Source organism: Pinus tabuliformis, chromosome 1_2, assembly GCF_031772625.1.
Source record: "Pinus tabuliformis cultivar Carrire ecotype Pingquan chromosome 1_2, CPIR1, whole genome shotgun sequence".
NCBI classification, from domain to species: Eukaryota; Viridiplantae; Streptophyta; class Pinopsida; order Pinales; family Pinaceae; genus Pinus; species Pinus tabuliformis.
In genome coordinates, this window is record NC_142298.1 from 412,465,359 (window position 1) to 412,753,716 (window position 288,358).

The window sequence follows — 288,358 nt, forward strand, 5'->3', positions numbered from 1 at the left end:
GATTGTATTCGTGGAGAATGCAATAGCTTGAAACATCATTTGCAAGATGTAGGTGTTCATCGGCATACACTTGAACCAAATAGTTGTGGAAACGCTGACAGCCTTGGAGAGATTGATGGTGTTCCAAGGGGAGCCACTTCTTCATTCGATTCACCTCCTCATGAAGGCAATAAAGGTGAAAGAGAAAGGTATAAATCTAGTTTTAACCATATTCCTTTTGATTATGTTCAGCATGATAAATTTCCATATAAGTATGGGAAAATAATTGCATGTTCCTTTTGTGGTTTGGATAACCATAATGTTTCTAGATGTTGGAAGAGAATGGCCACATACAGGAAACTTTTGAAGGAAAGGAAGCAAGAAGCCAAAGGTCCATTGGACAAGGCAAATCATGCTGTCAAGAGGATGCACATGTGTTGCACTTACTACCATAAGCAAGGACATATTGCTGAAAAGTGTTGGAATTTGAATCCAACAATGCTTCCACGAAACTTGAAGAAGGTGGAAAGAGAAAATGGCAGAATGGAAAGAAAGATTCCATCATTGATGTGTTTCAGGATGATTCACATGTTGATGCTTATGTGCAGACAAAGGTAGCACCTTTGAAATGGATTGGTAAGAAATGGTTAGAGTTCTTATCCAATTAAGATTGCATGTCTATTGATGCATCTATTTGCATTTCTTTGTTAATGGAATGCAAGTTGCAGGATTTTACCAAGAAGGTGAATGGAAAAGTTGAGTAAGAGACTCACTTTGTTGCTACAACATTATGTTCATTTCAGCTTCGAAAGTACAGTGTGCTTAAGCAAAAGTTGAAGGATGAAATGCATGCATAAGCTTGATATGCATGAACATAGGATGTTGATGATTTCCTTGTATTTAAACACGTATGTGTGATTAACATGAAGGGTTGATTACTTTGTTTTAAACATGCATGTAATATTGACTTGAGAAAAGTTGATTTGGTCTCCAAGCTGTAGATAATGATGAAGTGTTTCATCTTTTGAAAAGAATCCTTGAGATTTTTTCTACATGCTTGACTTGAAGGGTCATTTGTTTTAAAGGCATGTTTTGTGGGCTTGTTATCTAGTCCATCATTTGTATGCAGATGTAAGACATGGAGGTGTTCACAAGATGTGAGATCTGTTTCTTTTGTTGAAGCAGGAGTTTTAGGCCATCCAGTTGTTGTCTGTATTTCTGTTGTTGTTAACAGTTGTTGTTGACAGCTTGTCAAACAGGTACAAATGAAAATTTTGTGAAGCAGATGTAACTTCACATTTGTTTGAGCCACCTTGGATCAATGATCAAGGTAGAGAAGTTCAAACTACCTTCTGTGACCATCTCAGCAGGAGTTCTGCATGAAGTCAAGGAGGAAAATAGTTCTTCCCAAGAGGACCAGCACATCCAGGAAGGAGAGTGGTCAAAGGCTTTGGTTCAGAGGCACTATGCAAGGAAAGTGTATGGAGGCTGAAAGAAGAGGGTGTTTTTACTCTCATTTACTGTTCAGATCAGTATGTCAGTCTTTTGGAGACCAAAAGTTTTTTTTAGTGGGAAGGCGTGATCCAAAATGGACCTTGGATAAACCTCTAAGTCTAAAAGACTTCATATAAGAGGTAAAAGGTGCTAAATGGCACAAACCCTTTGTAAATTTGAGTCGGATAAAGAAAAGGGCCAAAGGCAGAGCCTTATATAAATATCGCATCGCAAAGACATAAAGGGCAGGCTCTACATATTATATCACATCGTAAAGGTGCCAAAGGTAAGGAATTAACCATAGGCCTTAAGGCACTGCGATATGCGATTACCAATTTATCACACCACAATACATCCAAAGGGAAGGACTTAGCCAAAGGCATAAAGGTTTTGTGATGAGCGATCAGCGATTGCACGTGGACCGTTGGATCGGGTGCATAGATCAACGGTCAGGATATGATTGTTGATCGGCGATCAGGGAAGCTTAAGGACCATGGACCATTGGAGCAGCGATGTGTTGCTAGCTGATATCCGATGCGCCAATGAGCCGATGTGCCGATGCGCTGATGTGCCGATGGGCCGATGCGCCGATAACCGATGGGCCGATGCGTCGATAGCCGATGAGGCACCGATCGGAGTGATCAGAGATCAGGAGATCGGCGAATCCCCGATACAAAGGGCCAATGCACCTACGTGACGTGTGATTGCGATATGCCAATTAAAGGTGGACCCGATAGAGTTTATGGACGCGATTTCATATTATTTGAAATCTGGTTTATGCGGATTTTCTTTGTATTTTCATGTAATTGGGTTTTGGCCTTATGCAATTAGATTTGCGATGAGCGATGAAGAACACAAAACCGATAGGTTTATAGGGGTGATTCTATACTATTTGAAGTTCGATTAAATGCTCAATGATTTGTTTTTGCCATTTTTTCCTGTGCATTGCGTTATGTGTTCAAACGCGAGATTTCTGCAGGAGAAAGGCCAAAATGACCAAGTTTCTTGTGCCTCCGGTTCATTTTCCATTTGAAAATAGCCATCATCCCTTGTGCCACATTGTAGGTGGGCTTTTCTATAACACGGATGTGTTTTGAAGCGCGAAGAGGCAGCGCTGGAAAAAGGATCATTCCTCATGATCACAATTGACAGAGGAATGGCTGTGGAAGCCATAGAGTCAAAGAATGCCTCACAAAAGCCAGAGAGCACGATTGCTGAGGGAGTGCAGAGAGTTTTGGAGTTGCTTGGAGGTCGAGCGATCCACTGTTAGCTTAGAGAGTCGACAGCCAGAAAGCCTGAGAGCTTCAGAGCCAAAGGGTCGAGCAGAGGCAGAGCCACCAGAGGTTGGAGGCAGAGCCAGATGGACAGAGCCAGAACCAGATGAGCCAGAGAGATGAGAGCCAGAGCCTATTAGCTAGAGAGCCAGAGCCGCAAAGCCAGAGAGCTTAAGCATACTTCTAAGAGCCATGGAGTCGTAGTGAAGCTGCAAAACAACAAAGAGATCAAATGATCCAGCTGTTGCTAGTGTCCAGAGTGTGCTGAAGACAGAAGAAGGCATTCTAGAGACAGTGCAGAGAATTTTGAGGGAGTCAGAGAAGCCAGAAGCTCAGAGCACTAACTGAAGGAGTCAAGTCCAGAGAAGCCTAGATCTGTTTGCAGAGTGAGGACAATTAGGGGTAAGATGGCATTCTAAACCCATAGGTTCAATGTAAACCAATGGAGTTGAGTGTGGAGCTTGTAAAAGAATTTAAGCCATAATCCCAAAGAGACTAGTCGACTTGATTAGAGCTCAAGGAGATGTAGCCCAAGATATCAGGGTGAACTCCATATTACATTGCTGTTATGTGTGATTGCTTATTGTTGTTTTTATTTACTGTTGTCTGAGTTTTATTTCAGCATAAGCAAATGAACTCAAACACATAAATAGTTAAGGACAAACACAAGCATACACCTTCTTTCAAGCACTTTTAATTCCGCAATTGGTGAATCATAAGGTCTTGGAAATATTTAAGCTTTGGAAGTGGGAGAGGTTCTTGTAAGCTGACAAGAAGCCTTTAGTGCCCCATTTTCAAATCACGAAGACTCTCTTGGATAAAGCTATGACAACCAATTTTACAGGAGTCTCGGGGCCAACAAAACAGTTACAGGAAATTCACAAAGAATTCTAGCTTATCCAACACCAAATCCAACTGCAGAATGCTCGCCTTAAACGCATAGAGTGGCATATTCCTTTCCTACCATAGACTGAGTTGTCGAGCTCAAGTTCCAAAGACCCATTGCTAGTTGAGTCTTCTGATGATTAGTATGGTTTTTAGTATAGTCTAGAAACTATGTTATTTTTGTTATGTTTAGATGAAAAGTAGGGAGTTTATATATATATGGTATAGGCATATGGTTAATAAGAGTTGCAAAGGCACTCAAGTATATTTAGCCTTACTAAACACTCTTAGACAATTCATATTTTGGATGGCTTATAACGCAGTCAAATGGTCAACAGACCTAGTTTCCCACTGGGCAGGTTGAGGCTATCTGGTTATGGTTGTTGATATTGTAATACCTGCCTCTTTTTGAAAACGTAATAGAAAGGAACTGTCAAGCTTACAAAAAAAAAAAACATAGATGTTGATTGCACTAAAAGGCACTTTCTACAAGTCAATATGAAGCATATCTGTAATTCTTTCCATGTTCAATATTAAATTAATACATGATATATTTTGGTTCATTTTAAGTATCGAAATGAATTACATCATAGTAAGATTGTACTTATATCATGTTATGACTCTCTTGTAGATGACCTCAAAAGAAATAAAATTGAATAAAAAAAATTGTTGTTTACAAGACATCTTTTAAAATTGAAAAAACTTATTTCAATTTCATTTGTGTTTTTTAATTGAACCTTGAGATAGTCAAGTAAATTTAGGAAAGTTCATAAAATTATATACAAAATTATAGAAACATATATCATTAATTGTTTTTTGGTGTATTAAATTCCAATACATATGACTTAAATACCATGTTATGACTAAGCTCTTGTGGATGACCTCAAATGAAATAAAATTGAATAAAACTTATTTGTTGTTTACCGGGAATCTTTTAAATTGAATATAAAAGTTATTTGAATCCAATTTTTGTTTTTTAATTCAATTGTGATATATTTTAGTTCATTTTAAGTATCAAAGTGACTTGCATCATAGTAAGATTGTACTTATTTTCTTAGTCTATGAAACTAAAAATCAAAATTAATTAAACTAGCAAAATAATTAACAAATCCATAAACTGAAATTTAATGAACATCCATAAACAAGATTAATAAACATCCATAAACTGAAATAATGAATGTATCAATAAATTGTCCATATGAAAATATATACAAATTACAAATGTTACATGAACATCCATAAACTGTTGAATAATAAGCATCCATAAACTAAAATAATGTTCATGTACATCCATAAATTGTCCATGTATGAAAATATACAAAGTTTGTATCACATGTGAATATGCCCTATGAAATGGGCCTAAAAATATACAAACTATCCACTCTAAGTACCACCAAAACTCTTATGTGAGTTTTTTTGTGCAAAGTAATTGTCCATAATATGGTATTGCAATATAACACATTCAAATTCAAACTAATTAAATCATTATTTGTACAAAATAAACAATCTGGAAATAAATGATTTTGAACCACATTTAATTACATATATGAATCTACTAACCTCACTCGAGTCCAAATGCAAGTCAAGTAGGATGGGGGTCTGATGAATCTGGGTTTGGTGCTCCCCTGCCTATGGCTCAAAGATTGGGGCTTGCATCGATGGACCTGCATCGTCAATGCCTCTATACCTAGCATCCCACTCATGCGTCCACATAAATGTGATATCAAAAACACTCTACATATGGGCCTATGTACACAATGGAAAAGACAAATTATAGTTAGTCTACGAATTAATTAGCATGCATGTAACTTAAGAAAAGAAAATGTTGATATCTTAGGAATAAAAAAATTTCCCCAATTGTTGGTCCATGTGGTTGTACATAGTGAATTTCCTCCACATAAGTTTTATGAGGTGGAGGTGGAGGAGAATCCATGGAAACATGCACTAGTGGATGCTGCTCTGGTTGATCAACTACCCCCTCGGATGACCTCAGAAGCTCATCCATGTAGTTGGGTTGTGTCTACATGTTATCATGAACTTATTAATATAAATTAAATCTAATACAAGCTAAATTACTATAAATAATTATGTATAATTTGATGATAAGAGTCAAAAGTTTCGTATATATGTATCTAGTTTGTGTCGCGCAGGTCGTCCACTCTCCAAGTGTCACGGATGGAATCACGACACATACATGCATATGAAAAAAGTTGGTCAACAAGTAGACTCGCGAGATATGAATCATCATATCATGGAACTGGAGGGTCACAAGGAAATGGTGGTGGTTTGCTCATCTCTCTAGGAAATGCAACATGTGCACTAGCTAATGTCATTTGCATGTTATCTGCAATGGTATGTCTAGTATCAGTGTCGATCTACGATGACTCCTCTAGTTCTATCAGTAATACCACGCTTCAAGACAGTAGTGGAAATAATCTCGGAGGTGGTGGTACATGCCTAGGGTCACTATGAGCCACGTCACAATCATAGTTATGTCCCAAGCCAAGTCCATAAAACTTATATCTAGTATTGGTGTAATACGGCCTCATATGTGTTGGCATTATGGTTATTGTGTTGACCTTGATGGAAACCTACATTGATGTCAACCTAACTATGACCTCATCATATGTTTTCTACTAGTACATAGTGCAAAAAGAAAGTAGAATTGTATGGTTGTTTATAGGATTGATGTGTCAGTACAAAATTGATATGCAAGGTTGGTATGGACACTTTAGGTTTGGAAGATATTTGAATTGATGTTTTAGTAGCTTCAACAGGTAAATAGGTGCAGCAGAGTAAGAATATGTATGCCTCAAATTTCTGGATAGGGATTCCCTAATCCAAGCCTCAGCCACATGGAGGAAGGATTAGCAATGCGGCTAGAGGGAATTAGCAGCATGGAGGAAGTCCTATGAGTGCAGTTAGAACTATTTTAGCGAAAAATTATCTTCATTGTGGTTGCGACCATGAATGTAGGTGGAGAAAAATAGAAACCAATAACGAAACCACGAATTTTCCCATAATTCTTCATGTGCGCAGGTAGAATGACACAGTCTAATTTTACTCTAATCCTTGAGCCTGTGTATATGAAATACTTTGGTTTGTGATTTGAGGTATTGGGAGGATCAAATCCTATAGAATAAGAATTGATCTAGAGAATTTTGTGTGCCTTTGATAAGATATGTTGTGTTTTAGATTGAACAGTTGTTCACAAGGAGGCTCAGATCTGTTTGCCAATGATAGATTTGAAGGAGATTTGATTGAATAAAGTTGTTGAAGGAGAAAGTATGATAGATCTCTTTGTCTACTAATGTTTTACATTGCAAAAACCTATGTATTGGTCATAGCTAAGGGTAATTGCAAGGATCAGTGTGTGTACAATACATACATTGACTCTTAGATTGAATATCTTGCTTGCACTAATGGTGAATGCACATGAGAATGAATTGAATTGTTTTGATACATAAATAGTGACTTACATAACAGTGATTTGAATCTTGTTTGATGAAGTCATGTCAACACAAAGATTAGAGTGACATTAGTAGTGGCTTTTGTTGAATATTCTAATGAAGTATGCAATGGTGACTGAATGATTTTCTATAGCAGAGTTATAGTATGCTAACAATAAATGAGTGTGCAGAGAACTTATTGCAGAGATCAGTCTTTGATTGTTAGTTATATTGGGACTAGGTTTTACAAATCTAAACAAATTGTGTGTAGGTATCTATAAGTAGTGAATATTTTGGAATCAATTCATATGTGTTGTTATTTGTCTACTTCTGATTTTGCATAGATTTGTATTGGGCTTATGATAGTAAGATTATTTTATGACAGTGACTTATGCCTGTGGATTGTCTAATGGTCCTAAATGAATATTGAAATAAATGATATAATGACTTACCTTGTACTCATAGTGAATGTTCATTAGATTATATGGAAAAGGAACATATGCTTGAATGGTGACTATGACAAGGGGTTGTAAATGATTTATATAATATTGTTACTTTTCTTCCATTTGAAGTTGGAATTGAAATTGGTAAATCTTGTTGGGTGTTTGTTGTTGCCTGATATATGACAAAATTTTGGCTTTATGTACATTGCTCAAGGGTCTATAATAGGTTTCTTTTTATAGTTGATGTGATGGGTAATGTCTAAAGTTGAAGAGCAGAGATCTATATGATTGTCCTTGATGGCTTATTGCTTTGCTACAGTGACTTATCGGGACATGTTGCTAGAGACTTTGTAATCTAGTAGAAGATTTTGTTGAACTTGTTGATTGACAATAATGGTGCATTTAGATTGACCTTTGATGCTTTATGGAAGATCTTGGTACTTGATAGTGGTGATTTGACTTGGATTGGCATGACAATGATGTGGTTTGACAATATTTTTCTTGGAATTTGATTTGGTATTAACAATGTTATTGAGAGGGTTTGCCTAGTATGCTTCAATTGGTATCTAGTTTTTCTGTGAACCAATGGTATTCAATGAATCAATATTCAGTTTTTCAGTGATTTAGTGATTTATTCAATATTCAGATATTTAGTATTCATACATTCAGTGATTGATATTCAAGGATTCAGTATTTAGTATTTTTTGAGATTAATATTCAGTGATTAAATGTTTGGTATCTTGGTATATTGTTTGTGTGGGTGGTGGCTTTCATTTTTTATGGTTGATTGATAGGTGGATCTAGTATGAAATATTATGAAATGTGTTCCATGGTGGTGTTGAGGGTGGTAGCCTTCAGTGAGGGAGTAGGAGATCCCTTTTGATAGGAGTCAATAAACTTGATTAGGGGGTAGTAGCTCCCTTCCAGTAGGAGTTGGAGAACGAGTGGAGGTTGTAGCCTCCTGTAGGTAGGAGCCCGTGTGTTGGAAAGAGTCTACCCCAGTAAAAAATTGTAAGAATTTTTTCTTTGTAATAAAAGAAGAATACAAAACGACAACAGCGGTAATTTTATCCCACATTAAGTTTCCACCTAAAATCTCGGTGTCCACGTGTCTTTAATTTTTTATGGTTTATATGTTGTTATATTTAATGATTCTTATGATTTATTTAACAAGTTATAATCATGTGATATATTAATGAAACAATTGAAGAAGGCCTTTTTGGAAATGAATGCATAAATGAAGTAAAATTGAAATGGGAATGACTTTCAATATTAATATATTTTTGAGATCTACATTTTGCACTCATGGATCTTGTAATCCTTTCTACATATCTGGAAGAGTCTGCTCAAATCTATGCAAAAATGTGGAAGTTGGGAGATCTATCCAAAAAAATTATTGGATGCAAAGGTTGTGAAATAGATCCAGACAAGGGGTTTTTTTTTCCAAATCTTTATCAAAACCCCATATGGGAAATCAGTCCTAATAAGTGTTTGGTTTGAGGATTTAGTGTAAGATATGGAGCAGAAGGTTCAAGATAAGCTAGGAATTTCGACGAAGTTACAAAGTATGTTCTATGCAAGGAAAGATTTGTAATATGCCTTTTGATTGCACGAATATGGCATAGTTCGAGATTCATTCATTATCATAAATTTGATATTGCGGGGTGGAGCCCTAGGATTGAGCATTCCACCAGGAACAACTTCAGTGGTTAATGGTCCAAGTTCTTTTAAGGGTGTTATGGGAGGGAAATTTTCCACACAAACCTCAAATATGACTATCACATGGCCTTACCTAGTTGAGAAGGTAGAGAAAACGCCAGATCTATCAATAAAATTGATAGAAGTGAGTGGGATTTTCACTGTTCTCCAAGCTAGAGCTCTAATTTATCAATTTAATGGCTTTTGGCCCAATTTTGAAGATCTACATCGATGGATCTACCTCAACTAGACTAAAAATTGTGATATTTATCTATGTGCAAAGGGATTTTTTGTGGTTCAATTTGACAATCAGACAGTGAAGGACCATGGTTTTTGGGAAGGGTTCGTCTCTTCATCACTCCATCATTTCTATATTTTGATGCCACAACAATGGTGGTTACAAATATGATGGTATGGGTAAGGTTGCACAATCTCCTGTTTCCTTTTTGGCACCATCAAGTTTTAGAAGGCATTGGAAATTCATTGGGGAGATTTCTAAAGATGGATCGAGAAAGAATGGACAAATGTATCTTTACTTTTGCCTACATCTGCATGGAGATAGACCTAAGCAAAGGCCTACTAGATTTCATCCATTTTACTCATCAAGTTTTCAAGTGGAAACAGTGGCCAGAATTTGAAAATACTGCATTTAGGTGGCAGATCTGCCATTAGACAAGGCACTTGCAAAACTCATGCCCTCAAGCGGAAAAAATGACACAGAAAAGATCGCAAAATCCAGATGGATAGAAATTTTTAGGTATATCTTCTTCAGATGATGAAGATGAAGAAATGGATGAGAGTCTTCAACAACCAGAAGCACAAAATAAAAAAGGTTCCCAAGTGGAAGAGGAAGAAGAGAAGTAGAAGGATTCTACTAAACATGTTGTAAAATCCAATGATTTAGTGGTGATCCAAACTCTGGGAAATCAGCATGAAGAGAAAAAATATTTAAGGAGCATCAGAGATCAAAGTAGTAGAGCAACAAAAGGCGGTCATACCCTTTCAAAAATAAGTAGGGGGCATAAAGCGAACCCATACATCTGAGAGTTTAGATTCAGACAAATAAGTTCCCCGTGAGGTGGAATGAAACCAACTAGAAATAGTATATGTCGCTCTCAATAAAGGAGTTTGGCGAAAGGTGGAAAAAAAGGAAGGAAAAAAGGGGAAACAAACTGATTATTATCACACTTGGCCCCGACAATTTTATAGAATTTTTAATTTTTTTTGTTTTTTTCTCTTTTGGTGCATTGGCCGAAAGGATGATCTGATCGAATGCTTTCAGGCATCTGCAAAATGTATTTTTGTTCCTTAGTTTTTAGGTTGAATAAAATTACGATTTTTCTTTGGGAAAAAAAAAATTGAAATGGGAATGAAATACCAATTCACCCCCACCACTCTCATTATTTCCAACAATATGTAACATGAACTCCCCATATATATTCTTTGCAAAGTAAATGGGGACATGTTCATGATGGGGGAACTAGCCTCAAAATCCAATGAATCGATCATAAACAACAGGGGTCGCATCAACATTCTTAAAATATCTTAGTGGAATCAAACCTTAATGTTGAGCACGGCACTCTGAAGGGATGTCGAACGACTTCCCACTAACATCAATGTCCTTGGTGTTGTCTTTCACCACCTCCCAAGTATATGGGCCTCTAACCTCCTGCCTCCAAATCCTATGTATGGAATGTAGGAGGCAGCTATGTGGGCCCTCCCTCTAGTATGTCTCGATCATCCTATCAATGTTATCTAGCATCAAAGACAAACTACGCCTAGTATGCGAACTAGCAGAGATTTTATTTAGCTCTCCTGTGATCCATGTATGCTCGGCCCTAACATCCTCCAGTGTGATACTAGTTGTAGCATCGTCCCATGGAGGGATCGACGTTGCACTGTGATCCTCATCTTCGCCCTACTGAGGGTTTGCAAATCATAAGCATAATTTAACATATATATAACATAATAGAAGCATAATAACATATACATTAAATTCAAAGACATCAATTGAATACGATTAAAAAATTAAAGATAATTTCAAGACATAAACACAAAGTTTAAGGAGAATTCAAAAATGCACCTGTAGCAAGTGAAGATGGTTCACTATCTGTAACATGATTGTCAATAGAGACAGAAACATTACCTCTAACACTCCCATTGGTGTCAAATCTAGGATCTATGAGTGGAACATGCATTTTGGTTGGGCTACGTGATCTATCACGAGCCTGACCATGTATAGCATATCCCCTCACAATCTAATAGCCTGCAGTTGGGGGCTGTATAGGAGATGGCTCTGCATATTACATATAATACATATAAACAGATCCAAAAAAATGTTGACTAAACTCCTACATATAATACAAAACTATTACATATGATATGTTGTACCTCTGAGATAGTAGTAGGTCAGCTACCAATGCCAGAGCATCTAAAATAATTATTTTTGGGTTTTTGGTTTTAATTTTGGAAGACCAATGAATGAAGACAGATGTAGAATTGAAGTAATTAATCCTTTGGGTTATATTAATATCTCAACAAAGGGCGCTATAAAGCTTTACACAATGATATAGATCAAAATAGTGGTGAGAAGAAGACAAAAAATAATATGATTATCACAGTTTCCAAACTGTGATACAGAACAATCATAAGTAAGAAAACCTTCTAAACTACATTTGAAAGGTTCAAGGCAGTATACTTAAGCTTACACAAGATGCTGATGATTTATTGATTAAAGGGGATTAGCTAAACAGACAGTTCATTAATCCATTCTCTTAATAGATGATCACTTCAAGAGCTTATAGGAATAAATTGAGACACAATTATTCCTACCTAGATATCTCTATAAGTCATAAGCATATGAAGAAAAACATAATGATTGATAACTGGAAAAACTTACAGGATAACACAAACTGTGTAAAACCACATTTAGAATCCTCTGTTTTGTATTAAGGTTCTAGAAAAACTGAGTACATCATGTGTCTAGAAATGCTTCCTTCAAAGGAGGCTTCCAAGTTCAAAGTAGAATTAACAGTCAAGACTTAACAAGCAATGAACAATGAATCTTGAACTTCGAACCCATAATAACTCGAGAAGAGAGTTATTTATACAATAATGAAACTAAAAAATATCCTAAAACTGATTGAGATTTATTCTAGGAAAGGAAAGATCTTCATGCAAGAAAAGATGGGCAGCTATTGAATTGCTTCTTGCTGTCCCCTTTTATTCAGGTTGTGTTGGCTTTGTTGTTGATATTTTTCCCTTTAAGCTGCTTGATTATTTGTATCCTTTATGCTAGTTGACTCCTTCATTTGATTTTTCATCTGATACTCTTTAAACTCTGTGAATATCCTTTGACCTTGCTGAGTAACCTTTACTGTGTCCCTTTTTACCTTTATTATGTATTTCAGGTTTTTACTGTGTTTTTCAATCGTAAATCTTTTAGATATTATGTTACAGGGTAAAGTGATTTGATATGATCTTCATATTTGTCTTCAAACTGCATGTAGGATTTTTCTTTGTAAGCTTGGAACAGAAGCTTTTACCTGCAAAACACAGAAATTGTTAAGAAAAACAAGGGTGACAGAGAAGGTCGTGAATGGCCTTTTGAGCTTAAAAGGATATTGGAAGGAGTCCGCAGTGTATCGGGAGGTAAAACAACAGTTTTATTGGTTGCAGAGGCTTATGAAGGCTTCACTGTGAAAACAAGCAAAAACATAGCAAAATGGTGATTTTGGCATTTAAATGGAAAAACAATCTACTTTTTGAAATATGGCGCGAAGTGAACAGTGGCTATTTTGTCGTTATGCGGGAGGTGGTTTCGGTTTTCATCACACCGCTTATGAAGCGCAGGCGGTTTTGGGAGGGGTCAGCCAATACAATCTAAGCATGACACGTAGCAAGGGAGGTCAGTGGAATACCGCTTTTCAGGTGGGTAATGCCCATACAGAGAGCCAACCCGAAATTGTCGAGGGTCGTTGGATTTGAATGCATTAGATCAAATGGTGGTGGAGCGAAGGAGCAGTACGTAGGGGCCCAACGATTAATTATGGCGATGTGGGGCTTTATTATGGGTTAAAACTGACACTAATGGTTAAATGGAGGTTTAGGCAGACTCTTCGTTTAAACATAAAAACAGTTTAACAAAGAAAATCTTTGGAAAACAAGGTTTGGCGGACTTGAAATAATATGAATTTGGGTGGATAAATGACATCGGGTCCAGGTTCATCGCATATTGCAATCGCAGTTTAACAAAGGAAAGTCCCATCGCAAAGGGATGCGATAGGGGCCAGACGCGACGTAGGAATATATCATGTATGATATGTGATCGGATCCGGGTCCCAATCGCATATCAGAAATCGCAATGGCGGAGGGTTATGCTTTAGTCGGGACTTGCGATGGAGGCAGATGCGATATGGCAATGGGTTATAATAAATATTGTGTCGGGTACGGGTGCCTTGTGCATCGCTTATCGCAATCGAACAAGAGTGCATGCACGTTGCAAGGTTGCGATCCGCCAATATGCGATATGTTATGAAAATACATAGTTTTGTAATAAAACTAAAGGTTTCGGGTTATTTAATAAAGGGAATTAATAATATACAGGAAAAGGACCTTTTAGGGGTTTAATACTATAGTTAGCGTTAATATTAAAATATGAGCGGAAAGGGGAAATACACTAAGTATTATGATTTTCACAGGTTATTCGCTTTTCGCATATATACATCAATACTTAGGCTAAACAACTTTTGTGGGTTTTTTGGGTAAAAGGGGATTTAACATGGGTTTTCACTTTTCCTAGGCAAAAAGGGTTTTGACCTTAGGAAAAGGGGTTTTTATGGAAAATGAATGAATATGAATGTATGAAGGTGGGAAGGGGAAATTAGTAAATATAGGGATGAATGGGGATGAATGGGAAGTTAATTAATTGATCTTGTAGACCTTCATTTGCTTTGTGTAATTGCCTCATGGACATAGAAACATGATAAATGTACATTTTGTCCAATCAATAATCAAACTTCTGCAACCTTTCTTCTACTTACCCTTTACTTATCCTATCATTTTTTCTTCACTTAATGGGTGCATTTAAGCTAGCAAACCCTTTTCCTTTCTTTTTATTTTACAAAAGCAAACTATCTAATTCTAACCTTATAACCTCCAAGGGCTTAGATTAAACTGATGAGCACCTTATTATTCTCTAACTAACTACTAACCTGCCAAGATTAAATAGTTTGGCCAGATCTTTATTCTCTAACTATAACATCAAATTTAAAGTATGAAAAGTCAAGATTAAACTATTTGACTGTCATGGGTTATGGCATTTATTACAAGCTGCACAGAACCATTATTTTGCAGAAACAATAGTAGTGGCATTTAGACTTGCTCACTTTCAGAGTTTATTTGTTTTCTTTTCTTTCTAACCTAACATTTTCTTTTTGTCTTGATTTTTTAGGACATCTAACCTAACATTTTCTTTGATATGGACATCATCATCAAGATATATATTTTTTTAAAACATTTTATTCACTATTGTTATGTCCATATCCTAACTTAACATTTTTTCAAATATTCTATCTTATCAAAACCAAAAAATGCTACAACATTGGCTCCAACTGGGGACTACTTTCTCCTGTAGAATGCAGAGAACCTGCAGATCCATGTGCCTTGTCCTCGGGCTATGGATTCCTTGTTGTAAGAAAAATCACACTGACATCTTGAAAAGTAAAAGAAAACCGGAGTATTTACAATGAAAACTATTTCAACTTCTTAGTATTGAATGTAATGTTTGAGAAACCTTCCATTTACAGGATAAGTGGAATATAGCCCCCTCAATATTCTGCAGCACAAAAGTGTTGTTACCCTTCACTTCAGCAATTGCTAAAGGTCCAAACCATAGATTGTCAAATTTTCCATGCTTCCCTTTCTCTTCTCTCTTGGCATCCCATCTTAGAACTAGATCACCTTCCTTAAAGTCCCTCTCCCTGGCTCTTCTGTCAAACAAGACCTTCATCTTATTCTGATATTTGTTCAATTTGTGTTGAACTTCATCCCTGTTTTCATTAAGTTCAATAATCTAATTTATTCTTCTTGAAAAATCATCAGGTTCATCTGTTGAATCCTGTAGGAATTTTAAAACAGGGAAGGCCAAATTGTTTGGGAAGGTTGCATCTTTCCCATAGACTAATTGAAATGGAGATTTGTTAGTTGATCTCTTTGGAGTATTTCTGTTTACCCATACTGCATAAGTCAAATGTGAATCCCAGCTCTTCTTATGATCAACTAGAGTCTTTTTAATTACCTTTACCAGGCTTTTGTTGGATGACTCTGCAAGGCCATTACCTTGAGGGTAGTATGGAGTTGAATGATGTAACAGAATCTAATATTTCTGGAAAAAGTCAATCATTTTAACACTAGAAAAAGTTGTTGCATTATCAGTGACAATTTGAGTTGGGCAACCAAATCTAGATAAGATATTCTCCTCAATAAACTTAATTACTACTGAATCAGTAGCATTCTTGACTGGAATTGCTTCCACCCATTTAGTAAAGTAGTATGTTGCAGTGAGGATCCATCTATGTTGATTACTTGAAGTGGGGTGAATCTCTCCAACAAAATCTAATCCCCATTGAGAAAAAGGTGTTGAAACTATTGATGGAACGAGTGGAAGAGCAGCTAATTTTTGTTTACCAGCAAACATTTGACAAGGAACACAACCTCTAACCTTTGCCCCTACTTGTAAGAACAATGTGGGCCAATAAAATCCTCCCCTCATAATCTTGTATGCTATTGCTCTCCAAGCATAATGTCCCCCACAAAATCCTGTATGAAACTGATCAATGATTCCTTCAGTTTTTGATTTTGTTAAACATAATAACAAAATATTCAGTGGATCTTTCTAGTATAAATTTGCATTTATAATGCAGTACTTGACTGATTTTAACTTAAGGGTTTTACACTAGGTTTTGGAGAACGATGTTGGACACTAAAAATGGATCAAGAAATTTACAATATCTTGATACCAGTTTGACAACAAGAATTTTTCATCAATGTGTGTAGGACTGATCTGCTCTGAAGGTAGAGGTTCTTGTGGATTCTACCCTTTAGGATGAAGGGAAGGTTCTTGTGGATTCTCCCCTTCTGCAAGGAAAGAAGGTTCTTGTGTATTTTTCCCTTGTATTTCTAAAACAGAATTGATTCCAAGTACTTTGCAGTTGGATTCAACTAGAATCTTGGCTAATCCTTGACCTTTTACTAACTTAGTAGTCTTAATAGTTAGATCAGACTCCAAAATTTGAGTGATTCATCTACCTCTTTTCCCATCAGTGTCTGGTTGGGTTAGGACAATTTTCACAACACTATTAGGGACATAAGCAGTAATAGGTGAACGTAAGACATACATTATGAATGATTTCAGGGCTTAAATGAGGGCATAGGCTTGCTTCTCATTAATGTCACACTTAATCTCAACATCTCTCATAACCTTGCTGAAAAAGGCAATGGGTTGGTCATGGGAATATTCATTTTAATGTAATAGAATGGCAGCAAGGGTTGTTTCAGAGGCAAAAGAGAAAATACTAAATGGCTTAGTATAATCAAGGTTGGCTAAGGTGGGAGCTTCAGAGATAACCCTTTTTATTTGTTCAAATGCATGCCTAGAAGAGGGAGTCCATTTGATTTCATGGTCCTTTCGGAGCATGTCAGTTATATCTTTTACAATCTCTGCATAATTTGGAATAAACCTCCTTAGAAAATTAATCTTGCCTAGAAAAGCTTGAATCTCCTTCTTGTTTCTAGGCAAGGTCAATGATTCAATGGCAGATACTCATTTGGGGTCAATTACTACTCCCTCCTTTGAAATAATATGGCCCAACAGTTTTCCTTCTTTGACAGCAAACAAGGATTTCTTAGGGTTCAATGATATTCCAAATTTTCTACACCTGTCAAAAACCTTCATCAAGTGCTTTAAATGTTTCTGATCAGATTTAGAAAAAACAGTTATGTCATCAAGATAAATAACCACAAATTTATTTACCTGACCCATAAAAGCTATGTCCATAGCTCTCTGAAATGTTGCTCCAGCATTGGTTAAGCCAAATGGCATCCTAGCGTACATGAATGTACCCCAAGGTGTAGTAAAGGTTGTCTTCTCTCCATCTGTTGTATCAACATTCACCTGATTGTAACTTGAAAAACCATCAAGCATAGAAATTCTTTGTGCTCCTGAAACCATTTGAAGTAACTGATCCATTTTGGGCAAAGGATAATTATATTTTAATGATGCCTTGTTCAAATTTCTAAAATCCACATAGAGTCTTATTTCTCCATTTTTCTTTCTAACAGGAACTATATTTTCAACCCAATTAGAATATCTAAGAGGGAGGATGATCTGAGCATCTAGCATTTTCTTAATCTCCCTTTCTACAGTTGGTAGAAGGGCTAGATTTATCCTTCTAAGCTTCTGTTGATAAGGTTTTTCTTCTGGCTTCAAAGGAATCTTATGTTGTATTAATGAAGTATCATAGGTCTTTAGATCAACATAAGTCCAAGCAAAAACATCCTTATGACTTTGCAGTAACTTAAGATATTGAACTTTGATCTCAGGGTCTAGAGATGCACATGTTTTGATGTTTTTGATATCTTCATTAGTTCCAATGTTAATCGCTTCTATGTCATCTTCTGAAGAAATGGACTGAGGGTTTTGGAGGACATCATTTTGATCAAACAATCTTTCTAAAGGAATAAGTCCTTTTGGAATAAAATTATTTGATAATTAAATAATGTCATGATTAGCAATTTGGGTTTTAAAATCTGAAGTATCATTCCCATCTGCATTTTCATTTATTTCAGTTCTATCTTCATCAATTTGTAGAAATGAAAAATCATCTATTACCTGCAAAAATGATTTCAATTGTTCATCATATTCAAATATTTGCCAATGTTTCAGATTATCTAGGATAGATGGCCTATATTTGACTTGTATCTGATAGAGTACATCAGTATGATCAGGAATTTTAAAAGAACTAGCAGAGACAGCTAAGGCATCTGCATGAATATTCTGATCTCTGGGAATATGAGTCAAATTAAAAGCATCAAAGAAGTTTTCAACTGAATCCCATACTTCATTTCGGTAGGACCTAAGTCTAGGGTGCCTGGTCTGGCAAGCATTTCTTAATTGCTTAAAAATAAGTTCTGAATCAGTAAAAACACTTAAGTTTTGAACTTTTAAGCTTTTGGCTAATTGCAATCCTAAAAGGAAAGCTTCATATTCAACCACATTATTGGTAACTTCAAAATCTAATTTACATGATTGAGTTATATTTTCTTTTTCAAGTGAAATTAAAACTACTCCAGCTCCTGCCCCATCTTTTGTGCAAGAGCCATCAAAGAACAGTTTCCAAATATCAATTTGGTTTGGTTTAGGACTTTCAACTACCTCTTCAATTTGACTTGAGTTTTATGTTGGTTTGAAGTGAGTTGAAAAAACAAAAGTCTTGATCTATTGCATAAATTGGATGGTTCCTTGGCTTGTCAGTCTTACAAACAGTATGTATAAATATTACCTCTCTATATAATCTTAATTGCTCTCCTCCATAAACAGAAATAGTAACATATGACATATCCATCTGTAGAGTTCCCCCTAATTTGGCACAGCAAGACCTAGAAAGGAGCATTCCAAACTTGGGAGGGATATCTGTGACAAAAATATCAAGTACTACATTTTTCACTGGAATTTGGGCAATGGTAACCACTAGATCCTTGATCAATCCCAAACAGGACACCTTTTTAGAATCAAAGGTGTACAGGTCATGGTAGGATCTAGTTATGTCAAGTTTCAAATGGTCCATGATAGATTTTGGCATAAGGTTGTGTGATGCTCCTGAATCAAGCATACAATTATACAACATGGAATCATTTGTCTTAAGAGTTACATAGAAAGGAGGCACTATCTCATCTATCATGTCTGAACTAGGGCCAAAAACCACTGTTGGTTTTTCATCTTGCAGACTTATGACATCACCTTCAGCATCAACCGAGGTATTTTGTATCCATTTTGTGACTTGGCTTTTGTAACCAGGGTTTTTAGAAAGCTCTAACAATGGAATTTGGATCTTAACCCTCTCTAATTCTTTTTCAACATTAAATGTAGTCAAAATGTTTTTACCAGTTTGGGTAGTATCAATTGACTGATCTAAGGGCTAAATAAGAGTTGTTTGAGCTTCAACAGTTTTGGTACGTGGTTCAATTATTGGAGTTTCCTTTGGAGGTCTCCCAGGACCAAGCCTAGGCCTAAGATCATACCTCTTGTTTAATTCTGCAATTAAAAATTCAGAGAAAGCATGATATTTAGAGACCTATGAAGCTTCCTGATCTTCTTGAACCTGATTTTGTTGTGAGAGAGGAATGATGGCTATTTGATTGGAAGAAGAATCCATACTATTAATATCTTCAGTAATTGTCATAGTATTATCATCAGGTTGTTGGTCATCTATCAATAGAGGAGTAGGAACCTGTTGATCATTGCTAGGTCTCTGAAAAATTTGTAATGGTGGATTTCTTTTATACTAACCTTGATTTTGGTTTTGAGGTCTAGTAACTGTTTTTTGTATTGTTCTAGGTTGGGTCTCAATCTTTGAAATCCTATTTGATAGGTTTCTAAGAAGAGATGTTATTTCATCTATTTTTGAGTCTTCTGATTTAGTCTTAGAGGAACTAGAGGCTTCTTGAACAAATTTGAGTTTTCTTTGGGCCTTTTCTTCCTTAAGTTTTAAAGAAGTTGAGGTTGCCCTATTTGCTTCTACTTATATAGCGTTTGTTTTCATATCTTCAAGAGTTCTTGAAGTTCTCTCTCGTAGCATAACAACAAAGTCATCATCAAAAGCTTTAGAAAATCTAGACTTAGTTGTTGCTACAGGGGGCTTACAATCAGCAGGCATTTTGTGATAGAGTTTATTGAATCTTTTGATAAAATCTGATACTGGTTCACCGAAGTTCCTTTTAAGCTCTTCAAATTCTGTGAGGAAATAAAGAGGATCCTTTTTCACACCCCATTGATTTTTAAATATGGTTGTAAGCTCTTCCCAATTTCTAATGGAAGCTGCTGGTAACTGCCTAAACCAAATCCTCACATTTCCTTCAAGTGACTATACAAACAATCTCATATAAACATTTTCTTGTTCAATATTCATATTGTCTGCAAAGTCTAGGAAAGCTTGAAGATGGTCCTCAACTGAGGGACTAGTTTCTCCATTATACTTGGGAAGGTATTTTAAGTATCCAGCTGGGAATGCATCAAGGTTATTAGGTAAGACTAAGGCAGCATATCTAGCCTATACAATAGGTCGGAAATCCATGACAGCAGGTGGTGTATGAGGTGCTTGAGGTATATGAGGTTGTCCAGGTGGAGTATGAGGTGTTTGTGTGGATATAGAGGATGAAGAAGAAGTAGAGGAAGAATATGGTGATTTAGGGGTTGATGAAATAGTTGGAGGTGAAGGAGGAGGAGATCTCTTGAAAGACTTCAAAGGAGTCTTAAGAACTAGATTTGGGACCTGTAAAGGAATACCTTCTTTTGTTTCAAAGAGAGGATTGGTATATATAGAGAAGTTATGCTCAGATTGTTTAAAAGAAGAAGCTTCAGGTCGGTCAAAATGGAAGGAAACAGATAGGTGGTAGGGGATATGAAATCTGTGGGTTTATATTCTGGTAGATCAACACCCAAATCATATTTAGTTCTAGGTGATCCTGGTGGTAATGTGAGTATTGGATGAGATTCTAATGAATGAATAAGGTAGGCTGATTTAAAATCAACTCCTTTATCTAGAAGTTCAGCAATCCTAGGTGATCAATGGGAGTAATCAGGATCAGATGGGATATTACTATTGGGGTCAAATGATTCTAATTCTTCAAACTGTAGGACTGAAGAGGAAGAAGAAGATGGTTGGTGTCCCCTTTTAGAACTGGCTTTTCTCAAAAGCCTTTCAGGATCTGACAGAGGACTAACTATGTCAGCTTCTGAACGAGATCTGGTATGTTTAAAAGGTGCCAGCTTGGGAGTGTGGAGTCGCCTAGGTGAATGATTTTAACCTTTCTAAACATTTAATCACCTTAAAGGAAAAGAACAAATGAATACCGTTGTCCCAAGGGAAACTTAAATAAAATTTGAATCCCCGGAAGTGGCGCCAGTCTGATGTTGTACCTTTGAGATAGTAGTAGGTCAGCTACCAATGCCAGAGCATCTAAAATAATTGTTTTGGGGTTTTTGGTTTTAATTTTGGAAGACCAATGAATGAAGACATATGTAGAATTGAAGTAATTAATCCTTTGGGTTATATTAATATCTCAGCAAAGGGCTGCTATAAAGCTTTACACAGTGATATAGATCAAAATAGTGGTGAGAAGAAGACAGAAAATAATATGATTATCACAGTTTCCAAACTGTAAAACAGAACAATCATAAGTAGGAAAACCTTCTAAACTACGTTTGAAAGGTTCAAGGCAGTATACTTGAGCTTACACAAGATGCTGATGATTTATAAGGGGATTAGCTAAACAGACAGTTCATTAATCCATTCTCTTAATAGATGATCACTTCAAGAGCTTATAGGAATAGATTGAGACACAATTATTGCTACCTAGATATCTCTATAAGTCATAAGCATATGAAGAAAAACATAATGATTGATAACTGGAAAAACTTACAGGATAACACAAACTGTGTAAAACCAAATTCAGAATCCTCTTCTTTGTATTAAGGTTCCAAAAAAACTGAGTACATCATGTGTCTAGAAATGCTTCCTTCAAAGGTGGCTTCCAGGTTCAAAGTAGAATTAACAGTCAAGACTTAACAAGAAATGAAAAATGAATCTTGAACTTCAAACCCATAATAACTCGAGAAGAGAGTTATTTATACAATAATGAAACTAAAAAATATCCTAAAACTAATTGAGATTTATTCTAGGAAAGGAAAGATCTTCATGCAAGAAGATAGGGGCAGCTATTGAATTGCTTCTTGTTGTCCCCTTTTATTCAGGTTGTGCTGGCTTTATTGTCTGATATTTTTCCCTTTAAGCTGCTTGATTGTTTGTATCATTTACGGTATTTGAATCCTTCATTTGATTTTTCATTTGATACTCTTTAAACTCTATGAATATCCTTTGACCCTACTTAGTAACCTTTACTTTGTCCCTTTTTACCTTTACTGTGTATTTCAGGTTTTTACTGTGTTTTTCAATAGTAAATCTTTTAGATTTTATGTTGCAGGGTAAAGTGATTTGATATGATCTTCATATTTGTCTTCAAACTATATGCAACCTTTTTCTTTGTAAGCCTGGAACATAAGCTTTTACCTGCAAAACACAGAAACTGTTAAGAAAAACAAGGGTGACAGAGAAGGTCGTGAATGGCTTTTTGAGCTTAAAAGGATATTGAAAGGAGTCCGGAGCATATTGGGAGGTAAAACAATGGTTTTATTGGTCGCAGAGGCTTATGGAGGTTTCACTGTGAAAACAGGCAAAAACATAGCAAAATGGTGATTTTGGCGTTTAAACGGAAAAACGGTCTACTTTCTGAAATATGGCGCGAAGTGAATAGTGGCTATTTTATCGTTATGTGGGAGGTGGTTTTGGTTTTCATCGCACCGCTTATGAAGTGAGGGAGGTTTGGTAGGGGTCACCCGATACAATCTAAGCCTGACACATAACAAGGGAGGTCAGTGGAATACTATTTTTCGGGTGGGTAATGCCCGTACAAAGAGCCAACCCGAAATTGCCAAGGGCCATTGGATTTGAATGCATTAGATTGGATGGTGGTGGAGTGAAGGAGCAGTACGGAGGGCCCAACAATTAATTATGGCGGTGTGGGGCTTTATTATGGGTTAAAACTGAGATTAATGGTTAAATGGAGGTTTAGGTAGACTCTTCGTTTAAACATAAAAACAGTTTAACAAAGAAAATCTTTGCAAAACAAGGTTTGGCGGACTTGAAATAATATGAATTTGGGTGGATAAATGACATCGGGTCCGATTTCATCGCATATCGCAATCGCAGTTTAACAAAAGAAAGGCCCATCGCAAAGGAATGTGATAGGATCCGAACGTGACATAGGAGTAAATCATATATGATATGTGATCGAGTCCGGGTCCCAATCGCATATCGGAGATCGCAATGGCAAAGGGTTATGCTTTAGTCGGGACTTGTGATGGAGGTGGATGCGATATGGCAATGGATTATAATATATATTGCGTCGGGTTAGGGTCCCTTGTGCATCGCATGTCGTAATCGTAGAAGAGTGCATGCACATTACAAGGTTGTGATCTGCCAATATGCGATATGTTATGAAAATACATAGTTTTATAATAAAACTAAAGGTTTCGGGTTATTTAATAAAGGGAATTAATAATATACGGGAAAAGGACCTTTTAGGGGTTTAATATTATAGTTAGCATTAATATGAAAATATGAGCAGAAAGGGGAAATACACTAAGTATTATGCTTTTCACGGGTTATTTACTTTTCGCATATATACATCAATACTTAGGCTAAACAACTTTTGTGGGTTTTTTGGGTAAAAGGGGATTTAACATGGGTTTTTCACTTTTCCTAGGCAAAAAGGGTTTTAACCTTAGGAAAATGGGTTTTTATGGAAAATGAATGAATATGAATGTATGAAGGTGGTAAGGGGAAATTAGTAAATATATGGATGAATGGGGATGAATGGGAAGTTAATTAATTGATCTTGTAGACCTTCATTTGCTTTGTTTAATTGCTTCATGGACATAGAAACATGATAAATGTACATTTTGTCCAATCAATAATCAAACTTCTGCAACCTTTCTTCTACTTACCCTTTGCTTATCCTATCATTTTTTCTTCACTTAATGGGTGCATTTAAGCTAGCAAACCCTTTTCCTTTCTTTTTATTTTACAAAAGCAAACTATCTAATTCTAACCTTATAACCTCCAAGGGCTCAGATTAAACTGATGAGCACCTTATTATTCTCTACCTAACTACTGATCTACCAAGATTAAACAGTTTGGCCAGATCTTTATTCTCTAACTATAACATCAAATTTAAAGCATGAAGCAGTCAAGATTAAACTATTTGACTGTCATGGGTTATGGCATTTATGACAAGCTGCACACAACCATTATTTTGCAGAAACAATAGTAGTGACATTTAGACTTGCTCACTTTCAGAGTTTATTTGTTTTCTTTTCTTTCTAACCTAACATTTTCTTTTTGTCTTGATTTTTTAGGACATCTAACCTAACATTTTCTTTGATATAGACATCATCATCAAGATATTTTTTTTTTTTAAACATTTTATTCACTATTGTTATGTCCATATCCTAAGTTAACATTTTTTCAAATATTCTATCTTATCAAAACCAAAAAATGCTACAACATGATACATATAAACTAATCCAAGGAAAAAATGTTGACTTAGAAAGAATGTTGGCAAGAAAAGCATTTCTAAACTCAAGTAGAATAATCTAGCCTGAAGTCCTAAACTTTAGAGTCTCTTTTATGATAATTTATTAACCAAATTATTGAGTTCTATGTAAACACAATCGAAAGAAGTGATCAAATCTACCTTCACAATTTTTCCCATTTCTAAAAAATGAATTTTATTCATAGAGCATAAATATGTAAATATATATGTAAAAAATTGAAACAAACCTATTTGCAAAACTAATAAAATTTTATGCCAACCAAATACTCCATTAGACTATAAGTTCTTATAATGTTTGACTTTGACACATGACATGTACTAGGTGTAAGCACATGAAGACAATGTTTCTAGTACAACACACTACATAATGAAACAATATGGTACAAATTAGAAAAGAGTCAAAATGTTTTTATTCACTTTAAATGCACTTTTCATCATGGATTTAATGTATGTATCAATGATGCATTGTTGAAACTTGAACTTAGATATATAGTTATATAATTATATAGTTAAATGATATGTGTGTGTGTGTTAAATAGTTATATTATGTTAAATGTTATATAAAACTATAATTAGATGTCATAGTTATATTATGTTGTAGTTGTGCTGCATGTTACGCTATGTTATTTTATAGTTATAATGTCATGTTATACATTTATAGTTATTTATAGTCATGTTACATAGTTAAAAATATAGTTATATATTTAACTTTATGTTATATTGTATGTTATATATAGTTATGTTATATAGTTGTATAATTACGTATATAGTTATGCTATCTATATATCTATACACATTTATTCAGTTTTTTATATATATAGCTAGTTAATATAACATATATAACACACATATATAATTATGTTATGTTATATATAGAGAGAGATTGTTATGTTATGTTAAATAGTTATAAAACTATGTTATGTTATTTTTGAACTATAGTTATAGTTATGTTACATTATTATATATATATATATATATATATATATATATATATATATATATATATATATATATATATATAGTTTTTAGTTATATATAAAAATTGAAATTTAATTAAATAACAAAAAAATGGCTTTTGATTTAGATAATATTTTATTTAAGTAGTTAATTTTTTAAAACTAATTGTATTATATTTATTATTAAAAAATTATTTAAAATATAAATTAATTTAAATTTAAAATAAATAAAAAATGAAATATAATTTCTTATTTGATAAATAGAGGTTCACAATGAGCGGCCATATTCATTATGTTAATCATAAGCTCATAATTTGTTTATTTATTAGTTATAGTTTGGTTGTTTTATGTTGCAGAAGTTTTTTTGGCATTATTTTTGTCAAATTTGTTCAAAATTTAAAATGCATTTTAAATAACTTAAAAATCAAAATATTTTGAAAATTTATTTCACTAAATTCCTAAGAAAAACGTTCAAAACATAAAATATAAAATACATTTTAAATAACAAAAAATCAAAATATTTTGAAAATTTATTTCACTAAATTCCTAAGAAAAATGTTCAAAACATAAAATATAAAATACATTTTAAATAACAAAAAATCAAAATATTTTGAAAATTTATTTCACTAAATTCCTAAGAAAAACCTTCAAAACATAAAATAATTAGAAATAAAAGTTTTTACTAATAAAAATAAAAATAAAAATCATAATAAACATGCTACCATTGCAATTATTGAAAATGTATACAATGAAATGAAAAATAAATAAAACCTAAATTATCTAAATTTGTTGGTGGTTTTCAAGGGTTTTTTTGGTGGTTTTCAAGGGTTTTCTAGGTGGTTTTTGTGGGTTTCTAGGTTGTTTTTTTTGTTTTCAAGGGTTTTCTTGATCAATTTTTGTAATTGTCGATGCTATTTTTTTTTTCAAGAGTTTTATTGGTGGTTTTTGTGGTTTTTTTGTGGTTTTCATGATTTTTGTATTGCGGGTTTTCATTTCAATTTTTTTTTTCTTTGCAAGAATAAATAATTCAAATAGAGAAAAAATGATAGGAAACCTACCATGACCTCCAGACAGCGGTTGGTTTGATCTTCAAGGATATTGGTGGGGTCGTTGTGCAACTAGATGGAGCTCCTCCATGTAATGTCCCACTTAAATCTTATCCTGCAAATTTTATTAATGTTTACATTACCTGAAAATATTGAGAAATATTGGTGTATACTTTCATTTTGGAAACTATAAATTTATTCACTAATATAAAATTCATTATTTATATTTTTCTCAAATTGTCTTCTCAAATTGAATCTTAAGTAGGATATGGTCTCCTTCCATTATTTCAAATTATATATATATATATATATATATATATATATATATCACATCACCCAATGTACTCTCACATTTACTTGGGAGAAGATATGGTCCTCTCCAACTAATTATCAATATATATTCATCTTACATTCCCCAATGTACTCTTGCATTTACTTGGGATAAGACATGGTCCTCTCCAACTATATATATATATATATATATATATATATATATATACATATATATATATATATATATATATATACATATATATATATATATATATATATATATATCACATTCCCCAATGTACTCTCACATTTACTTGGGAGAAGACATGGTCCTCTCCAACTAATTATCAATATATATATTCATCTCACATTCCCAAATGTACTCTCCCATTAATTACCCAATTTTATATTCATATCACATTTCCAAATGTACTCTCAGATTTACTTGGGAGAAGAGAAGTCAACTGTAAGGATGAAGGGGAAATTAATGACATTAATGAGAGGTGGATGAGGTGGAGAAGAGAGGAAGGGCATAAAAAGGGAAGGAGGAAGGGAGAAAGGGAGGTTGGGTCTTGCTTGGGTCTTTGGGGGTTGGCTGTGATTTTTAGTTGGTTGAGAGTGATTTTGGAGACCTAAGGAACCTGTGGAGGTTTCTTGGGTTAGTTGAGAGGAGGGAAATATTGTTTACCTTGGTCTTGGACACACACACTACATCTGGTTGGACTTGGGCTCGGAGGGCTAGGGAACCTGTGGAGGTTTCCTGGGCTAGGGATTTATTTCCTAGTTGGCTGGGAGGTAAATCTAGTTGGGTTAGTCAAGAGGAGCGTTTCAGTAGGAGCAACAGCTCAAGGGAATCTCCACCAGCCACCGGTACAGGTATTCCTCTATGCATAGATTACTCAGGTAAATTATTAAAATGAAATGTTCACTATAAGTTATAGGGATTAGAATGTAAATGGTAAAATTTTCATTGTTTAAAAGTCTTGTAAGAAAGTAAATTATTGCCTCTTATTACATTTAAATTCCAAAGAAATTAGATCTGTTAGAAGAACCTAGGATAGGGCCTTATACTCCATCTCCAAAACCCTCAATTGATTTGTTTTCTGCCTCGCTGTCTGCAAAAAATGACTTGTGCAGACCACAGTCATGGATTTTAATGTCAAATAAAGGCTTGATCGATCCTATAGCTCGATCGATCTCTTGTGCTAACTCGAGTAACGCAGGAGCTCAATCAAGGGTTTGTTTAAATGCAAGATCAATCTATCTCTATGCCCTTAAGCATCTCGATCGAGTGCTTGAAAATTGCTCAATAGAGCTCTTAAATTGGCTCGATCGAGTTCCCTTTTTCCACCAAAATGCACCCTCACTTTTCCAAAAAGTGTAACCCAACTCCATGCATATACCCTATATTTGCAAGTGCTTATTTGGATGTCAACTTAATGATGTTGGGGATGGTGCATTAAGATAAAAATATCACATTGGTGCTTGACATTGGTCTAACCTACATTGATTATACAAATGTTGAACTCTTGTAATGATTGTGTCATATAATAGTCTCTAATTTAATATAAGGGAGATAATATTAAATTATATGGATCACTTCTCGTCGATTCATTAACAAAGCCTAACAAGAGGTTGTTTTTGTGTGTGATAAACATTGATTGATTTTCTATGCATCTACTTTCTCGGGTTTTAGAAATTTTTAATAATCATGCTAGTAGAATATTTAGATATATACGCTTACTATGAATGTAAATGAATACGGAGTTTATTCAATTTATTATTTTTAAATGTAACTTTATGAAGGTGGAATAAATAAGGGGTCTATTAATGTAGGTTTATAAACAAGTTAGCCATGAGGGTTAGCTCAATTGATCAAGTTCTTCTCTTTAAAGCACCTCGCTATTGAGAGGTGGCAGGGTCAATTCTCCTCGATGTTCTTGGGGTTAGGCTTTGTTAATGAATCGACGAGAAGTGACCCATTCGGGTGGATTTGCCTAGAACAATGTTTATGTGGAAATAGTGGTCACTGATCTCTGAATTCCATGAACCACATCCAAAAAAAAAATGTGTCAACAAGTTTGAACTTTGGCACCTTACATGGATGCAGCATCACTATTGTTGTCATAAATCATCTCTAAATAAAAGATGTACTCAACATCACAATATCTTGTTATGGAATGTAGGGTTTGTGTAACCTTATTGGGACTCAAAGTTTACATGTAAATTACATATTGAAACAAGAATAAGAAATGAAATTATTAACAAAGAATATTAGCTTTTGCTTGTGAAAAATAAGTTCAAGTTTGTATCTCATAATGATTTTTTTATTTTTTATTATTTTGGCTCTTAAGCATGTGACAATCATTTCTAGTAGAAAAGGAGTCTTTATATGGCACATTGAGCTCAATTCAAGCACAAATGAAAACATTTATTGAAGAGTGTTGCTTTGTTATCTAGGCATCATGGTGAGGTATGACCATTTGTAAGGTTTGAACTTATGTTTTTTGTTGTTTTTTATGGGTAATAGGTGCTTTAACCAAGATGATGTTCATAGTATGGAAATTGGATTGAGATATGGGTGGCATGACATTAGAAATTTTGGGAAGTGATGGTGTTGTGCATATGTGGCAATCAAATACAAGAGGAGTATGAAAGAAACTGGTAGTTATAGAAAATAGTTAAAAGACTAAACAAAGATACATTATTATGATGTCCTTGTACCATGAATATGGAATCATTTTAATCTAGAAACAATGACCTTTACCGATATGGGTCCATTGATTTTGGTCTTACTTGACTGCAAGATCAATTTTCTCTATAAAAAAAAGAAGTACAATAGTTAATTACAACAAATCCCTTCATTGTATTATTGTGCATTCATGTTGAGTTCTTTGAAACACACTCCCGTTCTATAAATAGACATGAATCTTGAACTGTTGTATTATTGATATATGTAAGCATGTATTTGGAGGTAAACATAAATATGGTGTGGATGATTCATTAAGATAAAAAAAAAAAAGGTCACATAGGTGCTTGACATTGGTCTAACCTATGTTGATTATACAAATATTGAACTCTTGTAATAATTGTGTCGAGAACTACTCTATAGTTTAGTATAAGGGAAATAATGTTATATTAAAAAATAATTTTATAACATACACATATAAGTAGGCTTTAAAATAAAAAAGATACAAATCAGATTTTATATAAATTTAAGAATAAAGATTTAATTAAAAAAATACAAGTTAGCATCAAAGGTAAAATTATATATATATATATATATATATATATATATATATATATATATATATATATATATATGAGAACTTTAAAGTAATTTAAAATTTATGTTTTTGAGTTAAAACTAAAAGTAAAAAAGATTGTTAATTTAATTATATGTCAATAATAATAATAATAACAACATAGATTTACTTTTAATTATGTGTATGTTCTAGACATAGGGAAGAAAATGTAATATTTATTTATGTTCATAAGTTATTTAATAAAAATAGGAAAATTATTGCTCTCTATTAGTGACAACAAAAAAATAAATAACTACATATGCACATATTAGCAATGAGCTCATATAATATTTCTTGTTAAATATTCATGATGAGCAACAAACCTTGTTCTAGTACAGAAGAAAAATGGTGATATAAGATTATGCATAGATTTCCATGCTTTGAATAAAACAAGTGTAAACATAATGTTGCATGTTCCAACTTGAAATTGATCTTACTTGGTTGGAATACTATATAACAATCAAAAGAGATTAACAAGTGGTTGTCATTATGTATGATAAATGCTTGTTGTTTTTCTATGCATCTACTTTCTAGGATTTTAGACAGTTTTAGTAATCATGCGAGTAGAATAGTTAGATTTATATGTCCTCCATGAATGTCAAATATGTTGGAAAATCAGGGCAAATGTGGATTCTCCTTCTTTGATAATTACTTGTGAAGTTAGCTTTCTTCTTATTTATTATTTTAGTTCTCTCTCATCAAATAAATTACCAACCAAGTAAATACAAGAGACAAAGACACCAAATGTAGGCTCCACGCTAGGGAAAAACCCCACTTCTTGGGGAAAACCCAAACAATCTCCTTCTTATATAATTTAGATCAAAATGAGACAACTCAAGACCTAATCACCAAACTTGCTAGCTACAAGTCAATTCTCTAAAAAAGTCCTTTCAAGTCAATAAAATGGATGCCACCTTCTTACTACAAAGAACATATCTCTTGAGATACCACTCCAATTTTGGATCACTGCAACTGTGATTACTATACCTTTGTAACTTTCATACCTTCTGCAATATCAACAAATCTACAAATTTTCAGACCTTTTTTTCTTACTTTAATTTTTGGGTCCCTGAGATACTCCTGCAACTTTGGACTTCTCTAATGACTAGCTTCCGGACCTCTACAATTTCATTTCACTGTGCACAGACTGTATTCAGACCTCTGAAATACCCTTATCCCTTTAGTTCTGGGTAGATTTATTATGATTTGGTTAGGATTAGAATTCTTTCGAGCATCGGGTGTTCATAGGTTGAAATTGATGTACTTCCATAGGCTGATTTGTTGTGCATTCAAAGGTCTTCCTTTGATTAACTTGTAGCTAGAGGTTGACTATGATTTTTTTTTTACTCATAACAAAATCCTAGAGGCATGCAATGGATTCCTTTACCTATTTGACTAATGAATCAAGCATGAAACCCATGCTTTAAAACAAATAAATAATGTATTCCTTCTTTACATCATATATACATAATGATATGAATACAAAGACATTTAATGAAGACTGAACCTAGTTACTTTTTCTACTCTCCCTCTTAATTAGGGAGGTATTCATAATGACTCAACAAGTCCATCTCAAATTGAAATATTCTCGTAAGAAGGGATCGAGATTAATAAGCATCACTCATCATAACCATCATTGTCACATTACCCAAGGCCTTGATAGGTACACTCTATCTCTCACAAGATTACATCTCAATGTTGGGAGTCCTTCCATAGGACACTATATCGCCTCATCATGGTACATACTCCACCTAGGATACCTGGAGTAATCTTACCATAGTAACATTCTTATCCAATTCCATGTGACATAGGATATCCATCCTAATCCATCACATGACATGAATCTTAGAATGTTTGTCCAATATGCTTATCAATCCAACATTATCCTTATGAATGCCTATGTACTTGTCTTAGGACATCAGTCTTAATCCATCAAGGTACTTGAAACAAGGAGAACCAAACAAGTTTCATTATCCCTGTCTGTGATTCATACACTAGACTTATGGTCATTAGTCCTGGTCTAGTACATGACACAGGGAGAAACAGTGTCCAACCATACTCCCTATCAATCAGGGAGTTCACCCCTATTCTCTTTATAATTAGAGATAGATCATACTCCCATTCAAGGAGACTCCTTTTACTCCCTCTCAAACCTAGAGGAGATTCTCACTTCCTTAGAGAAGTCACAACCAAAAGTCCTCTCACTTATCTTTCATAGCTTGTGTGGCTCCCTCTTTCCTCCACATCTCATTGTGCAAAGCACGCTTCCTTTCACAATATCATGAATCATGGAACCATCTTCTTCATGACATATTTCAAGTCATCCATATTCCACAACACTTTCATCTTGACTTTATCAATGAAGGTTTTCTATAGAAACTTCCCAAACTTCAAGTTGAAAGTGATATCTCTTCTATACCTTTAGGTTACCTTAACATTGCTACCTCACCATGACAGTCTTATTCAACTAAATATCAACATCCTCAACTTCATATGAGTCTATCCTTATCAGAGCGCCAAAGGATCCAACTTAATTACCAAGTTACCATTCCCTCCATACATCATTCTCTTCATAACATAAGATCATAATATCTTTCTCATTTTTCTTATTATGTACCTGCAACTTTCATCTACAAGTACTACCAAGAAAAAATAAACAAGTAAAAGTGCATGAATATAGATTAGTTACTCTAGGGTTTCCATGGGATCTTAGAGAGGAAGAACTCCTAGGGTTTTCATATTCAAACCCTATTTTCTTGATAAAACATCAACCCTAGGGTTTGAACCTCAGACCCAATTCTACCCTCTCTAGGATTTTACCATTGGCCCTAGACTACCTACAAACCCTAAAAAATTAAATATTGGGGTTTCTATGAGGGAACAAGCATATAAGCGTTTCTCTTTTAACTAGGGTTTCCAAATACCAACAAGGATTTTACAAAATCAATGACCTTCAACAAGATGAATATTACAAACCCTAGAGCTCAAGGGTTAGGGTTTCTATCAAAATAGGGTTAGGGTTTTGACAATGTTTTTCTACTTCAAGTATCATCTAGATTTTTGTAATCCCTGGATTCAAATATGAAGTATACAAACAGTATGATCAAGAAAAAATACTTTAACATAAACAAGATTTTATCCAACAAATGTATATACCTTATGACTACATACCTTAGTCAACCATGATTACTGGAAGTTGCTGCAAATATTTCATCTTTATCCAAGGTAGGGTTGCTTCCATGATTCTTCTAAGAGCAATGTCAAATAAATATGCTCTAATTATTCCTCTTTTTACTAGTTATGATGAGAGAAAAAACACTTGTTTATGCATGTCATTGTGCAAGACCATTTTCTAAACTTTTATTTATGAAGTATTAGTCTTCATTCTTAATAGAAGAGGTCCTTGAAATATTCCTTCTGGTTCTTTGAGGGTTCTTCAACTTCAGTTGTTAAAGCTTCATACCTTTCCTTCCTTTTATTATTCTTTGGTTTCTTAGGACAATTTGATTTATAATGTCCATACTCTTGACAATCAAAGCTCTAGAATTTGGACATGTGTCTATTTCTGTTCTTCTTTTTCTTATCAAAATTCTTCCTTGACTTAGCTACAAAGGCTTGAGAAGTTTCATTATCAGGATGAGAATTACTTCTAGACTTAATTCTAAATTCTTCTATTAAACGTTGAGACCATAGTTCTTTAAATGATGGAGGATCTTTCCTTGCACAAATGCTACCTACAAAACCATCCCACTCTTTAGGTAAACCATATATTGTTATTGTGATTAATTTTGAATTAGATATTTTCTCACCAGTTTCTAGGAGTTGATATTTGATCTTTGATAGCTTCATGAAAAATGAAGTGCCTTTGTTTGTCATTTTTTATTGATATAGTTGAGTCCTTAAGGCTATCATGTCACTTGTTGTGATTATGGAGTATAATTTCACCAAGGTATCATAGAATTATTTATATGTAGATAGTTCTAATACAAAATTAATGAGGGGGTATTTTATAGACTCAAAGCGAATTCTTTGAGCTTTGACATCCCATTTTTCATATTTTTCAACTTCTTCTTCATCCTCTGAATCGGAAATAGGAGCCTTTCCAAAAACGTACTTCATGACATCATTCTCTCTAAGGGATAATTCCATTCTCTTTTTCCATGCCTTGTAGTTCGATGCTCCTTCTAACTTATTGATTTCCTTTCATGTATAAGACATTGGATTGGACATAAAGCGTTGGAGTTTAAATGATTATTAAAAGGTTCCTTTAAACAAGTCTGCAAAAGTGACTGTTACACTGATTATCTTCTTTTTTTCTCTAAATTAAAGGTGTCTCTTCCTCACCTTAGCTCTGATACCATATTGGAAAATCAAGGCAAATGTAGATTCTCCTTCTTTGATAATTACTTGTGAATTTAGTTGTCTTCTTATTTATTATTTTAGTTCTCTTTCATAAAGCAATTACCAACCAAATAAATACAAGAGAAAAAACGCCAAATGTAGGCTCTGATCCAGGGGAAAACCCAAACAATCTCCTTTTTATAGAATTTAGATCAAAATGAGACAACTCAAGACCTAATCATCAAACCTGCTAGCTACAAGTCAATTCTCGAAAGGAATTCCTTTCAAGTCAACAAAAAGGATGCCACCTTCTTACTGCAAAGAATAGATCTCTTGAGATAACATTGCAATTATGGATCACTACAATTGTGATTATTATACCTCTGCAACTTTTGTACCTTCTACAATATCAATGAATCTGCAAATTTTTGGACCTTTGTTTCTTACTGTAATTTTCGGGTCCCTGAGATACTCCTGCAACTTTAGACTTTTGTGTTGACTAGCTTTCAGACCTCTGTAATTTTGGTTCGCTTTGCAAACATTGTATTTGGACCTTTGTAATACCTTTATCCCTTTAGTTCTAGGCCTACTTATTATGATTCAGTGAGGAGGATACTTCTTTTAAGGATCATATTTAGTATATTCATCCTTGTCTTTTGTATTATATTATCTTCATATTATCTCCTTGAACGAGCTTCAGATTACCTTGAAAATGATCTGACTTACTTCTTATATTGTAACAACCCCGGGTTAAAATTTCATGTAATAAAGTTAATAAAGGAAAAATAAGACCAAGGTCATGGGACATGTATTCCAAGTTGAATGTTGGGAAAAACATCCTAGTGGACATCACTTATTGTTTATTATGGCTAAGGGGAAATTGGCAAAGGCATTGATAAATGCTTTGAAAAGGAAAAAAGTCATTATTGGTATTTTATTTATGAAAATGAAGGAAAATAGGAGAAAAGGAAGGTGAAAGGTCACAAATTTGCATGAGAGGAAATTGAAGGAAAATGAAGAAATTAGAGGCATCAATAATAAAAATTCATCAGAGCATCAATTTGGAGCCTTTTTTCAGTTGAGTTTTGGAATTAGTTTTAGAGCGGAGAAGAGTATTAAGAGGAGAAAACAAGCAAGCAAAGGAAGGACAAGGAAAGCAAATGAAGGACAAGAAAACAAAGGAAAGCAAGGTTTAAGCAAGGAAGAGTTGGATCAAGCGGCCACAATAGGAATCCTTGCAAGTAATAGGTTGCATGTGTGATTCCTTAGTTGGTTTGTGCATGCATGGTACATTAATGAGTGTATTTGGTTCTCTTGATGTCATGGGCATGGTTTTTGCAAGGTGTGACAGTGGTTTTAGCCTTGCTTTCCATTTCTGGATAGCCATGGTGTGATGGGATTCATTCTTGGTTGACCTTTCGATTTCCAGAAGGTTTTGGATACTGGTGAGGTGGTATCATGAAAATCATAAGGGTTGGAGGTGGAGATGGTTTTCTCCAGAAATACCTCAAAAAGTGGGTGGAGACAAGAAAAATCCTCAAGGGACGATGAAGGAATTCTGTCGCATCCAAGCTTGGTTTGGTTTTTTATCTCGGGCCCGGTTTAGGTGAGATCACGATAGTGTGAGGGTGGAGGTGGTTTAACCTTTGGATTCCCTTGGTTGTATATGTATTGGTTTATCCCATGAGATCCCACATTCATGTGTGGAATATGGCACGGGGGTGATTGACTAGAAGGAATATTTGGTTCAGCCCAATCTATGGTCGGGTGGTACGTGGAAGTCCCTGAAATAGTTTGATTTTGCATATATTAATAAGAGCCATTTTCCTCTTGTGTTTTATGAGTAAATGTACATGTTATGATATGACTTTGATGGTTGTTCTATCATTGTTATTTATCTAGTTATATGTTAGTTATATTAAGCATCATTTTATGACACATTCCAGTTATGAATCTTATCGTGTTAGATTGGTAAATGAATGATTATTGAATGCATGACCTAATAGATGTTATTGCAGTTATGGTGAGAGGGCATTAGACCTTCTTGATGATTCTCGAATAAGTATCATATCTCCATGTTTATATATGCATTCATGACTTGTAGATTACATGTTCTCAAAGTGTTTGATGAAATGATTATCATGGTTAGGTCTGGTTAGGTCAAGTCCTTGTTTTTTTTTAGATGATTTTCCCTTGTGTCATTTATTTTTCTGGAAAGTTTCATCAAGTTATGGGCAATGATCTGGAGACTAGCCCTGAAAAGGTGGTGTTAGCACTTGAATTTGGCCTCAGGCTGAAAAGACAAAATCCAAGGCAACATCAAACCACTTAGCCTCGTAGCTAGCCCTACGGGGACAGGAGAGGGCTCTCTCCGGGTCTATCTCGGTAAAAGGTCTTCAAAGGGCGGAGATGACCAATAAAGAACACTGATTTTAGGCTAGTAAACTGATAGGGAAAATTTGATTTTAAATTTTTAGAGTTTTGTTGGAAAACTGAGCACAACAATTTTGGGTGCGGGGATGAGACACAGTTTTTGCAGAGGTATTTTTGGGGCAAGGTAGGAGATTGTCTTGATGCCTTTGAATTAAGTGAATGGATAGAAATGACCGATGAGGAGCTAAAGAGAGCAAGAAACCTTTGAGAGTTCTCCTTAGACAGATGAAAACATAGATATTAAGCAAACTTAAAGGCAGAGCATAGAAACCATGAATTCTACCTTAACACTTCATTTACTTAATGTGCAGAAAAGAAGGAGTAGGAAAATGATACACATAACAAACTTACAAGTACATGAGAGAAGCACACCATCAACACAAAACACCACAGGAATCCCAAATAGTGCTGTAAAACTCTGGTCTTTCCTTTGCCAAAATTGCAGAGATACAAAGAGTAAAACAGTCTAAGCTTATTCCTCAAGAGTCCAACCATGAAAATGACTAAGAAAGAACATAATATAGGCAAGCTAACACACTTCCTTGCCTCTAGGGGTCGATCTCATCATCCTAGGAGTTGTTCCAACCAATTCTAAACTGAGCACTACAATCTAGGCAATCAAAACAACTTGCCTCTATAAGCTAGGAAACCAATTCATTCATTAATTTTTTGACATTTTATGAATGAATCTTCTAGAATAGGTAAAAAGTGTCATGTCAATCAGGAAATTACATCAAATACATCAAGGAGGATGAAAAATTCAACCAAAAAGTCAAAACTAGTCACTGCTGCGTTTTCCTGTGCTGAAGATGCAAAACTGGCAAATTTTCCCAACGCGTAGCGCGCCATTTCCCAACGTGTAGCGCGCCTTTCAGGCCACTTTTGAGGCACTTCCCGGCATCCAAATGAGGCACAAGTGGTCTTGTTGGAAAGGTCTAGATGTCTACTCTCCAGCCCAAGTGGAATTTCTCAATTTTGTGGCCATTTGCCCCTCCAAAATTGCAATCTCCCAATACTACGTCCTGTGTGTCCAAAAAGTGGCAGAAGGTCATTTTTTGCTTGTTTTTTGACCTTTTGGGGGCTCAAATCTCCATGAAACTTCTTGGCAGTGGCTGAGAAAGTGTATTTTGTCATGAAAAATCGAAAAATGCTTAGTTTTCCTGAAATGGACCTCCCCAACTTAAGGGTAGCGCGCGGCGCGCTACGCGTTGAGGGCAAAAACCTGTTTTTGGCACAAAAAATTCAAAATTGACCAAAATTGCTCCAAATTTCCTGAATTTTGAGCTGGAGGTGTATCATTGAGCACCATGCTCCCTCAAGGTGGCTTCAGCCAAAATCTGAAGCGGATCGGGCCTTTTCCTCCGTTTTAGTGCCTTGGCCAAGCGTGCTTTGAGTACCTTCATTTTTGCTTTGCACACATGCATGCGGGCCCAATAATGGTTCTTCATGTGGCGGAGCATGTCTTTGTCCCTGTTTGCCTTTGCTATCAACCTCTCTAAATGAGTGTTCACCTGAATGAGCATAGAGTTTTGCTCCTTAGGTGTCAAATCACTGGGTCTCTTGCGAGCCAAGTTCCGGTCTTCTCGGATCCTCCGCAACTCATCAAGAGTGTGTTCATCCTCTAATTGCTTGTTGCGCTGCTCTAAGTATGTGATTGTCCAATTTGCCATTTCCAACTTTTGCTGCAACAAGTCATTTTCAGCCCTTAGTTGCTGGATGATCTCCTTTGGCTCTAAGCTAGGAGAACTGATATCAAGGTCAACAACATCTATGCCTGGATCACCTGATGGCCCCTCATCAATCTTGGGATGCTTGCCTCTCTCTTGTACCTGTGCTACTGTCGAAAGCGAGGCCCCTTCCACTTGATGTGGAGATAACACTCGTTGTGCTGATGAAGAAGGCGAGACCCCTTCCACCTGATGTGGAGATAATACTCGTCGTGCAGATGCAAATAAGGCCCTGTGGCCTCTCTGATATGTAACATAAGAAGGAGTGCTGACATGCTCTGGCTCAGGAATGTCAAACTGATGTGAAGGCCCTCCCTCATCATGGACAATCTCGGGAGGTGGCTGTGGCACCATGAAGAAGTCGCGAGAAATGAAATCCTCCCAAGCAATACCCTGTTGTGCCAACTGATGCATCACTATGATCTCGATCAATGCATAATGATATATACTTTTGAGCTGCTGTGCAGGATTCTTCCTTTGCACTACGGGCACCATCTTTTCTATATTTCGGCACATGAAAAATGGAATGTTCATCATTCGTACTCGGGTGAAATGCATCAACAAACGGATATGGTACGAATATAAACGTGAAAATCTGCCCTCACAAGTGAAATAACGCATAATGAGCCTCATCAAGGGTGCATACTCATCCCTTAGGAATCTGAAAGGAAAAATAGCAGTAAGATGCCTCATGCATCTGGGTTTGATGTATGGTTGATAATGAAATTTATCTAGCAGCTTGCACTTGGTCCACTCTTCCCCAACATTTGGTATCCCGGTGGCTTGAGCAACCATTTCAGGTGATAAGGTGAAATCCACTCCTGCAAGGTTCACATGGCCATTGTGCAAATGTAGGACAAACAAGCGGACCAACTCTCTATGGTGTTGAATTTGTGAGATCCTCTCACAATATCCAAAGCATGATTGATACTGAAAACATGACATTGCAAGTGGACAAGCTTGCAAATGAGCCAATGAAGTGGGCTCCTCTCTGACATGCTGACCACCCTTACCACCCTTATGATGCCTCCTTGGCACTTCTACCTCTGGTGTTGAATCACTGTCATAGCTCTGCTCATAATCTGATTCGGTTTCTGACATGGTTATGAAGGCAAGATGACTGAAATATATTGCTGACTTGGCACCCAATTAACTGCTTTTTGACTTTTTCAAATGCTGTCACCAAGGGGACATAAATACAAGGGAATTGTTAGGGATAGGGGAATATGTGGGAATTAGGGAGAATAAACACAAAGAAGGAATTTAGGGAAGACAAGCATGGGAAATTACAAAATTGTGGGATTTTAAAGTGAAGTAGGGTTTAGGAATTAAGTATGCTTTTAGGAATTTTAAAGAGGAGAATGATGAAATTTCAAGGGAAAATTTGAGGGAGAAAGGTGATGAAAATGAGGGAAAAATGGATTTATAAATGGGCAACCTTGGACAGCAAGAGAAATTTGAAACCCTAGTACCATTGAAACTTTAAATTTTTCACAACAAGGGAGGGTTTTTATTTATCATTTACATAGCATTTGAACATATTAATTCTCTTTTTCATCTTGCAAAACCAAATATAGGCATCGAGGAGAAGCCTACCTGCACTTTGCCTGAGAGAAAAATCGATTTGATGACTTGCTGGCAGTTTGTTGAGCTGAAACCCCAACGCGTAGCGCGCCCTTCCCAACGTGTAGCGCCCCTCTGACACGTAGCGCACTTGCAAAATAACACTGAAAAAATCTCCCTGACGCGTAGCGCGCCCCTGACGCGTAGCGCGCCTCTCCTGACGCGTAGCGCGCCTCTGAAACTGCTCAACTTGCTCAAGAACTCCTAAAATCGACTTTGCAAGGATTCACTTAGCTTGTAAGAGGCAAATGAATTGCAAATGAGGAGTGATGTGCTTTTATAGGTTTCCTTTTGATTTTTACTTGCCCAAAACCCACTTTGTAATGTTTTGAGTGTTGACACTTTTTGAATTAATTGGCTCTGACCTTTGATTTCTTTTCTTTGAAAAATTGGTTGAAATGATGATTTCTTCTGAAAATTTTTGCAGGGATAGCTTCTAGGATGCTTTGGCAAAGGAGACCAAGGCTGCACTTCGACATTTGAAGAATTTGAAATTTTGAGAATTTTTACAAAAATGAGATAATGACCTTTGTTTTCAAAAACAGAGTTTTTGAGAACAAGGTGAAAATTTAGCTGTACAATGATGAGAATTTTTGAAATAATGTTTAATGAAGGACATGCCTCTGGCCTGTTGGTCCTTTATGACCTCTCAAGACAAAAATGGACTCAACCCTAGACCTAAGACCTTAAAACCTAAAGCAAGATGAATGACCCTTTGAGGATTTTATTTACTTGAACAAACCTGAACCAGCAGTGCCAAACAAGAGGGGAATAACGACACAAACTCCCTCCACCAGGATTATGGCATGCCTAATGGAATGCAACATGATCACACTGATGGGACACCTAATCATGAAATGCAAAGAGCTTTGATCTCTGGTGGAGGGCTACTAGACCGACTCTAACATTGGCTCCAATGGGGATGGTAGCTCCTTGGAGGTGCCAAGAACCGCAAACCTCTGGGAGAGCAGACCAGTGCTTTCAACCATTGGGCGATGGAGTCATTATTTACTCATTTGACACAAACTCTGACAGCTTTAGTGACTGCAGATTTGACTGAAAATTGGACACAACTTTGACCCAAACTAACTCAATTGTGGACAGAAAATGGACTGATAAAAACACCTTGACAAACCTCAAACCAACCAATCTCCATCTTCAGAATTATAGCCTTCACCGCGGGCCCCAGACTGAGGATGAAAGATCAGCACACACATGCGATAAAACAGAAGTAAAACGGTATATACAATGATGGTGACAAGAACAGAAAATGCTCAGACATGGTACCTCTTCAGCAGCCGACCATTGATCGACCCTCCGGGATAATCATCTCCGTTCATTTCCTTGAGAAGAAAAGCATTTTGGCCACGATATGCTGCAATCTTATAGGGACCCTTCCATAAATTATCAAATTTGTCGTGCTTCCCTTTGTCTTCATTCCGAGCATCCCACTTCAAAACCACATCATCTATTTGGAAGTCATCTGATTTTGCTTTCCTATCATAAATCTTCTTTATGCGCTCTTGCAACTTGAGAGTATTGTGAAAAACCTCCTCCCGTGTCTGTTGTAAATGAATCATTTGATTAATCCGCCTTTGCATGGGATCTTCCTCACTATCAGCTTCTTGAAGCAATTTGACCACCGGAATAGCAAGCGAAGTAGGAAACACTGCATCTATCCCGTACACCAACTCAAAAGGAGACATGCCAATTGACTTTTTATGACTTACCCTATCAGCCCACAGTGCATTCACTAATTTTTTATGCCAGCTCTTCTTATTGATTTCCAGCAACCTTTTAATGATATTTACCAAGGACTTATTTGAAGATTCGGCCAACCCATTTCCTTGCGGATGGTAGGCGATAGAATGCCCCAAGCTGGTATTATACTTGTAGCAAAAGTCAACCATTCTCTTTGATTTAAATGCTGCTGCCTTATCTGTAATTAACTTACTTGGATAGCCAAAACGTGACAGTATATTATTTTCAAGGAAAGAAATAATTACCGCATCCGTGGGCTGCCGGGTGGGAATGGCTTCAATCCATTTTGTGAAGTAATCTATAGCTGTCAATATCCATCTATGCTGTCCTGACGATGCCGGATGAATCTCACCGATAAAATCCAAGCCCCACTGCTGAAATGGTGCGCTGACTTCAATTGGTTTGAGAGGCAATGGCTGTAATTTTTGTTTCCCTTGAAAAATTTGGCACTCATGAAAACTCTTAACAGCTTTATATACATCTGAAAACAATGAAGGCCAATAAAAACCTGCCCTTAGGATCTTATTTGCTGTAGTCTTCCAAAACAAATGACCCCCACAGTCACCTTTATGAAAATATTCCACCACTGTTTTGGCTTCCTCCTCAACCAAACAATTCAGCAATATTCCACCAGGGTCTTTCCAATATAGTGCAGATTTAAGGATGCAAAACTTGGCTGCTTTCAACTTCAATGTCCTACTTTTATTTCGAGGCATCCCGGGAGGTGAAGACAAATTTTGAAGTACATATACAATATCAACATACCAAGGAGAAGAAATAAAGATATCATATACCTGTTGTGCTGAATTCTCCTCATCTTCATCGGACATGGCAGCTATCAAATTGATGTCTAGTACATGTAGATTTGTTTCAGCCATCAATTTGGCAAGACCTTGCCCTTTGATCAACTTAGTGGGTTTAATTTCCACATCATACTCTAATAATGCAGCAATCCACTTTCCCCGCCTTCCTTCTGGTTCTGCCTGTACCAACACATCCTTTACTGCCGCGTTAGGAACATATGCTATAATGTGGGAATGCAATATATACACACGGAAATCCTTCAGGGCCTTCACAAGCGCAAGTGCTTGTTTTTCGATGATGTTATACTTCAACGCTCCGTCTCTTATAATACGGCTGAAAAAAGCAATGGGCTTCTCAACTCCATCTCTTTTTTGCATTAATACAGCTGCCAATGTGTGCTCAGAGGCAAATGAAAACAAAATAAAATCTTGTGTGTAATCCGGACTGATTAGAGTAGGGGCTGAAGATAGAACCAACTTTACCAAATTGAAAGATTTTACCGCCTCTTCGGTCCACTTTAGCTGGCTGTCCTTTTTCAGCATGTTTGTGATTTCTCTAAGGTGCTCTGCAAGATTCGGAATGAAGCGACGCAGAAAATTCAGCTTACCATTAAAGGACTGTATTTCTTTTTTGTTCCGGGGCTGCTCAAGTTGTTGAATAGCTTCAACACGTGCAGGATCTATACGGATACCATCTTTGGAAATGATGTGACCCAAGAGCTTGCCTTCACTCATGGCGAAAAGACTTTTCTTTGGATTCAGCGAAATACCATATTTTCTGCACTTTTGAAAAACAATTTTCAAGTGATATAAATGTTCTTCATCAGATTTTGAAAATACAGTCAAATCATCAAGGTAAACAACTAAAAAGACATCTTTCTCGTTGGCAAAGGCCATGTCCATCGCACTCTGAAAAGTGGCACCTACATTTTTCAAACCAAATGGCATTTTTGCATAATGAAATGTTCCCCATGGAGTAGTGAATGCCGTTTTGCAACGATCATCCTCATGCACCAAAATCTGATTGTACCCGGAATAGCCATCGAGTAGCGACATCCTTGATGCTCCAACTACTCGCTACAGTATATGATCCATTTTGGGCAGCGGATAATTGTCCTTTAAAGACACCTTATTCAAATTTCTGAAGTCAATGCATAAACGGATCTCACCGGTCTTCTTTCTTACGGGTACCAAATTGGATATCCAATCGGAAAATCTGATAGGTACTATGATTCCAGACTTGTACAACCTATTCACTTCTTTTTCTATCAATGGCAGCAATTTAGGATTGATTCTCCTCAACTTTTGGCGGAAAGGTTTTTGATTTGGCTTTATAGGAATAGTATGCTGAATGATATTAGTATCATATGTTTTCAAATCTGAATAATCCCATGCAAAGACATTAGAAAACGAAGACAACAATCTGACATACTCCTTCTTTACCTTTGGTGACAATGACTTAGATAGCTTTACCATCTTGGGATTCTCAGCTGCTCCAATGTTTACCTCTTCAACACCTTCTTCAGTTGGTCTCAATGTCGGCTTGCGGGCCACATCATCTTGATCAAACAGCTCTTCCAAAGGAATCAATCCTTTAGGAATAAAATTATCCTTAAGTTGCAGCACATCCATTTGATTTACCTCATCTGGTTCAGTATCTATGGAAATGTCTTTAAACTCACCTTCAATCTGCAGAAATCCTTTGATTTCTTCATCATCCTGGAAGACTTGCCAACATCGTTGATTATCCGGAACTGTGGGGCGGTATTTCACATAAATCTCAAATTTGTTGCTGGAATTCATTGGAATTTTTAAGTTACTTTCTGCCTTGGCCAATGCATCAGCAACACCATTTTGTATGCGGGGCACACATGTCAAAGTATGTTCAGAAAATAATTTCAAAATATCTAGGACAGCATTTCGATATGCTCTCATGCAAGGATGTTTGGCCTGAAACTCACCTTTAACTTGCTTTATCACCAACTCAGAGTCGCCATAGACTGCAATCTTCTTTGCTTTCAGCTTGCGAAGAATTTTAAGGCCAGCAATAAGAGCCTCATATTCTGCCTCATTATTTGAACAATCAAATGCTAGTTTATAAGAACACACTCTCACCTTGCTTGGGACTTTGTCTCGGGCAGAAAAGGGACTTCGAATCCACACACCAATACCAGCACCATCGCTGCCCACAGCGCCATCGAAATCCATGGTCCAAAGACCATCTTCATCTTCTTCCAACTGCTGAAACTATGTTGCCTCTGTGTTTTCTGTTTGCTGCCCCTTAGCTTCAGCTGTTCGCTTCCTGGCAGCTGACTTTTCTTCTCTTTCCTTTTGTAGAACTTCTCTAAAATTTTCAGTAATCTCTGGTATATCTTCTGCCTGAACTAACTGACTATCTATCTCATTAAAATTATCAGCAAACAAAACGAACGACTCCAATTCTGTATGTACATAATTTACAGGATGATTTATTGGCTTTTCTTTGCTAGTTATCATGTATTTCATCTTTTGCTCCCGATATAACTTTATCATTTGACCGAAGACTGGAATTGTAGCATAAGAAAAATCTAGCTGAAGTGTACCTTTCAACTTAGCTCCCCAAGATCTTGAAAGCAACATACCAAAACGTGGAGGAATATCCGCCACAACCACATCCATCAAAACATTCTTAGCTGGAATTTGATCTAGGCTTACCACCAATTCCTTGATCAATCCGATACACTTTACCCGGCTGGAATCAAATGAATACAAATCATGATATTTTCTTGTGATGTCCAATCCCAGCCTTTCCATGATTGCTTTCGGCATCAAATTGTGCGAAGCACCCGAGTCAAACATAGCATTATGTAAAACATACTCGTGCAACCTCAAACTGATATAGAAGGGAGGAACATCATTTTCAGGAGACTCACCATTTAAAGCAGGCCCAAAAATTAATTCCGGCTGATCATCTTCTACATTTACCGTGTCAAGCATTGGATCAATATTCAGAATTTTGGAAATTTGACCTCGGTAGGTGGTGTTTTTCATGATTTCAGTCAATGGAATAGACACTTTCAACTTTGAAATTTCATTCTCCAAACTAAATGCTGAAACCTTTTCGCTTTCTTTGGCCAGAACTTCTCTTCTTTCAACTTTATCCTTCATTATGCTTGGTGGCTGATTTACCTTATCCGCTGAAGATGATTGACCCGCTGGGGGATCAATTATATCTTTTCCTTTTGTCTGTGGGGAATCTGAATCACTTTTTGCTGAAGTATCTTTCCTCTTCTGAATGGGATTTATGGGAACAGCTCGATTTCTTAATTGTCTCTGCTGAGTGGACAAAGCATTGAGATATCCTCTTTGGTACTCCTCTGATTCTTCCACGAGGGCTGCATCATTTGATAAGATATAATCCTCATCCTGTTGGATGATGGAGTTTCTCACCAATTCTTCTTCTTCTGTAATATAAGTAGGCAGATCATCAGGAGTGAAAAAATGATTTTCCTCTCCTATAGTATCACCTTCATCCTCGGATTCTTGGCTAACAAAATTCTGCTGAAGTGGAGGTTTTATTTGCTGTTGAACTGTTGTTTCTTGTGCCCTTGTTTCACGCTGCTTAATTCTGTATTGTGGCTGCTGCGGACCTCGGAAATTAGGATTACGGATCTGCGGTTCCGGCTTGCTGAGATGAGTGTTTTCAAGCAACCTTTCTACCCTTTCTACCTTGCGAAGGAGCTGATCTGATGTAGAAGCTTCTTCTTTGATTGTCACTCGCTTTTCGGCTTTCATCCTTGCTCTTTTATCATTCAAATTCGCTTCAACACTAACAGCGATTTTCTGCATATCCTCCAAGGTAGGCGGATCTCTATCTCGCAATGAATAAGCCATCTCCGGATCAAAGCCATCCGGGAATTTGAGAAGTGCTGATTTTCTAGATGGTCTTAAATCATCTGGAATAGCATTGTAAACTGTGTTAAATCTGATAATGTAATCTTGGACAGACTCACCATGATTACGTTTGAGATTGTTGTACTCAGCATTGATCTGAAGTGGATCTTTTCTGATTTCCCATCGATCTAGAAACTGCTTCTGAAGTTCTTCCAATGTGGGTATGCTTCTAGCTGTCAAACCTCTGAACCATTTTCTTACTTCTCCTCCGAATGTTTGTACAAACAAACGCATAGTTACATCCTCTTCATCTATCTCATATAGATCAAAGAAAGTTGTCATCTTGTCTATATGCTGCTGAGCGGAAACACCCTGAGGAGTGCCATCAAACATGGGAATTTTACTCTGATAATCAGCTGGCATATCATGCAGATTTTGAGGAAGAGCAAGTGGGGCAAACCGGGCAGCCATTGCTTTAGGTAGATTGGGTCTAGGAGTAGCAGGTGGAGTAGGTGTAGCTGTAGTATGAGGGGTATAGGGAGGTGTAGGCAGAGGAGAAGTGATATGTGATGAAGAGGGAGAATTGACTGTGGATTCAGGATGTGTAACTATAGGGGATATAGAAATAAAAGGAGGATTGGTCTGTTCGTGCGGAACTGAAGCCGTGATAGTAGATCCAATATTGCTAGATATAGTTTCAAGGAAATCAGCAAGATTAGTGACTTGGATATCTGTCTGAAGGTGTCTTAGGATGAAATTTTCAACCAATTTATTGTGTCTCTCGATTTCAAGGGCAGCAGCAAAATCAGGGTTGGGAACTAGAGAATCAAGTGCACTTTCAGATTTGGTTTTGAACAAAGACAACTCAAAACTCTCGTCAAAATCAATGTCTTCAAGATACTCAAAAACAGCTGGACATGAATGAGATTTGAATATATGATTAGAATCTGAAGCCAGTTTGGATATCAAGGAACAAATAACCAATCAGCCTGTGAAAACTCTCAACTAATCATCCAAAAGTTCAGAGTTTGCAAATGAACTGGGGTAAAATGCAATCGAAGTGCTGTATTCACAAGCTCACGGAGATTGACTGAAGCAGCGTTTATCTACTTCCGCTTATGCAAAGCAAAAGCGTTTCGAAGGCTACCTGGCATAACTTCAGGCTCCGTCTAAGACTTATGAAATAAACACATCAATCCACAAACAAGTTTGTTCTCCCCAGTATGGTCGCCAATATGTTAGCGCTTGAATTTGGCCTCAGGCTGAAAAGACAAAATCCAAGGCAACATCAAACCACTTAGCCTCGTAGCTAGCCCTACGGGGACAGGAGAGGGCTCTCTCCGGGTCTATCTTGGAAAAAGGTCTTCAAAGGCCGGAGATGACCAATAAAGAACACTGATTTTAGGCTAGTAAACTGATAGGGAAAATTTGATTTTAAATTTTTAGAGTTTTGTTGGAAAACTGAGCACAGCAATTTTGGGTGCGGGGATGAGACACAGTTTTTGCAGAGGTATTTTTGGGGCAAGGTAGGAGATTGTCTTGATGCCTTTGAATTAAGTGAATGGATAGAAATGACCGGTGAGGAGCTAAAGAGAGCAAGAAACCTTCGAGAGTTCTCCTTAGACAGATGAAAACATAGATATTAAGCAGACTTAAAGGCAGAGCATAGAAACCATGAATTCTACCTTAACACTTCATTTACTTAATGTGCAGAAAAGAAGGAGTAGGAAAATGATACACATAACAAACTTACAAGTACATGAGAGAAGCACACCATCAACACAAAACACCACAGGAATCCCAAATAGTGCTGCAAAACCCTGGTCTTTCCTTTGCCAAAATTGCAGAGATACAAAGAGTAAAACAGTCTAAGCTTATTCCTCAAGAGTCCAACCATGAAAATGACTAAGAAAGTACATAATATAGGTAAGCTAACACACTTCCTTGCCTCTAGGGGTCGAGCTCATCATCCTAGGAGTTGTTCCAACCAATTCTAAACTTAGCACTACAATCTAGGCAATCAAAACAACTTGCCTCTATAAGCTAGGAAACCAATTCATTCATTAATTTTTTGCCATTTTATGAATGAATCTTCTAGAATAGGTAAAAAGTGTCATGTAAATCATGAAATTACATCAAATACATCAAGCAGGATGAAAAATTCAACCAAAAAGTCAAAACTAGTCACTGCTGCGTTTTCCTGTGCTGAAGATGCAAAACTGGCAAATTTTCCCAACGTGTAGCGCGCCTTTCAGGCCACTTTTGAGGCACTTCCCGGCATCCCAATGAGGCACAAGTGGGCTTGTTGGAAAGGTTTTGATGTCTAATCTCCAGCCCAAGTGGAATTTCTCAATTTGGTGGTCATTTGACCCTCCAAAATTGCAATCTCCCAAGACTGCTTCCTGTGTGTCCAAAAAGTGGCAGAAGGTCATTTTTTGCTTGTTTTTTGACCTTTTGGGGGCTCAAATCTCCATGAAACTTCTTGGCAGTGGCTGAGCAAGTGTATTTTGTCATGAAAAAACCAAAAATGCTGATTTTTCCTGAAATGGACCTCCCCAACTTAAGGGTAGCGCGCGGCGCGCTACGCGTTGAGGGCAAAAACCTGTTTTTGGCACAAAAAATTCAAAATTGACCAAAATTGCTCCAAATTTCTTGAATTTTGAGCTGGAGGTGTATCATTGAGCACCATGCTCCCTCAAGGTGGCTTCAGCCAAATCTAAAGTGGATTGGGCCTTTTCCTCCGTTTTAGTGCCTTGGCCAAGCGTGCTTTAAGTACCTTCATTTTTGCTTTGCACACATGCATGCGGGCCCAATAATGGTTCTTCATGTTGTGGAGCATGTCTTTGTCCCTGTTTGCCTTTGATATCAACCTCTCTAAATGAGTGTTCACCTGAATGAGCATAGAGTTTTTCTCCTTAGGTGTCAAATCACCGGGTCTCTTGCGAGCCAAGTTCCGGTCTTCTCGGATCCTCCGCAACTCATCAAGAGTGTGTTCATCCTCTAATTGCTTGTTGCGCTGCTCTAAGTATGTGATTGTCCAATTTTCCATTTCCAACTTTTGCTGCAACAAGTCATTTTCAGCCCTTAGTTGCTGGATGATCTCCTTTGGCTCTAAGCTAGGAGAACTGATATCAAGGTCAACAACATCTATGCCTGGATCACCTGATGGCCCCTCATCAATCTTGGGCTGCTTGCCTCTCTCTTGTACCTGTGCTGCTGTCGAAAGCGAGGCCCCTTCCACCTGATGTGGAGATAACACTCGTTGTGCTGATGAAGAAGGCGAGACCCCTTCCACCTGATGTGGAGATAATACTCGCCGTGCAGATGCAAATAAGGCCCTGTGGCCTCTCTGATATGTAACATAAGGAGGAGTGCTGACATGCTCTGGCTCAGGAATTTCAAACTGATGTGAAGGCCCTCCCTCATCATGGACAATCTCGGGAGGTGGCTGTGGCACCATGAAGAAGTCGCGAGAAATGAAATCCTCCCAAGCAATACCCTGTTGTGCCAACTGATGCATCACTATGATCTCGATCAGTGCATAATGATATATACTTTTGAGCTGTTGTGTGGGATTCTTCCTTTGCACTACGGGCACCATCTTTTCTATATTTCGTCACATGAAAAATGGAATGTTCATCATTCGTACTCGGGTGAAATGCATCAACAAACGGATATGGTACGAATATAAACGTGAAAATCTGCCCTCACAAGTGAAATAACGCATAATGAGCCTCATCAAGGGTGCATACTCATCCCTTAGGAATCTGAAAGGAAAAACAACAATAAGATGCCTCATGCATCCGAGTTTGATGTATGGTTGATAATGAAATTTATCTAGCAGCTTGCGCTTGGTCCACTCTTCCCCAACATTTGGTATCCCGGTGGCTTGAGCAACCATTTCAGGTGATAAGGTGAAATCCACTCCTGCAAGGTTCACATGGCCATTGTGCAAATGTAGGACAAACAAGCGGACCAACTCTCTATGGTGTTGAATTTGTGAGATCCTCTCACAATATCCAAAGCATGATTGATACTGAAAACATGGCATTGCAAGTGGACAAGCTTGCAAATGAGCCAATGAAGTGGGCTCCTCTCTGACATGCCAACCACCCTTACCACCCTTATGATGCCTCCTTGGCACTTCTACATCTGGTGTTGAATCACTGTCATAGCTCTGCTCATAATCTGATTCGGTTTCTGACATGGTTATGAAGGCAAGATGACTAAAATATATTGCTGACTTGGCACCCAATTAACTACTTTTTGACTTTTTCAAATGCTGTCACCAAGGGGACAAAAATACAAGGGAATTGTTAGGGATAGGGGAACATGTGGGAATTAGGGAGAATAAACACAAAGAAGGAATTTAGGGAAGACAAGCATGGGAAATTACAAAATTGTGGGATTTTAAAGTGAAGTAGGGTTTAGGAATTAAGTATGCTTTTAGGAATTTTAAAGAGGAGAATGATGAAATTTCAAGGGAAAATTTGAGGGAGAAAGGTGATGAAAATGAGGGAAAAAGGGATTTATAAATGGGCAACCTTGGACAGCAAGAGAAATTTGAAACCCTAGTACCATTGAAACTTTAAATTTTTCACAACAAGGGAGGGTTTTGATTTATCATTTACATAGCATTTGAACATATTAATTCTCTTTTTCATCTTGCAAAACCAAATCTAGGCATAGAGGAGAAGCCTACCTGCACTTTGCCTGAGAGAAAAATCGATTTGATGACTTGCTGGCAGTTTGTTGAGCTGAAACCCCAACGCGTAGCGCGCCCTGCCCAACGCGTAGCGCCCCTCTGATGCGTAGCGCACGTGCAAAATAACACTGAAAAAATCTCCCTGACGCGTAGCGCACCCCTAACGCGTAGCGCGCCTCTCCTGACGCGTAGCGCGCCTCTGAAACTGCTCAACTTGCTCAAGAACTCCTAAAATCGAATTTGCAAGGATTCACTTAGCTTGTAAGAGGCAAATGAATTGCAAATGATGAGTGATGTGCTTTTATAGGTTTCCTTTTGATTTTTACTTGCCCAAAACCCACTTTGTAATGTTTTGAGTGTTGATACTTTTTGAATTAATTGGCTCTGACCTTTGATTTCTTTTCTTTGAAAAATTGGTTGAAATGATGATTTCTTCTGAAAATTTTTGCAGGGATAGCTTCTAGGATGCTTTGGCAAAGGAGACCAAGGCTGCACTTCGACATTTGAAGAATTTGAAATTTTGAGAATTTTTACAAAAATGAGATAATGACCTTTGTTTTCAAAAACAGAGTTTTTGAGAACAAGGTGAAAATTTAGCTGTACAATGATGAGAATTTTTGAAATAATGTTTAATGAAGGACATCCCTCTGGCCTGCTGGTCCTTTATGACCTCTCAAGACAAAAATGGACTCAACCCTAGACCTAAGACCTTAAAACCTAAAGCAAGATGAATGAACCTTTGAGGATTTTATTTACTTGAACAAACCTGAACCAGCAGTGCCAAACAAGAGGGGAATAACGACACAAACTCCCTCCACCAGGATTATGGCATGCCTAACGGAATGCAACATGATCACACTAATGGGACACCTAATCATGAAATGCAAAGAGCTTTGATCTCTGGTGGAGGGCTACTAGACCGACTCTAACAGGTGGCACAGATTTCGCGGTTGCAGATGCAGAAGTGGGAAATTGGGACTGCAGTCACTACCTTGGAGGATTATGCATGCCACTAGAGGTCTACATATGCATGGATGAAGGCTTGTGCATGCGACTATTAGTCCAGGTCACTAAAAGGGCAAGTTATCTTAGGGTTTGGGCACCTGGAGTGGTTATTTAGGTCCCATGAGTCCTATAGCTCCTGAGGAAGGTCAGTCAAGTTTCAGTTTGTCGATTCCACTTCCTTAACTATACTTAGGAGGTTGAATCATGTCATAGCAGCCCTCAGCTCATGTTTACCCCAGCGGGCTGGTGAAAGTGGGTAGATATGGGAGGGGCGGTTATAGATTGGTATCAGATCATGGTTCAACACTTGGACTGGATGAGAGAAATGTGTTTGCCATGCATGAATGTTAGTTTTCTATGTGATTTTTATGCATGCATTATGATAGTCATTGCAGTTTGTATCATCATGTTGTTGTTGGTATGTCATGATGTTGATATGTTGGCCGAGATGAAGTAGGAGACGAAAATCATTAGAGAAAGTTTGCAGCATTAGACCTTGGGGTGAGATAAGATCGTCATACAGGTTGTATGTTGGGAATGCAGGGATGATGATTAGTGGTTGTTGTAAGCATTATGGTTATATACATGTGTTTGACATGCATGACAGATGCTAGTTGATCAGTGTGGTTATATGCACAAGCGTTAGATAGTCATGAATGGTAGTAACTTGTTGTTATATGCATGGCAGTCATACACATGATGATTATGATCATAGAATTTAAGATCTTGATTTTATTATGTATCGTGCTAATATAGATTGGCTTATGCAAATGGTATGGTTTCGATATTCAGGTATGAGTCGATATATTTGTTATATTGTGTCATACTAATATGGATTGATTTGTGCAGATGTGATAGCCTCCCCTCAGACACATTGAGGTATGATTTTGATTATGTTGTATATTTGGTTTATATAACATGGTATGTTTACAGGTTATTTGAATGTTTGATTAAGAGCATGAAATGAGCATGTTTCTATAATATTGCATGAATTAATGATCTTGTTTTAAGACAGTTGTACTAACATGATACGTTCTGAGACAGCTTATATGTGTTTGAGTGCAAGTGGGTGTTATTTTTAGTATTATGATTGTGAGTTTATTCCAGATTATGACATGTTTGTTAGTCTCGGTAAAGGATGATTTCAAATTAATAGATATGATGCCTTGATATTTGGAACATGTGACTAACATGTGTGAACAGTTTCAAGGAAACATTCTTGGTATTATCATGACAAGGTAACAGTTAATTCGTTTATATAACTAACAATTAGGTGTTGTGATAGCACATAATAAGACTCAATTGCATGAAGGTAAAAGGTAAAAGAAATGAATTGGGTGAGAATTCCTTTGACTATTTATGGAAACCACAACTCCAAACGAATAAGTGCTTTGCATGAATATAGGAAGTCTTCTTAACCGTGATTTTGTCTGACATTATGTGGATATGTATTATATTTATGAGCATGTATATGAAAAGTATATTATCTAGTTTCTATTTATAGTTGGATCCGTCAAGGGAATTGGAGTCCCTTGAGAGATGGCATGCATGTCTTCAGTTACAAGGAAACGTGTTTGGCACAACAAGGTAAGATAACTGGTATATTGTTATATTAATTTATACATTGATAGTTATGTGTTTATAGCAGTATTATGCAGGGATTTCATGGCAAAAGAGACTGTCATGAAATTTTGGAGAAGGCTTAGGTTGATATTTCCCTTGAAAGCATTGGGAACCATGGGATTGAGTCATGGTGTCTATTAATATTTTAGTGCTTTTGGTGCTTTGTGATTCGGTTGCGCATGATTTGTAGTTTTGTTTATGTCTGGTGCATGGTCGTGCCACTTTGTTTGTGGTGTTGTATTGTTATTAGTTTTCATGGTTTTGTCTTGTTTGCTTCTTATTCTTACCTTTTATGTTTTGAGGATCTTGGGAATTGGTTGGGGAAAGTGGATAGTTAATGGAGCTCAGGGAGATTTGTGTGGAACCCAACAATTAATGTGAGACCTGGATGAAGCTCAATGCATGAGTAAAAGGAAAATGAAGGCAAGAGTATGACAGTCAGTTGAGTTAGTTGCATTCAATGGGGTAAATGGATGGTGGCAGGACAGTCATGAGAAAGGTAACATGAAAGGTAAATTAAGTGGATTTGTAACACCCTCCTCCCACATCTACCCAAGTAACCGGCCAACCAAGGTAAACATGCGACGAGAGGCTACTATGATTAGATTCAACCTCCTATGTGACCTTAAGGAAATAGAATCGATGGAAACACAACATACAAACCTTCCACATTAGCTACAAGACCCCTAAGAACCATCCCAACACTTCAAGCATCTATCCCCTGGGTCCCACTGAATTTTTTGATCACTTGACCTCTGGACACTCTCATGATATAGGTCTGCCAGCGTCCAGGAGGCTCTGGACACTCTCATGTTATATGCATGCTAGCATCCAGGGACTATTTTGTCCGGTGTTGCGCTAGCGTCCCCGGGTTTTGAGCCACTTTTTCAGGCCCTGAGCGGAGGTCACTAGCTAAGATTGAATGACATCTCCAGAACAGAAAAATAACAAGGAGAGAATGATGCAAAAGCAAATAGTTGAACAATCCCTTAACTGGACCCCTACTAGCCATGACAAACATTTTGTTAAACATATCACAAACATGTAATATACAGGTGTAAATAACATATTTAAGCATAGGGATCTCATGCTTATCTGAGAATCGCTATGAACCATTGTTCCCTCATATCATTTGCTACATTATCATCTATTAGGTCATAGATACATTGTCCATTCATTTATAAGTAAAAACATGATGAGATCCATACATAGTCATTGTCATAAAACACATACATAACCAGTGTAATAGTAGTAGAAATACCAATGAAATCACAGTCATATGATCCACATATAAATCAGTATAATTCTCATAGAAATACAAGGAGAAATAACCTCATATTGATGATGCAAAATCCAAACTCGGGATGGGACTACCACGTTCCACCCAACCATAGAATGGTTGAGCCAAATCTCCCTTCATCCATTCACCCCTGTGCCATATTTCAAGCATGAGTGTGGGACTCAAACCAAAATAACCAACCAGGGCATACCGAGGCTAAACAACCTCACCCTCATTAACAGAAACCATGATTTTTCGTACTCCATCCTGGATAATTAGGAAAACACAATAAACATCTCATAATAGGCTTTACCATGATCTCCACCCAATCACTAGGCCAAACAAGCATGGATGCCATCAGATTTATCCAACTACACCGTGAGGATCTTTTCGATTTCCTAGTTTCTCAAGATTTACATCAACCCAAACCTAGATCACTAGGCCCTAAACCAAGACCCACTCTTCAGGCTTTACCGCATATCCCAAACTCAGGATTACTAGGCCCAAAAGAGAGTAAATGACCTTTAGCTTTACCATATATCCTTCCATTCACCGGCAAGGATTCCTAGGCCCACTGAGGTAACACAATCTTGGATTTACTACAACCCACAGTCTGGCTCAGAGGTCACTAAGCTAGTGGCTTTACCATGATCCACAATCATGTTCAGGGACCACTGGGCCATGTGTTGTATCATTCAAATATCCACCTCACTTAGCTTTGAATCCATCTGGTAATCTAGATCAACCAAAACATGAGAATCCCATCACACCATGGCTATCCAGAAATGGAAAGGCTAGGCTGAAAACATTGTTACACCTGGAAAAACCCATTCCATAATAGAAAGAGAACCACATGAAATACCATGCATGTCAAATTTGGCAAGGGAAATAGACATGCAAATTGATACCTATAAAGAATCCCGATGTAGTTGCTTGATCATGCTCTTCCTTGTTTGATCTCTGCTTCCTCTTGCCTTCTTTTCCTTTCTTGATCCAATGCTAAAATTCTCCAAGAAAACTCTAAGTGTCCAAGAGTGAGAGAGAGAGAGAGAATAATGAAAGATCTCCAAAACTAAATTGGAAAAAATTACCAACTGGTCCTCATAAGCCTTTTTATTAATGAGGCCTATATTTTCTTCATTTTCCATTATTTTCCTTCATTTTCCTCCTCACATGCAACCTGTGACCTTTCACCTCCCTTTTCTCCTAATTTCCATTATTTTCATAAATAAATGTGCCAAAAATGCCATTTTTCCTTTCCAAAGCCTTAGCCATTGCCTTTTCCAATTTCCTTAGCCATAATAAACCGATGAACACCCACACTAGGATGTCTTTCCCAACATTCAGCTTGGAATAAGTGTCCCATCAATCGTGGTTATTATTTTTCCTTTATTAACTTTTATTACATGGAATTTTCACCAGGGTTGTTACAGAACCCTCCCCTTGGGGTACACCATCCTCGGTGTTCAACCACACCTATACCTCAGAAAAACTATTGAAAAACAAACATACTTCCCATGGAGGTTTATAACATAGCTTGATGCAGTATTTACAATGATCACCCTACTGAAAAGCAAACCAACATGACAACATAATGACATGACACCCATACTACTTATTGGAGATTTATAACATATATCATGGTGGTATTTACATCCATATACATATGTACATATACCAAAACATCACTAAACATGTACCAAGACATATACCAAAAAACCATACCAAAACTGCTTTTCCTCAATCGACAAACAAAGAAGGATACATAGCCCACATCTGATCCATCATCTCCCATGTAGCTTCATCAACTCCAAAGTGCTTCCACTGCACTTTAACTTGTTCGATTGCTTAGTTCCAAAGCATGAGCACCTTTTTTTGCATTATACACTAAGGCTTCGACTGGAATTCTCCATCTGGTTCCACCTGCAATATAGACCAGTCAATCACATGATCAACATCTTTAGCATACTTCTTAAGAAATGACACATGGAAAACATCATGGAATTTCATTTTTGGAGGCAGTGCAAGTCAATAGGTTGTTGGCTGAATCCTCTCAATAATATTGAAGGGTCAACAAAACCATGGTTCCATCTTGGCACATGATCCATTCTGTAATGATCTATTCTTTGGTTTCATGCATAAATACACCTATTCCCCAACTTGGAACTCCTTAAATAACCTTTTTTGATCTGCATAGCTCTTCTGCCTATGTTATGTTGCCTTCAGATTCTTCTTGATCACCTGCATTTCTCGTTTCATGTATGCCAACATGTCTGGTCCAATCAACACTTTGTTAACTCGATCACTCCAGTTGATAGGAGTATTGCAACTTCACCCATACAATGCCTCAAATGGACTCATCTTCAAATATTCTTGATACCCATTATTGTAAGCAAAATCTACTAGTGGAAGATACTCTTCCCACTTCCATTTTTGATGCATCACATATATCCTCAACATGTCTTCCAATATCTTTTTGACCCTCTCTGTCTGTCCATTTGTTTGCGAATGATAAGTTGTACTAAAGGCCAAATTTGTGCCCAAACCTGCAAATAACTCCTCCCAAAACTTGTAAGTGAAATTTGCATCCTTGTCTGGCACAATATTCTTTGGAACACCATGCAACCTGACCACATCTCTGATGAATACATATTCTACATCACTAGCTGAGAATGTAGACTTCACTGGAATGAAACGTGAAACCTTTGTCAACTTGTCCACAACTACCATGATGGAATCATGTTGTCTCACTATCCTTGGCAAACCTGTGATAAAGTCCATGGAAATGGCCTCCCATTTCCATTCTGGAATCGCAATCGGTTGTAGAAGTCCACCTGGATCTTTATACTTTTCCTTCACATGCTGACAATCAAAACACCTAGCCACAAACTCTGCTACATCCCTCTTCAGATTCAGCCAATAATAAAATTTCTTCACTGCAGTCAATGTCTTCTGATAACCTAGGTGACCTTAATATGGTTTCGTATGAAACTCTCTCAATATTACCTTCTTGAGATCACTATTGTCTATCACATACATCTTGCCTCTGAATCTAACCAACCCATTTGTCATAAGACAAAAGTCGAGATCTTGTTCATCTGCACCTGTACCTATACCTATACATGTACATGTACCTATTCTATCACCTATACATGTACATGTACTACCACCTATACATGTACCTGTACTATCACATGTACATGTACCAGTACTATGTTGCAATCTATGCACAATATCCATATACTTGGCATCATGCTAACCTGCCTACAAGATCCTATCATGTAAGTCTATCCCATAGGAGCTCATAGTTGCTAAGTGATTTACTTGTATCCACCTATTGAGAGCATCTGCCACCATGTTCTCCTTTCCTTTGATGTACCTGATCTCGAAGTCAAACTCATTGATCGTGGCCAACCATCTAGCTTGCCTGGCATTCAGATTCGGTTGGTCAAACAAATACCTCAACCCAATGTGATCACTCATCAATACAAACCTCTTTCCAAGAAGATAGTGCCTCCACATCTTCAATGCATGTATGATCGTTGCTAACTCCAAATCATGTGTTGGGTAGTTCTCATGCTCATTTAGTTTTCGTGACTCATAGCATACCACCTGTCCATCCTGCATAAGGACTCCACCAAGTCCTCTCTTGCAAGCATCTGTGCACACTACAAACTCTTTGTCTGGATTCGAAACCTATATCACGGTGCATGTGTCAACAAATGCTTAAATTGCTCAAAACTAGCCCCACACTCCTATTTCCATTAAAAATTCTTACCTTTCCTCTACAATGATGTAATAGGATAAGTAATATGTGAGAAGTTCTTGATGAACCTCCTGTAATAGCCTTCCAATCCCATGAAATATCACACCTCATCCAAATTCCTAGGAGATATCCACTCCATGATGGCCCTTATCTTTTCTGGATCTACTACAATGCCCTCCTCGGAGACAACATGTCCCAAGTAATGTACCTCAATCTAAAAGAAACTACATTTGTTGAGCTTAGCATACAATTGATGCTCTCTCAATAACCTAAACATTACTGCTAAATGCTCGGCATGCTCTTCCTTATTTTTAGAATATACCAATATGTCATCAATGAACATAATAACAAACTTATCCAAATACGGATGCAACACACTATTCATCAAGCACATAAATGTAGTTGGAGCATTAGTCAAACCAAATGGAACTACAACAAACTCATAATGCCCATACTTGGTCTGTAAAGTTGTCTTGTAAATGTCCTCCTCTTTGATGTGTACCTGATGGTATCCTAACCTCAAGTCGATCTTAGAGAACATTGCTTCTCCCTTCAGTTGATCAAACAAATCATCAATCCTCGATAATGGGTGCATTTTCTTGATAGTCACTTTGTTCAACTGTCTGTAATCAATGCACAATCTAAGAGTTCCATCTTTCTTCTTCACGAATAATACTGGTGCACCCCAAGGTGATACACTTGGTCTAATTTATCCTTTGTCCAAAATTTCCTTTAAGTACAACTTCAACTCAACCAACTCTGGAATTCTCATCATGTAAGGTGCCTTTGATGTTGAAGCTCCCCTGGCACTAACTCAATAGAAAATTATACCTCCCTGTGAGGTGGCAACTCTGAAATGTCCTCAAGAAGTACATCCTGAAACTATTGTAGAACTGGGTACTTTCTCAAACCATCTACATCCTCAACTTCCTTACCTTTGTCACTAGAAATTTGCATTGTGAATAACATACACCCTTTCCTGCGACTACGCTTTGCTTGCATAGCTATCACCATCCTAACTGATGTGGCTTTCTTCTCTCCCTATAAGACTCTTGGTTCCCCAATGTCATACACACACTCAATTTCTTTGACATAACAATCTACCTTGGTTCTATGAAGATACAACCAATCCATGCCTAACAACATAATTTATAATCCCAACAGTAATAGATTACAATGTGTTGCGATAGGCATACCATTCAAATCAAGCTCTTTCCCAATGATGAACTCACTTCTTTGTACATGTAGCCAACTGCACTAACTAAGATTTTTCATGCAATTCCTTACTCAAACCACACTTATCCACCAAGTCAAGACTAACATAGCTATAATTAGATCCAAGATCAATCAAAATAGAAATAACTTGATCACAAAGCTTACCATCCATCTCAATGATAGATGCCTGATGGTCTACCTGTTTGTTATCCAATGCTGCATAAATACGAGGAACACTCTGACCAACATCCCCAACAGTTTGTGCCTCCTGCACATTATATATCTGAGGCCTACCACCTTGATTCTATGGACAATCTCTCTTAAGGTTCTCCTTACCGCATGTCCAACACTCCAACTGACCAGTACCATCACCTCTATGTTGTTGTTGTGACCCATGTCCCTATCTAGCTGCATTGAACCTCTTTTGTGGTGCCACATTTTCTTTCTCATTTGCATTCTGAGGCCTTGTTCTTTTCGGCTGCCATTTACCTTTACCTTTTTCTTTCCCTTTCCATCCTTGTTGAGATTCATTCTTATGCTTTGATTGTTCATAGAAATGATTCAATTTCCCAATAACTTCCTCAAGTGACCAAGGCTCATCATACTCAATCTGATCTCTAAATGTTAATGGAAATCCACTGAAAAATCGTTGAACTTTAGCCTTCTCATCTTTAAGATATGGTACATACCTCAATAGCTCCAGAAATTTGGTCATGTACTCTTCATCTATCATTGATCCCATCTTTAGCTCATAGAATTCTTTGGCCTTACTGTCGTAGTACCTTTTTGACAAGTATTTCTTCCTAAAAAGCCTCTTGAACTCATGCCAACTTAAGTCATTTGTCCTAATATATCCGACCCGCTTCACATCTTCCCACCAAATGTCTACTTTACCTTTCAAGTTGAAGATCTCTACTTTGGCCTTCATGTTATCTGTGTAATTATGAAACTCAAATAATTGTTTCATCCCAAGTATCTAAGCCTTTGCATCTTCCAGCTTCTTCACATCTCCATCAAAAGTAGGTGGCTTCGCTTTCTTAAAATCATCTAGCAAGTATCCCTTATCACTCCTCATGTAAGGATGATAATGATGACGATCATGATTCCTATTGGAACCGGAACTAGAATAGTATATGTATCCATCAACCTCTCCTATGTGGAGTATCCAAAAACCTTCCATCTCTAATAGTGTAATTTCTATCTGAAATGTGACCACCATGATACCTATTGCCATATGCCCCATTAGTTTTGTCCTCATGTTCATGGCTGATCCAAAGTGGCCCTTGTCACTGCAATTCCGACAAACTCTGAAGAAGTATAGCATTTACCTATGTTTATTTCTCGTGTGCATGTATAATTTTGTCATTGTCTTCCTTACAACTCCTTATTTCTTCCTTCAAGCTTCTCAATGTGTCTGCCAAATCAAAAGAGTGCCCAACACCACATTGCTCATCTGATTCATAAGGAGATTATTTGTAGTCTACCATATTGCTATCCATTTGATCTCTTTCTTGCAAGGCATACTATGTCAGCTAAATCAACGTACCTTAGCATAGCTCGAGGAGTATACCTTATCTGCAATATCACCAAATCGGTGTGATACATGTATAACATAATCATAACATCATATAGACATATACAAATAAGTGCATCAACACATAAGCATCATTCTAGCTAGAGTCCAATCATCAATGCATGACCATATCAATTACACATACCATGACCTCATGCATGACAACAACCATTACGCCATTGTACACATGGCCACATGCAACATCAACATGCATAAGCAATGCATAATCAACCACACACATGCATGAACGCATATAATCAAGCATAAGTGAACAATACTTGAAACCAAGCTTACAAGAATGATACATGCAACCAAGCATACAAGAATGTAACCAAGCATACAAGAATATAACCAAGCGTACAAAAATGATACATGTAAGTGACATATAACAACATGTAACCAGTCATACACTCATGATGATGCATCCCACAACAACAACATCAACTTCCACATGGCAACATCACTACAACCATGATCAACACCATGCAATGCAACAAGCACATGGAATGCAAGCATAAGAGACACACATGCAACTGACATGCATGCATGACCAACACACACATCCCATCTAGTCTAAGGGGTGAACCATGCTCTGATACCACTCTGTAACACCCTCCTCCCACATCTACTCAAGTAACCGGCCAACTAGTATAAACATGAGACGAGAGATACTATGATTAGATTCAACCTCTTATGTGACCTTAAGGAAATGGAATCAATGGAAACACAACATACAGACCTTCCACATCAGCTACAAGACCCCTGAGAACCATCCCAACACTTCAGGTAGCTAGCCCCTGGGTCCCACTGAAGTTTTTTATCACTTGACCTCTGGACGCTCTCATGCTATAGGCATGCCAGCGTCTAAGAGGCTTTGGATGCTCTCATGCTATAGGCATGCCAGCATCTAGGGACTATTTTGTCTAGTGTTGTGCCAACGTCCCCAGGTTTTGAGCCTCTTTTAGGTCACTGCCTAGGATTTATTGACATATCCATAACATTAATAACATGGAGAGAATGATGCAAAAGAAAATAGTTGAACAAGCCCTTAACTGGGCCCCTACTAGCCATGATAGGCATTTCGTCAAACATATCACAAATATGTAATCTACATGTGTAAATAACATATTTAAGCATAGGGATCTCATACTTATCTAAGAATCACTAAGAACCATTGTTCCCTCATATCATTTGCTACATTATCATCTATTAGGTCATAGATACATTGTCAATTAATTTACAAGTAAAAACATGATGGGAACCATACATAGCCACTGTCATAAAATACATACATAACTAGCATAACAGCAGCAGAAATACCAATGAAATCACAACCATATGATCCACATATAAATCAGTATAATACTCATAGAAATACAAGGAGATATAACCTCATATTGATGATGTAAAATCCAAACCCGTGATGGGACTACCATGTTCCACAAGACCATAGAATGGCTGAGCCAAATTCTCTTCATCCATTCACCCCTGTTCCATACTTCAAGCATGAATGTGGGACTCAAACCAAAAGAACCAACCAGGGCATACCGAGGCTAAACCACCTCACCCTCATCAATAGAAATCAGGTTTTACCGTAATCCATCCTACATCACTAGGCGAACACAATAAACATGTCATAATAGACTTTACCATGATCTCCACCTAATCACTAGGCAAACTAAGCATGGATGCCACTGGATTTCTCCACCTACACAATGAGGAATTTTCTTGTCTCCTAGTATCTCAGGCTTTACCACAATCTAAACCCAGATCACTAGGCCCTAAACCAAGACCGACTCTCCATGCTTTACAGCATATCCCAAACTTGGGATTACTAGACCCAACGGAGAGCAAATGACCTCTTGGCTTTACTGTATATCCTACCATTCACCGGTAAGGATTCATAGGCCCATAAAGGCAACACAATATTGTATTTACGCAACCCACAATCTGGCTCAGGGGTCATTAAGCCAGCTATTACTATGATCCACAGTTTGGTTCAGGAACCACTAGGCCATGTGCTCTATCATTCGGAGATCCACCTCACTCAGCTTCGAATCCATCTGGTAATCCAGCTCAACCAAAACATGAGAACCCCATCACACCATGGTTATCCGGAAATGGCAAGGCTAGGCTGAAAACATTGTTACACCTAGCAAAACCCATGCCATAACAACAAAAGAACCACATGCAATACCATGCATGCCAAATCTAGCAAGGGAAATACATATGAAAATTGATACCTGCAAAGAATCATGTTTTAACTTCTTGATCTTGCTCTTCCTTGCTTAATCTCTGCTTCCTCTTACCTTCTTTTCCTTTCTTGATCCAACTCACCTCTTGCCTTCTTTACCTTTCTTGATCTAATGCCAAAATGCTCCAATAAAACTCTAAGTGTCCAAGAGTGAGAGAGAGAGAGAATAATGAGAGAGCTCCAAAATTAAACTGACAAAAGTTTACCAACTGATCCTCATAAGCCTTCTTATTAATTAAGCCTTTATTTTCTTCAGTTTCCATTATTTTCCTTCATTTTCCTCCTCGCATGCTAACTGTGACCTTTCACCTCCATTTTCTCCTAATTTCCATTATTTTCATAAATAAATGTGACAAAAATGTCACTTTACCTTTCCAAATACTTAGCCATTGCCTTTGCCAATGTCCTTAGCCATAATAAACCTATGAACATCCACACTAGGATGTCTTGCCCAACATTCAGCTTGGATTAAGTGTCCCATCAATCGTGGTTATTATTTTGCCTTTATTAACTTTTCTTACATGGAATTTTCACCATGGATGTTACAGGATTTGAGGCATCAAATGCCTTGGTTATTTGGGAATTGTTGTTCTCCATGTTGTGCACAGATAAAGGGAGTTGTCTTAACCTTGACCTTATGATATCTGGTAATTTTGTTATGGTTATCATTATGCTAATATTTATATGTATACATGTATGTACATATGTCGTATTCTGACAAGGTCATCAAGGATCATGATTTTTTTACACTAATGTTTATATGTATATACATGTATGTTTGTATGTCATTTTTTAACAAGATCGTCAAGGATCATGCTTCCGAAGGAATAATTGCTTATGCAGGTGAATGTCATGAAGAGGTTCCTGGTTTATGAGGAATCAAGTGGGAAGAGTAGCCTTGACATATATATGAGGTTAGTATCATGTGATATGAATTAATATTATGTGCTTATGCCTATGTTTATGTTATAGCAGGCAATGTTGAGGCATATATCAATGGAATGAAAGCAGTGCAATTTGGAGCATGTCGGGATAAGCATGGATAGTGGAGAGACACTAGAAGCAAGGTTGTTAGGCAGAGACAGTGTGATCTTCGGATGTGCAGTACTGGTGTTGTGTACATGTTGTATATGTGGTATTGTGTACATATGGTGTTATGTACACATCATGTAGGTGGTGCTATGTACCTGTGATGCTATGTAGGTAGTGTTATGTACATGTGGTATTGTGTTATGTGTATCATGTATTCTTTGCATTGTGACATGTGTATTTGTGGTATAGTACAATGTGTATATATATATGTTGTGTTGTACACCTGGTGTAGGTGTATGTGTGGTGTTGTACACCAAGTGTAGGTGTATGTGTTGTGTTGTAAACCAGTTGTAGGTGTAGGTGTATGTGTAGTTTTGTACACTAGGTGTAGGTGTATGTGTGGTGTTGTACACCGGGTGTAGGTGTGTGTGTGGTGTTGTACACTAGGTGTAGGTGTATATATTATGTTGTACATCGAGTGTAGGTGTATGTGTTGTGTTGTACATTGTGTATGTGAATGTGTTGTACAATGTGATGGGATAGGCAAGTATGGGACTATCTAGGCCCTTGTTGTTGTTGATACGATTTAGTCTCACGATACCCTTGTTGCTATTGAGGATTGAGGCAGTTTAGTCTTTGGATTCCCTTGTTGTCGATATTGAGGGAGGAAGCGGTTTAGTCTCCAAATTCCCTTGTTTCTTAAAGAGAAGGCATTGGGTGCTTATCAGGTTTGGCAAACCAAACCAGTGTGTATACATGGTTAAAGAGAAAAGAAGGCATTGGGTGCTTGTCGGGTTTGGAAACTTATTTAGTGTGTGTACGAAAAGGATAAAAAACAAAGGCAAAAGAAAAGAATCATTTGAAAGATAAGTATAAGTATTTTATTTCAGTTTATTATTCATGTGATATATGACTATGATTTATGATGGATACATGTGATTTATTATTTTGACTTATGATGGTTGTGTTTTGAGCTAACCAGATGTGATATGTTTATACATGATGATTTAATTGAAGAGCTAGTTTGACTTGTTGTGACAGGAAGTAAATTGAATTGCAGGGTACCTTATTGACAAGCTACCAATGAGGTATGATTTGAATTTATTTCAATTCCTTTTAGTCTAATGGAAATTATGTGTTTGGTATAGGAAAGCAGGAAAATTCCTGGTTTGGGTGGTTGAAACTGACTGAAGAATTAGCAGCAACAGTATGTTGGTAAAGCACTTCAGGAGCAGGGCCATTGTGGGACACAGGTACCCAATAGTGTCTATTGTTTTTCATGAGCATGTTATGACTGGTATGATGGTTATGAGGCAGGGATATGCGTTGGTTTTTAGACCTTCCGATGCGAGGAAACCTTGCCAAGGGATGGATCGCCCGGGAAAGGGGATGTCAAGGAACTTAGAATGTGAGTGACTACATGGAAGGGGGTGGCCAGATTTCCCAAGGGACTATGTAGCAGAGAAGGGAATGATGGGGAATACATTTGGTTTGGTCATTAGCATTGCCAGATAGAATCATATGCACATTGGGAGTATGCCCTAGAACAATTACCTGATAATTGTTCACTAAGGGAACAAGTAGCACAAGGATCATAGCGCTAGACATTGGATACATGTTGACTTTGGCAGTGGATTCTAGACTTCATGTGAAGGAGGTGAATCCATGAATTTCATTGAGGGAGGAGGTGTGAACCTCTAGATTCCCTTGTTGTAGATGCAGGCATCATATCCTTTTATTTGTTGGTTAAAGAAAATGTGCATATTTATATATGTATATACTATTGTAAATATTTATCGAGCTGGATTTATGAAGCTCCATAGACAGTATGGTTATTTGTTGGTTGAAGAAAATTTGCATAAGTATATGTGGTTTTGCGTTATAAAGCTCCTATACGCGGTATGTTGCTTTGTTTTTAGCAGAGGTCATTGTAAATCCTACAACGAGCTGGGATATAAAACTCTATGGGCAGTATGTTTTGTTTTCAACGGTTTGTTGTCATATGTCTCATAGAACACCGAGGACAGTGTTCCCCTAAGGGGGAGGGGTCTGTAACAACCCCAGGTTAAATTTTCATGTAATACAGTTAATAAAGGCAAAATAATACCAAGGTCATGGGACACGTATTCCAAACTGAATGTTGGGAAAAACATCCTATTGGGCATCACTTGTTGTTTATTATGGATAAGGGAAAATTGGAAAAGGATTTGGAAAAGGATTTGGAAAAGGATTTGGAAAAGGATTTGAAAAGGAAAAAAAGTGTTATTGGCATTTTATTTATAAAAATGAAGCAAAATAGGAGAAAAGTAAGGTGAAAGGTCAATTATTTGCATGAGAGGTAAATTGAAGGGAAAATGAAGAAATTAGAGGCATAAAATTATCAGTTTGGAGGATTTTTTAGTTTAGTTTTGGAATTTCTTTTAGAGCGGAGAAGAGCATCAAGAGGAGAAAGAAAGAAATCAAAGGAAGGACAAGAAATCAAAGGAAAGCAAGGATCAAGCAATTAATATATGGATCAAGCATCAATAGAAAGAATCCTTGCAGATAACAGGTTACATGTGTGATTTCCTGGTTGGTTTGTGCATGCATCGTACACGCATGTGTTTATTTTGTTCTCTTGTTGTCATGGACATGTGTTTTTCTAGGTGTTACAGTGGTTTCAGCCTTTCCTTTCCATTCATGGATATCCATGGTGTGATGGAATTCATTCTTGATTGAGATTTGGATTGTCGAAAGGTTTTGGATCTGGGTGAGGTGGTCTCAAGAAAATACCAAGGGTTGGGGGTGGAGATGGTTTTCTCTAGGAAGCCCTCAATAGGTGGGTGGAGACAGGAAAATTCCTCAAGGGATGGTGAAGGAATTTTGAGGCATCCAAGATTGGTTTGGTTTTGTGATCTCGGGACCGGTTTAGGTGAGATAACGATAGTGTGAGGCTGGAGGTGATTTAACCTTTGGATTCCCTTGCTTGTTCATGTATTGGTTTATCCCATGAGATCTTGCATTCATGCTTGGAATATGGCACAGGGGTGATTGGCTAAAAGGAAGATTTGGTTCAGCCAAATCTATGGTCGAGTGGTACTTGGAAGTCCCTGACTTGGTTGGATTTTTCATATGTTAATAAGATCCATTTTCCTCTTGTATTTTATGAGTAAATGTACTTAATATGATGTGGCTTTGATGGTTGTTATATCATTGTTATTTATCTGGTTATATTCTAGTTATAAGCATGGTTTCATGACAGATTCCAGTTATGGCTCTTATCATGTTTATATTGGTAAATGAATGGTTATTGAATGCATGACATAATATGTTATTGCAATTATAGTGAGAGGGTATTAGACCTTCTTGATGAATCTCAGATAAGTATCAGATTCTTATGTTCATATATACATTCATGACCTGTAGATTACATGTTCTCAAAGTGTTTAACGAAATGATTGTCATGGATAGGCCTGGTTAGGTCAAGTCCTTGATCAAGTTTGTTGTTAAAGACTTTTCCCTTGTGTCATTTATTGTTCTAGAAAGTTTCATCGAGTTCTGTGTAGTGGTCTGGAGACTAGCCCTAAAAGGGTGGCACAGATTCTCTTGTTGTAGGCACAGAACTGGGAAAGTGGGACTATAGTCGCTACCTTGCAGGCTTATGCATGCGATTGGAGGTCTACAGACACATGGATGCAGGCTTGTGCATGCAATTGGGAGTCCAGGTCACTAAAAAGGAAAGTTAGCTCAAGGTTTGGGCACCTGGAGTGGTTGTTTAACTCCTGAGGAAGGTCAGTCAAGTTTCGGTTTGTGGATTCCACTTCCTTAACTGTACTTAGGAGGTCAAATCATGCCATAGTAGCCCTCAGCTCATGTTTACCCCGATAGGTCATTGAAAGTGGGTAGATATGGGAGGGGTGGTTACATATATATACCTTTTTCCAGCGATTTAATGAGGCTGGCATGAATAGGACCATTAGGCCGACTTGTAGGGTGATCATAGGTCAACATTGTTGTGCTTCCATAAGTTGATTTGTTGTGCATCCAAATGTATTCCTTTGATTTACTTGTAGTTAAAGGTTGACAATGATTTCTTTTTTTTACCCATAACAAAATCATAGAAGTATGCAATGGATGCCTTAACCTATTTGACCAATGACTCAAGCATGAAACCCATGCTTTAAAACAAATAAACAATTTTCTTTCTTCTTTACATAATATATACATAATGATATGAAAGCAAAGACATTTTATGAAGACCGAACCTAGTTACTTTTTCAACAAAATGAATAAGAAGTTTAATCAATTTATTCCCTTTAAATGAAACTTTATGAAGGAGGAACAAATAAGGGGTTTGTTAATGCAATTGTATAAACAGGTTTTAACTTAGGCACATGGATGCAACACCATTGTTGTTTGTTGTCATAAATCGTCTGTAAATGGAAGATGTAATCAACATCATAATAACTTGTTAGTTCAAATGCGGTAGATGCTTGAAGTGGAATGTAGGGTCTGTAATCTTATTGGAACTGAAATTTTGCATGGCAATTACATGTTAAAACAAGAATAAGAAAGGAAATTATTAATGAAGGATATTAGCTTTTACTTGTGCAAAATCAGTTCAAGTTTGTATCTCATACTGATTTTTAATTTTTGATATTTTTGGCTCTTAAGCATGTGAAAATAATTAATTCAAACCACTTGTTAGGCCATGAACTAATAGCCATTGTTAGTAATAGAGAAGTCTCTATATGGCACATCGAGTTTTATTCAAGAAAAAATGAAAATCTTTTATTGAACAAGGTTGCTTTGATATCATGGGATCATGCTGAGGTATGACCATTTGTATAGTTCGAACTCATTATTTTGTTGTTTTTTTATGGGTAAAAATTGCAATAACTAAGATGGTGTTTACAGCTATGTCAATTGGATTGGGATATGGTTGGTATGACATTAGAAACGTCGAGAAGTGATGGTGTTCTGCATCTATGGCAGTCGAATACAAGTGGAGTATGGTAGGAAGTGGTAGTTATAGAAATCAGCTAAAGGATTAAATAAAGATACATTATTATGATGTCTTTGTTCCATGAATATCGAATCATTTTAGCCCAAAAATATTGACCTCTATCAATATGATTCCATTGACTTTGGTCTTACTTGGATGCAATATTAATTTTCTCTAAAGAAAAATAAATGCTCTAGTTAACTAAAACAGATCCCTTCATTGTATTATTATGCATTCGTGTTGACTTCTTCCAAACTCACTCTCTCTCTCTAGAAATAGATACAACCGCTTCCACACAACCTAAATTCTAAATTCATAAATTCATATTTGGTTAAATAGGCCAAAAGAGAAATTCAATTCAAGTTTTATAAATTATGTCGTCGATAAATTATTGAATAAATCTATGGAATTATTTTTTTCAATGCAAGATGATAATCCATAACATTTTTTTTTATGTATTCAAGTTTTTGTGATCCATAATGAATTAAGCAAAGTCTTTTGATAGAAATCACATAAGAGAATTTTTTGGCCAACGTGTTTCGTGCCAACAAGTGTGGTTCATCATCGTTTTTATAATTTTTAACTCCCCTCCTTTAAAGTTTGACTTCGAATTTTTTTTTAATTAATTTAAATATTATTTCTCAAAAACTAGTTGTTTAATATAGCAGTTACTTGTTAATATTTGTCTTTTAATAAATTAATAAGCTAATATCACAATTTAAATATTATTTTTCAAAAACTAGTAATATTTGGTTTTAATAAATTAATTTAAATATTATTTTTCAAAAACTAGTTGTTTAATATAGTCGTTACATATTAATATTTTTAATAAATTAATAAACTAATATCATTATTTAAATATAATTTTTCAAAAACTAGTTGTTTAATAATGTCGTTACCTATTAATATTTTTAATAAATTAATGAAATAATATCATTATTTAAATATATTTTTTCAAAAACTAATTGTTTAATATAGTCGTTACTTAATAATATTCATTTTTAATATATTAATAAATTATATTATAATTTAAATATTATTGTTCAAATATAGGCGTTACTTAAAATCATGTCTCTACATTGCTCTCTATTTAAGCCTTTGCCATGGTCTGCCTCTTGATCTGGTCCTGGTCCTGATGATGAACCACACTTGTTGGTTCGAAACGTGTCGGCCAAAAAATTCTCTTATGTGCTTTCTACCGAAAGACTTTACTTAATCCATAACATATCAAGTATCATGGATATTATTTTTTGGTGAGCCCAAGATACATTTTCTGTTTTTGAAACACTTACGAACCCAAAAATTGGCTGCCAAAATGTTTGTGGAGGATCAAAAATTGCTTGAAACTTACATGGCAAAAGTTATAGGCTATTTCAATGTCTTTTTCATTTTTAAATTAATAACCCAAAAAAGACAAACCGGAAGTAATCCTATAAAGCCCCATTTATTGTAATCAATGAAAATAAAGGTATCATAACTCAAAAAAAAATTCCCAAAATGGAAGATGAATTTCTAATTTCACGAAATTTCAAAAGAAGTCACATAAAAAAGAAATACTTTAGGCAAAATTTGCGTAGAAATGTACTTCACATTTTTTTTTACATGATAATAATAAAACCATAACATATTAAAATTGTTCTAACAAATTGCCAGTGTCTATATTAAGGCAATAATGAAGCTCATTATTAATAACTTTTTTGTGCCAAAAACTTAAATCCATTTGATCTCAAATAGTATAACTAAATAGATTATTTTTAATTCACAATTGAACATTATGACAATTAAATTTTGTATTGATATGGATATTGATATACATTGTAACATTAACATTTTGCATAATGCCACAATATTTAAGGATGAGTCACTAAAGTGAGTGGAAACGTTATCTTAAATAATTTTTTTCTCTAACACAATAGAAGACATTGGTGAATTTAATATAATTGTAGAAATTTATTCGAAAAGAAATATTATGTGAGCAACACTCGTTGGTTAGGTAGTGCCATCATAATTGTGGTCAAATCATGTTAGTATGTGTGATTCCCAAGTGGCATCTAAACAAATCTTGAACTTTTCTATTAGTGATATATTTGCAAGTGTGTATTTGGAGGTCAACTTAATGATGTTGTGGATAATGCATACGATAAAAATGTCACATTGGTGCTTGACATTGATCTAACCTACATTCATTATACAAATGTTGAACTCTTGTAATGATTATGTCAAGAAATAGATAACATTATATTAAAAAGGAATTTTATAGCATTTATAATAAAATAATTTATCCCCACAAGGAGTGCCTATTCGCCATGCCTCACAATAAAGAGATGATTGTATCGAAGAATAATGAAATGAAGTAGGTTACCTCTCCCTAGAAGCCTACATGGCCACCCCGCCACACACAATATGAAACGAAGATGCAAAGTTGTTATCTACAACACTAGCATAGAGAGGAAGCATGAAAATAATTAGGAAGGTACACTTACACATTCGATGATGCATGGTTTCAATTATGGAGGAATGTAGTCCAGGAAAATCCCATCATGCAGAGAAATAGAGAGAAAGCTAAATCACATTGAACAAGAAGTGCTTCAATACATTTATAGTCCACCATCCATGGAAAGCAACAATAAAGAATCGTGACTTTGTTATGTCGGTGTCATTTCATGGAGAATTTGAGGATAGAGGCTCTGATTATTGTCATCCATCTCCAAAACTCCAGGTTTTTTTCACTCCTCACGTGAGACCTTCTCTCTCAGGTTCAATTTTTTTATGCTTTTACCTTGCAATTCCATTTTGAGTCTGCAATATTTTCTATCTAATAATTTGTCTTCTGTGAGCACTTTCATCTTCTATACCTCTATCCCTTTCCTTGGTCTAGTGTATCTAAGAGGCTTCTTCTCGCTAGTAGCTCTTTGAATTCCCTCCCCCCCCCCATCTGTCATTTCTTCCCTTTTGATAGTTGGTTTTATATCTAGTCCCCCCTCTTGCTCATGCCCAGCCTTTGCTACTCTATTCCCTTGTTCTAACACCTTCATCCATCTCCATTTCCTGGTATGTATCTCCCTACTCGCTCCTTTCTATTATGGCTTGTCCCTCCTACCTTTGTTTCTCCTATCATATCCCCTTACCTCAACATGATAAGGTGTCATCTACTATTGGGCCCTCATTCTAAGGAAGAAGAGGTAAACATGAGCCTCACCCTCCCCAGACTTTAGTCGCCCAACCCTATGAGGCACTCATGCACAATCCTCAACTAAGGCAACCATGGAAAGATACAAGGATATCATCCCTAAAGTTATCCAGAGAGAAATATGTGATGGAGAAAGTCATGATTTTGACAAAGAGAATCGCAAGCATTGACCCTTAAAATTTAAATACAAATGGTAATCCCCAGCTTCCAAATCAGGCACACAATTCAGCTAAATGATAGGCTAAATGACCCATACTCATGCTCATAGTTTAATTTCCAACAATGTGCAATGTCTTTCAATTTATGTAGTATTTCCTTTATAGATATGTTTACTTTTTTTGTTATGCCAGTTCAATAGATCAAGAACAATAGAAACAACCTTAAAACTTTGAGTTTATGCTACTAGTCTGGTTTCCCTAGTGGAAGACCAGTAGAGACTATCATTATTGTAAATCTATGTTTCTTGCACTAATATAAATTCTCTTATCTTACCATAGATATATATATATATATATAGGCTTTAAAGTAAAAAGATACAAATTAGGCCCATGGGGCCAGCTCAATTGGTGATCATTGTGTTATGAAGTATTATGTAAACAATAAAATCAAGGTTCAAATCCCTCGTGGCTCAAACCAACAAAAAAAAATACAAATCAAATTAAATAAATAACTACATATGTACATATTAGCAACAAGCTCATATAATTTTTCTTCTTCAATATTCATAACAGGAAACAAAATTTGTTCTATTACATAAGAAAATGGAGGTATAAGATTATGCATAAATTTCCATGCTTTAAATAATGCAACTGTAAAGATAATTTTCCACTGTCCAACATGCAGTTAATCATACTTTCTTGGAATGTTATATAACAATAAAAATAGATTCACAGACGATCTTACTTGGTTGGAATATTATATAACAATCAAAAGAGATTGGTAGGTGGTTGTTTTTGTGTATGATAAATGCTAATTGTTTTTTTTTGCATCTACTTTATGGGGTTTTAGACAGTTTTAGTAATCATGCTAGTAGAATAGTTAGATTTAGATACATGTTGAATGTCAAATGGATAATGAGTTTAATCAATTTATTCTTTTTAAATGCAACTTTATGAAGGTGCAATATATAAGGCGTTCGTTATTTAACTTCGGCACCTTGCATTGATGCAACATCACTGTTGTTTGTTGTCATACATCATCTTTAAATAGAATATGTAATCAACATGATAATATCTTTTCAGTTCAAATGCGGTGTATGTTTGAAGAGGAATGTAGGGTCTGTGTAACCTTATTGGGTCTGAAAGTCTACATGTTAAAACAAGAATAAGAAATGAAACTATCAATGAAGGATATCATCTTTTTCTTGTGCAAAAAAAGTTCAAGTTTTTGTCTCATACCAATTTTTAATTTTTGATATTTTTGGCTCTTGAGCATGTGACAATAATTAATTCAAACCATTTGTCAATCCATATGAACTAATAGCCATTGCTAGTAGAAAACTTGAGTCTCTATATGGCACATTGAGCTCGATTCAAGTATAAATGAAAAGCCTTTACTAAATAGGGTTGCTTTGCCATCAGGGCATCATGCTGAGGTATGACCAGTTGTAGGGTTTTAACTCTTGATTTTGTCATTTTTCTTATGGGTAATAAGTGATTTAACCAAGATGATGTTCATAGGTATGGAAATTGGATTGGGATATGAGTAGCATCACATTAGCAATGTTAAGAAGTGATGGTGTTGTGCATCTGTGTGTTAATTTTTAGGGCTAGATTGTTCTCTGTTATAGATAATTGCAATGTTTACACTTTTTCAACATTTTCACATTACATTCACCACATAACATCATATCATCATTAGAAAATATGTAGAGAGAACAATAATGCAATAGAATAGTAAGGAACAACAGAAGAAAAGCATACACAATAGAGACACCAGAATTTTGGTCGAATACTAGGGAAAAACCCAACAAGGAGGAAAGCTATAAATCAATTATTCTTCTTATATTAGATATTCATCAATGTTTAGTTGAGATGCCAAGTAAAAACATTATGAGACATAATTATTTCTTCATCAATCACATTATCCCACCTAGTTCCAACCTAGTAATAGACAAGTATATGAGAGACATAGGCCTCCATATCATAGTATACATCATTATCATTGTCTTAGTGGTTCTGCCATCCTTGTCATATCATCATAGAGCCAAGCCATAGATCAGAGTGTAATTGGCATATATTAAGGTCATTGTCATATGTGTATAGATCATTTCCATATACATATGAATCAAGATCATTGTCACTATCATGTATCAAGGTTTGTCATATCACGGGTCATTGCCATGTATCAAGGTTTTCATATCACAAGTCACTCTCATTATCATTCATCAAGATCTATGTCATATATATATATTGACATACCATAGGTGATTGTCATGACAAGGTCATTGTGTTGTTATTCACACTATCATTAGGCAATTGTCATGTCCATTGTTATATCAAAGATCATTGTCATGTCTAGCTATATAAAAGGCCATTATCATGTCCATTGTTATATCAAAGGTCACTTCCATATCCACTGATATATCAAAGGTCATTGTCATGTCCACTTCTATATCAAAGGTCATTGCCATATCAATAGGTCACTTCCATAAAAGGTTATGGTTATATCAATAGGTCATTGTCATGTTATGGTTACTTCCATATAGATAATTTCCATCCATCCAAGTCATTGTCATATATCTATCTATATATATATATATATATATATATATATATATATATATATATATATATATATATATATATATATATATATATATACATACACACACACATCACTTTCATTCCTCCTGTTATCACTCAGGTTGTCCCTTTTGACTCCCAAAGGGATACGGCCGAGGTAACCACAAACCAATCTTTGGACTGCAGGTCCTAGCCTACCTGCAGTCAAAGAGGGATCTCTCTTTAGGATTTAGCTTTGTTTAAGGGATGATTTTAGGCTAGATATGATGCACATGGGTTTTGTTTGAGTTTGGTGGGATGGTTGATCTATTCAAGCAGAGTTGGCATACAAAGTGTAAGAAGTTCAAACCATTGGGCATGGAGTCAATGAATGTGAACTGAAGGGTGCATTTTCCTTGGCAGAAGAGGGGAATATGGAGAAAGATAGCTACGCATGGCACAATGATTAAATGCTGGAACAAGGATGAAATGGAGGTTAGGGGATGAGAGGCAATTAAGGATCTCTCATCCAGCCAAAGAGGGAAAGTGGATGAAGACTATATAGGAGCAATGAAGGATTCCTAAACAGCATTCAAAAATGAGAAATAGCTTAAACATGATCAATTAAGTATGCATATTTATCACTAATTCAGCGGAAAACATAGAAAAGTTACAAGAATTGAGCACAGAGGGCATGAAAGCCAGCTCTGAACTATTCCTTCTTCCTGCAACTTAGATTATGATATACAGATGATACAGAAACATATAAACTGATAAACAGAGGGAGGAAAGACTTATTGAACCATGAGCAAGCACATGAATTCCACATCAAAGCTCTTCAGCCATTGAAAGCACAACCAGCCAGTTTAGATGCAAATATTCCAGCAATCTTTGATTACAGAAGTTCTTAAGCTTATAGCGCAAGTCTGGAATGAGAAATACAACCAACCAACCCTTTACACTATCCAGAGGGTGGTATAAATAGAGAAAATATCTACAACAGCAGATCTGATAGCAGATCTGGAGAAATGAATGCTTCTAACCTAACATTTATTGCAAATAAATGAAAGAATGCCTATCTACCAGCTGCGCAGGGACTGCAGCCATAAGAATGAATAAATTATTGGTCTTTTGAGCAATGCGCTGGCACTTCTGCAATAACTGTGCCTTGGGACTTGCTGCACTGCTCATATGTGTCTTTGTACACTGTCTCTGCAAAATCTGGGCTTTAAACACTTGAATTGCCCCTCTAGGCGGTTCTGTTGTTGTAGAGTGGCTTTAATGCTCATAACTGTGATCTGGTGGGCTTTGATGGCTCTGAGCTGCTTTATTGACTTTGATGGGGGCCTCTTTAATGTTCTGCTGCTTCGGGCTGCTGATATTTTGATCTGATACTCTTTGTCGCTTCCTCTAATACACTTTGACACTGAATCATGCCACTTTCTCTCTCTGATACTCTTTAACTGTCTAATCGCCCCTTTATCTGCCAATTTAATGCAAGAATAACTACTGCAAATGCTTCCGTGGCCTGTGGGATGTTATTGGCGCTTGGCCGATCAAAAATGATGCTTAAATCTTCAAAAAATGCTGTGAAATGGAGGAGAAATGCATGCTAATAGATTGTTGAGGCAAAACCATGCGTTTGGATGTATTATGGGCATGAAGCGATTTCAAAATAGCCAAGGAAAGCATCGTTCCTTTGTAGTTGTGGCGGGCAGGAGCGTTGTATAAACTAAACTTTAACAAATGCCCCTTTCCTTATAACGCGTGAATGCTTAAAAAACATGAATTTTCACTGAAAATTGGCACTGCCGCAACCTTGTGAATTCTATTAAATCATGGCCGTTGGATCGCGAGAAGGCAGATCCAACGACTGTCGCTAAATCGGCGATTGGCGGATCGGCGGATCCCAAACCATAATGCCTCCGATGATCGATGAACCCCGCAGACCCGAAATGCATTATAGGCTCCCTTTTGATTTATATCGGGTTCGGCCCATCGGCGAACTCTTATCGGTGGATTTGAATGAAAATGGGTCATCAGACCCGAAATCCCTTTCAACTGCTCTTTATAATTTATCGGATCCAGATATGGGGCGCACAGTACCAATCTTTGCAGACCCGAAATGCTTATAGGCTCTTTCTTTATGGAGATCGGGTCCGGCCCATCGGCGAGCCCAACTCGGCGGATTTTAATAAAAATGATAAGCGGACCCGAAACCCATTCAAACTGCATTTATATACCATTTCAGCTCCGGCCCGTCGGGAGCCTTCTTTTCGCTGCACTAGGGGCCCTTACGGACCCGAAAACTTTATAAGTCGCACCTTATATCTTTTCGGCTCTGCCCAGTCGGAGCCATATATAGGAATGAAGCGATAAAACATTAGCCATTGATCTGGGGCCCAAATGGATGGCTGAGATTTGGTCGGTGTTTCGCTGTCTGAGCAAGCTGGGGGCGGGACATTATATACATATGACTGTCGATGCGATATCGCAATCGCCGATCGGCGGACCATTTATCGGGCTTATATACATTGTTTGCAACTATGCGATACGCTGATCGGCGAAATCGCAATCAGCCTTTATTGATCGGACTCCCATATATGCATTGTGTTAACACACGACTCCCCTCCCGACTGCGATATCGTATCGGAGGGGGTCCAAATAGAACTCTTTTGCAATCGGAGCAAGGCCCAAAGTAAGTGATGCGGGCTTTTATGACCGGAGGCAGAATTTTTGATGTTTTGAAGGGATTTCAAGGCATCGGAAGGGGTCCGAAAGCCCAAAAAGGGATTTTTCATGCCTTGGAAGGATTCCAAAGGCACCTGGGAGGATTTTTATGTGTTTTGAGAGGGGTTTAATGGCCTTTAAAAGGGTTTGTGCCTTGGAAAAGGTAGAAACAAGGCCAAAAGATGGTTTTTTATACATATGAAGGGAATTTATGCTTTGTGAAGGAATCAAAAAGCACTAGAGGGGTTTTATAGAGTGATGAAGGGCTTTATGCATCGGAAGGAGTCCGAAATGCATCTGGAAGATGGTTAGAGGAGGGCAGTGTGGGTTCTTGCTGAGTTTTTGATAAACTTAGCAATTCCCGAGGATGTATATGGTTATCTTTCAACCAGGGGGAGGGGATAAGTATATAGGGGAGTAATATACATAGCTTTAGTAGGGGAAGGGGAAATAGATAGGGAGCTACATAGTAAAGTTAATAGTTAATATGACAATGATGAGAAAAAGCGCTAAGTATGATGTCTTAGGCTATCAAATGGGGGAAAATGACTGATAGAAGAAGTGTGAACATTCCTTGAGTGAAGCAGATCTTCACCAAGGCAAATGATATGGAGAATGATGAAACTAAGAGGTATCAAGCAGATCTTGACCTCTTTAGGGGAAGTTAGTGAGTGACTTGGGGAAAAAGGAAGAAGGGAGGAGTTAGACATGCCTCGCTTGAAGTCCTCCAACTAAAAAACTGCCTCAAACCAAAAAATGGATTGCTTATCAAAATTGGAACATAGCAGTGGCAGTGAGACTAGCACACTCTCATGGACACTTCTTTGGCCATCTGTAGCAAATATGGAGCATTGCAGCATGCATAGTACGACATATTTGGCATGTAAAAATGTCGATCATGAAAGTTGATTAACCTGCTGCAGCAGGAGGCTAACACCTCTAAGTCATTTTTCTTACACATAGATACAAAGCAAGACTCGGAGAACAGCAACAAGGCTTAGAAATATAATATGAGCCTCTGAGATACAAAGTAAGTTATGTATGTGAGCCAGAGCCACTGTGAAACATATGTGATCCATAGTGACGCATATGAGCAACTATGAATTATGATCTATAGAGAAATATGATCCACAAAAATCATGTGAGCTACAGATAAAGAGCTACAGAGATAGCAACGTGAACCATAATGCGAGCCATAGAATAATGTGAGCCACTAAATAATGCGAGCCACTCAAAGATATGGAATGTGAGTCACACAGAATAATGTGAGGCATAATGAAGGGTATGTGAGCCATAGTTATAGAACAAGCCACTTGTAATATAATGAGCCATGGTAATATATATGTACCCCAAAGAAGGTAAATATGAACCACTCTAATAGGAGTGACAGAGTTTTAAGTAATGTGAGCCACAATAGTATACTATGTGAGCCTCTGAAGTATACCTGAACTTCCACAGAAGTACGAGCTCCAATGGGGGAGGATAGGTGCCCTTTTATAGTTGTTCATTCATATGAAGGGACACATTCCTTAAGGTAGGACAACTTGAGGTCAACTTGTATTTGGAGGGGAAATTCAAATTCAAATAACACTTAAATATAATTAACAAATTCCTTAGAGATTATTTACCCAAATAAATTTGTGCCATTAAATAATAATATCTCTTTTATCTGATTGAATTATCTTGGGGGATAGATGGGCTTCCCTTTGGGGTAGATGGGATTCTATGAGGAAATTTTTCCCATAGTTTCCCCCAATTTTCAACACTCCCTCTCAACTAGGAAGGATTTTCCATTTGTATCATAAGTCTCATCTCGAATGTACATGTTTGCTACATCATGTCTCATCTCATCTCATAGAAGAAGAGTAATCCACAATTGACGGTAGGGGAGATAGATTTACCACAAGGGTAAATATCCTCCAAACCCTACTGGTCTCAAGATCTAGTTTGGTGACCTTCATCTCAGTTGCATCAACAAGACATCCATCTCATCATATCTCATCTCAACTTGTCTCCTTTTATCATTAGTTGAACAATGATGCCTCAATCTAAAGAAGAAGAAGAATGATTCACTCGATCAAGTCTTGGACTTTATAGTAAGAAAAAATACAACTTGCAATAATGACAAGGATAGACACACCGAACAATAGAGGAAAAATACAACTCTCCATAAGTGACAAGGATCAAACACCTCCTATTGTCTGCTAATACTCCCACCTTGATCCTCAAGAATCACATGGTAGAACACGTGTATCCTGATGACATATAGCACTTGTCATAAATGAAAAGGATTAGACACATCTCAAATCTCCTCACCCATTGGCTAGATGGGTGGAAAATCCAACAATCCTAACTTGTGGGTAGGATGCTACTAGGGTATACTCAGTTAAGTCCTGGACTTGAAAGTAGTAAATAGATACAACTTGTTATGGCAAGGATCAAACATGCCTCAAGAAAATATATAACTTTCCACAGGTGGCATGGATTATACGTGGATCAAAAATCCCTCCAATGACAATAGGGAAGTAGGGGACAAATATAACTTGCCACAAGTGACAAGGGTCAAACTCACCTTATCACCCCCAACCCCAGGATCTCTCTGGCTCCATTCCCCCCTAGGATCTCAAACTGGGGTGGAAGATCATAGCTCATTGTTCTCAACCAACCATGATCCCTTCCTAGAAGGATCACATCCAACAGTCCAAGCTGCTCTCTGAAGACCAAGAACTTCCCTTTCGACAAAGGCTTGGTTAGAATGTCAGCAACTTTCTTATATGTTGAAGCTTCATTGTTTCAATTCCACAACAAATCCTTGTCAGATCCCTCTATGTTAGAGCCTCAATGCTCCATCAAGATTTGATCTAAATATTTAATGGGTTTTGGCTATGATTGATCGATCTCCACAAATGGATTAATGGTACGTAGAAATGAATTTTGACTGATGATCTGAATATTTACCCCTTGCCTCGGAGTTTTTTTTGTGGTTTTTTATAATATTGAGAATAACAAAAATATGTGTGAATCTAGGCCCCGGTTTTGGGGCAATGTTGGTATTTTTATGTAGCCCTAGTCTCCCACCTTTGATCTAGTTACAGCATCAATCTCCGTGGCTCCCATTTGGGTAAGTCTCTTGAACCTTCCCTTGCATCTTTGGAACCTCCCATCCCTATCTTCCATCGATAATGCATTAGGTTGATCCAAGAATATAAATATTTTTAGAAAACTACTTATGCTTGAATATGTGTTGAGATGGATTTCAACAAGGGTTTTCCTATTGAGATGAATCTAACAAATCCAGAATATGGGTGGGTTCAGAAGATTGATTATGAAAATATTTCATTTTGATGTCAAGCATGTTATGAAACAGGGCATGCAACTAAAAATTTCCCAAAATGTTTGCAGAAGAAGAGAATCCTAAAAAATAACTAGAGGCCCATATAATGGGAAGGAGATCGGCCTAAACGTTATAAGGTATACAAAGAAGAAGAGACTCAAGGTAAGAAAGAAGAAAAGGAAAAACATGAAGAAACTATTTTCAAGATGATTCATCGAAGGAACCAAAATCCAATCAGCAAAAAGTGCATGAGGACAATTTGGATTCAGCGATAGTGGGGGTGCGGCATACTCCTATGAAATCCAAATCCCTCTCTGAATCTTCAAGGGAAAAAGGAGGAAAAGCAACTTCTAGGTCATATCAAGAAGATAAGGAAGAACTGAAGACAACAACACTCACTCATTGAAGGGTGATCCATTAGACACAGCTGAAAATGTGGGTTGGATTCAAGTGGGGAAGAAGGGAAAAAAATATTTCGCCAAGGAAAACCAGAAGCCAATTAAATCAAAAGTAGTGAAAAATGGAATGTAAATGTATTTGGATATTAGGAGTATTTTGGTAAAATTTTAGCTAGAACCGGACTGAAATTTTTGTATAATGGGGTAATCGCTCTAAGGATTGGATTGAGCCTTCGTGTGCAATATCAAACTACAAGGAATATTGGTAATTTTGAAGAAATGTAAAGGTTTTGGGCCAGATATCAGATTTCTTTTTTAATAAAATTCTCGTACCTATTTCTTTGAAAAAAAAATGGGTATGTTCTTGAAATAGAGAAGAAAATGTAATATTTATTTATGTTCACGAGCTATTTAATAAAAAATAGAAAAATGTTTTTTATTAGTGACAATGAACAAAAAATATTAGTGACAAAAAAAAAAACTACATATGTGCATTTCAGCAACACACTTATATAATATTTCTTGTTAAATATTCATGATGGGAAACAAAACTTCCTCTACTACAAAAGAAAAATAGAGATAGAAGATTATGCATGGATTTCCATGCTTTAAATAAAGCAAGTGTAAGGATACTTTTCCACTTTCCAACATAGAATTGATCTTGCTTGGTTAGAATATTATATAACAATCAATAAGGACTGACAAGAGGTTGTTCTTTATGATAAACACTGATTGAATTTATGTGCATCTACTTTCTGGGGTTTTAGAAATTTTTAGTAATCATGCTAGTAGAATAGTTAGATATGTTGACAAATCTATAGCGTAATGATTATAGTGATTTCTCTTTACTTGATAATTGCTTGTGATTTATTTTTACTTATTAGCTTTATTACTTATTATTATATGTGTGTATCATCAAAAATCTACCAAAACAAGAAGAACAAGAACACAAAATATAGGTTGCAAGCGAGGGCCAAAACCTCTCCACTTTAGAGGAAAACCTACAAATATCTTCTCTTCCTTATAGATTCTTCAATTGATGACTTCCAAGACCTTAAGAGTGACTTCAGAACCCTCCAAGACCAAGACCAACCTCTACGGATGATGTGCTAACCTTAATCCAATTAAACCCAATCAAATCTCTTCTAGTAGCACTTCTTCGACCTCCAACTATAGAATTTTGGCATCCACTACAAATCTGAAATTTTGGCCTCCACAACAGTTGTTGTTGCCATAAGTGTGAGCTTCGATCTACCTTCTGAGCCTTCCTTTGACCCTCGCTTGCCTTTCCCTCACTTATGGAGCTAGACGATAACACTTAGTAACCTTCGCTTGACCTACTTGCCTTCTTCTCTCCAAGATTGAACTTGTAGATAGAACCCTTAAATCTGTTGCATAAACCCTAGTTCTCCTTAGCACGTGTGAGAGATAAATGTCCCAAACAAAGATCTTCTTTTTTTTCTTCTTCTTTGCTAGAATGAGAGATGAGTGAATAAGTCTCAAGGAGGGTGAATTCCCTCTTATATATAGGCTCTTCAAAGTGGATGTCTCTTCTTTTTAGGGTGAATTGGAAACTGTCAGGCCGACTTGGCCTTGGAGGGTATTAGACACTTTTTAAGACAAAAATATTTTTATTTACAAGTTACATTGTGCTCAATGGGGTCTTCAACTTATGATAATGACTCTTTTAACTTCTTGACCTAGGACAAACCCTAGAAGCACTCAATGGGTGCTTGACCAATAAAATAAAAGACCTTGAGCATGAAACCCATGCTCCAAAAATAATAATAATTTTCTTTCATTTTACACTTTACAAGAATCAAAAGTAAATTTCATCTTTATGGAGACCGAACCTAGTTACACAATATTCAACACTCCCTCTTAACTAGGGAGGTATTCATATATGGTAGATGTGTTGAGAAATCTAGGGCTTCAATGAGTAGGAGATATCTCTTCTTGATAATTTCTTGTGATATACTTTTACTTCTTGGATTATGATCTTCTCTTCGTCATATTATTAATGTGTTCTTTTCATCAAGATAATTACCAAATAAACAATAGAAGACAAGAAACACAGTATGTAGGCTTGTCGGCCAAGGCCAAAACCTCTCACTCTTTGAGAGGAAAACCTAATCGTAAATTTTTCTTATAAATATTCAATTAACGGACGCCAACACCATGACAAGGACCCTTGACTCTAGTGTCCTCCCAAGACCCTTGTCACTACCCTCCTTGATGCTCTGCCTCTTCCCTTTCTCAGCGTCCTTCTAGAATCTCAAACTTCTCTTATCAACCTTCCCTTTCTCAGCTTCCTTCTAGAGTATATAACTACTCTTCTCGGCCTTCCCTAGAGAATCTCAGTCTCTTAGGTTAAACCTATTTTAGAAACCCTAAAACAATATTCGCTTCCTTGATTATTATATACAAGAGAGAGAGATCCATAACACTTCTCCTCGGCTTCTTCTTGCGAGATCCTATACCCAAACAAGGTCTCCTCAAGGCAGCAACAACTTCTTTGACCTTCTCTCTATGCCCTCAAACCTGCTTCCTTCGCACGTGGGAGAGTATATAAGCCCAAATTAGAATTCCCATAAGAATCCCTTTCTTCGCTATCCTTCCTTTGTTCTTCGCTTCTCTTGTCTAGTCCTTTCTTCGCACTTATGCTTGTAGGCTCTTCTTCATCGAGTGTATTTCCTTCGAGTGAGATAGAATGTGGTTATATATACATGTTTCCTCAAGTCCTTTAGGCCAACGTGATCATAAGGAGGAGAGACGACATCATCTTCTAGGTTTCTTCATTTGTTGTAGGCCGACTTGGAGAGAGCTAATGACAAGGTCTTGGAGGATTACTTTACATAGACAAGTGTGACTCTTTACAATGTGTAACATGACTTCTTTATATGATAATGACTCTTTTATTCTTTTATGACTAGATGACAAAATTCCTAAAGGCTCTCAATGGGAGCCTTGACTCAAAAATAAAATCTCTTGCTCATGAAACCCATGATGCAAGCATTATAATATTTTATTTTTTTTATTTACATCTCTTTACATAAAATCGCAATTACATGTCATTATGAAGACTGAACCTAGTTACACTTTTCAACACTCCCTCTTAACTAGGGAGGTATTCATAATGGTACTTGGTCATTCTTAATCTGAATAATTTCTCTTAAGAAGAATCGGATTGGTAACCCATCTGTTTAGAATCATATCAACCAGCACGGTTACATAGGAATGCCTTGACTTAACAGCTCTATCTCTCCACAGGATCTGAGCTCAATGCTAGCGAGACTATAGACACTCTCATCATTGTCTCTCTCGGAACATACCCTACCTAGGTACTCAGGGTGTGTTCCATGAAGACTATTCTTATCTTGGACTCCCCAACCCTAAAATAATATTGTTCCTCCATGACTACTCTTCTCTCAGATGCCCTATATCATCCTCAAAGAGTATCGGATGCCAAATGATTACTCAATCCTCTCATTTTGTCTTCCCAGATGAAGACCATAATGATGTGTCTATCTCTCCCTCTCAATTAGGGAGGACATATCTATTCCATTAAAGGAATTTACTCATTCCTACATAAGGAATGTTCCTAAGCTCCCTCTTGGCTTAGGAATTTCCAAGTTTCTTCCAAGTAAGAAACTTTACATACACCCTCTTAAAATAGGGACCTTCAGCAGCTCCTCAAGTGGAGATGATGGGACAACCAACTTCTTGAAGAATTCCTTTTTTCGATGTCATGAATTTCTTCTTTGTTGTGGAGTATTCATCTTTTAGGACTTCTTCATAGGGCATAGACCATCCATCATTTTCATCCATTATTCATTTCATCATTCCTTTCATCGGAAAGTGATCCACCAGTTTTCATCTGGCATTGCTTCATGTTATGCTACCTTCATCAGGATTTATTTTCCACAAGGTTCTTGCATCCTTCTACATGGTTCTTCATGGAATACATTCATAGTTCTTCCCTTCAGTAGCCCTACATAATCCCATCCGAATAATAGTTTATAAATAATGAATACTTAAATTAGAATTACCTTTGTGATGGTCTTTCATCATGACATCTTCCTGTAGACATCAACATCTTGGATATATGTTGACACATATCCTAAAGATATGTCTTGTCAAGGGTCTCCATCTTTTTCCAAACTTTCATTAGATTCTTCATATATTTCTGGGAGATATCATAGTCAAATATTATTGGTTCTTCGAATGTTGACTTCCTTTACCATGGTTTCATATCTTCATGATCTCTTCCTTCCTTTCTTCACACATTTCTTTCCCGGAAGCTTCAAAGTTCCTCGGTTGTAATCAAACACCTCATACTTCCATATGAGGATATATTATGTTGATTTCATCTAATAAATATGTGACTCATGCATTCTAGCATCCTTTTGAGGGAGGGGATTCCTTCTTTGATCATTCATCTTAAGAGAAATGATCCAAGTTGTCTACAACCATATGACATGACTTCCACAATATTAAATTTGAGCATACCTATCTCATCTTTCCTTTAGGCCATCCATACTTCCTGCAGCAGCTTCCTTTGAATGAAGGAATTTCATTCCCTTGATTTGCTTCACTGTTATGTTATCATATCATCATTCTATGGATTCAACAAAATTGGAATTCTTGAAGAAACACTTACTTTTCCTCTTGATCAGAAAATCTTATATTAATGATTCTATCAGATAATTTTGAGGATCTTCCATATCCTATCTTGTCGATGTTATCTTTTGACATATGTATGATAACCCTTTTCTAGATAACTTCTTATAATTATCATTTGATCTTTCAATGAGGTTTCCCAGGGTTATATCCTACATAGTTGACTTCCATAGGTTTTGTTCTAGACATCCATCATATTACAGTGCTTCCTATCTACAATAGAAGAGTACCTTTTTAGTGAAGGAGATTCTCTTAGTCATAGTAGAGATCTTTCATTTCCTCCTTCTTAGGCTTCTTTGTCTCTGGCTCTTCTACTTCTTTGGTAATATGGGCTTCTTCATTATTTCAATTGTTATTGTCTCTTTAAGCTTAGGACAATCTTGTCCTACTTGCCTTCTTTTCTCCAAGATCGAACTTGCAAATAGAACCCCTAGATCTGTTGCAAAAACCCTAGTTCTCCTTAGCACATGTGAGAGATAAATAGCCCAAACAAATATCTTCTTCATCCTCTTCCTTCTTCGTTGCCTTATTCTTCCTTCTTCTTCACTAGAATGAGAGATGAGGGAATATGTCTCAAGGAGGATGAGTTCCCTCCTATATATAGGTTCTTCAAGGTGGGCGTGGATCTTCCTTTTAGGCCGCCTTGCCAGCTGCCAGGCTGACTTGGTCTTAGAGGGTATCTGGACACTTTTTAATACAAATGTGCCTGATGGGGTCTTCAACTTATTACAATGACTCTTTTGACTTCTTGACCTAGGACAAACCCTAGAAGCACTCAATGGGTGCTTGACCTATAAAATAAAAGACCTTGAACATGAAACCCATGCTCCAAAAATAATAATAATAATTTTCTTTCATTTTAAACTTCACAATAATCAAAAGTACATTTCATCTTTATGAAGATCGAACCTAGTCACACATTTTTCAACAAGATATATACGCCTGCTATGAATGTGAATGAATACGGAGTTTATTCAATTTATTCTTTTTAAATGTAACTTTATGAATGTGGAATAAATAATGGGTTTATTAATACAAGTGTATAAACAAGTTAGCCACGAGGGTTAGCTCAATTGATCAAGTTATTTTCATTAAAGCACCTCACTATTGAGAGGTGACAAGGTCAATTATCCTCGACGTTCTTGGGGTTAGGCTCTGATAATGAGTCGACGGACATAGCGACATAGTGGTCACTGATCTCTAAAGTATGTGAACCACATCCAAAAACAAAAGTGTATAAACAAGTTTGAACTTTGGAACCTTACATGGATGCAACATCATTATTGTTTTCATATATCATCTCTAAATAGAAGATGTAATCAACATCACAATATCTTGTTATGGAATGTAGGACTTGTGTAACCTTTTTGGGACTCAAAGTTTACATTATAATTACATATTTAAATAGAATAAGAAACGAAACTATTAGCAAATAATATTAGCTTTTTCTTGTGCAAAATAAGTTCAAGTTTGTATCTCATACTGATTTTTTATTTTTTATTTTTTTGACTCTTAAGAATGTGAAATAATTAATTCAAACCACTTTCCAAGACATATGAAAAAATATCCGTTGTTAGTAGCAAAGGAGTCTCTATATGGCACATTGAGCTCAATTCAAGCACAAATGAAAAGCATTTATTGAAGAGGGTTGATTGCTATCTAGGCATCACGGTGAGGTATGACCATTTGTAGGGTTTGAACTTATGTTTTTGCTTTTTTCTTTATGGGTAATAAGTTCTTTAACCAAGATAATGGTTACATTTATGGAAATTGGATTGAGATATGGGTGGCATGAAATTAGCAATGTCAAGAAGTGATGGTATTGCGCATATGTGGCAATCAAATACAAGAGGAGTATGGCAGGAAGTGGTAGTTATAGAAAACAGTTAAAAGACTAAACAAAGATACATGATTTTGATGTCCTTGTACCATGAATATGGAATCATTTTAACCTAGAAACATTGACCTTTATCAATATGACTCCATTGAGTTTGGCCTTGACTGCAAGATCAATTTTCTCTACAAAAAAAGAAGTGCAATAGTTAATTACAACAAATCCCTTCATTGTATTATTGTGCATTCATGTTGAGTTCTTTCACACACACTCATTTTCTATAAATAGACATGAATCTTGAACTTTTGTATTATCGATATATTTGGAAGTGTGTATTTGGAGGTTAACATAAAGATGGTGTGGATGGTGCATTAAGATTAAAATGTCACATAGGTGTTTGACATTGATCTAATCTGTGTTGATTATACAAATATTGAACTCTTGTAATAATTGTGTCGAGAAGTACTCTATAGTTTAGTATAAGGGAGATAATGTCATATTAAAAAATATATGTATAAATTTATATAATTATGTGTACATATATATAAATAAAAGGAGGCTTTAAAGTAAAAAAAAAATACAAATCAGATTTTATGTCAATTTATGTTTAAATTTATGAATTAGTATAAAAAAAACATCTTTAATTTTACCCTCTATAATAATGACAACAAAGATATAGCTAAAAAAAAATACAAGTTAGCATCAAAGGTCAAATAATATATATATATAAAAGAGAACTTTAAAGTAATTTAAATTTATGTTTTTGAGTTAAAACTAAAAGTAAAACAGATTGTTAATTTAATTATACGTCAATAATAATAGTAATAATAACAATAACAATAACAATATAGATTTAGTTTTAATTATGTGTATGTTCTAGAAATAGGGGAGAATGTAATATTTATTTATGTTCGTGAGTTATTTAATAAAAATAGAAAAAGTATCGTTCTCTATTATTGACAGCAAAACAATCAATAACTACATACATACATATTAGCAATAAGCTCATATATTAGTTGTCGTTAAATATTCATGATGAGCAACAAACCTTGTTCTAGTACAGAAGAAAAATGGTGATATAAGATTATGCATATATTTCCATGCTTTAAATAAAACAAGTGTAAAGATAATTTTGCATGTTCCAACTTGAAATTGATATTACTTGGTTGGAATACTATATAACAATCAAAAGAGATTAACAGGTGGTTTTCTTTGTGTATAATAAATGCTTTTTGTTTTTCTATGCATCTACTTTCTAGGATTTTAGACAGTTTTAGTAATCATGCTAGTAAAATAGTTAAATTTATATGTATTCTATTAATGTCAAATGTGTTGGAAAATCATGGCAAATGTAGATTCTCCTTCTTTGATAACTACTTTTGAAGTTAGTTGTCTTCTTATTTATTATTTTAGTTCTTTTTCATCAAGAAATTACCACCTAAGTAAATACAAGAGACAAAGACACCAATAGGCTACACGCAAAGGAAAAACGCCACTTCTTAGGGAAAACCCAAAAAATATATTTAATTGGTTGGTCATGCCCTTCGAGTTAACAAATGCCCCCACAACTTTTATGAGCCTGATTGTAACAGCCCTGGTCAAAAATCCATGTACAAAATAACAAAGGTAAAATAAGACCTTGGTTATGGGACACGCATTCCAAGCTAAATGTTGGGCCAAAACATAGTGATTGGGATCACTTGTGATTAATTAATGGCTAAGGAAATTTTCAAAGGCAATGGCTAAGGATTTCGAAAGGCAAAGTGGCATTAATTGGCATTTTATTAATGAAATTAAAGGAAAGGGAGGTGAAAGGTCACACGTTGCATGTGAGGAGGAAAATGAATGAAAATAATGAAAACGAAGAAAATAGAGGCCTCGTTGATAAAAAGGCTTTTGAGGATCAACTTGTAACCTTTTGTCATTTTTAACCTTTTGTCAAATCAGTTTTGGAGCTCTCTCTCTATTCTCTCTCTCTTATACTCTTGGACACCTAGATTTTTTTTGGAGCACTCTCTAAGGAGTGTGGCATACCTAGATTTTTGGAGCAAGAAGGCAAAAGAAGAGCAGGAAAGTGCAAGAGGACATTGGGATCAGCAGCTACAATGGGTTTTTCTTGCAGGTATCGAGTTGCATGTATGTTTTCCTCGCTAGTTTTGGCATGCATGGCATATGCATGTGGTTTCATGGTTATGATCTGTCATTGGCATGGAGGATTGCCTGAATTGATAATGGATTTGCCTAGCCTTACCATTTCCTAGATAGCCATGGTGTTGTTGGTTTTACTTTTGTTTCCTGGTTGGTTTTCTTGTTCCTTTAGTTGTGAGTTGAGTTACTAGTTTCTGCAGCCTTGATTGGACAAATGTTATGGAGCCCTGTAACAGCTTGGGTTGAGTTACTAGTCCTGGAGCCTTGGCTAGACAAACACTTTGGAGCCCTTGGTGGGTTGAGTTACTAGTCCTAGAGCCTTGGTTTGATAAATGCTTTGGAGCCCTTGGTGGGTTGAGTTACTAGTCCTGAAGCCTTGGTTGTACAAACGCTTTGGAGCCCTTCGTGGGTTGAGTTACTAGTACTGGAGCTTTAGTTGGACAAATGCTCTAGAGCCCAGAAGTAGCTGTGGATTGAGTTACTAGTCCTAGAGCCTTGGTTGGAACAAACGCTCTGGAGCCCTAGACAGCTTGGGTAGAGACCAATCTGGTGATGGTTATTGATGTCTGACTGTGAGGTGGAGTCACTAGTTGAGGTTTGAGGTGGATAGTTTTGATTGATTTATTTTATGAGATCCCACATTCATGCTTGGAATATGGCACCGAGATGATTGGCTAAAAGAAAGATTTGGTTCAGCCTAGTCTACGGTTGGGTGGTTCATGGAAGTCCCATACCTGATCGGCCTATGCAATCATCAATAAGAGCTCTCTTTCTCCTTGGTGTTTTATGGGTAAATATACTTGTTTATATGTGGTTTATATGGTTGTTATACCCTTTTTTGTAACCCTAGAGACAACTCTTGGCTAAGAAAAGGTCAGTGCCTAGGAAATCTATTCAGAAAGATACAGATTTAACATGTTGCCCCATTATGACGTTTCAGAAGACTGCACCACAGTTAATGTTAAAGAAATTGTCTTGGGTGAATACACTTCTCAAGATGGCCGCATTGACAATGAAACTGATTTGAAGCTGTAACGAAATGATAGAAAGAAAAAAAGAAAAGTCCTAAATGAAAATTTTCTTTTTAAACAATCTTTTGCTTCAAACTTTAGAGGAAAATGTGAAAGACTGAGAGATGAACCCTTAGAAAAGAGGAGTGTATATTAAGGTTACTTAGTTTAAGATTACAGGTACTATAACTTCAACAAATATGTATGATAAAACCAACCAGTAAATTCATTACTCTTTCCCATAGAAGAAGACAGTAAATGATTTACAAAGAATAAGAATACATATCAATTTCAAAAGACTGCTTGGAATCACCTTGAAAAGATTTATTATTCTCCAAGAAATGATGAAAACATTACATAGAAAATTCTTGCCTTCTGAAGTCAAAAATTGAAACCCAAAATGGTTCTCTCAGGTTTCTTTTATAGTTACATTATAATGGTGACAGTTATAAAAATTGTTAACTGTCACAATATTGTTGAACCACTTTAGTCCTATTTGGTCCTTTTGAGGACTTAAACTTTTAGAAAACTGAGAACCAGAATTATGTAATTATTACAAATACAATATTTCAAGATTTCATAAAATAAAGCCAGGTGGTTGTTCTTCACTGGATTTCTTATGATTCTTGTGCAGGCTCGCTTGTAGAAGGTCCATCTTCTTTTGTTGCTATTGTTGGAGACATTCATGCTCTGCATTTATTCGATACAGTGACATCTGAACTCGGACATTTAATAAATCTTATATGGGCCATTCAGAAATTAGTGATTCTGTTATGAGATGGATTCTCTGTTAAAAGGGTTTTAGCCAACCATAGTAGCTGAAAATCCCTGTGAAGATAATTGACAATGGTTTCCCCTTGGAGAATTGTTGTTTTCTCATGAGAGGAGTCAATTTTTCTTTTAGCTTATGTTGTCCTCTAAGATGATTCTAGATTACTTAATCATTCCAGAGCATCTAAAATGTTTTGTTTGTTTTTTACATTTTTGGATGACTGATGTTATGAATAGTCTGAAAACAGGTGCTTAAACCTTAACATTTTCCAAATAAGATGAAAGGGATGTCTATTTGTCTAAAATAGTTAATTGATTTTAAGTGGGTGAATAGCAGAGTCTTGATGAAATATAAATTGCTAAATATTCAGACAAAATATTTGAGTTGTTATAAGAAAAGAATACAGGCAAACAATGTTTTCATGTACAATAAAATATAGTTAATCTAATGCAGATGGGCGTGAAAATTAATTGATATAGAGGAGTTTATAATAACAGATAGTTTTATAAACTATTCCCTAATTATTGTTTATAACTTCACAGAGGATTTAAGACTGACTGATACTCAGTATGATCTTACCCAAATTTATGCATAAAGGCTTAAATACCTAAAGAAAGACATAATGAAATAAGCACATAAGAAAAATTCACTAGAAGACAAACTATAGGAGGAAAATTTAGAATCCTTTCATTAACTTGAAGCAAATCTCCAGCTCGATTACAATTCTACTTTGAAAGCTCATCCAAGGGTTCAACCCTTAATAACTCGAAGGAGGAGTTATTTATACAAAAATAAAAGTTCTTCTAGATACTTTTAAACAAAAATACAAAAATAGTACAAAACTATAGGAATCTTAAAACTGCTAAGTGTTGGCACTATCTTTTAGGAATTTGTTGATGATCTGGTCCCCAAAAAGTGTTGCCCAGTTGTCTGTTAGTTGATGATGAAAGTTACTCGATAGTTTCACATAAGTGATCCCATCTGTCTTCAGTTGGTATAGAAAGATTTACCAATTTCTTGTAAACTTCATCAACCTCGGTGTACTTTTCAAAAGTGGGCTTATTTACAAAAATGTGTTTAATCTCATGCTTAATTTTCAAATCAAAATCTAAAGCCTCTAACATTTGTTTCCCTGTGAGATGACCCTTTATACCTACAAAATTAGCTTTATCAGTTGCAATTGAATAAAGCTTTTGACAATATTCCTCCAAACTAATCAACCTGTCATCTAGTGCCACTAATCCTGGTAGTCCTCTTTGATTGAGTAAGTTAAATTTAAAATGAAACCTTTGAACATCAGTCTTCAAGGCTTGGCACTTGGTCTCCAACTGAGTCATGAGGTTCTTTTTCTGCAAAACCTTCTTAATCTCCAGAATGGTTTATGTTCTATCCATAATCTGAATCTGCTCCAACTCGGCCTTGGTTTTTGAATTAAGAACTTTGATCATGTCAGTGGCTTCACTTGGTTTGTCTTTAAGAAGTTCTTTAACTTCTTCAATAGTTATTTGACATTTGTTTATAAGTTCTTCCTGCTCAAAAATGATCTGTATGGAGGGCCATACTTCAGTTATGGCCTGACTGATATCTGCCCAAATGTTTTCCTTAGCTTGGGCCAAGGTCTGAGCCATTAATGACTCACTTTCCAACTCTTTTATTCTTCTGGTCAATCTATGGGTCTTCTACATCTCTTCAACATAAAGGGTGTCAGTTTTAATCTTTTGAGTCTCCATATTCTTAAATTTCTTATGAAGCCTTTCATTCTCTTGTTTCTGGTGAGTCGGTTCTTGTAAGACTTTGTTTAAATCTCATGTTGTTGATGTAGATTTTGTTGTTGTTGATGTTGATTCCCCTGTTGTTCTTGACACTATAATAGGTATAGTTGTAATGGGAGTTATAACTAGTTGAGAAGATTGCTTTTTTTCTTTAAGCAATTTCTCAATTTCTTCTTCCATGTTCTTTATCTGTACATTCTAATCAATGATCAACTTGAGCATTTCTTCCTTGTGTTGTTCACTTTCTGCTATCTCCTTGGTTTCAGGATCCTTTGTAGAAGGTATTTTGAGCTACTCCCTTAATGATTTTAAGTCTTCATTCTTATTTTTGATAATTTCCTCTGCAGCTTTAACATCAATGGGGTCATACCCAATTTTAATCACCAAATCTATAATGATTTGACCCTGTTATCCTTTACCAAAGAGGATATTATTTCTATCTTTAATTGTAATTGAACATTTGAAAGAGTTGTTTTGAGTTTTGATAATGCCATAGCAGTGTTGGTCATGGTAGAGAAAACTGTCTCACCAGACTACCTATGCATATCCATCTTATTAATTGGATGTATTTGTTGGCATCAAAAGAAAATACAATCTTCTTATAATCTGAAGAAGCCTTTGGAAAAGGCACTTGGGCTTGAAGGAATGCTATTTGCATCCTAGTTTTCTCTCTGTAAAAATTTTTCAATAACCCCTGCTGTGAAGTTCATGTTTGTTTCCAAAACTGAGCATATACATTTGCTTTTAAATATTCATTCTTCAGTTTAATTTCAAGGAAATTAGTGAAGATGTTTGGTTCCTCTTGCTGACTTGCTCCTGTAGACTGGGTGATCTCCAACAAATTCTGTGAAACTGAAGAGGAAGATGGAGGAGTGATTACAGTTTCTTCTATCCCTGTAGAAACTTGTGAATCATCCAAATTGATGATTATAGGCTCCTTTTGTCCTTGAGTAGTAGTAGTGCCTTTGGAGTCAGTCCTTGATTTCTTCTAATAATGAATGAATTCTTTTTCACCTTTTGTTGATGATGAAGATTCTTCTCTAGGTCTCTTGTTCTGCCTGCTTTGAGAAGTGGGAGTCTGGAGAGTAGAAGGAGGTAAAATATGTTCTTCTGCTTCTTGAAGTGTATTCTCCTCCCACTGTTCTTGATTTTTGTACTTCTCAATCTCTGGTCTTGGAGTATGATTGTAAGGTGTGGTTTTGAGTTCCACCCTTAAGTTGGAAATAATACTCAATGGGTCATAAGACCAAGTGAAACTTGGCTGGAATCCCATCTATTTAAGGATTGAATCTGCTTCAATACCTGCTGATCTAGTATTACAAATGAATGATCCTACTTGTGACTTGATTTTGAATTGAGACTTCCTCTTCCCTGAAATGAAATGAATTTCATCCATATTAATCATTTGCCTAATATATTCCAAAGAGAAAATTTTCATTGGAACATATTTGGGCAATTTATATGGAGCCAATTCGCAACCATATACTCTAATTTTTGTATAATTCTGGTAGAGATACCAGTCTCCTGTTCTAGCTTGATCATTGAGGTGCAGGATCCTTTTAATTTCTAGACTGGTCCTAGGCTCATTCTGGTTGTTGAGAAGCTATGCAACTAGATGAATGAAACAGTCAATGAAGTCAGAAAACTTGAACTTAGTTGAGTTCCTTCTGATCAATGAAGTCCATTGTGTGACTGCTTGATTCACTTGCTGATCATCCTGCTTGTGTAGAACTATAGGTAACCTGTCTCTGTGCTGAAATAATCATATGTACTAGCACAGAGGAGTATTTAAACACTCCTTCATTAGTAATTTTCATCAATTTCTCATGCATAGTTTCAGCCAAGAATTGACTGTAATTATACATGAAGGCAGGTTTGTTTTCTTTAAAGAAAATGGATAGATAACCTAAGATAGATTCATCTACCCATTGATCTGATTGGTAGCCTAATAAGTAAGAAACTAGGGAAATTATGTGTTTAGCTCTCTTAGGGAACATGGATGCTGGATAGGGAGGATTCTTTTTAGGAAGTTCAACATCTTCTGGGAGAAAGATCTCAAAGATCTAAGCTCTTTGAGGGAAAGTGAGCTTACGATATAGGTTTAGTAAAACAGCAGGGGAGAAAAAGCTAAGGGAATTATTTTCATCGATCAAAAGCATCTTGTTGATAAATTTTGGAGTGATGGATATCAAAATGTCTCCATTTTGAGCTACCACGGTTCTCTATAAAGGGTTATACTTAGCTTGGCACCATATGACTAGATCAGGAAAAGAATGGGTTTGAGGAAACATATACAGGGGCAAAAGAGATTCCCATAGATTTATTTCGTCTTTAGAGTCAATATAGGTTTGTTTTAGCCAATTGTGTAATTCGAACATGTTGAATTCACACTCTGTGTCTGTGATTTTGAAGAATTGGTCAACCAATGGAATGTGATCTAGGTCTAAGGCATCAGAGGCTTTTGGGTTTTCCTGTAATGAATATGAACTGGCAGATGGCTGATCTTTTCTCTTAGGAGCCATGATTATAGAATTGCAATGAAAAGATAATAGAAAATAGGGATACAAATACCTCAAGGTGATGCGTTCTAGTAGTAAGCTCGGTAGTGGCGTAGAATAAAAACAAGAAGAAGTGATCGTATGAAATAGTGAATTGGGATATAAGAGGAGTTATGGAAAATAAATGGCGTAACGGGGGTGAGGGAATTCTTTATAACTGGGATAAGTTAACCATTATGGGAAGCCCGTTGTTGAATGGAAGGATTAACATTAATACAGAGGAAAGAACAGTAACTGGAGGAATGGATAGCGGATGAGCAGCAACGGATAGGGACACGCAGCATGTAATGGTTGGGAACGGAAGGTGTGGGAAGGATATTACCATTAGCACGATATTGGAAGACGCGGGAAAAATATTTACAGTTGACGAATTTCGAAGGGGGGGTGCGAAGTGTGGAGAAGGTGACACGTAGCGAGGGGCCCGCGCGATTGAAGCTACTTTTGGCACCCCCCTGTCATTATCGCATAATGTAGCGAGGGGGTGTGAAATGATTTCCTCGTCGTTGATCTAGGCAAGGAAGTGGATCACCGTCCAGTTATGTTCGACCTTTAGCTGCTTCGCGACAAAAAAAAAATGTCCTTTTCTGACTTTGACTAAAAAGCTTTACAATGTTTATTTACACAAAAATTAATCACCAATTAAAGGTAATTAAATCCTAATCTAATCTTAATCTAACTTGTTGGTGCATTTGGACTAGCAACCATTATTTTGCCTAATTTATTTGTAATCCTAATCTAATACATATTTGGCCAAATTTTGAGCATATTAGGCCAAATTTATTCTATTCTATCCTATCTAATAATGTTCTACCAAGATTAAACAGTTTGGTGAACTTATTCTCTAATCTAAAACATAAATTTAAATGATTTGATCATGATTAAACTATATGATTCAAATCAAAAGAAAAGGTTGTGGCATTTAAACAAGTTGCACACAAAACCTTGATTTATTACAATGCAATTTATTTCTATGAAGTGGCATTTAAATAAGCACACTTATACAAATTTTCATTTTCTTTTGATGGGGTTTTATTTCATCTCTTTTTTTATTTTCTATTTTTTCATATTTTCATTTTTATTCTTTATTTTTTTATACCCTCTTTTATAAATAAAAACTAACTTATCAAAAATAAAGCATGTTACAACATCTTCCACCAACAAAGTTTCAAAATTTTCCCAAGGAAGCAAATTTCCCTATTGATCCTAGTAGGAGAGCAATCCTGCCCTCAATCCATTATCAAAAATTGTATTAAACTTCAAAACAGATTCTCTAATTTCACCAAGTTTAACCTCTGTTGTTTTCCTATGCAATTTTTTCTGCACCATCTTATTGATCTCCAACACCAGCTATGTTTTGTCTTCCACTTGCATATTTCTTAATTCCTGAAAAGACATGGAATTAAGAAAATCGATCATCCTATTTGCCAATTGAGCACGTTATTGGATTTTATCTTTATGAGAAGCAATGATGCTTCTCGGGTCCCTAAAAATCATTTTTTCTTCTGCCATTATCATCATGTTGTCCCAGATAGATTTCACTTGGTGAATAATATCATTCCAGATTATCTCTCTCTTTGGCCTATATAAGTGACATATTACCTTTTACTTTTTCCCTCAATTCCTTAATTTCATTGCAGGTTGTCTGATAATCCTTTTGATATTTTGATGCATTATCCTTTTCCATAGTCAATTGTTTTTATTTAATCTTCAGGAGTTCTTGTGTGTCCTCCAAGTTCTTTTGCATCTTTTTCATTTCATCTTCTAAAATTTTTAACTATGTCATAACTCTGGTCAATTTGTCAGCTGGATCCTCTAAATCTGGTTGTACTAGGATGGTGCAGACATGAGTATCCAGCTTTTTTTGTAAGCTAGCATTCATTTATTTTAAGGCAACCACTTCATTGTTTCTTTCCAACAACTCTCTGGTCAAAATATCCTTTTCTTTCTCCACTTGGGCCACCTCTGGGGCCATGACATGCTCTACAGCAGGCAATTTCAGCTTTTTCCTAAGCACTTGGATTTTTGTCTATACTCCTTGTAAAAAAAATTGTACAACAGATCTATCTTCAGGATTAACACAAATTTTGACAATTAACTTTTTCAACTCTTCATTCTGAGTAAACAAGGCTCTGGAATTTGATTTCTCCAACTTTAACTGATTCACAACCTTTCCCAACAAATCTTCTGTCTTATTTGCTGCTAAGGATGCTTTACTCAAATAACTGTAAATTAATTCTCTAGTTTTCCTATGCAAGTTGATTTTATCAAGCAATGGAATCTCCCTTACATCTATAGTTAGGTTTACAGTATTGAAACCTATCGATGAAGAAACATTTAAAGCAGACGGGTGAGAAAAAGATAATTTAAGTTGATTTCTTATAAATACATGGCTAACAATAATTTGGTCTGATACTCAGAAATTGACCGAGATTCCAACTGGGACAAAATATTTTCTTTGATTTTCTTGTTCTTTTCTTCAATTTGGCTATACATCTCCCTTAGAAATGAAACAGAGCTTTGTGAGGATTCTTCTGGGACTGGGGAAGAAGGTGTGCATGTCACTTCTCCCAATTGCAATTGAAAACCAGATGCAGTAGATGAACTTCCAACTAGAGGTTGAGACTCCTTCTCCTTTTCATGCAATTTTGGCTTCTTAGAGTTGTGACTTGTTTCCTCATCTAAATCAATTATCTCTTCAACTACCCTCTTCAAGCCTTTTTCAATAGGATGGGGAGTTTCAATCTCCATTCCCCTTCCTGTTTCGAATTTACCACCATTGGCCAATTTTTCAATATTTGGTCTGGACTCATGGGTGTAGGGAGCATAAGAGTTTTCTACCCTTCTGTTTGAAATGATATGGTGAGGATCATAAGGCCATTTTCCCCTTGTTGGAGCTACATATCCTGAAGTATTCTCTCAACTTCTTCCATAACATGTATATTATTTACAATGAAAGGCCCAATAGTCTTGGGCAACTTGAATAAATGACCTTTCTTTGCTTGTAAAAAATGAATATGATCTACATTCATACTTTGCCTAATGAATTCCAGAGCAAACAATCTCATTGGCACAAAAGAAGGAAGCTTGTAAGGGGAAACCTCTACTCCATACAATCTAATCTCAACATGATCTTCAAATTGAAACCAATATCCAACTTTGATATCTTTGTTAAGTTGTAAGAAGGCTTGAGCTTTTGGTAAGAGACATGGTGGCACAGAACTATTTATGATGGAATACATGACTGACATGAAAGAGGCAGTGAAATATTCAAGACCTTCATAATTTGGGAGCCTTTCGATAGTACTAGTCTAGTTTACTATTGATTGTTTCTTCCTATGAACATCCATTATGTTCCGGCCTAAATGCATAAATCTTTCCACATGAACATGTAGGAATAAATAAAACACCAGTGATGGAAACCTAAAACGACCAGTAAGACTTAAGTTTGACAACTAAGAGTTTATCAATCCTTCCAAGAAAGTTGGAATATCAACAATAGTTTCAGGTTGCATGATTAAATTGAACATTTGTAGCACAGCACGGTCAATCACAGAAGTATCGTCCCTTCCCAAAACCCCAACAATTACTTGTAGAATTGGCTTAACATGTTCATCAAAAGTTTCCAAAGGAAATTGAGTTGGTTCAGTAGATAAAACATGTCTTGAAGGCATCAGATAGAATTATAATTGAGTATAGTCTCTAACAGATAAATTTTGAAAATTCACTACCAAGGTTTCTTCTGTAAATGTAGCATAATGTTTAGAAGAGGGAAATTCTAGGGCTTGTTGAATTAGAAGAGAATAAGACTAAAAGATATTTCCCCTATTGCATTTATCACAAAACATTTATGGGGATGCATTGCAGAAGCTAACCAAGAGATAAACTCAGGATGAACATATGTATAGGGAATTATAGCAGAGAAAATACCTGATTTTACTACTATAGTGTATACAGGGGAATCAATTTGGTCTACTATGACTTTTTGGCGAAGTTGCAACAAATTTAAGGAGAAAACAGGATCAAAGATATCCCTCTCTATGTCCATGAGGGGAATGTGAGTTGCAGAACCAATTAGGGAAGCTTTCTTTGACATTTTAAAGGGACTGAGTGAGTGGAAATAATATATAAATACATGGATACTAAATGTTGACGTTAGAATCCAAGTGTGACAAGCTAGCAGACGTGGACGTGCTTGTAGATGCGCAGAAATGGAACAGCAATGTACGTTGTTAGAATGGAAAACAAGATTTTATGGGAGAACGAGAAAAGTGCGAGGGAAACAGTATTGAATGTGGAAATGACAAGTGTACAGAGTGATGTGACAGGGGGTGAAGTGGAGAATGTGACATGGGTAACGTGGAAAATTGGATGAGGTGCAAATGGAAACTAACATTCATGCTCGCTTTCCGCAAACCCAAGGTGGTTACCCTCTACCGTTCACGGGAGCACCCATGGTGGTAAATTGGACCATCCTCGGGTGATCCCATATCAAGTCCTAGCCATTGATCGAAATTCAGCGATCGGGCGCTAACTCTTTTACGGAGGCATCCACACAAATAACCTTTGTGTAGTTTGTGATGTTGAGCTTCCTCCGTGGGGAAGGCCCAACATCATTGTTGAAGCGACACGACCAACGTTCCCATCATTTAAAACTTCGCGCGCTTAAATCTCCTTTGAATCTCGTTGGGGCCCCACCAAGCTTAGGCCTTTAATGAATAGTGCATCACCTCAGCTTAGTAATAACTGAACTTTATTCTTCAAAAAAAAAAATCTTATTCTAAACAACTTTTAACTTTGATTTTTCCCTTTATATTTTTTTTTAGATATATGATTTTTCTTTTTCACATTTTGACATGGTGAAAACGAGCTACAACATCTAGCTCCACCTAGGGATAGTGTTTTGGAGCAAAACACTAAGAGCCGCAAATTAGTGCCTTCACTTCAAGCATGGAATCATATTATAGCTTAGAACATTACAATGAAAAACTCATCGGGTACTTATAGTGATCAAGCCGGTATTCACAATGAAAGAAATTAAAAATGCCCAATGTTGAAAGTAATGTTTCAAATACTACCCATTGATAGACAGCTGCAATAGTTCTCCTTCCAAATTTTCCAGTATAAAAGTATTATTGGTCTGACTTCTGCTATTTTGAAAGGTCCAAACCATAGGGGATCGAATTTTCCATGTTTACCTTTTTCTTCTCGTCTAACATCCCATCTCAAGACAAGATCTCCCGGTTGAAAGATTATCTCTTTGGCCTTTCTGTCAAAAACAAGATTTATCTTTTCTTGGTAGCTAATTAGATTTTCAATCACCTGCTCTCTGTTCTCATTGATTTCTACTAGCTGGTTAATTCTTCGAGTTAATGCATTAAGTTCCTACTTAGCATCTTGGATGACTACAACTATTTGTTTAGCCAACTGACTAGGAAAAATAGTTGATGTAACATACACTAACCCAAATGGTGACTTACCAGTGAACCTTTTGGCAGTCACTTTGTTGGCCCACAAGGCAAACTTCAGCTGTGAATCCCAACTCTTCTTATTATCTGCAATTGTTTTCATAAGTATTCTTACCATAGTTTTGTTTGAAGACTCTTCCAACCCATTTCCTTGAGGACAATAGATGGTGGAATGAGAAATAATAACATTATAACTCTAGTACAAATTAATTAGTTTTGCAGATTTGAACACTTGGGCATTGTCTATAACCAACTTCTTAGGACAGCCGAACCTTACAAAGATATTTTATTCAAGGAAATTAATTACCATTGTATCAATCGCTTTCCTGGTTGGAATTACTTCCACCCATTTCATAAAATAATCAATTGATCTAAAATGATCATATGTTAAAACTGAAGTAGAATTAGTTATGCCAACAGTGAAATGAATGTTAACTTAAAGAGCTAAAACCGTGAGAACTGCTTGAGAAGAAAGAATTTACGACAGAGGATAAACATAAGAAAGATGCAAAACAGAAGTGAAAACAGCAAATACACAGCGATACCAGACAGCAATATTGATTACGGAGTTCGTCCCTGATGGACTACGTCTCCGGGTCCGCTTTCAAGATGGGTGACCACTTTATTAGGATTGATTTCGAAGAGGTTTATTACACAGAAAATTGACCAAACTAAATGTGCATGCAGGCACTTTTGGTCACTATCATAAGAAATCTCTCTGAACCAGCTTTCCAACACCTATCTTGGTTTCCAATTCTGATTCCCGATGCCCCTATTACACTGAAAACAAAATCAACTATATCCTCAAGAACCTGCACATAAAAATCAAAACCACTCCATTTTTTCTTCAATGAGTAAACCTCCCTCTTATAACCTTCTAGATGCATTCGAACTTCTTCCTCCAAGTTTAGGAATGAACTGTTTATTTTAGGGGTTAAATTTAAGGTTTAGTTGAAGATATTATGTCACTTTGTGACATAAGGCACCTTAGGTGTATTAAAATATCCAAAACTTAATTAAAAAAAGTCAAAATATGCCATATAACAAATATATCCGTTGGCGTTTTACTAATGGCGTGAAGTTGGTTGATCGCCTGCATGTGAACAAGTGGTTCAGTTGCAATCTTGTCACAAGCTGCCACCTTGTAGGTTAAGCCTGATGGTTGCGGTCAATCGAACTACATGTGACATCATTCCCGGCATGGTTATCCAGGCGGTAATTCACTCCGGCAGTTCCGACAGTGAGATGTTCACATGGTCACGGTTTAAACTTCTCGTGTGGTCAAACTCTACCACGATAACCTCAATGGTTCATAACCGCTCACATGTCATGGTTATGTGATTTCCTATCCACTGCGGTTAACTCTAATCTCTCCGCTGATTGTAACCTGATGGTTATCCTCTAGCCCTGTTCACATGCCTTCTCCGCCACGGTCTCCATACCCGCACGATTTAGGGACTGTGTATATAATTTGTATTGTTTTATAATGTTTATTATATGGCCAAGAGGGTTTATACATAGGTTTTAGGAATGAGGTTAGGGTTTAGGTGTATTAGGATGAGGGACTTAGGTTTAGTGTCTTTTAATGCATGCATTTAGGTTTTAGATGTATATTAGGTTTTTAGGTCTTAGGTTAGAGTTTATCATTACATCATTTTGTTCTAAAACAATAGATTGTCACAAACTGACATTTGCAACAAAAGTCACATGGTGATGACAACAAAACCCTGCAACATGGACGACAAACCCACGTCGATGACCAAATGCTGGTGGAACTGACGACAACCATATGTCGAAAAACCAGGTACCAAACCATATTCGCTGAACACCATGAACAACCTAAACCATAAACATCACTATCCAAGCTAACAACACCAGACATTGAATGTTGACGACGAGATCTGACGAGATCCTCCTGGATCAATCCTCTCCACTTGAAATCTTTTAGACCACAAAAGTTTGACTTAAACAGATAGTAGATGAGGTTAGAGCTCCCTCACTCTCCACCTTGCCCTAATGATGTACCAATACATTTGATCAACCACCTTAAAGTGATGACCCTGATGATGCTGACCATGGCACATATTGAATCGGTGACCTGTTCCATCTATTTGTAGTATGAATAACTTGGAAAGATGGTGAAACAACATGTTATGAACATGGAAATTGATTTCTTTCCACGAAGTACCACGAATTAGTGATTCATACACATTTTTGAAAACAGTCTCTGATGGATATTGTTCAATACTATTGACATGTATTAACAATCTATATTGTTGAATGACAGAGACAATCAATGACATTTTTTACATCAAACGAGCTACTTGATTTGATATACTTTCCTGACTCCTTATTACTAAGTGAACTTGTTGTAATAAACCCTTCAAACTGTGATGTGAAAACTGCTGCAACTTAGTTTGATTTTGAAAGTATTGAAATGGTTGTTGATTTGTTTGAATCACTTTTTATTTATTCATTAAATGATGTTTCCATTGATTAGCACTTTCCCCTGATGCATAAGTTTCCCTTAGATACTTTTAGAAAAGGCTTTGATATGAAAACAAATGGGCTTCCTCTCCACTTGAAAAGAGGCTTCCAAATTGTTTGAAACATGAAATGGCAACACAATACAAGAGAAATTTAACACCGAATTTCCCCAATATTGACCTACATCCCTGTAACTGTTAACTTCCAAACTTGGACTGAATCAATTCATTCTGACATTAGGAAGAGAAACTTCAGGCATCAACTGTAATTCATGTTGTATTCCCTACTTATGAGTAAGATGTTTAGTTTCTTTAAATAGAACTGGAAAAGTTTCTACCTCTTTGATCAAACTATCTTTAAACTGGGACTCATAACCTAAACAAACATCATGTTGATTCTTATGTTGTTCCTTTACACACACGATTACAAATCTTTTATTTGAACTTATTAATCGCTTCATTTGATTAGCAACAATATTCAAGTGATTTTTGTTTTGATGTGACCTGACAATAAATTCAACCCCATATTTCTTAAGGTCATATTTATGCTCTCTTCTATAAAATACTGCATCACGATCATAAATACAAGGACTTCCTAAGACAACTCCACATATGTCTACTGGAACCACATCCAATTCCACTTCATCAATGTAATTAGCTGTAATGGAAAATCTTAATCGACATTGTTTTGTGACTTTTATTTGAGTTGATTTATTTAGCCATCCTAATGGGTAAGGTCTTGGATGATTCCATGTCTCCAAACCCAAGTTCTTAACTAAATATTCAGATATTAAATTTTCCGGTGATCCACTGTCAAACATTGTATTTATTTTTGTGTGCTTAGAAGTTATCCTTATGTTAAATAATTCAACTCTTTTATCCTCATTTGAAGGATTTATGTTTGATGAATATGCAATAGTATTCGAACTTGAACCAGTGTCAGAAGTTTTACATGTCGAAACTATGGCAGTTATCCTCCTTTCATCACCTGAATCTGAACCTAGATCTTGTGGGACGGCTGCAATTGCTTTAGTTTCATCCTTCTCTTTAAGGAACTTTTTGGGCTTAAGTTCTTGATGAAGTTTCCAACACTTAGATTCATCATGACTGATTCTCTGGCAATGAGAACAGGTAGGTCTTTCCTTCTGAGTTATCGTTGATTTCTTTCTTTTCGAAATATTCTTCCCCTTACTGTCATTGGAATCTTTGATTTCCAACTCTTTGGATGATTGCGGTGAAAACTTGAATGGTATGCCACCTGATTCAATATGTATGGCTTGAACACACACTTCATCAAAATCATCAGGATTAAACATCAATAATGTATGCTGCAAATATGAATGTAAATTGTCGATGTATTTTAATAAAGTTTCACATGTATCTAATGAAATACCAAGCGCCAATTCTTTCTTTCTGAACTCCTGAGTAAACTCCTAAACACTCTGCCCTTTACCTTGCCTCAAATGTTGCCAATCAATAACAACTTGCTGCATGTATCCTAAAGGATAGAATTGTTTCCTAAGAGCTTTTAAAAACTTAGACCATGAAGAGATGACTTTTCCTTTCCGCTTTACATCTATCTGAGTTTTACTTTCCCACCAGATTAAAGTTGTTCCCCCATTCTAAGTGTAGCTAACTGAATTTTCATTTTATCATCAGAGATGTTCTGAATACGACAATACACTAACAGCTTAATCCAGTTATCTAACTTTTCAGGATTCATTTCGCCATCATAAATAGGTAACTCAAATTTTACATCAAGTTTTAAAAGATATGTTTTCTTAGGTTTCTTTTTTGTTTCAGATGCTGCACTGGAAGAAGAATAAGATGATGATGACGGAGATGGTGGAGGTGAAGGTGGTTTATCAGCCTTGCCTTTACCTTTATCCTTCTTCGATGTCTTTAAAGAAGAAGCCGCATCTCTTGCCTTCTTATCTTCGTAAATCTCTCCCAACATCTGCTGCATAATCAAGAATGCTTGCTGAAACTGTTCATCACTCATCTTAGTTTCTGGATTTTCACCTGCATCAGATCCTGTCATGGTCGAATTATGAACGAATCTTCGCTTTCCAATCTCTCAATCAATCTCCTTGAGGAATCCTTCTCCACATTGCGACTTTGACCTGGTTAACATTCACTAACAAATTCTTCAAACACAACCTGCTCTGATACCAAATTATATGATTTAAAATGATCAAATGTTAAAACTGAAGTAGAATTGATTATGCCAACAGTGAAATGAATGTTAACTTAAAGTGCTGAAACCATGAGAACTGCTCTAGAAGAAAGACTTTACGACAGAGGATAAACATAGGCAAGATGCAAAACAGAAGTGAAAATAGCAAATACACAGTGATACCAAATAGCAAGATTGATTACGAAGTTCATCCCTAATGGACTACGTCTCCAGGTCCGTTTTCAAGATGGGCGACTGCGTTATTAGGATTGATTCTGAAGAGGTTAATTACACAGAAAATTGACCAAACTAAATATGTTCACAGGCACTTCTAGACACTATCATGAGAAATCTCTCTGAACCAGCTTTCCAACACCTGTCTCGGTTTCCAATTTTGACTCTCGATGCCCCTGTTACACTGAAAACAAAATCGACTATATCCTCCAGAACCTACACATAAAACTCAAAACCACTCCATTTTTTTCTTCAATGAGTAAAACTGCCTCTTATAACCTCCTAGATGCATTCAAACTTCTTCCTCCAAGTTTAGGAATGAACTGTTGACTTTAGGGGTTAAATTTAGGGTTTAGTTGAAGATATTATGTCACTTTGTGACTTTAGGCACCTTAGGTGTATTAAAATATCCAAAACTTAATTAAAAAAACCCAAAATACACCATATAAAAATTATATTTGCTGACGGTTTACTAACGGCGTGGAGTTGGTTGACCGCCCGGATGTGAACAGGTGGTTCAGCTGCAGTCTTGTCACAAGCCGCCACCTTGCAGGTTAAGCCCGATGGTTGCGGTCAATCGAACTGCATGTGACATCATTCCCGGCGGTTATCCAGGTGGTAATTCACTCTGGCGGTTCCGATGGTGAGTTGTTCACATGGTCACAGTTTAAACTCCCCGCGCGGTCAAACTCGGCCACGGTAACCCTAACAGTTCACAACCGCTCACATGTCATGGTTATGTGATTTCCTATCTGCTACAGTTAACTCTAACCTCTCCGTTGATTGTAACCCGATGGTTATCCTCTGGCCCTATTCACATGCCTTCTCCGTCGCGGTCTCCATACCCGCGTGGTTTAGGGATTGTGTATATAATTTGTATTGTTTTATAATGTTTATTATATGGCCGAGAGGGTTTATACATAGGGTTTAGGAATGAGGTTAGGGTTTAGGTGTATTAGGATGAGGGACTTAGGTTTAGTGTCTTTTAATGCATGGATTTAGGTTTTTAGATGTAGATTAGGGTTTTAGGTCTTAGGTTAGAGTTTGTCATTACATCATTTTGTTCTAAAACAACAAATTGTCACAAAGTGACATTTGCGACAAAAGTCACATGATGACGACAACCAAACCCTGCAACATGGATGACAAACCCACGTTGATGACCAAATCCTGGCAGAACTGACGAAACCACATGTCGAAAAACCAAGTACCAAACCATTTTCATGGAACACCATGAAAACCATATACATTATCGGACAACCTGAACCATAAACATCACTATCGAAGCTGACGACACCAGACACTGAATGCTGACAACGAAACTGAACCTGTGCAACTGATCTGACAAGATCCTCCTGGATCATCATTGGCTGTTAAAATCCACTTGTGTTGTCCACTAGAAGGTGGATTTATCTCCCCAATGAAATCTAATCCCCACTATCTGAAAGGATCTTCAACAAATACAGGAATCAGTGGAAGAGGTGCCAATTTTTTCTTCTCAACAAAAAACTGACACTTGTTACAACTTCTAACCAGCCTAAAAACATCTTAAAATAAAGAAGGCTAATAGAAACCAACTTTCAAAATTTTATGTTTGTTGTTACCTTCCAGTTATAATGGCCACCACAAAAACATATGTGATATTCATTAAAAATCCCCAGTGTTTCCCCTTCTGTCAAACAAAGCAATAAAACACCAACATGGTCTTTCCAATATAATTGCCATTAGTTGTCACATACTTTTGAGCTTTCAATCTAAGAGCTTTATATTTTGTTTTGTCAAGAGAAGTTGGACAAATAAGAAAAGATAAATAATGAACAATATTTTTATACCAGTCATAGTAGAAATACTTATACTGAATTTTGTTATCTTGTTCCTTCTCTTCTCCCTTTTCATTAACTGTCTTTGACTCAGAAACTTCAACAAGCAAATTGATCCCCATTGCTTGGCAATTTGCTTCTGTCAGGATCTTTGCTAATCCCTGCCCCTTTATTAATTTCGTTGGTTTTATGTCCATATCATATTCCTGAATCTTTGTTATCCATTTTCCTCTTCTGCCCTCACTATCACTTTGAGTTAACACATCTTTAACTACAGAGTTAGGTACATATGCAGTGATCTGAGATTGCAAAACATATGTCCTAAAAGATTTCAAAGCCTTCACTAAAGCATAGGCTTGTTTCTCCAAGATGTTATATTTCAACTTAGCATCCCTCAACACTCTACTGAAAAAGGCCACTGGTTGTTCCTTGTTGTCGTGATTTCTCTGCAGAAGTACAACTACAACAGTAAAAGGTGGAGCAAAGGAAAAAAAATTGGAAAGGTTTTTTATAATCTAGACTCATCAAAAGTGGAGCTTCTCCAAAAGCTTCTTCAACTCTTGTGAAATATTCTCTAGCACCTGGGGTCCATTTTACCTCTGCATGTTTCTTTAACATGTCAGTAATTTCTTTCACAATCTCTGCATAATTGGGAATGAATCTCCTGAGAAAATTGATCCTTCCCAAGAAAACCTGAATTTCTTTTTTATTTCTAGGAAAAGTTATATTATTGATTGCTTCAACTTGTTTTGGGTCAATTTTTACCCCTTCCTTGGATACAATATGCCCAAGCAACTTCCCTTCTCTCAAAGCAAAGTGAGACTTTTTTGGATTTAGTGATAGCCCATATCTTCTACACTTCTCAAAATTCTATTGTAAGTGTTTCAAATGTTCTTCATTTGATATGGAAAACATTGTAATATCATCTAAATAAATAACCATGAATTTATTCTTTTCTCCCAAAAAGGCTATGTCCATATCCCTCTAAAAGGTTACACCAACGTTCATCAACCCGAATGGAATTTGTGCATACAAGAATGTTCCCCATGGAGTTGTGAAGGTTTTTTTATTCTAGTCATTTGGGTGTACTGCAGTTTGTTTATAACCTGAAAAGCCATCAATCATGGATAACCTGGAAGATCTTGTCACTCTCTGTAGGATGTGATCCATCTTTGGCATAGGATAATTGTCCTTCAGTGATGCTCTATTTAGATTTATGAAATCTATACACAATCTAATTTCTCCATTTTTCTTCCTCACAGGCACCAAATTAGCTACCCAGTCTGAATATCTGGGAGAAACAATATTTTTTCCTGCAATAATTTCTCCACTTCTTTCTCTATTGAAGACAAAAGCAAAGGATAATTTGTCTCAACTTCTGTTTATATGGCTTTTCCCTTGGCTTCAAAGGAATCTTATGTTGAATGATTTATGTATTATAAGTTTTTAGGTCTTCATAAGACCATGCAAAAACATCAACATATTTCTTGAACATATCCACATACCTGTGCTTATAGTCTTGAGGGATGCCCTTTGCCAGCTTCACAAGTTTAGGGTGTTGTTCAGTTCCAAGGTTGCAATATTCAACATCATTATCCCAATTTTGCTTACCAACATTTACAAAAACATCATTTGCATCAAAAAACTTTTCCAAAGGTACCAAATCTTAGGAATCACATTACTCTTCAATTGGACAATTTTATGACTAGCCATTAAATCTTCCCAAGGAAATTCATCCTCAACTTCCTCCTCTGGCACATCTTCAGCTCCCATTTTTTTATCAATTTCCGAATTAGTGAATTCCCCTACTATGTCCAGAAACCTTTTAATCTGTTCTTCATCCTAAAATACCTGCCAATAGAAGGTCTACTAAAAATTTTCAACTTCACACCTCAATTTTGGATTTAGCGGGGGCATGAAGGTGCTAGGTGCTACTGCTAGTGAGTTTTCCAATCTGTTTCCATCCCTTGGAATAATTTAAATATTAAAAGCTGAGAAGAAATTATCTACTAGATCCCAAACTTCATTCTGATAGGCTCTAAGCCTTGGATGTTTTGTCTGACACTGTTCTCTGACTTGCTTCACAACTAGTTCAGAATATCCAAAGACGGAAATACATTCTATCCCCATATGTTTAGCATCTTGTAAACCCAGAATCAGAGCCTCATACTATGTTATATTATTTATAGAATTCTAACTTGTAAGAAAAGGGAATCATCTCACCTTTAGGGGAAAGTAGAAGAACCCCTGCACCATTCCCTTCCTTTGAATATGCTCCATCAAAATATAACTTCCAAACACCACTTACTACTGCTTCCTTGTTTTGAATTGTTGGAGGAACCTGCACCTATGTATCCTCAACAACTTCTTCAGATACTCTCAACATGAAACAGGAAAAATCATCTTTTTCCTGACTGTAAATAGGAGAATTACTAGAACCCTCCTTTGTGATGGTTTTTACAAACCTCGACTCCCTATACAACCTTATTTTTTCACCCCCAAAAATTAGAATAATTGCATAAGTGAAATCAAGCTTTAACACTCCTCCCAGCTTATCTCCTCAAGATCTAGATAGCAACATTCCACATCAGGCTAGGATGTCTGCAACCACAACGTCCATTACAATACTTCTGGCTAGAATCTGAGCCAGAGAGACCACAAGATCCTTAATAAGTCCCACACACTTCACCTTTTTGGAATCAAAGGAATATAAATCTTTGTATGGTTTTGTAATATGGAGGTTTATGTAACCACCCTCCTCCCACATCCACCCAAGTAACCGACCAACTGGGGTAAACATGCGACGAGAGAGGCCACTATGAATGGATTCAACCTCCTTGGTGACCTTAAGGAAATGGAATCAACATAACACATCAACCATACCTTCCACATCAGCAACAATGTCCCTAGGAAATATCTCAACCACTAAAACATCATGCCCCTGGGTCCCTCTGATATTTTAGACCTCTTGACCTTTGTACACTCTCATGTTATGGGCATGCCAACATCCAGGGACCTTTGGATACTCTCACAGGCCTACAAGCTAGCGTCCAAGGACTTTTCCCAGCAGACTTGTGCCAACGTCCACGAAATTCAAGGCACTTTTCTAGTCCAGAATTCCAGCCACTACCCATAATTTGTTATAACTTTCAAAATCCATCAAAGACATGATGACAAGAATAATAAACCAAAAATAAACGTCGGGACTAGGCCTGACCATCCCCAACCGGGACTGACATTCTGTCAAACACTTGGCATCAATGCAACCTATAGGTCTAAGATACAAGACAAAGCATGAATGACTGAAAACACTTATGAAACATGACAAGAAGGATCACCACCTTCTCCCTTGAACTGTTATGATATCAATTAGTTTTTGCATCCATCATTTTAACAATTACGAGTGAATACATGAAATAACCATGACTTGAATCAGTCAATCAACCATGCTTATAACCATCATAAAACCATGTAAATAACAGAGATATAATAGTCGTTAAATCCACATATAAACAAGTGAAAAATCAAGAGAACTTAGCTTTCATTAATCATAGGCAAATCCAACCAAGTTCGGGACTTCCACATACCACCCAACCATAGACATTGTTGAACCAAATCTTTCTTTCATCCAGTCACCCACGTGCCATATTCGAAGAATGAATGTGGAATCTCATGGATAAACCAATCCAAAAACAACTAAGGGAACCCAAAGGTTAAACCACCTCCACCCTCACCAAATTGTGATCACACCAAAACTAGTGCTCCGATCACAATCGAACTGAACTTGGAATGTCATCCAGAATCCATCACTATCCTTGAGGAATTTTCCATCTCCTTGTCTCTCATACTTTACCGCAATCCAATCCTGAATCACTAGGCCCTAAACCGAGACCAGTCTCTTAGGCTTTACCACAATCCAAATCCGGATCACTAGTCCCTAAACCGAGACTCCCTCCTCAGGCTTTATTGTGTATCCCGACAAAATCGGTCAAGGGATTCCTAGGCCTTTGGGAATGAACCTTGAGACCACCTCCACCCTGGATTCTGAAATCCATCTGATAAACCAAAGCTCAAAAACTAAGAAAAACATCCCAGCATACCATGGTATCTAGAAAAAGGCAAGGCTAGGTTTAAAACCATTATCATAACCCGAGAAAACCATGCCACTGATAGCAAGAGAACCATACACCAAAATGCAAAGCAGTGTATGTCAAAACTAGTGAGGAAATCACACATGTAATATGTTACCTACAAGTATTCTTGTTGAAGCTGCCTGATCTTGCTCTTCCTTCCTTAATCCTTTCTTTCCTTCCTTTCCCTTTGCTTGCTTTTCCTTCCTTGATCCAAAGCTAAAGTGCTCCAAGAAAACTCTAAGTGACCAAGAGTGAGAGAGAGAGAAAATAATGAGGGAGCTCCAAAACTTGAACTGATAAAAGGTTACCCATTGATCCTCAGAAACCTTTTTATTAATGAGGTCTCTATTTTCTTCATTTTCCTCCTCACATGAAACCTGTGACCTTTCACCTTACTTTTCTTCTAATTTCCTTTATTTTCATAAACAAATGTGCCAAAAATGCCTTTTTTCCTTTTAATGCCTTTGCCTTATCCTTTTCCAATTTCCTTAGCCATAAACACATCCAGTGATCCCTGCTAGGATATATTTGCCCAACATTCAGCTTGGAATAAGTGTCCCTTAACCGAGGTCTTATTTTTCCTTTATTACATTTTATTACATGAAATTTTCACTAGGGATGTTACAGAACCCTCCCTCTTGGGGAACATTGTCCTCAGTGTTAAACCACACTAATGCCTCAACAAAATCGCTAAAAAGCAAACATATTGCCCATGGAGCTTTATAACTTAGATCGTTGTAGTATTTATAATGAAAGATCTGCTCAAAAGCAAAACATCATGACAACATGACAAGATAACAACCATACCACTTATTGGAGCTTTACAACTTAGAGCATCGCAGCATTTACATCCATATTGTTAGGAAACCAGCTCACAAAAAGATAGAAAAGATAGATCAATGCCTTTAAATTCAGCCTCTTCGAGGGGTAACCTCCTTTACATTACACAAATGAAAAATTCTTGGATGATACAAATTACTAAACCTCCCTTCTATATAGGAGTCTAAGTGGTCACAATATAATCAAGCCGACATAACAGTAATAACATAAGGGCACAAAATTAACAATAGTGGGTTTCTATGGGGCATACTAATAACAATATGGGGACAATAGGGGCACAATAATAACAATAAGGGATATAATGACAATAGTAATGGGGGAATCACTAGTATTATAGGGGCCTAACATGCCCCTCTCCTTCTGAAAAGTATTGTCCTTAACGCTTGAGTAGTTATGTATGCTTCTGTATAAAATTCTCATCCTCCCATGTGGAATCTTCAGTGCATAAGTTCTTCCACTTGATGAGATACTCCGGAATTGATCGATTTCGTAGTTGTCGAGTTCTTGTTTCTGTGACTGCTTCCAGTTCCAATATGATTTTTCCTTCCTCGTCAAATTCTGGCAATATTGTTTGAACTGGGAGCTTTTCACTTATAACCTTCTTTAAACATGAAACATGGAAAACTGTGTGCACTCGGGAAGCTGCAGGAAGCTTCAATTTGTATGCCATAGTACCAATCTTTTGCAACACCTTGTACTGACCATAATACTTTAGTAATAATTTATTATCCTTCTTAGCTTGCTTGAGGGACATTTGTTTATATGGTTGTAACCGTAGGAATACCTAGTCACCTACATCAAAACTTCTTTCGCTGCGATGTTGACATGCCTATTGTTTCATTCTATTCTACGCCAACGTGAGGTTATCCTTTAAGAGTTAGAGAACTTGTTGTTGATGCTTGATTTGATGTTCCCCTGCTTGAACCTTAGAATTTTCTCTTAAATATGATGTGATGGATGGTGGATGATGTCCATAAAGTGCCATAAATGGGGTCATTTTTGCTGCAGTATGGAAGGAAGTGTTATACCACCATTCAGCCAGAGGCAACCATTTGACCCATTGTGTTTGTTTATTAGATACAAAGCAACGAAGATATACTTCCAAACATTTGTTTACTATCTCAATTTTCCAATCAGATTGAGGATGGTAAGATGATCTATGAGCTAATTGAGTGTCGAGACAAGAAAATAATTATGTCCAAAAATTTCCAGTGAAAATCAGATCTCTGTCGCTTACAATAATCTTTGGGTTTCCATGTAGCTTTTGAATTATTTCCATAAATGCATTAGAAACTGTACTGACTTTCAATGGATGTGATAATGCACAAAAGTGTGCATACTTGGTAAGTCTGTCAACTACCACCATGATGACACTCTTTCCTTCGGACTTGGGTAAACTTGTGATAAAATCCATTGAAACCTCCTCCCAACATTGGCTTGGAATGGATAAAGGTTGTAATAGACCTGGGGTCTTAATTCTTTCAACTTTATTTTGTTTGCAAACCAAACATTCCACCACAAACATTTGAATATCCAATTTAAGGCCATCCCAAAAAAATTCCTTCTTAACCCTGTGGTAAATTTTTAAAAATCTTGAGTGCCCTCCTAAGGGAGAAGTGTGCAATTCCATAAGAATATTTTGTTTGCATTGGGAATTATTACATAGGTATACACGATCTTTGTACCATAACGAATCATTTTTCCAACTAAATGTATCAGATGTACTTGGATCTTGTTGTAACTTTCGAATGAGTGCCCACACTTCTTCATCATTATTCCATTCCTCCCTTGCTTCGTTTATCCAATCTGGTTGGATAATAGACATGGAGCACAACAATGCTTCCACATCCTCATCCTTTCTTGCAGCGCATCTGCCACAACATTTTGCTTCCCTTTTTTGTAGATGATTTCAAAGCCATAACCCAACATCTTTGTGACCCATTTTTGTTGCTCTTCAGAGGATAATTTTTGTTCTAAAAAGTATTTAAGACTATCATGATCCGTTTTTACCTTGAAGTGTCTTCCCATTAGGTAGGGTCGCCATTTCTTAAGTGCATGTAGTATTGCCAACATTTACTTCTTATAAATAGCTTTGTGTAAATACTTTCCCTTGATTGGACAACTTTTGAAAGCAATGGGTCTTTCATCTTGCATTAAAACAACACCAATTCCATTTCCTAAAGCATCACATTCCACAATAAAGGTTTTTGTGAAGTTTGGCGTAGCTAAGACCGGTGCTTGGCACATTGCCTCTTTAAGATGTTTGAAGGCCTTTTTTGCTTCTAGAGTCCATGAAAATGCATCTTTCAATAATGTTGTTATAGGTGTTGCTATTCTCCCATAATTCTTAACAAACTTGAGATAATACCCTGTCAACCTTAGAAATCCTCACAGATGCTTTATGGATGTGGGGATTTTCCATTCCTTAATGGCTTTAATTTTTCTAGGGTATACCTTAACACCTTCATGAGATACAATATGACCCAGATATTCCACCTCTTGTACTCCAAAGAAACATTTGGAGCTTTTTGCATATAATTGTTTCTCCTCCAATAGTTTGAGCACCCTATCAACATGTTCAACATGATCCTTCCAAGACCTGTTGTAGATTAGTATATCATCAAAAAATACTAACACAAATTTTCTAAGGAAGGGTTTTAAAATGGAATTCATCAAACCTTGAAATGTAGAAGGTGCATTAGTAAGGCCAAAAGGCATGACCAAAAATTCATAATGACCCTCATGAGTTCTAAATGTTGTTTTCATAATTTTTTCAGTATTCATTCTGATTTGATGATATCCTTAATGAAGATCCAACTTGGTGAAGTAAATTGATCCATGTAATTCATCCAATAATTCATCAATGACAGGAATGTGAAATTTATCTTTAATAATGAGCTTGTTGAGCTCCCTATAATCTGAACACATGCGTCATGATCCATCCTTCTTGTGCACCAATACTACTGGAGCAGAGAAAGAACTTTGACTAGGTTGAATTATAACAACCTCTAGCATTTCTGCAACCATATATTCAATTTCACTTTTTTGGGCATAGGGATATCTGTACAGCCTGATGTTTGGAGGAACACTTCTTGGAATCAAATGAATAGCATGATTATGATCACGAATAGGTGGGAGACCTTTGGGAGTCTCAAATACCTTGGAATGATTGTCCAAGACTTTTTGGAGATCTGGAGAAATAAACGATTTTGATGTGGGAACCTCTAGCTATAACACCCTCCAAGTTAAATGTGCATATAAACAACATAATAGGAACAGAAATAAAATAAACATATCAGCCATCAAAATCCATATATATCAGTACATTTTCACATGAAAATCAAGGGAATGAATTTTTTCATTAATAAATGCAATGAACCAACCGGTGATGGGACTACCACGTTCCACCTAACCATAGATTGGCTGAGCCATGTCTCTCTTCAGCCAATCACCCACATGCCATATTCCAAGCATGAATGTGGGACTCATAGAACACATCAAAAAACACTAATCATCGAAGTTATCCACCTACACCGTGAGGAATTTGAGTGCCTCCTAGTCTCTCAGGCTTTACCGTGCATCTGCAGTCTAATCCAGGGATCACTAGGTCCTACACTGAGACATACTCTCCAGGCTTTACCATGCATTCCATCCCGGAATCACTAGGCCCAATGGAGAGAAAATCCACCTCTTGGCTTTACCGTATATCCCGCCATTCATCGGCAAGGATTCCTAGGCCCACCGAGGCACACAATCTGGCTTTACTGCAACCCATAGTCTGGTTCAAGGGTTACTAGGCCAGTGGATTCGTGCATCCTCAGTCTGGTTCAGGGACCACTACCACCATGTGTTTGTTAATTCAGAGATCCACCCCACTCAGCTTCGAATCCAATCCGGCCATCCCACACAAAACGCATGAGAGAACCCATCTCATCAAAGCTATCAGGAAATGGCAAGGCTAGGCTGAAAATACTGTCACACCTGGAAAAACCCATGTCATGGTAGAAAAGAAACACATGAAATCCCATGCATGCCAAATCTAGCAAGGAAAATACACATGCAAGTTGATACCTGCAATGAAGCCTGTTGTAGCCGCTTGATCCTGCCTTTCCCTACTTGATCCTTGCTTCCTCTTGCCTTCTTTGCTTTTCTTGCTCCAATGCCAAAGTGCTCCAAGAAAACTCTAAGTGTCCAAGAGTATGAAAGAGAGAGAGAATAATGAGAGAGCTCCAAATCTAAACTGACCAAGTCTTCCCCATTGATCCTCATAAGCCTTTTTATTAATGAGGCCTCTATTTTCTTCATTTTCCATTATTTTCCTTCAATTTCCTCCTCACATGCAACCTGTGACCTTTCTCCTACTTTTTCTCCTAATTTCCATTATTTTCATAAATAAATGTGCCAAAATATCTTTTTTCCTCTTTAATGCCTTAGCCATGTTAGCCTCTCTCACAAAACAATAATAAATCCAAAAATAAATAAATAAATTAAGTATTCCAAATTAGGAATTTGTGCCTAACTCTTGGGTTGTTCCTATAAGATAGGAGTTAGTTTAGGTAACTCCTATATTGGTGTGTGTCTGGTGAGAAATTATCTCAACCAAAAGTGTCTAAGATAGCACGCACTATCTTGAGAACACTGTCTCTCATCTATTTATTTGTAACACTATATTCAATTATTTTTAATGAAAATGAGAGTGAGAATACCTGAGGAAGCATGAGGCTTCAGCCTTTTTCCGCCAATATTTTGTGTCTGGTTTTTATGTGTGCTTTATCTATTTGTCTGAGTTAATTTCATTTTTCAATAAGCCATTGCCTTTTCCAATTTCCTTAGCCATAAACAACCAAATGAACACACATTAGGATGTCCTACCCACCATTCAGCTTGGAATATGTGTCCCATCATCCGTGGTATTTATATATTTTTACATGGAATTTTCACTAGCGCTATTACACTAGCGAACATAATTGTGCAGTTACACCTTGTTGTTCCTTCTTTACAAGTTTTGTCATATAGTTAGAGCTGATTATCTTTCCCGGTTTCCCTGCAATACCCCTTAATTCAACTTCCTTTCCTTCTGCACAAAATTTCATGAAAAGTTCTTGAAAATTAAAAGATATTGTAGCCATTGGACTCCTAGTACAACATCAGCACCACCCATTGGAATGGAGAGCATTGGGCTATTCAATACATATTCTCCCATGGATAGCTTGATATTATGGCACTTTCCAGAGCAATTTATGGTTCCTCCACTTGCAACCATCACTTGACACTCAAGTGCTAGATATAGGAAGCAATTCAGTTCCTTTGCTATCTTACAATGAATAAAATTATGGGTACTTCCCAAATCAATCAACACTATTACCTTTTTCTTCTTAATATGTCCTTCTATCTTGATAGTTTGAGGAGTGGTAATTCCATCCAATGTATTACAAGATATGGTCGGATTCATTTCTTCTTTATCTAGGGTTTTTTCTTGGAGTATATCCTCTTCTTGACATTTCTTGTTCCTTCTCTTCCTCCTCTTCACAATCTATGTAGAATAATTTCTTCTCAGCACACTTATGACCTTTAGTGTATTTGCTATCACAACTATAACAAAGCCCTTTTGCTCTTTTTTCTTCCAATTGTTGTGGTGTCAACCTTGTAGGTTGTGGAAGGCTAGGGGAAACAACACTTCCATCTTTATAGTTGTGAGTGGTAGGCTTCCTGATTGCCATAATTTTGTTTTCCATTTTTCTTGCTAACCTAAATGCCTTCTCCAATGAATCGGGTTCCCAAAGGCGAACCTCATGTTGGATATTATCATTTAAAGTCCCTATGAACACATCAATCCTATCTTCCTCTGGAATATCTTTTACCCTTATGTTCAATTTTTGGAAGTCCTCAATGTGCTCCATCATTGAAACCTTTTGTTTGAGATTTATCAATTGGCTAAAAAAAGTGTTCCTTTTTGTATCCTCATAATGTGCTATCATTTCTTCCGTAAAATTTCCCAAGTGACAATTTTTTATGAGAGAAAAGCCATTGATACCATACAAACTGATTTGGTTCCAAATATAAAGTTGCATTACGTACCTTTTGTGTGTTTTGCACATTATGGAGATAGAAAAATTGCTCCATCTGTAGTATCCATGTTCCGGGATCCTTGCCATCAAACTTCCTCATATCAATTTTTGGAACATTGTGGGTATTCAATCCAACATTAGAGTCTATGAAATCATGATTAACATTTCCTTTGTTCTCATCATGAGTTTCCTTTACTACTCTTTCACCATTAGTGACCATTTCTTGTAGCAACTTATTCAAATTTATCTTCAATTCTTCCATCTTATCGTCCATGCCATTCATCTTAGCGTCCATGCCATTCATCTTAGTTTCCATGCCATCCATCTTAGCTTCCACACCATCCATCTTATTCAAATTTATCTTCAATTCTTCCATCTTATCGTCCATGCCATTCATCTTAGCGTCCATGCCATTCATATTAGCTTCCATGCCATCCATCTTAGCTTCCACACCATCCATCTTAGCTTCCACGCCATCCATCTTAACTTGCATGCCATTCATATTAGCCTCCACGCCATTCATCTTGGCTTCACTTACCTTTAGTGAGAGTGAAATTTGTTGTACTTGGTCTTGTAATTTTGATATATCATGTTGCATTTCTTCCTCTTCTTCACAAGTCATGCTATATATTTTAGGTTGCTTACTAGGTGTTTCCATTCTTCTGGGCATTAATTAACGCTAATAATTCTTCACTATTCCCTTTGAATTCCTTCAAACTAATTTTTCAAACCAATCTTATGCAAAATTTATAAAAAACTACACATCTTTTTTCCACTTTGTAAGAGCTCGATATTGAATCTGTTGTATCTCTGTAACTGTGGATCTCGAATATCTTAAATCTAGTCCTACGATATCCCTTTGAGTCCTCTTTATAACCCCACAAGTCTGATCAAGATTGGATTCTCCAAGGAAGAGTTATCCCAAATCTCCCACAGTGACCTGATTATAAACTAGTTCAGTAGAGTGAACTTGTACGACGTGCCACGTGTCATTATTTCGACCTTAGTACCTAAAACAGATACACAGAAAACTACAGGTCGTCTTATTTATGAAACTTCTTACGATATTTCAATCTGATGCTCAAAACAAAAGCTATGATGATTTCACCCAGGTCACCTGTTTGGAATGTAATTCAGGAGTCTTCAAAAAACCTAAATTCCTCAAATCATATCTCCGCAAATATAGCGAGACAAGCTCTAAAATTTGGACTCGAAGTTCAAAAAGATTTTGGTTCAAATGGGATTTTTTTGTAGCTTTTGAATCGTCGCATAAAAAAATTTATAGCGAAAATTCCATGATAACCTGTTTGGAGCAGCGAAACCCTAAAATCCAAAGCTCTGATACCAAATGTTAGGAAACCAGCTCACAAAAAGATAGAAAAGATAGATCAACGCCTTAGAATTCAGCCTCTTCAAGGGGGCAACCTCCTTTACATTACACAAATGAACAATTCTTGGATGATACAAATGACTAAACCTCCCTTCTATATATAGGAGTCTAAGGGGTCACAATATAATCAAGCTGATATAACAATAATAACATAAGGGCACAAAAATAACAATAGTGGGTTTCTATGAGGCATACTAATAAAAATATGGGGACAATAAGGGCACAATAATAACAATAAGGGATACAATGACAATAATAATGGGGGAATCACTAGTATTATAGGGGCATAACACATATACATATATACATATACCAAAACATCAAGAAAATATATGCCAAACATATATCAAGCATCAAACCAAAACTGCTTTGCCTCAACCGACAAGCAATGAAGGATACAGGGACTGCATCCAATCTGCCATCTCCCATGTAGCTTCTTCGGGCCCAAAGTGCTTCCATTACACTTTAACTTGCGTTATGGCTATATTCCTGAGCATGAGATGCTTATGCTGCAATATGCATTGAGGCTCTAGTTGGAACTCTCCTTCTTTCTCCACCTGCAATTCAAACCAATCAATAACATGATCAACATCCTTTATATACCTCTTAAGCAATGAAATATGGAAAACATTGTGGACTTTCATTGTTGGAGGCAGTGCAAGTCGATAGGCTACTAATCTAATTCTCTCAAAGATCTCAAAAGGCTCGCAATACCGTATGCCAACGTGAAACATGATCCAATCCTCAAAGAGCTCTTCTTGGGCTTGATGCAAAAATACACATGCTCCCCAACCTAAAACTCCTTGAATACCCTGCGTTGGTCGGCATAACTCTTATTTCTATCATGTGTTGCCTTTAAATTCTTCTTTATAACCTGCATTTCCTATTCCATGTCTGCCAAAATATCTGGTTCAATAAGTACCTTGTTCACTAGATCACTCCAGCTAATGGGAGTATTACAACTTCATCCATACAATGCCTTGAAATGGCTCATCCTCAATGACTCCTGATAACCATTTTTGTATGCGAACTCAACCAATGGAAGATACTCTTCCCATTTCCTCTGTTGGTGCATCACATACATCCTCAGCATATCCTCCAAGATCATGTTGACCCTCTCTGTTTTTCCATATGTTTGCGAATGATAAGTTGTACTGAAGGCCAACTCTGTACCCAAACCTGCAAATAGCTCCTTCCAGAACTTGGAAGTGAACTTTGCATCCCTATCTGACACAATCTTCTTCAGAACACCATGTAATCTCACTATCTCTCTGATGAAAACATGTGCTACCTCACTGGTTGAATATGTAGTCTTCACTGGAATGAAGTGAGCTACCTTGCTCAACCTGTCGACCACAACCATAATAGAATCATGTTGTCTCACTGGTCCTCAGAAGACCAGTAATGAAATCAATGGAAATGACCTCCAATTTCCATTTTGGAATCGCTATAGGTTGTAGTAAACCACCTAGATGCTTACATTATATCTTTACCTGCTGACAATCTAAACATCTAGCCATGAACTCTGCCACTTCCTTCTTTAGATTCAGCCAATGGTAGAAATTTTTCACTGCCATCAATGTCCTTTGATATCCTGGGTGACCTAAGTATGGCTTGACGTGAAACTCCGTCAAGATAAGCTTCTTGAGATCACTGCAATTCGGTACATAGATCCTGTCCCTGAATCTCAGCAAACCATCTGGTGTGAGACAATAGTCTACATCTTGATCACCTATACCTGTACCTGCACCTATTCATGTACCTGTACATGTACTTTGTTGTACCTATGCATGATCTCCATGTAATTTTCATCCCGTTGTCCTACCTACAAGATCCTATCTTTTAACTCTGTCTGATAAGAGCTCATAGCTCCTATGTGATTTACGTGTACCTTCCTACTAAGAGCATCTGCAACCCAGTTCTCCTTCCCTTTTATGTTTCTGACCTCGAAGTCAAATTCACTAAGGGTGGCCAACCATCTAGCTTGCCTAGAATTTAGAATTGGTTGTTCAAAAAAATACCTCAACCCACTATGGTTGCTCATCCGTACAAACCTCCTTCCAAGAAGATAGTGCCCCCACATCTTCAATGCATGTATGATCCTTGCTAGCTCAAGATCATGCGTCATATAGTTCTACTCATGCTCATTCAGTTTCCATGACCATAGCACACTACATGTCCTTCTTGCATGAGAACTCCACCAAGTCCTCTCTTGAAAGCATATGTACGCACTACAAAATCCCTGTCTAGATCTGCAATCTTTAGCATTGGTGCATGTGTCAACAACTGCTTAAGCTGCTCAAAGCTAGTTGCACAGTCTCTGAGTCTTCTATCCATTTGAACTTCTTACCTTTCCTCTGCAATGATGTGATAGGATATGCAATGTGTGAGAAGTTCTTGATTAACCTCATGTAGTAGCCTACCAATCCCATGAATGATCTCACCTCATCCACATTCTTAGGAGATTCCCACTCCGTGATGGCCCTTATCTTTTCTGGATCTACTATTATGCCTTCCTTGGAAACGGCATGTCCCAAGTAATTCACCTCTGTCTAAAAGAAGTTGCACTTGATAAACTTAGCATACAACTGATGATCTCTTAGTAATCTCAACACTGTTGCTAAATGCTCGTCATGTTCTTCCTCATTTTTAGAATATACCAGTATGTCATTAATGAATAAAATAACAAACTTGTCCAGATAGGGATGCAACACACTATTCATCAAACATATAAATGTAGTTGGAGCATTAGTCAAACCGAATGGAACTACAACAAACTCATAATGCCCATACCTGGTCCTAAACGTAGTCTTGAATATATCCTCTTCCTTGATGTGTACCTGATGGTATCACGATCTCAAGTCGATCTTAGAGAATATTACTGCTCCCTTTAACTGATCAAAAAAATCATCGATCCTCGGCAATGGGTACCTATTCTTAATCGTTACCTTGTTCAGCTACCTGTGATCAATGCACAATCTGAGAGTACCATATTTCTTCTTTACAAACAACATTAGTGAACCCCAAGGAGATACACTTATCCTAATGTATCCTTTGTCAAGCATCTCCTTTAACTACAAATTCAACTCTATTAACTCAGGTGTGCTCATCCGCTAAGGTGCCTTTGATTATGGAGCTGTCCCTTGGACCAACTCAGTAGAAAATTCAACCTCCCTGTGAGGTGGAAACTATGTAATGTCCTCAGGAAATACATCCTGAAACTGTTGTAGAACTGGGTATCTGCTCCAAAAATCTGCATCCCCAACTTCCTTACTGTTGTCACTAGAAATGTGAACTATGAACATCGCACAACCTTTTCTGCAACTATACTTAGCCTGCATAGCAGTAACCATCCTCACTGATGTAGGCTTCTTCTTTCCCTACAACGTTCTCTTATCCCCACTATCATCTACACACTCAATGGCCTTGTTGAAGCAATCCACCTTGGTCTTGTGAAGTTACAGCCAATCCATACCCAAAATCATATTATATGAACCTGATGGTAGTACATTCAAATGTGCTACTGTAGGCATGCCATTTAACTCAAATGCACAATCTCTTACCCAATGGTGAACTCTCTTCTTTGTACCTGTAGCAAACTGCACCAACCAAGATTTTGCATGCACTTCTTTTCTCAAACTACACTTATCCACCATGTCAGGATTAATATAACTATAGTTAGATCCAGGATCAATCAAAATAGAAACAACTTGATCACAAAGCTTACAGTCCATCTCAATGATAAATCCATGATGATCTACCTGCCTGTTGTCCATAGCTGCATAGATCTGAGGAATGCTATGACTAACATCACCAACTGTATGTGCCTCCTGAGCACTATATATTTGGGGTATACCACCACTATGATACTATGGACAATCCCTCTTATGATGATCCTTACCACATATCCAACACCATAATGATTCCCTACCACCGCCTCTAGCCTCATGCTCTCCATGTCCTTTCTTAGTTGTATTGAACCTCTTGTAAGGAACTATATTTTCTTTCTCACTTGCATCTTGAGGTATTCCTCGCTTTGGTGGTCATTTTCCTTTAGCTTTCTCATTTCCTTTCAAGTCACACTTAGGCTCAACTTTGTGCTTCGACTACTCATAAAAATGTTTCAACTTTCAGATGGACTCCTCCAACGATCTAGGTTCATCGAACTCAATCTGATCTTTGTATGCTACCTGCAGTCCACTAATGAATCTCTGAACCTTGGCCTTCTCCTCCTTGAGGTAAGGCACATATCTCAACAGCTCCAAGAACCTGCTAGTATACTCATCATTTGTCATGGAACCCATCCGCAACTCATAAAACTCCTTAACTCTATCATCAAAGTATCTTTCCGACAAATAATTCTTCTTGAAGAGCCTCTCAAACTCATTCCAAGTCAAATCGTCCTCATGTATACCTTTAACATTCTTCACATCTTCCCACCAAATATTTGCTTTACCTTTGAGACTGAAAGTGGCTATCTTTGCTTTCATGTTTTTTGAATAATCATGCAATCTGAAGAATTTCCTCATACCAAGCAACCATGCCTCTGCATCCTGTGATTTCTTCATCTCTCCATCAAAGGTAGGTGGCTTTTCTTTCTTAAACTCATCTGACAAGTATCCCCTATCACTCCTCCTGTAAGGATGATAACAATGACGATCATGATGCTTGTCTAAACCAGAACTAGAATAATACATGTGTCCATCACCTCTCTTATCTAGAGTGTCTAACGACATGTCATCTTTGATCATGTTGCCTATGTCTGTCCTTTGACCACCATAAGACCTGCTACAATATGCCCCATTAGTTCGGTTCTCCTGCTCATGGTTGATCTGATGTGGTCCCTGTTGCTACAATTCTAAGTAACTCTGAAGTAGTATTGCATTAACCTCTACTTGTTTCTCTTGTGCCAGCATGATTTTGTCATTATCTACCTTACAAATCCTTATTTCTTCCTTAAAGCTTCTTAATGTATCTGCCAAATCAGAAGAGAGCCCAACACCACATTGCTCATTCGATTCATAGGGGGAATCTTTGTAGTCTACCATCTTGCTAGCCATTGCATCTCTTTCCTGCAAGGCATACTATGTCAGCTAAACCAAATCACAATAAACCAACGTACCTTAGCATAGTTTTGGGAAGGATATCTCATCTACAAGATCATCAAATCAGTGTGATACATGTATAACATAATCATAACAACATATAGACATATGATACATAAGCACATAACCATGTAACCATCAGTCTAGCTAGAGTCTAGTCATCAATGCATGACCATATCAACTACACACATACCATGACTACATGCATGACAACAAAAACCATAACACCACTGTATACTTGACCACATGCAAACATTAACATGCATAAGCAATGTGTAATCGACCACACACACACATGAACGCATATAATCAAGCATGAACAATGATACTTGTAACCAAACCTACAAGAATGATACATGTAACCAAGCATGCAAGAATGTAACCAAACATACAAGAATGTAACCAAACATACAAAATGACACATGTAAGAGACATATAACAACATGTAACCAGTCATACACTCATGACAACATGCTTCACACAATGAAATCCTTATTCCCATGGCAACATCACTACGATCATGACCAACACCATGCATATGAAACAAGAACATAGACCAAGGATGATTGACACATGTACAACCGACATGAATGCATGACAAACACATTCACCCAAGGAGAGTGCAACCATGCTCTGATACCAATCTGTAACCACCCTCCTCCCACATCTACCCAAGTAACCGGCCAATCGGGGTAAAATGTGACGAGAGAGGCCACTATGAAGGGATTCAACCTCCTTGGTGACCTTAAGGAAATGGAATCGATGGAACACATCAACCATACCTTCCACATCAGCAACAACACCCCCAGGAGACATCTCAGCCACTCAGACATCCTGCCCCTGGGTCCCACTGATATTTTAGACCTCTTGACCCCTGAACACTCTCATGCTATGGACATGCCAGCGTCTAGGGACATTTGGACGCTCTCACAAGCTTGCAAGCCAGAGACCAGGGACTTTTCCAAGCAAACCTGTGCCAGCGTCCACGGAATTCAAGGCACTTTTCTAGTCCATAATTTTTCCCATTGCTTAGAACTTGTTAGAACTTTCAAAATGCATCAAAGACATGATGACAAGAATAATAAACCAAAAATCAACCTCGAGACTAGGCCTGACCATCCCCAACTGGCACTGACATTCTATCAAACACTTGGCACTAATGCAACCTATAGGTCTAGGATAAAAGACAGAGCATGAATGACTGAAAACTCTTATGAAACATGACAAGAAGGATCACTACCTTCACCCTTGAACTGTTATGACATAAATTAGGTCTTGCATCCATCATTTTAACAATTACGAGTGAATACATGAAATAACCATGACATGAACCAGTGAATTAACCATGCTTATAACCAACATAAAACCATGCAAATAACATAGATATAATAGCCATTAAATCCACATATAAACAAGTGCAAAAGCAAGAGAACTTATCTTTCAATAATCATAGAAAATTCGACCAGGTTCGAGACCTCCACATACCACTCAACCATAGACATGGCTGAACCAAATCTTTCTTTCATCCAGTCACCCTCATTCCATATTCCAAGCATGAATGTGGGATCTCATGGATAAACCAATCCAAAAACAACAAGGGAATCCAAAGGTTAAACCACCCTCACCAAGCCGTGATCACAACAACACTGGTGCTTTGATCACAACTGAACCGAACTTGGAATGTCATCTGGAATCCATCACTATCCTTGAGTAATTTTCCATCTCCTTGTCTCTCAGGATTTACCGTAATCCAATCTCGAATCACTAGGCCCTAAACCGAGACCAATCTCTCAAGATTTACCACAATCCAAACCCGGATCACTAGGCCCTAAACTGAGACTCCTCCCTCAGGCTTTACCGTGTATCCCGCCAAAACCGGTCAAGGGATTCCTAGGCCTTTGGGAATGAACCTTGAGACCACCTCCAACCCAGATTCTGAAATCCATCTGACAAACAAAAAGCTCAAAAACCGAGATAAGCATCCCAACATACCATGGCATCCAGAAAAAGGTAAGGCTAGGCTGAAAACCATTGCCATAACCCGGAAAAACCATGCCATTGACAGCAAGATAACCATACATCAACATGCAAAGCCATGCATGTCAAAACTAGTGAGGAAATCGCACATGCAATATGTTACCTGCAATTATTCATGTTGAAGCTTCCTGATCCTGCACTTCCTTCCTTGGTCCTTGCTTTCCTTCCTTTCCCTTGACCTTTCACCTTACTTTTCTCCTAATTTCCTTTATTTTCATAAATAAATGTGCCAAAAATGCCTTTTTTCCTTTTAACGCCTTTGCCTTAGCCTTTATCAATTTCCTTAGCCATAAAGACATCCAGTCATGCCCACTAGGATATATTTTCCCAACATTCAGCTTGGAATAAGTGTCCCTTAACCGTGGTCTTATTTTTCCTTTATTAAATTTTATTACATGAACTTTTCACCAGGGTTGTTATAGTTTAGTTGCTTCATCACCGCGAGAGCCATTAAGTTATGAGAAGCCCCTGAATCCAACATACAATTATGAAGAATAAAAGTATGTATTAAAAGAGAAATATAAAAAGGAGTTAAATAATCTTGTTCCTCCACATGAGGACCAATCACCACTGGCCTCTCCTCCTGCAAATTGACCATGTCTACTGCATCATTATTTTGAGATAAATTGATAACATTTGAAATCTACTTTTTATAAGCAGACTTCTTCACTAAATCATTCAATGGAACAGGTATTTTGATCTTCTCCAATTCTTTATGAATGTTGAAAGAATGAGCCTCCTTTGCTACTTTAGGTTGTTCCTCATTTGTTCGCTTCTCTTTCTACACATTTTTCTGACTGACTAAAGGTTGTTGGACTTGTTTTTCTTGTGTCACCCTAATTTGTTGGCTTCTAGAACTCTCTCCTTACTAAACTGGGACTGTTCTTACATATTGCTTCCCCTTTTCATCCACCTTTGGTAGATATTGTTGGGCTATCTGATTTGGTTGATCCTCTACATGATCTTGAGCTCTCGACCTCTTCCTTAATCTCAGATCATACTTCTTGTGCAACTTTGCCTGCATAAAATCTGAAATTCTCCTGCAATATTCATCAATTTCTTCATCATCTAATGCAATTTGAGGTTCAAGATTCAAATCCTCATTATCCATTATTCCTTCTTCTTCCTTTGACATAGTATAATATTGATTTTCCTGCATCCGAGAGTCTCCTCCACAACTTCCTCTGGTTCATCTTCAATGTACAAAGGGGGTTGGACCTTATCCTGGTCTTTATTCTCCCTTTGCATGATCTACAATGGTGGTCTCCTGAATTGAGGATTAAAACTTCTATTTTGTGCTTGTTGAATCTATCTAGGAGGATTTTTATTATCAAGTTCCAACTTTACTAATTTGTTTGACAAATTCTTGATGACTTTTGTTATCTCATCCAATTTTTTCTCATGTGAATCTTTAGGTTGATTGGAAGGTGTTTCTTCTTCCTTCCCCTTATTTTTATCAAATTCTTCATCCTTTTGCTTCATCTTCCCTGTTTTAGATCAATTTGCTTCAATTTATAATGCATCAGTTTGAATTTGTTCTAAAGTAGGATACTTCCTTTCCCTCAAAGTAAACCTGAAATCCGACTCAAGCGCTCCTACAAACACTACTTTTGCACCAGCGAGAGGTGGTTTAATTTTTGCATGAAGATTGTTATACAATTTATTAAACCTCTTGATGAATTCAACCACTTCTTCATCTGGTTTCCTCTTTATTGCATTAAACTCAGTCAAGAAATATCCATGATCTTTCTTTTCTCCCCATCTTTGTATAAAATAATTCTCCAATTCCTCCCAGGTGTTAATTGAATTTGTTGGGAGGGTCTTGAACCATTTTCTTGCTTCTCCATCCAATGACTGCACAAATAGCCTCATAACCACATCTAAATATTCCACATTCAAATTTTCTGCAAAAGCACAAAATGTGGCTACATGTTTCTCTGTTGTAATTTCATCCTCTCCTATAAACCTTGGTAGTAACTTCAAATAATCTTGAGGCATAACATTCATGGGTTGAGGCAGATTTAAAGGAGCATATCGATTCGAAAGGAAAGTCGGAATCACCATACTTTTATTTTGAAGAGGAGCAAAAGTATTTCTTGCCTGAAATACAAAAGGAGGAGGTAGAATGATAGATATGGGCACTGGTTGAGAAAGTACAGGAACAATATGATATGAAACAAAAATATCAATTGTTTTTATTTCTTCAATCTCTGAAATAGGTGGAAAATAAAAAGAGACAGACTCAAAATACCTCTCTTCAAGAGTAGGCTCAGGAAAAAGGGTTGGAGAAGAAACCAAACTGCCTTGATAGAAATCCAAATTTCTTATAATATCTTTTGAGTGATGAACTCTAGGATATTGTGATAAATAACTAGTACCAGGAGCCGATAGAGTGGGACTTGGAGTTGATGGAGACTTTTCTCTCCAAACCCTCTGAGAAACTAGTTTTCAAGATCAGAAAGAACTGGGGCTTTCTATTGTGAGGTGTCTGACCTCGTGTGAGGCCTTCTGGGAGTCAGGACTGCTTCTTTTAGTCAATCTTGGTGAGAAATCTCAGCCAACACACTTTATTTGCTCACGAGACAAAGAAATGATTTATGAAAAACAACCCAGGGAAAAATAACTTCTATATTTGTTCACCGGAAATGGCTCCAAAAGATGTTGTAACCCTAGATACGACCCCTGGCTAAGAATAGGTCAATGCCTAGGACATCTATTCAGAAAGATAACATATTTAACTTGCTACCCCATTGTGACATTTCAGAAGATTGCACCACAGGTAATGTTAAAGAAATTGTCTTGGGTGAAGACACTTCTCAAGATGGCCTCATTGACAATGAAACTGATTTGAAGCTTTAACTAAATGATAGAAAGAAAAAATGAAAATTCATAAACGAAAGGTTGCTTATTACATGATCTTTTGCTTCAAACTTTGGAGGAAAATGTGAAATACTGAGAGATGAACTTGCAGAAAAGAGGAGCACATTTAAGATTATTTAGTTTAAGATTACAAGTATTATAACTTCAGTAAATCCGTATGATAAAAACAACTAGCAACTTCATTACTCTTTTCCATAGAAGAAAGACAGCAAATTATTTACAAAGAACATGAATACTTATCAGTTTCAAAAGATTGCATGGAATCACCTTGAAAAGATTTATTGTTCTCCAAGAAATGATGAAAACATTACACAGAAAAAATATTGCCTTTTGAAGTAAAAAATCGGAACCCCAAATGGTTCTTTTAGGTTTCTTTTATAGTTACATTATAATGGTGACAGTTATAAAATCTATTAAATGTCACAAAATTGTTGAACTAATTTATTCCTATTTGTTCTCGTCGAGGACTTCAACTTTTACAAAACTAAGAACCAAAATTGTGTAATTATTACAAATACAATATTCCAAGATTTCATAAAATAAAGACAGGTTGTTGTTCTTCATTGGATAACTTGTCATTCCTGTGTAAGCTCACTTGTAGAAGGTCCAGCTTCTTTTGTTGTTGTTTTTGGAGACATTCATGCTCTGCATTTCTTCCATATAGTGACATATGAACTTGGACATTTAATAAATCTTGTACGGTCCATTCGAAAATTAGTGATTCGTCTATAAGATGGCTTCTCTGCAAAAAGGGTCTTAACCAACCACAGTAGCTGAAAATCCCTGTGAATATAATTGACAATGGTTTCCCCTTTGAGAACTATTTTTTTTCTCATGAGAGGAGTCAATTTTCTTTTAGCTTCCACCAACAAAGTCTCATAAGTTTCCCATGGAAGCAAATTTCCCTGTTGATCCCAGCAGGAGGGAAATCCTACCCTCATTCTCTTATCAAAATTTGTATTAAACTCCAGAAAATATTCTCTAATTTCACCAAGTTTAGCCTCAGTTGTTTTCACGTATAAGTTTTTTGCACCATCTTATTGATCCCCAACACCAATTATGTTTTGTCTTCCACTTGCATATTTCTTAATTCCTGAGATGACTTGGAATTAAGAAAATCGATCATCCTCTTTGCTAGCTGAGCACATTGTTGGCTTTTCTCTTTATGAGAAGCAATGATGCTTCCCAGGTCCCTGACAATCATTTTTTCTTCTGCCATTATCAACATGTTGTCCCAGATAGCTTTCACTTGCTGAATAATATCATTCCAGATTATCTCTCTGGCCTATATAAGTGACATATTTCCTTTTACTTTTTCCCTCAATTCCTTAATTTCATTGCAGGTTGTTTGATAATCCCTTTGATATTTTGATGCATTATCCTTTGCCATAGTCAATTGTTTTTCTTTAATCTTCACATGTTCCTGTGTGTCCTCCAAGTTCTTTTGCATCTTCTTCATTTCATCTTCTGAAATTTTTAACTTTGGTCAATTTGTTAGTTGGATCGTCTGAATCTGGTTGTACTAGGATGGTGCAAACATGAGTATCCAACTTTTTCTGTAAGCTATCTCAACATGATCTTTGAATTGAAACCAATCTCCAACTTTGATATCTTTGCTAAGTTGTAAGAAGGCTTGAGCTTTTGGTAAGAGACATGGTGGCACATAACTATTTATGATGGAATAAATGACTAACATGAAAGAGGTAATGAAATATTCAAGACCTTCATAATTTGGGAGCCTTCTCATAGTATTAGTCTAGTTTACTATTGATTGTTTCCTCTTATGAACATCCATTATGTTCAGGCCTAAATGCATAAACCTTTCCACATGAACATAAAGGAACAAATAAAACACCAGTGATGGAAACCTAAAACAACCAGTAAGATTTAAATTTGACAACTAAGAGTTTATCAATCCTTCCTAGAAAGTTGGAATATCAAGAATAGTTTCAAGCTGCATGATTAAATTGAACATTCGTAGCACAACATAGTCAATCACAGAAGTATTGTCCCTTCCCAAAACCCCAACAATTACTTCTAGAATTGGCTTCACATGTTCATCAAAATTTTCCAAAGGAAACTGGGTTGGTTTAGTAAATAAAACATGTCTTGAAGGCAACAGATAGAATGATAATTGAGTATAGTCTCTAACAGACAAATTTTGAAAATTCACTACCATGGTTTCTTTTGTAAATGAAGCATAATGTTCTGAAGAGGAAAGTCTAGGGCTTGTTGAATTAGAAGAGCAGAAGCCTGAAAAATATTTTCCCCAAATACATTCATCAAAAAACATTTTTGGGGATACATGGGGAGTTGAATCATATCATAGTAACTCTTCTTCACATGTTTACCCCGGTTGGTCGGTTACTTGGGTAGATGTGGGAGGAGAGTGTTACAGAGTGGTATCAGAGCATGGTTCACCCCTCAGACTGGATGGGAGGTGTGTTGGTCATGCATTCATGTCAATTGCATATGTGTTCCTTATGCTTATGGTCTATGTGCTTGTTGCGTGTGCATGGTGTTGTTCATGCTTGCAGTGATGTCGCCATGTGAAGGTTGATGGTGTTGTTGTGGGATGTGGCATCATGAGTGTATGATTGGTTTTCTATTGTTTATGCATTTCAAGTGCTTACATGTTGTCGAGTGTACATTGGTATGGTTGTTGTTGTCATGCATGAGGTCATGATATGTGATTGATATGGTCGTGCATTGATGGTTGGACTATCGTTGGAATGTTGTTTATATGTTGTTATATCTATATTTTATATGTCTATATGTTGTTATGATTATGTTTATACATGTATCATGCTAAATCGGTTGATCTTGCAGATGAGGTATCCTCCCCGAATTATGCTAAGGTACGTTGTTTTGTTTATGATTTGGTTTAGCTGACATAAGATGCCTTGCAAGAAAGAGATCAAGATGAATAGCAAGATGGTAGACTACAGTTCACGAGATTCTCCTTATGGATCATATGAGTAGCATGATGTTGGAAATTCTTTTGACTTAGCAGACACATTAAGAAGCTTGAAGGCAGAAATAAGGAGTTGCAAAGCAGATAATGATAGAATCATATAGGAATAGGAGAAATAAGTAGAGGTTAATGCAGTAATCCTTTAGAGTTTGTCAGAATTGCAACGATAGGGGCCACTTTGAATCGACAATGGTTAGAAGGATAGAACTAATGGGGCATATGTAAGTAGATATCATGGTGGGAAAAGGTTGGATAGATTGGACACAATTAGAGATGGCGGGTCCTTGGACACTTCAGAGAGGAGAGGTGATAGACACAGGTACTATTCTAGTTCTGGTTCAGACAGGCTCTATGACCGTCATCTTTATCATCCTTACAGGAGGAGTGACAAGGGATATTTGATGGATGAGTTTAAGAAAGAAAATCCACTTACATTTGATGGGGAGATAAAGAAGTCACAGGATGCAGAAGCATGGTTGCTTGGAATGAATAAGTTCTTCAGATTGCATGATTACTCAGAAAACATGAAGGCCAGAATAGCTACATTCAGTCTTAAAGGTAAAGCAAATATATAGTGGGAAGATGTAAAGAACATCAGAGATATTTATGAGGAGGAGTTGACTTGGAGTGAATTCGAGAGACTATTCAGGAGGAAGTATTTATCGGAGAGATACTACGATGATAGGGCAAATGAGTTTTATGAGTTAAAGATGGGATCCATGACCGATGAGGAGTACACTAGAAGATTCTTGGAGCTATTGAGGTGTGTGCCTTACCTCAAGGAGGAGAAGGCCAAGATTCAAAGATTCATTAGTGGGTTGTCGATAGCATTCAAAGACAGGATTGAGTTTGATGAGCCTAAAACATTAGAGGAATCCATCAGAAAGATAAAGCATTGTTATGAGCAATCGAAATGTGGATCTGATACTAAGCTGGTTTAGAAGGGTAATGATAAGAGCAAAGGAAAATCAATCAAGAAGCAAGAAAGACCTCAGGATACAGGTAATAAAGAGAATGTCGCATCACCTAAGAAGTTCAATACATCTGACAGAGGATAGGGACTTCAGTCTGAGGAGCAGAATAAGAGTGAAAATAGGGAGCCCATGCGGTGTTGGACTTGTGGAGGAGAGCATTGTAGGAGAGATTTTCCATAACATCAGGGTGGTAGATCGTAGATCTACAGTGATTAGGAGGCACAAACAGTGGGAGATGTTGGATAGAGTATTCCTAGGATCTATGCAATGCTGGATAACAAGTAGGAAAATCACAAGGTGTCTATTATTGAGATGGATAGTAAGCTTTGTGATCAAGTTGTTTCTATTTTGATTGACCATGGATCTAATTATAGTTATGTTAATTCTGACCTAGTGGATAAGTGTGGCTTGAATAAAGAAGTAAATGTAAATTCTTGGTTAGTGCAGTTGGCTACAGGTATAAAGAAGCGAGTTCATCATTGGGTAAGAGCTTGTGCATTTGATTTGAATGGTATGCCTAGCTCAACATATTTGAATGCATTACCGTTGGGATCATACAGTATGTTGTTGGGTATGGATTGCTTGTATATTCATATGACCAAGGTGGATTGTTATGACAAGGTTATTGAGTGTCTTGATGACAATGGGGAACAAAGAGTCTTGTAGGGTAAGAAGAAAGCAACATCAGTGAGAATGGTGACAACTATGCAAGCCAAGCATAGTTGCAGGAAAGGGTGTGTGTTATTTGCAATGCATATTTCTAGTGACAAAGGTAAGGAAGTCGAAGATGCAGATGTTTTCAGCAGGTACCCAGTTCTATAGTAGTTTCAGGATGTATTTCGCACTGAGATTTCAGAGTTAGCACCTCACAGGGAAGTAAACTTTTCTATTGAGTTGGTACTAGAGGCAGCACCAGCATCTAAGGCACCTTACATGATGAGCATACTGGAGTTGGTAGAATTGAATTTGCAATTGAAGGAAATTCTTGACAAGGGATACATTAGGGCAAGTGTATCACCATGGGGCGCACCGGTATTTTTTGTGAAGAAGAAGGATGATACTCTTAGGTTGTGCATTGATTATAGGAAGTTGAACAAGGTGACCATTAAGAACAGGTATCCATTATCGAGGATTGATGATTTGTTCGATCAGTTGAAGGGAGCAACAATGTTCTCGAAGATTGATATTAGATCGAGATATCATCATGTACGCATTAAAGAATATGACATTCACAAGACAACTTTCTGGACCAGGTACAGACATTATGATTTTGTTTCCATTTGGTTTAACTAATGATCCAATTACTTTTATGTGCTTGATCAATAGTGTGTTGCGTCCTTATTTGGACAAGTTTGTCATTATGTTCATTGATGATATATTGGTATATTCTAAAAATGAAAAAGATAATGTCGAACACTTAGCAGCATTATTGAGATTGTTGAGAGAGCATAAGTTGTATGCTAAGCTTAGAAAGTGCGATTTCTTTCAGACTGAGGTACATTACTTGGGACATGTGGTTTTGAAGGAATGCATAGTAGTGGACCTAGAAAATGTAAGAGTTATCATGGAGTGGGTAACTCCTAGGAATGTGGATGAGGTGAGATCCTCCATGGCATTAACAGGGTATTATAACAAGTTCATCAGGAACTTCTCGCAGATTGCTTATCTTATCACATCATTGCAAAGGAAAGGAAAGAGGTTTGAATGGAAAAAGGAATGTGCAACCAGTTTTGAGTAGTTAAAGCAATTGTTGACACATGCTCTAGTGTTAAATATCACAAATCCGGACAAACAATTTGTGGTATGTACAAATGCTTGCAAGAGAGGGCTTGGTGGATTCCTTATGCAGGAAGGACAGGTAGTGTGCTATGAATCACGAAAACTAAATAAGCACGAGCAAAACTATCTGACACATGATATTGAGTTGGCAACGATCTTTCATGCATTGAAGATGTGGAGGAATTATCTTATTGGCAAACAATTTGTATTGATGAGTGATCACAATGGATTTCAATATCCATTTGACCAACTGAATCTAAATTTCAAGCAATCTAAATGGTTGGCCATGATCAGTGAGTTCAACTTTGAGATCGAGCATACTAAATTTAAAGAGAACAAGGTTGCAGATGCTCTTAGTAGGGGGATACAAGTGAATCATATAGCAGCTATGAGCTCCTATGGGACAGATCTATAGGATATGATCTTAAACGTAGGTCAGTAGGATGTCTATATGGAGCTTAGGCATAAGTTGCAGCAAACTACAGGTATAGGTACAGGTACAAGTATAGGTACAGGTAAAGGTATAAGTATAGCTATAGGTACATGTATAGGTGCATGTATAGGTGCATGGGATGTGGACTATTGTCTCACAGTAGATGGATTGGTTAGGTTTAGAGACAAGATATATGTATCAGACAACAGTGAGCTCAAGAAAGTGATCTTGAGGGAGTTTCATGCGAAACCATATTCAAGTCACCCAGGCTATTAGAAGACACTGAAACAATGAGGAAGTTTTACTATTGACCGAATTTGAAGAGAGACATGGCAAAGTTCATGGCTAGGTGCTTGGATTGTCAGTAATTGAAGGCATAGTGTAAGCATCTAGGTGGATTACTATAGTTGATTCTGATTCCCAAGTAGAAATGGGTGGTCATTTCCATGGAATTTATCATAGGTTTGTCAAGGACATCTAGGCAGCGTGATTCGATCATGGTTGTGGTGGAAAGGTTGACGAAAGTAGCGCACTTCACTCTAATGAAGTCTACATACTCAATGAATGATGTAGCATAGGTCTTCATCAAAGATGTGGTGAGATTTCATGGTGTTCCGCAGAAGATTATGTCAGACAAGGATGCAAAGTTCACTTCCAAGTTTTGGAAGGAGTTGTTTGTAGGATTCGGTACAGATTTTTCCTTCAGTACAACTTATCATCCACGAACAGATGGACAGACAGAGAGGGTCAACAGGATATTGGAGGACAGGTTGAGGATGTATGTGATGCATCAGGAGCAAAGGTGGAAAGAATATCTTCCACTAGTTGAGTTCGCTTACAATAGAGGGTATCATGAATCTTTGAGGATGAGTTTGTTTGAGGCACTTTATGGGTGGAGTTGTAATACTCCTATTAGTTGGAGTTATCTAGTTAATGGGGTATTGATTGGACTAGACATGCTAGCAGAAATGGAACAGGAAATGCAGGTAATAAAGAAGAATATGAAAGCAACACAAGATAGGCATAAGAGATATGCAGATCAAAACATGTTGTTTAAGGAGTTTCAATTTGGGGAGCAGGTGTACTTTTGCATCAAGCCGAAGAAGAGCTCCTTGCGGATTGGATCGTGTACCAAGATAGCACCCTAGTTTTGTGGACATTTCAAGATTATTGAGAGGAATGGACCAGTAGCCTATCGAATTGCACTCCCTCCGACAGTGAAATTCCATGATGTTTTCCATGTGCCATTTCTTAAGAAGTATGTTAAAGATGTTGATCATGTGATTGACTGGTTTGTATTGCAGGTGGAGCCAGAAGAAGAATTCCAGGCAGAACCTTAGTGCATTTTGTAGAGAAATATGCTCATTCTCTGGAACCGAGCAATAGAGCAGGTTAAAGTGCAGTGGAAGTACTTTGGGCTAGATGAATCTACATGGGAGATGGTAGATCAAATGCAGGCTATGTATCCTTCTCTATTTGCTAGTTGAGCGAATGTTTTGGGTATATGTTTTGGGTATATGTCTTTGGTATATGTTTCAGTATATGTTTTGGCATATGTACATATGCATATGGATGTAAATACCTCCACGTGTTGTGTTATAAAGCTCTAATAAGCGATATGGGTTTCATGTCATTATGGTTGTCATGTTGTTATGTTATCATGTTGGTCTGCTTCTCAGCAAGTTGATCATTGTAAATATTGCAATATGTTTTGGTATATGTACATATATATATGGATGTAAATACTGCCACGAGTTGTGTTATAAAGCTCCAATAAGCGGTATGGGTGTCATGTCATTATGGTTGTCATGTTGTTATGTTATCATGTTGGTCTGCTTCTCAGCAGGTTGATCATTGTAAATACTACAGCGAGCTAAGTTATAAAGCTCCATATGCAGCATGTTTTGTTTATAGCATTTTTGTGGTTATAGGTGTCTTTGAACACCGAGGACGGTGTTCCCCCAAGGGGGAGGATTCGATAACAGCCATGGTCAAAAATCCATGTAAAAATTAATAAAGGTAAAATAAGACCTTCGTCATGGGACATGTATTCAAAGTTGAATGTTGGGAAAAAACATAGTGATGGGGATCACTTGTGATTAATTAATAGCTAAGGAAATTGACAAAGGCAATGGCTAAGGCTTTGGAAAGGCAAAGTGGCATTAATTGGCATTTTATTAATGAAAATAATGAAAATTAGGAGAAAAGGGAGGTGAAAGGTCACAGGTTGCATGTGAGGAGAAAAATGAAGGAAAATAATGGAAAATGAAGAAAATAGAGGCCTCATTGATAAAAAGGCTTCTAAGGATCAGTTTGTAACCTTTTGTCAGTTCAGTTTTGGAGCTCTCTCTCTATTCTCTCTCTCTCATACTCTTGTACACTTAGAGTTTTCTTGTAGAAATCTTGGAGGAGTGTGGCATACTTGGGGTTTTGGAGCAAGAAGGCAAAGGAAGAGAAGGAAAGCGCAAGAGGACATCATGATCAGCAACTACATCGGGTTTTTCTTACAGGTACCAAGTTGCATGTATTTTTTTCTCACTAGTTTTGGCATGCATGGCATATGCATGTGGTTTCTTGGTTATGATCTATCATTGGCATGGAGGATTTCTTGGATTAACAATGGATTTGCCTAGCCTTGCCATTTCCTGGATAGCCATGGTGTTGTGCGTTTTACTTGTGTTTTCTGGTTGGTTTTCTTGTTCCTTTAGCTATGGGTTAAGTTACTAGTTCCTAGAGCCTTGGTTGGACAAACACTCTGGAGACCCTAACAAGTTAAGTTGAGTTACTAGTCTTGGATCCTTGGTTGGAAAAACGCTCTGGATCGCTTGGTGGGTTGAGTTACTAGCCCTAGATCCTTGGTTGGAAAAATTCTCTGGAGGTCGGCAACAATTGTGGGTTGAGTTACTAGTCTTAGAGCCTTGGTTGGAACAAACACTCTAGAGCCCTGGACATCTTGGGTAGAGACCAATCTGGTGATGGTTAGTGATGTTCAGCCGTGAGGTGGAATCACTGATTAAGGGTTGAGGTGGTTTGGCCTCTGGAAGCCCTCGATGGTTTTTATTGATTTGTTTTATGCGATCCCACATTCATGCTTGGAATATGGCACAGGGGTGACTAACTGAAAGAAATATTTGGTTCAGCCTAGTCTACAGTTGGGTGGTCCGTGGAAGTCCCATACCTGGTCGGCCTATGAAATCATCAATAAGAGCTCTCTTTCTGCTTGGTGTTTTATGGGTAAATATAATTTTTTATATGTGGTTTATATGGTTGTTATACCCTTGATATTTTTGTTGGTTCTATGTTGGTTATGAATGAGTTTTATGATAGTGGAAATGTATGGCTCTCATCATGTTTTGGTTAATCATTGAATGTACAATGAATATATGGCCTAATAGATGGTAATGCAGTTATTGTGATGAGACATCAATGTTTCTTGGTGATTCTCAGGTAAGTATGACACCCCAATGCTCAGATATGTTGTTTAAACCTGTAGATTGCATCTTTGTGACATGTTTGATGAAATTATAGTCATGGTTAGTAAGGGTCGAGTCAATTCCTTGTTCAAGTAATTACATTTGTATCATTATTTCATTGTTATCTTTCATTTCTGGAAGTTTCATGGAGTTATGGGCAGTGACCTGAGCCCTTGTCTTGAAAAGTGGAACAAAATTCAAAGGTGCATGCACAAAATTGCTTGGGAAAGTCCCTAGTCACAGGCATACCCATGTTGTGGGAGTGACTGGAGGGTCCCAGTTGCACTCATGCCCATGTCATGGAAGCGAATGGGGGATTAATGCAGTAAAAGATCAGTTTTTCTCAGGGGCTAGTCACCTAGAAGGTTTGGATGGCTCCTAGGGGTCCTGCAATATGTATGAAAAGTCTGTGTAGTGTGTTCCATTGGTTCCACTTCCTTAACTGACACATAATCATATCATAGTAACTCTTCATCACATGTTTACCCTGGTTGGTCGGTTACTTGGGTAGATGTGGGAGGACGGTGTTACATTGATGGATGAAATCTTGTGGCCTTTCACCAACTCATTCACGATTGTATATCTAGATCATATCCTTGTCTTCAAGAAGAATTGGGCAGAGCACTTATAACATATTTGATAGGTCCTTCAAACCTTGCGGAAGCACAAGCTCTGTGCTAACTTGGAGAAATGCTCCTTTAGCATGGACTAGGTCTAATATTTGGGCTACATAATTGATGAGAAAGGCCTATATGTGGATCCAACTAAGATCCAAGTCATTTGGGATTGGTCGACCCCAACGACTCTAACAAAGTTGCGCAGCTTCTTGGGCCTTGCTAATTTCTACCGGAGATTCGTGTTGGGGTTCTCTCATATCACTTGGCCCTTAAGTCAAGTTACCTAGGGCGGAGTAAAAGAAAAGTTTTTTGGTTTAAATCAAAACCAAATACATTCATTGGACTAAAACACCACCTTTACTCTGCACCAGTCCTCACCTTTCCATATCTACAAAAACCACTTAAGATTGAGACATATGCCTCTGATTATGCTATTGGTGTAGTCCTCACTCAAAAAGGTGTCTAGTGGACTGTCACAGTGATACACTCTCTGATAATGTTTGAAGGTACTTTACCTATGATAAGGAAATGTATTCTATTACGCAGGCCTGTCGGCAATGGAAACATTATATTCTGGAGAAGGAGACGATCATTCACATGAAACACCGACCTCTTCAATTTATGCAGACACATGTGAAGTTGTAGAACGGTCACCATCATAAATGGTCCACATATTTGTACCAATTCCAATTAACAATTTAATACAAGAAGCGAAGCACCAATCACATTATAGACTGCCTCAGCCAATCCCCAATTGCGGCACTGAGAATCATTCTCGACTCTTGTGGGCATGAGACCTTCATATGGCCACAGCTATATGAAAATGACTCAAAATTCGCTGCCAACTATAAGATGTTGATGGTTGGAAAGCCAATTGTAGACTTCCACCTTTAGGGTGGACTATTGTGCTACTTGGGACTAATTTTTGTTCCTTCAAGTGAGCGTGCCAAGCTAATTTGGGAGGAGCATTACAATTGCGTTGCAGGGTACTTTCGTGTGGGGAACAATGTAGCAGTACTAAAAAGGTATTTTTATTGGCCAAAACTCTGACAAGATGTTGGAAAATATATCATATCATGCACTGCTAGTGCCATCACCAAGCCAACCATTAAGAAGCAAGGCTTGTACACCCATCTACCTACTCCTAGCTAGCCTTAGGAATCCATCTCAATGGACTATATGTCTGGCCTTCCTTCTACCAAGTATGGTAATGGTTGTGTTTGTGGTCGTTGATAGATTTTCTAATATGGCCATATTGACTGCTTGTAAGAATATTATCACAACAGAAGCCATTTTCAAGCTCTTCTTTGAACGATTGTGGGTACATTTTGGGACCCCACAGAGAATTATATAAAATCATAAGAGCACGTTCCTAAGCACATTCTAGTTGAACCTTTGGGCATTGTTGGACAACAAGCTCACCAAGTTGGCTACCTTCCACCACCATAGTGATGGCCAAACATAGGTCGTCAACATGATGATAATGTACATACTATGCATATACAACTCTAAGCATCCACGAACATGGGATGAGAGTCTCCCCTATGTTCAACATAACTACAATAGAGCTCTCAATAACTCAAATAGCCACAACCCTTTTTAGGTGGGCCTGTGATTTCAACCATTATGTATCATTGATGTTGCAATGCCTCTTGTAGCTACCCAAGTAGAATCTACTTATGCTCATTCTGAAGCTAATAAAGCCATCAAGTTTACTGAACACATTCAGCACACCCACCAATAGGTTCATGATATCTTGGATAAAGCTAATTCTAAGTTTCATCACCTCATGGAGGAAATCAAAGCAATGGGGACCATTGCTTCCTAAGGGGGGGGGATTGATCTAGGTGCATATTAGTGGCCACCCACCTATTCGACTTGGACCCCCAACATCGTTTTCTACCAATTTCCTATTTTTAGCACAATTTCCTTTTTCGACAGTTTTCTATTTTTAGCAGTTTTTTGGTCCTGAACTTCCATAGCCATTTTTAGACCCTAACTGACGTTTTTTGGGGAAACATGCAAATGTGAGTCTTTGACTACATTTGTAGTCGAAAATTGTTATCCTTGGATATACCTTTCTAATGGGCTATCATGCATGCCAAACAGAGATTGTAGTATGCTTGACCTGTAGAAAATATCATAAGTGTGAAATATGCCTGATATACCACAGAAAATAACACAATGAGATGTCAACAATGGAGATATTTTATTAAGATCTGCATAAATATTATTCACTTGCCTCTTCGAGGGGCAAACCTCAATTAGAGTAAAGCTCAATTACACAACACAAGACCAGAATTCCCTTACTATCTTTGACAATATATAGTTTCTTGAGACCCAAAACCCTAACTACTCGTGGTCCCTTGCATAATGCAGGTTAACCACTTTATTTATTAGCTATGCCCCATTATAACTAATTGTGGTCCCTTTTTTATAATGTGGGTCAACCAATTACAATGCTTATGGGTTTTATTTATTAAACTAACTAATCATGACTCTTACGAGGCCTCTTGGGCTTATTACATTAATAGAGGGGTTAGGTTCAGACCCTAACATTCCCTCCTGCTTCAGAAGCAACCTTGTCCTTAAGGTTGGAGTTACAAAATTTTCTAGATAATAGTTGTGGGTTCCCACATCACAACTTCTAGTAAGGTGTCTTTCACCTGGATGAGGACTTCCTTAATAGTGTGGTCCAATATATGTTCTGGTTGGAGCCAAATAAAACCTTCCTTTTCCAATTCAGGCAGTATTGTCTATACCTTGCAATTGTGTGCCACGACTTTCTTGAGGAAAACGACATGGAAAATGGGCCAGATTTTTGAAGTGGCCGACAGGGCCATTTTTTTAGGCAACTAAGCCAATACATTGAATCACCTGATAAGGCCCATAAAATTTTGGAGCTAATTTTTAAAAGCCATTTTCTTTGAGAGACATTTTCTTATAAGGTTGGAGTCGAAGAAACACTCAGTCACCCACTTGAAAAGACATTTTTTAGCGATGTTGTTCAGTTTGTTGCTTCATTCGTTTTGTACTTGATGGTGATTATCCTTCAAAAGAGAGAGTTGTGGCTTGGTTATGAAGCATCTTATTAATCACCTGCACTTTGGAAGATCTTGGAAGATAGGAATTTGGCGAAGGTTGGAGTTGGTCATACACCACCTCTTACGATGTCATCTTGTTTTCCTCGTGATAATTAGTATTCTACCACCATTCTACTAAAGGTAACCACTACACCAATTGATGTTGTCTGCCCACCACAAAGTACCACAAGTAGGTCTCCAAATATTTATTTACCGCTTCGGTTTGACCATTCGTATAGGGGTGATATGTTGTAATAATTTGTAGTTGCATGACATGTAGCTTGAAGAACTCTTGCCAAAAATTGCTAGTGAAGGTGGGATCACGATCAAACATAATCAAAGTAGGCAATGCCGCTTGAAAATTTTATCCATGAAGACTTAAGCCACAAAATATGGAGTGAACGAGTGAAATAAGGCATAAAAATGGGCATATTTGGAGAGTCGGTCCACTCCAACAATAATGAATGACTTGTTGCCTAATTTAGGGAGACCTGTAATGAAATCCATGAAGACATTTGTCCATATAGAAGTAGGTAGAGAAAATGGTTGTAAGGTTCCTGGTGTCTTCACTATTTCCCCTTTATTGCGCTGGTGGACATCACATTCAACTACAAATGTAAGAATGTCTTGTTTCATCCCTTCCCAAAAGAAGGAGAAACATGCCCAAACATTAGTCTTCTGGAAGCCTTAATTTCCTGTCATGGGTGAGGAGTGTAGTTCTTCTAGGATGTGTGGTTTGAGAGTGGAGGTAGGGGACAGAACCATACAATACTTATATCAAATAATATCTTCTTGTCAAGTATAACCCGATGCAGGGTTAGGATCCACTTGTAACCTTTAGATTAGCTAGGAAATAGATGCATGTGAAAACCATTCTTTGCATGCATCCTCAATCCAAGATGGTATGGGGAAGGATAAGGAGAAGAGGGTGTCATCCTCCTTAAATGTTGGGGCAAGGCATTGGCTACAACATTTTATCAACCCTTCTTATAGACTATCTCATATTCATAGTCCAACATTTTGGTAATCCATTTATTTTGTTGCAAAGAGGATAAGCACTACTCCAAAAAATACTTCAACCTATGTTGGTTAGTTCAGATCTGGAAATGTTGTCCAAGCAAGTATAATCACCAAGTATCTATTTCATGTAAGATGGTCATCATTTCTTTCTCATAAGTAGATTGACCCAAATTATTTCTACTTAATTTTTGGCTTGTGAATGATCTTAGTTAACCTTCTTGCATTAAGACTGCTCTAATGTCGGTCCCTGAAACATCACATTCGATTACAAAGGGTTTTGTAAAATATGGGAGTGCCAAAACCAAGGTGGAACACATGGCCTGTTTGAGAGCCAATAAATCATGTTGAGCTTCTTTTCTCCAGAAGAATGTATTTTTCTTGAGAATATTCGTTAAGGGTCGGGCAATGCGGCCATAAATTCTAACAAATTTGCGATAGTACCTGGTGAAACCCAAAACTCCCCATAGACTTTACAAGGTCCAAGGTTGTGGCCAATATTGCATTGCCTAAATATTTTTTGGATCCACCTATACTCCTTCGCAGCCCACAATGTGTCCCAAGTACTCCACCTCTTCCATTCCAAAAGAACACTTGGACAATTTGACAAAAAAATTATTATCCTTCAAAAGTTGCAATACTAGTCAACATGTTGAAGATGTACTTCCCATGTTTTGCTGTAGATGATTATATCATCAAAAAAGACTAAGACAAACTTTTTGAGATATAGCTTGAGAAGGTGATTCGTGAGATTTTGAAAGGTGGATGGGGCATTACAAAGACCAAAGGACATAACCAAAAATTTATAGTGACCTTCACAGGTTCTGAAAGTTATTTTGGGGATGTCTAGTACTTTCATTATGATTTGGTAATAGCCCCAGCAGAGATCCAAGTTAGCAAAAATTGGGCACCATGGAGTTCATCAAGGAGATCATCTATCACTGGAATAGGGAACGTATCCTTGATGGTGAACTTGTAGAGGGCCCTAAAGTTAGAACACATGCGCCACTCCCCATCTTTCTTTAAGATCATGACCACTAGGGACAAATAAGGGTTGGTGCTTGGATGAACCACTCCTGTTTCTAATAGCTCCTTAATAATCTTTTCAATCTCATTATTTTGGGAAAATCGATACCTATAGGGGTGGACATTGGGTGGTTGGCTACCCAGAATCAAAGGTATGTTATGATCATGCTCACCTCGAGAGGGGGTTAATTCCTTGGGTTTTTCAAACACCTATTGATGGTGACTAGACACCTTTTTCAAATTTGGATGAATGTTGGCAACACTTGATTCAATGGTTTGGATTGCATTGAATTCAACAACTACCCCATGGTGTCCCTGTTTTAAAAGCTTCTCCATTCTATGTGAGTTGATGATAGTATGAGAACTTGCCTGGAGCCCATGGATCATATCAGTGTGCCCATTCTATTTGAAGCTCATATATAGCTCTTGGAAGTCCATGGTAATGGGGCCTAGCATTCGAAGCCATTCATCTCCAAGGACAATGTCATAGCCTCTCATTTCAATGGAAAACATGTGTGTTTTAAGGTGATAGTTCCCCATCTACAACTTTATGTTCTCACAACGGCCTTCACATTTCATGGTCCCCCCATCAACTATAAGGACCTGGAAATTGGATATTGCCCTCACAAAACAATGTACAACCTCAAAAACCTATTAATGGAAAAAATTATGCATGCTTCCACTATCAATCAATACTACCATTGGTCGACGCTTAATAAAGTCTTTGATTTTAAGTGCTTGTGGAGAAGAAATGCGTGTTAATACGTGGAGCGATATAAACAATTCATGAGGTGTTGTTGTAGTATATGTTATGGTATCTTGGGGTTCTGTTTCATCCTACCTAGACACTTCAATGAGTTGGGCCTCATCTTATGAGCTATTTTTAGTCGCGTCAATCTAAAAGAACTTTGTTTCCTTGCATTTGTGGTCAAGGGAATATTTTTCATCACAATAGTAACACAGTCCTTGTCTTCTCCTTTCTTCCATTTTCGCTTGCGACACCTTTTGCACCTTAAGGGTTTGGGTGGGGCCACTAAAGGGGGTGGGACATGCCTTTGATTTGAATGAAAGATGACTATATTGGGCACTAATAATAGTTTTTGCATATAAAGCTTTGTGACAAGCTTCTAGCTAAGTAGTCGGTTGATGCATTCGAACATGTGCCCGGACGGCGTCTCTGAGGCAACCGATGAAACATTCCATATAGAAGGCATCCCCTAGGCCCTCTGTATGGATGGACAGTTGTTCAAATGTCATGATGTAGTCTCTGACTATACCCATTTGTTTGAGCTTCATGAGGCAACTAAGAAAGTGAGAGTCCATGTCAAAACAAGCACAAATGGCTTTAGAGAACATATTCCAAGTTGGCTTTCCTGTGTAGAATTTTTTATGCCATTGCCACCACTGCCAACGTTCTTGGTCCAAATAAAGAGCTCCCACATGTAGTTTGGTTTCATCATCCTAGATATTGTTGAGTTGAAAATATTGTTCCATTTGTGCCACCCACATTGTTGGGTTAGAACCATCAAATTTGTGCATGTCAATCTTGGGTGTCTTATTGCTAGAATATTGGTGACCCCCGTGGAAATAATGATACCCCTCATATCGATGGTGGAAATATTCCCTTCCAGGTTTCCATCGACATGGTTCCCCTCCCCCATGGGGCCTTTCTCCTTGTTGTGTGGTATTAGGTGTTCCAGGGGCCTTTTAACTATGTCTTTGATTTTGATGGTGAGACCTACTTCAAGGTTGTCCACTTTTTTCCATAGGCTCTCTAGAGCTTGAGCCCTTGTAATTACCATACAATAGCCCAGGTCAAGATTTTTGGTTTACTTAAAAACATTATCGCTGCAATGAGTGCAAGATAAGGAGTTTGTTGATGTGGGTCACTTGAAAGCACCTCAAAATAAATTGGGATCGTGGGAAAAAAGGACACTTACGAGGGGATGGTACCACTGTGATCAACTTGTTGTACTAAATCATGTGAGCTATGTTTCTTACAAGTGGAATTTTGGGACCACCATTTTTTTACTTTGATAGTAGTTTTACTCCCAACTGATCAATACTACAGTGGTGGAAATCCCAAAATCCTAATACTGCAAAATGTGTATGAATTTGGCAGTCCCAACTGATCAATACAATAGCAGCGAAAACCCCACCTGCTAGATACCGTAAAATGTGTAGGAATTTGGTTGTCCAGACTTATCAAGATTGCGGTGGTAGAAAACCCAACTTCTAGATACTACAAAATGTGACAGCCAATTAGTAAGAAGTGAGGGAACTATGGAAATGAGTGCCAAGTGATACATATCGTGATATACATGAGGGTTCCAACAATAATACTCGACCCATTCTTTCAGAGCACTAACTAAGGAGGATCGGTTGTGCCCTTAGTTGTACTACCCAACTATCTTAGGTACCTGCAAGTAATCTCCTCGAGTGTTTTTCTCAATGTAATGTAGCTACAAGAAAGTCAACGACTTACCTAAGGTTGGTTCCAGGGTAACCTTGGGGGGCTTCCAATATTCGAGATGTACATGGAAATGTAGTCTTGTATAGGTTTTGTATGATGCGCTATTACTCGGGATCCCAATATGGGTTACAAGGGACTCCAATAGATGTGACCACCACAGTTTGATGCGTGTAACAACATATCTTTGTAGTTTAAAGACAATGGAACACATCTTTAACCTAAAAAAATTTGTTAAAATTGGTGGTGCGGTTGGCTTGGAAAAGTTCTTTGATACCACTTGTAGTATGCTTGAGCTGTAGAAAATATGAGAAGTGAAAATTATGCCAAATATACCATAGAAAATAACACAATGAGATGACAACAATGGAAATATTATATTAAGATGTGTAGAAATAATGTTCACTTCTCTCTTCGAGGGGGCAACCTCCAGTAGAGCTAAGCTCAATTACACAACACAAGACCAAACTTCCCTAACTATCTTTGACAATATATAGTTTATTGAGACCCAAAACCCTAACTAGTCTTGGTCCCTTGCATAATGCGGGTTGACCACTTTATTTATTAGTTATGGCCCATTATAACTAATTGTGGTCCCTTTTTTATAATTCTGGTCAACCACTTACAATGCTTATGGGATTTACTTATTAAACTAACTAATAATTACTCTTACGGGGCCTCTTGGGCTTATTACATTAATAGAGGGGTTAAGGTCAAACCCTAACAAAGATTGTATGTCAATGTTACAACCCTAAGAAGTTGATGTTCCAACTAACGCCATTGGGGCCCATACCTTTTGGCACTTCATCTCCTAATGTTACGTTTTTGGATTTTTAGGGTTTTTCAATGTTTCTTAATGATAAAAAGGCCTCCAAGCCTCATTGTAACACAGTTCAGAAGGCATGTAGTCATCACATCTCTTCTCATAGATAAGCTACCATCACCCGAGCTAGTTTATTTTCATTTTGCATGTAACATTTTCTAGCATTTTCTATTTATTAATTGAAGTTATGTTTTGTGGTATCTCTATGTTTTTTTTGTTAGAAACCATGGTCACTACTGAGAGCGGGGGTGAATCAATAGGGATAGAAACTACACAACTTTAAAACTTTTTCCCAATATGTTAAACAATCAATAACTCAACATATAAGAAATAAATTGAACATGCAAATTCATCAAGAATCAACACATAAGAGCCATAACACATAAAGTAATCATGCATAATGAGACACAAATCATCACATCACATAGGGACACAAAGCTATCTCATGGAAACCCTCAAGGGGAGAAAAACCACCTTGTTGTTGTTGCTCTGCTACTCTTCTTTTATTATTTCTTCAATCAAAATCATTTAGATATTTAATTGGCCAATATTAGCTAGTAGCCACAACCCCTTTTACAGTTTTTTGGCCACCACCAACTAGGAAGCCACCACTCCCATAAACCATGCAAGCCTCCACTAGATGTGGGACACCACCCTCGCTGGTTTTTCAACCACCACTTGAAGGAAGCCTCTACTCCCTAAGAAAGTCTACTGGAAGGAGCCACCACCCCTATCTAGTTCAACCACCAATGAATGGAGGCCACTACCTTCTCAATATCTCTATGGCCACATTTCATAATGTTTCAAACTGAGCCCCAATTACAACATCAACTGAAAACATATCACTGCAATACTGATCCTCTCCAGCCAAACTTTGCTTTCACATCAACTCAATAAAAAACATATGCAAGATCTTCAACAAGTACATCAACAACACAATAAAATCAATTTTCTCATAAATACAAACTACTCTTATCACATAAAACCTCACTCACAAGCATACTCCTCACTGACATCTCTCACAAAAGTCTCATCCATGCAAATATATGACACTAGCATAACTACAATCGTGTCTACGTCAGTTATACACCCACAAAAAAGCTACATTTTGTCAATCAACATGTAGAACAATCACTAAAGCATGACTCCTGCCACCATAAATTATTAGTCATCGATCTATGCCCATACTCAATCTATTACAAGTTTGCACAACGTACTTTGTCTCCCTGCAATCACGCTAATCTTCTTGCACTCTATCTTCTTGCTATCTTTTCCATGGTCACTCCAATCAGAATCAAAATCAGGTACACATCACTAAAGAAAGACACCTTTGTCATGATCTCTGAAATCTGGCACACATCACACTGTCTTCTTTCACTTTGCAAGGACTCTCTTCTCTCACCGAGAGGATAATGTGTTCCTCAATTAACCAATCCTTTGTACAACACTTGTATATTTATAGATGTATCCTCTCATTCTAGAATCATTCAAGAAAATGATCAACTATGACTAAATCAACAACCTCATCAAACCTTCTTTCAATTATTATAGGAAAAACATTTGTTTTCCAAAGGTTGTTTCTTTTTTTCACGCCCTACAGACCATAATGCACCCTCTCCATTTTAGAAAATCATTATACTGACGGGTAACGTAGGTCTTCTTCGCAAAACCTGAGTTACTAATGCACCCTCACTCCCAAACTTACTCCTTACTGGCATCTCTCACAAAATACATAGTCATGCAAACATATGACACCAACATAACTATAATCATGTCTACATCAGTTATACACACACAACAAAGCTACACTCTGTCAATCAACATGTAAAACAATCACTAAAATATGACTCTTGCAACCATAAATTGTTAGCCATCAATAAGTGCCCATACTTGATCTATTACAGGTTTGCACAACACACCCTATCTCCCTACAATTACACTAATCTGCTTGCACTATGTCTTCCTGCTATCTCTACCATGATCACTTCAATCTGAATTTGAATCTGATACACATCACCGAAGAAAGAAACCTTTATCATGATCTCTGAAATATGGCACACGTCACTCTCTATCCTTTCACTCTACAAGGGATTCTCTTCTCTCACCAAGAGGAGAATGTGTTCCTCAATCAACCAATACTTTGTCCAACACTTTGGTATTTATAAATGTGTCCTCCCATTCTAGAATCGATCAAGAAAATGATCAACTATGACTAAATTAACAACCTCATCGAACCTTCTTTCAATTACTAATGGCAAACATTAGTTTTCTAGAGGTTTCTTCTCTTTTTCTCGCCCTACAGACCATAACGCACCCTCTCCATTCGAGAAAAGTGTTATACTGAGGGGTAATGTAGGTCTTCTTCACAAAACCTAAGTTATTAATGTTGAGAAATCTGAAGGGCAATAATTAAGATGATTTCTCTTTTTATGATAATTGCTTGTGATGTATTTTTACTTTTTCTTACTTATCAGCTTCTTCACATATTATTGTGTTCAAATATCATCAAACAACTACCAAAACAAGAAGAACAATAGTACACAAGAACACATAATGTAGGCTACAAGCAAGGGACAAAACCTGTCCACTTGAGAGGAAAAGCTGCAAAATCTCTTCTCTTCTCGTAGATTCTTTAATTGATGAATTCGAAGACCTATAGACCAAGACCAAGCCCATCCTTTTTGAATGATGTGCTTCCCTTATCCAAGTCAAACCCAGTCAAATCTCTTCCAACAACACAACTTTGACTCCCAACTTCAGAATTTCAGCCTCTACTATAGGTCTAAAATTTCTGCCCCCCTGCAATTGCCACTGCATCAACACGTGTGAGCAAAATTAGCATTACAAGGCCTCCCAACAACTTCACTTGCCTTGATTCCTAGTCTATGGCTAGTAGGTTACCTAGTATACCCTTCTTTAAATATATGTGATCCTCCTCCAATAGATATAGAAGTTCGACCTTGAAGCTGCAAACCCTAGCTTCTCTTCTTCGCACGAATGAGAGAGAATTAATCCAAAAATAATCTTTCTTCATCATCTTCCTTCTTTACTTGCCTTATTGCTCTTCTCCTTTGTCTAAATGAGTGAGTGATGGATGTGTCTCAAGGAGGTCGAGTTCCCTCCTTTACATAGGCTTTTCAAGGTGGATGTGGCTCCTCAAAATAGCTCGACTTCCTAGCTGCTAGGGCGACTCGGCCTTGAAGGGTATTTTCATACTTTTAATGACAAAAAAAAAATATTTACAAGTTACAATGTGCCTGATGGGGTCTTCAACTTATGACAATGACTTTTTTGACTTCTTAACCTAGGACAAACCCTAGAAGCGCTCAATGGGTGCTTTACCTATAAACTAAAATACCTTGAGCATGAAATCCATTCTCAAAAAAAAAAACTTTCATCTTACAATATACAAGAATTAAAAGTACATTTCATATTTATGAAGACCGAATCTAGTTACACATTTTTCAACACTCCCTCTTAACTAGGGAGGTGTTCATAAATGGTGCATGGACATTCTCAATCTGAAGAGATCTCATAAGAATAGTTGAATTTGTAACAAGCCTGGTCAAAAAATCCATGTGATAAAGTTAATAAGGGAAAAATAAGACCTTGGTCATTGGACACGTATTCCAAGTTGAATGTTGGGCAAAAATATAGTGATGGGGATCACTTGTGATTAATTAATGGCTATGGAAATTGGCAAAGGAAATGGCTAAGGCTTTGGAAAGACAAAGTGGCATTAATTGGCATTTTATTTATGAAAATAATGGAAATTAGGAGAAAAGGAAGGTGAAAGGTCACAGGTTGCATGTGAGGAGGAAAATGAAGGAAAATAATGGAAAATGAAGAAAATAGAGGCCTCATTAATAAAAAGGCTTTTGAGGATCAATTCACGGCATTTGTCAGATCAGTTTTGGAGCTTTCTTTCTATTCTCTCTCTCTCATACTCTTGGAAACTTAGAGTTTTCTTGGAGCATTATTAGAGGAGTGTGGCATACTTGGGATTTGGAGCAAGAAGGCAAAGGAAAAGCAGGAAAGTGCAAGAGGACATCGAGATCAATAGCTACAATGGGTTTTTCTTGTAGGTACTGAGTTGCATGTATGATTTCCTTGCTAGTTTTGGCATGCATGGCATATGCATGTGGTTATTTGGTTATGATTTGTCATTGCATGGAGGATTGCCTAGATTGACAGTGGTTTTGCCTAGCCTTGCCATTTCCTAGATAGGCATGATGTTGTGGGTTTTATTTTATTTTTTTTATGGTTGGTTCTCACGTTCCTTTGGTTGTGGGTTGAGTTATTAGTTCCTAGAGCCTTGGTTGGACAAATGCTCTAGAAGCCTTGTAACATGTTGGGTTAAGTTACTAGTCCTGGAGCCTTGGTTGGAAAAACACTCTAGAGCCTGGCAGCAGTTGTGGGTTGAGTTACTAGTCCTAGAAGCCTTGGTTGGAACAAATGATCTAAAGCCCTATATAGCTTGGGTGGAGACCAATCTGGTAATGGTTAATGATTTCCAACCATGAGGTGTAATCATTATTTGAGGGTTTAGGTGATTTGGCCCCTAGAAGCCCTAGTTCGGTTTTGATTGGATTTGCTTCATGAGATCCCACAGTAATGCTTGGAATATGGCATGAGGGTGATTGGCTGAAAGATAGATTTGGTTCAACTCAATCTATGGTCGGGTGGTTCGTGGAAGTCCCATACCTGGTTGGCCTATGCATTCATTAATAAGAGCTCCTTTTCCTTGGTATTTTATGTGTAAATGTATTGGTTCATATGCGGTTTTTATGGTTGTCATATCCCTATTATTTCTGTTGGTTATGGGTAAGTTTATGATAGTGATGATGTTTGTCTCTCATCATGTTTTGATTAATAAATGAATTTACAATGAATATATGACCTAATAGATGATAATGCAACTATTATGATAAGGAATTAATGCTTCTTAGCAATTCTCAGATAAATATGAGACCCCTATGCTCAGATATGTTGATATGACCTGTAGATTGCATATTTGTGACATGTTTGATGAAATTTTTGTCATGGCTAGTAGGGGTACAGTCAAGTCCTTGATAAAGTTTGTTATCAAAAGCATTATCTTCATGTCTTTTATGAGTTATAGAAGTTTCATGGAGTTCTGGGCAGTGACTGGGTCCTAGCCTTGGAAAATAGCCTTAAATCTTGTAGTCGCTGACATAGCACTGGCAGAAAAAGGCTACAATCACTCTCAAGCAGGCTCATGGGAGCGACTGGAGGCTCTCAGTCGCTTGGAGGGTTTGGCAAGGGAGCGACTAGGGCTCTAGTTCAGAAAAAGGTAATTTGCCTCAGGGGTTGGTCACATGGAAGGTTTGGTTAGCTCCTAGAGGTTTTGTAGCATGTGTGGAAGGTCATATTGGTCTTTTCATGTCAGTTCCACTTCCTTAATTGTACTTGGGGAGTTAAATATATCAAGGTAACTCTTCGTCACATGTTTACCTAGGTGAACCAGTTAGCTTGGGTAAATGTGGGAGGAGGGTGTTACAGGATTAGTAACCCATCTGTTTAGCATCATATCAACCATCATTGTCATATAACAAGGCCTTAACTAACAACTCTATCTCTCCACAAGATCATAGCACAATGTTGGTGAGATCAATGATTTATAGACACCATCATCATTGTCTCTCAAGGTACATACCCCACTCGAGTGTTCACAGAGTATGACCTTCCTTGGACTATTCTTATCTTGGATAACTAGTCCTCAAAGAATAGCGGTCCATGACTACCCTTATCTTGGATGCCCTACCTCATCCTCAAAGAGTATCAGATGTTAGATGCTTACCTAATCTTCCATTATGTCTTCCCAGGTGAAGACAAGAATTATGCGCCTATCTCTCCCTCTCAACCAGGGAGCATACATCAATCAAGCCAAGCTTGTATCTTAAATACACAAGCATATTATTAAGAAGATATTTTTTCAATATGTTAGCTGCTTGCTCATAAGTGCAGATGTGTTGTAGCTGCAACACACCATCTTGTACTAGCTTTTGAATGTAGTGATACTTGTTGATGATATGCTTTGTCTTTCCATGGAATATTGGGTCTTCAGAAAATCTTATACAACTGGTGTTATCACAATGTATCACTATAGGGTCCATTGTCGTTCAAATAGGTCGAATAACAACTTCCTTAACCATACATCTTCTCTACTTACTTCATAGGTTGCAATATACTCAGCCTAAGCACTAGTTAAAGCAATTGTTTTTTGCTTTCTTCTCATTCATGAGATCATGGAGGATCCCAAAATAAAACATCCTCCTGTAGTGTTCCTTCCATCCTTCTCACTACCTCCCTAATCGAAATTTGTATATCCAAACAAGTGGAAATCATTACTTCTATCATATTTCAAGAAGTAGTGGATGGTTCCTTGTAGATATCTTAGTATATGCTTTGATACTATCCAATGATCATGCCTCAAATCCACTTGGAATTGACTGAGAACATTTACTGCAAAACATATTTCTGGTCGAGTATTCACTAAGTACATCAGTGAGCCAATCAATTGTTTATACTTGGAAGGATCCACATGGCTTGATTCGAAACTCCTTCATCTTTTTAGGTTTGTGATCATCAGGGTTGTCATTGGTTTGTAATCCATCATGTCAAACCTCTTCAACATATTGATCACATACTTTCCTTGACCTAGATAGATCTCATCAAGTCCTTCCCTGCATCATCCCTAGATCCTTCATGACAAATTTTTTTGCTAGTTACTTCTTACATTCTTCAATTCGACCTTCCACACCTATCAAGAGAATATCATCCACATACATAAGAATGATTATCGACTCTCCCTTCAAAATCTTAATATAAAGGTTTGAATCAACGGAACCTTTTTTGAAGCCTAATCTTTATAGGTATGCATCCATCCTACCATACCATGCCCTTGGTGCTCACTTGAGGCCATATAATTCCTTCTTCAAGCTGCAGACTTATACTTTTTTGTCTTTAACTTAAAATCCCGAAGGTTGTTCTATATAGACTTCCTTGTCAATTGTGCCATTCATGAATGCAGTCTTGACATCCATTTGGTGGATATTCCATCCCATCAGTGTTGCCAAAGAGACCAACGAACAAATAGTTGTATACCTTGTTGTTGGAGCAAATATCTCTTCATAGTCGATGCCTTCCTATTGAGAAAATCCCCTCACCATAATTTTTGCCTTATATTTATCAATACCTCCATATGTTGCATGTTTGATCTTGTAGAGCCATTTGGAAGTTACCACGGATTTGTCTTTAGGCCTAGGTATAATCTCCCAAACTCCATTCTTCATTATAGATTGATATTCTTCATTCATGGCATCTATCCATTCTTGGTGATCAACAACTTCTTCAAAATTGGATGGATCTACTTCTATTAGTTTTGTCATGTAGGATGCTTACCCAGAATATCGTTTGGGATTCTTTCTTTGCCTAAATGTACCTTGAGCTGCTCCATGACCTTTTGCATCTAGAAGTGTAGACTTCAACCAGTTAGGTCCTTTTCTAGTTTTGGGGATTACTGTAGGTTGTATAGGTTCATAGGGAACTTCATCTTCATAGTTTGATTCTTCTTCCCTAGTAACTTCTTCTTCAAATACCAAAATCTCTTCATCATCAGAGTCCATAGGGAGATCCTTTGATTTCTTGAATGTAATGATTTCTTCAAATGTCACATCTCGACTGACTTCTATTCGGTTTCCTTCCTATGTAGTTACTATAGGCCTTAGAAGAGTTACTGTAGCCCACAAACACTCCCTTCATGTCAGATGGATCCAACTTATTCCTTTTTTCCTTAGGTGTATGAATGTAGACAAGACAACTAAAAATTTGAAGATCGTCTACGGTTGGCTTCTTTCCAATGAACACTTCTTCAAGAGTCTTGTTATCTAGTTACCTTTGGGGACTTTGATTTTGTATGTATAAAACTATCTTTGTAGCTTCACCCCACAGAAATTTCGGTAAATCTTGATCATGTAGCACTGGTTTTACACTTTCTTCAATGGATCAATTCTTTTGTTCAACAACTCCATTATGTTCAGGATTATATGGGACTATCAGCTCCCTCTTAATCCCATACTCCTTACAAAAGGCTATGATTTCCTTAGATGTGTATTTTCCTCCATTATTGGATCTTAATATATTGATTCTTCTTTCTGTAAGGTTGTCTACTTCATCCTTGGATTTCATTAGGTAAACCAAAGTTTTCCATGAATGGTCATCTATAAATGTGACATAATATAGATGACCTCCAAGTGATTGAGGAATCATAGGACCACAAACATATGAATGAATAATATCCGAGATTTCTTTTGACCATGAGGCACAGTTTCCAAATGGTCTCTTGGTGTTCTTACCCAATGCACATCCCTTGCATACTCCTTCGTTATCTTCTTTCAATTAACCAATTCCATCTACTATTAAATTTAGAGTTAGAAGGATTTTGAAATGGCGATGATTGAATCTTCTATGACAAGGTTCAAATGGGCTGATTTCAATGTGAACTAAAGCTTGAGCAAGAGGAGATAGCAACCTGTAAAATCTTCCTTCACTAATCCCAATCGCTCTAGAATTTTCTATGCTTGAGTTTTTACCCCATACTACAACTTTTACATCAATGGAAGCCACTCTATCACCTTAATCTTCTAGACATGAAATGGATAGTAAGTTCTTATGCAAACCTAGAACAAATAGGATGTTGTTGAGATGAATATTGCCTCCATTCTCCAGCTCTATTGAGGTCGATCCAATTCCTCTCACAGGATAGATCTTGTTTTCACCAATTTCTATGGAGTAAGAAGACTTTCCTTTTGACAATGTTTTTATTTAATTGTGATGATCGTTCATGTGTCTCGATGCTCCATTATCAATCACCCAAATGCTCTCATCTTGGAATGTGCCAGTGAATGTTGAGAAGAGCCTTTCGTCCTGTTAGTGTCAGTCTTTCCAGCCTTCCTCCAGTGATCAAACGTGCTCTTACAAAGTGATTTTGAAGTGTCAAGGTCAAATTTTGTCATTTCAGTGAGTCTTCAAGCAAAATTTGGTCACTAGGCATTAGGTCTAGGGTTTGCTCTCACTCTTTTCAAAGTTGCCCAAATGCCAATCTATGTCACTATTCAGCTGAGTCTATCATCATTCATAGGGTTGTCATTATCATCTCAGTGTCTAATGAGTCATTTTACACCTTGTTCATGCTTCAGTTGCGCCTAGGTAAGGTCATTTCCCTCTCCTAGGGTTTTGAAGGCAATTTCTCTTGGACGGTCAAATCATCGGCAAAACTTGTATCCTGATGTTCATACACCTTCCCCTATCCTTAAAGTACCTTATTAAATGCTTCCCATCCCTTAGATCCGCCAAATTCCTCATTTTCGCACAAACCCTAGTTTCTTGCTACAACCTGGCAATTTTCTAGGTTGGACTTGTGTTTTGCCCTTTTGGACCCCTTCCCCTCACTCGATCTCCACGATTCCACTTTCCCCTGCTTCCTAACATCCCTCCCTACTTCCAAAAATTTCCCCAAGAATTTAGAAGCCTCTTATCCCCTTCATTTTGCTTCATTTCAACAAAATTCCTTGTTTCACACACCGGGATAAGTTTCACTCAAAAGATGTTTCAGAGCAATAAAATATGAATTTTGGAAAACTGAGAGAGGTTTTTTTCCACAACATGCCAAAGAAGAAAAACCTCCTTCACTTTTTACACAGGTGTCATGGTTTTAGAGAAATGTCAAAAATACAATTGCTAGATCCAAGGAGGTTGGCCAAGGCACTAAAACGATGGAAAAGGCCCGATCCACTCCAAATTTTGACCAAAGCCTCTTTGACTGAGCATGGTACTTGATTGGGGACTCCCAGCCCAAATTTCAAGAAATTTGGAGAAAATTTTGTCAATTGTGAATTTTTTGTGCCAAACACAGGTTTTTGCCCTCAACGCGTAGCGCGTCGCGCGCGACCCGTAAGATGGGCAACTCCATTTCAAGAAAACTCAGCATTTTTGGATTTTTCATGCAAAAATACACTTGCTCAGAAATTGCCAAGAAATTTCACCAAGTTTTGAGCCTCCAGAAGGTCAAAAAACATGCAAAAAATGACTTTCTGCCACTTTTTTGACACACAGGAAGCAGTCTTGGGAGATTGCAATTTTGGAGGGGCAAATGGACACCAAATTCAGAAATTCCACTTGGGTTGGAAAGTAGACATCCAGAACTTTCCAAAAAGCCCACTTTTGCCTCATTTGGACACCTGGAAGTGCCTCAAAAGTTGCTCCAAAGGCGCGCTACGCGTTCAGAATCAGGGCGCTACGCGTTGGGCAATTTTCACAGAAATGCACCTACAGCTCAGCAAAACGCAGTTTTGACTGGATTTGACTTTTTGGAGTGGATTTTGATCCTCCTTGTTGTAAATGATGTAATTTTATGATATTTTGACACTCATTTATCTCTTCTAGAAGATTCATTCATGAGATAGGCAAAAATTTAATGAATGAATTGGTTTCCTAGCTTATAGAGGCAAGTTGTTTTGACTGCCTAGTTTTCAGTGCTCAGTTTAGAATTGGTTGAAACAGCTCCTAGGATAGTGAGCTCGACCCCTAGAGGCAAGGAAAGATGTTAGATTGCCTATATTATGTACTTTCTTGGTCATTTTCATGGTTGGACTCTTGAGGGAGAAAGCTTCTATTGTATCACTCATTGTATCTCTGCAATTTTGGCAAAGGAAGAAAGACCAGGGTTTTGCAGTCATTTTTGGGATTCCTGTGGTTACATGTATTGATGGTGTGTTTCTCTTTGTACTTGTAAGTTTGTTATGTGAATCATCTTCTCACTTTTCCTTCTGCAAATTAGGCAAATGAAGTGTTAAACTAGAATTCATGATTGCCATGCTCTGCTTTTAAGTTTGCTTAATATCAATGTTTTCATTTGTTTAAGGAGAACTCAAGGTGATTGCTTGCTCTCCTTAGCTCCTCACCAGTCATTCTCATCCATCCAACTCTTTCAAAGGCATCAATACAGTCTCCTACCTTGCCCCAAAGAACCCCCTGCAAAAACTGTGTCAAATCCTGTCAGGCCAGGGTAACTCCAAAATGGAAGAGAAAAAACTGATTGCATTAATTCATTAGCTAACTATCATTTATATACAAAAATAGGAAGGATCAGTTCATCTTCTTGATGACTGATCGCGTTCTAGTTCACCCATCCGTTGAGGATTAGGTGTCAACATTCCCCCCTTTAATCTGAAGGGATGTTGGTGAGTCCAAGCATCGTTCTGAATCTTTCAAGCTTTTCTCTTCCAAGCGCTTTGGTGAAGATGTCTGCAATTTGCTCGTTTGTGGAACAATGACGGAGATGGATTGTTTTGGCCTCAACATGATGTCAGATCAGATGATATTTAGTATTGATGTGCTTAGTACGATCATGGAACTTTGGGTTCTTGGCCAAATTTATTGCAGAGGTGTTATCAATCATGAGTGGAGTTGATTGTATTTGTTTTACCTGCAAATCTTCAAGAATTTTCCTGAGCCACACAATTTCTTTCGTTGCTTCAGCTGCTGCCACGTATTCTGCTTCTGTTGTGGAATCTGTTGGTACTGATTGTTTGCGTGATCTCCAGGAGACAGCTCCTGATCCTAGACTCATAGCATATCCTGAAGTAGATACCCCAGTTTCTTTGTCTCCATCGAAGTCTGAATCAGAGTATCCAATCAAGTTGAAGTCGTCCACCTGTGTATACTTGATTCCAAAGTCTTGAGTTCCCTTCAAGTACCTTAGAACTCTTTTTGCAGCAGACCAATGTCCCTCACAAGGCTTTTGCATAAACCTGGAGAGGATTCCAACAGCAAATGAAATGTCTGGTCTAGTAGTAGTGAGGTAGATGAGACTTCCTACAAGCTGTCTATACTTTGTTGCATCCTCAAATTCCTTTCCTTCAATAGATGTGAGCTTCAAGTTTTGTTCCATTGGAGTAGAAAGAGGATTGCACTCTGTCATGCCAAATTTGTTTAACAAATCTCTAATGTATTTCTTTTGAGAAAGAAATATGGATTTTGGATGTTGGGTTACTTCAATGCCAAGATAGTAATGAACATAGCCCAAATCAGTCATTTCAAAACTTTTTCCTAATTCTTTCTTTATGGATGCAATATAGCTTTCATTGTTCCCTGTCATTAAAAGATCATCTACATATACCACAAGATATGCAACTGTTTTGCCAACTTTCTTTACAAATAAAGTTGCATCATCAAGATCAAAATGTTTGAAGTTGAGTTTCAGAAGATGCTCAGTTAGTTTTTCATACCAGGCTCGTGGTGCTTGTTTGAGGCCATACAAGGACTTCACAAGTTTGCATACTTTGTGTTCATGTCCTTTCACAGCAAATCCTTCAGGCTGGGACATAAAAACATTCTCTTTTAGATCTCCATTCAAGAATGCAGTTTTTACATCCATTTGATGGACTTTCCAACCGTTCTGAGCAGCTAGTGCAAAGAGTGTCCGGATGGTGGCCCATTTTGCTGTGGGGGCAAAATTTTCCTCATAATCGACCCCTTCTTTCTGTGCAAAACCTTTTGCCACAAGCCTAGCTTTGTGCTTGTCAAGTGAGCCATCAGCTTTGTACTTGTTCTTGTAGACCCACTTGCAGCCAATTGGTTTGGTTCCAAATGGAGGATCAACCAGCTTCCAAGTGCCATTCTTTATGAGGGCATCATACTCCTTCTACATCGCTTCTTTCCATTCATCATGAGAAGCAGCTTCTTTGAAGGAAGTTGGTTCAAAATCTGTAGACAAGTTCAATTCACAATCATAAGTAACATCCATATCAACAGGTGAATTAGAGTTATCTACATCACCTCCATCTTGTCGGTTTGTATTTCTGGTTCCTGTTTTTCCAATTTCATCAGGATGAACACTTTCAAGTGTCTTTGTCAGCCACTTTGGGGGACCTTTCTGAGATGGTCCAGGCTGCTCTGTTGATTGAGTTGGGTCTGAATCAAGATTGAGTCTCCCAATTCTATCAATTACATCACTTAAAGCATCATCCGTTGTTGGAGTGTCATGCAGGGGAGATTGTTCTTCAGAAGAAGATTCCACATGTTGATCTAGTATAGGAATCCCCCCTTCAAGATGTGGAATCTGATTATCAAACTCTTGGAATGATTTCGGTTTTGTGAATCTATCCAAGCGATCAAGTTGCCGCTCAACAACACTGTCAGATTTGGATGATTCAAGAAAAATGACATCTCTAGATACAACAAACTTTTTATTTACTTCATCATAGAGACGGTATGCTTTAGATGTGTTTGAATACCCCAGGAAGATACACTTACGACTTCTAGCACCAAGTTTGTTTCTATGTACCTTTGGTATTAAAGCATAACAGGTGGAACCAAAGATCCTGAGATGTTTTACCGAAGGAACATGTCCATACCACAATTCATAAGGAGTCTTGTTTCTTATAGCACTAGATGGACATCTATTCTTTATATATGCAGCACATAGAACAGCATCAGCCCAAAACATTATCTTTACATTTTTGAAGAAAAGCATGGATCGTACCATATTCAAAATTGTTTTGTTCATTCTTTCAGCTACACCATTCTGTTGAGGATTATAAGGCACAGTTGTTTGATGTTTAATCCCATGTTGGCGAAGATAGTGTTCAAATTCATTTGATGTATATTCTTTTCCATTATCAGTGCGAATAGACCCAATATGAGATTGTGCATCATTTTCAATCCATTTATGAAAATTCTTGAATGTTTGAAAAGCATCAGATTTGTTCTTCAATAAATAAACCCAACACATTCTGGTGTAATCATCAATAAATGTCATGATATATTTATTTCCATTTGCAGAAGAAACAGGCATTGGACCACATAAATCTGAATGAATGAGTTCAAGCTTCCTATGTGCTCTTGAATGTGAATCATGAAAAGACTGTTTGCTATGCTTTCCTAGAATGCAAGCATCACATTGCTTATGTTTTCTAGGAATTGTAGGCAAACCAGCAACACCATTTTTCTTCAACAAGCGGAGACTATCATAGTTTAAATGTCCAAATCTAGCATGCCATAATAAACTTGACGGAAGTGTACCTTCTTCATGATGAGAAATATATGAGAAATGTTGTGCATGAGCAGAGGTTCCTTGCAGTTTAAGAAGTCTTTCTTCTTCTATACCCCTCATGACAAGTGAGTGGTCAGATGCCTTTCTTACCTCAAGCTTTCCATCAAACATATGAATGGAGTGACCTTGCTGGCAGATGTGGACCAGGGACAGCAAGTTTCTCTTGAGTTGTGGGAGATATAGAACATGATCCAGAAGAAAGTCTGGAAGACCAGGCAGTTTAAGCCTGATTGTGCCAAGCCCTGATGGCTTGATTTTTGATTGATCTGCAAAGTATACTGCTCCATCAACATTGTCAGTGAAATCTTCAAAAAAATCTTTCCTATGAGTCATATGACAGGTTGCTCCTGAATCAAGCAACCAGTCATTTTTCGAAGAAGCAAGTGAAGCATTAAACAAATCTTCATTTACTCCAATGTTACATTGTGCCTCAATATAGTAAGCGGATTCAGGTGCTTTACCTTTGTTTGTGTCATCAGTTTTACTTTTCTGCTGATTTCTTCTCTACTCAATTTTGTCCCATGGTAGCTTGCATATAGAAGCATCATGTGATCCATTTCGTTTGCAGCGAATGCAATGCAGATCTGCCTTTTCTGCTTGAGAATGTCTGCCCCCCCTGCCTCTGAAGTATCTTCCTCTTCCTCTTCGTCCACCTCTTCCTCTTGTAGAATCTTGAGCAGGATGCTTTTCTTTATGAGCAAGGCAAACAGTCTCTTCAGAAGATTCAGGGACTGTTTTCTTTCCAAAGGTTTTCTCTCTTTCAGCAAACTTTTTCACAAGAGACTCAAAGGTTATGTCTTTAAGATTTCCATTTGCTTGTAAAGACTCAAGATAATTGGAGTAGGTAGGATAGAGTGCTTTGAGAAAGGCAATAAGTGAAATATCCAGCTCAACCTTAGTGGATTTAATATCATGCATTATAGACTTTATTTCAGATGCAAGAGCAAGAGGACCATTATTTTTCAGTTCAAGAGTGAAGAGTTTAATCATGAGCTGAACAACTTCAAGTGCAGAATGTGAATCATAGAGTTCTTTCAGCTTTTGTAAAGCTTCAAAGGCAGTGGAATAGGATGAAATATGACGACTTACTTCTTCATTTACAGATGCTGCGATCAATGCATAGGCTTTGTTGTTCTTGTTTTCCCAAATGACAAGTTCTTTATCTGATGTAGGCTGCACAGGGTCTTTGTCTTCTTCTCCGACACACACTCCTTTCCACAACTCATTGTAGATGAGGGTGTGTTTTACCATCCGAGACCATTCTGAATAGTTCTCCTTGCCAGTGAGAACTATTCCTACCATAGAAATGATTGAATGCATTCATCACATAAACTGCATAATCACATAAACTGCATACGGCTGCACAGGATACCATTTGAACAGAAGCTCCCACATTGAAGCTACGGAGGTTTATCATCTCGTGCCAGGGAGGTTCAACATCTCGTATTCCATATCTGGAGGTGCTGCTGCCTATTTTTCATTCAGTGTAAGCAAAACCTCCACGATGAGTTATGATTCGGAACAGTAGATATTTCAAGAACGAATGATGAAAAATAAACGATGAGGCTCAACAGCAGCTCTTAGGAGTGCAAGATCACGTCAACTCAAGTGACGCCATGTCAGGGTTATATACACAGAAGGGGCTCCTCTGAATGTAAATTTAAGCAGAGATTGTTGACGTTTCCTAAGCGTTTTCAAACCGCATATCACATAATGCAACACAATACACATACCACTGCTCTTCTGGATACACAGAGGACGACTCTCTTGGAGACACAGGCTTTCGACTCAACATATCACAATTAGATTCAGCCCTTACACCGCACTCCACGACATGTTTGAAATCAAGACAATTATGAGGTTCAGTACCACATTTTAACAATTATAAGGTTAGCTCGAGTGTTATTTCACACCTCCTCGCAGAAGGAAATGCGCTGTCTCAGATCCAGTACCTCCTCGCTGCGGAACTTTCAATTCAACGATGAAAAAGACAGCAGCTCAAACTAATACATCTCCGCGTATCAATTCAACATAATCCTCTAATTTTGTAGTTAATGGAATGATTGCAAAGTCATTTAGCACTGGATCGAACAATTTACCATTCACCTGTGAATAAAACTTCAATCAGCCGCTTTAGAGGAAAATTTGAGTTTTTCCACCAAATCCCGCGCCCGTGAGATCAATGTCAGCAAAAACGAATGCGCAGAGGCAGAGCAGGTGTGGCAGATGCAGGTCAGAGGTAGAAACGCTCAGGTATTCAGCGCAGAGACTGAAACGCATGACAGAGGCAGCGCTCAGATATTCATGTGCAGAGAAAAGGAGTTACGACTATTCTAAGGACTGGAACCTGGCTCTGATACCATGTCAGGCCAGGGTAACTCCAGAATGGCAAAGAAAAAACTGATTGCATTAATTCATTAGCTAACTATAATTTATATACAGAAATAGGACGGATCAGTTCATCTTCTTGATGACTGATCGCGTTCCAGTTCACCCATCCGTTGAGGATTAGGTGTCAACAAATCCCCGCACCCAAAATTGCCTTTCCCCGATTTTCCACCAAAATCCAAAAAATCTCAAAATAAACCTTTTATCAGTTTACTAGCCTAAAATCAGTGTTCTTTATTGGTTATCTCCGCCCTTTGAAGATCTTTGCTGAGATATACCAGAGAGAGCCCTCTCCTGCCCCGTAGGGCTAGCTGCGAGGCTAAGTGGTTTGATGTTGCCTTGGAGTTTGCCTTTCTCAGCCTGAGGTGAAATTTCAAGCGCTAACATATTGGCGACCATACTGGGGAGAACAAACTTGTTTGTGGATTGATGTGTTTGTTTCATAAGTCTTAGACGGAGCCTGAAGTTATGCCAGGTAGCCTTCGAAACGCTTTTGCTTTGCATTAGCGGAAGTAGATAAACGCTGCTTCAGTCAATCTCCGTGAGCTTGTGAATACAGCACTTCATTTGCATTTTACCCCAGTACATGTATCAAGTTCAGATCTGATTGTTGATAGTGGACAACGATCAGACACTGACAAGGCTGAAATCATTCACCTGGCGACTCTTTTCACTGAAGAATCCAGCCACCTGTGCTTCATGGTGACTTCACTGCAGAGAGATCAGTAGCTTTGAGCTTTTCAAGATGGATCGGATTGCAAGAAGATACGCTCCCCTGAGCCGAGATCACATCCCTGGTTTTCCAAATAAAATTCCGAAGGTAGATTGGTCAAGGAATTTGCCTACATTTAATGATGATGGTAAGAAGGATGCTGCTTTACATCTAGTTAGATTTCATATGCATATTCGCAAGTTGAAGGTGGATTTTCCTGAAGATTGCTTGATGAAGATATTCTTGGCCACTCTGGAAGGTGCAGCTCAATCCTGGTATGAAAATTTGCCGCAGGCCTGTATTTACTGTTTAAAGGATTTTCATGCCTTGTTTATTGAAAGATATCAAGCATCTTATCCATCATTAAATTTAGTTCATGACTGTTGCAAACATGCTTCAACTTTTATTGAAAGCCTTGAGAAATATTATGAAGATGATAATTTTATGGACTATGAGATTATGGAGGCCCTGTATGAAAACCCATTTCAGCAGCATAAAGAAAACTTAGAGAATTCCCATCAAGATGATCAGGACATTTTGCAGCAGAATCAAGATCAGCAGGCTGAAGATGGTCATATAGTGGAAGATGATGAAAGAGAAGAGCTTGTTTCAGATCTGCCCACAGAAGAAGACCAGATTGCAGAATGTGATAATGTTAGGACAACTACTTCATAACAACATTTAGATTATGATGACCAGGAATATCTTGTGCTGAAGCCCATCAAAGAGAGCTCTACTGTTGAGATCATAGACAGAGTTTTGGACTCAGATGTTCATGAACAGCAAGGTGAGATCTTTTTACAAGTAAGTGATGAATTTCCTTTCAATAACTCAGTAATAAATGATAGTCTGAGTGCCCTGTCATATGAAGATAATTATTGTTTAAGCAGAAGAGAACAAAAGGCATTGTCTCCTTTGTCTGAAGAGGAGATAGATCAGCTCTTGAAAGGTCTTGTTACAGCCCAAGCTACGGCAGATTTGCAGTGCGCACATAGTCAGGAAAGTGTTGGGAAAACTTCTTCCTCTGTTGAAAAAGATGACTGTCTTGTAGATCAGCAAATAGATAATGTTTTCCTTCACAAAGATAATAATCCAGCTGTCATATCATTTGAAGATGACCTACCATATTGTCAAACTACAGAAGATCAGAGCATACAGGATTACCTTTCAGATTCTTCATATGTTTCATGTGTTGAAATGTTTTTCCAAGAAGAGATCTGCTCATCCATTTGTTCAGAGTTTTTTGAAGCCCATGAGCATACTTTTATCGAAGCACATGATGAAGGCAGATCAGAATTTGAAACAAAGGACACCTTGTTCTTTCAGCAGGAGGTGGCAATGGCAAATCTTCATGTTTTTTACGATCCTCTAGCAAGTTTGTTGCAGCCAGCAGTGAAAATGTTTATTATAGTGTTTTGTTGCAGCCATGGTCAACTATGTTTTTGGATGCCCAGTGATAGGTTTGTACTGTTGACCAGAAGTTCTGATAGGAAGAATCAATCAAGAAGGCATCTGCTTGATTGGTTGCATTGGCAATTTGATATAGTTTGATGTATATTGTCTTGTAAGAAACACAGGTGGTTGTCATCATGATTTCAAATCTTGATGGACTGCTGCCCTTCAATAAGCTTTGTAAGTTCTTATTTTCGTTAAGTCAGTCATGAGTCATTTATGAGTCAGTTTTCAGTCATGTTGGTTTCATAATTGTGTCGGCTTCAGTCAGGTTTCAGTCAATAAATGAGTCAAAGTCTTGTGTCGTTTGCCGAAATAATGACTCCATCGCCCAATGGTTGAAAGCACTGGTCTGCTCTCCCAGAGGTCTGAGGTTCTTGGCACCTCCAAAGAGCTACCATCCCCATTGGAGCCAATGTTAGTGTCAGTCTTTCCAGCCTTCCTCCAGTGATCAAACGTGCTCTTACAAAGTGATTTTGAATTGTCAAGGTCAAATTTTGTCATTTCAGTGAGTCTTCAAGCAAAATTTGGTCACTAGGCATTAGGTCTAGGGTTTGCTCTCACTCTTTTCAAAGTTGCCCAAATGCCAATCTATGTCACTATTCAGCTGATTCTATCATCATTCATAGGGTTGTCATTATCATCTCAGTGTCTAATGAGTCATTTTACACCTTGTTCATGCTTCAGTTGCGCCTAGGTAAGGTCATTTCCCTCTCCTAGGGTTTTGAAGGCAATTTCTCTTGGACGGTCAAATCATCGGAAAAACTTGTATCCTGATGTTCATACACCTTCCCCTATCCTTAAAGTACCTTATTAAATGCTTCCCATCCCTTAGATCCGCCAAATTCCTCATTTTCGCACAAACCCTAGTTTCTTGCTAGAACCTGGCAATTTTCTAGGTTGGGCCTGTGTTTTGCCCTTTTGGACCCCTTCCCCTCACTCGATCTCCAAGATTCCACTTTCCCCTACTTCCTAACATCCCTCCCTACTTCCAAAAATTACCCCAAGAATTTAGAAGCCTCTTATCCCCTTCATTTCGCTTCATTTCGACAAAATTCCTTGTTTCACACACCGGGATAAGTTTCACTCAAAAGATGTTTCAGAGAAATCAAAGATGAATTTTGGAAAACTGAGAGAGGTTTTTGTCCACAACATGCCAAAGAAGAAAAACCTCCTTCACTTTTTACACAGGTGTCATGGTTTTAGAGAAATGTCAAAAATACAATCGTTAGATCCAAGGAGGTTGGCCAAGGCACTAAAATGATGGAAAAGGCCCGATCCACTCCAAATTTTGGCCAAAGCCTCTTTGACTGAGCATGGTACTTGATTGGGGACTCCCAGCCCAAATTTCAAGAAATTTGGAGAAAATTTTGTCAATTGTGAATTTTTTGTGCCAAACACAGGTTTTTGCCCTCAACGCGTAGCGCGCCGCGCGCGACCCTTAAGATGGGCAACTCCATTTCAGGAAAACTCAGCATTTTTGGATTTTTCATGCAAAAATACACTTTCTCAGCAATTGCCAAGAAATTTCACCAAGTTTTGAGCCTCCAGAAGGTCAAAAAACATGCAAAAAATGACTTTCTGCCACTTTTTTGACACACAGGAAGCAGTCTTGGGAGATTGCAATTTTGGAGGGGCAAATGGACACCAAATTCAGAAATTCCACTTGGGTTGGAAAGTAGACATCCATAACTTTCCAACAAGCCCACTTTTTCCTCATTTGGACACCTGGAAGTGCCTCAAAAGTTGCTCCAAAGGCGCGCTACACGTTCAGAATCAGGGCGCTACGCGTTGGGCAATTTTCACAGAAATGCACCTACAGCTCAGCAAAACGCAGTTTTGACTGGATTTGACTTTTTGGAGTGGATTTTGATCCTCCTTGTTGTAAATGATGTAATTTTATGATATTTTGACACTCATTTATCTCTTCTAGAAGATTCATTCATGAGATAGGCAAAAATTTAGTGAATGAATTGGTTTCCTAGCTTATAGAGGCAAGTTGTTTTGACTGCCTAGTTTTCAGTGCTCAATTTAGAATTGGTTGAAATAGCTCCTAGGATAGTGAGCTCGACCCCTAGAGGCAAGGAAAGATGTTATATTGCCTATATTATGTACTTTCTTGGTCATTTTCATGGTTGGACTCTTGAGGGAGAAAGCTTCTATTGTATCACTCATTGTATCTCTGCAATTTTGGCAAAGGAAGAAAGACCAGGGTTTTGCAGTCCTTTTTGGGATTCCTGTGGTTACATGTATTGATGGTGTGTTTCTCTTTGTACTTGTAAGTTTGTTATGTGAATCATCTTCTCACTTTTCCTTCTGCAAATTAGGCAAATGAAGTGTTAAAGTAGAATTCATGATTGCCATGCTCTGCTTTTAAGTTTGCTTAATATCAATGTTTTCATCTGTTTAAGGAGAACTCAAGGTGATTGCTTGCTCTCCTTAGCTCCTCACCAGTCATTCTCATCCATCCAACTCTTTCAAAGGCATCAATACAGTCTCCTACCTTGCCCCAAAGAACCCCCTGCAAAAACTGTGTCCAATCCCCGCACCCAAAATTGCCTTTCCCCGATTTTCCACCAAAATCCCAAAAATCTCAAAATAAACCTTTTATCAGTTTACTAGCCTAAAATCAGTGTTCTTTATTGGTTATCTCCGCCCTTTGAAGATCTTTGCTGAGATATACCAGAGAGAGCCCTCCCCTGCCCCGTAGGGCTAGCTACGAGGCTAAGTGGTTTGATGTTGCCTTGGAGTTTGCCTTTCTCAGCCTGAGGTGAAATTTCAAGAGCTAACACGTCCTTTGTCTTGGTCACTTCCTTATTTGAAGTAAATAGAAGATTCCATACTTCTTTGATGCCTTTCTTGAGAATACTTGCCACCTTTGAACACTTATTTGGAAACTTCTTCAATGTAGAAGAGATTTTCATAATGCCCTTTGCCAACCTTAGCTCTGATACCATGTTGAGAAATTTGAAGGGAAATAGTTAAGATGGTTTCTCTTTTTATGATAATTGCTTGTCATGTCTTTTTACTTTTTCTTACTTATTATCTTCTTCACGTAATATTGTGTTCGAATATAATCAAACAACTACCAAAACAAGAAGAACAATAGTACACAAGAACACATAATGTAGACTGCAAGCCAAGGCCGAAATCTCTCCACTTGAGAGGAAAACCTGCAAAATCTCTTCTCTTATTATAGATTCTTCAATTGATGAATTCCAAGACCTCTAGAGCAAGACCATGTCCAACATTTTTGAATGATGTGCTTCCCTTATCCAAGTCAAGCCCATGCAAATCTCTTCCAGTAACACCACTTCTAATCCCAACTTCATAATTTCGGCCTCTACTGCAGGTCTGAAATTTTTGGCCCCCTGTAACTGCTACTGCATCCACATGTGTGAGAAAAATTACCCTTCCAAGGTCTCCCAACAACTTCGCTTTCCTTGCTTCCTTGTCTAGGGCTAGTAGGTGACCCAGTAGACCATTCTTTCAATATATTTGATCCTCTTCCAGTAGATAGAGAATTTCAACCTTGAAGCTACAAACCCTAGCTTCTCTTCTTCACATGTGTGAGAGAGAATTAGACCAAAAAAAATCTTTCTTCATCCTCTTCCTTCTTCACTTGCCTTCTTGCTCTTCTCCTTTGCTTGAATGAGTGAGTGATGGATGTGTCTCAAGGAGGTTGAGTTCCCACTTTTATATAGGCTTCTCAAGGTGGACATGGCTCCTCAAAATAGGCCGACTTCCCAACTGCTAGGCCGACTTGGTCTTGAAGGGTATTTTTACACTTTTAATGACAAAAATAATTTTCTTTATAAGTTACAATGTGCCTGATGGGGTCTTCAACTTATGAGAATGACTCTTTTGACTTATTGACCTAGGAAAAACCCTAAAAATACTCAATGGGTGCTTGACCTATAAAATAAAAGACCTTGAGCATGAAACCCATGCTCCATAAACAATAATAATAATAATTTTCTTTCATTTTACAATATACAAGAATCAAAAGAACATTTCATATTTATGAAGATCGAACCTAGTTACACATTTTTCAACACCTAATGCAGGTTGTTTTAAGGAAACTCGAGTTACCCCAATTTTAGCCCCTTTCTTGCATTTGATCAGCTCCAAACTTCCAGAACTTGTTCACACAAGTATTCAATCACCTCCTAAGCCTGTAAGACCTCCTACAACATCTCTAGACCCTGTCAAATATCCTCCAAATATTTTGCATCATCAAGAACACCAATTTAAGAACATGGAGGCTTAGTTGGCCAATCACTTATACATCAAGTCAATGGTCACTCATCTATAGTAGACCATCAAAAATCTGCATTTTGAGAGCCATCATAAGCATGTTGACATCAATGCCAACAAAAAAACCTACCATCATGCTACAACATTTATTTAAATCTGTATTTCTTTTTATTCCTTCATAAATGTGGATCATTTTTAATGAATCTCAAAAACACTAGAATGACCACCATCCATCTAGAGATCAAGTGAAATCAAATGAGTAGAATTACTAGTCATTGGTGATTTCTTATATTCCTAGTTCCTTGTAACCAATAATTCTCTCTCAATTTATATTGTTGGCATTGTTGATGAGTGATGTCTTTATTATTGAGTGAATTTGGAAGGTACATTAGCTATCCCGAAGGTACTGGTCTTCCCCTAGACCATTGACACTCCATACAACCTTCCTCAAGACTATACACATTAGTGTTGGCCCATGCATACCTTAGGAATACCATATCCCTCTTCCATAAGTCCTGTGATTGGTTTTGATCTGCTAGATTGATACTTTAATGCAACAATGATTGATTTATAGTTCCCATAAACCCACAAAAATGAGTTATCATTAGTTTGGTTCTATCATTGGCTATTGAATTACATTTATAAATGAGGGTTGTGTATGCACCACTATATTGTAGAGTGCATTATTATTTTCGTTGATAAAATTATAAAGACATATTAACCACAAGTAATGTGAATCAATTCATAGTTGCAATTAGTTTTGGCTCTAAAATCCATCTAAATAATCCTTGAAGACAAATTTGGAACATGGCTTGTTGCTACAAGACCTAGTACCCAATGCAAAGCCTCGCTAAGTGACCTATAAAATGAGCAACACAAGAGAGTGTTACCACTATCACCTCAAAAACTACTCCCATCTATTTACTGAAGGACACAATCCAACACAAAGTAGGCTTCCCTAGTATGGCTTAGGGATCAAGTAGCCCAAGGATCTTAAGCTAAATGCCCACTGAGGATCTTCCAACAAAAGTCTACTGCCTAATGATATGACACACTAGGGTTTGCAATGGATGAAGGAGTAATTTCAAGACTTGGGTTCAAAGGACCCATGGGTCAATATAAAGGCTAAGGTTAGAGTAAGGAGTCTAAAATAGAATACATGAACACATCAAATCAAGAAAAACTCAATTCTACTATAAACTAGGATTTTGAGTAGCAAATCGGAACAAAATGATAGTTTATAACAACATCAAATTTAGTCGTAAAATTGTGAAAAAATTATATGGAATGAAATCTAAATTTAAGAGTAAACTAGAAAAAAATTACAATAAATTATGGCAGTTAATAAAGCATATAACAACAAATAAAGTATGATTTCATCCGTAGAAAATGGTTGAAAATTTATGAAAAACTTTGAATTAGCTTCTCTAATACATTTCTAAACAAAACCTACCCCTTAGGCATACATAAGCATTATGAGATTGTCACAATAATCACTCCAATCATCATCGTATTCTTGGTTAACCATTTATGAATGAGATAAGTATCATAAACATTTTGTTTATGAGCATGTCTATTATTTTTATATCAATTCCTTCTTGGTGGCCTATTTTTATTGAACTAAGGTCTAAGAAGATAATTAATACATATCCCCTTATCGTTCTCCAAAGTATTTAACCTATTCATAATGGAAATTTTCCCCTAAATAATTTCATTAGTACCTTATAGAGTTTATGAGTAAAAGATTGCAATTCAATTTGGGTAGGATCAATATGATTCATAGCTCTAAACATGGTTTCAACTTTTTCTCCAGGGTTAGAGACCATATCAAACTTTGAAGCTATAATGTTTTCTTCAATGTTGATGGTGTACTCTCTAGCTCAAGCAAGAGTTTTAGTATTTTTGTCCTTTAGAATGAAACCAAATTTTCCATCAAAAGCAATAGGGTATTGTAATAAAATAAAAGCTTGTGAAGGCTTAAATTTATTGGGAATCATCATGACGAGATTGTCAAATCTTTGGCTTAATTTTAGAACATTTTCAACTTCTCTCTTCTTTTCTTCATGAAATTGTGAAATCAATAAATTCTCATATTTCCTTGGTGCCCACCTTTTAGTGAACACATCTATGAAATCATCCCAAGTTTTCATAAACAAGGATTGAGCACCCCCTATTAAGGATAGAGCAAAAGCCCTCATTACCACATCTTCTTATTTGATATAAAAGCCACCCATGAACATGAAAAATTCATATATATGTTGTTCAATTGTGATTACATTGTTTCCAAAGAACTTAAGTAACAAATCATCAAATTCATCAGGAATTTTATTGGTGTATCGAGGAATGGCAGTCATATCCAAAAGTTTGGAAGCATTTATGAGCCATGCCTTAGCCATTTGAGCTACCATTGGATGAGCCTTAAGGAGGAATCTAACTATATGAGACTTATGAGGTGTTTTCCTCTTGTTTGTTTTAGGATAATTGACCAATATTCTATAAGGGATTTGACTAGAGGTTCTTGAGTTTAGAAGAGACTGTGAGTCACCAAGATGAGAAATTTTAAAATAGGATTTGAAATATTCCCATCAAGGAAAATGTTAAAGCATAGACTTTAAATATCAAGGACAAGGACCCAACTTCTCCTTGGAAATGATGTCAAAAATGTTACAACAAAATCTAGCACCTAGCATAGAACCTCGCTAGGTGACCTAGACAGTGTGCAACACATGGGAGTATTACCATTGTCACCTCAGTGACAAGACCTATCTATTTAGTGAAGGACACAATACAACATAGGTAAGGCTTCCCTAGTAGGGACTAGCAATCAATTAACTCAAGGTCTTAAGTTAAATACACCCTAAGGGTCCTACAACAAAAATCCACAAGATAAATGTATAACAAACTAGGGTTTGCAGTGGATAAAGGAGTAACTTCAAGATTGGGCTCAAATGACCTATGGGTCAATCCAAAGGCTATGGTTATCTTGAGGAGTCTCAAAAAGGTTACTCAAACACACAAAATCAATAAAAACATAAGGCTACTATAAACTAGGGTTTTATACCAACAAATTGTAGCAAAAAAATAGTTTATAACAACAACAAATTTAGCCATTAAAATTATGTAAAAGATATATGAGATCAAGGCTACTTTGAGAGTAAACTAGGGACAAAATTACAACGATTTTAATAGTTAATTCATCACATAACAACAAATAAATTTTGACTCCCACCCTTGAAAACAATTGAAAATGAATGAAAAACTTTAAATTAGCTTCTCTAATGCACTTTTAAACAATACCTATCCCTAGAGCTTACATCAAGATCTCATTAAATTATAAAAACACAAAAATTTTCTACAATTTAACCCTGATTCACCGTAAAATAAAAGTAAAAATAAGTTTAGGGGTTTAAAGGAATGCCATAAATGAGAAATATGTGTGTCTTCTAAATCTAGGACAAAATGAGTCTAGGATACAAACTCTTCTAGGGTTTTTTTGGAGTGACTCTAGCTTCAAATAGAATTAGGGGAAATAAACCAACTTGCCCTAGCGTTTACAATTTAGGTTTTCAATTTTTCAAATGATTAAGGGAAAGAAAAAACTCTGTATTCCTCAAATTCTTAGAGGAAGTGATTAACATAGCCATGAATAATGAAGAAAAATCCAAAAAAACTAACTTAGCACAAGAACATACATCCTATGGAACATAAAGGCTAAGATAAAGCAAATAAACTAACTTAATTCACCATGCAACATCCATGAAAAAAATCCATATCACATCATATCATCCACCCAATAAAGTCACTCAACTAGGCCTCCATTGCACACTAGAGAGAAAGATCACTAATGAAGAGTTTTAATAATGCAAGTGTGACAACAATCCAAAAGAAAATTGACTCCCCTATTTATATAAGGGTAAACAAATTTCCTTCAAATTAGACTAAAAATCCCAAAAAATCATTAAATCCATGATAAAAGGTGGATGGGTCATCAAACTGACCCCCAAAGTTGCTAAAACAATGAAATAACATGAAAATAATCCTTAGTTAACTCAAACATGAGATTTTCAAATTCTCTAAGGGTGATGTCATCAACCAAAATAAATGTCAGAGAAGCATCATATCATCCCCCAAGGGATCTTAATTGCACCTGTAAGAATAACTAACACATAGTCAATTGATCAAGTGAAATCGACGTCATGGGTACAAGAACCATAAAATCATTAAGTGGAACCATATTTGATGTCAAAGCCATTAGAATATTTGTCACAAGTGTCATCTTCAAATGTCAGACTATCTTATGATTGTACACAAGTTACCACACTTAGATTGTTTTGGGAAGTTTTAGTGTCTACAGATAAACACTTAAACCCCTAGACTAGTAGCTAAGTCTAGAACAACAGTGCAAAGCATTCTCTACTTTTTCTATGACCAATAGGTTAAATAAGAGGTAAATAAGCCTACCTGTAGCATTCACTTACTCCTTATCTACCTTGACCAATTATGTCGCTCCTTTCCGTACTTAATCTGCTTGAAGAGTACCTGCACACAAACAGAAGACAAAAACCGATCAAAGCATATGATAATGATCTATTGATTAAACATAGCATGGAATCAAGTACATAGTACACATATGAAAGCATCAATGAATAACACAAGCATATGGAAAAAGCTTTGAACACTTTATTAGTAAAAGGAAGAGTTACAACCCAATTTGCTTGATTTAGCATCACTCCTCTAGTTCAATCCCATCCTCTCCTCATAACAAGCAAGACATTTTGACATCATTACAATACTTGAAATCAACTCAAGTCTCATACTAACAGCATCTCCCTATAATTCAATGATTTCCAGCGAGTGATCACTTAGATGAGTGGTCTTTTTATAGGTGAATGAAGGAAGTTATGCCATAAATGGTGATAATGAATGCCCTCCCAAACTTAGGATTTAGTTCCATGGAGGAAGGGATAAAGGGATTGATGTTCCTTAACTCCCTACCTCATCCAAATTCGAGCTCAAAGGAATAGATAAACTTGGGAAACTTCTGGATGCATCCAATGGATAAGAATATTCCCAAACCCCAATGCAATTTCGCTCAAATTCGTCCAGCTCAAGCCAAAGAGGGCTCAAGTGTGCTTCATAGCACCATATCAATGTATGGACTGCACTGCAGCGCACCTAATGAAGGCCTACCTGCGCTGATCTTCGTAGAGGCAGTTTTTGGATGATTTCAATCATGGAACTTCTTGGGAAGCTAGGCATTCTGATGGTTGACTTCTTTAGGGCATGTAACAACTGAATTAGGGTTTGATGGGCCCTAATAGTACTAATCTGTAAGTTGGGGTTGATGTGCCCAAATCGATTTGTAACATAGGTATATAAGGGTTATCACATGACCTTATTCATGCTTCCAACCCTAAGGAGAAGAATAGTTCCTAGGCCAACCCTTTCAATTGATAGGTGTTATGGCCTAGGGTTTACTTCATGAAAGGTGTCATAGTCTTATACTAGGTTATGCAAACCATTTTCCATGAGTGCCTTTGTAGAGGGAGCACTTAATTGCTTTACTTACCTTCCCCGCCTTCATTTTTTGAAGCCCCCATATTTTCCTCTTTCTTTCTTGCTTTAATATGGATTTTTTAACACACTTTATTGATTTATCAAGTAAAAATGATGATATAATCCCCCTTTAATGATGGAAAGTTTATTGCTTCATTGGGGTCAAGATGTTTACTTGGAATTCATTTTACTTTGATAGGTGTGATATGCATGGATACTATTGCGGACAAGTGGTTATATATCTCACGTTATAATTAGATTTTTCTTGCTTTAAATTCCTTGTATTCTTTTGCATTTTGATATTTAGCTCATGCATTTTCTTTTATTATAACTACATCAACCTTGGGTATATTCAACCCCTTCTTCTCATAGGATAAGGTTAATAGGGAATTAGTACGAGTGATTGGCAATGACCAATCAAAATATGGGTTAATAAACATTGGGGAAAGATCACAAGTTTTAAGTATTAATAACATGGAGTGTTACCACCATTAGAGTCTCATATTTTTACCCCTTTAGGTAGTGAACGAAAGACCACAAAGAAGGTCACACTAGACCAAGAACACATGATAACCACCAAGGTGAATCAAGGGAAAAGGTACATAAGAAATAGTGGTCTACAAGCCCATTTCAACCAATGATCCATACTAGAATGCCTCAAACATTAAATGGAATTACTTAAATGCAAAAATGGTTAAAGTGCCTTATAATAGATGACCCACTTTCATTGTACAAGTAAGCTAGGTCAATGAGTGCACTGACTAAAAGATGAATAAGAGGCATCTAAGGTTGGCTATTTGTGGATCATGGTAGGGCTGCTAGCTAGAAAGTTGCAATATAGTAAAAAAAAATCTCCTAGGGTTATCCATGTATTGTTGAGTGTGCTAGCAGTTGTCTTAGATGTCAAGCTTTGTCATTAATGTCAAGTTCAGGGGGATATTTTAAGTATGCATTGTCATTAATTTCATTCTTATATGCATGAAGTTTCTTTGATTCTAGAGTGTTGCAAGTCTAGCTTGTTTGTTGAGTGTTGGATGGTAGTTTGGCTAGTTTATCTTTGAAGGCATTTTGCCTACATACACCTTGTTCAAAATTGCATGAAAAGTGATTGATTTGATAGCCCTTTTAGAGGGATTTCCAATGGTATATGACACTTAGTCTAACTCCCCAGGAATGAAGAAAAAACTTGTGCTTGAATTGTTGGAGTCTATGCATGGTTCCAATGGGTCACGATTCTGCCTTATTTGTAGAAATAACTCAAAATTTGCATCTTCTAATGAAATTAGACTCAGATTAATAGAAATTGTTTTTTCTACTCAATTTGAAAAAAGGAAAACATACAATAGAAACACATGCAATCATTCAGTCACAATGAACACAATATTTTTATTGGGGAACCCAACTGGGGAAAAGCTCCTTCATTGTTTGCATTGTATCAGATGAGACAATGATCAATTATAATGACTACTTCAATCCTTGAAGCTCAATATGTAATGCAATATTGATCTCCTCTTGAGTCTGCTCTGGACAATTCTTAGCCAAAATAGGCCTCTTGCTTCCTCCTATTTCCTTGCGCAATTCCTTCTCCTAAATAATAGGAAGAGCTCCTATTTGCTTGTGCAATCCCAATAGAATTCCTCACCTGCTCCATGCAAACTTTGTACACTCACTAGTATATGATAATGACTACATAATGCCTTTTTCCTCCACTCAACTAGGAAATTCGAATTGCATGCATGACTAGGGCTATTTTTGGTAAAATGACTAGTTAACTGAGAGATCAGTGAGTTAACAACAATTACAACTACTCAATTGAACTCCTATTGACTCTGTTCATGACTAGAGCTCAGATAATTGTGTTTAACTAACTATAACTCCACTAGATTACTATATCTTAGCAATCAATTCATGCAAAACTCTATTTCTTGCCCACAAACTCAAATTAACTGACTTAACTAAGTGACTTGGCCATGTCACTCATGTTAATTGCAACTCAAGTCATCTTGCTGATGTGGAAATTCGAATTTCTCCATTTGACTAAGGCACAAGTCAAATGAAGCATTTACTTCTACAATTTAACATTATTCAACCATCTAGGGGTCGAGTTGGGCAAATGTTGTTTTATCAGGACAGATGGGTGGACGTTGAATCAATTTGGTCTCTTTAGGGTCATCCAACCATTCTAGCCTCCAGGAGAACAATCGGAAATGCTTAAGAAAGTTTATGGATCTTGAATTTCTCAACATTTAACACCAGGTGGACCCTAGCATGATGTGGAAACACATGTAGTGCTAGATGGCAGAGACATGTGGTAGATTAATGACGTTGCACCCTAAGGGAGAATACATGTACTATGGTGACATGACATACAAGTGGCAGTGACATGGCAAGTAGTTTAATGACATGGGAACATGAGGACAAGACACGTGGCATCCAAGGGGAGCCAGGTGGTAGTGATATGGCATGAATGGTGACACGACACTCTATGGTCATGACATGTAGTCGGTGGATTTAGAATTTTTGGGTGCCTAAGTGGCCCTTTTCGAATGACATGTGGAATTGAAGCAGTGATGACATGGCATGACAAGTGGTAGAGAGTGATGTTGCATGGTAGGTGGCAGAAATATGACATGGAAAATGATGTGGCAGTGGCATGGTAGATGAGGTGGCAGGATTCAAGATTTGTTCCAGGAAGCTGCTTTGGCAAGCCTTCGCAGTGTTAAAGAATTTCGATACTTTTTGTATTTTGGGCATCTGAAGGAAAAAAGACATCCAAGAATCCATAGGTCAGGCTAAGCAAGTGGTTGGAAAAGGCAATAAAGATCGGATCCCAAAGCCTCAGATCAAGACCTAACACAAAGAGAGTTATACGATCATTGGGCCAACGGGTGATGACAACTTGTAGCAAAGGGGAGAAGGCACTAGATGTTGGATCTCCCTGATCTAGGACTTAGCGCGAAGCTGTTATCTACCTATTTTCCCATACGAAGATAGGGATGAGAAAGCAAGTTAAGAACCGCCCAGATTCCGGATACAACCCCTAGCATAGTTTCTAGGATTATAGACATTTGAGCATCTAAGGGTTGCGCAGTGCAAGCGGTTTGATACATGTCAAACATGGCAAATGTCAGATCATTAGGTCAGTGCATGATCAGGTGCTCAAAAATTTGCTCAAAATTCAAATTTGTCGGATCAGAGTGGAACTTGAACGACCCCATAGTGCTCGTCATCCTGAATCTAGCGGAACTCATTTCGTGCCAAACAGACTTTGTATGCTCCCAGAAACATGATCTGTTCATTTTCCAAAACAGACAAATTTCGCAAAAATTTTGACAACCCAGTCAACTATTCATACTACTGACATGGTAGGATGACTGGGCTTGCTAACTAGGCATGGTTTACTAGGCTTCGTTAGGCCAATCATGTCTCGCCACTTGTCTGAATATCATTGGCATTTATTTGGGCGATTTCATTGGTGGGTTGGTGGCCAACCACAGGTTGCCACGTGGCCCAAATGGAGGTCGCCACATGGAAGCATGGGGGCCACCAAAAACTTGTTAAGGGCCAAATGGACTAGGGGGGGTCAAACACCAGACTTTCATCCAGCAAACATTGCCAACTACCGACGTGCAACTATGTTTCTTATTATATATAGTCATGTTGATTATATTTAAACTTGAAGTTATGTGCCATTCAAAAAAGGGGCCAGTCCCTGGGTGCATGCAACCCAATAGAACCGTGGGAAGAGCGGAGTGGGGGCCCAGCCGGCGAGGGTGGACCATTGGCCTTAGCCTTGAGTACGTGGCCTCCCATGTGGCCTGGATTTTCGGAAATAAGCCCTCATTGGGCATTTAATCACTTCGACAAATTTTCCCGAAATTTGGCGAAATCAGTGCCTAGTTAGTAGAAATTGGGGAAAATTTATAGGATGGAGCCAAATTTTAGGGAAATTGAGGTGCGATTAGTAGAAATACTTGGGGAAAAGATAACTTCTTTAGTTTTTGACTAATTCAGGAGTAGGAAGAGGCTAGAGAGACATTTTTGGGCATTCTTGAGCCATTGGAGTAGGTTTCAGAGTTATTTGAGCATTGTAAATTGATGTATTCACACTTTTGAGCATAATAGAGAGGACCAAGCCATTGGAAGCTGGACCAAGGAGACGTAGCCCAGGCGGGGTGAACTCCTTCATAATGTGTTGTTGTGATATTGTTTTGGTGATGTTCTTGTCTATTGTATGTTGTTGTTTAGTCATTTGTTTATGTTAATTTGTACATGAAATTTACATAAAAACACTCAAAAACTCATGATAAAACTTGCAATTAACCTCATGAATCCTTAAGCACTTTTACATATTCTGAAGAGGAATTTAGCACAACAAAACTAATTTTCCCATTCAGATCAAGTTTGGTATTAGAGCTCTTGGTTTTCTTTGTGCAAGGAGGATTTAACTGTTTTCAAGTGAATGTGATGCTTACAAGGTTGAAGCTCAAGAGAGGAGAAGGAAAGCTGGTTCAAGGTCCTGAAGTTGGGTCAAGGAGAATGAGAGCAAGATTGCCACAATCTCCACCACCAGTTCTACCTCAAATTGCAGTTGAAGCTTCAGCAAGCATGTCACATGAAGGAGAGCCTGCAAATATGTTAGAGGATGAGAAGGTTTTTAGGAAGGCTTTCTTTGACATGATAGAGATGGTGAAAGTCCTCTATGAAGAGAGGAATACAAGACTGCAGGGTGAAAGCTCCAAGCCTCCAAAAGGAGAAGGTTCTTCAGGAGGAGATAATGGAAATGGAGGTAAACCTCCACCATCTCCACCATCATCTTCATCTTCATATTCACAGGCATCTTCATCATCTTCCACTAATACAACCCTTACTCATACTCATCAACATACCTCAAAAGGAATTGGTAAAACACCCATGTTAAAACTTGATATTAAATTTGAGTTGCCTATGTATAATGGTGAAGTGAATGTAGAGAAGCTTGACAATTGGGTTCATCAGTTGGAGGTCTATTGCAGAATTCAAAACCTTCAAGATGATGACACAAAGATTCAACTAGCTTCCTTGAGACTGGAGGGTGCAACACTAATATGGTGGGAAGCCAAGACACAAGAAGAGATAAAAAAACATGGTAAGATCTCAATTTCTTGGTTTGATTTCATTGTTGCAATTAAAAGAAATTTTTAACCTCTAGCATATATGCAAAAGGCCATCATGAATTGGCATAACTTTAGACAACTTAAAGGTCAAAATGTGCAAGATTACACCCAAGAATTTAGAAGAAGGTCTCTAATGTTAGGTGTAGATTTGCAATCACAAGACACATTGCTAAAGTATATAGGGGGTTTACATAGCTACCTAAGGCATACTATCCTTATGTTTAATCCCACTAGTCTAGATGAGGTTTGTGTGCAAGCCACCCATCTAGAAGCAAGAGGGAAAAATATTCTAGAAGAGGGTAGCAAAAATCCATTTAAGGGTAAAGAAAAAGGAAAGGGTTTCAAAGGGAAAGGAAAGAAAAATGCATCCATTAAGAAGGAAGGAGAGAAACTAACATGCAAGCATTGTTCCAAGGAGGGTCATGATGAAGCTCATTGTTGGAAGCTTCATCCTGAGATGAAACCAAAGAAATTCAACAACAAGGGAAAGCAAAAGACAGTTGCAACCATTCAACAGGATTTGGGATCCGATTCGGGTGATGAAACTAAAATCACAGCCATGGGGATAAAAGGTAAGGACTCCATTGCTAGCACTAGTACTTCAAATTTACACAATGAAACTCCAAATGAAAAGAAGAGGATAGAACTTTTCCACATAAGGGTAATCTCAAAACATAGCAAAATTGATACTCTTTTTTATAGTGGCTCTCAAGCCAATCTCATCTCTGAAAACATTGTCAAAAGTTTAAACTTGGAAACCATTCCACATCATAAGCCATATCCATTAGGATGGGTGTGTGACAATGCACAATTGCAAGTAACTAGAAAGTGTAGACTGAAATTCGCAATTACTGCAAATTCCATAGATGAAGTGGAACTTGATGTTGTGCCATTACACATATGTGGTATAGTTTTGGGCAACCCATATCTCTATGTTAGAAAAGCTATCTTCCATAGACATGAAAACAAATACCATTTGTTCAAAGATGGAGTAGAATACATTGTAAGAGCCCATAGGAAGAAACTAAATCTTTCACTTGTAAATGTGAGGCAGATGAAAAGAAATTCTAGCAAGAATTTTATGCTTCTAATAATCAAACCCAAGAATGATATTGATAATGAAGCTTTTCAAGGTTGTGACTCAAGATTGAAATATGAATTGGTTGATGTTGTTAACCAATATGATGATATGTTTCAGGAACCGAAAGGATTGCCTCCCAAGAGAGGAATCCAACATGAAATACAGTTGCAGCAAGATTTTCCTCTTCCTAACATTGGCATGTACAGGATGTCAGTGATGGAAAGTGCAGAAATTAAAAAGAAAATTCAAGAGTTGTTGGATAAAGGGATCATCAAGCCAAGTTCTTCTCCATGTGGGTCACCTATTATTTTGGTGCCAAAGAAGGATGGAACATGGTGCATGTGTGTGGACTTATGTGCATTAAATAAGATTACGGTAAAGAACCATTACCCACTTCCTAGAATATATGATTTACTTGATCAATTGAAAGATGCAAAGTATTTTACTAAGTTGGACTTAAGGAGTGGCTACCATCAAATTAGAATTTTTGAAGGAGACATTTGGAAGACAACACTCAAGACAAAACAAGGTTTGTTTGAATGGCTAGTTATGCCTTTTAGTTTATGTAATGCTCCTACTACCTTCATGCGTGTGATGAATGATGTGTTGAGGCCATTTCTTGATGAGTTTGTTATAGTCTACTTAGATGACATATTAATTTTCATTAAATCTCGTGATGAACATGTCATGGATATGAGAAAATTACTTGATGTCTTAAGGAAAGAACAATTGTATTTAAATATGTCAAAGTGTGAGTTTGGAAAAACTTCTTTAGTTTACTTGGGTCATATTGTTGGAGGAGGTGAGTTGAAAATAGATCCCTCCAAGGTTGATGCCATTTTGAATTTGCCAAGGCCTAAGACATTTACTAAGGTAAGAAGTTTTTTGGGAGCAGCCCAATATTGGAGGAAATTCATTTCTAACTTTTCTTTTATAGCAGCTCCTTTGCATGCATTGACTAGTGTGAAATAGGTTTTTCAGTGGGGAGGCAAATAACAAAAGGCCTTTGATGCATTGAAGGAAAAGATCAGTTCAGCCCCAGTACTTGCACTTCCAGACTTGAGACAATCATTTGAGATCCAGACTGATGCTAGTGACTACGCCATGGGTGCAGTCCTCATGCAACATGGTAAGCATATTTCTTTTCATTTGGAAACTTTCAATGGTGCAATGATTGATTATCCTACATATGACAAGGAATTGTATGCATTGGTGTAAAGTGTGAAAAAGTGGAAACGTTACTTGATGGGTAAGGAAACAATCATTCGCACTGATCTTCAGCCATTGCAATACTTGCAATCTCAATCTAAGTTGCAGCAATCAAGGCACTTCCGATGGATGGGTTTTCTTCAACAATTCCACTTGGTGATAAGGTATAAGAAAGGTATCTACAATAAAGTTTTTGATATGTTTTCTAGGCCTATTATTAGTGCATCTACTTTACTCAAACATAGTTATGTTTTGCATGAAAGTTATATTGAGCAGTATGCATTAGACAATGACTTTCAGGATGTTTATGCAAACTTGAGTCACGGCAACCAAGTAGAGGAATTAGATTATCATATACATGATAACTTGTTGTACCATCTTGGTAAGCTTTGTATTCCACGGGGAGAAAGAATCAACATTATAAGAGAGGCACATACTTCTCTTATTGTTGGTCATTTCGGTGTAATTAAGACAATGGCACATCTACAAAGGTATTGTTATTGGCCTTGTATGCTTGAAAGTGTGTTACGTTTTATTAAAGGATGTTCATGTGCAGTCAGTAAGCCTAGCAATAGGAAGTTAGGATTGTACAAAGCACTTTCGGTACCTTCACGACCATGGGAGAGTGTTTATATGGATTTTATAAGAGGTCTTCCATTGTCAAAAAGAGGTCATGATTATTTGTATGTAGTTGTGGATAGGTTCAGTAAAATGTGTATTTTGATGCCATGTAAACTTCTCATTTATTCTTTCAAAATGTATGGGTGCATTTTGGATTGCCCACATCCATTGTTAGTGATCGAGATTCTTGCTTTGTTGTGAACTTTTGGTCAAGTTTGTGGGGATTCATGGACACCAAATTGAAAAAGAGTACAATATTTCATCCGCAAACAAATGGTCAAACAGAGGTGGTGAACAGGACCATGATACATCTTCTTCGTGGGTATTGCAGCAAGCATCCTAAGTTGTGGGATGAACATTTGCACTACATTCAGCATGCTTACAACCGGGTCAAGCACTCTTTACCTCAAACATCGCCATTTGAAGCATGTTTGGGATACTTGCCTAAGTCTCCTTTGGATTTAATTTTTGGAAAGGATGTTGTTATTGATGGTCATAGTGACATAAACAAAGCAAGAAAGTTCATTGAACAAATCCAATTGGTACACCAAAGAGTTCAAGAACAGTTGGAAAAGAGCCAAGGCAAGTACAAGTCAAGGCACGATAAGCATCGGATAGATCACAAGTTTCAAGTCGATGATGAAGTTTGGCTTAACATTAGCAAAGAGAGGCTCCAAGGAGAAGGTAAAAATCTGAAACCAATTCGATATGGTCCATTCATAATTCTGAAAAAGATTGGTGACAATACCTTCAAGTTGGATTTGCCTTCATATATGCAAATTTATGTTGTTGATAATGTGGAAAATTTAAGGTTGTATGAGCCTCCTTTGATTTAATATCAAGGAGAGAATGTTCAAATTCCTTCCATTGAAGATTTCTCTCTTGAATACCTTGATGAACTATAACAAGACACCATTCTTGACTGAAGAACAAGGTCTTCAAAATGAGGGAAAGTGGATTACCTTCGTGTAGGGTTGAAAGGAACAAATCCAAGTAAGGCCAAATGGATTGAATTGGAAAGGTGATGGATTTGTACCCTCATCTACTGAACAACTAAATATGATCTTTTGGGGTCCAAAATCTTTCAGTGGGGAGGAGTGATCAGGTGCTCAAAAATTTTCTCAAATTCAATGTTGTCAGATCGGTGTGGAATCTGAACGACTACATAGTGCTCGTTATCTTGAATCTAGTGCAAGTTGTTTCGCGCGAAACGGACTTCGTATGCTCCCATAAACATGTTCTATTCGTTTTCCAAAACATGCGAATTTGGCAAAAAATTTGACAGCCCAATCAACATTTCGTATTGCCGATGTGGGAGGTGTCTGGGCCTGTTGACTGGCCATGGTTGACTAGGCTATGTCGGGCGAATCATGTCTCGCCACTTGTCTGAATATCATTACCGTTGATTTGGGCGATTTTCATTAGTGGGTTGGTGGCCAACCATAGGCAGCATGGGGGCCACCAAAAACTTGTTAAGGGCTAAATGGACCAGGCGAGGGTCAAACACCAGACCTTCATACAACAAACATTGCCAACTACGATGTGCCACTATGTTTCTTATTATATATAGTCATACTGATTATATTTAAACTCCAAGTTATGCGCCATTCGAAAAAGGGGCCAACCCCTGGGCACGTGCAACCCAACAAAACCATGGGCAGAGCGAAGTGGGGGCCCGACTAGTGGGGGCAGGTCGTTGGCCTTAGCCCCAGGCACGTGGGCCCCCATGGAGCCTGGATTTTCCGAAATAAGGCCTCATTAGGCATTCAATCGCTCTGACAAATTCGCCCAAAATTTGGCGGAATCGGCGCCTAGTTAGCATAAATTGGGGCAAATTTGTAGGATGGTGCTAGATTCTGGGGAAATTGAGGTGCGTGCAATTAGCAGAAACACTTGGGGAAAACATAACTTCTTCAACTTTTTACCAATTCAAGAGCAGGAAGAGGCTAGACAGGCATTTTTGGGCATTCTAGAGCCATTGGAGCAGGTTTCAGAGCTGTTTGAGCATTATAAATTGATGTATTCACAATTTTGAGCATACTAGAGAGGGCTAAGCCATTGGAAGATGGACCAAGTAGACGTAGCCTAGGCAGGGTGAACTCCTTCATCATGTGTTGTTGTGATATTGTTTTGGTGATGTTCTTGTTTGTTGTATGTTGTTATTCAATCATTTGTTTATGTTAGTTTGTACATAAAATTTACATAAAAACATTCAAAAACTCATGATAAAACTTGCAATTAACCTCATGAATCCTTAAGCACTTTTACATATTTTGAAGAGGAATTTAGCACAGAAAAAACTAAATTTCCCATTCAGATCAGTGCACCGTGTAAATACCTTATCTATCCATTTGACCAGCTAAAAGGGAAACTCTTGATGTGAAGGGGTGGGTACTAGATATTGGATTCTCAGATGAGAGGCCAAGCCCAGACCATATCTAGGAGCACGCTAGTTTGCGTAGGTTGAAGAGGGGCTTGATAACCAGATCATCTAGAAAAATGTTAGAATGGAGAAAGGGCACTTTTCACATGCTATGGGGCTATGCTCTTTTAAGATTAAGCTTTTGGTTCTAGCTCATGGTCATATGCTCCAAGGAACTAAAAAGCAAAGGGCTGATATTAGAAATTTGGTTGCATCAAGTGCCAAATTTCAGTTAAAACTTTGAAGTAATAAAAGTATGTTGGGGACAAACTTGATGAATATGCATTAAATCAGAAATCAAACGACACAAGAAAATGAATCATCTCTTAGTCTCATGAGTGAAGGTGAAAATATTGTTGAAGACAAACGATATTGTGGTAATTTGTGAGAGGAAGCAATGTTACATACATTTATATAAGCTAAAATCCTAATTGGGTAGTCGATTGATAAAAAGAGAGAGAAATATAGCCAATGGGCAAGAGAGGACTAGGCAACAGTTGAAACTACTAAATGTCATGAATATGAAGTGGATAAGAGACCGAAGGTGCTAAGAAGAGTTTATTAGAGGTTGAAAGTGGAGATTGGTTGAGATTTGAAGTTGTTGGGTACAAGAATAGCATTGAGAATCAGAGAAATAGAGGGTGTTATAAATAAAAGACAAGAGAAGTTGGGAATAATTAATAATAAAAATGTATATTAAGGGATTGGGGTCTCCTTTAGGTAGATTCTTCAAAAGATCATCAGGTTTGTGCATGCAAATTGTGGAAGTTTGTGCTTTCAACAAGTGAGTGCTTGCAAAGAAAAGGGGGTTCGACCCTCTTGTAGGTTGGTGCCTACATAGTTTGACGTAAATTGAAGTTGGTGATTTCATTTACACAAAAATTAAAATAGTATTTGTGGTTTTCTCATGTTTCAGTTTCCACATAAACATCTTGTGTCCAATTCTTCATGTGATTGATACATTATTATATTATTGAATGTTTTTTACTAGCTAAATAATTGTTTATGCTTTACATAATATTGATTGACCCCCCTCTTAGTGTTATTATGGCTTCCAACATGTATATAGATAGGCAACATGGCTCATTCATAATTGTTAGATGATAAAATACACAAAATCATGATCTCAAATAAAATTGTAATTGCACAAACTTGGAATTCTAATTTTCCATAGAGATGTGTGTTAATGATGCAACACACCCAACCTCCTAAGTCACATTGAGGATATGGAGTTCATAAAAAATTGTTTCTTTCTTTCAATTTTAACCCCATTTTTTAGGCTACCTTCATTTTATACTCTTCAAAAGCTTTCCAATGATACAAATTTCATCAAATTCCAAGTTTGGGGCAACAAATTAGGGTCCTTTGAAGATTCAAAATTTTATATCATGTCAACATGAATGTACTGCTAGTGGATGTTATACACTATGGCACCTTGGCTCCGCATGTCAAACTTGAGTGTCACGCTTTTATCAGCATTGGGTCCCCACTCGCCCAACCATGTCATTCCTAGTCTCAGCATGAATTCGTTATATTAATAATACCAGCAAATACATGTTAGACTAATTATTATGGTCATTATTTCACATCATTACCAATGTTATTTATTATTATTGTTATTTTAATATGCTTATGGTAACCTTTATTTTACCAAAAAGTCATTTACCATAACAAACGCTATCAAACTTTTCCTTCAAAATGTTTCTTATATTATTATTTAACGTATAGCAACCTATAAGACCATATCCTCAAAACATTTCAAATATAGTATAAATATAAACTAGAAATTGCCCCTAAAAGTTGCAAAGGTACACCGAAGGAATATGCCAACTAAGCAATATGCGACCAAGTGTCAACTAACAAGAAACCAAAATATGAACTAACATGCCCATTAACATGTTGAAATAATAACTTCCCTTACAAAAAATATAAATTAAATTATTCCAACAAACTTCAATAAAAAAAGAGGCAAGTAAAAATGTAAATATCATAATTACTAGTGAATACAACATTCAAACTTCAATGCAAAAGAAAATGGCAAGTGAAAACTCAAATATCATAATCACTCATGAAAGCAAAATAGTTTTGCATTAGTAATATCATCTTTCATGAAGTCTCCCAACCACTAATACAAAGAAGAACCCTTATATGTTTTGTAAAGTACCTTGGGTTTTTCAAAAAAACATGGTCCAAAACCCAAGTTAACATAAAAATTCATGCATAAGCCATAACACTTTCAAATAACTAAATGGGAAAGATATAAACATTGTTGCACAATTGTTTTATTTTATTAGGAGACATGCATATCTAAACTTAAAAAATACTTTCCTATGGTCTACCATATATCCATCTATGAGCATAGTTCATTGACCACCAAATAATGTATTGACAAAACCAAGAACATTCAAAGTGAAACCCATAACTATTGAACCCTTATCCAAAACGTCCCAAGGGTTTTTCAACTTTGTTGTGGTTCACATTAACGAAGAGCTTCTCACTTGAGTTTCATTGTCACTCTTGAAGGGACTCTCGAGTACGTAGCTAAGGTGGACATGTGGTCGCGGGGCACTTCAAGTGGCAATATCCATAACATGCTTATCTCTTCTAGTGGATAAACAATTAAGGTGTACATGTGGCCATGAGGCACTTCAAATGGTGATATCAACTGCATTATCATCTCTTATAGTGGATCGACAATTGAGGTGGACATGTGGTTGAGGGGAACTTCAAGTGGAAATATTGACTACATTCTCATCTCTTCCAGCATATCGACATGTATTTTAGCGCAGGACATGTGTAAAATGAAGTTACAAGGTGTATAATCCTCACAACAGTGGCAATGCATCCTATGAGGAGTAAAAGCTTGATGGCAATAGTGATCCCTTTGTTGACTGCAGAGGCATGGAAGGCTTCTTCTCAAGGGATTCATTTTTCTTTTCATTTTCATATTTTCATTGTTGTTATCAGTTCGAGTTGCCTCTAATGGTGCCTCCTCTTATTCAAAAGAGTGTCCCTGCACAAGTGTTGGAATCATCTCCAAAGCTTGCCTGAAACCACAAGTTTGCGTTGGCATACATTGAAACCACAATGAAAAAGTCGAGTGAGAATTCATTGTCGTTGTTGTTCATCCTGCTCTTCCCCTATCTTCTTTGTGTTCTAGAAAAATAGAGCCAACCACTTCGAAAGGTTTGTGCAATGATTTTTGGGCATCTCTAGTGTGCCCATGGAACCCAACAAGAACTATATTAAGATTGATGATGAAAATTTGAGTTTTTACTTACTTGGAGTAGAATATATCGTGAGTTGTTGGATCATTAGTCAATTCATTCATCAAGTTGAGGGGAAATAAGTAAAGTAGACATAATGCTTGTTCTGTAGAGGTTAGCGCTCTATTGGCCTTTCTCAGAGGGTTTGGGTATCCTCCTACCATTGTTAAGTCATGGTTGGGGAACAATCCTTTCAATGGATGGATTGGGGTTACATGTGGGGCAGATGGAAAAGTTTATGCACTAATTTTGGTTGAGCGTGGGTTGTCTGGTATCATAGATCTTGTTGTTGGGAATATGACTTCCTTGACTATATTGAATTTGAATGGCAATGAGATCACGGGGATAATTCTTAAGAACTTGACAGAACTAAAAGACCTAAAGCAATTGGATGTGAGTAACAATAATTAGAAGAACAATTTTGAAGAACTTGATGGGAATAAAAGACCTAAAGCAATTGGATGTGAGTAACAATAATTAGAATGGATCAGTTCCAGTCTTTGGTACACAAGTAGGGGTTAATACTCAAAGGAAGCAGTTTATCAATATCATTCTCCTCTTGGTTCTGCCCCTTCTGATAATGGCAACAATAGTGGATTTGGATCTCCATCTAGGTTTGTTGATAGTGGAGATACTTCCAAAAAAAAGGCATTAGGTATGATTGTTGGGATTGTAGTTGGTTGTGTTGTTTTTGTGATCTTTGCAGTGTTGCAATTATGTTTTACTTGAAGAGGATGAAACCCAAATTCTCAAAGTTTCCATCACATCTCGAGGCAGCTCCACCAGTTTCAATCAGTGGAGTAGGGAGTGGTGAAGCCATTAGCAACTTCATTGATTCTCATGGAAACGTCATTTATCCTTTGTGGGTTATTTAGAAGGCCACAAAAAATTTTAGCCCTGTAAAGTTGTTCGGAAAATGAGGCTTTGGATTTTTTTATGAAGGTAAGCTCGAGGATGGTTCGACGATTGCAGTGAAGAGAATGGATATTGGGTTTGTGACTAGAAAAGGACTACAAGAGTTTCAGGCAGAGATCGGCATGCTAGGCAAGGTTTGCCATCAAATTCTTGTTACACTCCTTAGTATTGATTTGAGGACAATGAAAGGTTTCTCCTATATGAATTCATGCCTTGGGGCATGCTAAGCCAACACCTTTTCCATTGGGAACAAAATCAACTCAAGCCTCTCAGTTTGAAAAGTTGGCTGCCTATTGCTTTGGAAGTAGTTTATTGGATGTATTATTTACACAACCTAATTACAAAATTATCATTTATAGGGACTTGAAGCCTTCACATATTCTTCTCGATGACATGCTGTGAGAAAAAGTCTTTGATTTTGGTCTTGCAAAGCTTGCTCTTGAAGATAAAGCATCCATGAAAACAAGATTGCTTGGCACATTTAGAATGATACAGTAGAAGTGGTGGAGATAATAAGGGGGGTACTGGGGCAAGAGAACAATCCTCCTCTAGGTGGGTCGATGGGAATGATGGAAAAGGAGGATATCAAGAGGTTGAGGTGGAGGTGGAGGCAAATTCCTCCTCTTCCTCTTCCTCTTCCTCATATAATCTATGGTGCAATGGGGGTGAAGATGGGATTATGGAACATCATAAGCTAATCAAAATAGAGACCATATTGGACTCATTTGATGTTGAGGCCACAGAGGTACCCAATGCCCACAAATTCAATTCAAAGGTAATCTCCTCACATGGACCTCCTTTATCCTACTTTTCACTTTCACACTATTATCAAAATTTCTCATTTCCAGTTCATAAAAAATCCTCTCTTTCGTCAAAAAGAAAATTATATTGTGAGATGTAGATTAATATTTCATAGACATACTCTTCTTCCTTCTCTTCTTGGAATGCCATACGAGATTTGCAATTGAAATACGCACTCGTTTTGATTACAACAACCAACATTTATTGTGTGGCTCTTCATTTGAAGGGAACACCATTAGGAGTCCCTCCAGGGGGAATAAAATCAACCCTAGAAAGGGCTTCAAATTCTCAGAATTCGGTCATTATTTCCAATTGTCACCACATCGATCTCAATTTTTCAATGTTGTGATCTCATAGGTACTGCTAAGACAATGCACATTTTAATTATATTGGAGAGAGGATTATTTTTCCTATCGAGAGAAAATGTGTTTAGGGCCATTTCTAGCAGACCTATATCTCGAAGTAAATTGCATTAGTTATTTAAAATTTTAGAAAAATGAGTTATAAAAATATTTGAAACAGGTAATCACATAAATTAAGAAAAGAAAGTGAAATGAAATAATCTTTTCAGTCAAATTTAATGTTCAATCTCGACCAAATGTGAAATGTGGGTCGATCAAAAACACTTGTGTGGCCGATCCAGGCATACCAACCACCTGTAGTGTGGTTGTCTTGATTCTTGAATATATCCACTGTCACTCACAAGTTGCATGATAGATTAGTTGCTCCTCTGCAACCAATATAAGATAGAATCACCTTCAACCTATACTTGTAATATGCATCATGATGTTCTCAAGTCTCCTAATTTTCAGTACCAATCTCAGTATCGTAAAGATGAGGACAAAAATTTTAGATGTACAGTCCATGAGAACTCTTTGTGATCCCTCTTTAACTTCCCATGTCAATTGTCATCCTTACTGATTCTCCATATCCATCTCTATTTTTCTTTAAACCCATGCTCTTTGGACCCGTGGTGTCGTGCCCCACAACCTTTGTTATGGTCTACTCACAAGCCTTCATCTCTATCACAATACCCTCTAAACCTATCACTATCATCGAAACTGACAAATATTTCCACTTCCAACATTATATTTATTTTCTTCATATATATATATAATCAGCTTAATAATATTTTATTTGCATTGGTAATCTTCTTTAGAAAACAAGTTGGGTGGTTACGGTGACATAGCATGCCTACCAAGCATTGCATAATTAATTTTTTCTTTAGGGATGACTCTCAAGAAGTCATTGGATAATTCATTCTGTCATGCTCGGTTTTGGCTAAGCTTCCTTTTTCGGCCAAAATATGCACTAACTTAATTATTCTCCCTTCAAATTCATAGCCACCACTTGGATACAACCACAATTTCATTTTTTTTCTTTATCCTTTTTGGGAAGAGGAAGCTTCTGCAAAATATCTCTTCATGCACCAATTGACTAATTTAATGATGTCAATATATTCACCATGCCAATTTGGATTTTGATAAACAATCAGTGAATGAAATGGCAATGAATCTGACATCAACTCTTAACCCTTATGAAGTGAACATACACCATGAAAACAGAGGCATTTTCTCAATTGTTATACAACATGCTTGACAACATATTATGTGTTGGTGACTATTGTAAGTACAAATCATAACTGCACCTTTGTGAATCTTGTGGGTAAATCTAAACAGTTCCACATGACATTCTGGAGCCACCTGAAGTTTCCTTATCTAAGCATTTTTAATTTCCAAAACCGATGATGATTTTATTGCTCTTGACATGTATGTAACAAGATAGTCTTGTCCTCCTCCAATTATTACAGGTGACATGGAATCTCAACCATTTTTCATTCACATAGGAAACAACTACATATAATCTCTCAACCATGAACAATCCACCAGCGCCCTATTCACTTGTAAATTTAGTAACCTTTCTTTGAATCTTACGACTTTTAACGATGTCATTCATGTTATTTTAAACTATTTTCTATCCCTACTTTGATATTGAACTCCTGCATAGAGAATGTTTACCCAATATATTGATGGGGGTTGGTAGTAAATTGAGCAAGAATTAAACCACAAAAACCAATCGCTGGCACTCAGATATGGATCATGATCGAACATAAATTAAATGTAACTCGGATTAGTGGAAAACCGATGGCAATGGTGGAGACCTTATTCTTCATGCACTCCATGGCATAAGTTTGGGAAACCAGAGGGGATAACTTCTCTCACAGAATAAAAAGTTAGCTACAATGCCTTAATTTACAACGAGGATCCTCCATACAATTATCTTTATTGTGGTTCCTGCTACATGGTGACCTCACTGCTCAGAGAATGAGAGAGTGGATGGCTTACCATGCCAAATTATTTGGGCCTAGGTCACACTTTGTTTTCCATGATTTGGGTGGAGTGCATCCCCAAGCTAGAAAGGTGTTGGAGCCATTAATTAGGAAAGGTCAACTGACATTGCAAGATGTAACCAAGTAGAAACAATATGACAGGTATTACCATAATCAATTCCCTATTGTTAACATTTGTTTGCACAGGTAGATGAATATTTGTATATTCTCCATAGGAAAACATTGAAATATGTGTTGAATGGGTTCTCTATCTATACCAAGTTCACCATTGAGAAATATTCCATGTCTAACAAGCTTTGTTTACAAAATAAACTGCAAAACAACTCAACCAACAATATTTATCCCAAGTAACAACTGTTATGGTTCCAAATAATTAGAACTAAATATTTGATTACGTTTTTTGGATTTTAAACTCAATGTAATAATTATGTTGTGTAGGGAATGGGGATTTGAGCAATTGATATTTAGGGATGTGAAGAGAGGGATAAGTAGGGACCGCAAGTATGCAATGCGGGCTAGAAATGTGTTTGCAACTCGAGTTCATATGTCTAAAAATATGATAGGTAAAATGCAACACAAAACTAAGGATAAGAAATGATATTACCATTATCACGACACAATCACCAGTAGAGGAGACCCTACCAAAGGAGGAGGACCTTGATGCTTTGGTCTTTGTTCTCTATAACGATGGTCTTACTAACATGATGGAGGCATACGATAAGCTCGAGGCGATGGAGGGATTCATGCAGTTGCATGTTTTCTTGTTCTCAGTCATGGAGGGTTGAATCGCCTTACAAGAAGTAAGCAAGAACATTCAAAGATCGTTTAGGTTACAATGATGATTCCACGTGTCATATTTTCATTATATCGAGGTAGATGAAAATGATGGTTTGTGATTAGCTAGGATGAACAGTGTCTGCCCAACAGAGAAACACCTTCAATGTAATTATTATATTTATATTATATTATTTTTATAGAATATTTATATTATATTACAATGGACAAGATTATCAGAGCAATTAAATTAGACCTATTTAATTTGAAGACACTTTCATTTGTCCTAACAGCTAGTGCCTCGCATACTTGCTAAGTGTCATGCGGGCATACCTTCCTTATTGAGCAATATCATGATTGATCACTTCATTTGGCTCCAATGGCTCAATGCTTGTATGCCTACCATGTACCACATAGTTGGGCCTTCCTTCAAACTTTTTTGGGACCTTGTTCTGAACATTTATTATTAAACCATTTATTAGTTAATTAACATTTATGGGAGCAAGCTCATCAAGCCTTTCCTCCACATATTTCAATATTAATAATTATATTATATTATATTTGATATAATATAATATAGTACAATACAATAATTCAACAAATTTTCATTGGAATAGCCTTTATGGGGCCTTTTTAATTTGAAATGATTTCATTGTCACTGACAGTGTGTGCCTTGCACACTTTCCAAGGGTCATGTGAGCAAGCCTTCCTCATTCAACTCCAAAAATACTCCCTAATGGCTTATGCCCTGCATATTGCCACATGCCTCTCCTCCAAAATATTAAATAAAATTATATTATATCTCCTCCAATACATTTTAAAATATTAATTAAATTTATATTATAGTGGGGACCTGTATTGAAGCATTTCCTTTGGGACCTTTCCTTTCAAATATCCTTCAACTCTTCATAAGCCACTAGCCTACCATGTGTCTCTTACATAATTATTATTTATCATTTATTCATTGAGTAATATTCCATTGAAGCAACTTGGCTAGCCTTTCCTCTAAGTATTCAATTATTACTACTAGTAATGCCATTGTTATTGTATTATGTTATACTTTTATGATTTAATTTAATATAATATAAAAATTTAGAGAATTCCCATAAGAGTGTTCCTTGTCGACCCTTTCAAATTTGAAACCCTTTCATTTGCCGTCATGGCTCATACCCTACACACTTTCCAAGTGTCACAGGGTGGGCCTTCTCATCGGGTAATTTCACTAAGGCCTCACCTTGTTTCATTTTGACTACTCATGCCTAAATGTTCCCCACATGTCATGGAAGTGGGCCTTCTTGCTCCAAAAGGGATTTTGTGTGTACACACAAACACATATTGACATGCTTATTTATATTTGCATCTTCATTCATAAAATAATAAAATTTTACTAGTGGGACAAGAGAGAGTACAACTTCTCACTTGAGGTGTGAATTTTACACCAAATATTTACCATAGTATAAGGTATTGATTCTTCTATACTCCATAGGAGCTTACTCTCCAAAATATTATTCCCACTCTCAGATAATCTTTTTCCCAAATTGAAATATGTAAATTATGACGACATTTTACCTAAGCAAAACTCTAGATTTCACATTAAAGCATGATGTCTTATTTACGTGAGAAAGAGAATGCCAGGCTCCTATAAATACAGGGAAAGAGAACAAGATCTTCACTCATTTAGGAAAAATTCAAGATTCCCACTAATTTAGGGAAGAGAGACAAACATATCCCTATGTTAGGTTTATGCATATCTTTGTTGTTGTCATGTGGAGACATAAAAATGAACTAATACATCATCAAGATAATTAATGCAAATATATATAATTTCTATGTTGGACTTGTAATAACATCTTCAATCTATCCTACAATGTCAATGGAGGGAAACTCTTTAATTGAACTTTGATTTATTCCTCACTATAAGTTTAAGCATATAACCACGTACACGAACATTCAAAATCAGAATCTAATAGACAACAAATTATTTGCACAACCATGAGACATAATTTCCCTAACAATAAGTACCAATTACATATTTGACTTAAGCACATAAGCACTTGTCTGTTAAATTTAAAGTTTCAAGCAACTAATAAAGGGTGGGCCTTTTTCCACCTAGTTGTAAGCTCAATTATCTTGTCAGTTCTTTTGCAGTTGGCCACCCCCCAACCAAACCATGACGCCATCAAGGGAAAAAAAATTCTGACAAAAAATGATGGAAAAATAAAGGCCACCCTCCTTCATAACAAGAAATCAACAAAGTTTTTCCTTAAACCCACTGAGCCAAGAACTTACATAAATTTGCATGTCATTTCTTAGTTGGCCTGAATAGCACAAGGGGATCCCTTCATTGGTCTAGTGGTCCCTCAACAACCTCCCCTCTCAGTGCCTCCATGTCTGCCTAATAAACACCAAAAACACAACTTTCTTTTACAACTAGGGTTAAGGACATTTCTGCTTAATTTCCTTAGTGGAAAAATGAAACTCATGGACCTTGCTATTTTGTAACCAACTAGAGAATTTATTGGCATGATTTTTTCACTCAAAACTCACCCCCAGACCCTTTCAATTTTATTTGATGCTCTCTTGTGAATCAATTGCATTCCCCCCTTCGCTGCATGAGATTTCATGAGTTGGGTTAGAAATTTCTAGAAAGGTACTTCTCATAATTATGGGAAGTTGGTAGTTCAACTACCAATTTACTCATTAAATAACTTATTGGGGAAATGGGAATGAGTGGGTTTTAATTTTAGCTCAACAATAAAATTTTGGGCAAGGGAATTTCAACGTCAACACTTTCCCCCATTCCCCGCATTGATTCCCACTCATGGCATCATGGTTAGTGTAGGTGCTCCACCCACTGAATTGGTTGTTTAAGAAAAATTCATAATCAATAAAACATAAATAGAACATTAAAATTTTAACTAAATATTCGAGTTTAAATCTCTCAGTATTACATGTCATGATTATAGTTACAGATTGAAGTTAGAAAACAAGATTTTATAAATGAGACAAATAAGTTATAGTCCTATCGTTTATATATTTGTTGATGGTGCTAGATACCGCCAACATGCAGGGGATCTCTTCTATATGAGGTCCCAATTAGACCTCACACCGTTTGGTGTAGGATTCCCATCCGACTATATGGTCCAACCACCATTGCAAAGGTTTTAGAGGTATGCCTTGGTTACAACACACGCACAATAGATCAAAAACACCTCTTCGAGGCAACAAGTATGTAATATTTGTGTGACACCAAATGTAGAATGCATAGGAAACTTCCACGGTTGGTAAAGGGAAACGAGCCTCCGATTAGGGAAGTAATAGTACTATCCTAAGGGAGACCTGGGAGCAAAGATAAATGCTTGTTGATTTACCTGCAAATTAGTTCACAAGATAAACAACAATCATCAAAACACAACAATACTCATTCAACAGTATTCATATCTAAGCAACGAAATAGTTCATTAGTCTTAGTATGTAATTACGCCAACATATATCGCAAGTATAACAAGAATTGTCTTACTACATCCACGATACATGCATGAAGAAGTGTTGGCTCAAGGAGCTTATAATTATAAATGAAAGATTCCAAGCACATTGTTACATTGGTGAAACATTAGATCCAGTAGTGGAACATGAAGACACAACTTGCTTCTACAAAAAATGATTTATCTCCTATGTAATACAAGTGAAGCCAAGGCAAGACTCTAAGAATCCAAGCCCCTTACTCGAGTTATGAGGAACTATTTATAACAAATGACAATCACTTTTGAGTTTCCTTGTGGCTATTCAACTTTTGTGACCTATGGGCTTCCACACAGCCATTCACATTCGATATGTGACCCTTTACATCCTACACGTGTCTTTTCATATTCCACATGTGTATCTTGGACTTCATTGCATAAAACTCATCACATAAGACAAAATACATATAAGACGATGACTACTTGAGACAAAACTACTAATAGGACAAAGATGTTTTCAAAAAGACAAGTCAAATGCTTCTTCATGGATATCATTGGCAGTGTATGTATCATGCTTTGAATTTCATAGCAATGGCTTTGATCTAAACCAGCAAGTCTGCTGCAAACCACATCTTCACCTCCAGGGATTTTGTCAATATAGTTTTGGAGCTTGATTGTACATTATTCCATAGTCATTACAGTTTCATGTGAGCTTTCATTGGTGAAATGGAATATTGTAGAATAAGTTATTTAGTGATCTCCAAGCCTTATTGTGTTGATGTCTTCTTGATTCGCTCAATGTACTACCTCACTTCCTGAAAGATGATTTCCATGCCCCTTATCTCTCCAAGTGATCCCACTGAAGGCATCTTGTGTTTTTGTGCTAGAGATTCTAAGCCAATGTGCAGTTGATTATAGGCAGCAATAGTGTTATTCAGTTGTTCTCTAAGACAAAGATAATTCTGATGGTGGAGACTCGGTTGTACTTTTTTTATTTCAGCGACAATCATGTCCTTTCTAACCAACTGTCATGGAAAATATGTATATTTGTAAACCCATTCCTGGATTTGATCAACAACTTTGTTTTCCACCTTTAGGAGTTTTAGAACTTCTTGTGCCTTATTTTGTATACCAACAAGGGGTGCCACTACTTCATGTATAAGTGTCATTCCATCATATAATTCTGCCACGGTATCCTCCATTGGCCCCAATTCATCTTGGATGATTGGTTGCCATTCTATTGTGCTAAATGTGTGGGATGATAGTCATTGTTTTTTTGCAAGGAGATGTTTTGCCTGTTGCTTTACTACAACTAACTCTCTCCTCAATCTTTCATTCTCATTCAATAAATATTTTGAGTTATCTTGTGTTGTTGTAGCAAAAGCAACATTAGCTGCCATGATTATCAAGGGATTCCTTTTAGTGTTAGTAGTTATCACCTTTTCTGTGGATACAAAAGTTCGATTTTGAGGATCCTTTGGAAAGTATCTTCAGCTTTATTTCACAATCCTTTTCTTTAGATGATCAAATGTGACATTATATACATTCATGACTTAGTCCTCTAGTGGAGGTGTGATTCCCATCTCACCAAATGGGATATGGCCACACGTAAGAGGAGGTTTTGTCAAAGAACCTAGTTCATCATCTATGGGTTGGATGGTATCATCTTCCTCCAACTCTTCCTCTATTTCCTAAGTCAATTGTTCTTCCTCCAACCTTTGTGTTGCTTCCTCCTCCTGTGACTACCTTTGTTGTTGTTCTTCTACTCTCCTTCTTTCTTCTTCTTCTTCCTGTTTCTTTTTCAGCAATTCATCTTACTTTCTCTTCTCCTATTATTCTTGTTGCATATTTGCCTCTAGCTCTCTCCTTTCTTGTTCAGCTTCAATAGCTCCCTTATTCAATGGATCAACTTTCCATTTCCTGCTACTTTTTGTTGTTGGATCATGCTTGATCCTTTTCCTAGGAGTTGCAATCTTTACTTGAGTAGTTGTTTGTGGTGCCTCCTGTACTTGTACATCTCGAGCTAATGAAACTTGGGGGGAACCAACTTCAATTTATAGATGTGTTCTTCTTACTGCATTGTATCAGTTCTTTACCTTCTCATCTTATGTGGTAGTTATTGATGAATATCCCCAAGCAAAACCAATCATGTCACAGTGTTTCTTGCACACTCTCCTGGGATCATATCCATGAAAGTCCTTGATTGCAAAGTACAAGCGGTCCAACTCTTGTATTTCTGCATTTGTCGGTTTGTGGCTCTTCAACTCATACAATCCAACCCTGATAGGGGAAGTGGGCCAAGGGGCCTTCTTCCTTATGTGAAGAACTCTTGACAACCATTTATTCAAATGATGAACTACTTCTTGTAGGACCACCTTATTAGTCACATATCACAGCATGATCTGAGGAGAAACCTGACATCCAAAGCATCTGATATAAGTACCTTCTGGTGCATCAAACCAATCGGTGATATCATTTAATGAATCCTTCACCTGGTCAATCATGCAAGGAGGATCAAGCTGACATATCATCTGAAATATGACTATGAAGAAATGATATGCCAATCTTTCGTATGCCCCTTTGAAACTCAAATTTCACAACACCCTGCAATGGAAGTAAACTGGGAGATTATCCTATGGGGTCCAGTTCCAATACATTCCCAGGAATGCATACCATGCACAGGTCCCATCCAACATAAATGCATACATATCAAACTTTGGTGCCTAGTTTGACCTTAGAGATGTTTTAGCCTACCTAGCATGAAGTCGCAGCTTAAAAGAAAGTATATTTGCCTAATTGAATATTTTTCCACGGGTAACTACCATGTTGAGAATATATATCGAGTTATCTTCAAATATTGTAGTGTTCTTTTCTCCCATGCAACCTACAACACATGAAATAAGGTACTGATACACATCCCTGAGAATCCTAGTCGGGTAAACTAAAGATGGCGGTGTCAGAACTTAGCAAGCTCTCGACATCGAGATTTGGTGATGTTACTTGTGTCAAGATCAACCCATCTAGTGCAAAAGTTGTTGTTGGAATACTTTGTGGGTTTTAGCATCTTATAATAAGTTTGCATGTCCTCTCCATAATAGATGGCAAAATGACCACCACTTTTGCTACAAAGCACCAGATTTGAATCATTCATGCATGTTAGAATCCATTCAATCACCTCCGCACAAGGAATGACTAAGACCCTACATGTGATCTTGTATATCGTGGACCACTTGATGTTGATGTATACTTCCAAATATTCCAAATTTTCATAGAATTATCTCTGCATGAACTTATATTTGATGTCTTTCCACGTGACCTCAGTGGATTTGCCTATGAAGCATCATTTATCTGTCAGAATAGGAATGGTGGGCTTTGTAAATTATGCTACTTATTCAGTGCTTGCTTCTAAAGCTTCTTTTGAGGCCACTCGATGTGTAGTAGGAGGCATCGTTCCAATAAATGATGAAAGAGTAATGAGACTAGTAGCTTGAACACATGTACGTGGAAGCACAATCCTAGGGGAAAATATTAGCTTCACGAAATATTTATCTATTACAAGCAATAACTTATCATATCATATTCAGAAATCCATCAAATGTAGCTGAGAGTATAAGCATATCAACGATGAGACATGGTTACTTGTACAGGCAAGAAATCTGCATGAAAATAAGGAGGGCGCACCACTGGAGCACGAAGGGAAGTTCAAGTATCACTTGAGGCTTCAAGTTGCACTCATACCCTCAATCAAGGGAGAGAGATCATCAAGGGTGCAACACGCACTTTTAAAGCATGAAGGAAGATCATTCGTGAGTTCAAGGTGCACTCATGTGCTCAAAGAGGCTAAGAGGGTGTAAGGGCGCACTCCAAAGGGACGAAGGTTTTAGGCTTCAGACCTTCAAGGTATGCTCATGCGCTCAAGAAGACAAGGAGAGTGTAAGGGTGCATGTTGAAGATATTAAGGGGAAAACACTCATGGATTCAGGGTATGCTCATGCGCTCAAGGAGGGTGCAGCTCTTCATGCCGAAGGAGTGCACTCTTGAGGAAAATTTATCTTTTCCGGTCATACTTTTCTTTGACAGTTGGGCCTTTGCTTCTAGTAGTGTGTTATGTCTTGGAATGGCTCAAGGACAAGTCCAACAACAATATAGAATGATATAAATGTTGAGAGGAAATATCTACAAGTTTTTATAGATTATGTTGCAACCATGATTAGAATATGAAGAGTTACAAAATGTGAGGAGTCACAACTTGCGACAACAATTTGACACTTGTAGAAGAAAGAATGAACTGAAACGCTAGTAAAGAAACTGAAAATAAGTGAAATGCCAACAAGGAAAGCAAGATCGACAACAAAAACATCAAAGGCAAGTAATATAATCAACATGAAAAACTTACTTGGAATGAAGATCGACAAAGAGCTCCTTGATCCAAAGAAGTGTGCTCAACCCAAATGAGAGTGATTATGAGAAAGAATGATTAGCAAGATTGATTATAAAAATATTACATGAAAATCTATTCCATGCATGCTCGCCACTTGTTGACAAATAGATGAGTTAGTTGAGAGAAGGGAAGTGGGCTCCTATTTTCTAGGAGTGCGCCCACATGCAACAAGAAAGTGCATGCATGAGTTTGAAAGGGTGCAAGTCTTTGTGTCAAAGGAGTGCACTCAAGTGAAGGTACATTGGTTGAGCATAAATTAGTGCACTCCACTGTGATGTATTTGTTCAGCTTGAAGGAATGTGCTCAACAAGGAGGCAACTCTTCATTATCTTGGAGTATGTTTTTGCTAAATAAAGCAATTTTCTTTGCTTTTGTGTGCTTTTGCATGCAAATAAAGCTAGTTACTAAGTCAAGAAAAGCTATGTCTTCGCTTATCTTTGGGAAAGATAATGCAAGTGCTTCTAAAGGTAAGGTGACGACACTTATAAACATTTCCTTAAGAGGATGAAACACTTAGAGAAAACATAAGGATGGCCAAGCAAACAACGTGATGACACTAGGTAGATTGGAACAATAGTTTACGTAGGCTCTGAAATTGAGTTAGGCAAAATAAAAATTATGCAACCAGCTCACAAATAGATAGATCAACGACTTAAAAATTATCCTCTTCGAGGAGGAAACCTCCTTTAAATTACATAAATGAACAATTCTTGGATGATACAAATGAAAATACCTCCTTTGTATATATAGGAGTCTAAGGGGTCACAATATAATCAGAGCCTACATAACAATAATAATGTAAGGGCACAACAATAACAATATGGGGGCTACATGGGAACAACAATAACAATAAGGGGGATACACTAGTATTATAGGGACCTAACATGCCCCTCTCCTTCAAAAAAGTGTTGTCCTCAATGCTTAAGTAGTTTTGGATGCTTCTATATAAAATTCTTATCCTCCCATGTGGAATCTTCAGCAGGTAAGTTATTCCACTTAATGAGATACTCTGCAATTGATCGATTATGTTGTTGTCGGGTTCTTATTTTCGTGACTACTTCAGGCTCAAATATGCTTTTTCCTTCTTCATCAAGTTTTGGCAACATTGTTTGAACTTGAAGCTTGTCACTGATAACCTTCTTTTAGCATAAAACATGGAAAACTGGGTGTACTCGGGAAGATGTAGGTAGCTCCAGCTTGTATGCCATAGTACCAACCTTTTGCAGCACCTTCTAAGGATCGTAGTACTTGGGTGATAATTTATTATCCTTCTTAGCTTGCTTAAGGGACATTTGCTTGTATGGTTGTAGCCATAAAAATACCCTGTCGCCTACCTCAAAACTTCTTTCACTGCAATGCTAATCTGCTTGTTGTTTCATTCGATTTTGCGTCAAAGTGATGTTGTCCTTTAAGAGTTGGAGAACTTGTTGCTGATGCTCGATGTGATATTCCACTGCTTGAACCTTAGACTTTTCTCTTAAATATGATGTGATGGATGGTGGATGATATCCATAAAGTGTCGTAAATGGGGTCATTTTTGCTACAGTATGGAAGGAAGTGTTATACCACCATTCAATTAGAGGTAACCACTTGACCCATTGTGTTTGTTTATCAGATACAAAGAAATGAAGATATCCTTCCAAACATTTGTTCACTATCTCAATTTTCCCATCAGATTGAGGATGATAAGATGAGTTATGAGCTAATTGAGTACTAAGACAAGAAAATAATTTCGTCCAAACATTTCCAATGAAAATGGGATCTCTGTCACTTATAATAATCTTTGGTTTTCCATGAAGATTTTGAATTGTTTCCATAAATGCAGTAGCAATTGTACTTGCTTTAAAAAGATGAGATAATGCACATACTTGGTAAGTCTATCAACTACCACCATGATGACACTCTTTCCTTTAGACTTGGGTAAACCTGTGATAAAATCCATTGATACCTCCTCCCAACGCTGACTTGGAATAGCTAAAGGTTGTACTAGACCCAGGGTATTAATTGTCTCAACTTTATTTTGTTGGCAAACCAAACATTCAGCCACAAACTTCTGAATATCAGATTTAAGGCCATCCCAAAAAATTCATTTTTGACACTATGGTAAGTTTTTTTAAATCTTGATTTCCCTCCTGAGGGAGAGGAGTGCAATTCCAAAAGAATCTTTTGTTTGAGTTGGGAATTCTTGCAAAGATATAAGCGATCTTTATACCATAATGAATCATTTTTCCAGCTAAATGTATTAGATGTACTAGGATCTTGCTGCAACTTTTGAATGAGTGTCCACAACTCTTCATCATTCTTCCATTCATCCCTTGCTTTTGTTATCCGCTGAGGTTGGATAATAAAAATGGCATGTTAGGTCCCTATAATACTAGTGTATTCCCTTATTATTATTGTCATTATAGTCCCTTATTGTTATTGTTGTGCCCATGTTGTCCCCATATTGTTATTATTGTGCCCCCTAGAAGCCCACTATTGTTATTGTTGTGCCCTTACATTATTCTTATTATGTCAGCTTTGACTATATTGTGACCCCTTAGGCTCCTATATGTAGAAAGGAGGTATTGTCATTTGTATCATCCAAGAATTGTTCATTTGTGTAATGTAAGGGAGGTTTCCCCCTTGAAGAGGCTAATTTTGAAGTCATTTCTCTATATTTTCTTCTATTTTGTGAGCTGGTTGCATAACAATTCGTATCAGAGCTTTGGATTTTAGGGTTTCGTTGCTTCAAACAGGTCATCATGGCATTTTCGCTATAACTTTTTTTCTACGACGTTTCAGAAGCTAAAATTAAAACCCATTTGAGCCGAAATCTTGATGACCCTCGGGTACGAATTTAAGATATTTTATAGCTATATTTTCGGAGATATGATCCAAGGAAGTTAGAGTTTTTGCAGACCCCCGAATTATATCTCAAACAGGTGACCGAGGGAAAATCGTCATAACTGTCTCTCTGAGCATCAAATTGAAATTTCGTAAACGATACAAAAATAGGACAGACTGCAGTTTGTTGTGTATCGGTTTTAGGTCCAAAGGTCGAAACAGTGACACGTGGAACTTCGTACAAGTTCGCTCTACTGAACTAGTCTATAATATGGTCATCGTGGAGATTTGACATAACTCTTTCTTGGAGAATCCAATCTTGATCAAACTTGTGGGGTTGGAAGAAGGACTCGGAGAGCTACCGCAGAATGAAATTTTAGACTTTGGAGATCTAAAATTACAGAGATACAACATATTTAATATCGAGCGCCTACAAAGCCAAAAAAAGGTGTGTAGTCTTTTTAAAATTTTGCATAAGTTTGGTTTGAAGGAATTCAAAGGACATAGTGAAGCATAATTATCATTAATTGATACCCCGAAGAAAGAAAATGGAAACACCTAGTAAGAAACCTAAAATATCTAGCATGACTCATGAAGAAGAGGAAGAAATGCAACATGATATATCAAAATTACGAGACCAAGTGCAACAAATTTCACTCTCACAAAAAGTAACAGAAGCTAAGATGGATGGTTTAAAGAAAGGCGTGGAAGCTAATATGGATGGTTTAAAGAAAGGCGTGGAAGCTAAGATGGATGGTTTAAAGAATGGTGTGGAAGCTAAGATGGATGGCGTGGAAGCTAATATAGATGGTTTAAAGAAAGGCGTGGAAACTAAGATGGATGGTTTAAAGAATGGCATGGAAGCTAAGATGAATGGAGTGGAAGCTAAGATGGATGATTTAGAGGTAAACATTGAAGATTTGAAGAAAGACATGGAAGGTTTGAAAGGAGGTTTGGCAAAGTTAACTAAGAAATGTTTCCTAGTGGCGAAAAGGTAGTAGAGGAAACTCATGATGAGAACAAAAGAAATGTTATTCATGATTTCATAGACTCTAATGTTGGATTGAAGACCCACCATGTTCCAAAGATCAATATGAGGAAGTTTGATGGCAAGGATCCTGTAACATGGATACTATAGATGGAGCAATATTTTTATCTCCATAATGTGAAAAAAACACAAAAGCTACGCATTGCAACTTAATATTTGAAACCCAATCAGTTTGTATGGTATCGATGGCTTTCTCTCGTAAACAAATTGTTACTTGGGCAATTTTTACGGAAGAAATGATAGCACATTATGAGGATATAAAAAGAAACACATTTTTTAGTCAATTGATAAATCTCAAACAAAAAGTTTCAATGGTGGAGCACATTGAGGACTTCCAAAAATTGAATATAAGGGTAAAAGATATTCCAGAGGAGCATAATATTGATGTGTTCATAGGGACATTAAAGGATAACATACAACATGAGGTTCGCATTTGGGAACCTGATTCATTGGAGAAGGCATTCAGGTTGGCAAGAAAAATTGAAAGCATAATTATGGCAACAAGGAAGCCCATGAATCACAACTATAAAGATGGAAATGTGGCTTCCCCTAGTCTTCCACGACCTACAAGGTTGACACCACAAAACTTGGAAGAAAAAAGAGCAAAAGGGCTTTGTTACAGTTGTGATAGCAAATACACCAAAGGTCATGAGTGTGCTGAGAAGAAATTATTTTGCATAGATTGTGAAGAGGAAGAAGAAAAGGTACAAGAAACATCAAAAGAAAAGGATACACACCAGAAACAAAGCCTGGAGAAAGAAGAAATGAATTTGACCATATCTTGTAATGCATTGGCCGGAATAACCACTCCTCAAACTATCAAGATAGAAGGACATATCAAGAAGAAAAAGGTAATAATGTTGATTGATTCAAGTAGTACCCATAATTTTATTCATTGTAAGATATCGAAGGAATTGAATTGCTTCCTATATCCAGCACCAGAGTGTCAAGTGATGGTTGCAAATGGAAGAACCATAAATTGCTCTGGAAAGTGCCATAATATCAAGCTATCCATGGGGGAATATGTGTTGAATAGTCCAACGAAGTGTTCCTCCAAACATCAGGCCTTACAGATATCCCTATGCCCAAAAGAGTGAAATTGAACGTATGGTTGCATAAATGCTAGAGGTTGATATAATTCAACCTAGTCAAAGTTCTTTCTCTACTCCAGTAGTATTGGTGCACAAGAAGGATGGATCATGGCGCGTGTGTCTGAATTATAGGGAGCTCAACAAGCTTACTATTAAAGATAAATTTCCCATTCCTGTCATTGATGAATTATTGGATGAATTGCATGGAGCAATTTTCTTCACCAAGTTGTGCCTTCGTTCAGGATATCATCAAATCAGAATGAAGACTAAAGACGTTTTGAAAACAACATTTAGAACTCATGAGGGTCATTATGAATTTTTGGTCATGCCTTTTGGCTTTACCAATGCACCTTCTACATTTCAAGGTTTTATGAATTCCATTTTCAAACCCTTCCTTAGAAAATTTGTGTTAGTATTTTTTGATGATATAATAATCTACAACAAGTCTTGGAAGGATCATGTTCAACATGTTGATAGAGTGCTCAAACTATTGGAGGAGAAACAATTATATGCAAAAACCTCCAAATGTTTCTTTGGAGTACAAGAGGTGGAATATTTGGGTCATATTGTATCTCATGAAGGTGTTAAGGTAGACCCTAGAAAAATTAAAGCCATTAAGGAATGGAAAATCCCCACATCCATAAATCATCTGCGAGGATTTCTCAGGTTGACAGGGTATTATCGCAAGTTTGTTAAGAATTATGGGAGAATAGCAGCACCTCTAACAACATTACTAAAGAAAGATGCATTTTCTTAGACTCCAGAAGCAATGAAAGCCTTTCAACATCTTAAAGAGGCAATGTGCCAAGCACCGGTCTTAGCTACGCCAGACTTCACAAAAACCTTTATTGTGGAATGTGATGCCTCAGGAAATGGAAGCGATGTTGTTTTACTACAAGAATAAAGACCCATTGCTTTCGAAAGTCGTTCAATCAAACGAAAGTATTTACATAAAGCTATTTATGAGAAGGAAATGTTAGCAATACCACATGCACTTAAGAAATGATTACCTTGCCTAATGGGAAGACACTTCAAGGTAAAAACATATCATGATAGTCTTAAATACTTTTTAGAATAAATATTATCTTTAGAAGAGCAGCAAAAATGGGTCACAAAGATGTTGGGTTATGACTTTGAAATCATCTACAAAAAAGGGAAGCAAAATGTTGTGGCAAATGCACTCTCAAGAAAGGATGAGGATGTGGAAGCATTGCTTTGCGTCATTTCTATTATCCAATCAGATTGGATAAACGAATCAAGGGATGAATGAAAGAATGACAAAGAAGTGTGGGCACTCATTCAAAAGATACAACAAGATCCCAGTACATCTGATACATTTACTTGGAAAAATGATTCATTATGGTACAAATATCGCTTATACCTATGTAAGATTTCCCAAATCAAGCAAAAGATTCTTATAGAATTTCACACCTCTCCCTTAGGAGGGCACTCAAGATTTTTAAAACCTTACCATAAGGTTAAAAAGGATTTTTTTTGGGATGACATTAAATCTGATATTCAAAAGTTTGTGGCGACATGTTTGGTTTGCCAACAAAATAAAGTTGAAATAATTAAGACCCCAGGTCTATTATAACCTTTATAACATAGTTATCGATCAAACGAGAAAATTACCTAGTACCCTTTTTTTTGAGGTAGCAAAAAATCACTCATTTTTTAAAAATGGTGATTCAGAATACACCTTTTTTTTAGCATATTTTTGGCACTTTAAATTTTTTTATGTATATTTTTCGTTGTGTTGCGCTGCGTAGCTCGTGACCTAGACAGCGTCACCACAGAGACCTCTTCACAGGTTTGCAGCTCCAATGGAGGCCGGTGGGGGTGCCGATCCATCCCCTCCCCTACCCAAACTCCTCGCATTCAAGAAGCTCATCGTCGGATCTCTCAAGAGACCATTGTCCGAGACTCAACAGAAATTCGTCAAAAAGTTGGACTACATCCCAATCGTGGAATTTTCAATTGCAAAAACATTCAGATCAGTAGTCAATCTTGCAGACAGAGGGCTCATAGGATAGTTTACCGGGCTTTGGCCTTCTCCCAAATCCGTTGAAGCTTGGGTGCAGAGGAATTGGACGCCGCTCATATCAGAAGGAATCAAGAGCCACTTTGTAGGAAAAGGATTATATGTATTCGTGTTCGAAAGCTCTGAGGATAAAAATCTCATCTTCAAAAACGGCCCATACTTCATGGGGCCTCAGGGTTTATACCTAAACAAATGGACCCCTAATTTCGACCCAGCGCAGGATGTGTCATCTGCGTTCCAGCTTGGGTCCGCCTACCTCATCTTCTTTTACATTGCTAGAATCAAAAATCACTGCAAGCTATCAGAAATTCGCTTGGAAGGTATATTGATCAAGCAGTGCGAAAGGATCAGTACTCATGCGCACGGATCTGCGTGGAGGTTGATATGGAAGTAGGGCTGCCATAGGCAATTAAACTTGCTGCAGCAGACTGGACGCACATCCAGGAGCTAGAATACGAGCAATTACCCTTCAAATGCCGGCACTATCACGGCTACAGCCATTTCACAAGACATTGCAAAAAAAAGGAAGCAGAAGAGAGCGAGAAAGCAGAACAATGGACCATAGTGCACAAAGCAGGGACAGCAAAACCTAGAAGCAAAGGAATAACAAAGGAAAACAACCCTGGGCCAATGAGGCAGGAACAAAAATATGGGAACTCCAACCCCATGTCGAAATCAGGATCTCAAAATGCAAAGCCCAGTAAGGCCGCAGAAGAGCTGGAAGTAAATAAGGACTGCAGTGAACAACCCAAATCCCCTCCTAATGGGAAAGGAACAGAGGAGCAAGGGCAAAATGTGGGAACCCCCAAAGTAGTCCCCTCCCCCTCTTATGCCGACATAGCAAGAAAGAAAGTACATGAATCACCAAGCTCATCGGAGGATGAGATCTTAGAAAGGCCTGCCAAAAGAGCAGGAAGAAAGTCCCACAGAGAAGCAAGGGAGGAAGAAGCTGAAAGGCAAAAGACTCAAGGAAGTCAACCCACTATAGAAATGTCAATCGGTAGAAGTACAAGGACAAGGCCACCAAAAGGAGGAGGCCCAACCACCCCTAACAGTAAGTAATGAAAATCGTCTCTTGGAACTGTAGAGGGCTGGGGAACCCGATGAAAATTGAAGCGGTCAAAGATCTACTGAAAGCGGAACCAGCAGACATCCTAATGCTCCAAGAGACAAAGATAGAAGGGGAGGTCCTTCTAGAGATCAGCAAAAATAAATGGCAGAAGAACGTAGGAAAAGCAATAAGCACAAGAGGCTCTTCCAGTGGAATAGCAACCCTGTGGAAGGGAGACCAGTTCAGGCTTGTCAACTCCCACAACACACAACACTGGAGCTTCACAGAGCTGAAGCACATAGCAAGTAAGTTAACCATTGCATTATTCAATTTATATGTACCGGTATTGTATTCTTAAAAGAAAGATTGTTGGAAAACATTAAATGAGTTTTTGGAACTAAATAGCCCAAACAACATAATCATAGCTGGAGATCTAAATCTAGTGATGAATGAAAAAGAAAAGAAAGGGGGTAGGACCAGCAAGGATCAGATGATCTATGTTGTAGAAGAAATGATACAACAATGGGACCTACTGGATTTTAAACCAAAAAAAGGGCTCTACACCTGGACCAATAACAGGACAGGGGAAGACCACATATCCTCCAGATTGGACAAGTTATTAGTTCAAAGCACAATGTTGATGGAAAGGAGGCTAATCTCATCAGCCATTCTTCCCAAGCTTACCTCGGATCACAAACCCATCTGGCTAATGTTAGAGGAGGAAGAAAATCTGGGCCCAATCCCTTTTAGATTCAGCCCATTGTGGAATGGAAAGAGTGGCTTTGCAGAAACGGTCCGACTAGCATGGTCCACCTCAGTCAATGGCTCCCCCAATTATGTATGGGAACAAAAATTAAAAATAACAAAAAAGTCCCTCAAGGAATGGAGTAAACTCCCATCAAATACTCCCAAAGATCAAAGAATGGAGTCAGTGCAGCACCTAGAAAAGCTGCAAAGTGAAATGGATACAATAGATATAACTAAAATAGAGCTAGAAAAGGAGCAAGAAGCCCAATGCAAAACATTTTTCTCCTTCAGAAATGAAGAAGAATATTGGAGATTAAAGTCCTGGAGCCTTTGGCTGGAAGCCGAAGATAGAAACACAACATATTTCCATCGACAATGTAGAGCCCGTCTCTCCAAGAATCACATCATAGAGATCACCACCTCCGATGGGAGGTCATGCAAAGGAATAGATCAAATAAAATCTGTTGTTGCATTACATTTCCACCATCTTTATAGTAAAGAGAATGATGACTGTGAAGAAGACAACAAAGAATTCCTAAAGAACATTCCGGCGCTGGTCACTAAAGAGGACAATGCAGCATTGTTGAAGCAAACCAATGAAGAAGAAATCAGCAAAATTATCTGGTCCATGAATCCAGATAAAGCCCCTGGGCCAGATGGGTTCACCATTCACTTCTATAGGATATGTTGGGACATAATAAAAACAAATCTTATTCGAATGATAAAAGGATTCCTTCAGAAAGAAAAACTGGGTGGCAACACCAACTCAACATTCCTTTCTTTAATACCGAAAGAGTCAAACCCTGCTTCCTTTGACAGGTTTAGGCCAATCTCTTTATGCAATGCTTCATACAAAATAATTGCAAAACTCCTTGCAAATAGAATAAAGCCATTGCTAAACAAACTCATATCAAATTCGCAAGGAGGCTTTGTCAATGGGAGACACATTCTGGATAACGTAATTCAAGTTCAGGAAGCCATGCACTCCAGCAACCTTAGAAATGACAAAGGCATGCTAATCAAGTTAGACACGGCCAATGCATTCGATAGAATAAAGTTTTCCTTCCTCTATCAAGTTCTACTTTCCTTCGGATTCGACCAAGAATTTGTCAAACTGATCCAATCTTGTACCATAAGTCCTTGGATCGTGCCTTTAGCTGATTTCTTCCAAGCCACGAGGGTGTTAAGGCAAGGATGCCCTCTTTCTCCATTTCTTTACATTTTAATGGTGAATACGTTGAGCAGAAAGTTGGAGCAGGACATGATAGCAGGAGCTGCCCCAGGTTTGAAAACAACTAAGGATATCAAATAAAAAAATCATGCCCTGTTCTCAGATGATTCCCTCATGCTGGGCGGAGCTTCAACCAGAATAGCCTCTGCATTCAAAAATACTCTCCAAGCCTACTGCAAAGCAACTGGAGCACTAATCAGTGAAAGAAAAAGCGCAGTCTATAGTTGGAATGCAGAAGAGGAAGAAACTCAAAAAATAGCTCGCAATTTGGGGTTCAACAGATACTCAAAATGGGACAAAATCAATTATCTTGGACTGCCATTAACACTGGGCACAAACAAAGTCAATTTGTGGGAAGGAGTAATAACAAAAATCAAAGGCAAAATCAATGCATGGGGAGGTCAATGGCTAACTCATGGTGGCAAATTAACTCTGATAAAATACGTTCTTTCATCTCTGCCAATATATCGAGCGTCCTACCTCATGGCACCAAAGTCAATTTCAGGGCAAATTAATAAAATCATGAGAGATTTTTTGTGGCATGGAGGCAAAGGAAATCAGAACAAATTCCATTTGGTTTAATGAGAGACAGCAAAGAGAACCATGAGAGAAGGCAGCCTTCAAATTCGCGATCTGGACCTCGCTAATACAGCTCTGGGATGCAAGATACTATGGAAGCTACATAGCGACCCCAATCACCCTGTTAACAAAACATTGAGGCATAAATATATACCAAATGCAAAACTCAGAAACCTACAAAACGCAAACAGCAAAAGGAGCACACTACTATGGCAACTGTGTATCAAAGGATTGTGATTCTTCTCCCAAAATCTGTATCGTATCCCTAGGAATGGTAAGCGTGTCAAGTTGAGAACAGATCGCATAATGGGGCAGTCGCCCTTAGCATCAAATGATAGCTTGCAAGAAATTTGCGAGCTTCTTGAAAGCAGAGGAGATAAGACAATATATGATATCTCAAAATGGGACAAATCCGGGTTCTGGATTGATTGGAACTTTAGTAACATACTAGATCATTTATCACAGCAAACAGAAACGCTAAAAGAAGAACTTCATGAAGCAGCTCTGGTGCACAAGACAGAAAAAGATAAATGGGGTTGGGGACCTACAGGAGTATACTCCTCAGCCAAAGGTTACGAGTTGTTGCAATCACACAGAGATAGATCTCTCCCTGCAAGGTTTTGGATGGAGGTATGGGATCCATTGGCGCTGCCCAAGGTTAACTTCTTCTTCTGGATATTAATGCACAAAAAGATTTTGACTGGTGAAAACTTATTGAAAAGGAAAATAGCAGGTCCGCATAGATGCTCACTATGCAAAGAGGCCATGGAAACCATGGATCACCTATTTGTAGACTGCTCATTTGCAAACAAAGTTTGGACACTCATACTCCAAGGACTCAAGGTGGAAATCCCCACTAAAATTTCAGTAATGGACTTATTTTTATCATGGAAGGATCGCTATCCTTCGTCCTCCCTTGTTAAAATTGGCAACCAGGGCAAAACTTCATGTGGGTCATCTTATTCATGGCTAATAATATTTTTATTAGATTCCTCTCGTCGAGAGGTGTAGGATTGATATAAAGATCATCCAATTCCGATAAGTATTCATGGAGATATGAATTTATTTTGATTATGGAATTATTATCAAGCCGACCTACAACTCTTGTAGGCTCAGAAGCCCAACAGTCGCATCTATTCACCCACCAACGTTGTGTATAAATATAAGAGGACTTTTCCTCATTTGGACTCACTCATCTCATCACATCTCTCTCTCTCTACTGCGCAGATATGAGTCTCTTCTCTACTGTGCTGAAATGGGTCTCTCTCTCTCACACATGTGAAGCCGGAAGCTATTGAATTTGAAGCTGCAACTGCAGAAGTAAAGATTGACTTGCGTGGCCTAGAAGATCTCCTCTTTAGAACTACGTTGTAGGTTCATCTGAACCTCCTTTGAAAGCCGCAACTTTTGGTGGTGGAATGAAGTCAATCCGACGAACGGTTTGCAACATATCGACTGCCCTAGTTTGAAGCCGGAAACTGCTGAAACTGAAGCTGCAACTGCAGAAGTAAAGATTGACTTGCGTGGCCTAGAAGATCTCCTCTTTGGAACTGCATTGTAGGTTCATCTGAACCTCCTTTGAAAGCCGCAACTTTTTGTGGTGGAATGAAGTCAATCCGACGAACGGTTTGCAAGATATCGACTGCCCTAGTTTGAAGCCGGAAACTGCTGAAACTGAAGCTGCAACTGCAGAAGTAAAGATTGACTTGCGTGGCCTAGAAGATCTCCTCATCTGAACTGCACTGTAGGTTCATCTGAACCTCCTCTGGAAGCCGAAACTTTTGGTGGTGGAATGAAGTCAATCCGACTGTTGGTTTGTGAGATATGGTCTGCCCTAGTTTGATAATGAAGCCGCTAATGCTGATGCTACTGATCTAGGGTTTGCTACTGCTGATATGAATCAGATTTATTGTACTATTTCTCTCTGCTGAATTATTGAAGATAAAAGAAGATTTGATCAAAGGGTTTCCCCACACATTGTGGGGTTTGTCCCTGGCTAGCCGCCACATCTTGTGTCTCTTGTCTTGGCTTGTTTTCTGTCGATCGTTTAATGTTCTATCTGCACTTTACTTTATGTACATGTGATTGCTAATCGGTGGAATATAATAAGAAAAAGAAGTAAATTGTTATAAGCATAGAACATACCATAACTTAACATGGTATCAGAGCTGAGGTGAAGACAAAGCCCGAGCAAGAGCAAGAGCAATAATTGAAGAGAAGATTGGCAAGGCTATCCTAAAAGAACTATGGGGTCCTCAACACTCTTTCCTACCGAAGACAAGCTCCGTGAGAAAGCTGACTATCACATATGGAAGATGTATATCGATCTAACCCTTGAAGATCAAGGAGTGCTGGACCATGTAAGAGGCAATATTGTTGAGCCTTCATCAAATGCATCTGCTGCTGCCTGGAACAAATGGAAAAATGGAGAAGTCAAAACAAAGAAGATCATCCGGGACTCTATCGACAAGCGCTTGGTGGCCTACATCTCTGATCTAGACACCTCCAAGGAAATCTACGACAGACTGGTGAGTTTATTTAAAGTTAATGACGCAAATCAAGTTTTTTTTCTTAGAAATAAGTTGAGGGAAATCAATAAGGGTAAAGATGAAAGTATGCAAGCATACTTCTTAAGAATCACCGAGATCAAGAACGATCTCCTATCTATTGGGGAAACCATTACTGACAGAGAAATGGCACTCACAACTCTCGGAGGATTCCCATCTGAATGGTATGTGTTCAGGACTACTCTTCTGAACAATAATGTAATTCCTAGTTTCGAGGAATTAATGGTTAGATGCATTCAAGAACAAACAAGGGTAGAAGAGCAGGAAATGCCCTTGCCTAAAGGTCCTCCTGCTGCTTTTTCTTCCCATGCTAAGAAAAGAAATAATTCTGGGTCTAAATCAAAAGGAAAGGCTGGACATAAGGCTACAAGAAAATGACGATGTTACATTTGCGATAAAGCAAGTCACTATGTATGTGATCATGAGCATCATGATGAATGAGATCATGGACATAAAGGGCAACATGAGATCATGGACATAAAGGGCAACATGAGATCATGGACATATAGGATAGCATGATGATGATGCACACTAGTTTGAGCAGCATTATGATGGATAAAATCATGGACATGGGCAGCATGATGATAATCATGATTAGAGAAGCATGGTACAGTATGCAGTGGTGCAACTCGAAATCCCTCTTATGGCAATCAAAGGAATGACAAATTCAACAGCAAAGGTAAGAGGAGAGCTGGGAATCAAGGAAGAGGACAAGCATTCAAGAAGGCTAGAAATTCTAGAATGTATTAAATGCACCTGACCTCAAAAGGAACCTAGTGTCCATCTTGGCAATGGAAGACAGAGGCTTCAAGGTAACCTTCAGCAATGGCAAGGTATGTATATGGAAAAATAATGCTAAAGATGCCTTTACTCTTGGGTTTAGTGTTGATTCATTATATCAGGTCGATGGAAGTCTGCTAGGTGTCATGTCTTGTGACACAACTCTTTAGTCCGAACTTTGGCATCGAAGGTTTGCCCACCTTCATTACAAAGCTCTACCCGATGTAAGACAGATGGTAACAGGGATGCCCGAATTCCAAGTAGAGAAAGAAGGTGTATGTCCGGGATGTGCCAAAGGAAAGCTCAAAAGGGGACCATTCCCCTCAAGCCAAAGCAAGACCTCCAATATATTACAATTGGTTTACTCAGGCATACCTGAGGTTGGCATTAAGAGGGAGACTACTACACCACATACTCCTGAACAGAATGGTGTGGTGGGAAGGAAGAACCGCACAATTATGGAAGTTGTCCGGGCCATGCTACATGATCAAAGTCTTTCTAAGTTTCTACGGGCTGAAGCTGCAAACACTGCCGTATATGTACCAAATCGATGCCCTCATCAAGCATTGGGTTCCAAGACTCCTGAAGAAAAATTCACCGGTAAGAAACCTGATGTTTCTCATTTTAAAATTTTTGGAAGCCCTGTATACTTTCATGTGCCGAAAGTGAAAAGAAATAAATTGGGAGCATCTGGAAAGAAGGGAATTTTCGTGGGCTATGGTGAAAATACTAAAGGCTATAGAATCTATGTAGCCGGTCAAAGGGAAGTCATAATTAGTCATGATGTCACCTTTGACGAAGATATGGCTCTCAGCAAGGTGATCAATCTTCCGACTTTGAGGAGCTCTCAAGAAGCCGACACCAGGGAACCGAAAGAAAAGGATGATGAATCAATGCCTGATGTAGAAGAACCCATGGATCCGATTGATCCTCCTCCACATGAGCCTTCCTCTTCTAGGAAGAGGCCTTCATGACTTAAGGGGTTACTTGATGATGCTGAAGGACATGATGCACCCCGAGGAACCTTTCATGAAAGTAAGAAACCCATAGGTATCAAGGATACCTGACCATCATGAGCACGATCATACAAAATGAGCCTTCGTCATTCTCAGATGCCGTCAAGCATCAAGTATGGAAGGATGCTATGACCGAAGAATACGAGTCTATCATAAAGAATGATGTTTGGGAAGTAGTTCCCAGACCCCAGGACAAGACTGTTGTTACTTCCAAATGGCTTTACAAGATAAAGCATGCAGCAGATGGAAGCACGGAAAAGTATAAGGCTCGTTTTGTTGCTCGAGGTTTCTCCCAAAAGGAAGGTATAGACTATGATGAGATATTTGCACCTGTTGCCAGATATACGACCATCCGCTCGATCATAGCCCTTGCCGCTTCACAAGGATGGAACCTACATCAGATGGATGTCAAGACTGCGTTCTTGCATGGCTCGATCAAAGAAGAGGTCTACGTGGAGCAACCCGAAGGATTTTAGATTTATGATCGAAAATCTCATATATGCAGGTTGAAGAAAGCTCTCTATGGGCTAAAGCAAGCACCCCGAGCATGGTATGAGAGGATCGATAGCTACTTGATGAAGCTGGGATTCACTAGGAGTGAAGCCGATCCTAACCTTTACTTTAAGGTTGAAGATGACAAGCCTCTCATACTGGTATTGTATGTGGATGACCTCTTTCTAACAGGTGCAGACCCTCTCATTCACAAATGTAAGAGGGAGCTGGCCTCTGAATTTGAAATGAAGGACCAAGGACTTGAAGTGTGGCAGAAGCCAAGGGAAATTTTCCTATCTCAAGGAAAATATGTGGTAAATATATTGGAAAGATTCGGTATGATGGACCGCAAGCTTGTGACTACCTCGAGGATCTTAACTTTTAGAAGTTATATGGTGGTGATGTCGGACCAGACTTGGGAAATGCCTCTGAGTTTCAAAAACTCATTCGCATTGATGTTCTTGGTGAACCTCCGTCCGAACATATGTTTTGCAATTAGCATTGTGAGCTCACATTTGGTTGAGCCTCACTAGATTGATGCCAGGAATCTTCTGAGATGTATTCAGGACACAATCTCTCATGGATTAAGATACATTGCCTGAGATGTGAGACTACTTGGATAGACTGATGTTGATTGGGCAAGCAGTGTGGTGGGCCGTAAGAGCACTTCCGGGTACTGTTTCATCTTGGGATCTGCTTCGATATCCTGGATGAGCAGGAAGCAAAAGTCGGTGGCTTTGAGCACTGCTGAAGCAGGATATATTGTTGCTAGCATAACCTCGTGTGAGGAAGTCTGGTTGCGAAATCTCTTCAGTGAGCTGTTTGGATTTACATTGGATACCACTGTGATTCTCTGTAACAACCAGAGGTGGGATTCAATTATTGAGGAATCCTGTATTCGTCAATTGCTCCAGCAGATAGACATCATCTGGGATATGGTAAGTCGATGAGCAAGGAAGCTCCATCACATTAAGATGATGTACAGGTTGATACACCTTGTCAAAGCCCCGAGGAAAGATCTAATATGTGATTTTCCCAAACGACTTGGAGTCGGCAAGAAACCCTTGTACAAGGGTCCTGCATGTTGCATACATTGAGCTCTGGGAGCTCTGAGGGCTTGCGGTTCCTACTGGAGCAACATATGACCACAGGGTGACTCACCCTCCCCTGGTGGTGCACACTGGAACAAGATGATTCGCTCTCTTGCGGGACAAGATGATTCGCTCTCTTGCGGGACAAGATGATTCGCTCTCCTGCGTAGCAGGATGATTAGTTCTCCTGTGAGGCCTGGATTGATGTGTTCTCCATGGCAGCCTGGATTGATGTGTTCTCCATGGCAATTATAGCAGGATTGATGTGTTCTCCTATGAGGCCTGGATTGATGTGTTCTCCATGGCAATAGTAGCAGGATTGATGTGTTCTCCTGTGAGGACAGGATTGATTATTTCTCCTGTCGAGGCATCCTACCCATGCAGTCTGGGACTCATGGGAAGTACCTCTCATCTGATCAATGAGCAGGGAAATGAATTTAGGGACCATAGTAGTACCGATGGATGCATCGTTGTAACTACCGTACTCCCTACGCTAGGATGACCTCCATTGATCTGGGATCAATGATACTGGTCTGGGACCAGTGGTAGGAGTTGTACCATACTATGACGCTGACTTCGGGTCGGTTAAGACTGGTCTGGGATCAGTGGTACATACTATGAGACTGACTTTGAGTCAGTGGAGGATGATATTGGTCTGGGACCATTGGAGTTGTACTCACTATGACGCTGACTTTGGGTTGGTTGAGACTGGTCTGGGACCAGTGGTACATACTCTAAGACTGACTTTGAGTCAGTATGATACATCCTCGATCATTTCTTCTTCTTCATAATTCGGACAAAAGCAGAGTAGAACAGAACAATGCAAGAGCAGAGTAGAACAGAACAAAATAGTACAGATCAGTGCAGGGCAGAACAAGACAAAGCAGAACAGGCAAAATAGAGCAGAGCGGGGCAAGGGTCAGGCTGTACAAGGCAGTGCATTTGATGGATGAATAGTAACGACCGATAGACAGATTGCAGATGAAGTTCTCCATGGTTGAGAGGGAGTGTTAAAATTGGAAACCAGGGAAAAACTTCATGTGGGTCATCTTATTCATGGCTAATAATATTTTTATTAGATTCCTCTCGTCGAGAGGTGTAGGATTGATATAAAGATCATCCAATTCCGATAAGTATTCATGGAGATATGAATTTATTTTGATTATGGAATTATTATCAAGCCGACCTACAACTCATGTAGGCTCAGAAGCCCAACAGTCGCATCTATTCACCCACCAACGTTGTGTATAAATATAAGAGGACTTTTCCTCATTTGGACTCACTCATCTCATCACATCTCTCTCTCTCTACTGCGCAGATATGAGTCTCTTCTCTACTGCGCTGAAATGGGTCTCTCTCTCTCACACATGTGAAGCCGGAAGCTGTTGAATTTGAAGCTGCAACTGCAGAAGTAAAGATTGACTTGCGTGGCCTAGAAGATCTCCTCTTTGGAACTACGTTGTAGGTTCATCTAAACCTCCTTTGAAAGCCGCAACTTTTGGTGGTGGAATGAAGTCAATCCGACGAACGGTTTGCAAGATATCGACTGCCCTAGTTTGAAGCTGGAAACTGCTGAAACTGAAGCTGCAACTGCAGAAGTAAAGATTGACTTGCGTGGCCTAGAATATCTCCTCTTTGGAACTGCGTTGTAGGTTCATCTGAACCTCCTTTGAAAGTCGCAACTTTTGGTGGTGGAATGAAGTCAATCCAACGAACGGTTTGCAAGATATCGATTGCCCTAGTTTGAAGCCGGAAACTGCTGAAACTGAAGCTGCAACTGCAGAAGTAAAGATTGACTTGCGTGGCCTAGAAGATCTCCTCATCTGAACTGCGTTGTAGGTTCATCTGAACCTCCTCTAGAAGCCGAAACTTTTGGTGGTGGAATGAAGTCAATCCGACTATCGCTTTATGAGATATGGTCTGCCCTAGTTTGATAATGAAGCCGCTAATGCTGATGCTACTGATCTAGGGTTTGCTACTGCTGATATGAATCAGATTTATTGTACTATTTCTCTCTGTTGAATTATTGAAGATAAAAAAAGATTTGATCAAAGGGTTTCCCCACACATTGTGGGGTTTGTCCCTGGCTAGCCGCCACATCTTGTGTCTCTTGTCTTGGCTTGTTTTCTGTCGATCGTTTAATGTTCTATCTGCACTTTACTTTATGTACATGTGATTGCTAATCGGTGGAATATAATAAGAAAAAGAAGTAAATTGTTATAAGCATAGAACATACCATAACTTAACATCCCTCAACTCCTCATGGGCCAGAATCTAGATCACCATTCCCAAATTTGTGTATTGGAAGCTAACCAATGAGTAGATATTCAACAATGTAGTCTGGACACCCAACACAGTAGCAACAAAAGCAAAATACCTTCTCCTGGAAACTTTGAACTCCCAAAAACTCAAAGATGACTCTTTGGTGCAGCAGGAGGAAAAGAGTTGGCATGGAACCCTTGCATTAACCCAATGGATCCATAGTGTTGGAAAACCCCAACTCAATCCTCAATGGAGGCTAAGAGATAAGGACGAAATATTTCAGAGTTGGTGGAGGCAGCAAGGAATAACTACAGTCTTCTTTGATGGTGCCTCAAAGGGGAGCCTTGGGGTAGCGGGAGCTGGAGGACTCATATACTCTTCTGACGGAAGCACCAAAGAAACCTTTTGTTGGGGACTAAGACATCGATCCAACAACCAAGCAGAAATCCTGAGCTTGAAAAAAGCATGTAAAATCGCTAAAGAAAGAGGACACCGGGAGCTGCAAGCATTTGGCGATTTAGAAATCTTGATCAAAATGATACATTCAAAAGGTCAATTTAATGATGCCGGCTTAAATAAGAATCTGCAAAGGCTGAGATCCTACAAGACTTCACTTCCTTTAAATGCTACCATATTCTCAGAGAATCAAATAAAGAAGTGGACTATTATGCCAATAAAGGATGTCTTTTGAACCAAGGAGACCTCAACATAAAAATCCATACCCGTTTCAATTTAAAATAAATAAATAAAAATAAAAAATTATGTATAAAGTATGAACAATTTTTTAAATGTTAGTGATTTTCATGCTGATTTTGAAAAGTGTTGATGCAGCATCAACACATTTTTTAGAGAGCTTATTTTTGACACTTTAAATTTTTTTATGCATCAAGTGTGAACATTTTTTTTTGTTAGTGATTTTCATCTTGATTTTGAAAAGTGTTGATGAGCATCAACCCTTTTTGTTTAGAGGGCTTATTTTTTACACTTTAAATTTTCTAATGTATTAAATGCGGATAATTTTTTTTAAATGTTGGTGGTTTTCATGTTGGTAAAAAAAAAAACACAAAAAAAAACAAAAAGCAAACCATGACAAAAAAAATCAAATACAAAACAAAACGAAAAACCTATAAAAATGTAAAAAAAACCCAAAATTAACTTGTAAAAAAAAATTGAATAAAAAATTAGAAGTAAAAATATATATCAAAAAATAAATAAAAGAAATGAATTTTTTTCAAAATATATATATATATATATATAGATAGATATAATTTAAAGAAAAACAAATTAAACCAAAAAAAAAAAATCTAAAACAATTTTTTTAAGTTAAAAAAAACAAATAAAATAAAAAAACCTCATTAAAAAAAAAATTAAATAAATAATTTAAATAAACAAAACTAAAAAAAAAAGTTTTTTTTAATTAAAATTATCAAATCTAAAAACAAAAAAAAAAAAAAAAATTAAAAAAAAAAAAATAAAAAAAAAAGAAAACAAAAAAAAAAAAGAAAAAGAAAAAGAAAATCTCCTTCCACCCAACTGACTGCCCACCCCCCTTCTCCTCCTCACCCCACCCCCATCCACCCCTTCCCTACCCCCCTCCCCACTCGGCCCTCCCTGCTTGCCCACGGCTGTAGCCAATGACCAAAGGACCGCAGGCAAAACGGCCTGCGGCCCTTTGGCCACTGGTTGAGGGCGCGGGCGAGGAGGGTCGAGTGGGGAGGGGAGGGGGGTGAGGGTGACGTGGGTAGAGGAGTGCGGCTAGTTGGGGTGGGGTGAGTAGGGGATCGAGGGAGAGAGGGGGATGAGAAGGGGAGCGAGAGGCGGGCAGCGGTGACGTGGGAGGAGATTTTTTTTAATGTTTTTATTTTTTATTTTTAATTTTCAATTTTCAATTTTTTTAATTTTAATTTTATAATTTATTATTATTATTATTATTTTATTTTTTTAATTTAATTTCTTTTTATTTTTTATTTTTTATTTTTTAGTTTTAATTGTTTTGAATTTAGATCTGAGACTTTTGTGATCCATAATGAAGATAAATGTCTTTTAGATTAATCACATTTTTAGGATTGGGTCGACGTTTCGAACCAACTGATGTGGTTCATCCTCAGGACAAGGTGGAAAAAATCATACAATCTTCATGAATAAATAGTAAGGATGCATCATTGTCCAGGGTTTAAACTAGTCGTTGAGGACTAGCAGTTGAGAACTAGCCGTTGGAGATTAGGTAACTAGAAATCCTAAAAAGGAATTATTTAATATTTATTAGTTATAAATTCTATTTAATATTATAAATATAGTTATAAAATTGGTTTTAGGAGCACCAATAATAATAATATAGTTAAGAAAATTAATAAGGGAATAAGCTTTAATAAAAATAGTTGTTAGGATATAATGTTAAATCATAATAAATTATAAGAATTAATAAAATAGTTATATAATTAAAACGAAAAAGGGTATAAAGAGGTCAAGCGCAAGTTTCAAAATATTCCATAAGGGAGATTGATATTATTTACTATTATAAATTAATATTAAGAATACTCCATAAATTAATAAGAGGGTTAAGAGTAAGTTATAAAAACAGTTGTTAGGAGTTTATAAATAATATCAAATACTAATATGAACTATAAAGAGAAGGAAATGAAGGAAAACAAAAGGAGCACATAATTTATAAAAAGGGGGGGTCAAAAAAAATGACTTAAAACCAAAGAAAAAGGGGGGGATAATATAAGATTAGAAAAATATAAAGTACTAAGAAGCTAGAGAATTAATTAAAATAAATTTAACCATTAGAAAGATAAAAAGAGGGGAGAGGAAGAAAAAGATAAAAAGAAAGGGGGAAGAGACAAGAGGATCATAAGGAGAGGGCTGGAATCCAACTCCTACTCAGCTTCCAACCATCATCTCTGTTGAGATTTTTGGCATGCCTCTCAATTGCGATAGCCTCCCTAAGTTTCCTATGTGGAAATGGTCCACTCGAGCAATGACTTTGGAATCCTCAATAGAAATATGGTGCTTGGATTTCTTTCCATGCTCAGCTAAGGCCAATGAGCGAGAACAATTGTGCCTTATGTCTGCAGCGTGCTCATGGATCCTCTAGTTAATTGATCAACCCGTTTCTCCAATATATGGAATACCACAGGAACATGGAACCAGGTAAACACATTTCATGTCCTTTGGGTCAATAGGGTCCTTAATCAAACCAAGAGAATTTCTAATGGTTCTAAGAGGTTTGAACGAAGATGAAACAATATTCCTCCAAAGGATATGGGCAATCCTATCAGTGGTCCCTTGAATAAACGGGAGATGAACCTTGGGGATAGAATCAAAATGAGAAGTTTTAACTCTTGGTCCTTTATAGGATTTTTGAAAGGCCTTGAGGCTCTGAGTTCTTCTATACCCATTATTTTTTAAACTTCAAGGAGATGAGATTTCTCCTGCTCCAGGTGGCATTCATTAGAGATTCTCAGAGCACAAGTAGCAAGGGTGTTGAGAACACCAAATTTCTGAGTAGGAAAATGATGAGAACTAGTATGAAGATATTGTTCCGTGTGAATTTTTTACGAAAAAATTGGTGAGAAATGGAACCATAATCCATTCTAGAGAGGAGAATGTCAAGGAAAGGAAGGCACCCATCCACCTCAACTTCCATCGTGAACTTGATAGATTCAGATTGGGAATTAAGGTGGTTTAGAAACAGGTCTAATTTCTCATGGCCATGGGGCCAGACGACACAAGTGTCATCAACAAACCTTTTCCATTTCTTTGGGCGAAATTGAGTTGAGGCTAAGGCCCTGGTCTCAAAATCTTCCATAAATAAGTTAGCAACAATAGGGGAAAGAGGTGAACCCATCGCAACCCCGCAGGTTTGCTCATAGAATTCACCCTGGAAACTGAAGAAAGTCGAGGTGAGGCAGAGGCCAACCAATTTGGCAGTGTCTTGGTCAGTGATCCAACTTATGACATCAATGGCCTCTTGAATGGGAATTTTGGTATATAAGGAGACGACGTCAAAACTAACAAGCAGATCCCCAGGGTCCAACCTCACATCACTCCATTCTTTAACAAAGGATGCAGAGTCCTTAACAAAGGAATTAGTGTGACCCACAAGAGGTTTCAACTTGAGAGCTATGAATTTAGCCAAAAGATAATAAGACCCACCTATTGTGTTAACAATAGGTCTTAGGGGGGGCCCAGGTTTATGGATCTTAGGAAGGCCATAAATTCCAGGGGGGATGGGATTGCTTTCAAGGAGATTTTTGGAAAGAGGATTGAGAGACGAATCTGATTTAATGGTTGTTGCTACATCCTTAGAAACGGACTTCAAGGGATTCTTTTTAAGCTTGATGTAACAACAACTATTAGAGAGGTGGTCAATCATTTTGTTGACATAGTCAGATCTATCCAAAATGATGACAACCCCACCTTTGTCAGATCTTATTTTTAATAATAATACAATAACAACAATAATAACAATTTTAATTATAATGACAATATTATTTTTAATAATAATAATAGTGTCTCCTCCTCTCTTCCTTGTTATAAGAATGTCATTAACCTCTCGAGTTCTAATTTTGATCCCTCTGTATTTAGTCTCCTTAATAAAGGGCTTAATTTTTCCCTTGCCCCTAAGAAGATCCCCATCGATGATATTATTTGTAACATCGAGTATGGTATTAGGGATCTTCTTGATAATGCCAAGGAGGCAATAAGACAAGATTGTGCTATCGTTCTTAGGAAGGCTAAGCCTCCTAAAAGAAACCTTAGCAGAGGTGAGTTTCTCACCCTTAAAGCCCTGAGGGAAAACCCCGACATTGTCATTCTAAGAGTGGACAAAGGTGGGGTCGTCGTCATTTTGGATAGATCTGACTATGTCAACAAAATGATCGACCACCTCTCTAATAGTGGTTGTTACATAAAGCTTAAAAATAATCCCTTGAAGTCTGTTTCTAAGGATGTAGCGACAACCATTAAATCAGATTCGTCTCTCAATCCTCTTTCCAAAAAGCTCCTTGAAAGCAATCTCGTCCCCCCTAGAATTTATGGCCTTCCTAAGATCCATAAACCTGGGGCCCCCCTGAGACCTATTGTTAACACAATAGGTGGGCCTACTTATCTTCTGGCTAAATTCTTAGCTCTTAAGCTTAAACCCCTAGTGGGTCGCACTGATTCCTTTGTTAAGGACTCTGCATCCTTTGTTAAAGAATGGAGTGATGTGAGGTTGGACCCTAGGGATCTGCTTGTTAGTTTTGACATCATCTCCTTATATACCAAAATTCCCATTCAAGAGGCCATTGATGTCATAAGTCGGATCACTAACCAAGACACTGCCAAATTGGTTGGCCTCTGCCTCACCTCGACTTTCTTTAGTTTCCAGGGTGAATTCTATGAGCAAACCTGCGGGGTTGCGATGGGTTCACCTCTTTCCCCTATTGTTGCTAACTTATTTATGGAAGATTTTGAGACCAGGGCCTTAGCCTCAGCTCAATTTCGCCCGAAGAAATGGAAAAGGTTTGTTGATGACACTTGCGTCGTCTGGCCCCATGGCCGTGAGAAATTAGACCTGTTTCTGAACCACCTTAATTCCCAATCTGAATCTATCAAGTTCACGATGGAAGTTGAGGTGGATGGGCGCCTTCCTTTCCTTGACATTCTCCTCTCTAGAATGGATGATGGTTTCGTTTCTCACCAAGTTTTTTGCAAAAAAACTCACACGGAACAATATCTTCATGCTAGTTCTCATCATTTTCCTGCTCAGAAATTCGGTGTTCTCAGCACCCTTGCTACCCGTGCTCTGAGAATCTCTGATGAAAGCCACTTGGAGCAGGAGAAATCTCATCTCCTTGAAGTTTTAAAAAATAATGGGTATAGCAGAACTCAGAGCCTCAAGGCCTTTCAAAAAGTCTATAAAGGACCAAGAGTTAAAACTACTCATTTTGATTCTATCCCCAAGGTTCATCTCCTGTTTATTCAAGGGACCACTGATAGGATTGCCCATATCCTTCGAAGGAATAATGTTTCATCTTCGTTCAAACCTCTTAGAACCATTAGAAATTCTCTTGGTTCAGTTAAGGACCCTATCAACCCAAAGGACATGAAATGTGTTTACCTGGTTCCATGTTCCTGCGGTATTCCATATATTGGAGAAACAGGTCGATCAATTAACCAGAGGATCCATGAGCACGCTGCAGACATAAGGCACAGCCTTTCACGCTCATCGGCCTTAGATGAGCATGCAGAGAAATCCAAGCACCATGTCGATATTGAGGATTCCAAAGTCATTGCTCGAGTGGATCATTTCCACCATAGGAAACTTAGGGAGGCTATCGAAATTGAGAGGCATGCCAAAAATCTCAACAGAAATGATGGTTGGAGACTGAGTAGAAGTTGGATTCTAGCCCTCTCCTTATGATCCTCTTGTCTCTTCCCCCTTTCTCTTTATCTTTTCCTTCCTCTCCCCTCTTTTTATCTTTCTAATGGTTAACTTTATTTTAATTAATTCTCTAGCTTCTTAGTACTTTATATTTTTCTAATCTTATATTATCCCTCCCTTTTTTCTTTGGTTTTAAGTCTTTTTTTTTACCCACACCGCCCCCCTCCCCGCCCCGCCCCCACTTTTTTATAAATTATGTGCTCCCTTTATTTTCCTTCCTTTCCTTCTCTTTAAAGTTCATTTTAGTATTTGATATTATTTATAAACTCCTAACAATGGTTTTTATAACTTACTCTTAACCCTCTTATTAATTTATGGAGTATTCTTAATATTAATTTATAACTAAAATTTATAATAGTAAATAATATCAATCTCCCTTATGGAATATTTTGAAACTTGCGCTTGACCTCTTTATACGCTTTTTCATTTAAATTATATAACTCTTTGATTAATTCGTATAATTTATTATGATTTAATATTATATCCTAACAACTATTTTTATTAAAGCTTATTCCCTTATTAATTTTCTTAACTATATTATTATTATTGGTGCTCCTAAAACCAATTTTATAACTATATTTATAATATTAAATAGAATTTATAACTAATAAATATTAAATAATTCCTTTTTAGGATTTCTAGTTAACTAATCTCCAACGGCTAGTTCTCAACGACTAGTTTAAACTGTGGACAATGATGCATCCTTACTATTTATTCATGAAGATTGTATGATTTTTTCCACCTTTTCTTGGGGATGAACCACATCAGTTGGTTCGAAACATCGACCCAATCCTAAATATGTGATTAATCCGAAAGAAATTTATCTTCTTTGTTTTGATTTTTTTCTTTTCTTTTCTTTTTTGTAATTGTTTAAACCTTTTTTTTTAAATAAGGGTTTTTTTTTTTTAATACAAGTTAATTTTGTACATTTTAATTTTTTTTAATTTTTTTTTATATATTTTTTGATATTTGATTTATTTTTTTGTCATGAATCATCCCCTTGTCACCTCTGGCCGGTTGGGCCGCGGGGTGGCTAGCGATTTTTTTTTTAACGTTTTATTTTATTTTTGTAACTTTTTTATTTTTGAATCTTTTTAATTTAGTTTTTATTTTATTTTACTCTTTCTTTTTTCTTTTTTCTTTTTTCTTTTTTAAATTTTACATTGTATGGTTACTTTTTTTTACATTTTATAGTTTTTTTTATGTCATTTCTATATATTTGATTTTTTTGTCATGTTTTTTTACTTGTTATTATTATTATTTTTTTGGTTCCAATATTCGAGTTTTTTTTTTTGTATTTTTGTGTATTTTTGTATTGTTTTTTCTCAATATTTGAATTTTTGTTTTCTTATGTATCTTTCATATATATATATATATATATATTGTAGATGCTTATTTAACAACCTGATCCCATTATGTGCAATTTAATAGTTGATTTTAAATTTTTCGTTATATGAATCAAGTATGCCCCACAATGTGTTAATTTCATGGTTGGTCTTAAAGTTTTCATTACAATGGGTTGAGCTCACCTACACTACGTGTCAAGTTGTCTTAGGCTAAGATTTTAAAATCGCTATACATTTAGCATTTCAAAAAAATTACTCTTGGTATAATAACTCTTTCATTCAGGTACTTATTTTTAAAGTTTTTTTCGTCGTAATTTTATTCCATAATGGCATGCGTGAAATATTTTGAAAACTTAAGATTGTTTTGTAGTCATAATCTTTGGTTTTAATTCCATGGTTGAAAAATTGTCAAGATTTTAATGTTTTTCTAAGTAGTGATATTTTATCTTTAATGTTATGGTTGAAAACAGTTATAAGTATTTTTCCTTAGCACCATGCCTAAAAATTGTTGGAATTTTAAGGTTTTTCAAATAAGTGATATTTTGAAATTAATATCATGCTTAAAAATCATTGGAATTTTAAAGCTTTCTAAAGACGTGATATTTTATCTTTAATGCCATGCTTGAAAATCGTTGGAAATTTAAAGTTTTTTAGAGTCGTGATATTTTAGTTTTAACGCCATTATTAAAAAATATTGAAAATGTACCCTGCAAAAAAAAAAAAAAAAAAGGGGGGGGAACAACAAAAAAAAACAAAACAAAACAAAACAAAACAAAAAAACAAAAACATTATTCCGGCATCAACACTTTTCGATTTCAAGGTGTTTTTTGCACCAAACAAAATGGCTTTTATTGTTTTTTACTGTTATTTAAAAAAAAAAATTGAAAATTTACTCTGAAAAAAATAGTGATGCAGAATCAACATTTTTTATTTTTGGGGTTGTTTTTTCATGTTTTTTTGGGTGTTGGATTTGAGTACTCGTTTTGAGGTAATAGTTCTCGTTTGATCGGTAACTATGTTTTATCCATTCCAAGTCAACGTTGGGAGGAATGGATTTTATCCCAGGCTTACCAAAGTCCGAAAGAAAGAGTGTCATCATGGTTGTAGTTGATAGACTTACCAAGTATGCACACTTTTTTGCATTATCTCATCCCTATAAAGCCAGCGCAATTGCTACTACATTTATGGAATTAATTCAAAGGCTACATGGAAACCCAAAAATTATTGTAAGCGACAGAGGTCCCAATTTCACTGGAAATTTTTGGACAAAATTATATTCTTGTCTGGGTACTTAGTTAGCTCATAGCTCATCTTATCATCATCAATTTGATGGGCAAATTGAGATAGTGAACAAATGTTTGGAAGGATATCTTCGTTGCTTTATATCTGATAAACAAACACAATGGGTCAAATGGTTGCCTTTGGCTGAATGGTGGTATAACACTTCCTTCCATACTGCAGCAAAAATGACCCCATTTATGGCACTTTATGGATATCATCCACTGTCCATCGCATCATTTTTAAGAGAAAATTCTAAGGTTCAAGCAATGGAAGATCACATCAAACATCAAAACAAGTTCTCCAACTCTTAAAGGATAACCTCACTTTGGCACAGAATAGAATGAAACAACAGGCAGATCAACATCGTGGCAAAATAAGTTTTGATGTAGGTGACTAGGTATTTCTATGGCTACAACCATACAAACAAATATCCCTTAAGCAAGATAAGAAGGATAATAAATTATCACCAAAGTATTATGGTCCATACAAGGTGTTGCGAAAGATTGGTACTATGGCATACAAATTGGAGCTTCCTACAACTTCCCAAGTGCACCCAGTTTTCCATGTTTCATGCTTAAAGAAGGTTATAGGTGACAAGCTCCCAGTTCAAACAATATTGCCAGAACTTGACGAGGAAGGAAAAATCATATTAGAACCTGAAGCAGTCACAAAAACAAGAACTCGATAGCTATGAAATCGATCAATTTCAGAGTATCTCATCAAGTGGAAGAACTTACCCACTGAAGATTCCACATGGGAGGATGAGAATTTTATACAGAAGCATCCAGAACTACTTAAGCATTGAGGACAACACTTTTCTGAAGGAGAGGAGCATGTTAGGTCCCTATAATACTAGTGTATTCCCTTATTATTATTGTCATTATATTCCCTTATTGTTATTGTTGTGCCCATGTCGTCCCCATATTGTTATTATTGTGCCCCGTAGAAGCCCACTATTGTTATTGTTGTGCCCTTACATTATTATTGTTATGTCGGCTTTGACTATATTGTGACCCCTTATACTCCTATATATAGAAAGGAGGTCTTATCATTTATATCATCCAAGAATTATTCATTTGTGTAATGTAAAGGAGGTTTCCCCCTCGAAGAGGTTGATTTTGAAGTCATTGCTCCATCTTTTCTTCTATTTTATGAGTTGGTTGCATAACATGACACAAAGAAATGCTTCCACATCCTCATCCTTTCATACGAGTGCATTTGCAACAACATTTTGCTTCCCTTTTTTGTATATTATTTCAAAGTCATAACCCAACATCTTTGTGACCCGTTTTCGTTGTTCTTCTCAAGATAATATTTGTTCAAAAAAGTATTTAAGGCTACCATGATTTGTTTTTACCTTGAAGTATCTTCCAATTAAGTAAGGTCATCATTGCTTAAGTGCATGTAGTATTGCCAACATTTCCTTCTCATAAATAGGTTTGTGTAAATGATTTCCTTTGTCAATTGGATGACTTTCAAAAGCAATGGCTCTTCCTTCTTGCATTAAAACAACACCAATTCCATTTCCTAAGGCACCACATTCCACAGTAAAGGTTTTTGTGTATTCTGGCATAGCTAAGACCGGTGGTTGGCACATTGCCTCTTTAAAATGTTCAAAGGCCTTAGTTGCTTATGGAGTCCAAGAAAATGTATTTTTCTTCAATAATGATGTTATAGGTGCTGCTATTCTCCCATAATTCTTAATAAACTTGCGATAGTACCATCTCAACTCGAGAAATCCTCAAAGATGCTTTGTGGTTGTGGGAGTTTTCCATTCCTTAATGGATTTAATTTTATCAGGGTCTACCTTCACACCCTCATGACGTACAATATGGCCCAAATATTCCACCTCTTGTGCTCCAAAGAAACATTTGGAGGTTTTTGCATATAATTGTTTCTCCTCCAATAGTTTGAACACCCAGTCAACATGTTGAACATGATCCTTCCAAGACTTGTTGTAGATTACTATATCATCAAAAAATACTAACACAAATTTTCTAAGGAAGGGTTTGAAAATGGAATTCATTAAACCTTGAAATGTTGAAGGTGCATTAGTAAGGCCAAAAGGCATGACCAAAAATTCATAATGACCCTCATGAGTTATGAATGTTGTTTTCAGAATGTCTTCATTCTTCATTCTAATTTGACGATATCCTGAATGAAGATCCAACTTGGTGAAGTAAATTTCTCCATGTAATTCACCCAACAATTCATCAATAACGGGAATGGGAAATTTACCTTTAATAGTGAGCTTGTTGAGCTCCCTATAATCCAGACACATGCGCCATGATCCATCCTTATTGTGCACCAATACTATTGGAGCAGAGAAAGAACTTTGACTAGGTTGAATTATACCAGCCTCTAGCATTTTTGCAACCATACGTTCAATTTCACTCTTTTAGGCATAGGGATATCTATAAGACCTGATGTTTGGAGGAATACTTCCTGGAATCAAATGAATAGCATTATCATGACCATGAATAGGTGGGAGACATTTGGGAGTCTCAAATACCTTGGAATGATTGTCCAAGGCTTTTTGGAGATATAGAGAAATAGATGCTTTCGATGTTTGAACATCTAGTCAGCATAATTACGCAATTACACCTCATTGTTCTTTCTTTAGAAGTTTTGTCATGCCATTAGAGCTAGTGATATTTCTTGGTTTCCCTGTGATACCCCTTAATTCAAATTCCTTCCCTTCCCAGAAAAATTCAAGAAAAGTTCTTGAAAAGTAAAAGCTATCATCTCCAAATATTATAACCGTTGGACTCCTAGTACAACGTGAACACCACCGATTGGACTATTCAATACAAATTCCCCCATGGATAGCTTGATATTATGAAACCTTCCAAAGAAATTTATAGTTCCTCCATTTGCAACCATTACTTGACACTTTGGTGTTGGATATAGGAAGCAATTCAATTCCTTAGTTATCTTACAATGAATACAATTACGGGTACTACCCAAATCAATCAATAATGTTAACTTTTTCTTCTTGATATGTCCTTATATCTTAAGAGTTTGAGGAGTCGTAATTCCTACCAATGCATTACAAGATATGGTTGGATTCATTTCTTCTTTCTATGGGGTTGGTTCCCAATGTATATCCTCTTCTTTTGGCGTTTCTTGATCATTTTCTTCCTCCTCTTCACAATCTATGTAAAATAATTTCCTCTCAGCACACTTATGACCTTTAGTGTATTTACTATCACAACTGTAACAAAGCCCTTCTTCTCTTTTTTCCTCCAATTTTTGTGATGTCAACCTTGTAGGTTGTAGAAGGCTAGGAGCAACAACATTTATGTCTTTATAGTTGTGAGTGGTAGACTTCCTTGTTGCCATAATTTTTCTTTCCACTTTTCTCACCACCCTGAATGCCTTCTCCAATGAATCGGGTTCCCAAAGGCGAACCTCATGTTGGATGTTATCCTTTAAAGTCCCTATGAAGACATCAATCTAGGCTCGTTTGGAATATCATTTACCCCGATATTCAATTTTTGGAAGTCCTTAATGTCCTCCGCCATTGAACCCTTGTGTTTGAGATTTATCAATGGCTAAAAAAGGCATTGCTCTTTGTATCCTCATAATGTGCTATCATTTCCTCCTTAAAATTTGACCAAGTGAAAAGAAGTTTATGAGAACAAAGTCGTCGATACCATACAAACTGATTAGATTCTAAATATAAAGACGCAATGTGTACCGTTTGTGTGTGTTGTAGATTATGGAGATCAAAATTTTGCTCCATTTGTAGTATCCATGTCACCGGATCCTTACCATCAAACTTCCTCATATTGATATTTGGAATATTATGGGTCTTCAATCCAAAGTTAGAGTCTATGAAATCATGATTAACATTCCTTTTGTTCTCATTATGAGTTTCATCTAATACCTTTTCACCATTAGGAAGCATTTCTTGTAGCAACTTTGTCAAACCTTCCATGTCTACTTTTAAACCATTCTTCAGATATTCCATGTTGCCTTTTATTTTTGCTTCTATGTCATATTTCAAATCTTCCATGTCTTGTTTTAAACCATCCATATTAGCTTCCATTTCATTTTTGGTTACTCTTTGCATGAGCGAAATTTGTTGCACTTGGTCTCATAATTTTGATATATCATGTTGCATTTCTTCCTCTTCTTCATGTGTCATAGAAGAGTTTTTTGGTTTCTTACTAGGTGTGTCCATTTTTTTGTTTCAAGGCATTTTTAAATCAACCAATGATATCTATGCTTCACTATGCCCTTTGAATCACTTCAAACTGATTTTTTCAAACAAAAGTTATGCAAAATTTAAAAAAATACACACCTTTTTCTTGCTTTTTTAGGAGCTAGATATTGCAGTTGTTGTATCTCTATAATTGTGAATATCCAAGATCTGAAATTTTGTCTTGTAGTATCCCTTTGAGTCTTATTTCCAACCCAACAAGTCAGACCAAGATTGGATTCTTCAAGAAAGAGTTATGTCCAATCTCCCACAATGACTTGATTATAGACTAGTTCAGTAGAGCAAACTTGTACGAAGTGCCATATGTCACTATTTTTTACCTTCAGTGCCTAAAATGATACCCAAAAAACTAAAGTTCGTCCTCATTCTATCACTTTTTATGAATTTCAAATCCGATGCTGAGAGAAAAAGTTATGACAATTTTCCCTGGGTCACCTGTTTGAGATGGAATTATGGAGCATGTAAAAATCCTAACTTCCTCGGATCATATCCTTGAAAATATAGTGAGACAATATCTGAAATTCGTACATGAATTTCACTAAGATTTTGGCTTCACGTGGTTTAAATTTTAGCTTCTGAAGCTTTGTAGAGAAAAAAATTATAGCGAAAATTCCAAGATGACATGTTTGAAGCAACGAAACCCTACAATCCAAAGCTCTAATACCAAATGTTATGCAACCAGCTCACAAATAGATAGATCAACGACTTAAAAATTATCCTCTTCGAGGGGGAAACCTCCTTTAAATTACATCAATGAACAATTCTTGGATAATACAAATGATAATACCTCATTTTCATATATAGGAGTCTAAGGGGTCACAATATAATCATAGTCTACATAACAATAATAATATAAGGGCACAATAATAAAAATAAGGGGGCTACACTAACAATAATAATAAGGGGGTACACTAGCATTATAGGGACCTAACAATTTTGGAGGGTCATTATCGCAACAACAACAAGACCAAACTAACTCCGTGAGACAAGTGAAGAATAATAAAAAAATGGAGTAGGTTATGCAACACTCTCTAAGAATAACATAAGAAGGTGGTACACATATGCTAGATGAGTGGATTGTTGGTTGACCATGAGATATGCTTCCATTTGTGCACCAACCAACAAAGTAAGTAAATAGATATCAAGGGTGCACTTCTCCATGTCGCACGTGTGGTTAAAATGTGACAAGGTTTTTTAAAACAATAGATGTAATTATGCCACAACCTATTAATACTCATTGGATTTCATTACAACCACTTTTTAGAAAAGTTGTAGCCATTATATATCTAATTCCATTGATTTGGCAACAGTCGAGGAACTTTGGACCCAACTTTTGGATTATGAAAATACGTCATTTAGATGTCGAGCATGTTACTAAACAAGACACTTGTAGAACACCTGCAAAAAAGAACCCAAAAAAGAAAAAGTCGCAGGTCCACAAAACAAAAGGATGGAAACCTTCTAATCACTACCTCGAAGAGGAGGAAGAAGAATAAATCATGGAAAACCCTCCAAACCAAGAAGAGGGGGACGCTCTGGTCCATAATGGCAATGGAATCCACATGCATAATGGTACATAATTAGAAGTGATCCATGAACTACAACAACAGAAAAATGTGGCACACAAAGAGAATGGGACATTGGGAGAGTTCATGTTTCCAAAAGTTCATATTCATATAAAGAACTCCCATTGAAGATAACCATAAGTGATTTGGAAATGGTTCCAGTCAACCCCAACTCAAGGGGATGACAGAAGGTCTAGAAAAATAAAGGCAAGAAAGAGAAGGTAAGTGTTTACTATCACACTTAACTTCGCAAGTTCTGTTATCTTTTTCAGTTTTTTCTTATGCACATAGAGGCCACTCTTACTAAATGTGGTTAGCATTTTGTTCCTTTTTTAAAGTTGAATAAAATTATGAGTTTTTTTCCCTTTGAAAAAAGCAACCGAGGCACTTTTCAAAACTATGTTTATTGTTAAGCTATCACACATCATCTAAAGTACCCTCTCACATGTGCCATCCAAAAATAGTAAGAAGACCAAGTAAAGGTCAAACCACTCTAGGAGAGGTCACTCCATAAGAATATCTCCATGAATGTGTAATGTAATCAACTCAAACAACTTGTGTGGCCTCCAAGGTTATGTCATCTCATCAAATACCATGGGAATTATGGAATGCATGCTCCATATGGCATAATGTGGCTATAAAAGAAAGACGTCCCATCAAAGTAACTATAAAATATTTTATAACATGGTCTCCAAGGGGATGACAAGTCAAAAATCCATGTAATAATGGCATAAGCCACATAACAAGTCAATTAAAGCTCAACCAACTCTAAGAAAAGAGGGAAATCCCATATCTTGTAATAAAATAATGATAAATTTGTGACAATGCCTCCTCACATGTGCCATCAAGATGGGTGCTTCACATAGATACATTATAAATGACCACTTCTAGTGTGAATAATACCAATATGAGCTTGGCTACTCAATAGATTAACCTTCTTTAAGTCAAACAAGAGCTAAAACCACTATTAAATGCTACTATAACATTTTGTGATAAAAACCACTACAGTTACCCTCACACAACATGAGGGGTAATACCACTTTGAAACACTTAAGTGAGAATGAGATTGCAGTACCTCCCCAATATGAATTTGTTCAGAAATCTAGGGCATAACTATTAAGTGATTTCTATCTGTTAGATAACTGCTTGTGAATGCTTTTTACTTTCTTAGATTAGGATCTTATTTTATTTAGGTTATTAGTGTTCTTCTTCATCAAACAACTACCAATGAATAAACCATAAAGAGATAAGAGACATAAAATATAGGCTATCAACCAGGGCCAAAACCTCTCCCACTTGAGAGGAAAACTTGAACAAATTAGTCTTCTTATAGAGACTTCAATTGACGAATACCATGACCTAGACCCTTGACCAAAATGACCTCTCCAAGACCAAGTCAACTTTATTCAAGTCAAAGTTAACTCTTTGATTCAACTGCAATTTCTTCTTCAATGCTTAGCCTTCACTTCTCCAACTCGGATCTGAAATTTTCGACATATTGCAATAGACTCTACTTTCTCACACGTGTGACTGATTAAGGATAAATTTTGTCCTTTACTTCTTTGCTTAACTAGAGAGTATCTCTCTGTTAACTCGTCATGAGGCATAGATAGTTTTCTTTCCTTAACTCATATTCTTGAAGTTCTGCAATTTTATCTTTTCTGCAATATGTGAATGCCCTGACCTTTCCTTTCACATGTGATAGACTTTGCCCAAAACAGACCTGTAATCTCTTCAATCTTCCCTTTGAACTTGATCTCTTTCCTTCGCTTGGATGTAGGGTTTATATTGACCCGTAGGTCAAATTTATTTGCACCTTTCTCACTCAAATTTCCTTGACCGAAAATCTTGTCTTAAAATGAGAATCAAGTTGCCTATTTATAGTGATTTGTTCATGAATATAAGCCTACTTGACTTGGAGACTAGGCCGACATGCCTTTTGGAGATCATCTTGAGACCGACTTCTTGGAGGAGTTGAGCTTAGTCTTGGAGGGTCTCTTTGACTCTTTCAATGACTTACATATATTGTAACATGCCCAAGAAGGGTCCTTCATACATGACATTGACCCAATTTGAATTTTATGACTAGATGACAAAATCTCTAGGTTCACAATGGGAACCTTCACTAAAATAAAATTCCTTAATCATGAAACCCTTGATTCAAGTACTACAAAAATAAATTTATTTTCTTCTTTTCATCAATTACATAAAATCACAATTACACATGTCATTATGAAGACCAGACCTAGTTACACTTTTCAACGCTCCCTCTTAACTAGGGAGGTATTCATAATGGTACTTGGTCATTCTTAATTTGAATAATTCCTCATATGATGAGTCGGATTGGTAACCCATCTGTATAGAATCATATCAACCAACATTTTCACATAGCAAGTCCTTGACTAACAACTCAATCTCTCCACAAGATCTAAGCTCCATGATGGCAAGACCAGTGATTTATAAACACCCTCATCATTGTCTCTCTCAGAACATACCCCACTCGGGTTCTCAGGGTGTGTTCCACCAGGACTATTCTTATCTTTGATTCCCAATCCTCAAAGAATATCAGTCCTCTACAACTGCTCTTATCTTGGATGCCTTAACTCATCCTCAAAGAGTACTAGATGTTAGATGTATACCCAATCCTCCATTATGTCTTCCCAAGTGAAGACAAGAATGATGTTTCGATCTCTCCCTCTTAATTAAGGAGGACATATCTATTCCAATAAAGGAATGTACTCATTCATACCAAAGGAATGTACCTAAGTTCCCTCTTGGTTGATCCGAATTGGATCCATAGAAAGACTATCAAGAACCATGACTGAATCAGGTCAAACAAATCTCTAATGAAATCCAAAACAGTATCAAAAACACCCTGGAACTAGTGGCCATGGCAGCCGACGTGGAACGACGAGGACCTCGGTCAAAGCGCGCTGACCGAGGCCCATGGAGACCACGCAGGAGGCCAAAGTAGCCCCTGGGAGCCCCGGAATGGAAAAAGGGCGAAGTTTTTGATGCGCGATTAGCACTTAGCGCTAATCGCGCATCACTAAGCGAACAGGGCCAAAATGGGAAAGCCCGAGCACCCGGTCACGTGGGGGAACTGGAGGACCGCGGGCGGGAAAAGGTAAAAGCGCTAAAGTACAAAGGTGGGACCCGCGCTCTGGAAACCAGTGGTTTTGATCGGGGCGCCCTTGAACGGTAAGAGGTTTTGGACAGGAGCGGAGCGATTCCATACACCGATCGACGCGTGGCAGGCGGAGGTGAGAGAAAACCGTCGTTGATCGCGCGCTATCGGTCGAGCAAGTCAACCGCACAAAACGTGCATATGGCGTCGGATCTAGAGGGCCCAGATTAGACAGCTGAGATTGCGCCCGATGGAAAGAAGCGGAATCAACAGGGAATTAAGCCACGTTCTAAAGGGATTTGGAATCCGTTTGACCGCCACGGTGGAGGAAGAACACATCCACGGCGTAACTAAAGAAACGAACCGACGAAGCATGCTGGCACCATTTAGAGGAGGACAAGTGGCCACTCCCTAAGCATTCGTGATGACACCGAATGCAGACACTCTAAGCGCAGCTGCAAAAGGTGAATCGACACAGGCAGAAGAGGAACCGAACAGGCATAGGGATCGAATGGCTAAAGCCATGAACAGAGACAGTCGAACAAGTTAGAGTTGATTTGGAATCCGAATTGAGGAGAGTCCAAGCAACCAAGAGAGATAGTGAACAGTGAACCCTGAGAGGAGGACTGAACACAAAGAACAGTAAAGCCAAGCAGAAGAGACAGAGGGCCGAGCTGACCACAGGCAGCGTCGAGCACCAGAAAGATTGAAGATTCAAGCCTTCCCATAGAGGAATCTGTCTGAATTGAGCATCACATTTGGCTCTTTCCACTGTAGACCAAGGGTCACAAAGCTGGTAGGAAGAAGAATAGTTTGTGTACTCCGAGTGGCTTGGGGAATCCAAGAACCACCCTGCCAAGAAAAATATGCTTCAGGAGAACTCACATTGAGTCCCTGTATTGTAGTTTCTTTGCTAAAAGACACAATAAAACAAGGCCACCACTAAAGCTGGACCGGAGACATAGCCCTGGAGAATAGGGTGAACTCCTTATTAAAACTATTTGTGTCTTTGTGTTGCTTACTGTATTTCTTTGTTGTCTTTCCATTTCATTTTCTGTGTATTGGCAATCTGATTGATCCGTTGTTTCAATAACACAGAACACACACACCAGCACATGAGTCTGTAATACCTTTAGTTTAATAAATCTTTAACTGATGGCACTCATAGAGTGAATATCAGATCAAGTGGTATCAAAGCTCAAGGTTGTAAGGTTAGACAAGCTTTTGTTGGTATAGCTGTGAATGCTCACAAGATCAAAGCTCAAATTAGGAGAAGGAGAGTTAGTGGAAACAAATCCTAAAATTGGGAGAGTCTATCCTCGAAAGACCATGACAGAAGAAAGTTCTATGGGGCCAGACCCTCAATTCATAGAGAGTTTCCTAGCTATGAAGTCCATGGTTGAAGAAATGTACCAAGACTTTAGAAAGAAAAAGGTGGAAGATGCATCAGGCTCTAAGCAAGAGAAAGAAGAAGATGAGTCTCACTTCCATGAAAACTCCAAAGGAAAAGGGAAAGAGGAAAACTTTCTCACACCTCCTAATAGCCTTGTACATAATAAGAAAGCATCTTTGATTAAGTTAGATGTTAAATTTGATTTGCCTATATATGATGGAGAGCTAAATGCTGAAAAATTGGACAATTGGATTAGACAAATTGATGTGTATTGCAGGGTACAGAACATAAACTCAGACAAGAGTAAGATTCAACTGGCAAGCCTACGCCTAGGAGGCACTGCCTTGGTTTGGTGGGAAGGTAGAACCCAAGCTGATATGAAAAGCCATGGTAAGACCATCTCTGTCTGGAGTGACTTCGTTTCTGCAATCAGGAAACAGTTCTATCCATTGGCCTACATGCAGCAGGCCATGATGAGTTGGCAAACTATTCGGCAGTTGAAGGGGTAAAGTGTACAAGGGTATACTCAAGAGTTCAAAAATAGAGCATTGACATTTGGTATCTCACTAGACACACCAGAGACTCTTTTGAAGTACATTGGTGGTCTACACAGCTACATGAGGCATACCATCCTCATGTTTAATCCCACTAGTATAGATGAGGTGTCTGTACAAGCTACTCATCTAGAGGCTAGAGGAAAGAATGGCAATCCAGAAGTTGGGGGACCATCCCAACCCACTGTAAGCAAGAGCAAGGAAAAAAGAAAACAGAAGTGGAAAGCAAGGAAGGCTAACACTGCACAGAAATCCAAAGCTTCATGCACTCACTGTAAAAAGGAGGGGCACTGTTATCACTGACAAAATTTCAAAGAAAAAGGGTAAGGGAAGAGTTAATTGATCCTGGACATATTCATGCTGATCTTGGTCGTGTTCAAGCAATAGACATTTGATACAATTCTTAGTTTGAGCAAACAAGCCCATGGTGAGCAGAGATCAGAAATCTTCATTAAATTCAAGCGAGGTAGTTCCTAAATTAAGCAAGGCAAGATACATCAGATGGATTAATAATAGGCTCAGACCCAACATCAGAATTATGAAGAGGAAAATTGAGGATTTGAAGATACAACTAAGCCAGCAGAAAGGATTTCCTTAGCTAAGGAAAATCACACAGCAAACAAGGTTAAGTCCTAAATTTTGATGATTTACCTTTTTGAAGTTTTCCTTAAAGAGTGGTTCCTCTGCATTTAGTTTTGAACAGCTTCAAGGCACACAAAAAGGGACATTTCAAGATAAAGAAGCTCAAGACGGTCAAATTTTGGCATTAAAACTACGTTTTTGAAATTACACAGCAGTTTCGTAGCGCGCTACGAAACTGTTGTAGCTGCACATTATGCTTTCATGGACCAATGTTGAAAGACAAAGGCAAATCTTTTTGAAGGAGAATCTCTACAAAGGATCATGTACAAAGTGTCAACATTCAGCAAGAGCAAAACAAGTAGAAGAATGATATTTTTTTTAACTTCAAACTTTATCAGTCAACTTATCAGTCAAACTGTCTTCTTGTTTTTACCAGTCAACTTCTAGAAGAGTTTCTGAGCAGTTGAAAACTCATCTCTGAAAATTGAAAGAGGTTTTCATTCCTAAGATACTAAAGTACAAAAACCTCTTCCACTTTCTTCAAATCCATTATGAGCTGGGAGAAACGGGTGACTAAAACTTGCGCTACGAAACTCTTGTAGGTGCAAGTTTTTCACAGGCATATTTCTCTGTTTGACACAGGTTTTTCAAAGACACATTCTGGGCGGTAGGAAAGGTGTTTCAAAAAACCAAGAGAGGTTTTTGTTAAGCACGGATTGGTTCACAAAAGCCTCCTTCAGTTTTTCCAAATACATTGTTTATGAGAAGTTATGAGCTCTGTCCCAAGACCTATTTTTCAGCCAGAACAGAGCAAGGGACAGTTTCCTAGTTTCTAGGAACAACAAAAGGATGAGTCATCAAGGGCCAGCTGGAAGGTTATGGGCTTCATCAAATTCGACTTCATGGAGTTTTAGGTGTCAAATAATGTTTTAAATGTTTAGATAAGGTTGTTGTAATCATAATAAGGAGTTACACTCCTAGTTGTATTAGGTCTCTAGGACTCCTAGTTAGCTGTCCTTTGTATTAAATAGTTAGTTTTAAGTGTCAATAGGTGTCAAATTAGGAGGAATTCGAATTCCCCTCATGCTGGAGGAAGGAATCTACATGAACTTTATATATGGGAGAATAAATAATGTATTAGGGGTTGGAAAATGTTAGAGAAAAAGACTACTTTTGTAAATGATATGCAGGGATTGATATATACAGAAGCAGTTGGACTTTTCTGAAGCTGAGATTCTTAGTGTACTTCAGTGAGCTTCATCTTTTATCTTTGAAATGCTTTACTTCCATAGTCTTAATGCTTACTTCTCAGGATTCATGAAGGATTTTTTATGTTCAGAATATGTGATGTTCTCCTTTCCTTAATTCTTACAGTGGTATGGATGTATAATCACTAAGAATTCACTGAATGTGCTCTGACTTCCTGTATACATTCATAAACTGCGTGGTCCCATATGAGTTTATGTTCTGAATGTTTAAATGCTGAATGCCCTGACTTCCATGTAGGTATTAAACTCTGATCTATCACTTTAAATTCTTTTCTTTTGAATACCTTGATGTATCATTACTCAGAATTCATGCCCACATGCTCTGACTCCTATGAACTTCAAGTTATTGAGACTTTCTTGAATGTGTCACTCTTTCATTGAAGTATATACAAGCCTCAGTTTTATAAGAAGAGCTATTTGTTATCCTTATCTCTGTCACTGACTCCATAGCCCAATGGTAGCAAGTCTCCATCTTCCAATCTACAAACATATAAAATCACAAACCATAGAGTTAGCCATCTATCCATATCTTTAATCAATATCATTAATCCATCAAGAGAGAGCCCTCTCAGGTTGAGGAGGCTAAGCCTCAGCCTAAAGTAGGTTGAAATAGTTACTTAGAGTCAACCTGACCAGCAGCCTATCAGGATCTGATTTTGAGATAACATTTTGGTGCGTCTGCCGGGAGTCTGAAGATTATTCATTCCCGAAATCAAGAGACTGAACTTCTGAAGGTAGCAGGAGCTCAGAAATCTTTTTGAGGCTGCAAATCTACCTTGGCGACTCCATTGTTGAAGAATTCGAAATTCATAGATTCATGGTGATTCCACTGGAGTTATGAAGGACCCAGATGCTACCATTCTTATTTCAAGGTATGCATGCATAAATTTTTCAGGAATTCATGGTTTCCCAAATCATTTTCCCAAGGATGCATATTTTCTAAGGAATGGTCCAAAATTCAATGGAGAAGATTTGAGTTTAACTTTGAAGCATATATCAGATTTTTGTGATTTTACAGAGCTTCTTAGAGTTAAACATGAGGATGTTTGCATTATGTTGTTCTATGATTCATTTCAAGGGAAATGTAAACAATGGATTGAAAGCTTTCCTACCAAATCCATTAAGTCATTTGAATACTTTTGGCTTATGTTTTTGGAGGAATGGATGGATAGATCAGATGCGGTGGCAAACTCTCCTTCAATTCAAGGTTTCAAACAGTGGAATGATCATCATATTAATGAAGAAATAGTTGAAAATTTTTCTTTGTCCTTGTCTTCTTATCTAAAATCATTTGACTGCAAGGCAGAGGATAAGATGAAATTTTTGGATGAATTTGCCAAAGACATTGAGAAAGATATTGAACGTTTACAAGGTCAAATTCAACCATATAGTCTTCGTGGTTGTGATCATTCTTTTCAAAATATTTTTATGGCAGCACATAAGGAGAGAGTGTTGCTTCCTTTCTCTTTCACGATTGAGGAAGAGTACACTGTTGTTGAAGATCAGTTTTCACAACCAGAAAGTTACAAGAATCATCAAGCTGATCATGTATTCTGGGATCCTATAGCCAAATATATGGAAGAGTTTTACTCTCCAGTGTTTCAGTTTTTCTATGAAGATCAGAGGCAATTTCAGTGGCAGTGGTCATCACAATATCATAGTGGCTCTAAACTCCGATGCAGTCAAAGAAATCAAACATCAGAGAAGACAAATGATTGGCTACATTGGAAATTTCACATTGATTGAATTGAAAGAAGTTTGAAGCTGATAGGAGAGGTAGGTAGGAAAATGCAAATAAGCTCAAGGTTGACTGAGCTTTTTTTTTTTAGTAGTGGTAGATTTATTTCTCTCACAGTAATCATCAAGCTTAAGCCTGAGGTGAAGGCCCAAGAAGTTGGAAAGGAATGCTCATCAAGCAAATCTATGTTTTTCATAAAATGGACAAAGCACTGGACCTACGAGTTCTTAGTGTACCACAAGGGCACACTATCCCAAGTGGAGCCACTGTTATCACTGACAAAATTTCAAAGAAAAAGGGTAAGGGAAGAGTTAATTGATCCTGGACATATTCATGCTGATCTTGGTCGTGTTCATGCAATAGACATTTGATACAATTCTTAGTTTGAGCAAACAAGCCCATGGTGAGCAGAGATCAGAAATCTTCATTAAATTCAAGCGAGGTAGTTCCTCAATTAAGCAAGGCAAGATACATCAGATGGATTAATAATAGGCTCAGACCCAACATCAGAATTATGAAGAGGAAAATTGAGGATTTGAAGATACAACTAAGCCAGCAGAAAGGATTTCCTTAGCTAAGGAAAATCACACAGCAAACAAGGTTAAGTCCTAAATTTTGATGATTTACCTTTTTGAAGTTTTCCTTAAAGAGTGGTTCCTCTGCATTCAGTTTTGAACAGCTTCAAGGCACACAAAAAGGGACATTTCAAGATAAAGAAGCTCAAGACGGTCAAATTTTGGCATTAAAACTGCGTTTTTGAAATTACACAGCAGTTTCGTAGCGCGCTACGAAACTGTTGTAGCTGCACATTATGCTTTCATGGACCAATGTTGAAAGACAAAGGCAAATCTTTTTGAAGGAGAATCTCTACAAAGGATCATGTACAAAGTGTCAACATTCAGCAAGAGCAAAACAAGTAGAAGAATGATATTTTTTTTAACTTCAAACTTTATCAGTCAACTTATCAGTCAAACTGTCTTCTTGTTTTTACCAGTCAACTTCTAGAAGAGTTTCTGAGCAGTTGAAAACTCATCTCTGAAAATTGAAAGAGGTTTTCATTCCTAAGATACTAAAGTACAAAAACCTCTTCCACTTTCTTCAAATCCATTATGAGCTGGGAGAAACGGGTGACTAAAACTTGCGCTACGAAACTGCTGTAGGTGCAAGTTTTTCACAGGCATATTTCTCTGTTTGACACAGGTTTTTCAAAGACACATTCTGGGCGGTAGGAAAGGTGTTTCAAAAAACCAAGAGAGGTTTTTGTTAAGAACGGATTGGTTCACAAAAGCCTCCTTCAGTTTTTCCAAATACATTGTTTATGAGAAGTTATGAGCTCTGTCCCAAGACCTATTTTTCAGCCAGAACAGAGCAAGGGACAGTTTCCTAGTTTCTAGGAACAACAAAAGGATGAGTCATCAAGGGCCAGCTGGAAGGTTATGGGCTTCATCAAATTCGACTTCATGGAGTTTTAGGTGTCAAATAATGTTTTAAATGTTTAGATAAGGTTGTTGTAATCATAATAAGGAGTTACACTCCTAGTTGTATTAGGTCTCTAGGACTCCTAGTTAGCTGTCCTTTGTATTAAATAGTTAGTTTTAAGTGTCAATAGGTGTCAAATTAGGAGGAATTCGAATTCCCCTCATGCTGGAGGAAGGAATCTACATGAACTCTATATATGGGAGAAGAAATAATGTATTAGGGGTTGGAAAATGTTAGAGAAAAAGACTACTTTTGTAAATGATATGCAGGGATTGATATATACAGAAGCAGTTGGACTTTTCTGAAGCTGAGATTCTTAGTGTACTTCAGTGAGCTTCATCTTTTATCTTTGAAATGCTTTACTTCCATAGTCTTAATGCTTACTTCTCAGGATTCATGAAGGATTTTTTATGTTCAGAATATGTGATGTTCTCCTTTCCTTAATTCTTACAGTGGTATGGATGTATAATCACTCAGAATTCACTGAATGTGCTCTGACTTCCTGTATACATTCATAAACTGCGTGGTCCCATATGAGTTTATGTTCTGAATGTTTAAATGCTGAATGCCCTGACTTCCATGTAGGTATTAAACTCTGATCTATCACTTTAAATTCTTTCCTTTTGAATACCTTGATGTATCATTACTCAGAATTCATGCCCACATGCTCTGACTCCTATGAACTTCAAGTTATTGAGACTTTCTTGAATGTGTCACTCTTTCATTGAAGTATATACAAGCCTCAGTTTTATAAGAAGAGCTATTTGTTATCCTTATCTCTGTCACTGACTCCATAGCCCAATGGTAGCAAGTCTCCATCTTCCAATCTACAAACATATAAAATCACAAACCATAGAGTTAGCCATCTATCCATATCTTTAATCAATATCATTAATCCATCAAGAGAGAGCCCTCTCAGGTTGAGGAGGCTAAGCCTCAGCCTAAAGTAGGTTGAAATAGTTACTTAGAGTCAACCTGACCAGCAGCCTATCAGGATCTGATTTTGAGATAAAAGGCACAATGATGAGCATTGTTGGATTCTGCATCCAGAGATGAGACCTAAGAAGTCCAAGGGCAAGAATAAGAAGACAACTGCAGCTATTCAGAGAGATTTGGGGTCAGACTCGGGAGATGAAACAACCATAGCAGCCATAGGTATAAAAGGTAAGAATTCTGAAGCATCTACTAGTAATTCTGCTCAATCTGTTATTGATGAAGAAAATGAGAGAAAAAGACATGAGCTTTTCCATATTCGAGTCATTTCCAAAAATCAAAAGATTGATACTTTGTTTGATAGTGGCTCTCAAGTAAATTTGATTTCTGAAGAAATTGTAAAGAAATTGGGATTAGCAACTACACCTCACAAGAAACCATACCCATTAGGATGGTTGAATGATAAAGCACAACTACAAGTTCCTAGACAGTGCAAACTCAAGTTTTCTTTTGGGTCAGCATTTGTAGATGAGGTTGAGTTAGACATAATTCCTTTGGATATATGTGGAATTGTTTTAGGAAGTCCTTACTTGTACGATAGAAACGCTATTTTCTATAGAGGTGAGAACAAGTATCTACTGGTTAAAGATGGAATCGAATACTTTGTAAGAGCTCATAACCTCAAGAATAATTATACTCTCATCAACTCAGGACAGATGAAAAGAATGATTAATTCATGCAAACAATTCCTACTGATGGTTGTAAAGGAAAAGAAACCTGATAAAACTAATGTATTTTAGGGCTGTAATGCTGAACAACAAGCTAATATAGAAAAGGTTGTTTCAGAGTATGATGTCGTGTTTCAAGAACCTAAAGGTCTGCCACCCAAAAAGGGAATAGTACATGATATTATTTTGCAGCAAGATGTTCCATTGCCTAACATTGGGATGTACAGGTTGTCTGCTTTAGAGAATGCTGAAATCAAGAAGCAGGTGCAGGAGTTGCTCGAGAAGGGCTTCATCGGGCCTAGCACATCACCATGTGGGTCACCAATCATTTTGGTGAGAAATAAAGATGGCTCATGGAGAATGTGCATTGATTACCGAGAACTGAATAAGATAACGATCAAGAATCGTTATCCCCGTCCTCGTATAGATGATCTCTTAGATCAATTAAAAGAAGTTGTTTATTTCACCAAGCTGGATTTTCACAGTGGATACCATCAGGTCAGAGTTGTAGAGCAAGATGCATGGAAGACTGCTTTCAAAACAAAGCAGGGATTGTATGAATGGCTAGTTATGCCTTTTGGCTTAACTAATGCTCCTGCTACTTTCATGAGATTAATGAATGATGTACTCAGACCTTTTCTTGATGATTTTGTTATTGTGTATCTGGATGACATTCTGATTTTTAGTAAAACGTGGGAAGAACATTTAAATCATGTTAAGCAGACATTAGATGTTTTGAAAAGAGAAAAACTTTATGTTAAACTCTCAAAATGTGAATTTGGCAAAACATCTCTAAACTACTTGGGTCATATAGTAGGGGGAGGTGAATTGAAAATAGATCCCTCTAAAGTGGCAGTCATTGTAAACTGGCCTAAACCCAGGTCTGCTACAGAAGTGAGAAGCTTCTTAGGAGCAACACAATATTGGAGGAAGTTCATCTCTAACTTCTCCACGATTGCAGCTCCCTTACATGCTTTAACAGGATTGAATAAGGTGTTTCAGTGGGGAGGCAAACATAAGAAAGCCTTCGAAACCTTGAAAGAGAAAATTAGTACAGCACGTGTACTAGCACTGCCAGATTTGGAGAGACCATTTGATATCCAAACTGATGCCAGTGACTATGCCATGGGAGTAGTATTGACATAGCACGAAAACCCATATGCTATCATTCTGAGACTTTAGTTCCTGCAGTAGTTAACTATCCTACATATGATAAAGAATTGTATGCATTAGTTCAGAGTGTGAAGAAGTGGAAACATTATTTAATGGGCAAAGAGACAGTAATACATACTGATCATCAACCACTTCAATATCTACACTCCCAAACTAAGTTGCAACAATCAAGACATTACAGGTGGATGGGTTTTCTACAACAGTTTCACTTAGTCATCAGATATAAAAAGGGCATACATAACAAGGTTGCAGACATGTTATCTAGACCCATTATAAATGCATCTACCATACTTAAGCATAATTTTGTACTACATGAAAGCTACATAGAACAATATGCTCAGGATATGGACTTTAAAGATGTATATGCAACTTTGAGTCAAGGCAAAAGAGTAGAAGAAGAGGACTATCATATAAAGGACCGACTCTTATACCGTTGTGGGAAACTCTGCATTCCACAAACTGAGAGGATAAAGATAATTAGGGAAGCACACGCTTCTCTGGTATCAGGTCACTTTGGGGTAAGCAAAACAATTGCACAGCTACAAAGATTCTGTGATTGGTCGAAAATGAATGAGACAGTTTCTAGATATGTAAGAGGGTGTGCCATGTGTGCTAAAAGCAAGCCCAGCAATATAAAACTAGGCTTGTACACTCCATTGCCAGTTCCTTCTCACCCTTGGGAAAGCGTTTCCATGGATTTTATAGGAGGACTACCTAAATCTAGGAAAGGTCATGATTATCTATACGTTGTTGTGGATAGGTTCAGCAAAATGTGCATTTTGATACCTTGTAGTAAACAGGTCACAGCTAAACAGACTGCAAAATTGTTCTTTGAACATGTATGGGCTCATTTCGGATTACCCACTTCCATTGTATCTGATCGAGACACCCGATTTGTGGGGAAGTTTTGGTCTAGTTTGTGGGAAATGATGGACACCAAGTTAAAGAAAAGCACAGCTTTTCATCCACAAATCGATGGCCAAACGGAAGTAGTAAACAGGACTGTGATCCAGTTACTAAGAGGATATTGCAGTAAACATCCTAAGCTCTGGGATGAACACTTGTGTTATGTGCAGCATGCTTACAACAGAGCCAAACACTCTTATACACAGAGATCTCCTTTTGAGACCTACTTTGGTTTCACAACAAGGTCTCCTTTGGATTTTGTCTTTGGTATGGGCATAGTGATGTGGATAAGGCAACCAGGTTCATTAAACAGATCCAGGAGATCCATCAGGCAGTACAGGAACAGCTGGAAAAGAGCCAGGCCAAGTATAATGCTAGGCATGATAAGCATCGGATGGAGCATAGTTTTCAATTTGGAGACCAAGTCTGGCTGTATATCAGCAAGGACATGATGCAAGGTGAAGGTAAAAAGCTAAAGCCTATCAAGTATGGACCTTTCAGGATACTTGAGAAGATTGGTGAAAATGCATTTTTCCTTGATCTACCAACTTACATGCACATCTACTCAGTCATACATGTAGATTGTTTGAGATTTTTTGAACCTTCAATGATTGAGGAACCTGAAGAGCAAAGTCAATTGCCTTCTATTGATGACCTGCTACCTGAATACCTCAATGAGTTGCAAGAAGACACAGTGTTGGATAGGAAGGTGAGGAAAACGCACAAGGGAGAAGTTGCATACCTCAGGATTGGGCTCAAAGGTTCAAAGCTGAGCAACACAAAGTGGATTGAGATTGGACAAGTGAAGAAACAGTATCCTCACTTAGTCGATGCTTGAAAACCAACTTTTGGTGGTCCAAAATCTTTTTCAGTAGGGAGGGCATGATCCGAATTGGATCCATAGAAAGAGTGTCAAGAACCATGATTGAATCAGGTCGAACAAATCTCTAATGAAATCCAAAACAGTATCAAAAGCACCCTGGAACTAGTGGCGATGGCAGTCGACGTGGAACGACGAGGACCTCGGTCAAAGCGCACTGACCGAGGCCCATGGAGACTGCGCAGGAGGCCAAAGTAGCCCCCGGGAGCCCGGAATGGAAAAAGGGTGAAGTTTTTGATGCGTGATCACTAAGCGAACAGGGCCAAAATGGGAAAGCCCGAGCACCCGGTCACATGGGGGAACCGGAGGACCGTGGGCGGGAAAAGGTAAAAGTGCTAAAATACAAAGGCGAGACCTGCACTCTGGAAACCAGTGGTTTTGATCGGGACACCCTTGAACGGTAAGAGGTTTTAGACAGGAGCGGAGCGATTCCATACACCGATCGACGCATGGTAGGCGGAGGTGAGAGAAAACCACCGTTGATCGCGCGCTATCGGTCGAGCAAGTCAACCGCGTGAAACGTGCGTATGGCATCAGATCTGGAGGGCCCAAATTAGACGGTTGACATTATGCCCGATGGAAAGAAGCTGAATCAACAGGGAATTAAGCCACGTTCTAAAGGGATTTGGAATCCGTTTAACCACCACGGTGGAGGAAGAACGCATCCACGGCGTAACTGAAGAAACAAACCGACGAAGCATGCTGGCACCATTTAGAGGAGGACAAGTGGCCACTCCCTGAGCATTCATGATGACACCGAACGCAGGGAACTCCAAGCGCAGCTGCAGAAGGTGAATCGACACAAGCGGAAGAGGAACCGAATAGGCATAGGGATCAAATGGCTAAATCCATGAACAGAGGTAGTCGAACAAGTTAGAGTTGATTGGAATCCGAATTGAGGAGATTCCAAGCGACCAAGAGAGACAGTGAACAATGAACCCTGAGAGGAGGACTGAACATAGAGAACAATAAATCCAAGCAGAAGAGACAGAGGGTCGAGCTGACCACAAGCAGCGTCGAGCACCAGAGAGCTTGAAGATTCAAGCCTTCCCATAGAGGAATTTGTCCAGACTGAGCATCACATTTGGCTCTTTCCACTGTAGACCAAGGGTCACAGAGCTAGTAGGAAGAAGAAGAGTCTGTGTACTCCGAGTGGCTTGGGGAATCCAAGAACCACCCTACCAAGCAAAATATACTTCAGGAGAACTCACATTGAGTCCCTATATTGTAATTTCTCTACTGAAAGACACAATAAAACAAGGCCACCACTGAAGCTGGACTGGAGACGTAGCCCTGGAGAATAGGGTGAACTCCTTATTAAAACTGTTTGTGTCTTTGTGTTGCTTACTGTATTTCTCTGTTGTCTTTCCATTTCATTTTCTGTGTATTGGCAATCTGATCGATCCGTTGTTTCAATAACACATAACACACACACCAACACATGAGTATGTAATACCTTTAGTTTAATAAATCTTTAACTGATGGCACTCATAGAGTGAATATCAGATCATTGGCTTAGGAATTTTTTGCTTCCAATTTTTACCAAAGTAAGAAACGTGTTTCCAGGCTCCCTCTTAATTAGGGACCTACAATAGCTCCTCAAGTGGAGATGATGGGACAACCAACTACTTGAAGAACTCCTCCTCACGATGTCATGAACTTCTTTTCATTATTCAAGAGTCTTCATGTTTTGGGACTTCTTTGTCGAGCACAGACCATCCATCACTTTCATCCATGAGTCAGTCACATCATTATTCCTTTCATCTTAAAGTGATCCATAAGTTCCTACCTGGCCTTCCTTCATGCCATGCTACCTTCTTTATGTCATGTTTCCTTAAGGATACTTCATCTTACTACATGGACATCATGGGTGGAAGATATCCATAGATATTCCCTTGGAAACCCTGCACAAGTCCATCCAGATATCATTCAAAAAGAAAGGAATGAACATTAAAAAAAAATACCTTTGTAATGGTCTTTCATCCTAACATCTTCTAGTTTGCCTCAACATCCTACATTGACACGTCTCCCAAAGATATATATTGTCAAGGGTCTCTTTCTTTTTCAGACTTCATCATAATCCTCATATCTTTCATGGATATATCCTAGTAAAATCTCTTAGTCCTCGGATGTTGATTTCCTTCTTCATGGTTGCACATTCCACGATCTCTTTCCTTCTTTCTTCACACATTTTTTTCCCAAGAACTTTTAATCAGAGTTCCTCCAATCACGGTCAACCACCTCATATTTCATATGAGGACATATTATGTTGATTTCATCTAGACAATGTGTGACTCATGCTTTCCTGCATCCTTTCAAAGGAGGAAATCCTTTCTTTTGATCATGCTCTCGAGATAGAGAATTTATCCATGTTTACCTGAAACCATATGACATGAATCTACAATATCAAATGTAAGCATACAATCTCATTTTCCTTTATGTCATCCATAATTCCTCCAACAACTTCCTTGATTGAAAGAACTTCAATCTCTTGATTTGATTCACCTCTTTTGTCATCATACCATCATCCCATGAATTCCACAAGTTTGGAATTCTTGATGAAACCCTTGCTTCCTTTTGATTGGTGAACCTTCTGACAAAGATTCCAATAGAGGATCTTGAGTATCCTCATCCAACATATGTTTATTTTTTGCAGATGTATGATGAGCCTTGTACTAGATGGCCTTTTCTTTCTTTTCCATAAGTACCACCTATGTTACTAATGAGGTTTCCAAGAGTTATATCCTTCTATGGGTGATTGCCATGGACTTCAATTTCAACCATCTTTCATGCTTCTCTATGATGATGTCATGAGATCTTACTTTCAATGCTTCTATGATGCCATGTTGTATCCCATCGTTTTTCTTAGTGAATCATGATAGCCATATATTACAACAAAAGTCCTAAGAACAGGAACTTGAAAATAACTTAGGTGAGGAAGACTATCTCAGTCATAATAGAGATCTCTTACTTCCTCTTTCTTGGTCTTCTTCTTTTCAGCTTCCTCCACTTCTTCAATGATATGGGCTTCTTCTCTACCTCTTTTTTATTGTCCTTCTTGAGCTTAGGACAATCTCTTTTGTAATTCCCATATTCTTGACATCCATAGCATTGAATCTTAGCCATGTTCCTTCTCTTTTTCTGAGAACCAAATTTTCCATATTTTCCTCTTCTCTTCGTCATAGCGGCATATGCTTGATTTTGCCCACAGGTTCCCACATAAGTTTAGCCTTCAACCTCGTTTCTTCAATCTTTCATAGTGACCATATATCCTGGAAGGGAGTAGCTTCTTTCTTCCCATAAATGCTTGAAGTAAAGTTACCCCACTCCTCCGGTAGTGCATTTAGTACAACTGTAGTCATTTCTCTATCATACAAGACTTCTCCTAGATCTTGAAATTGATCCCTCATTTCAGATATCCTCATAAAGTATGAGGCTATTCCATATTTCCTTGACATATTTATCTTTTAGGGTTCCTACCTTAATGAGATGACTTCTCCAGCAGTGTTTACAGAATATAACTCTACCAGTTTGTCATAGATTTCTTTTGAAGTTTCAAGTTTTGATACATACGGGATGAGGGGATCCTTGATGGATTATATGAGAATCCTCCTAACTTCCCCTTTCATATACTTTTCAAGTGATTGAGAATATTCCTTTGATGGTATGATGATAGATCCTTTGACATGTTCCATAACCTCATTTTCAATGAGATTTAGATATGTCATTTTCTTCCATGCAAGATAGTTTGAAGCCCCAGCCAATTTGTTGCTTTCCTTGCAAAAAGACATTTTGAAAGATTCAGGTGTGGAAATAAATATAATTACTTGATAGAATGCTACTTCTCCTTGCTACTTCCTTGATGTTGATGATGATATAGAGTATAGAAAACTTCTCCTTTATGAAGATAGTTTTCTTCAATAATGATCCTTGATCCCACAGAGAGGGAGATCCCTTTGGATCCTTTGATGGTGGAGTCTTTGTTGATGAAGATCAATGATGACTTATTGATGATGTCTTCAACGGTAGGGATCTTGTTTCAATGAGAGAGAGATCGCCTTAGAATCTTGATGACACCGTTCTTGGTCTTGCTTGATGTATAAGTTCTTCAACTTGAGCAGGGTCTCTTAGGTCTCTTGAGATGACTTGAGGATTCCAAGATTTCTTGTTGGTGTAGACTGTCTTTAATCTAGGATTTTGATACTTCCTTCGTAGATCTTGACTTCAAGACGATCTTCTAGATTCGCTTTTATGCCTTCCTCGATATTTGATCCTTGAGTGTCCCATGATAAGATTCCATTCCTTGACTTAGTCACCTTAGCTCTGGTACAATGTTGAGAAATCTATGGAATAACTATTAAGTGGTTTCTCTATGTTAGATAACTACTTGTGAATGCTTTTTACTTTATTATATTATTATCTTCTTTTACTTAAGTTATTAGTGTTCTTCTTCATCAAACAACTACCAATGCATAAACCATAAAGAGACAAGAGACACAAAATATAGGCTATCAACCAAGGCCAAAACCTCTCTCACTTGAGAGGAAAACCCAAACACATTATTCTTCTTATAGAGACTTCAATTGAAAAATACCAAGACTATGACCTAGAACCTTCACCAAAATGACCTCTCCAAGACCAAGTCAACTTTCTTCAAGTCAAAGTTAACTCTTTGATTCAGCTACAATTTCTTCTTCAATGCTAAGCCTCCACTTCTCCAACTCATATTTGAACATTTTGGCCACCTTGACTATAAACTTCGGCCTACTACAGTAGACTCTTCTTTCTCGCATGTGTGACTGATTAAGGATAATTTTTTTTCTTTACTTCTTTTCTTACTAGAGAGGATATCTATGTTAACTCGTCATGAGGCATTAATAGTTTTCTTGTCTTAATTCAAATTCTTGAAGTTCTACAATTTTGGCTTTTTTTCTGCAATATGTGAATGCCCTAAGCTTTCTTTGCATGTGTGACAAACTTTCCCAAAACAGACCTGTAATCTCTTCGATATTCCCTTCAAACTTGATCTCTTTCCTTTGCTTGGATGTAGGGTTGTGTTGAGGGTGCTAGACCCATCAACATGTCAAGGGGATATCCCTTGTAAGAAGTCCCAATTAGACCTTAGATCGTTTGGTGTAGGAGTCCCAGCAATCTGTCGTAAGGTAATGCCTTGACCGCGATGTCGCACAGAGGCAAGTAAGATAAATCTGTCAGCAGCAAGGGTGTGACTGATGCAGTGAATCAAGGAAGGTGTATGAGAGGTTCCAACACTTTGAAGGGGGAAGGAGGTGAAGTTGCGTTCCAGGTTGAAAGGGATCAGTCCCAACTCGGCTAGGAACACACAACACAAAGGACATGCACAACTTGTTGAAATGTGGCAACAAGAATATTCCAATTTTAATTTGTCCTTGAATTAAAATTGAGAATTAAGATTTGAATTTAGTCTCACTAGTTGTTTGAAAAATAATTGATTAATTCATCTTGAGTAAATTAGTTGGAGAAATCCAAACATGAAGTCTTTGTGAAGTCATGCAACAGTTATCCCTTTGATTGAGGAAGTTATCCCTTAATTAAGGAGATAAGGATGAGTTGTATTTGAGTTGTAATTAGTTAGCTCAGTTAACTAAGTTAAGTCCAGTTAAATTAGTTCCAAACAGTTTGAGGAACTAATTGTGAGTTCAGTCAGTTAATGCATGCATGCATGAAACTAGTGTACTCCAGATAACTGAATATTCTCTCATAAATAACTCATGCATGTCATTTCAGACAAAGACCCAGTTGAGATTAAAGGCAAGGACAGTGTACTATCAGTTGCAAGAATTTTCCTATAAGAAAATATCTTGCATGCAGAAGGAATTTATTCCTTGAGATTTGTGCAGTTTTACAGTGTGTTGGAGCAGTGTGTGAGATCAGTGTCACATAAGGTTACAACTGGAACACCCAGGGAAAACAGCGCAACGAAATAGGAGGCTTGGAGGGCAGAGGGAAAGGCATATGAGTTGTCTAGTCTGTCTATGAGCAGTGTGAGGGATTGTACTGAGAGCTGGATAGTTGTGAGAGCTAAAGCTTTGTGTAATCCTGAGATATTTCCACTTGTATGATAATACATATAGCAGGGTTTTTAGTTGAGGCTTTCCCCAGAGTATTCTTCTGTGTTTCATGTGTATTGATTCTTCTTCTCTGTTATATGTGTTATGTTTGATCTTGCTCAAAATCGATTAAGCTTCTACAAGTTTGATTGTAGAAGTAGATTAAGTATTTTGCTTTAGTCTATTGCATAATCAGTTTAATCTACAATGAGAATTTCTACATGGTATCAAAGCAAAGGTGATTAGAGCTGTGAACAGTATACTAAGAAGGGAAATTCGAAGTTTGAAGTTCTTGATTGCAGGTACAAAATCGAATTCTTATCACACCTCAAAGTTCACCAATTGTGTTCAATGGCTTGAGACTCGAGTATGCACTGGATGGTAGCTCGAATTACATAGCATCGAAGGATCGCATGGAAGCGGTATTAGAAGACAATGGTTTAAAGGATTTCATTGATCAATAAATCCCCAAGCCAGTTACATCTAATGCACAACAATTGGCTGAATGGAAGAAGTGTGTGGCGAAGGTGAGGAGGATACTTCTGGAGGGAGTTCGAGACCATATTGTCTCGAGTCTCCATGGCAAGGAGACTCCGTTTTAAATGTGGAAGACATTGAAGGACCTATATCAGAACAGTAGCGACCAGAGGAAACTGGCGCTCAAGGATGAGCTTCGGAAAATCAACTATGAAAAGGGCGACACTATTTCTACATATCTGAACAAGCTCACCACCTATAGAGATGAGCTTGGTAGCGTGGGAACAACAACAGTCGATGATGATATGGTGAGTCTTGTTCTCCTCGGTATTTCTAAGAGCTGGCATAGCTACTAGGACTCAGTGAATGGAAGACAGAAACAACCAGATTGGGAACAATTGTGGTCGGATTTGATGTACGAGGAGATCAGGAGGAGCACTAGAGATGGTTCTTCATCTAAGCATGACGATGAAGAAAATATAGCCTTAGCAAGTAAGGCAAGGAAAGGGAAAGGGAAGGCTTCCCATTCCAATTTGAGTTCTTCTCATGGTGGGAAGAAGATTGACAAATCTAAAGTGAGATGCTTTAATCGTCATGAGGTGGGCCATTATGCAACTAATTGTCCTTTGAAGAAATCGAAGAAGGGATCCTCCAAAGGATTAGAAGGTGAGGAACTAGCCTCTCAGTTCAAATTGGATTTTACCCTCATCGCATGTATGGTTTCATCAATGGTGGGTTGTGTTTGGTATCTGGACAACAAGCCTCATTCCACATGACCGGCAATAAGAGTTTATTCAGTACCTTGGAGGAGAAAGACCTCAAGATGCGCATAGAGATGGGCGATGATGGAAAGTACCGTGTTTCAGGTGAAGGTACGGTTGTTTTTCAGAGGGAGCATGGAGCTCCTCTCACCTTGATTGATGTAAAGTATGTGCATGGACTGAAGAAGAACTTGGTATCAGTCGCAATGTTGGAAGACAAAGACTATGATGTAGTATTCAGTAAAGGAAAGTCATTCCTGAGACACATAGCCACGGTTCCGACCAAGAGGATTGGGATTCGAGCCCAGAATCTCTATTAGAGCCTAGATTTACCTCAGGCTGAAAAGGTAAGCGTCTAGGTCTACATCAAACCACGCTCAGCCTCGTTGCTAGCCCTACGAGGATAGGAGAGGGCTCTCTCCAGGTCAATCTCAGCAAAGGGTAATCGATGGGGCTTGAGATGACTGAAATAGCTGCTAATCTTAGGCTAGGTATAGATGTAAAAGAGTTTGTTTGATAAAATGATGTTTTGTGGGCTCAAAGGGAAAGGTGGATTTTGGGTTCAGGGAATGAGGCACAGTCTTGTAGGGGTTTCAATGGGGCAAGGTAGGCAACTGTATTTGGCACTGTAAATCAAGTGAGGTGGATGGATCAAACTGAGGAGGAGTTGAAGAGGGCAAGGGAAGACATGGATCCTCTCCAAATAGTGGAAAACATTAAAAGACTAAAGCAAACTTCAAGTAGAGCACTGCACTTCTCAATGTATTCTACTTGCACTCTTGTTTGATTAGCTGAGAAGAAATAAAGAGAAATGATACATATAACACATGAATAAATTCACAAAGACATAAGAAAGCACTGTACCAAAACAAATGCCACAGGGATCCCAAAGAATGCTGCAAATCCTGGTCTCAATTCCTTAGCCAAAATACTGATGTGAGTGTACAATGAAGCTCAAGGATTTCTCAAGAGACCAACCATGCCAATGACTGAAAAAATACATAATATAGACAAAGCATAGCTCATCCTTGCCTCTAGGGGTCGAGCTCATCATTATAGGAGCTGTTTCAACTGATCCTAAATTGAGAACTGGAATCTAGGCATCATAACAGCTTGCCTCTAGAAACAAGGAAATTGATTCATTCAGTTTCAAACAACCTCTAAACTGATGAATCTACCTATACAAGTAAAAATATAGCATATTTACATCATGATCCCTCAATTTTCATCAAATTACATCATAAATTTGCCATTAGAAGAGTGAAAAAGTCAAACTAGGCAAAACTGGGCGAAAAACAGAGCAAAAATGAGTAAAACTGGCAATTTTTCCTGTATGCGCCGCGCCTAATTCTCTATGTGTCGCGCCTGTTTGGACCCACTTTTGGAGGCCTTCCCGATGTCCAAATGAGCTCCAGGTGTGCTTGTTGGAAAGGTCTGCCTGTCTACTTTCCAACCCCAGTAAAATTTTTCAATTTGGCTTCAATTTGCCCCTCCAAAAGTCCATTATCCCAAGACTGCTTCCTGTGTGTCAAAATAGGGACAGTGAGGTCATTTTTTGAGTGTTTTTTGACCTTTCGAGGGCTCAAAACCTACCCAAATTTCTTGGCCATAGGTAAGAAAGCATAAATTTTCATGAAAAATCCAGAAATGAAAAGTTTTTGTGATTTAGAGCCCTCTAGCAAAAGCGAGCGCCACGTGGCGCGACACATAGGAAGGAAAACCCTGTTTTTTAGTGCAAAAAATTTTCAAAATGCAAAAATTGCTCCAAATTTCTTGAAATTTGGGATGGAGGTCCCTCATCAAGTACCATGCTCAGCCAAAAAGGCTTCAGCCAAGATTTGGATTCTATCCTCCCTTTTCGATGTTTTAGTGTCCTCCTGGTGCATGCAGTTTCAGTGGTGGAAATCACTGTCTTGTTCATATGATATGTCGGTGTCCATCTCCATGGTGCTGCAAGGTGTTTGTCAATTGTATGTTTGGTTTGTTGAAAATGATAAATGAGAACTTGGTGTCTTTATCTCCAATTTCCAACTGTGTGCCAAATGTGTGCCAAAGGGAAAAGACTGTGGGAGAAATAGCACAGCAAGAACAAAGGACTGTAACCAAGTGAAATTTGCCCTTTTAAAACTTCTGATTTGTCAAATGTGGAGACAATGGGACAGTCACTTGATTGTTTGGGGATTTTACAAATGAGATGGGGAAATAGGAATGATAGGGAATGATGTGACTTAGGGATAGGAAAAAGGGGCTTAGGAGTGAATGACCTTGAGGATGTAAGGGAAATGAAAAACAATGGATTATAATGATAATATAACGTTGATATATCACTAATGGGAAAGGAACAACTAGTGGGGAATGGATACTTGGCAGTCAAAACAACCAATGCAAACCCTAGGCTAGCCCTACTAGGCAGCAGTTTCTTGGGAAATGTCAAGAATGTAGGGTTTGATTTTTCCTTTAGACAATCACCATAAACTTTATGAAAAACTCCTTCACTGGCAAGGAAGAGGGCTTAAATTACTTGCACACTACAAGATTTGATTGATTTTGGAAATTTGAGGGATTTTTTGAGAGAAATCAGGCTTTTTAGCCTAATGCGCCGCACCTTCCCTATGCGTCGAGCCAGGGTAAATTTACACTGGAAATTGCTGCCCAATGTGTCGCGCCTTCCCTATGCATAGTGCTTTTTCCAGGAGACTTTTGGAGGCCTTCCCGATGTCCAAATTGGGCACAGGATAGCTCATTGGAAAGGTATTTGAGTCTAATTTCCAATCCAAGTGGAATTTTTCAATTTGGAGTTCATTTTCCCTATCAAAAATCAAACCTCCCAAGACTGGTCAAAATGTGCCAAATGAGCCTGCCTCAAGGCAGAGTGCTGTTGCAATCAACTTTTGAAGGTGTTCCTCAACTCCAAATTGAGCTCATGATAGCTCATTGGAAATATATTTGTGTAGAGTTATCATTTGACTCATCAAGCAAATCATTTGGCCAACCAAGCTAGGATAAAACTTGATTTCCCCAAGGTCACTTCAGAGGTGCATCAATTCTCCCGAGGCAACTGTATTTTTGACATTTCTCTAAAACCATGACACCTGTGTAAAAAGTGAAGGAGGTTTTTCTTCCTTGGCCTATTGTGGACAAAACCTCTCTCAGTTTTCCCAAATTCATATTTTCTTGCTCAGAAACATCATTGGATTAAAACCTATCCCGATGTGTGGAACAGGGGATTTGTCGAAATGAAGTGAAATGAAGGGGATATGGGGCTTATAAATCTCGAGAAAATTTTGGGAAGTAGGGAGGGATGTTAGGAAGTAGGGGAAAGTGGAATTTCAGAGATTGAGTGAGGGGAAGTGGTCCAAAAGGGAAAAACACAATCCTAGTCTAGAAAATTGTCAAGTTGTAGCAAGAAACTAGGGTTTGTGCAAAAATGAGGAATTTGAGGGATTTCAGTGATGGGAAGTGTTTAATAAGGTACATTAAGGATAGGGGAAGGTGTATGAACATCAGGATTCAAGTTTTGCCGATGATTTGACCACCCAAGAGAAATTGCCTTCAAAACCCTAGGAGAGGGAAACGAACTTTACCTAGGCACAACTGAAGCATGAACAAGGTGTAAAATGACCCATTGGAACCTGGCATGATGATGACAACCCTCTGAATGATAGTACACTCAGCTGAATAGTGACATGGACCGACATTTGGACAACTTTGACAAGAGTAAAAGCAAACTCTAGACCTAATACCTAGTGACCAAATTTTGCTTGAAGACTCACTGAAATGACAAAATTTGACCTTGACACCTTAAAATCACTTTGTAAGAGCATGCTTGATCACTGGAGGAAGGCTGCAAAGACTGACACTAACAATCTCTACAAGCTGGAGGTAGATGACTGTGCTGCATTGAGTTCGAAAGCAAAATTGGTGCAAAGCCAAGACATTGGCGAGTTATGGCATAGGCGGTTGGGCCACTTGCATCATGGGGCCTTGAAGATAATGCAGTAGATCTCTACCAGACTTCCCAAAGGTAAAATTGAGCAAGTGGACACATGCAAAGTTTGCACCTTGGGAAAGTACGCCAAGTCTTCCTTTCATGATCGAGACAGTCAAGCTGAAGCAATCATGGAGCAAGTTCATACTGATGTGTCTGGACCATTCTCGACAGCATCCACCGCGAAACAAAGGTATTATGTGATTTTCACTGATGATTTTTCTCGTAAATTCTGGATCTATTTCATGTAGAAGAAGGATCAAACATTCTCAAAGTTTTGTGAGTTCAAAGCTTTGGTTGAGAAAGAATAAGGGAAGAAGATCAAGGCCTTGAGAAGCGACAATGGTGGAGAGTATGTCTCTCAAGAGTTTAAGGACTTCTGTGTAGTGGAAGGAATTAAACGGGAGTTGACGGCACCTCATAACCCACAACAGAATGGGGTGGCCGAGAGGAAGAACAGAATGATTGTGGGGCAGCTCGGGCGATGCTGCATGACCAAGGCCTACCACTTCATTTGTGGGCTGAGGCATGCAACACAACAGTCTATTTGCAGAATAGAAGCCTGCATCGCATACTTGGGATGAAGACACCAGAGGAAGCTTTCTCTGGGAAGAGACCAGATGTGGGTCACTTCAGGATCTTTGGCTCATTGATATATTGCCATGTGACCAAGGATGCCCGGAAGAAGCTTGAGCCGACAGCTAAGTTGGGGATACTTGTGGGGTACACTGATACACCCCACAACTATCAGGTGTACTTGCCTACTAGTTGGAGGACAGTGGTTCACAGAGATCTCAAGTTTGATGAGAAGAAGGCCATGCGAGTTTCCCTTGAGAGGGAGCTCCAACTACAAGCTATGGAGGAACTTTTGGTTCCTAAGGAGGAGGAGCCTCAAACTGATGTGGAGTAACTGCATGCAGAGGTTCCAGGAGTGGAGACAGCCATTCCAGCAGAGTCTTCCAGAGAGGGATGGAAGCACACAAGAGAAGTTGACAAATTGTTGTCGGATGCAAGAGAGAATGTGGGAGAACCATCTTCTCATCGCAGATCGAGGAGGTCACCTGAGTGGTACACTAGATACATGGCCCTTGTTAGGGAATGTGTTGAGACCGATCCATATTCCTTTGAGGAAGCAGTGCAGCAGCTGATTTGGGTTGATGCTATGGTGGAGGAGTATGAATCCATAGTTCGGACAGTGTTTGGGATGTGGTTCCAAGACCGGAGAGCAAGTCAGTTGTGAGTTCTCGTTGGCTTTACAAGGTAAAGCAAGCTACTGATGGTAATATGGAGAAACATAAGGCAAGATTTGTTGCCCGTGGTTTCTCATAGGTCAAGGGGATCGACTATGATGAGACTTTTGCTCTTGTAGCAAGGTACTCATCTATTATATCAATGTTGGTACTATCAGCACAGATGGGTTAGAAGATCCATCATATGGATGTGAAGACTGCATTCCTCAATGTCAAGATTGAGGAAGAGGTGTACATAGAGCAACCGGAATGTTTTGAGACCTTCGATCGTGAGTCGCATGTGTGCCGATTCAAGAGAGCTTTGTACGGGCTGAAGCAAGCACCTCGTGCTTGGTACACCAGGATTGACAACTACTTCACCAGGTTGGGCTTCACAAAGAGTGAAGCGGATGCAAACCTGTACCACATCATGGTAAAAGGTAAGCAGTTGATCATTGTTCAATATGTTGATTATCTCATATTAACATGTGATGATCAGTTGATCATGTCTTGTAAGGAGGACCTTGCAAGAGAATTCGAGATGAAAGGCATCGGTCTCATGCACTACTTCCTTGGCATGGAAGTGTGGCAGAAGGATGGGGAGTTGTTTGTGTCTCAAGGCAAGTATGCCAATGAGATACTCAGGAGATTCCACATGGAGAAGTGTAAGCCCATGCAAACTCCTCTAGCAGGGAACTGGAGGAAGGAGGATGCTACTTTAGGAGAAGTAGTAGAGGCTACTATGTATCGGCAACTTGTGGGTTCACTGATGTACTTAGTGAACACATGACCAAATTTGTGCTATGCGGTGAACTAGTTGAGTCAAGCTATGGTTCAGCCTACCAAGATGTTTTGGAAGGCAACTAAGCATGTTTTGAGATACCTCAAAGGCACATCTCAGTATGGATTACGGTACAGACAGACAGAGGGAGTGAAGCTACAAGGCTTCACAGATGTAGATTGGGCAGGGAGTCCATCAGATCAGAAGAGCACGTCAAGAGGAATTTTCAACCTTGGGTCAACTGTAGTTTCTTGGTACAGCAGGAAACAAAGGTCAGTTGCACTTAGCTCAGTAGAGGCTGAATACATGGCTACAAGTCAGGCAGCATGTGAGGCCATTTGGATGCGGAAAATTCTAGTTTGTTTGTTTGATCAGAGGATGGATCCAACTGTGATCTATTGTGATAATCAGAGTTGTATCAAACTATCTGAGAATCTAGTATTTCATGACAGGTCCAAGCACATCGACATTCGGTATCATCATCTTAGAGACTATGTGGTGAGGAGGATCATGTTGTTGCAGTATATTTCGACCGAGGAGCAAGATGCTGACATTTTGACTAAGGCATTGTCAAAGTGTAAATTCGAGTTCCACAGAGACAGGATCGGGGTAGCAGATAATCCATTTCTTGTTGAGAGGGAGTGTTGAAATGTGGCAACAAGAATATTCCAATTTTAATTTGTCCTTGAATTAAAATTGAGAATTAAAATTCAAATTTAGTCTCACTAGCTGTTTGAAAAATAATTAATTAATTCATCTTGAGTTAATTAGTTGGAGAAATTCAAACATGAAGTCTTTGTGAAGTCATGCAACAATTATCCCTTTGATTGAGGAAGTTATCCCTTAATTAAGGAGATAAGGATGAGTTGTATTTGAGTTGTAATTAGTTAGCTCAGTTAACTGAGTTAAGTCCAGTTAAATTAGTTCCAAACAGTTTGAGGAACTAATTGTGAGTTCAGTCAGTTAATGCATGCATGCATGAAACTAGTGTACTCCAGATAACTGAATATTCTCTCATAAATAACTCATGCATGTTAGTTTAGACAAAGACCCAGTTGAGATTAAAGGCAGGGACAGTGTACTATCAGTTGCAAGAATTTTCCTATATGACCTGAAATTGATCTAAGACAAATAATTAAGGTATTATAGACTCATGTGCATGGATGTGCCTATGTTATTTTATGCAACGGATCGATAAGATTGCGAAATACACAGGCACTGAAGCAGTTAGAGAAAACATAACAGGCAAACATGTAAACACAACAAGTTTAATAAGGAGTTCACCCAACACTCCTGGGCTACGTCTCCCGGTCCAGCCTTCAGTGGTGGCCTCTCTATTATGTTTTCAAAAGCAGAGTTTTTACAACAGTGAGCTCAATTTGAGTCTCACACAGCAGATACAATTCAGTAGGACTGTACTTGGATCCCCCAAGTCTCTGGAGTACACAGACTCTCCTTACTGAAACTCGACCTCTATTGGTCACCGTAGTATGAGCCCAATCTGAGACTCACACATGACAAGCATATATAGAGGAGTTCGCTTGAACCTCTCAAGCCTTCTCTGGAGCACACAGACTCTCTGACTCTCTCTGTCTCTGTCTGGCTCGATGCTGCCTTTGCTTTTGCAGGTTAGCTCGGCTTCTTCTCTCTGCTCTCAACTTTCTTAATTTGCTTCTAACTTACTTGCTTCTTTCTCTGTCAGTTCGTGGCTTTAAAGCCAATCTGCTTTCTCACTGTTCATTTCTGCTTCTCGGCTTCCTGGTTCTCCTGCCTCTACCCGTTTGAATCCCTCTGTTCTACACAATCATCACTGTAGAATGCTTCACAGGGAGGTGGCCACCTATTCTGTAACGGATGAGTGCGTCAGCTCTCTTGGACATGTTTGAACGATCATTATTTCTGTTTGCTCCAAAAATGCTTGTGAAACCGAATCTTTTGCTAGCTCATCATCCATGTCGGACTTCAAATCCCATGTGATCTTGCTCTATAACCTCGTCAAATCTGGTCACCCATGGAGATGCGTCTCCGCCGTTGATCTAGGCCCCCCAAATCCTACAGTTGTCGTTCATATCAGACGGTTGAGTAGCTCGATGGTTACCCACCCAATGTAAGCAATTTTCTCTCTCTTCTGCTAGACACATGTCAATCGATGTGTGGCATCAGGCGGGACTTGGTTGAAACCACTTACCGCCTCAAGCCCTTCTGATATCCTGCCAGTTTTGTGGAATCCCGCCCCCGACGGAATCGGCACGATATCCTTTACATTTCATAACCTTTCAGGTCTGGGCACTCGGGGCTTTTCCTTCTTTGAGGGGTTTTCCCAGCAATATGAACCACCCTTGTTTCTCGCAAAGGCCTCCCATTTTACTAGTTCATGACAGCACGCGTTACCATGGGCCGATGATCTGCATGCTTGACCGAGGGTCCTCGTTGCTCCGCGCTGATCACAAATTGCAACTGTTACGAGGATATCTCTGATAAGCTTGATCTTTTAAGGCTTTGAATTTTTGGCATAATTTTAAGAGTTCATGAAAACTTAGAGTGTGTTCTAGGATCCAATTTATATCACTATAAGAAAATCTCTTGCATGCAAAAGGAATTCATTCCTTGAGATTTGCGCAGTTTTACAATGTGTTGGAGTAGTGTGTGAGATCAGTGTCACACAAGGTTACAGCTGGAACACCCAGAGAAAACAGCGCAAGGAAATAGGAGGCTTGGAGGGTAAAGGGAAAGGCATATGAGTTGTCTAGTTTGTCTATGAGCAGTGTGAGGGATTGTACTGAGAGCTGGATAGTTGTGAGAGCTAAAGATTTGTGTAATCTTGAGATATTTCCACTTGTATGATAATACAAATAGCGGGGTTTTTAGCTGAGGCTTTCCCCAGAGTATTCTTCTGTGTTTCATGTGTATTGATTCTTCTTCTCTGTTATATGTGTTCTATTTGATCTTGCTCAAAATCGATTAAGCTTCTGCAAGTTTGATTGTAGAAGTAGATTAAGTATTTTGCTTTAGTCTATTACATAATCAGTTTAATCTACAGTGAGAATTTCTACACAACTTATGGCGAAGCAGTCCACTCAGATGCGGCAGTCACATCATACAAGGTAAGATAACACGTCGGTTGTTATAGCAAGGTTCAAGTGAAAGGTCTGTCTGATGCCCGACAGAGCAGTTGACACGGACGGTGACAACATTAACAACAAATGCAACACCTTAACAACAAGATTCATATAATTGCATGTGAATCAGTTGATACACAAGTACGTAAGTTAAACAACACATATCATTAAAGCAGCTAGAGCAGTCCAACTACAATAACAACATATGCATGAAAATGTGTTGGGTCTTATTATATAAAGAAGTGTAAGTCACAATCATACAATACATCCATGTAAACCTGCTAGCCCCAACATTGGAACATTATAGCCACATCCGCCTACTCCGTGCAGTGGAGAAGCCAAGGCGCGTTACAATACTGCCAAGACTTTTTCTAGATAGTCTTAATAGAAGCTTGGCTGACCAAAAGCCATTACAATGAGTTATGAGGGACTATTTATAGCAAAGGGTGGGGTGACCCTTCACATTCCCCTTTGTGACAGTTCAACTACCCTCATGACAATTCACCTATTCTATGACTGTTACATCCAACCATTGACATTTGACTTACACTTGACATGACTCAACATTAAAATGCACATGTACTCATGTGAGACAACATGGCTTGAGAAAGCCTTGCAAGACATCACTAACACTCGATCCGCTGTGATGAGACCAACTCTTTGACATGCTTGTGATGGTGAAGGTGCTGAGATGATGCCAAGCTTGGTCGTCCGTGATGGTGTGCATGCACCTCATGGCAACATCTTGCTGAAGCGAAATCTGCCTCCTTTGTAACCAGTGCATTGGTTCGGACCCTTCATCCAACTCGTCTGCTAACATGTGCATGGTCTTCTTGGGTACGGTTGAACCGACAACACATTGATGCATAGTGTCCATGCTGATCTTCAAGTGTGTGCTAGTGGTCTTACGCATCAACTTGCCGAAGTACATGTTCAACCCCAGTTGTACTTGCTTCTTGTCTTCGCCTTGGTAAATGTGTTGAATGGGTTGTGTTATAGCATCCATTGTCATTTTATTTCTATTTTCAATTTTATCGCAATATATATATATATCTATATATATATATATATATATATATATATATATATATATATATATATATATATATATTATGTTCTAACAGAATTAAAAGAAAATGTGGAAATCCAAAAGAAGTGATTTATTTTATATTATTGATGGATTTTGAACATGAGAAACCCAGGAGAATATCTGAGTCGTCCGATCGACAGGCAACAGATCTAACATAATCGTGTGCTAACAAGTGCAGAGGATAACTCCAAAATCGGATGCGAGAAGTTATAAAACTGAGTTAAAACCTCAGTTAATTGGGGTCGTCCGCTTGAAGGATTCAGATCCGACAGTAATCACATGGTTAACTAGGACGAGGTTTAATCCAGAAAATGGATGCGATGGTTTATGGAATGCGATTTAATCCATTGAAGTCTGGATCAATCACAGCCGCTCATCAAGAAGGGACGAGATCTGACGAATATCACATCAAAAAGTGCATGGGTTTTATTATGAATTTTGGACCCGAGAAGTCTATGAACTGCAGCTTTGTTTCCTTTCAGTTCCGTGGGGAAGGTAAAGGTTTGTGGAAAAGGCAGACCCTATACGTTTTGATTTGGAGTTTATTTCCTTTTAGATTCCAGCCATAAGCGTTTAAGGAAGGATCAACAGTGATTGGTCAGGTTTCTTTGTGATTCCGCCAAATAGAACGCTTATGATATATACGTGGGTCATAAGGGTTTCTTTGTGTTTCTTCCAATTAGAACGCTTCTGATATCTATGTGGGCCCATAACCCATAGGTCCACACACAGAATTTTGTAAAGATGCAGCTTTGCTACGTTAAAGCAATTTAACTGTCATCATGACATCTACATGATTACAACTTGCAGAATACAGGACCACATACTCAAGCCACATATTCGAATAGCAAGCAACCATCACCAGTCATATTCTAATTTCTGTTACTTCTTGTTATTTTGTTTTCTTGAGAAGAATGAGGTGTCTTTTACCCTCCAATGTAATATTCTATAATGACTTTTACTTTAGACAGTTAGGAGATAGTTAAGCAGTTTGACAGTTTTGGTGATTACCAACTGTCCCATGATGTATAAAAAGAGGCAAAATTATAGAAAAAGGGTCTGAATTTTGAAGAGCCTGGAGGCTATGCTATTGTATTCTTGATAAAATTGATGATTAATGAAAGAATCAGGAGTTTTCCACACATTGTTGGGTATGATTTTGTAATTTCTTTGTTATGTGTCATCATGTGTCTTCTTTTCTTTAAGTATGTGTTGGGCATGGAATCCCCCCATGACATGTTTTGGGGCTCAAAGCCCAAGTTTCGAGTTGATATTATTGTAAAGCTACGAGAATTACGGGTGCGAAATGTATGTTAGAGTCATAGGGCTGTCCGCCCTAAGTTTTGAATGTAGTGTCGGCCTACCCATGGTCCACAGACCATGGGATTGTATAAATAGAGCGAAGTACAAAGTGTGTCTTGTGTCATAGAGTAGGAAAAGGCTCTGCAGCTAAGTGCACAGAGGCCTAGTAGAGTCCGCAGCTGAGTGCGCGGACCCCTGCAGCTGAGTGCGCAGGGTGGAATAGAGTCTGTAACCAAAGGAAGAGAATAATAAAGAGAAGTTTTATCTGAATTCTATGTATCTATTCTTGAGTTATTACATGTTTGATATCAATTGCTAATGTACTGTTTATTTACTGCACGCACTTGTATGAATGATTTATATTGCTAAGTATACTTTACACATGCAAGTAAGCTAAGTTAATCAACTAATATCGGGTTACTAGTAAGGATTTGGGTAATAACATTGTTTGGCCCCCGAGTAGGGCTACGCAAAGGCAGCATCACAAGCTACGAGGTACGGGTAAGTGTGCGTAGCGATGTGCGTGCAAGGTCGAACCGCGGACCACTTGAATCCATCAGACATCCCCAAGGTGTGGAAAACTTGGTTCTAGCACCCTCCCATACTACTTCGGGAAAGACCTCAGTCCGTGCTCCAGGGACTGTTGACGAAAGGGCCAGTAGTACCGTGATTTGTTTGGTTAAATCACCTCTGAACCTAGGTCAGGCCCCAACAAGCCAACAAATGGTTCCGTTGCCGAGACCGGGATCTGCATAAGGGATGTCAGATGTCGTGTCACTAGAATCCGAAGAAGAAAGAAATTGAAGGGTGGTTGGACAGAAAAATCCACGAGTTCGCAGCGCAGGAAAACAAGAATCCGCGAGTATCAAAGGAACAGTGGTTAGAGCGCTACTTATATACGGAAAATCACGAAATTTTCTTTGCATCCTTCCCCTTTGAGTTGTATGAGTGGATCGCGAAGCAAACAGTCAAGGAAGGTGTAGGCTCAAAAAACCGATTGTGTGGACTCCAAAATTGGTGCGCAGACTAGAAGCATCGGAAGATAAGATCGTGCACGCTGTGGACCATTGGCTCGATCGAATTATAGGAGGGTTTATCATCGAGTTTGCGGTAGACACGACAGTCAGCTACAGCGAGGCAGAACGACGCTTCCTCAAAGGACCGCGAGGTAAGTACATTAAATCTTTGAACACTTGGATTAAAATGCTATTGTGTGAAAATCGGGTTATGTGAATAAATTTATGTTTGGGGCTACGCGAAGTGGGAGGATCTATAGAAATGAAGGTAGCGCAGAAATAGAAACTAGCCCCTTGATTTCGCCTCGGCGAGAAAGCGAGGAAGAGCTCGTGAAAGTTTCACCAAGAAGTGCGATCAGTCTGATAAGGCAGCAAATTCTGCGCATACCACCTCCACCTACACCACCACCGGTTTCACCATCTTCACCCCCATCTCCGCCCACACCACCTCCGCCACCACCATAGTTCAATATGGCGAGTGCGATAAAATTGTTGGTATTCAGAGGAGTAGGGAACGAAGATCCAGACCAATTTTGGTTCGTGGTAAAAGTTGTATGGGAAGCACAAGGAGTCATGGATGACAATATAAAGAAGGAAATGCTGGTAAGCACGTTGCAGGATCGTGCACTAACATGGTACATTAAGCATTCTAATGACCATCCAAACGCGGGGATCGCAGATATCCAGGCTGCGCTGAACAGGGAATTTAGCAAGCCAAAATCAGAGACACAATTGATTATTAGGTTTAAGGAAATCGCGATGCTTCCAGGTGAGACCCCATGGGATCTGGATCAGAGACTGAAGAGTATGATTCACGAAGCCAACATGACCTTGACAGATGGACAACATTGTGCATGGTTTGTAGCGTCACTAACGCCGCATTTAAGGACGGCGCTGTCACAACAGAAGTTATCCACCCAGGTCGAAGCTTTGGAGATTGCAATGAGACTGCACAAGACCCCAATACAAGATCCTGGCCTGGGAGTCCAACAAATCCACGCGCAACTGCAAAATTTGTGTCTGGAAATGCATATTTTGAAACAGGACAAGACAACTCGCCAAGAGGCACACGAGGAGGTATGGTGCATAAAGTGCAAGGAACAAGGACACGACAAGGACCATTGTCCAATCTTCGCGAACTACTTGGCGGCGGGAGGGCTGATGCCATTAAGACTAGAGGCACAAGCAGGACCGAGCGCGGAACCTACATTATGGTGTGTGATTTGTCAGATAGGACAAAAACATGCTACGGATAATTGTCAGCTATTACAGAAGTATACGCAGACGTCCCAACAATTATTCTGTAATTTCTATAGGTTAGTAGGCCATGATGAACGCACCTGTAGAAGTTATTAACTGATGATGGATCCAACTCCTGCCTACAGAGTGCAAACCGAAATGCAAGCCCTCGATCCAAATGTAGGGATGGTGTGCGTTGGATTTTAGGGGCGCAGACGAGGTCGAGGTGGAATGGGACCAAGAAGGGGTCGTGGACAGCTGATTTGTTACAATTGCGAAGGGCCAGGGCATTATGCCCGCAATTGTACAAATCCAACGAGAGCATCATGTTTATATTGTACTCAGTTTGATCATGAGACGGAGGACTTCCCTACATTGATAACGAGGTTGCACGATAAAGGAATACTCTAGCCTCCCGCGACTCAGAATCTACAAATGATGAGGTCTGAGCCGCACGAAGAGGACTCAAATGTAAACATTGTGCTTCGAAGTGGTATCACGACAGGAGATGACAAAGGTAAGCAGCCTGAAGAAAGTGTGTGGGTTCGTAAGGCTCCTACAAAGGAACTAGAGTTTGATTTGGGGCACGCGAAGGAGACATTCATGGAAGCTAAGAAGAGCTTCACGGAGGCCTCCACTTCAGGTAGTAAGGATCAACTAGAACCGGAGATGGATCCTTCAATGCTCACACCTTTTTGGAGACACGCATGAAGCTGCTACGTGACAGTAAGGCTATAAAGGGACTGTAGGAACTTATCACTATGTGTGCTGGGTCAGGAGAACCACGCGTAGTCTAGAAGCTCAGAAAACATACATCGCGAACAGGAAGGGAAATGATATTGACTATGCAAATCGGGGAGTATGAAATGGATCAAGTAATTCTGGATCTAGGATCGAACGTGAATGTACTGCCAAAGTAGACATGGGAGCGCATGGGCAGGCCTGCGTTGCAATGGTCCCCTATTCAATTACGAATGGCGAACCAGCAGAAGATCCTACCGATGGGAAGATTGCAGGGAATAACGGTAGACATCGAAGGTGCGAGCGCGCTTGCAAATTTCGAAGTGATAGAGATTGTCGATGACAGCAATCCCTATCCCGTGCTACTGGGAATAGATTGGGCCAATAATATGAACAGAGTGATAAACCTGAAGGAGCGCAAAATTATTTTTGAGAAAAAAATCATTGCGCGTAGTGGTAGCTTTAGACCCTGCGAAAGGATCGCGCTACACAGAGCCGGTGCGCGATGATGAGAGTGACAATGAGCTAGACTATACCTACAAGATACCCGCTCAGGAACAGGATCAGGTAAATCCTACAGCGGATGACATGATTTTATGGGAGCGCGAAAGCTCTTGCACATCATATTCAGATGAGGAAACAGAACGATGGAAAAACCGATTACATGAGGTAACCACGCTCAATTGCAACATGATGGTAAGCTCACTACGCTGCATGACAACAAAGGTAAGGGATCTGCCTACGTATGATGGGTTGACAGCAGTGGATGAATTCCAGAACAAATTTGAAAGCAAAGTACCAGAATAGTAGCTGTTCGATGCTCTAAAATCGGCACTACGTGCTACACCCGCAAGGTGGTGGGGTATGCACCAGCAGAGTTTCAAGGATTGGCACGAATGCAGAAAGATGATGCGCTTATGATTTGGGAAGCCTCAGATGCAGCTGGAAGCCGAGCATGATGGACAAAACAGCCTACGCACTCAACTTTCCAGATGGATACATGCGTATGATACGCAAACTGCACAAACGCACACCATCCTCACGATAGGAGACAGGAACAACAAGCAGGAACAGGCAAGATGAGGGTGTGAACAACGAAGTATGATAAGACCAAGCGCATCGAAGATTGTACGTGGGGAAGCCTTTGACAAGGTGTGCGAAGTGCTGAACACAGTCCACCAGGTGAGACGTACTGACTGGGACCTGCAGGTACCAACGGTTCTATGGGCTTATAGGACCATGTGCAAAACCCTGACCGCGCGAGCAATTCCGAAGTTGAAGTATGAAGAAGGGGTTGTAATCCTTATGGAGCATGCAAAGCCTAGTCCGTGAATAGCAGCACCCGTAGATACGACAGTTCGCGAAGCCCAGATTGAAGAAATCACACAACCATGAGAAACAAAACACATCAGACTCGAGGACGAAATCCGACAGGGAAACCTTAGACTTTGCAAGCTCGAAAAAGACTGGGTATGGCTACGGGAGAAAAGTGCTTTGATGGATGCGGAGGCCAAGAAGCTGGAAGACAGAATAAAGGAAGCATTTCTCGTCGAAAAACCGAGGATGATAAAACAAGGTGCGTACGATTATACTAACAAATGAGAGAACTATCGTCGTGAACTGGTTAGTCTATTGCCTTGGCTTAGACCGCATCTCACCATACGTAGTGGCCAGGGTAGCATGTTGCAAATAGTAGAGTGCGCGATGCCGACCACAACTATGGAAGGTGGGGATTCTCCACGAACCATGGTAGAGGATGAGATGGAGCCCCGCACGGGTGGTGCGACCACCTGACTAGCCTAGGAAGAACAGTCTTAGTGCTCCAAGCAGCTGAAAGGAAGCGCGGGACTATAAAATATTCTACCTGGGAGCTGCATGACATTGGAGATGCATGCAAAATCAGAGCGACACAGGGTTCGCGACCGCGCACGGAGGGATGCGCTACCACGCGGGTTGGTTGGGAAGTGATCGTTGGTGTCACTATTCACGATGGGTGTTCGATTTGAGGCCAAATGGAGTGGGCAGCGAGCATTGAAGACGCGATTTATGGGCCATATTTGGGAAAATCTGCCGCCAAGAAAGCACTAATGGACCGAAATTGGGGGGAACGGTCAAATTCAAATTCAAAAGGCGTTATAAAACACAAAGGGCTGGCCAGCAAACAACACTTGGTCATTTGAGAATTGAGCAGAGCACTAAGCATTGAGAGTCGAGCGTTAATTGAGCCCTTAAGTTCACAAGTGACAAAATACAGCCTAGCTACGGTGACAGCCACTAAGGATGGATTAGGGATTGAAGAGGTAACCACTAGCGAGGCCATGCAAACCCAAATGATGGAGGAGGTACCAGAAGGTGTCAGGGTTGTGACAGAAATCCCCAAATCACTGCGAACACCAAGGCCCAAGAAGGATAAACAAGCAATGGGTCCAATACGCGTGTCCCCGAGGAATCCACGGCACAACAAACTATCCATGGTAGAGAAGGGGAAAGTAGTCACAATAGAAACGAATGAGGAAGAAGAAGACTTGCAAGCCCTGATCGCCGCAGAAGAAGAAGAAGAAGACGTGGAGGAGGATATCCAACCGTTACGCTTTGCAACAAAATTGCCCGCATATGTCCCTCTGCAGAAAGGGAAGACCAAAGTACCGAAGGATCTGGATGAAATGAAGAGTTCACTCCAGACCCCACTCCTCCCAGATGGCATTGTATTTGAGGGCACGCACCTAGGCCGCGTGCCAACCATGAAATTTGAAGACTGGGACCTCGCTGACTGCGAGAAGTTCCCGCACCTAGAGACCGGGAACCTAATGAAGCAGAATATTGAGGGGGTGGTGATAACGTTAGAGCCACGGAAATGGCTGCGCGGTGTGGAAAAGGCCGGGTTGCTGCACTTATTATGGATACCACATTTCCACCGCGCGCCCATCACCATTTTCGTCATCAGGCAGCTGCTCTGCCTGGTGCATGATGGGTATCTATGGCTGGAGGAGCCTATTCCCATCATGGCAGACCTCATTCACCGTATTTCTCGGCTCCCCTATAAAGGAAAGGACCCTGCGACCATCGCCAAAGGAAAGGGCAGCAATTTGGCTCTTGCAGAAGCCATGAAGGCAAAATATAAGCTGGAGAAGAAGAAGAGGGGCTACGCCATCTCCAACATCAAGGATAAAGGGGTACGTGTAGCAACCCAACTCCTGGCCGGCAAAGTTATGAGGAAGTGTCGCGCTAATGAGGTACCAGCGCCGTGGTTGCACTGGCCGAGTAGTGTGCAGAAGGGGTCCAGTTCAACTGGTCTGAATTCCTCTGCGAGGAATTTTTGACAAACTGTCGCGAAGCCCAGGAGCAAGGTAAAACCTTCCACTACACGTGGTTGTTGTTATCCATAATGCTCGTAGCAGGGGAACTACCAAAAGACAGTCAATTCCCCAACATTGATAGAGACTTACTGGAGGCCGTGAAGTATGCTTCGCTCTGGGCCACAAAGGATGCAAAACGGATTCGCAACACAAAATTTTTCTATGTGCTAATGGAGGCGAGCATCCAGATGTGGATCAATCGGAGGCCGCGCCTATCACCTACGGTGTACAATAGTCTGCAGAGTTTTGCAGACTTCAAAGCTAATATGCACAACATTTATATCAGGGTGCGAAAGGATCCAGTGAAGCAATGGACAAAGCTACCTTTTGTAGCCACTGACGACGCGATTTTCACTGTCTTGGAGACATGGCCTCCCGAATGGCCCGCCTTGGATCTGGTAGAACTAGAGAAGGCGGCAGCACAAAAGAAAAAGTACGATACCAAGCTGCGCGTCACTCAATTGGTAGAGAAAAGGTGAAAGGAAAAAGCAGTAGCTGAGGTAGGGGCAGCGCGAGAAGCAGCACAGAAAGTCGTGGAGCAAAAGAAGGTTGCAGAAGCAGCAGCAGCAACACAGGTAATAGAGGCAACAATAGCACAGGAAGATGAGGACCAAGCAACGTCCTCACAGGGGCAGGAATCAGAAGAAACAGAAACAACTGAAGGGAGCACGGACCTAGGGTCGCGTCAACACAATTGAAGCGACCACACATCGCAGAGCGAGCAGGACCAAGGAAGAAGGTCAAGGCCTCAAAGTTAGCCATTAACCCGATCACCTTAATTGAAGGTGATCTCCATGACATCGATGAGACGGTCCGCGATGTCACAAATGAAGTGCTTTAGGATTTTATGCAAGAGCATCAGACTGTGTTGGGGGCCCTCAGGGTGCAACTGTAGGAATTATAGGTGTGGCCCCCTCAGGTGGGTACCCTTTCTACCCACCTCACAGCAGGATCCTCTGTAGCAGAGCAGATGTTGCACGCATGGATGGACAATACGATAGTATTGCCGGAAGGAGCCATAATTGTAGTAAATGTGACCGATAAATTTTCAGTTAGCATGTTGAAAGGACTTGGCCTTAATTTGGCTGCCCTTCCGCGAGAGACAATGTATCAGCTACAGGATGGGATAACGGCAGAGCTGTGGGCCAGGGAGAGCAGAAGATAAACATAGAACAACTCAGTTTGCAGTGCGACGAATTGGTGGCACAAAATCAACATTTGGTGCAGACGGTAGATGATGCTTGTCGATGCGTCCTAGAGCTAGCCATCACAACAAATCTACTAGTAGAAGTGCGGATCCACAGTTTGGCAACCGGAGTCTGCGAGGCTAGGGAAGAGACGACAAAGGTGCAACTAGAGCTAAATCTCCAAATAGCCGAATTGCGGTTAAAGGCACAGCCTTCCACTCCCCCAGAAATCAGAGAATAGCACGCTAGCACTATCACAACAGGGTTGGAAGAAATTGGAGGTGCAGTGCACGACTGTATCGGCATGTTGGAACAGGCACTTGAGGTCCTCACGACTTTGCAAGAGGACCCCAACATCCAGCGCCTGGAGACAGAGGCACTCGAACTCCCACGGTAGTACGACAGTGTCAGAGGAACTGCGCAGACAGTAGTCCTCACTCAACGGCTTGCAAGGATGCAGCAACCCAAGGCATTAAAGGAGTAGGTGGACATGGCGCACCATAAGGAAGCAGTTCTTAAAACACGCATTCAACCATGGATTGACGAGGCCTTCACGATTACAGCGAATATCAAAGGAAAGCTCGCACACATATAGGGGATGCATGCACAAATACTAGGAAGTACGCCAACTACAGAGTTCTCGGAAGAACGAATGCAATAGGTTCAGCAAGCAACAACTCAGTGCGCTACAGACATCAATACCATTCGAGAACAGTTGGAGGGACCCCGCGCCAAGATCATCGCACCGACAGAGTGACTCGAGGGTGAGTCACGATGTTTGTGTTGGGGGCCTATTGGGCATGGAATCCCCCCACAACATGTTTTGGGGCTCAAAGACCAAGTTTTGAGTTGATATTATTGTAAAGCTCCGCGAATTACGGGCGCGAAATTTATGTTAGAGTCATAGGGTTGTCTGCCCTAAGTTTTGAATGTAGTGTCGGCCTACCCATGTTTCGCGGACCATGGGATTGTATAAATACACCGAAGCTCTAAGTGTAAAAAGATAGATAATTAGAGCAAAATATGAGATAGAAAAGTCGAAGTATGAAGTGTGTCTTGTGTCGTAGAGTAGGAAAAGGCTCTGCAGCTGAGTGCGCAGAGGCCTAGTAGAGTCCGCAGCTGAGTGCGCAGGGCGGAATAGAGTCTGTAACTGAAGGAAGAGAATAATAAAGAGAAGTTTTATCTGAATTTTGTGTATCTGTTCTTGAGTTATTACATGTTTGATATCAATTTCTAATGTACTGTTTATTTACTGCGCACACTTGTATGAATGATTTATATTGCTAAGTATACTTTACACATGAAAGTAAGCTAAGTTAATCAACTAATATCGGGTTACTAGTAAGGATTTGGGTAATAACATTATTCAGCCCCCGAGTAGGGCTGCGCGAAGGCAACATCACAGGCTGCGAGGTACGACTAAGTGCACGTAGCGACGTGCGCACAGGGTCAAACCGCAGACCACTTGAACCCATCATACATCCCCAAGGTGCAGAAACATGGTTCTAGCACCCTTCCATACTACTTTGGGTGAGACCTTAGTCCGCACTCTGCGGACTGTTGCCGAAAGGGCCAGTAGTACAGAGATTTGTTTGGCTAAATCACCTCTGAACTTGGTTCAGGCCCTAACAAGACAACAATATGGTAATGAAGCTGCAAGTCTTTGTTTACTTATATGAATGAAGTTAAAATTCCTTAAAAGAGCGTTCATGTACTTAAAGTTCCTACTTCTACATTTCTTCTAAGTTACGGATAATAGTTCCTGTGAAAAAAACAACATATTGTCTCTAAATTCTCAAAGCGTTACAGATAATAGTTTCTGTGAAAAATAGCATATTGTCTCTAACTTCTCAAAGCATTCTTTGCTCAACATTTATATCCAGCAACCATGTGGCATTTTGGACTTTCTTATCAGCTAATTATTAAGGGTTAAAAGTCAGGTCCTTCACTTGAAGATATATCATACAAATAAGTGACAAGAATAATAAACATTAATGTCTTAAGCACAATTTCTACACAGCCAAGAAATCGGTTTCTTAAGGGACAATGTTAATTGGTGTCGTTGCCAGGGAACGAAGTCAAGAACACTCTTCCTTGGGTTTTTAATGTTTTCCTCTGGTTTTTTTTCCCGGGGAGAAAAATCGTAATTTCCATTATATGTTGAAAATTACATGTTGTGGATGCCCATAGGCATATGCAAATACAATGACCTTAGTCAACTGATAGTTCCAAACAAAAACTATGTAAACCCAGTGGGGTTGTTGTACATCAATAGTTACATAAGAAAAAAATCACCAAGTGATCGTTGTTCAGATGCCCAAAAGTGTTGTATACATATATATAAACCTGTTATAAAGACAAAAAATGTTGTTGTTTTAGGGGTTGTCCGCCCGCCAAAGCTCTTGATCTATATATGGCCTGTGAAAATACTGGAAGGTCCCTTCCGGTGAATGTTCTGTGATCAGCCATTCTCCTCGAGGACGATGCGATGCCTCTTTCGATAGCTTGTCCGCATCTTCATTGCGCTCCCTGTAGATATGAGTGCAAGAAATATGATCAAAATGTGTTTTGAGAAAAACAATATCATCCATAATAGTTCTTAGAGTATATGCATGGCATGTAGCTGTGTTGTTAAACCAATTTATCATTGTTTTGGAGTCCCCAAAAATTTTAATGTGTCTGAAATTTTTGAGAATGGCAAAAAGTATCAAGTGTCGAAGGGTGATCAGCTCTACATAACTATTTGTGCCCTCGCCTAAGCCCATGCAAATGTGGAAATAATGTGTGACTGATAGGTGGATAATTACACCCCCGCCCCCCCACATCCTTGTGCTTGTGCTGCCCCATCAAAGTATGCCCAGAGCTTTGTTGTGTCAATCTATTCCTGAGTGATGATCCTAGGTCGATTGATATGTTCTTCAGCTGGAATTTCCTCATAGGCCAAGCGGATCTTTGGTGGAATCAGTGCCCAATTTATAGGCCAGTCCCGAAAAATGATATTGTTTCGACACATCCATATGTGCCAAGAAACCAGAAGTGGCAGATTTCTACTTTTAGGATCCGTAGCAGCTCCCCACCAACTGTCCCAAGCAGTAGGGATGTCCGCACCATGCCAGCTTAGACTGATGTTAAGAGTGAGTAGTACTTGCGACCATAACTGTTTTGAGGTAGGACAATCAAGGAATAAGTGATGGTTGGATTCCTCTTCTTGATGACAGAGTACACACTAGGAAGGTCCCATGAATGCCCTTTTCCTTAAATTTACTCCTGTGGGTGTTTTATCCTCAATGATATTCCACATTAGTAAGATAGTGCACGGGGGAGCTTTTAACTTCCAAAGTTGATTCCACCAACTCATTTGTCTGTCCGGTTTTGCCTCTGCTTGTATGAGGTCATACCCATGCTTGGGTGAGTAGTGGCCCTTTTTGGAGAGACCCCAGAGCAGTTCGTCCTCGTCATCATTGAGTCGGACATGGGATTCTGTCAGAGCTTGCCGGTAATTTTCCCACTGTCTTTCCCATTGAATTGGAATGTGCCAATCCTCACCAGTGTGCCAAGCTTGATGAAAAATAGATGAGTTGCGATGATCACCAAGTTGAGAGATATACAGGACACCTATGTTGTTAAGAAATGTGATCAAATTCGGAGGAAGCTGGTATGCATTCCCACTACTGGTCCAGGGATCAAGACCGATGCGCACTGATGCCCCATTACCAATCTTCCAGATGAGGCCTCTTTTTATAATGGGCAGGGTGTTTAGGATGGCCCTCCAGATGACCGAAATACCTTTCCTGCTCCAAGAGGGTCTTCTAATCCATTCACTTAAAGTACTGGGCCAAATGTATTTGTGGGAGACCACCTCCGACCAGAGGCTCTTATGGGTCAGGAGTAACCAGCCTTGTTTTGCTGCCAGTGCTTGTGCAAAATATTGAAGGTGCTTTAGTCGCCAACCTCCCCATTTTTTGGGATTTTCTATTCTGCTCCATTTGACCCATGCAAATGGCTTCCCATACTTTTGTTCCCTCCATAGAAAGTGACTGCAAATTTTTTGAATCCTATTTAGAATTCCTAGGGGAATCCAAGCTAAGGACATCTAGAAAATCGGGGTAGCTTCTAAAACTGCTTTGATGAGAATCAATCTTCCTACCCTGGATAGAAAACGATGACACCAGATGTTTATTCTTTTCTCCACTTTAGTGAGCAGCCAAGTCCAATCTGTTATTTTATATCCATTCGCTTTTATTCTAAATCCCAAATACTTCAGTCCAACCTGAAGATCCAACACTTGATAGGGGAAATTTTGGAGAGAGAGTTGAATTTCCTGTTGAGAGCATTCAGAGAAAGATATAGTGGACTTTTCCCTGTTGATTTCCATTCCTGTAGCTGCACTGAAGAGTTTTAAAATCTCTTTTAAAGTAGTAATGTCCTGTACGCTTCCATTGAGAAAGACAAGAATGTCATCCACAAAGAGAAGATGGGACAGAAGGAAATGATCAGTAATTTTCAGGCCCCCAAGCCTCCCAGAATGCTTCTCCAAATCTATAAGTTTACTCAGGCCTTCCATTACAAGAAGAAACAACAAGGGGGATAAGGGGCATCCCTGTCTGATGCCTCTTTCTGCTTGAAAGGGGAGGGAGGCAGACCCATTAATAAGAACTACAAAGGATACAGAGGTAATACAACCCATGATCCATCTTATGAATTCCAAAGGGAAACCCAGATGAGTGAGGATCATTCTAAGGTAAAGCCAACTTACTTTGTCGAAGGCTTTGGATAAGTCAATTTTGAGAGCCATCCCTTTGAGCTTTTTTAGTTTAATAGAGTGAAGGGCTTCCTAGGTAGAGCCAATGGCTTCATGAATATGTCTGTGGTGGAGGAAGGCAAATTGTTCTTGAGAGATGTGTTCAGATAAAATAGGCTTTATATGATTGGCTATAATCTTGGCAATGATTTTGTATAGACAGTTGCAAAGGGAAATAGGGTGGAAATCATGAAAGGAGGATGGAGAGTCTGTCTTTGGAATGAGGGCTATGTATGTGAAGTTGAGCGGGGCATATATACGACCAAGGGTCCGACTTTCTTCAATCACTCCAAGCAAATCCGGGCCAATGATGTCCAGGAAAGCAATATAAAATTCCACAGGCCAGCCATCCGGGCTTGGACTTTTGTCTCTCTTGAACCATTTTAATGTGCTTTCAAGTTCCTCCATGGAAACAGGTTTAATAAGATCATCAATGCCATCTGGGTCCAGGTATCCAAGGAAGTGGCTAGCTAGGTTAATGATATCAGGCAGAGAGGGGGCTAGAGGGGCTTTAAAAAGCTGCTTGAAGTGTGAAGTTCCAAGTTGTGCTAGCTGGGGGTGAGTGGTAGCCATTCTCTCCTGATCCATGGGCATCTGCCAAATGGTATTGTTGGCTTTCCTTCCATTAGAAAAGTTGTGGAAAAATTTTGTATTGCCATCCCCGGCTTGCAGCCATATTGCTCTGCTTCGAAGCCTCCAAAGTTCTTCCTTTTCCAGAAGGATCTTGGATCTCTGAGATTCCAATTCCATCAGGCGAATTTTTGATTCATTGGATAAATATCCAAGCCCATTGTCATCAGTTAAGGAGGCCAACTGATCTTCAATATCTACAAGTGATTGTTCATCTCTTTCTTTTTTCCTCTTAGACCAGTCAATGGTTAACTTCTTGAGCTGTTTCAGGTTTCTACAGAAATCCCCAGCCTTTCTCTGATCTCTGAGTGGAGGCTGGGCTTGCCAGAAATCCGAGACCAATTTGACATAGTCCGGGTCTTTTAAACAGGTTGAATTAAATTTGAAAGGGGCCTTAGGTTTCCTGAATGGGCCAGTCACCTCCAAATAAATTGGGGAGTGGTCCGAGATGCTGCCCGAGCCTACCCATTGTCTGTATAAGGCTAGGGATTGGAGCAGGTCTTCATGTATAAGATATTTGTCAAGCCTTCTTCCAAGAGCAACAGCACCAGTACGCCTGTTATGCCAAGTAGGCATCTTCTTGTTCATGGGGACATCAATAAGCCCATGTTGGTCCAAGAGGGAGCTCAGTTGATCTGAGAGAGTGTCAATTTGAGCATGATGACCCCAGGATTCCTTGTTCCCTAAGGAGAAATTTAGGTCTCCTCCAATGATGGTGGAGTGGTTGATCAGAGGGGATCCCAGCAAGGAATGCCAAAAAGCAAGTCTGTTATGGTTGGGGGCATAGACATTAATAATTCGGATATGTTTGCCTATGTCCGCTGCTAAAATGTCCATGCCTAAGAAACCCAAACCACCCCAAGAGGATAACACCTTGATCGATTTAGGGTTGATCCCCATGGCAAGTCCCCCAGATCTGCCCACTGCATCAAGGCCTTGAAAGTGCCAACCAGGTAGTAAAGAAAGTAGGATTTTAGTGATATGCTCAGAGGGCCCAAGGGTTTCCTGAAGAAATAAAATGTCACAGGGGGTACGGGTTAAGAGACGCTTGAGAGCCAATTTTTTCTTGGGGTTGGCTAAACCCTGCAGTTGAAGGAGAGCCAGATCATTAGGGAACAACATCAAGGGTGCCAGATGCTCTAAGTGCCCTTTCAATGGTGGATTGACGACCCTGTGCCACATCTGCAACCACAGATTTAATAGCTTTTGCAATCTTGGTAGGTCTACCTCTGGTAGGTTTAGACTCTGAGGGATGAGAGGGGATACCGAGGCCGAGTAGGGGAATGTTGTTCAAAGGCTGAGAACGAAGATTGTAAGAGTGGGAGCCTGATGTTGAAGGTGAGGAAGATGGAAGAAGGAGAGGATTCAAAGCCTGTAGAGATGGAGGGGTAGTGGAAATGATGGGTGAGGGGGGATCAATGCCACAGGTGATGGGGGGGAAGGACTCAAAACTGAATCCGAGAGTGACACAGGAGAATGCAATGCTGAATGTAAATGATTAAAAGGATGATCAGAAGAACAAGAGAGTGGAACATTACCCGATGTAGGAGCAGCATCCACCGCAGTCCTGGATCGAGTCCGTGGAGGGGATGTAGATGGCACCCTTGGAGTACTGGTTTGTTGTGCAGTGACTCCTTCCACTCCCTTAGAGTGATCCAGACCCGAGGGCTGCTCGTCCACATTCAGTTCTTCAGACAGACGGTGTTTTACACCCCTTGCAGGCTCCTGAGCAGACGAAGAGAGCAGAGGGCAGTCCTTGTAAAGATGACTGACCTTGTGACATCTTCAGCAACGGAAGGGCACTCCTTCATAATCCAGATTTTGGCAACGCGAGAAATGCCTCCAGTGGAGTGTTATTTTCTCCTCCAGCCCCTCCCTGGTATCCAGATGAACAAGTATTCTCGCCATTGTCATGACCCCAGTTTTCTCAAATGACTGGTCATGTTCCAGATAAGTCCCAAGAGCATCCCCTATGCGCTTGAACACCACTGGAGTCCAGAACTGCATTGGTAGGCCTGGCAGGCAGACCCAAATCGGCCCTGCACCCAACCGTTTGCGTTTTGGGTCAAATAAGGGGTCCCATCTTTTGAGCAGAATAGGGGCAAGCTCAATATGCCAGAAGCAAGAAAGAATCCAATCAGTATATTCTTCCCTATGGAAGCGAAGGGCAAACCAGCCATGAGCCAAAACTTTGATGATGGGGAGCTCCTTGAGTAGGGAGCCCCAAATCTCTGAAGTCCACAGGCGAAGGTGCTCCACTGAGTAGTTTCTGCCCCTTACACGACCAACCAAAACCTTCTTTGCCGTGTCTGCAACTTCCCCCATTGGAATATCTTCACCAAGGGTTAAGTTAATGTCCCTATCCACAGCTTTGAGACACCTCCCCTTCTTGGGCTTATCAGAGTGCTGGGCCGTCGGATGT

General features: G+C 38.1%; 1 protein-coding gene across 1 annotated transcript; it reads right to left on the reverse strand.

Annotated features, from left to right (window-relative positions):
* Window positions 1-287,721: 287,721 nt before the first annotated feature.
* LOC149206092 (uncharacterized) lies at window positions 287,722-288,261 on the reverse strand. The gene has a single exon (XM_089397592.1). The coding sequence runs from the start codon at window positions 288,259-288,261 to the stop codon at window positions 287,722-287,724; it is 540 nt and encodes a 179-aa protein (XP_089253718.1).
* Between the last annotated feature and the right edge of the window lie 97 nt (window positions 288,262-288,358).

What these genes read in the sequence shown, in the direction of transcription:
- LOC149206092 (XM_089397592.1), bottom strand. Translation starts at nt 288,261, where the DNA reads ATGGGGGAAGTTGCAGACACGGCAAAGAAGGTTTTGGTTGGTCGTGTA.